The sequence below is a fragment of the Odocoileus virginianus genome, chromosome 12, assembly GCF_023699985.2.
Source record: "Odocoileus virginianus isolate 20LAN1187 ecotype Illinois chromosome 12, Ovbor_1.2, whole genome shotgun sequence".
NCBI classification, from domain to species: domain Eukaryota; kingdom Metazoa; phylum Chordata; class Mammalia; order Artiodactyla; family Cervidae; genus Odocoileus; species Odocoileus virginianus.
This window is the reverse complement of record NC_069685.1, coordinates 27,662,827-27,951,184: the sequence shown is the minus strand read 5'-3', so window position 1 is coordinate 27,951,184 and position 288,358 is coordinate 27,662,827. Positions and strand designations below refer to the sequence as shown.

General features: G+C 36.8%; 5 protein-coding genes, 1 long non-coding RNA gene, 1 other non-coding gene and 3 pseudogenes across 28 annotated transcripts in view; 7 read left to right on the top strand and 3 right to left on the bottom strand.

Moving 5' to 3' along the window:
- Positions 1-6,267, top strand: part of HSPA4L (heat shock protein family A (Hsp70) member 4 like) — a 56,634-nt gene extending 50,367 nt beyond the window's left edge. For both annotated transcript variants that reach the window (XM_020916713.2, XM_070474860.1), the window contains exon 20: positions 1,360-6,267. In XM_020916713.2, coding sequence (XP_020772372.2) covers positions 1,360-1,551 — 192 coding nt within the window. In that variant the 3' untranslated portion in view covers positions 1,552-6,267. The remainder of the gene's footprint in view (positions 1-1,359) is intronic.
- Positions 2,551-27,173, bottom strand: LOC110152934 (uncharacterized). Its single transcript, XR_002318524.2, has 2 exons — positions 27,045-27,173; positions 2,551-2,840 (listed from the first exon to the last, which is right to left on the bottom strand). It is a non-coding gene; the product is annotated as an uncharacterized lncRNA (long non-coding RNA).
- Positions 27,174-27,251: 78 nt separating this feature from the next.
- On the top strand, positions 27,252-44,611 carry PLK4 (polo like kinase 4). 3 transcript variants are annotated; one of them, XM_020916748.2, is made up of 16 exons: positions 27,252-27,488; positions 28,154-28,249; positions 28,962-29,057; positions 29,139-29,253; positions 31,598-32,621; positions 33,348-33,448; positions 35,628-35,761; positions 36,584-36,688; positions 37,052-37,154; positions 38,394-38,543; positions 39,606-39,739; positions 39,833-39,924; positions 40,072-40,216; positions 40,953-41,093; positions 42,328-42,434; positions 43,970-44,611. In XM_020916748.2, exons 1-16 carry the CDS (start codon positions 27,459-27,461, stop codon positions 44,070-44,072), a joined length of 2,676 nt encoding a protein of 891 aa, XP_020772407.2. In that variant the 5' UTR covers positions 27,252-27,458; the 3' UTR covers positions 44,073-44,611. The 3 variants fall into 3 exon arrangements, with proteins under 3 accessions (XP_020772407.2, XP_020772399.2, XP_070330962.1); XM_020916740.2 differs by having other exon boundaries at positions 27,254-27,488; positions 40,069-40,216; XM_070474861.1 differs by lacking the exon at positions 27,252-27,488 and having other exon boundaries at positions 28,163-28,249; positions 28,966-29,057; positions 40,069-40,216.
- Positions 44,612-48,500: 3,889 nt separating this feature from the next.
- On the bottom strand, positions 48,501-85,744 carry MFSD8 (major facilitator superfamily domain containing 8). 4 transcript variants are annotated; one of them, XM_070474864.1, is made up of 13 exons: positions 85,568-85,615; positions 82,111-82,160; positions 78,949-79,040; positions 73,894-73,937; positions 68,909-69,149; positions 67,955-68,068; positions 65,440-65,584; positions 64,659-64,714; positions 60,970-61,078; positions 56,907-57,041; positions 53,076-53,179; positions 52,740-52,987; positions 48,501-49,961 (listed from the first exon to the last, which is right to left on the bottom strand). In XM_070474864.1, exons 3-13 carry the CDS (start codon positions 78,965-78,967, stop codon positions 49,755-49,757), a joined length of 1,422 nt encoding a protein of 473 aa, XP_070330965.1. In that variant the 5' UTR covers positions 78,968-79,040; positions 82,111-82,160; positions 85,568-85,615; the 3' UTR covers positions 48,501-49,754. The 4 variants fall into 4 exon arrangements, with proteins under 4 accessions (XP_070330965.1, XP_070330963.1, XP_070330964.1 ...); XM_070474862.1 differs by lacking the exon at positions 82,111-82,160 and having other exon boundaries at positions 85,568-85,744; XM_070474863.1 differs by lacking the exons at positions 82,111-82,160; positions 85,568-85,615 and adding an exon at positions 85,135-85,535.
- Positions 85,745-85,839: 95 nt separating this feature from the next.
- On the top strand, positions 85,840-123,499 carry ABHD18 (abhydrolase domain containing 18). 3 transcript variants are annotated; one of them, XM_070474865.1, is made up of 14 exons: positions 85,840-86,099; positions 86,329-86,522; positions 97,875-97,983; positions 98,620-98,704; positions 104,034-104,134; positions 104,902-104,980; positions 105,308-105,394; positions 106,917-106,942; positions 108,702-108,840; positions 111,393-111,482; positions 112,469-112,570; positions 117,093-117,471; positions 118,257-118,419; positions 121,253-123,499. In XM_070474865.1, exons 2-14 carry the CDS (start codon positions 86,507-86,509, stop codon positions 121,302-121,304), a joined length of 1,428 nt encoding a protein of 475 aa, XP_070330966.1. In that variant the 5' UTR covers positions 85,840-86,099; positions 86,329-86,506; the 3' UTR covers positions 121,305-123,499. The 3 variants fall into 3 exon arrangements, with proteins under 3 accessions (XP_070330966.1, XP_070330967.1, XP_070330968.1); XM_070474866.1 differs by lacking the exon at positions 86,329-86,522; XM_070474867.1 differs by lacking the exon at positions 112,469-112,570.
- On the bottom strand, positions 94,609-95,503 carry LOC110142069 (high mobility group protein B3 pseudogene; annotated as a pseudogene).
- LOC139037899 (small nucleolar RNA SNORA42/SNORA80 family) lies at positions 108,907-109,039 on the top strand. The gene has a single exon (XR_011490848.1). It is a non-coding gene; the product is annotated as a small nucleolar RNA SNORA42/SNORA80 family (small nucleolar RNA).
- An 8,978-nt stretch (positions 123,500-132,477) lies between the features above and the next one.
- Positions 132,478-132,658, top strand: LOC139037914 (U2 spliceosomal RNA; annotated as a pseudogene).
- Positions 132,659-133,991: 1,333 nt separating this feature from the next.
- On the top strand, positions 133,992-134,944 carry LOC110142072 (ferritin heavy chain pseudogene; annotated as a pseudogene).
- Positions 134,945-147,867: 12,923 nt separating this feature from the next.
- LARP1B (La ribonucleoprotein 1B) lies at positions 147,868-277,275 on the top strand. Of its 14 annotated transcripts, none has more exons than XM_070474854.1 (19): positions 147,868-147,890; positions 157,752-157,810; positions 158,177-158,236; positions 160,219-160,396; positions 161,580-161,720; positions 164,867-165,010; positions 165,239-165,404; positions 169,057-169,201; positions 178,026-178,200; positions 182,327-182,499; positions 187,244-187,609; positions 224,343-224,466; positions 243,935-244,143; positions 244,586-244,692; positions 259,397-259,557; positions 259,900-260,044; positions 273,881-273,990; positions 274,716-274,843; positions 276,016-277,275. In XM_070474854.1, exons 3-19 carry the CDS (start codon positions 158,195-158,197, stop codon positions 276,259-276,261), a joined length of 2,760 nt encoding a protein of 919 aa, XP_070330955.1. In that variant the 5' UTR covers positions 147,868-147,890; positions 157,752-157,810; positions 158,177-158,194; the 3' UTR covers positions 276,262-277,275. The 14 variants fall into 14 exon arrangements, 13 of the variants coding, with proteins under 13 accessions (XP_070330955.1, XP_020756753.2, XP_070330951.1 ...); XM_020901094.2 differs by lacking the exon at positions 147,868-147,890 and adding an exon at positions 148,186-148,876; XM_070474855.1 differs by lacking the exon at positions 147,868-147,890 and adding an exon at positions 150,009-150,030.
- Positions 277,276-288,358: the final 11,083 nt, after the last annotated feature.

Sequence of the window (288,358 nt, the reverse complement as noted above, 5' to 3'; positions counted from 1 at the left end):
TTTTTATTCCATTGTATACACATGCTACATCTTTGTCCGCTCATCTGTTCGTGGACACTTAGGTTGCTTCCACATGTTGGCTATTGTAAATAATGCTGCTAGAACACTGGTGTGCATGTATGTTTTCAAATTAGTATTTTCATTTCTTTCTGGATACTGAGGAGTAGAATTGCTGGATTGATCATATAGTAATTCAACTTTTAGCTTTTTTTAGGACCCTCCATGCTGTTTTCTATAATGGCTATACCAATTTACATTTCCACCAGAAATGTACGTAGAGTTCCCTTTTCTCCATATCCTTACCAAAATGTTATTTGTGTTCTTTTTGATGAAAGTCATTCTGACAGGTATGAGACATATCATTGTGATTTTGATTTGCATTTTTCTGATGATTAGTGATCACGTCGAGCAACTTTTGTGCCAAACTGGTATTTTTTTTTTTTTTAATAATAAAGCAGTTAAGAGTATTTTCCTTTTTGAGAAAGTTTTACAAAGAATCTATTATAATTTACTCCTAATCAGGTGAGAGGCAGAGTGTGACAAGAACAGTTTGCCACTAAAACATTCCCCCAGGATGTTACCTCCTATTTTCCCATCCCACCCAATTTCTGTGACACTGGTCTTGAAAGAATTTAAAGTGTTTCAGTAGCATTATTGAAATGGTCTTTTATTTCTGTGCAGAAAAACCAAGGATATAGAAAATAGTATCTTTGAAATTATCATTAAGTTGAATTTACTTCCATGGCTTATTTTTCCTTTGACAAAAAAGCTAGTTTTCCAAAAGTAAAGTTAGTGTATACATTTATCTAATTCCATTTATTAAAATAGTTTTCAGGCAATTCTGAGAAATTTTAAATTGTGAAATAGGTGCTATGTGACATAATTCTCATAAAAGAGCTTTAGATATAATTTAAAGGAATGAATTAAAAATTATTCCTAGGAATTCCCTGGCATTCCAGTGGTTAGAACTATGCTCTCACTGCCAAGGACCCGAGTTGGAGGGGTTCTGAATGCCATGTGTCATGGCCTAAATAAATAAATATATAAAGATTATTCCTGCCAAAATAAATTATGAGGAAGAAATTTAGTAACAATTAAATACAGAATGTATTATTATATTAAAGACTGAATAGTTTCCTAAACCACTGACATACACTAGCCAAGAAGGTAAATAATTCATTAAGGTATTTTAAGAATTAGTTGAAAAAAAAAAAAAGAGTTGGTTATCTCGCTGAGCTAACAGCTATTCAGTAATGTGGAATTATGTGGAAATTTAGAAAGTATATGTGGACTTCAGAAAGTTAGTGGTAACTTGTTACATAATGTTTTTAATATAATCAATTTTCTTCATGTCTTTAGGAACTAGATAATTTCTGTAACCCCATCATTTATAAGCCCAAACCGAAAGTAGAGGTTGCTGAAGACAACGCAGAAGATAACAGTGAGCACAACGGACCAATGGATGGACAGAGTGGGACTGAAGCCAAACCAGATTCAACAAAAGACAACTCACAGCAGACTAAATCTTCTGCAGAGATGGAAGTGGACTAAGTCTTACCTTTACCTTCACCTAATTCAAATAGTGCAAGTAACCACAGAGTCCGTTCTTCTTTTACGTCTGGTACACACAACAGATGTTTAGTTGCTCTTAACCACTTTCTGTCATTTATTTTTTGGAGTAGTTTTGAAAAGTGTTTTATATTGAGTGCACCTATGTTCATTTCCATTGCTGCTTATGTGAAGCTTTAGCTCAATATAGATTAACAAGTCAGTTTAAGCTTTCCTAATCTATTTTATGTCAAACATGCAAGACTGATAAGTAGTTGGCAACAATCTACCTTATTTAAAGCTTCTACTTGGATAAACCTCAGCTCCTTTATTCAGGAAAGGATACTGTATTGCACTATTGTTGCAGAAGCATAGATTTAATTGCATCATTGTTTTTAAAAACATTGAAACTGATGTGGTTTAAAGCCACCAGGCACTGACCTTTTGTAGTCACTGTGTTGTTATAATTTAAACATTAAAACAAATAGGTTCCTTGACAAACTACTCCATCTCAGTTGTGTGCCATGAGAACTCCAAAACTTTATCATCATATAAAATGAACTAACACACACTGAAGGGGAAAGTGCACAATTTTATGTTAAGGTGACACCAGCAGTTTGCTTCGTTTCATTAGTCATGCGGATGGATGTTTCTCAGAGTAATTCAGTGTCTTTTGCACTTGAAACTTCTGATCTACTTGTCCTGAAGACCAGCTGCTGCTAAAGTAATGCTAGCCTAAAAACGATGAAGCATTTTTGATGAAAATACCTTCATGTTAAGGGGGATATGCTGTTGACTTAGACGTGCATCTGTGATGTTGATAGCCTTTGTCTTTAGTTTTAATCGTTTTTGTTTTCTTAGTTCATTTTGTTAACATGTTAACACAGGGTAGGGAGACATGGCACAGTGTGTACTGCATTATATACATTTATCAGTGACTCACTGTTAACATACAAACACTATAAGTGGTAATACTTGAAAGAAGCACTTATACCACATAAGTCTTAGGAAATAATGCTTGTAATAAACTGTTACATATCAACAGGCAAAATACAGAATGTTACATAGTGTAATCTGATATGATGTGATTAAATTATAGTTCTTGCTGTTATATAACCTGTTCAGACCTTGGCTCCAGTTTTGGTGCTTCATATATAAGTTATATGGGACGAGGGACTGTGAAACTAAGATACTTTAAGAATTTAGTCCAAGCTTCATCACCAGACTTGTTCACACTGTTCAGTTCTGTCCAAAAGCTTGAAACTTTCAGTATGGGAGGCAGACTGTTCAACCTACAAAGAAAAGAAACAGAGAATGCATGGGCACTTGTATTCTTAATGCCAATTAACTAGATTGACCTATGCTAAAATTTTGAGCAGCTCAGTTTTCCCCAAAACTACATCTTTATATTAAGAATTAACACTGACTTTCCTTAAGTAGTAAAAATTGAGAGCTCAATATCTTTAGGGATAGCCACTAACTCACAACTAGTTCTCTAAGAGAGATTTTGTTTTTACAATGTAGTCTGCACTGAAAGGAGAGTACAGACCAGTGCATTTTCCAGGGATTTTTTATTCATCCTTTCAGGGGAAGGATTTTCATTAAAAAAATCATATAGACCCAATGTATTTTTTGTCTTCAAACTAATGAAATAATCATATCCATTAACAATGATGAAACATTTGTTAAGCATGTATTGTTACTTTTCATTTCTATGTTGGTATATATAGGTTCACTTGAGCAACAGCATCAGAGTTATGAAAGGGAATAAAGTACATGGAAGGAGTTTATTGCTTTCTCTTAAGAAAATCTCCACCCACTTTGTTAGGAGCTGTACCTCTAAAAGTAATTGAGAATATGTAAGAACAACCCTTTCTGCAGCTGAACTGTCTAGTACATCCTAACATTTTCAGTTCCTTACTAGCTTATATAGTTCTGTTTTAATCAGAATTATATTCCAGTTCCTGTAGTTATGTACCACTTCATTTTATAAGTTAAATATATCCAAAAATAATGTGTATGCGTTTCTTACCCATTTATTCAACTTAAATGATTTTCAAAAGCCCTTAACCTTAAATTAGTTGTTTATTGAATACAGTAATAAAAGAGAAAATGTTCTACTTAATCTAGTTTTGGGTAGATGGTATGGGCTCAGTTTAATTTTAATCTATATGAAGTATGAAGTGCTAGACAATTAAAGATCTTTTTAAAAAAAATACATAGCAAAATAGGATATTTTCCTGTAGTAGTATGCAGATAAGAACTAAATATGTAGGAAATATCTAGGATAATTAATAGAATAATACACTTCAACTCTATGGAAAAATGTAAGTTACCTGGTTTCAGAAATCAACTCCTAATAACCAATCATAGTGATTTTAAAAACAAAAGCTGTTAAATAATATAATGAAAGTTTGCAATGTTTTAATTCCTTAGCTATGTACAGAATACTTAAGTTTTAAAATAACTACAAATAGCATACCAAAGAATTAGGCTATTGGAATAATAGATCATCTCAATTTTAAAAAGGTAAAAATTAAACTTAAGAAATACAGATTTCTTAGACTTCGGGGGGGTCAGTTTTTGGTAGATTTATGATTATATTTCTTAGCTAGAAGTCTTTAAAGTGAATTTGGAAAATCAATTATCAATATCATAAAGTGATAGTGTGAAAATATTTTATCTAAATTAGCACATCTTCAACTGTTTTGAAAAATTATGTTTAAGATCAACTAACCCAAAATAGATTTAACAACCATCCCTCCATTTTCATAAATTTGAACTGTAATACTAAGCCTATAAACATTACCCTTGGGATTTTGTTTTATTTTTAACAGCTGGTGTTGGTAGTCCACAACAATTAAATCCTTGTTATTAATTTTACATATCACAGATTTACAAGTGATAGAAAAATTTAACTTCATCTTTCTCAACTTTTAGAGATTTACAACAAAAAAATTCAATTCTAAAGGAAATGTTATTTTGTGGTTAGACTTCCAAGTTTTAAGTGGCATTTGTTTTGTGGTATTTGATTCTGTAAAACTTAATGAGACATATATCAAATTGTATTGATTTATCAGTATTTAAAATCTGATGACATTGATTAAAGTCAGCCACTGATGACTTTTCCAATGACACAGGTGTGGGGAATGCTTATAAAGTTTGATTCTAATGTTTTATTATCCTCTTAACTATAGTATGTTTTACAACTATCATTTATAAAACTAAATGTTTAATCTTAGTCAATTTCAGGAGATTCAGACTTTTTGACCAAAAAGCAAAAGCTTTAAAAGGTAATTTTAAAATTAACTTTTGTTTTGTCAAGGTTTTATTTAAAGTATAATCTTAAAATAATTTCCAGGAAGCACATAATCGTTTCTTTTGATTAAAAAAAAGTAAGATTTAATGCAGATCAAAACCAACCAAGTCTTTAACGTTTCAAAACAAACAAAAGCTTTATTTTACTTTCACATATCTTAATATAAAATAAATTAAAATTAATAGTCTTCCATATACTCATGTTTCCTAAACAAACAACTCTGGGTTTATAACATAACCAGATGTCTAAGTTTTTTTTCCCCTTGATAAATTCAAGGGTAATTGTTTCATACAATAACAGGGCACCTGAAATTTCTGGAATATTAATAACTGCTTAGAAGAGAAAAAAAAAAACCACTAAATATCTATGCCAGTGGGGTCAGTGGTCAGCAGGTGGTAATGGCTTTTTCACCTTCCAGATCTCTAGGATCTGGTCACTGTCCAGACCTCTAGCATATTGTTAGAGTAAGCATTAAAAGGAAAAAGCACATGTTAAAAATACATTATTAAATAACTTGGAGCTTTCAAGTCAAAGAAAGAAAACTAATAATCATGAACATTTGATTTAGTCTGTCATGCAGGTCAAAATGCATATTGACAAAAACATTAATGGCTTCATCTTTGTGATCTCTAATTTACTATCATGTCGTAGGTCACAGGATGAGTATTAGGGAAGTGTATTGATTACTCATAAAGAGATTCGTGAACTTCAACATGTTTTACACACTTTAGTTGTCTTACAGTATATAAACTATAAGTAGATATTACCTTAGTCCTTCCTATTGTTTTATTTATCCTCTCATTCAGTCTATTACATAATCATTTTATTTCAATTATATTTTGCTTTTTTTAGATTATTTAAGTCTTTTATTTCATGTATTTTAAAAAAGTTTTCCTATCACTTTGCTTGATAACTGATTTTATTAGCTGTCTTTTTACTTTAAAACCAAATCTGTTAAGAATTTTTTTACTCTGAAATTCATACTTAAAAAGCCATGTTGTAAATTTCCATATGTAATACCTCTAAAATTTAATATTGGCTGCATAGGTTTTTCATATTCTGGCCTTGAATACTTTTAAGTAGTTCTGGACCAAAAGAAGTCAATTTTGTGAGTACTGTGTATGATAAGTAACCAGCGTCCTTCATTTTTAATCCAAGTATCAATGTAACAAAAGGGTCAAAATTCAAAATAGTTGTTAAAGATTAGACACCTTCAATTTTTTGCTGCCTTCTGATTACATACATGTGTTGTGCATCTTCCTTGGGTTTTTTTAGAATTTAATTTTTTGCCTCCATGAACTTGAGTTAACATGCTCTTGAAATCATATGGACCCACACAGAATGTAGATGTAAAAATGTAATTAGAAATGGAGATCTAAGTAAAGGAAGCTTTAAAGCGTTGTGTTTTTTTTTCCCTGAAATAATACTTTTATGGCTTAGTATCTTAAAAGGAGACTCACAGCAAAAGTTAAAAAAAAAAAAATTGTACTTGGCTGGATGAAGCCACTGTTGTTTAATACAGAAGCAATTTTTTAATGAAGCTACTGAATTGTTTAGTACTAATATGGTATCCACGTTATTTTTCTTTTCTCCATTATTAAAATAATTTATATACATAGTGACTCTGACTCCAGTCATTAGTATAAAATACCTTCTGGCAGTTCAGTTCCTACTAGCTGACAATTGTTTTTTTAAAGAAAACTACTACATTTGATTTCTTATTTCCCAGCTTGTGGTCAGCACAAACAGTGACCAGTGCAATGCTGAAAGTCATAACAGACTGGGTTTTGCACATACCAGACCTTTAGCTTCAATGAGCAAACATGAGCCTGGCTTATGATGTTAAGTTGGTAACATTCTTTATGTAACCCCTGTACAGGCGGTGTACAATTTCTGTTTACAAAGCATAGCCATAAAATGTTTACATATGCAGAATCAGAGTATATAAAATGGCATATTAGTGAACAAATAACCGACAAAATGCATTTATCAGTTGCTATTTGTTCACTAATAGTGCACACTATCAAGACATAGTGTAAATATAAGTACATATCTACTTACTTTTGAACCATGAGTTTTGCACACCAGAGGCTTAATGTTCACATATTGAACTTCAGTGACTTGATGGTGGTTTGGGGACAGGTTTTCAGAGCCATTTATATATATACATTTGCTTGGCAATGAGGGCTGAGTAAATTGGCAAACTTTTTAAACCTTCCAATGATGTTTATTCTGAAAACTACAATAGTAGTTTTCGAATATTGGAAGTATTGTCACAGAATAAGTTGGTATTGGAAAAGAAAATCTAGGAATAAATAAACTAGAAAAGTTTATAAAGATTTTCATTACACAAAGAGGCGCTCCCTGCCCGAGTTTCTCTTAACCTTTTTCTGAGAATTGCTATCCCGGATGAAAATGTATCAAATAGCATGCTGGGGTTTCCTGGTCTACATTACAGCATTTGATGCTTAATCTTCTGGTGCTTGAACCAACTTGTGAGAATACAAAGGACAATAAATCCTCAATCCACAGAAAATATTTATACCTCCACAAACTTTCTATTATAAGTGCAAATAAAGGCTGAACAACTGGCAGTTTATACCTGTTCATCTTACCCTGATTTTCAGGAGGACTGGAAAGGATTTTGCTTTTTTAACCCACAATCCCTAGTGATGAACAGAAGAGTAGATAACCTTCGAGAGGTGAAGAAGGAATGTCTGTTGACTGTATAGATTCAAGATGATTCATGCATCCTGCAAATGCCAAAAGGCAATTCGAAGCCAGCTGTATCAAGCAACACTTGATCTCCTGTTAAACCTCCCTGAAAAGGATTTGTGTACTGGTTTTAGACATAGTAAATCAAAGGGGCTTCCTTGGTGGCTAAGTTGTGAAGAATCTGCTTGCCAATGAAGGAGACACAGGTTAGATCCCTGGTCCAGGAGGATCCCACATGCCGCAGAGCAGCTAAGCCTGTGCACCACAGCCATGCAGCCTGCGCTCTGGCCCCGGAGCGGCAACTACTGAGCCCGCGCGCCCCCAGAGCCCGCGCTCCGCGACGAGAGGTCACTGCGAGGAGAAGCGTGTGCGCCGCAGCTAGAGGATGGCCCCCACCTAGAGGAAAACCCATGCAGCAACAAAGACCCCGCATGGCCCAAAATAAACAGTAAATAAAAGAGTAAATAAAGAACTGTAGTAAAGAAAATTAACCCTGATGTAGGCAAAGAAAAAAAAATTATAAAATAGAAATCCAAATATCAGTTAACTATGGGAATGCAAGTACCATAAACTTAGCAGTTTAAGAACTATATGTAGTATTTACAAGGATACTTCTTAAACATAATGATGTGATGTGCTTAGTCACTCAGTGTCCGACTCTCGGCCACCACATGGATCCTTCTGTCCATGGAAAACTCCAGGCAAGGATACTGGAGGGGGTAGCCATTCCATTCTCCAGGGGATTTTCCTGACCCAGGGATCAAACCCAGATCTTCTGTATTGCAGGCAGATTCTTTACCATCTGCGCCACCAGGGAAGCCCCAATACTACCTTATGACCCAGCAATCCCACAACTGGGCACATACTTTGAGAAAACCGTAATTCAGGAAGAGACGCTGCCCAGTGTTCCTTACTGCAGCACTGCTTACAGCAGCCAGGAGATGGAATCAAGCTAAATGTCCACCGACAGATGAACGGATGGAGATGTGGTACACGTGTGTGGTGGAATATCATTCAGCCACAAAAAGGAACAAAACCGTGCCACGTTAACGCATATGTAGAATCTAGAAAAACAGTAGTGATGAACTTATCTGCAGGGCAGGAACACACACAGAGAACAGACTTCCGGACACAGACGGGAAGGAGAGGGTAGATATTCAGATATTCACTACCACGGCTAAACAGCTAGCTAGTGGGAAGCTGCTGCATGTAGCACAGGAAGCTCAGCTCAGTGCTGTGGCGATGACCGAGGAGGGTGGGATGCAAAGTGAGGTGGGAGGGACGCTCAAGAAGGAGGGGATACGTGTGAACATAAACTAACACAAACGTAAGTGCTGTAAAGCAATTATATTTCCATTTTCTTTTAATATAAAAGAAACCTAAAAAAAACCAAACACTCACAATGGGGTACCACTTCATCATACTTCTCAGAACAGCTGGCATCAGGTTCTGCTGTGTGTCTCAGGGAACTCAAACAGGGGCTTTGTATCAACCTGGAGGGGTGTGACGGGGAGGAGGGGGAAGGAGGTTCAAGAGAGAGGGATATATGTATACCTATGGCTGATTCATGTTGAGGTTTGATAGAAAAAATTCTTAAAGCAATTATCCTTCAACTAAAAATTTTTTACAAAGTGTTGGTAAGGATGTGGAGAAAAAGGACTCTTGTGCATTGTTGGGAACATAAACTGGTGCAACTACCATGGGAAACAGTAAGGAGTTTCCTTAAAAAAATTAAAAAACAGCACTACCAATTCCATTTCAGGGTATTTATCCAAATAAAACAAAAACATTAAGTCAAAAATATACATGCACCCCTCTCAGTGCTAAACCTGAAGCTCCAATACTCTGGCTACCTGATGCGAAGAGCCGTCTCACTGGAAAAAACCTGATGCTGGGAGAGGTTGAAGGCAGGAGGAGAAGCGGATGACAGAGGATGAGATGGTTGGAAGGCATCACTGACTCAATGGACATGAGATTGAGCAAACTCCGGGAGATGGTGAAGGACAGGCAAGTCTGGTGAGCTACAGTCCATGGGGTCGCAAAGAGATGGACACGACTGAGGGACTGAACAACAACCTCATTCATTGCAGTACTGTTTAAAAATAGTCAAGATAATGGAAACAACCTAAGTGTCTGATGGGTAATTAAAGAAGTGGTATTTTGCATATATAATATTATTCAGCCATAAAAAAGAAAAAAAAACTTACACAAATTTATAACATGTGGACTCAGAGGGCATTATACTAAGCAAGGCAGTAAGTCAGAGAAAACCACCACATTCTATGTAGAATCTAATTTATATATGTATAAATATATAGTTTAAATAGGTTTAATAAAAATTTTAAGAAAAGAATAGGTATGGAGGGGACAGTGGGTCCCTCCAGTGGAGCTAACACTGGAAAGTGCCTGAAAGGAAGACATCCTGCACTCTGGACCACGGAAGGTAGGTCAGCGCCCCCATTCCTGGGGTCATCAGTTTTGTGTTGCAAACAGCTAGCTAAGCCCCAAGAATATTCAAAAGCCTCATTCAGAATCCTCTTGAGAAAAACAAGCCGGTGAGGGTAACCAAAAATAAAAGCCTTAGGCTTCCAGTAGCCAATGTGACAAGTTCTTATATGAAAATACCAGGCTTCTGGTATGTCCACAGTATATAAAATTGTGCGTTTAATTCATATGTGGCTATCTTGAGTAATAATTTTGATACACTGGGAGTTAAAAATATAAGCTGCAGTACATACAATCCCATTTCTTTATGTAACAGGAAATATTTGTACAAAAGTAGGAAGGTAGGGAAGGGACCCTTTCAAAGTTAACATTGATTACCTACGAGGGGATAACATAATTTCAAAATAATAGTGTATTACGTACAAATTCAAATGAAGCTTGGGAAAACAACCTAGTGCTGGAGAAGTCCGGAATCCCTGCAGACAAGGAAGGTGTACTTCTTCCTACATCTTGAATGAAAAAGGGAGTCTGTCTTTTAAGTGGTTAGGGGATGTCCCCAGGTTAGGAATCTGCCTGTAAAAAGAAGACATCAACCCGTCAACCACCCCAAGTCAGGTATTTTTAAGTTGAAAAAGTGCAGTTGACATTCAGTTGTTTCCCAAATGTGATCTGTGAAGAATTAAGAGTCAGGGATGGCTTTGGGAAAGGACAGTTATGAACCTGACAGGATAACTTTTGGGAACTCACTACCACTCCTTTGCTTTTTGGGATTTTCATGAAACTTTTAGTATTCAGCAGCAACAAAAACAAAAGAAGTTGAAAATTTCTGATACCAGTGAAATAGACTTTGGAGTTAAACAAAAAATTTACTTAATCTCCCTTGGTCTTAGTTTCTTCATCTGTGTAAAGCAGATAAACCCCTACCTGCTAGGACTGTTGTGATGAAAAGATGAAATGATGCAGTTAAGCACTTACCACTTAATAGTGTTGCTCAGTTATAACCTACTCTTCGCAACCCCGTGGACTGTGGCCCACCAGGCTCCTCTATTCATGGCATTTCCCAGGCAAGAATGGGAGATAGCTTGCCATTTCCTTTCCCAGGGTATTTTCCCGACCCAGGAGTCTAACCCAGATCTACATTGCAGGCAGATTCTTTACTGGCTGAGCCACCGAGGAAGCCCTGGCACTTAATGATCGCTTGAAAGAAAAAAGTGTCACATAACTTAGAGCAAACAGTGAGCTTGGAATGCTTTACACTATACCACTGTCTTCAACTTTCCCTGTCACCTTCAGGTAAACTGTCACCAAAATGAGCACCTATTCACCCTGGGCCCTACCCTTCTGTTTGAAAAAGTCATCTCATTTTGCAGGTCAAGAACCTACATTTTTACTAGCCTGGAGGGAAAGAAGGGTGATAGACACCTTTATAACTTATGTTTAGTAAGCATCACAGTGAAGACCACTTCTTGCATCCTAGACCAGAAAAAGAATGTGAGGCCTTTACTAACTAGAATGATCCAGGTACTCTCTCTTGATCAAAATGGGATAATAAATACACAGAAAGGCAATCTGACACACTGGTTCAGCTTCTAAACTCTGAAGCTAGACTCCCTGGATTCAAGTCTTGCCTTGACCACTTACTAATTACGTGGCCTGGATAAAGTTGCTCGACCTCTATGCCTACTACAGGAAGGGAGTAGAGCCCCGCCCATCACCAGAAAGATGGATTAAAGATTCGCTGAGCATGGCCTTGCCCACCAGAGCAAGACCCAATTTTCCCCACAGCCACCCTCTCCCATCAGAAGCTTCCACAAGCCTCTCATCCTCATCCATCACAGGGCAGAAAGAATGAAAACCACAATCACAGAATACTAACCAAAATGATCATATGGATCATGGACTTGTGAAACTCAATGAAACTATGAGCCATGCCATGCAGGGCCACCCAAGACCGAGGAAGCATGGTGGAGAGTTCTGAAAAATGCGGTTCACTGGAGAAGGGACCAGCAAACCACTTCAGTTTTCTTGCCTTGAGAACGTCATGAACAGTATGAAAAGGCAAAGAGATATGAGACTGAAAGATGAACTCCCCCAGGTCGGCAGGTGTTCAACATCCTACTGGAGAAGAGCAGAGAAACCGTTTCAGAAAGAATGACCAGGCTGAGCCAAACTGGAAACCATGCCCGGCTGTGCGTGTGTCTGGTGGTGAAAGTCAAGTTCGATGCTGTAAGAACACTACTGCACAGGAACCTGGAACGTTAGGTCGATGAATCACAGTACATTGGAAGTGGTCAAAAAGGAGATGCAAGAGAGAACACTGACATTTTAGGACTCAGTGAACTAAAATGGAAGGGAATGGGCAAATCTAATTTAGATGACCATCATACATACTACTGTGGGCAAGAATCCGTTAGAAGAAATGGAGTAGCCCTCACAGTCAACAAAAGAGCTCGAAATGCAGTACATGGGTGCAATCTCAAAAATGACACAATCATCTGTTTGTTTCCAAGGCAAACCATTCAGTATCACAGTAATCCAAGTCTATGCCCCAACCACTAATGCCAAGAAAGATGAAGTTGAACAGTTCTATGAAAACCTACAAGGCCTCCTAGAACCAACACCAAAAAAAGATGCCCTTTTCATCACAGGGGACTAGAATGCAAGAAAGTCAAGATATAATGGAGTAACAGGCAAGTTTGGCCTTGGAATACAAAATGAAGCGGGGCAAAGACTAATAGTTTTGCCAAGAGAACACACTGGTCGTAGCAAACACCCTCTTCCAACAACACAAGAGACAACTCTACACATGGACATCACCAGATGGTCAATAATAAAATCAGACTGATTATATTCCTTGCACCCAAAGACGGAGAAGCTCAATACAGTCAGCAAAAACCAAGACCAGGAACTGACTGTGGCTCAGATCATCAGCTCCATATTACAAAATTCAGGAACAAATTGAAAAAAGTAGGGAAAACCACTAGGCCATTCAGGTATGACCTAAATCAAATTCCTTATGATTATACAGTGCAAGTGACAAATAGATTCAAGGAACTACATCTGATAGACTGCTTGAAGAACTATGGACAGAAGTTTATAACATTCTACAGGAGGTAGTGACCAAAGCCATCCCCAAGAAAAAGAAATGCAAAAAGGCAAAATGGTTGTCTGAGGAGGCCTTACAAATAGCTGAGAAAAGAAGAAAGGCTGAAAGCAGGAGAAAAGGAAAGATATACCCATTTGAATGCAGCGTTCCAAAGAATAGCAAAGAGAGAGATAAGAAAACCTTCTTAAGTGAACAATGCAAAGAAACAGAGGGAAACAATAGAATGGGAAAGACTGGAGATCACTTCAAGATTAGAGATACCAAAGGAACATCTGATGCAAAGACGGGCTCCATAAAGGACAGAGATGGTAGGGACCTAACAGAAGCAGAAGGGATTACTAAGAGGAGGTGGCAAGAATACTCAGAAGAACTGTACAAAAAAGATCTTAATGACCAGGATAACCATGATGGTATGATCACTCACCTACAGACATCTGGAGTGTGAAGGTAAGTGGACCTTACAAAGCATTACTATGAACAAAGCTAGCGGAGGTGATGGAATAATTAACTGAGCTATTTCAAATCCTAAAAGATGATGCTGTTAAAGTGCTGCACTCAATATGCCAGCAAATTTGGGAAAATGAGCGGCAGCCACTGGACTGGAAAAGGTCAGTCCCAGTGAAGGGCAATGCCAAAATATGTGCAAGCACAACTGTACTAATCTGACATGCTAGCAAGGTAATGCTCAAAATCTTTCAAGCTAGGCTTCAACAACACAATAACTGAGAAATTCCAGAATTACAAGCTAGATTTTAAAAAGGCAAAGGACAGCTCAATTCCAGAAAAATAAATGACCCAATCAAAAAATGGGCCAAAGAACTAAACAGACATTTCTCCAAAGAAGACATACAGATGGCTAACAAACACATGAAAAGATGCTCAACATCACTCATCAGAGAAATGCAAATCAAAACCACAATGAGGTACCATTACCCGCCAGTCAGGATGGCTGCTATCCAAAAGTCTACAAGCAATAAATGCTGGAGAGGGTGTGGAGAAAAGGGAACCCTCTTACACTGTTGGTGGGAATGCAAACTAGTACAGCCGCTATGGAAAACAGTGTGGAGACTTCTTAAAAAGCTGGAAATAGAACTGCCATATGACCCAGCAATCCCACTTCTGGGCATACACACCAAGGAAACCAGATCTGAAAGAGACACGTGCACCCCAATGTTCATCGCAGCACTGTTTATAATAGCCAGGACATGGAAGCAACCTAGATGCCCATCAGCAGACGAGTGGATGAGGAAGCTGTGGTACATATACACCATGGAATATTACTCAGCCATTAAAAAGAATTCATTTGAATCAGTTCTAGTGAGATGGATGAAACTGGAGCCCATTATACAGAGTGAAGTAAGCCAGAAAGATAAAGACCACTACAGTATACTAACACACATATATGGAATTTAGAAAGATGGTAACGATAACCCTATATGCAAAACAGAAAAAGAGACACAGATGTACAGAACAGACTTTTAGACTCTGTGGGAGAAGGCGAGGGTGGGATGTTTCAAGAAAACAGCATCAAAACATGTATATTATCTATGGTGAAACAGGTCACCAGCCCAGGTTGGATGCATGAGACAAGTGCTCGGGGCTGGTGCACTGGGAACACCCAGAGGGATCGGGTAGAGAGGGAGGTGAGGGGGGGATCGGGATGGGGAATACATGTAAATCCATGGCTGATTCATGTCAATGTATGACAAAAACCACTACAGTATTGTAATTAGCCTCCAACTAATAAAAATAAATGAAAAAATAAATAAAAAAGGCAAAGGAAGCAGAGATCAAAATACCAACATCCACTGGATCACAAGAAAAACAAGGGAATTCCAGAAAAAAACATGTTTCATTGACTACGCTAATGCATTTGACTGCGGGGATCACAACAAACTGTGGAAAATTCTTAAAGAAATGGGAATATCAGACCACCTTACCTGCCTCCTGAGAAATTTATGAGGGTTAAGAAGCAACAGAACTAGACATGGACCAATGGACTGGTGCAAAACTGAGACAGGAGGACGTCAAGGCTGTGTATTGTCACCCTGCTTGTTTAACTTACATGCAGAGCACATCATGCGAAATGCTGGGCTGGATGAAGCACAAGCTGGAATCAAGATTGCCAAGAGAAGTATCAATAACCTCAGATACGCAGATGACACCACCCTTATGGCAGAAAGCAAAGAGGAACTAAAAGGCCTCTTGATGAGGGTGAAAGAGGAGAGTCAAAAAGCTGGCTTAAAACTCAACATTCAAAAAACAAAGATCATGGCATCTGATCCCATCACTTCATGGCAAATAGTTGGGGAAACAATGGAAGCAGTGACAGACTATTTTTTGGGGCTCCAAAATCACGGCAGACAGTGACTGCAGCCATGAAATTAAAAGACACTTGCTCCTCGGGAGAAAAGCTGTAACAAGCCTAGACAGTGTAGTAAAATGCAGAGACATTACTTTGCTGACAAAGGTCCGTCTAGTCAAAGCTATGGTTTTGCCAGTAGTCATGTATGGATGTGAGAATTGTACTATAAGGCAAGCTGAAAGCCGAAGAATTGATGCTTTTGAACTGTGTCATTGGAGAAGACTTTTGTGAGTCCCTTGGACTGCAAGGAGATGCAACCAGTCAATCCTAAAGGAAATCAACCCTGAATATTCATTGGAAGGACTGACGCTGAAGCTCCAGTAAGTCTGGCCATCTGAATCAAAGAACTGACTCATTGGAAAAGACCCTGATGCTGGGAAAGATTGAAGGCAGAGGAGAAGGGGATGACAAAGGATGAGATGGTTGGAGGCATTACCGACCTAATGGACATGAATTTGAGCAAACTCCAAGAGATGATGAAGGACAGGAAAGCCTTGCTGCAGTCCATGGGGTTGCAAAGGGTCAGACACATCTGAATGACTGAACAAAGCACTTAGAATATAATAGGAGCTATATAAGGGTGCTATGTAAGAGTTAGCACATATGCTACATACTTCACACACCTAAGCATATATGTAACTAATCAACGACAGCATTTTTTCCCAGTGAAACTGTCTGAGCTCTCTGTATCCTTGTTAACAAAGACACTCCTTGTAGTTGTCAATTGATTAACGCATCAAATGAAAACTTTTCTTACATCATAAAGTCAACTGGAATATTTTAATATAAGTAGTAGAGTAAGTTAGTTTACCCATGTTAGTTTTTCTACAACAAACACTGCACAAGAATCAAACATATCCTGAGCAGAGGCAAATGATGTCATGTAAGGGAAATCTGGCACTCAGGCCTCATGGCCTGTGGCATGCGTGTGTAAATGCAAGTGAAGTCACTTCAGTTGTATCCGACTCTTTGTGACCCCACGGACCACAACCCACCTGGCTCCTCTGTCCATGAGATTCTCCAGGCAAGAATACTGGAGTGGGTTGCCATTTCCTCCTCCAGGGGGTCTTCCTGACCCAGGGATGGAACCCCGGTCTCCTACATTGCTGGCAGATTCTTTAGCACGGGAGCCAGGGAAGCGCCTGGTGGCCTGTCGTGTGTACACAGATGATCCCAGCTGCCGAAGAGAGCCTATTCACATCCTCAAACAAGCAGCCGTGAAAACTCACCTTGCCTGTCCGCATTCATCATTTGCTATAGAATAAGAGTAGCTACTAAGTCACAGACCACAAATAAAAAGGTTAGTTTCATAAACACACCACGGTCCTGATTGAAAAACCATTCACACTTCATACCCACCATGGACAGACACACATATGTGAGCCACTCGAGGACATTTACTTCAACTGCGAACATTTATCCTGAGAACCCAACCCTTGTGAGGTTAAAGAGACAGAGAGTAAGGGAGGGAATATTTAGGATCAACATAAATATTTCAAAAATATGTGCATATATTCACTGCTACATACCACATCACTTGGCCAGACCCTCGCCATATTGTATGTAATTATTTTATATTGTTAGGTTAATCATGTTCTCATTATGGCTTGCAATCTATAATTATCTTTTATTTTTTGTTTCGCTATTGACTGTGAAAACTGATAAAACATCTTTTACTACTGTGATTATGTAACTACTACTCACTTAATACCACTGTTACATGATAGGTCAACAGAAAAATAATATAATTTTATGTCACCAAAACTAAATTTAATAGAAAAATCTGTAATCACTTTTTAAACTCCAGATTCTTATCAGAATAATCTTGGAATTTTTTTGAAAAATACAAATGCCCAGGCATTGCCTTTTTTTTTCTCCAAAGAATCAGATATATTTGTAATGAGCAGCAGTGTTTAAAAACAACTGGACTATATTTTACTTTTATCTAGTTTGTTTCACTATTTCTATTTCATATTCAGTGCTCCCATTTCATTTATGTTTTCCAATTTCTATTTTTTTATGTTCTTTCTCAAGTCTTTATAAAACATAATAGAAAAGCTTTTGTATACATATGTATAAATAGTAATATATAATATATATATTTTAGAAAACTTATGAACTTTTGCCTAAAAAATTTATGACATTTTGATTCCACTTTGACTTAGTATGAACAGAATGCTAGATTTCTAATTAAAAAGAAAACGGATATGCAGCAAGCAACAAAGGTCTACCGTACAGCATAGGGAACTATAGTCAGTATCTTGTAATAATCTATAGTGGAAAATAATTTCAAAAATAACATGTGTGTATATGTATAATTGAATCACCTTGTGTGCACCTTAAACTCTGTAAGTCAACTATACTTCAATAATACACGGTAAGATTTTTTAAAAAATGAATCCATCTACCAATGAGAAGCCCATGCACCTCAACAAGAGAGCAGCCTGCTCACCACAACCAGAGAAGGTATGTGTGCAGCAATGAAGCTCCAGTGCGGCGGTAAAACAAACAATGCAAAAAGAAAAAGGAGAAAGAAAAGTGTGTGTTTTGCACCAACATCAGCATATGAACAGTGTTCTTCCATGGGCTAGAAGTGAGCGAGTCCTACACAGGGACGTTTCCCCTTTCGGAACCACTGCTGTGGCTGAACCAGCCCTGGTGGCTCTTGTGACTGCCAAGATGCCTTCAGCAATAAACATCAGGAAACTTTGAGAAAAAAAAAAAAACCAGCAAGGTTTATTATTCACAGGTCTGAAGGATACACGGCACACCTGGGGACACACAGTGAGGTCACTGGTAGAGAACTTTCTCTATTATTTTTGTAGCTTTTCTGTAAATTTGAAATTATTCAAAATAAGTTTGGAAAAATTGCCTTGCAAAAAATGTTAAAAGAAGTTATTGAGAAGATCTGGTGCCTGGTGAGAAACTGCTTCCTGGTTCAGAGCCAGCTGTTTTCTCACTTTGTCTCCACATGGTGGAAGAGGCACGGAAGCACTCTAGTTCTCTTTTACAAGCTAACTAGTCCCATTCAGAGGGTCTCCACCTGCACTGCATAATCATCACACAAAAGTGCCACCTCCAAATACCATAAAGTTTCAACATATGAATTTGGAGGGACACAAATATTCAGTCTACAGCAAAATGGTATAGTGGTATTTGAAAATGTACTTAGATTAGTGTCAATGCATAGTGCAAACTCTGGGAAAACCACTAAAAAAATGTTTTTTTTAAAAAAAGTATAGCTGATATACTAAAAAAAGAGAGAAAATGGAATCAAATAAAATGACTAATTAAAAGGCCAAAAAAGAGTGGAAGAAAAATGGATGAACAAAGAACAAAGACAACAGAAAGCAGTAACAAATATGGTAAGTATTAATCCAAATATATCAATAATTACTTTGCAGCTCAATGATCTAAATGCACCAATTCAAAGGCAAGTGGTTGTCAGACGGAAAACTCATCTAAACTTATCTACAAGAAACCCCACATAAAATATGAAGACTCAGATAGATCAAAAGTAAGTGGATTGAGAAAAATATAACATGCTAACACTAGTCAAAAGAAAGCAGGAGAGGTTATATTAATCTCCAACAAAGCAGACTTTAAAGTAAGGGAAGTTATAGGATAAAGGGAAGAATAACACATTACATAAGGATAAAGGGGTGAATACTCTAGAAGAAGTAACAATTTATAATGTGTATAAAATATAACAACAGAGCATAAACTGTGTGAGACAAAAACTGATACAACAGCAAGGAGAAATAGATTAATCCACTATCACAGTTGGAGACATCAAACACCATTCTCTTGGTGAATGAACACATACACCAGAAAGAAATCAGTTAAGTAGAAAGCCGAACTTAACTGTAATAAAAAAGAAAAAACTGTTTCTGCAAACAAAAGTCCAGGACCAGATGGCTTCACTAGGGAATTCTACCAAACATACAAAGAGGAACTTATATCAGTCTTTCTCAAACTCTTCCAAAAGAGAGAAAAGGAGGGAAGACTCCCAAAGTCATTCTATGAAGCCACCATCGCCCTAATACCAACACCAGACAAAGGGAAGTGTCAGTCACTCAGTAGCACCCGACTCTTTGTGACCCCATGGACTGTAGCCCACCAGGATCTCTGTCCAAGGGATTTCCCAGGCAAGAATACTGGAGTGGGGAGCCACTTCCTTCTCCAGGGGATGTTCCCCACCCAGGGATCAAACTCAAGTCCTCCACAGTGCAGGCATACACTTGATCCTATGAGCCATCATGGAAGACAACACCAGACAAAGGCACTACCAAAAACGAAAACTACAGGCCAGTATCTCTAATGAATGTAGATGCAAAAATTCGCAACAAAATATTAGCAAACTGAATCCAACAACACATACACATAAAAAAGATTACACGCCATGACCAAGTAAGATTCATCCCAGAGTCACAACGTGGTCCAATACATGCAAATCCATCAGTGTGATATACCACATCAAAAGAAAAGACAAAAACCACAGTCATCTCAACAGATGCAGAAAAAGCATTTAACAAAATTCAACATCCAGTCATGATAAAAAAAAATTCCTACCAGAGTGGGTACAGTGGGAACATATCTCAACATAATAAAAACCATTTATGACAAACCCACAGCCAGCATAACACTCGATGGTGAAAAACTGAAATCCTTCCTGCTAAATTCTGGAGCAAGACAAGGATACCCACTCCCATCAGTTCTATTTAACATAGTCCTCTCCACAGCAATTAAAAAAAAGAAATAAAAGGTATCCAAATTGGAAGTGAAGAGGTAAGATTATCATTACATGTAAATGGTATGATACTAAAATATAGAAAACCCTAAAGACTACACAAAAACTACTAGAATCCATAAATGAATTTAGCAAGGTAGCAGGATACAAGATTAAAATACAGAAATCAGCTGTATTGCTTTACACGAACAATGAAATAACATAAAGTGAAAGCAAAAAAAAAAAAAAAATGAAAGCCCTTTTAAAATGGCATCAAAAAAATAAAATATTTGGAAAAAACCTGATCACAGAGGTAAAAGACCCATATGCTGAGAACAATATAAAACACTGAGGAAGGAAATTGAAGATGATTTAAGGAAACTTCATTGGAAAGACACTCCATGCTTGTGATTTGGAAGAATTAATATTGTTATAACCATCATACTACCCAAAGCAATCTACAGATTTAAAGTGATCCTATCAAAATACCCATTATATTTTTCACAGAACTAGAATAAATAATCCTCAAGTTTATATATGGAACCATAAAGGACCCAGAATTGACAAACTAATCTTGAGGAAAAAGAACAAAGCAAGAGGCATAACCATCCCAGACTTCAGACAATACTACAATGACCTATTGTAATCAAACAGAAGGGTATTAGCACAAAAAAGGATCATGAATCAGTGGAACAAAATAGAGAGTCCAGAAATAAACACTACAGTCAATTAATCTACAACAAAGTAGGCAAGAATATACAATGGAGAGAAAACAGTCTCTTCAGCAAGCGGTGTTGGAAAAGCTGGGCAGCCTCATGTAAATCAAGGAAATTAGAACACTCCCTCACATCATATACAAAATAAACTCAAAATGGTTTAAAGACTTAAAATATGACACAACATCATAAAAATCCTATAGGAGGACACAGCAAAACATTCTCTGATATAAATCATACCAATGTTTTCTAGATCAGTCTACCAAGGCAATAGAAATAAAAGCAAAAATAAACAAATGGGACCTAATCAAACTTATAAGCTCTTGCACAGCAAAGGAAACTATAAACAAAACAAAACAAAACAAACTACAAAATGGGAGAAAAATATTTGAAAATGATGCAGTAAGGGCTTACTATCCAAAATATATAAACAGCTCATTCAACTCAATAACAAAACAATGCAATAAAAATAGGCAGAAGACCTAAATAGACATTTCTCCAAAAAAGACATATAGATGGCCAAAAGGCACATGATAAAAATGTTCAACATCACTAATTATTAGAGAAATACAAACCAAAACAACAATGAGGTTCCACTTAAGGCCAGGCAGAAAGACCATCAGTAAAAAGTCTACAAATTAACAAATGCTGGAGAGGTTGTGAAGAAAAGAGAACCTTTCTACACTGTTGATGGGAGTGTAAATTGATGCAGTCACTATGGAGGTTCCTCAAAAAGCTGAAAGCAGAGTTGCTAGATGATCGAGCAACCCACTCAGTAGCACATTTGGACAAAACTCTAATTCGAACAGATACATGCACCCCAATATTCATAGCAGCGCTTATTTACAACATGCAAGACAAGAGAACAACCTAAATATCCATCAACAGATGAATGGATAAAAAAGATATCCACAAAGGAAATGGAAGACACACACAATGGAAAACTACTCAGCCATAAAAAAAAGAATGAAATAATGCCATTTGCAACAACACAGATGAACCTAGAGACTACCATACCAAGTGAAATAAGTCAGAAAAAGAAAGACAAATACCATATGATATTGCTTATATGTGGAATCTAAGATATGACACAAATGTACTTACCTACAAAACACAAGCTCACAGACATGAAAACAGACTTTTGGTTGTGAAGGGGTAGAGTGAGTGTGGAAATGATGGATTGTGCCTTTAGGACTAGCAGATGCAAACTACTATATATAGAATGGATAAACAACAAGGTCCTAAAGGCACAGCACAGGAAACTGTATTAAATATCCCATAATAAACCACAATGGAAAAGAAAAACCAAAATAAACACATAAACAGATACATACACACATTCATAAAATCATCTAAGCTTCCCTCTTAGGAAACTAGGGGGGAAAAAAAGACCAATTAAATCAAAAGAAAGCAGAAGAAAAGAAACAATAATAGAGAAATCAATGAAATTTAAAACAGAGAATCAATAGAGAAAATCAACAAAACCAAGTTTTTTGAAAAGATCAACAAAATTCATAGGACCCTACTCAGGCAAACTATGAAAAAAAGGTTACAAGTTACCAATATCAGAAATGATAGAGGTAGGTTATCACTATAGATCTCATGGACATGAACAGGATAATAAAAAAATACTTTGAACAGTTCTATGCCCACAAATTTGATAACCTAGATGAAATGGACCAATTCCTTTTCAGGACCAATTCCTGAGATTTATTGCAGGTATACAAAGCTAAAAATTAACGTAATCCACCACATCAGCAGGCGAAAAGAGACGAATTACATGATGATATCAATAGATGCAGAGAAAGTTTTTGACAAAATCTAACATCCACTGATGATAAAAACTCTCACTAGCAGTACAGGAAATCTTCCATTACCTCAATAAAGACCATCAATTAAAAAAACCCAACAACTAACATCATACTTAATGATGAGAAACCAGGAGCCTTTCTGTTGATATCAGAAACAAGGCAAGTATGTCTCCTCCCATCATGACTTTTCAACATCAAGCTGGATGTACTTGGATCAAGTACTAACAATACTATAAAACAAGACAATGAAATAAAAGGTATACAAGTTTGGAAAGAAGACATAAAACTGTCTTTGTTTGCAAATGATACTATCACCTATTTAGGAAACCGAGCAAATCAACAACAATAAAAAAGCTTCCTGAAACTAGTAAGTGATTATAGCAAGGTGGCAGGATACATAGTTAATATACAAAGTCAACTGCTTTCCTCTTTACCAGCAATGAACAGTGGAATTTGAAACGAAAAATACGATGCGATTTACAGCAGCAACCCCCAAAATGAAATACTTAGGTATAAATCTAACAAATATGTACAAGATTCATATGAGGAATACAACAAATCTCTCATGAAAGAAATCAAAGAATTAGATAAATGGAGAGATATTCCATGATCATAGATAGGAAGACTCAATATTGTCAAGATGTCAGTTTTATTCTAACTTTGATCTACAGATTCGATGCAATCCCAATAAAAATCCCAGCAAGTTCTTTTATGGCTATCAATAAGCTAATTCTAAACTGTATGCCAGAGAGACAAAAGATCCAGAATAGCCAATGGAATACTGAAGGAAAACAAAGCTGGAGGACCGATGCTACTCGACAATTAAGGGTTACTATAAACCGACAGCAATCTAGAAACAGTGCGGTATTCATGAAAGAACAGACAAGTAGATCAATGACAAAAAATAGACAGCCCGGAAACAGACCCAAAGAAATACAGCCAATAATCATTGATAAAGGATAACAAAGGCAATAGGATGAAGCAATAGATAGTCATTTCAACAACTGGGTGATAAAACAACTGGGTGGGGTGGGGTGTGTGTGTGTGTCTCCCTGCGCGCGCAGTCATGTCTCTGTGATGTCCACATGCAAAAACTAACTCAAAATGGATTATAAACCTAAGACTAAAGCTATAAAACTCCTAGAAGATAACACAGGAAAAACTTAAGATTATCTTGGGAATGACAATGACTTTTTAAATATGACACCACACCACAATCCATGAAAAAAGTAATTGATAAGCTGGACTTCTTTAAGAAATGAAACTTTTGTTCTTAAAAAAACATCATCAGGTTTCCCTAGTGGCTCAGTGGTAAAGAATCTGCCTTGCAATGCAGGAGACATGGGTTCGATTCCTGGTCCAGGAAGATCCCACACGGCGAGGAACAACTAAGCCCATGTGCCACAATTCTTGAGCCTTTACTCTATAGAGCCCAGCAGCCACAACTATTGAGCCCATGTGCCGCATCTACTGAAGCCTGCGCACCCTAGAGCCCTTATTCAGCCGCTGAATAGTCACTGCAAGAGTCAAGAGAAGTCACTGCAGCGAGAAACCCGAGCATTGAAACTAGAGAGTAGCCCCAGTCACAGCAACCAGAGATAAATCCGCATGGCAACGAAGACCCTGCACAGCCAAAAATAATAAAATGATTTTTTTTTAAAAGAAAGACATCATCAAGAATGATAAGATAAGCCACAGACTGGGAAGATGCTGCAAAACCTACACTGCTAAAAGACTGTTATACAAAATACAAAGAACTCTTGGGACTCCCCTAGTAACACAGTGGATGAGAATCTGCCTGCTGTTACAGGGGACGTGGGTTCAATCCCTGGTACAGGAAGATCCCGCGTGCTGTGGGGCAACTAAGCCACGCACTACAAGTATCGAGCCCAAACTCTAGAGCCCGAGAGCTGCAACTACTGAAGTCCATGAGCTGAGAGCCTGTGCTCCACAACAAAAGAAGCCACTGCAAGGAAGAACTTGAGGACCGCAACCAAGAGTAGCTCCCGCTTGCCACAACTAGAGAAAGCATGCACACAGCAATGAAGACCCAGGGCAGCCAAGTAAATTAATTAAGGAATTTTTAAAAATACAAAGAACTCTTAAAACTCAACTATAAGAAAAAAAAAAGTCAGAGTTCAACTGATATCTCACCAAAGATATACATACAGACGGCAAATAACCATATGAAAAGATGCCCTACAACATACAGCATCAGGGAAATGCAAACAAAAACAAGATACAACTACACAGCTCTTACACCGGCTACAATCCACAACAATGATAACAGTCAAATGCTGGTGAGGATGTGGAACAACAGAACCCTAATTCATTGCTGGTGGGAATGAAAAATGGTACAACCACTTTGGAAGAGTCTGGAAGTTTCTTAGAAAATTAAAACATACTCTTACCATATGCTCCAGAAATTGCTTTCCTTGGTATTTACTGAAAGGAGTTGAAAATGTGTAGCTAGAAATTTCTGCAAGAGGACATTTATAGCAGTTTCACACACAACTGCCAAAACTGGGAAGCAACTAAAATGTCCTTCAGCAGGTAACTGGATAAATAAACTGTAATATACCCAGACAATGTAACATTATTGTTGTTTAGTCACTCAGTCATGTTTGACTCTTTTTGTGACCCATGGACTGTAGCCCACCAGGCTCCTCTGTCCGTGGGATTTCCATGGAAGAATACTGGAGTGCGTTGCCATTTCCTTCTCCATGGAATCCTTCAGACCCAGGGATCGAACCACATCTGTTGTCTTTCCTGCATTACAGGCGGAGTCTCTTCCACTGAGCCATGCAGGAAGCCCCAGTGGAACATTATTTAGCCCTGAAACAAGTGAGGTAACGCACCATGTAAAGGTATGGAGGAAACTTAGATGCATATTTCCTAAGTTAGAAACTAATCTTTTAATGGCTACATTCCATATGATTCCAACTATTCAACATTTTGGAAAATTCAAAACTATGGAGAGAGTAAAAAGATTAGTGGGGCTTCCCAGGCGCTAAAGAACTCACCTGCCAATGCAGGAGACTTTAAGAGACATGGATTCGATCCCCGGGTTGGGAAGATCCCCTGGAGGAGGGGATGGTAACCCACTCCAGTATTACTGCCATGGTCAGAGGAGCTTGGCCAGCTGCAGTCCAGTGGAACGCAGAGTCTGACACGACTGAAGCGACTTAGCAGGTAGCACTGGGGATGGGAGAGAGGTGAACAGGAGTACAGAGGATTTTTAGGGCAGTGAAAATACTATAATAATGGATATATGTCACTATACATTTTTTTCAAAAAAGAGAATTCTAAGGTGAAGGGTGGATTTTGCATGATTACGCCTGCATGCTAAGTCACTTTCAGTCGTGTCAGAGTCTGTGCAACCCCATGGACTGCAGCCCACCAGGCTCCTCTGTCCTTGGGATTCTCCAGGCAAGAGTACTGGAGCGGGTTTCCATTTCCTCCTCAGGGCTTCCCTGGTGGCTCAGACCGTAAAGAAGCTTTTTGCTAGTCAGGAGAACAGTCTTCACCATGAGGGTTCTAGTGTTTTTCTAGATATGAGAAGGTATTAAGAATTGGGCTCATAAAATCGGCTCCTGAAAACACCTATTTGAAGACCTGTTCTGCCAGCTTTTTACAGAGCACAGAGTGCCTCACTTCCGCCCTCCACCCTGAACTCCTTTCATGGGTGTTGAAAATCAGCAGCTGCAGCAGCACGTGACTTAAAATACTTGTAGAGGTAGCAGCAGACTAGCAGAAACATTATTTAAAAAATATGTGCTTGACTGCACTGTACTCCCCCTTCACCAGGAACACACATATATACTAACCTTCCCCTCCTGCATCTGTAGCAATTTTCTCAGAGCTATCTGAAATGCTGTCTCCCCGCCTATTTATTAACCTCATTTTGCCTCAAGTAAAACTTAACTCGTAACTCATACGTTTTGCATTGAAGTCGACATATATTATCACACGTGTGTAAGATCTCTCAAACATGAGTTATTACACAAATAGCATTGTAATTAATAGAAATTTACCAAAATAAATAAAGGAGTCCATGTTCTTAAAGTACCGCGTCCACTCATTTCAGTTATGAAACATGGAGTAAGCACTGAGCTGTAAAAGGCTGCTTAAGTTAGATGAGTTTTAAGAGTCGGGAAAGACTGAACAACAACTAGCTGTTACGTCAACTTTAAGTATTTGGAATTTAAAAATTATTTTAGGTCCTTTACAGAATTGGAAGCAGGACCTTTTCACACCCTGACGTATGTAAATGACCATATTCCAAGTTACCTTTTTTATCCGTCTGGAGCAGGTCCCCCAAATGCCGAACTGCCAACACTTCCGGCCAAGCTGCATGACGCAGAAACACTTCCGGTCCTCGTGCAGGGGCGGGCGGGCTAAGGCGCCTACCACGCATGCTCGGCTCCGCTCAGCCTCTTCGAAGCGACCCGCCTCCTTACGTCACCTCCAACTTCTGAGGACAGCCACCGGCGGGAGTTTTTCAAAATGGGAGCGCGGAGGCGCCGCCCAGGCCTCGGAAGGTGTCCAGGAGACCTTTCGGTGGCTGTGCTGTCGTCGCCAAGAGCGGCGGCCTAGAGAGCCAAGCCTGATGGGCGCCAAGACCCGCTGGCTGCTTGGAGTGCTGCCTCGAAGGAACTGCGTGAAGGGAGCTGATCCGGGGAGCACGGGCCGCGGCCTGGAAATATGGCGACCTGCATCGGAGAAAAGATCGAGGTGAAAAGACTCGGCAGTCCCCAGTAGGGCGGGCGGGAGTCGGAGTGCCGGGTCTCGAGACCCTGGGAGGAAGGGGATAAGACGAAGCTAACAGCTGCAGGGCGGGCTCCGAAGTGCCTGGGGAGGGTCCCAACCACCCGGCCCGGCTGTTTGGGGGCGGAGCGGCCCGCCCCTCGGAGATGCGGCGGCGGTGGGACAGGTGAGTCCCTCGCGGCCCCGCCCTTCTGTCCTTAGACACCGCGCCCCCTGGTCAGCGATCCCGCCGGAGCTGCCGCGCTAGAGCAGGTCTAGGGTGTCTCCCCCTTCACCAAGGGGATGGCGGTTACCTCCAGCGGGAGCTGCGGCGGGATTCCGTTCCAGCCCTTAGCTCTCAGGGGTTGGCTGGAGGGGGGAGGAGGGAGGAGGTTGCTGAGGCTACGCAGAGGTTAAGGAACCAGATGATTAGGGTGCTGTATCTAGAAACCAGCCTGGAAGCTCACAGACACACAAGGCGTCAACATGCTGTCCACCCCAGACACCAGCTGTATCGAGGTGTAATACCTGCTTGAATTTTAAATGCAAATTCTCCTTTCGATCCTTTTTATCCTCTTTCCAGTTCCTTCCTATTTCTCTTCCTTTCTATTTCTGGAAATCATCACACATGTTCTTTAATTTTAACTTTTAAGGATTTTAGAGTTGGAAATCTGCTTGGTAAAGGATCATTTGCTGGTGTTTATAGAGCTGAGTCCATTCACACTGGTTTGGAAGTTGCAATCAAAATGGTAAGAATGTATTAATCAGTTTCTCACTTCTACTTTGCAAATAAATTAGAGAAGTTTGCTACTTGAGATGTTAAAAACTCCTTACTTGCCAGCCTTTTCTTTATGGTGTAAAAAACCCATTGCTTAAGCAAAAGACAGTAATTCCAACAGCTGAATTTAAGGATATCTTAAACAAATGCCTTATCTTTACTAATGTTCATTAGATCTGGTATCTGTTCTAATTATGCATACTTGGAGTAATTGGTAGAAATCAAAGAACAATAATTTGTGTATAAGAAGAATACCCTTGTGCATAATTCTGTTTTGCACTGTAACAAGCTAAAATACTATTCTTGATTGTTAGGAGTTAATCTAACAGAACTAACATAAGCAGATTAAGAAACACCTAAACCAGTAGGAAAAGGGAAGGGAAGTTTTCTTTTAAAACTTTGCTAAATTTGTGTTGTTGTTATCATAGATATGATAGTTGAGCTATAAATTCTTTAAGTTGGTAGAGTATATTGGAATGCATTGGAGAAAATTATTGAATGTTCATTCTGCCAAATACTCTGCTGGGTGCATGGGGAAAACAGACAACAGAATAAATTGATCTAAAAAGTAGATAAAAGGACAAAAGAATATTTCAAAGTATATTTTATTTTTTCAAAGTTAACATGACAAATTCACATTTGAAAGTTTATCATGAATGTCTAAAACTCTCATGTTATTTTAGATAGATAAGAAAGCCATGTACAAAGCTGGAATGGTACAAAGAGTCCAAAATGAGGTGAAAATACATTGCCAATTGAAACATCCTTCTATCTTGGAGGTAAGATACACATTTAACAAAAGTGGCCAAGGACATTGAATTTTTCTCTATTATAATTTATTACACCCTTTTACATTTCAGCTGTATAACTATTTTGAAGATAACAATTATGTGTACCTAGTATTAGAAATGTGCCATAATGGAGAAATGAACAGGTATTTAAAAAATAGAAGAAAACCATTCTCAGAAAATGAAGGTAGGCCATACTTCTTTTTTTCTTTAAAAAAAAAATTTTTGGTAGATATGAGTTTACTTTTTGTAGTTTTGAAGAATGTACTATTTTGTAATGTTTAGTAAAACTGTCCCAATTATTACTTTAGGCTACAAAAGGACACTGTTCCCCCCCACCAAAGTTTAAACAGCTGTTAGTTCATGTGAATAATTTAGGTGTTACAGAAATAAAGTAGAAGGAGAAATTTACTATCCTTCTTTTAAAAACAACATTTTAAATCGTTGGTCACAGTTTAATGTGTATCCTTTGACATCTAGAAAAAGTTTTTTTGAAAAAATGCTATTGATGACTATAAAGTAGTTTCTAAGTCAAACACAAGTGCCTGCTGAAACCATTTGCTATAGGAAATGTCAAACATTTAAACTGAGAGAGTAATAATAATGAGCCCCTATGAACTTACCAATCGTCTTTCAAAACTGTCAACTCATGGTTAGATAGTTTCATCTTACTCTTCTTACTCCCCCAGTGCCCCAGAGTGTTTTGAAGCAAATCATAGACACCTTTTTATCTCTAAGTGAGACAGACTTAAAAAAAAAAAAAAAGTAAGCACAAAGTCACTATCACATCTAATAATTCCTTACTATCAAACACATTGTCAGTTTCAGCTTCCACAGTTTCTTAGAAGTAACATTTTTATATTTCAGATCAGGATCAAGTAAGGTCCATGTATCATCACACAAATGACTGTTTTCTATCTGTCTATTTATTTAGGCTGTGCTGCGTCTTATTTGCAGCTCCCAGAATCTTCACTGAGGTTTGCAGACTCAGTGTGGCATGCATGCAGGATCTAGTTGCCCAAGGAGGGATTGAACCCCCGGGCCCTCTGATTTGGGAGCTTGGAGTCTTACCCACTGGACCACCAGGGACATTCCAGGAATGATTGTTTTCAAATTATCTTAGCCTGTTAACTGAGACTGCAGGCTAGATCGAAATCTAAGAAAGATGGTTGTTGACAGGCTTTTTGTCCATTTGATTCTGTATTTAACCCCTTTAGAAAACAATTCGGTCACACATATTAAGAATCATGGAAATGTTTATTTCCTTAGACTGAAAGTAAGAACATTATACAAATTGAAAATAAATTCATATACATATTGATGATGAATACTATATTTTTTCATAATCTGTGTAATAGTAGGGTCTTCTTACATAAGACATAATTTACAAAAAATAGGAAGGAAACAAATTACCAATTTAATTAAAACCAAGAATGTATATGACAAAAGATACTGTCAACAAATTTCAAAGTTAAAGATAGGAAGAAAATAATTATAAAATAAATGGCTGGCCAATTAATATTTAAAATACAAGGCATGCCTGGACTTCCCTGGTGGTACAGTGGTTAAGAGTCCCCCTGCCAACGCAGGGGACATAGGTTCAATCCCTGACCCAGAAGATCCCACATGCCACGGACAGACCAAGCTCGTGCTCTAGAACCAGTCAGCCGAAACTGCTGAGCCAGGTGCCGCAATTACTGAAACCCACGCACCTAGAGCCTGTGCGCTGCACACACAGTGAGAAGCCCGTGCACCATGCAGTGAAGAGTAGCCCCCGCCCGCTGCAACTAGAGAAAGCCCGCACACAGCAGCAGAGACCCAGCGCAACCAAGAAAGAAACTTAAGGCAATTGAATAGGAAAATGGATGAGGGATATAAGGAAACTGTTCATAGAAGAGAAAGTATAGTTGGCCAATTCCCAGGTGGTAAAGTGGTAAAGAATCCACTTGCTAATCCAGGAGATGCAGGTGATGCGGATTCAATCCCTGGCTCAAGATCTCCTGGAGAAGGAAATGGCAACCCACTCCAGTTTTTGCCTGGGAAATCCCATGGACAGAAGAGCCTGGTGGGCTACAGTTCATGAGGTCGCAAAGAGACACGCCTTAGTATGCACGCAGGACATGGGGACATCAAAGGAACTTTAGGTTGCTTCTCTCTTTTTTACAATTTGAGTGTATTTATGAATTTTTTGTTTAATTATAAATATTTTCTCTTAATTTCTATGGACTTGTAATTACCCTAGTTAACTCTAGTCACTCTCAATTCTTAATAAAAGTAAGCATCCCTTAACTGTATTAGAAAACTCATCAGTTGTAAAGGACAAAGATTAAAAGGAGTGCCTAGATGTCTTAAAGGGAAATGTTAAAGAATATTATAAAATTATCAGAGTGGTATTTTGGTTGGTGAAACTAAGCCACAAACCAGTTCACTAATTGTAATATTAGCTTATGTACTTGGGTTTCATAATGTATTCTAAATACTGAATCTTCAGATTTTCTAAGTTGTAACTCTTAATTTTTGCATTCTAACAGCTCGACACTTCATGCACCAAATCATCACAGGCATGTTATATCTCCATTCGCATGGTATATTGCACCGGGACCTCACACTTTCTAATCTCTTACTTACACGTAATATGAACATCAAGATTGCTGATTTTGGGCTGGCAACTCAGTTGAAAATGCCACATGAAAAGCACTATACGTTATGTGGAACTCCTAATTACATTTCTCCAGAAATTGCAACTCGAAGTGCACATGGACTTGAATCTGATATTTGGTCCTTGGGCTGTATGTTTTATACGTTACTTATTGGGAGACCGCCTTTTGACACTGACACAGTCAAGAACACATTAAATAAAGTAGTATTGGCAGATTATGAAATGCCAACTTTTTTGTCAAGAGAAGCCAAGGACCTTATTCACCAGTTACTTCGTAGAAATCCAGCAGATCGTTTAAGTCTGTCTTCAGTATTAGATCATCCTTTTATGTCCCGAAATTCTTCAAAAAAAAGTAAGGATTTAGGAACTGTAGAAGACTCGATTGATAGTGGACATGCCACAATTTCTACAGCAATTACAGCTTCTTCCAGTACCAGTATAAGTGGTAGTTTATTTGACAGAAGACGACTTTTGATTGAACAGCCACTCCCAAATAAAATGACTGTATTTCCAAAGAATAAAAATCCAAGTGATTTTTCTTCTTCAGGAGATGGAAGCAGGTTTTATATTCCATGGGGCAATCAAGAACAAGAAACCAGTAACAGTGGAAGGGGAAGAGTGATCCAAGAGGCAGAAGAAAGGCCACATTCTCGATACCTTCGTAGAGCCCATTCCTCTGATAGATCTGAGACTGCTCATGGTCAGTCTCGAGTGAAAACACACACAATGGAACGATGTTACTCAGCAGAAATGCTTTCAAAACCCAAACGAGCAGGAACGGAGGAAAATGGAAAATACTCACCCACAAACAACAATGCTAATATTTTTCACTTCTTTAAAGAAAAGACATCCAGTAGTTCTGGATCTTTTGAAGGACCTGATAACAATCAAGCACTGTAAGAATAATTCTATCAAAAGCATTTTACTTTTAGATAAGCATTGTATTATCACAAACATGAAGCTGCTTGTAACTAAGGTTGTGGGTACCTTTTTTCTAACCCTATCAGATATTCCTGGGGCACTTCTTAACTATGATTTCTATTTTTTAATAGGGAGAGAACCAAAATGATAATTTTGGATTATGGTTAAGAATTAAAATGAGTATATGTGCTCATGGATGTATGTGTAGTATGCATTTAATACTTTGAAATTTTTAGTGTCATGTTTAATTTTATATGAAGGTCTCCAGTGCAGTATATCATATTTTAAACATGTGTGATCCCTAAAGTACTCTTAACAGTAACCATACGTAAACACACACACACACAAATAAGAGAATGGCTGAGCTTAAGTGATGAGTAATCACACTGTTACCTGCTTCTTACGTGAAGACTAGGTTTTTAATAACTAGTGTTTGTTTTTTTTTCCCTCTAGTTTTTATTCTTAAATTACAAGAGGATAGTAGCCATATAGAAATAGTGTCACAGTGCCATGGGCATTTTGGCATGGGAACTTAGCTTCGTAGAGACAATTTAGTTATGTAAATATTGGGTTTTACTATTAATCTAAAAGTTTTTAGAAGTTCATATCAAAAGAAATCTTTTTAAAGTATTTTTATCTTACAAAGTTATTATCAGATAATTTTTTATTAGTTTATGGAAAAATTTTTTTTCTTTCTTTAGCTCCGATCATCTTTGTCAAGGAAAAACTCCCTTTCCATTTCCTGACCAGACACCTCAGACTGAAATGGTGCAACAATGGTTTGGGAATCTGCAAATAAATGGTGAGTTTTTAATGGACTATTTAATAAAATATTAATAATTTGGCCACTTAGCAAGCATTGCGGCTTTCTCTTTGGATTTTCTTAAGGAAATAATGGCATTTTGAATAAACCTAGTTATAATAGTAATATAACTATTAGTAATATAGTTATAGTAATAGTAATATAATAATAGTAATAGCAATACATTTTGAGTATTTACTGTATCAACCACTGTCCTTAATGCTTAACATGTATTAACTTTTTAAATTCTCACAAAAACTATACGAGGAAGACACTATTATTAATCCTGTCTTACAAATGAGGAAGTTATAGTGCACAAAGCTTAATTTGCCAAGCCACACTGTCCATAAATGGAAGAGACACGAGTCTGACCCACGCAGTCTGACTCAGAGACTTTAGTCTCTAACCCCTCTGCTCTCGAAGTCTCTCTGTAATAAGTACCTTATCAGTACCTATAAAATAATCAAAAGATGGTTGATTTTATTTTTAACTGTAAGGGGGTATGGATATCATAGTATACCAATGGGACCTCGCATACACTACACAGCTACTAAAACCTAAACACTGTTAAACAGCTATCATTAAGTCATTATTTCATTTATAGATCCACAGTTTGAAAGTTAAACATTTCTCCTTAATGGACATGCTAGATTCACAGAAGTGGGTTGGAAAATAATTATGGGAAAAAGAATAAAAAAGAAACATATGGAAGAAACATATGGAGAGGAGAAGATAATTTCTTACTAAGTATCATATTACTTCAGACAAAGTACATAATATATGGGTGTAATTTAAGTAGAGTTGTTTTGTCACCACAAGTCTATTTTTTTGTGTGTGTATTATTTTCAAGAGCCCAAGAGATAATTAGTCTTTTTATGTGTACTTGTTAAAGCTGATAATTCAACCTTATGTGTTTTAATCTATAAAACTGCTCGGTGCTTAAATCTTGTACTTAACCTTCTACTGTATTTATAGATACTTTTTATTTGGTAACATGGACATGTCTGGGGTAACCTTGTTTATAATACTCTAGTAGTGCTGCTGCAATTTCAAAGTATATTGTTTGATATAAGATATTTCCTATTATAATGGTAGTGAGGAGGGGGAGGCATGTAAAAGTCACTTAAGGGGAAAACCCGAGATACAGATTTCTAGATTTAGAATTAGAAAAATTGCCTTACAAAGTTTTATATACTCTAACCATTTTAAGGGCTTTTTAAAAAATAATGTCTCCATGTGAACTCTAGAACTGTTGATATATAAAATTTAAACAGGTAAAGTTCAACAAGAGCTTTTTTAGAAATATAGCTACAAATAACATTTGTAATATTAAGTATTAATGATATTAAAGCTATTTTGTGTATTTTAGTGTGTTTTGGCTTTAGTTGCATATTTTGTAAGTAAAAATGAAATAGTCCTTAGCTTACATGTTATGTAGAATGATTATTTGGGAACTCCTCTCAAATCTGTATTTATTGCAGCATTGGCAGTTGCTTGTTTAGTATTAGTAGGTGACCCATTTAGTAGATGACTAGTTTTTGCTTTGATTGAAAAATTAATTTCATATTGGTATCTTTTCTTTCTTAGTCTTAGACTTTAAGGTATTCCTTTGCAGGCTAGCTTAAAATATCCTTTTAAAGTCATAAGTCATTATTTTATTATGTCATATCTTTTTCTCTTTTGTGGCTGCACTGCATGGCTTGTGAGATCTTAGTTCACAGACCAGGGATTGAGCCCAGGCCCTCGGCTGTGAAAGCACCAATTCCTAATGGCTGGACTGCCAGAGAAGTCCCCTATGCCATATCTTAAACTGAAAAATTAGAAGTTTTTAAACTAGATTTCTTTTGTTCTTCATAAAAAAGGATGCTGTTGTAACCAGCATGACATTGTTCTGTGTAGACTTGACTTTAATTATTCACTAAGTTGCTTTATTTTATGTATATTGTAGCTCATTTAAGAGAAGCTACTGAGCACAACAGTATTAGCCCAAACAGAGACTTGCAGGGCCGTCCAGATTTGCAGGACGCATCAGGAAATGCCTAGACTGGTACAAGAGCCAAAAGGAGCCCTGGTGCTTCTCATAATGCATGTTCTGTAAAACATTTGAACACCATGAAATCTATGACTGCATATCACACTAAACCTGGAATAATTCAACAAGAATCTATTTTTGGCTTAGATCCTTCTGAACAAAGCAAGACTAGGGGTGTGGAGCCACCATTGGTTTATCAGAAGCGTACATTACGGAGCATTACATCTCCTTTGACTGCTTATAGGTTAAAACCAATCCGACAGAAAACCAAAAAGGCCGTGGTATGTCTGTTATTTTTCTAAATCACTGTATGATGTTTTCCTTGAGTATATGGTTTCAGGTATCAAACATGGTATCTTTTCAGTTCTCTATAATGTCCCTGCATTTTTTATATGTACTTGATAAACTCACATAAGAGAAAAGATATTGCATGTTTATGGAAAAATAGCTATTGTTTTCTTCTAAATACTTTAAGAATGGTGAACTGATATGAACTTTAAATTATTGATAATGAAAAACATTTAGAAGTAATACTGGTTAAATGCTGTGTTAAATATTATTCACAGTTCTAATCACTAAATTAACATCTAGTATTATCTTTTGTTTTTATTGTTTCTACATTTAATCCAGTCTCAAAAAGATAAACTAGAAAATATAACTTTTTAACATCTCAAACTATTAATGTTTTAACAGCGATATGAAAAATAAGTTGAGGATTTTTTTTTAATGTGTGTATTGGGAATAGTGATTTTTATTTTTGAATTCCCTATTCATCCTGTTTGTCCCTTATTTTCCATTTCACCGAGTCTTGCCTTTAATTGGAGTGCTGTACTTTCCAAAGTCCTTGAATTCTCCACCCTACCTTCTGCTTCCTTTCTGCTCACTGGTTATTTCACACCTCATTACACCGTCTCACCTGGGCTCCTTATGTTTCACAGTTGTCCTCAAATACACCTGTGACCTAGAGTACTGCAGTGAAGCAGCTATTTTGTTTTTACGTTAATTTTTGTTTCTGCCATGGTTAAGTACTTTGCTCTTCACTAATATATATGTCAGAATGTTCTAATAAATAATTGTTATTGATTTTAGTTTGTTTGTTTTAGGTGAGCATACTTGATTCAGAGGAGGTATGTGTGGAGCTTCTGAAGGATTATGCATCTCAAGACTATGTGAAAGAAGTTCTTCAGATATCCAGTGATGGGAGTACGGTAATGTGGATTCACTTTGATTATCTTGCAGCTGCATCATTTAAGTATTTACCATTCCATTCATTCTATTACAAAACAATTTTTTAAATTACTTTTCCTGATATGATAGTATATATGGAATTCAAAAACTAAAATAGCATACTAAAATAAAGTAGTGTGGTTTAAAAAATAATTATAACTAATAACAAAATCTAAACTTTAGGCTTAAGTTTAAACAGTGAAAAAATTACTTTTAGAGAGTATTTATGTTTTCAATAAAGATAAAATTTAATATTCATGTGAGCTCTTTTTATAATTTTAGTGACAAAATATAGTTCTTTAACTTAATGGCATATAATTAGAATTCTTAAAATTTTTTGACAGATCACTATTTATTATCCAAATGATGGAAGAGGTTTTCCTCTTGCTGATAGACCACCCTCACCTACTGATAATATCAGTAGGTACAGTTTTGATAATTTACCAGGTATGTAAATTTACCAGGGAATAAATTTAGATAATGGATTTATATAAATCCATAGACATAAATTCTATACATGTGGATATCATAAATTGTAAATATCTTGACTTCATTTGGGCTGTAAGTTATGTTCTTATAACTCTATATCTGGTGATATGTGCTGTACCTTACTAATTCAGTGTTCAGGCATGTTATATGTTATAATGGAATTTTATTTAAGGAAAAACTAACTCTGGAATATTAGTCATGTGTCCACAAATATACTTTGTACACTTGTTTAGTTATAGTTTGTCTAGAATAGTGTTAAAAATTCAACATGAAGTATCTGGTTTTTGGCTTTTGAAATCTGTGCTACATAATGATCCCTTGTAATTGCGGTTAACCAAATTTGATTCCCAGTTCAGTTTCTGGATATTATGAATTAGAAAATTAAGCACTGAGTAGTAAGACTTCCCTAAGGTGACTTAAAAACAAATGAGAGAACCTATCTAACCTAACCTTATTAGAATTAAAGCAGGTAGGCAAGACTATTAAATACTATAAATGACCACTGCTGCCCCTGCTGCTTAGACACTTCAGTCGTGTTCAACTCTGTGTGACCCCATGGACTATAGCCTGTTAGGCTCCTCTGTCCATGGGATTCTCCAGGCAAGAGCCACTGGAGTGGGTTGCCATGCCCTCCTCCAGGGGATCTTCCTGATCCAGGAATTGAACCCAGGTCTTCCACATTGCAGGCAGATTCTTTACCGTCTTGAGCCACCAGGGAAGCCCATATATGACCATGGTCACAGGAAACTACAAAAATTTAACATGCTGTACTTTACTAATATAAAAAGTGCTACATTTCTTTTTCTCAAAGTCATTTGGTTCTGATATCAGATAGAACTCTTTTCATTTCATTTATTAAAACTTTCCTAGAGTCATTATCTTACTTATAGTAAGGAGTCAGTGATTCAAAGAGAGATTTTTTTTTTTTTAATAGTCATGATACTAATCCATCAGATTTTGTTACATACATCTTGGGAATTTTATTATACTGTCTTTAGTTTTCATTAAAATAGTAGACTTACATCTCTAAAATATTTTTATTTTGGTAATAGGATTATTAATTGTGGGTAATGGAATTATTAACTTTTGACTTAAATTTTTGAGAAAGAGTAGAAATAAATATTAAGACTGTTACTGAATTTATGTCAACATTTTAATTCCCTAAGATTAGGTAACTTCTTTCTTTTCTCTGCCTAGAAAAGTACTGGCGAAAATATCAATATGCTTCCAGATTTGTACAGCTTGTAAGATCTAAATCTCCCAAAATTACTTATTTTACAAGATATGCTAAATGTGTTTTGATGGAGAATTCCCCTGGTGCTGATTTTGAGGTTTGGTTTTATGATGGTAAGTGCCATTTAGAAATGGTTATTTTTTCCCCTTTAGCTTGTAACTTTGTAGTTGTGGGTTTGTTTTTTTAATTCAGCATAGTTGTTTGTTTGTTTTGCCCACACCATGCGCTTGTGGGATCTCAGTTCTCAGACCAGGGACTAAACCCGGGTCACAGGAAGGAAAGCTCAAAATCCTAACCACTAGAGAACCAGCGAATTCCCTAGCACAGCAAGTGTGTGTGTGTGTGTGTGTGTGTGTGTGTGTGTGTGTGTGCGAATTCCCTAGCACAGCAAGTGTGTGTGTGTGTGTGTGTGTGTGTGTGCGCGAATTCCCTAGCACAGCAAGTGTGTGTGTGTGTGTGAATTCCCTAGCACAGCAAGTGTGTGTGTGTGTGTGTGTGTGTGTGCGAATTCCCTAGCACAGCAAGTGTGTGTGTGTGTGTGTGTGTGTGCGAATTCCCTAGCACAGCAAGTGTGTGTGTGTGTGTGTGTGTGTGTGTGTGTGAATTCCCTAGCACAGCAAGTGTGTGTGTGTGTGTGTGTGTGTGTGTGTGTGTATTTAACAACATTCTGATTGATATCCTACTTCTTATTAGAACTTAAATGGACATATACCAAATTTTTAGAATAATAAACATTGCAAAAGGGTATGGTTGAAACAGAATCTTATTTTCTAAATACATAAAGATGTTCACTTTTTAATCTGTAAAGTTTCCTCCTTTATGTGTCCTAAGGGACACATAGAGTGTATACTCACACAGTACACTACAATTATAGCTTAGCTTCACTTACATACTTGTATCAGTAGTAGTTTTTGAAAAGTATAAAAGTTTCAAACTTAAGCCAGATATAGTCAGAAAAGAAAAATGGCATATATTTATTGGAATACTACTTTGAGAGCCTCATTTTATTAATGGCCAATGAGTAAATGTAAATGATACCTTGATCTAGGAGCTATTATATACTGGAGTATGATAATGAATATAATATCATATATATTCATATATATACATATATTCATACACATATAATGAATTATTTATAGAAACGATAAAGAATTTTCTGCTTATTTTTTAAGGAGCAAAGATACACAAAACAGAAGATTTAATTCAGGTGATCGAAAAGACTGGCAGATCTTACACCTTAAAAGGTGAAAGTGAAGTTAATAGCTTGAAAGAGGAGGTAAAAATGTATATGAACCATGCTAATGAGGTATGTACCTACTTTTAGTAGGTTTTTTAACCGGTTAATAACATTACAAATGACATAGGTGAAGCAATGACAGAAAGCACTCTTTTAAAACAGGGCCACCGTATTTGTTTAGCACTGGAATCCATAATTTCAGAAGAGGAAAAGAAAAGTGGAAGTGCTCCCTTTTTCCCCATAATCGTAGGAAGGTAAATGTTTGAAAATTTATTAAGTAAGAGTAAAATGTGTAGAATTATTTTTTATAAGTTTAGTGTTTACATTATGAGCATTCTTCTGTTTTCTGTAAATTGAGAGCTTTAAGGGAATGTATTTGACATGTCTTTCTCCTTCAGAAGACCTAGTAGTACTAGTTCACCTAAGGCCTTAACACCTCCTCCTCCTGTGGATCCAAACTACCCAATGAGAGAGACACCATCTCTGAATAGAATGATCATAAATAGTGCTGCTTCTCCGAAACAGGCACCAGTACTTAATCCTCCTGTAAGTAAATATATGTCACTTCTGTACTTTAAACTCTTCAATGATTGCCTAATGTCCTTGATATAAAATTAAAACAACCTGACTGTGGTCTTACCATCACCTAGCTACTTTTCCAGCTCATCCTGCACTATTTTACCCCAGCACTCTCTGGGCTTAATTATGTCAAACTCTCAGGGCCTTTTCACATGCTGTTTACTTGACCTGGAATTCTTTTCCTGAACCCTTGAATGGCTTGCTTTCTCTGCCTGCAGCTCTCAGTTTAAGCATTACCTCAGCAAGGCCTAACCTGACTTCTCAGGGAAAACACCAAATATACTAACATATATATACTTTTATTTTTGCTAGTAAAATACCATTAATTTCCTTAATATCCATGATAGGATCATGGTTAAATAAACATATTTTTACCAAATGAACTATCATGCCAATGAAGATGATAGAGCAATGTAGTAAAATATAAGATTAAAGATAGGTCTGTGTGTGTGTGTATGTGTGTATTCACAAACATTTATAATTGTAGCTATGAAAAATTATATCTTGGGAAATGAATAAAAGAAATCTACCAAAATGAAAAATTTTTTTCTTGTCCTGTGCATTTATTTTCTATAATGTGATTATATTTTTTTACCTTTTTTATAAATTAAGATAATGAAAATCTGGTCATTTTCTACTTTTGCTGAGGTTGACTTACTAGAATGCTGAGGAATGATATCTTCCTTTCTTTTACTGTTTGTAGGTGGTTACAGATGAAGGACTTGGCCTTACGGGTGCAGCTTCTGAAACAAACAGCTCTCCTAGAAGTCTTAAAGATTGTCTCCCTAAATCAGCACAACTTTTGAAGTCTGTTTTTGTGAAAAATGTTGGTTGGGCTACACAGGTGAGCAGCTTTTAGGAAAGTGAGTTTTCTAAGTATGTAATAATTTGGTTTCCACAGTGATTGACAATGACCAAAAAATATAAATTAAAGATTTCTCTTTGCAAGAAAGTTTTTACACCTTTTTTGCACTGGGTATGTCATTAATAATTTTTAAGTTTTTTTATTTGTACAACACTTGGAAAACTCTAGATACTGTTGATACCAAATTGCTTGCTAGGGCCTAGGTGACCTGTTTTTGCCATTTGTCTTTAAAGTAGAGGTCATGATAATGGTTAAACGTTAGGACTTGAGAATGTCTAGGCATTTTAAGTTTTAGAAAGTATTTGTAATCTATATTAGTAGAGTAACTTTGATTTGGCAGAAAAGATTTTTTGCATTTTAAAGTTGGGTCTACACCAAATTGCAAACTTAAAAGAATTTTATGTAGGTGTAAACCTATATGTGTATGCTATCTGAAACCTTGAATTTTGGAGATTTTTGAGTATAACACATGGAATTTTTACTTACCAGTGAAGTAAAATACAGCTTAGTCCTTTATGGAAGTAGGAAGTAAAGGGAAGGGAACGTAGCATTTGTCGAGTACCTCCTATGTGGTACCATGTTTTTCACATACATTGTCACATTATTTCCCAAAATAAAACCTAGTAAAGTTGATGCCATCTCCTCCTTTCATAGATAGTAAAATTATGGCTTATGATGGATAGGTTGACTTGCACATTCCTACTAGTTAGCTGACAGAATCTGGATGTAAACTCAAGTGTTGGATTCCTGTACTCTGTTTGGAGTGGCAGGCACATTGTAAGTATTAGTGACTAAAGGAACAAGTTTCAAAAGCAAAGATGTAATATTCTCAGGCAGAACAAAAATTCTTGTGGCCTAAGAATGGATGAAAATTGTAATCTAAGGAAGTGTTTGGTAATTTTCTAAATCTGTTCTTAGCTAGAAATGTTATGGGAAAGGAAAAACACTTGTTCAGACATCCTAGTAGAAATTAGTGAAAAACAGGATTTATGTAGAATAAGTTTAATTTCTGATGTCCTATTAAAGGAATCACCTGGAAAAAAAAAGGATATTTTCAAATGTTGCTGCCATCACAGCCCCAAATTTGTAGTTACCTGAAGGGTTGTTTTTTGTTGTTATTTTTTAACTTTGTGAAAAACCTGTTAAACATGAGTGCCTTTTAAGAATTTATGCTCTACTGTATAGTAATTTTGCATGCTTATTATTTTTCTAGTTAACTAGTGGAGCTGTGTGGGTTCAGTTTAATGATGGGTCCCAGTTGGTCGTGCAGGCAGGAGTGTCTTCTATTAGTTATACATCACCAGATGGTCAAACAACTAGGTAAGTTTTAAAATACTGCTTGAGATTCAGCCCTTTGCTATAATTTTTTTTCTCTACTTGTTGAAATAAATGACTTAAGGTACTCTTTTCATGTTGACAAAGTTCATCTTATTATTTAAACTTAGATATTCAAAGCAGCTCATGGTCTTTTTAATACATATTTTATGATTATCTACAGGAATGTAAGGTAGCTGTTATGTATTATCCACACCAGATGGTTAGATTGCTTTAGCCTTACTGTTCCTTTAATCTAACTAAGTTGACCCTTTTCAGAAATAATGTACTTCTAAGTAATATATTTAGTTTATATAAAAGAACACAGAAACAAGGAATCTTTATTTTAATAGATATCCAGATTATTTTTCCCAAATGAAAATGTATCCCCTGATCTAATGTAAAGTGATTAATGATTAAAAGAATTTTTTAAATGTATATATTAATTCTGAATGAGGGTATATGCCAGGCTAATACAATACATATGCTAACAAAGAAAAATCTATCATCAACAACAAAAAGCAGTGGTTTGGTTTCCACATTTCAAACCATAACTTACTAAAAAGAGGTAGGGTGCAAATGATGCCAATACAAACATGCTACTTTATGAAAAGTGCTTATTGTGGAGGAAATACTTGGGACAAACATAGTTTGTGGATGTCTACCAACTGCTTTTGTGTGTATATATGCAGTACCATCATTTAAAGAACTCACAGGTTGAGGGGTCTTGTTGAAACAACATCTTCCAAATGTTCTAGGAAGTGGAAAGATACAGGTATAAAATGGGTAGAACCCATATTCAACGATAAAAGTTCAGATTTTTACTTGACATGGTAGTTTGGAAAATTTTGATATTTAATGGAAATGTTATTATAATGTGTTTAGCTTGTATTTTCTTTAGGGTCTTCAGTTTAAAAGCAGTGGTTTGGTAGAGAAGGAAATGGCAACCCACTCCAGTATTCTTGCCTGGAAAAATCCATGGACAGAGGAGTCTGGCGGGCTGAAGTTCATGGGATTACATGACTGAGCATGTGTGCATGAGGGTGCAGGGAGATGGGTTGGTAGCAATAAACTGGTAGAACTTGAAAAAAAAAAGCAGTAGTTTGGTTAGGACACCTAACTTTGCTCTTAGAACATATACCCTTGAAATTACTGTGTTTATATGCTTGTATTGAACAGTCTTTTGAAGCAAAAATATAAATGGTGTATGGTATATTTGTGCTTTTTTATTATTTTCCCTACTTTAGACATGTTAAGAATCATGGACAAAACATGCTGGAGGAATCTAGATTTTCAGCTTGTATAAAGTCTGTTCAAGTTTTTTTATCTATTTTATTATTTAAATATGTTTAGAAATTGATCTTTTTTAAAAGGATACAAATTGAGTATGTTTCAGTGTCTTAATAAATAATTTTGTATAATCTTTCTGCACTGCCTTTTGCCGTTGAAGAATTACTGAAAAATATACTGTGCTTTTTGGTATTCATACAAACTAAGTGATTAAGTTATGATTTTATCTTTTTCTCTTCTGCTTCACTTAGGTATGGAGAAAATGAAAAATTACCAGAATACATCAAACAGAAATTACAGTGTCTTTCTTCCATCCTTTTGATGTTTTCTAATCCAACTCATAGTTTTCATTGATTAAAGCTCCTTTTAGATATATGTTTAATAAATAACTTTTTTGTTGGCTTTCAAGTAAAGTGACTTTTTTTTATTTTAAAAAACTTCTTCAGAAAGCCTTTCTGTAAAAGAGAATTTTAATCTGTACCATAAAGGTATGTCTGTCTTCCAATGAGAGAACAAAGCAGAATGGAACTTGAGTCACAAAATGTAGTGGTCATAGACTAAAATAGGACACCTAACTTTGCTCTTAGAACATATACCCTTGAAATCACTGTGTTTATATGTTTGTATTGAACAGTCTTTTGAAGCAAAAATATAAATGGTGTATGGTATATTTGTGCTTTTTTATTGTTTTCCCTACTTTAGACATGTTATGAATCATGGACAAAACATGCTGGAGTTTCTGAATTTTGAACATGTAAATAATGTATATTTATGTTATAAGTAAGATGTGAACATGTATATTTGTTTTATATTTATTTTTGTAGCACTAGTTTGTGATGAAACATTTCTGCAGATGCATTTTATTAAAAAATAATAAATACAGTGATAAGTTACTTTATTGATTTATTTACTTAATTTAAAATAACTTAGTAAACTTATTGCCTGTTCAAGAGGAGGCAATTGAATTTTTAAAATTAACTTTTTAAATGGTAAGTACATTGTTTCTCTACCTTTATCTGAAAATATCTGTATATTAATGATAAACATTTTAACAATGAAGAATTCAGCAATTCAATTAACATGAGGAATGGTGGCTCGGACAGTAGAGAATCCACCTGCAATCTGCGAGACCTGGGTTCGATCCCTGGGTTGGGAAGATCCCCTGGAGAAGGAAATGGCAACCCACTCCAGTATTCTTGCCTGGAGAATCCCCATGGACAGAGGAGCCTGGCAGGCTACAGTTAATGGAATCACAAAGAGACATGAGGAAAAAGAATATTCGATGGTGGGACAGCCATTCTTAATGAAATACTCAAGGTAAAGTAGGAATAAAATGAAACTACTTAAATATAATAGACTGCTACACAGTGTTTTTTTTCTGCTAATTTTTATAATCAGAGAATATTGGAGCCACTCCATTGAATACCTATTGTCACAGTTATTCAACACTGATTTGGAGGTTGCTGTCTAAAGCAATGAGAAGATAATAATTTGTGGCATAAATTGCACAGTTAATAAGAAAAAAACAACCCAATTTAAAAAAGGACAAAAGATATGAACAGATAATTCACAAAGGAGAAAATCCATAAAATGAATCAGAACATACTCACCACATCTGGAGAAATATAAGGCTAAAACAAAAATAATTTCCTTTTATCAAAGAGATTGGTTAAAAAAAAAAAAGTCATATTGCTACCATGATGAGGGTGTTCTCAGGTGTTGATTAGAGTATAAATGAAAAAGCAATCTGACAATGTTAGAATTAACATTTTAATACATTGGCAATCCAACTTTGGGGAAGAAAATTATATAAACCATTCTCAGGGATAAAAATATGATTAAATGTACGAAATTCCTCTTAAAAATAGAAATAAGGGAGTTCTTAGCTTAATTTTGAAGCTAAAGACTCAAATATATTTTGCTTTGATTGAATTTAAGTATTTTTTAAAATTATCTCTTTCAGTCTTAATGTGTCTATGTTTCAGGCATTTCTCTTATGTATACTATATAACTAAAATTTTCAATCCAATGTAATAAGCTCTGTGGTGTGGTCTACTTTGTTTACATTTATTATCAGTTCTGATTTATTTTCACTGTCATTATAGTTCTGCTGTGTTTCTGACTTTTTAAAAAATTTTATTTTCCAGCTTATTCTGTGTTTTCTACTTGTTTGCTTTTCTTTTCCTTTACTCCCTTCTTTCAGGTTGAATTTCCTTTTCATATGCACATTATCTCTTTAGTATTTTATTGTTCCATCTTTAATTTCCATTATAAAATTATCTATGGCATCTTATTACTCTTGTGATCCTTCTAATTTGTTCATGTCTGAAATTATTTTTTTAAGCTTATTTCCTGAGCTCTGCCAGCAATATTTTCATACCTTATTATCTTTTCTTAGTTCATTGGGAAATGTTCCCATTTCTCAGTTTTTCAAAATATGATTTTATCATTTTTTGCCTTTCCTTCACTTCATAATTTATTTCAGCTCATTTTATAATACATTCTGGTTTTATCTGTTTATGGGCATATCTATCTGGCATGTTTTTGTCATCTATCAGAACATTTGGTCAACTGCACACTTTCCCTGTTTCTCCTCAGCAATTATTCCAGTAAATGGCATCTGCATCACTAGTTTTTCATTTCAAAATCCTGGCACTCATTCTGAACACCTTATTTTACCTTTAATCTAATCACCAATTAATCCTGCTAACTCTACCTCTAAACTGCATTCAACATGCTTTTAATTCCCAATTCCACTGTCAGTTCCCTAATTGAAGTCACCAACATCACTCATCTTTACTAAGACAATAGCTTCCTTCATGTCTTCAAACATCTACTCTTGCCTCCTATATCAGCCAGGGGTTTTGGTTACAAACTAAAACACAATCTAAGCTATAGAGAAAGTATTTATTAGAGGATATTAGCTCAGACCCTCTAGGAGGGACAGAGATTCAGGCTCTGCAGCTAGGAACAATGGCTGTTACCACAATGCATGCGCTGTCCCAGAAGAGACCCTGCCACCCATGCTCAGCAGACCCCACACCCACGCTGATGGAGCTAGGGGAACAGGTTCCGGGAACCTGACACTGCTTGCTCTAAAATCCAGCCACTGACCTTGCTCCCTCACAAACTTCTCCACTTACCTCAACAATGCCACTTTACATCTGACTTAAACAAGATCCCGAATGAGATCTACACAGTGCTCTAGAGCCAGCAAGCCCTGACTACTGAGGCCTGTGCATCTAGAGCCCGTGCTCCACAAGAAAAGCCACTGCACTGAAGACTGCGCGCTACAGTGAAGGGTACCTCCCGCTCACAACGAGTGAAAGCCTGTTCACAGTGAACACCAAGTGCAGCCTAAATAATTTTTAAAATCCACAATGAAATACATCACCTCTTCCTGTTAAAAATGGCTATCATCAAAAACATAAAAAAAACTGTAAGAGTGTAGAGAAAGGGAACACTCACGTACTGCTGATGAGAATGTAAACTGGTATAGCCACTGTGCAAGAGTGGAGATTCCTCAAAAAGTTAGAACTACCATGTGATCCAACAATTCCACCAGGTATATATCCAAAGAAGATGAAGGCAGGATATCAGGAGATATGTGCCTTCTCATGTTACTACAGCATTATTTACAACAGCAATGAGATGACCGACAACCTAGGTGTCCATCAGCCGATGAATGGATAAGGAACCAGTGAACCAGTGAAGTTGATCAGTCGTGCCCAACTCTCTGTGATCCCATGGACTGTAGCCTACCAGGCTCATCCATCCATGGAATTTTCCAGGCAAGAGTACTGGAGTGGGTTGCCATTTCCTTCTCCAGGGGATCTTCACCCAGGGATGGAACCCAGGTCTACTGCATTGCAGGCAGATGCCTTACCCTCTGAGCCACCAGAGAGGTTTTCAGTTAAGTGTGTGTGTGTGTGTGAATATTATTTGGCCATAAGAAAGGAGATTCTGCCATTTGTGACAACATGGATGGATCCTGAGGGCATTATGCTAAGTGAATAATGTCAGATAGAGAGGGACAAATACCGTATCACACCACTTGTATGTGGAAACTAAAAGAGCCAAACTATTAGGCAGAGAGTGGAATGATAATTGCCAGGGGCGAGGGAGGGAAGGGAATGGGGAGATGGTCTAAGAGTACAAACTTCCTGGTGATTATAGTTAGTAACACTGTACTATATACTTAAATATTGCTAAGAGTTTATTTTAATGTTCTCACCACAAAAAAGAAACAGTAATTAATGTGACATGATGGAGGTGATAGCTAATGCTACTGTAATCATTTTGCAATATTTAAGGATCAAATCAACATGTTGTGCACCTTAAACTTAATGTTATATGTCCATTATATTAATAAAGCCATAAAAAACAAAAGACAAAGGAAAAAGATAACCCTTCTACATACCAAGATGGCTTCCCAGGTAGCTCAGAGGTAAAGAATCCACTTGCCAATGCAGGAGACACGGGACATGTGGTTTTGATTCCTCAGTCAGGAAGATCCCCCTGGAGGAGGAAATGGCAACCCATTCCAGTATTCTTGCCTGGAAAATTCCATGGACAGAGGAGCCTGGAGAGCTACATCAATGGGAGTTGCAAAGAGTCAACACGACAAGAGTATGCATGCACTACATACCAAGGAGAAAAGCCTCAGAAGAAACCAACCCTGCTAGCACCTTGATCTTAGATTTCTAGACCAGAACTGTGAGAGATAAATTTGTTATTCAAGCCACCCCACCACCACCACCAAAGAAATGACAGCAAACAATATAAAGTGCAGATTATAATGTTTACTCTCAGTTTTGAAAATTTTTATAACAGTAGGAAACATATGGAAAAGTATTTAGAAATATTTTTGCATTTTTGGGTAATACATATTATCCATATACATAGCTCTGTACTAGTCCATTTTAGCAGCATTCAATTTATGTGAGGTAGTAATGTGTACATACAGTAATTTAGCCAACTTCTAGTAAACTCAGTAAACTGTTAATTAGAGCCATTTTACCTCAGATATTCATTAGCTAACTATATTGGGGCTGCCATGGCCTATCCAAATTTTAAATTCTGCAGTTCTGAGTAGCTATGCAGACAAGATTGAAAACTGTTGGGTCTTCCCTACCACTACTGAGATGAGGAAATGTAAATAATAGTTTTTCTCTAGAATAAGGGAGTTGGAAAATGCCAATAATTTTAACATTTTGGTGTTAAGTATATATATATACATATATATATAAATAAACACATTATCTGGCTTATGTTTCTAAAATGAATCATTTATTAGGCCTTGAGAGAAAAAAGTAGTTATTCCTACTACAGGTAGTGAAATCCATTTTGATCTACTGATCTTCTTTATTGCTCAAATATGAGCATTATTCATACACATCCATTAACTTAGGGGTTACTTAGTAAGATCCAAAACTAAAATATGCAAAGTATACTATTAAAAATCATGACTCACAGAAGCTAGGGCAGGATGACAGGCATGGTAGGTGGAAAATTTAAGTCATGATTTTATTTTATAAGGAAAATTTGATAATAACAGAAAATGTATATTTTAGTAAATAAAAAGGAGATACCTTTCAATAAAAATCCCTCTATTTAGGTAAATAATTTCTATGATTTCATTCTATCACAGGTAATTCATACAGAACTCTCCTTATTTCACTGCATAGATCTTCTCTCATTATTTTAATGACACTTCTGCAGTTTGACTTAAGGGTATAACTTCACATTTATAGAGCACTGTCTATTCATTCATGACTTCATGCCATCCCCCAAAAAAGGTCTTATGGAAACAGTTTCTTTTTTTGAGATAAGGAAAACTATGATCCAGAATTTTCATATTTTGCTAGTCACAATTAGACATAGAATTCCCTATTTTATTCAATATATGTTCTTGTTTTTCAACATATACTATTACCTACAACCTGACTTTAGGAAACTGACTCATAGCAGTTGTCAAGAAGAGTCTTAAAAAAGAGAAAGTTCCACACAAGTACTTTCCACACAGTCTTAGCTGGGTTACTCTTGAATCCTTCCATGCCTTACAGAAAAAGCAATGAGTCTTCTGTAAACCACACCCAGGAGTGTGATGGTAAGCACCACCATCCCACACACTAGGCTGAAAGCCCACCGTGGACCCCAGGCAGTGTACACTTGGCTGATGAACACAGGTCCAAGGATCCGTGCTGCACTTCCAGACGCTGTTAACCACCCCATGTACACACCCTGTGGAGGAAGAAGGACACTCATACTCAGGTGTAGTCCTTTTCTCTTGTTGTTTTTAAATTAAATACAAAGTGCCTCTCTCTAAATACCACAAATAATGAATGATAAACTTATTTGATACACTATTTAGGAAAAATAAAAGTAATATAAAAGAAAAAACACTGTCTACTGAAATGATTTATAAACTTACCTTTTAAGGTAACCTTTTAAGTTTTGTGTTTTGTACTTGCTATTTTCCAGACACTACATTAGGTGCTTTATATATATTATTTCCAATGTTCACAAATTTCTATGATTGGTATTATCCCCAATTAGCAAACAAGGAAGCTAAAGCTCAGAAAATTCAAGTAACTTATACAAGAGATTTGAAGCCCTGTCTGACTGACTCCGATGTATTCATTTCCACATCACCACAATGTCACTGCTCCAACTACAATGTCCAAAACTATAGCCCATTCAATCTACACAAGAATGTACAGTGCAGCATTATTTTAAATATCCCCCAATTGTAAATAACCTGTCAAATGTGGATTAATAATTTATGGCACATTTAATAAATGGAATGCTAAGCAGTTGCTTAAAAGAATAAGGCCATCCATATACAGAATAAGATTTTATAATGAGAATAACATCTATTCGCATTGACACAGAAAGTCATGGTATATTAAAGGGAAAAAAATCCAAAAAGTAGAAAAAAGTTTATATACTTGAGATATAATTCATATTATTTAAAAGGCATGAGGGTGGATATATTTGAAAAGGCATAAAAAAAGTCATGAATACAAATGAAGTAAACTATGAAATGGTTAACTATAGTATGATGGGCTAAGGAGATCCTTCCTTTTCTGCTATATACATTTCAAATTATTTGACTTTTCTTACAACTATCATGTATTGCTTTTGTAACTAATATGCATTTATTCCTGATTTTGAAAATGTGAAAATATAACTTTATAGATTAAAAAAATCCAGAAATTAATAAAATGTTTATTATTATCGCTTAAAAACAGTGATAATGAACTTTTTTTTATCTTTGCTTTATTTAAAGAAAAACACTAATTTCTACCTTGAAAATGTAAAACTATCAGTTTACTTTTTTTTAAAGAGGAAGATACTGTTTTCATTTTGTTGCCATTTAAATAACTGCTTCCCAGGTGGTGCTTGTGGTAAAGAACCTGCCTGCCTATGCAGGAGACATTAAGAGCTGCAAGTTCAGTCCCTGAAGCAGAAAAATCCCCTGGAGGAGGACTTGACAACCCACTCCAGTATTCCTCCATGGAGAATCCTATGGACAGAGGGGACTGACAGGCTACACAATCACAGTTGGACATGACTGAAGCGACTTAAGCATGCGTGCACTAAAAAGTCAGAAGTAAAATCTGAAATAACCTAAATGTACAATAATAGGAAAATGAGTAAACGATGGTACATACATAAGATGGAATATGTCTCCATTAAAAAATAATTCCCTAAAATTAAATGTCATGGGAGAATATTTACAGCATAATTTTAAAAAAGAGATTACAAAATAGTATCAAAGATATAGTCCTATTTTTGTGTTAGGCACACACACATGGATAAAGACTCCAAGTGGAAGTATATTTCACAAAACTGTTTGTAGTACTTGTCGCTGATACTTTTCTCCATTTTGCTTCTATATTTAGAATCTAATTTTTAAATAATGAATATGGAAATTCTTATAAGAACAAATGCTAAATAACAAAACTGCGGCATACTTTTCAGACTATTGTGTTTTCATCTCTTAATAACTGTCCCTAGGACCACGTGAAATTAACTCTAGATCCAAATTTGGCTATCAATCTTGGTTGGCTAACTGTTGCCTTGTGAAAACAGGATCAGACTTTATTTTTTGGGCTCCAAAATCACTGCAGATAGTGACTGCAGCCATGAAATTAAAAGATACTTACTCATTGGAAGGAAAGTTATGACCAACCTAGATAGCATATTAAAAAGCAGAGACATTACTTTGCCAACATAGGTCCGTCTAGTCAAGGTTATGGTTTTTCCAGTAGTCATATATGGATGTGAGAGTTGGATTATGAAGAAAGCTGAGCACCGAAGAACTGATGCTTTTGAACTGTGGTGTTGGAGAGGACTCTTGAGAGTCCCTTGGACTGAAAGGAAATCCAACCAGTCCATCCTAAAGGAGATCAGTCCTGGGTGTTCACTGGAAGCACTGATGCTGACGCTGAAACTCCAATACTTTGGCCACCTCATGTGAAGAGTTGACTCGTTGGAAAAGACCCTGATGCTGGGAAGGATTGGGGGGCAGGAGGAGAAGGGGACGACAGAGGATGAGATAGTTGGAAAGCATCACCGACTCGATGGACATGGGTTTGGGTGGACTCCGGGAGTTGGTGGTGGACAGGGAGGCCTGGCGTGCTGCGATTCATGGGGTCGCAGAGAGTCAGACACGACTGAGCAACTGAACTGAACTGAACTGTTGCCTAGTTTAACAATGAGTTTCTGAAAAGTATGCTTCAGGTAATTTTTTCTATGAAAATAACTTAGAGCTCATAATCTGAGTTCAAAACATCCTTAGTTCTAACTTAAAGTACTTTCTGTTAAATTTCAGCTTACAATCTTGTAAGTACTTTATGAAAGCGGTGGGATTTTAAGTTTAAAATGCCGAGTACGATAAAAATCCCCTAAACCAGCTTGTGTAAAAATGAAGAATGGTTGGGAAAAAAAAAATGTGAGTGTTTGCAAGTATACATATACCTCACACAACTGCCAACGTCAGAATAACGGACTCACCTGAGGGTTTGGTCCCAGAATTTTCGAATATAATGTGTAGGACATAACACTGCAGGATGGATAGCCTATGCCAACTAGCACAGCTGATATGAGGAACTGGGCCAGATGGATCATGGGGGTATACAGGCACCATGCTTGTTCAACAGGGCAACCAGTTGGTTCTTCACTGTGATCTTCTCTTGGAGACTTCCAAAGAGTAATAATTACTTCTCCAAATGTGGTATTAGGGATTGAGTTATTATGTAAATCTATGAAAACAAAATTAGTACAGTATATTACTTGTTAATTTTAGATGAATAACAGGTGCTAACATTATAGAATTATGAATGGCTATACCTTTCCACTGTATTTTGGGAAACTGATTTCCCCAAGGTAACAAGACAAAGAAGCCAACCCATATAATGATGAGTCCTCCCAGTAGAAGAGCACGCTCGCCAATCCTGTTAAAGAACAGAAACTCTGTAATTTAAAAATGAAACAGTGTATTAAAATATATAGTTCCACTACCTTTACATTTTTAAAACTATAAACAACTAATATCTTTAAACTTTAAGTGATATATTAATTAAAACAAATACAAACTACAATTTTCCACTAAGAGGAACTAGGACTCCTCTGAAAACTCAATGATTTCAGGTCTGGGACAAAAGAAGTATTAAGATGAACCTTGACATCTTACCATACCAGAAAGAATATAAATTATCAGTGATAGAGGAATTCCCTGGCAGTCCAATGGTTAGAGCTCTGCCTTTCTACCGCAGGGGCACAGGATTGAACCCTGGCTGGGGAACTAAGATCCCACATGCTGTGCAGTGCAGCCAAAAAAAAGGGCTCAGAGCCAATTTGAGGAAGCTGGCCAAAAACATGACATGAATACCAAAAAGAAGAGTAGTGACAATGACTTGAAACACATGAGAATGTTATAATCTATAAATATATACTATATGCAAATAAAATATTCTTGGTAATTTAGAGGATGTTAGGTAATCCACTCATTATTTTAAAAATCAGTTAATGAAAGGAAAGAATTTCTGTCTCTCCTCTAAAAGCTATACCTGAGGATAACCAAATAGTTGGTGATGGAAAGGTTCTCTTCATAGAAAGTATCCTAGCAAATAAATAAAGGAATGAGAGAATTAAAATATCAGCATTTTCCAATGATCTATTAATAAATTAAAGGATTGAGGGAATGGTCAATGGCCACTTATGTCATAAAAAGAGATAAAACTTTACATTTCTTCTGATGTGAGCATATATAGTGGTGTGTGTGTCTGTTAGTTGCTCAGTTTATATACATACAGTGGTGGTGACCTATAAAACATTATTGCCAAAAAACTGAACTCAAATCTCATCAAATTTTGAGAAATAAACACAGGAAAATATTAGAAAAACAAAGAAACCATAGGGAAATATTAAGCCAGATCCAAAATGTGGAGAAATTATAGGGCAAACATCCTGGTTGCTTCAATTTGCAAGGGAGCAAAAGAGAGATGGAGAGAGATGGAAGAGGTGGAAAAGGAGCTTGTGATTTAAAAGAGATTTAAGAAACAGAAGGGCCTGAGTCAAGTGAGTAAGCTGTAAAATAATATAAAACAAAAAAATTTAAAAAAAAATTAAAATAGTGGAGAAAATCTGAATACGTGCTGGATACTTGATGATATTTAGAAATCACTGTTAATTTTTTTAGATGTGATAATGTTTCCATCATCAACTTTTAGAGATACATACTGAAATATTTATGGAACACATGAAGTGATGTCTAACATCAGCTTCAAAATAATCCAGGTGTGGAGGATAGGGAGTGTGCAGTAGGTAGAGGTATAGATGAATCAAGATTATCCAAGGTTATAACTGTTGAAGTTGGGTAATAGATGTTAGACATTCAGGACATGATTCTTTCTACACCTTTGCATATGCTAGAAATTTTCCATAATAAAATGTGAAATACACAAACAAGTCCAAAGGTTCCTGAAATAAAACAAACTCAACACTTCTCATCACCTTCAGAATACCTACAAGGCTTCATATCTCTCCAACCTGATCTCCTCTCATGTGCCATTTCTCTCATTCTGCTCTAGCCAAAATGGCCTTCTTGCTTGTTCCTTAATCACATGAAGGTCAGTCTTCTGAGGCAAGAGTTCCAGGCCACTGAAATGGCTGTTCTCTGACTTCACTGAAGTCTCAACCTGAATGTAAGTTCAGACTGAGCTGCTTTCCTTGAGGAGCCAATCAAAACACTGCCCATGCCACTTTTCATTCTCTTCCTGTGCTCTATTCTTTATACTACTTATTATGACCTGATTTCATACTTGTGTTTACTGACTTTCCATAGAATACAAGCTCTTGGAAGGTATGAAATTGGATAACCCGTAAGAATATCAGCAGGACACTCTATCTTTGTAGCAAGATATAATGCATCTACTATTATTTAACTGAATATGAATCGATGTCTATGTCTATATCTGTATATTGGCCTCTTTCAGTTCAGTTCAGTTCAGTCACTCAGTCATGTCCGACTCTTTGTGACCCCATCAACTGCAGCATGCCAGGCCTCCCTGTCCTTCACCAACTCCCAGAGTTTACTCAGACTCATGTGCACTGAGTCAGTGATGCCATCCAATTATCTCAACCTCTGTCGTCCCCTTCTCCTCCTGCCCTCAATCTTTCCCAGCACCAGGGTCTTTTCAAATGAGTTAGCTCTTCACATCAGGTGGCCAAAGTATTGGAGTTTCAGCTTCAACATTAGTCCTTCCAATGAACACTCAGGACTGATCTCCTTTAGGATGGACTGGTTGGATTTCCTTTCAGTCCAAGGGACTCTCAAGAGTCGTCTCAAACATCACAGTCAAAAGCATCAATTCTTCTCCTCTCAGCTTTCTTTATAGACCAACTCTCACATCCACACATGACTACTGGAAAAACTATAGCCTTGACTAGACGGATCTTTGTCGGCAAAGTAATATCTCTGCTTTTTAATAAGCTGTCTAGGTTGGTCATAACTTTTCTTCCAAGGAGTAAGTGTCTTTTAATTTCATGGCTGCAGTCACCATTCTATCAGATCTAGTCCCTTAAATATATTTCTCACTTCCATTGTATAATTTGGCCTCTTTACTTGGCTCTATAAAGACAGGAATCTTCATAGTATTCCCCATAGCACCCAACCCTATGCACTGATTCAGTATTTGTCAAATGATCTTAGAACTTCATTAAAGTTATATTGTTAAAGTATTCAGGAATAATTAAATTGTGAAAACTGAATTCATCAACTAACATGCCACCACAGACTATATGAATGAACTAAATTTTATACAAGCATTTCCTTACAGTCTACTTTTATAAAATGAGTCTTTTAAAAAGTGTTCTATAATCCATAGAGAACAGACTTATGGACGTAGTGGGGGAAGGAGAGGGTGGGGCAGCAAATTGAGAGAGCAGCAGGGAAACATATACATTACTATATATAAAATAGATAGCTAATGGGAAGTTGCTATATAACACAGGGAGCTCAACCTGGTGCTCTGTGACAACCTAGAGGGGTGGGATGGGGTGGGAGTTGCGAGCGAGGTGCAAGAGGGAGGAGACATATATAAACCTGTGCCTCTTTCCTGTTGATATATGGCAGAAACCAACACAACATTGTAACACAATTATCCTCCAATTAAAAATAAACTTTAAAAATAAAAAAACTAAAAGTGTTCTATGATCAAAGTTGCAATTAACTTTAAGAAATGCTACATTCTTTATTTGTCATGATGATATAGTATATAAACTGAAGATTTAGAAGTTTTAGAGTAAAGGAGTTTGATGATTTTAACCATAATTTTCCAGACTTAACCATTTTTTCTTGTTGTATAACATATATTACCACATAGAAGAACAATATTTTATGAAATATACTCACAGAAATACTTTAAATAAAATATCATATACAAAAGATACATTAGAAGACAATTATTCACTTTACCAAAGAATATTCTACATGGTATAGAAATATGCTCCTTTAATAAATTTTAAATGTTTGCAAACGTTCAAGGACTCAAACTCATACAATAGTAAGAAAAAAGATTGACATTTTACTGATATATTCACTTACATCATTAGCTCTGTTTCATGTTTTATTAAAAAAAAAAAACAGGTGTGAAATAAAAACAAAGACACATAACTTACTTTTTGGAAAGTAATTTTATCCCCATGAAAATAATAACTGCCTCAACTCCAAGAGCAGCAAGTATTATTCCACCATATAATACAGCTTGTTCTCTGGTCCAGGCATACATATCCATTGTTAATGGCGTTACAATGCTAACAGAAACAAAAAATAAATCATTCTCATTTTATTTAAACCTTAGTCATTGTTAAAGTTGAAATAGTAAGCTTTATTAGATACCAACACATTTACGAATTTGTATCCCTTTTGTCAATGACATCAGATCTACATAAACAAAAATTTTAACACATTTTAAGGACATTTTATTGTAACATAATATCACAGTAACACAGGCTACTAAGTTTGGCTGTTTGCATTTTTTATTTTTTAATAGTTATTATAATTATATAAATAACATATCCACACTGCAAAAAGTCTGAAAAACAGGAAAAGAAAACAAACCAAAATACCTACCATTCCAATATAAGAAGTCATGGTTGCATTTTGGTTTAAATTGGTCTGTTTTTAATGAAATAATATTACTATGATTAAGTTATCAGAAACTTATGGGATTGCTTTTTCTCTTCCTCAGTCTCTTTTATATTTAACTTTGAATGCACATATTATTCTCCCTACATCTAAGGCTACTCTTCCTTTATATGACTTTCCGTCTCCTTCCTTGACAATCTTCTTTTCTGACTTTCTATCTCCTTCTGTTAATTGGCTACAAAAAGAATTTTTAAATATTTAAGATAGTCATTCTTTAAAAAAAAATTATTTTTTTTCCCAAAAAAAGAAAGTTTATTTGAGAACAAGAGTGAAAGTTTCTGCAAACATCTGACAAGGTAGACGTGTCTTGATAATAGCCACCATCCATATTTCAGCTCTACCAAAACTGCCACAAATGCGACATATTTTTTTCTAACAAAGATATGGAGGTATGTAAAGGGCTATGACTAAATAGAGTCAAAGGAAAGTTGAGGTCCCATAGCTTATCCCTTAGGCTGATACATGACATAGGACTTAAATAGAACAATCCAGTCTCCTAATGCAGTGGCTCTCAACCTGGCTTCTTATCAGAATGCCAGGGACTCTTGGAAAGAATATCTCCACTATTAGACTATACCCAAGTAAGAGTCTTGGTGGGGCGGGTAGGACCCAGGCACTGGTGGTTATTTAGGCATCCCAGGTGATTCCAATGTGCAGCCAAGGTGGGTGGCCACTGCTCCAGAGGGAGGTAATGACTATCAGCAGGTTCCTTAGCCCATCCGCTCCATTAGGAAGGGGCATCTGCTGGTGTCATGGCCTCTCGGTGAACCTGTTATTTACTCTGCTCTAGAACTCCAGGCATTACCAGTTTGGGGCAGATTTAGAGCCTTTCCATTTGCCTTAGTGATTTTTACAGCAATATTTAACCAGGCAAAAAACATCAAAGAAAGAAAAGTTTGAAAAAGAGAAATTTCCGTAAGGCATGATATGAATAAATAAGTGAAAAAAAAAATCTCAGAAAAAAATCACTTTTTTTGGCCACATGGTATATGGGATTTTAGTTCCCTGACCAGGGTTTGAACCAGCATCCTCTGCATTGGAAGAATGGCATCTTAATCACTGGACCACCAGTAAAGTCCCAGAACATCACCTTCTTTTTTTTAACATCATCATTTTTTATTTTAAAATCAGATGAGCTGCTTTAGAAAACAGTTCAATGGTTTTTCAATAAGCTAAACACAGAATTATCATATTATCCAGTTTTTCCACTTCTGAATATATACCCAAAAGAATTGAAAGCAGGGACTCAGATATTTATATACTAATGTTCATAGTGGCATTCTCTACAATAGGCAAAAGGGGGAAATGACCCAAGTTTCCAATGACAGATGAATGAATAAACAAAACTGGTATACACACAGAATGGAATATTATTGTTATTAAAAGTATAAAATTCTGAAACATGCCATAACATGGAAGGACCTTGAAAACATCATACCAAGTGAAACATGCAAGACAAAACGATAAAGACTGCATGATATCTAGAATAGGAAAATTCATAGAGAAAGAAAGTAGAATAGAGGTAACCAGGGGCTGGGTGAGAAGGAATGGGGACTTACTGATTAATGGGTGTAGTCATGCTTCTGTTTGGGATGATAAAAAGGTTCCGGGGGTGGGTGGTGGTGATGGTTGCACAACACTGTGAATGTATTCAATGTCACTGAATTGTACAATTAAAAATACTTAAAACAGGGACATGCCTGGTGGTAAAGAATTCACCTGCCAATGCAGGGTTTGGGTTTGATTGCCCTGGTCCAGAAAGATTCCACATGCTGTGTGGCAACTAAGCCTGTCACCATATCTACTGAAGGGCCGGCACCTTAGAGCCTGTGCTCCACAACAAGAGAAGTCACCACAACGAGAAGCCTACACACCACAACCAGGGAGTGGCTCTTGCTCACTGTACCTAGAGAAAGCCCGCACAAGATCAAAGACCCATTGCAGCCAAAAAAACAGTAAAATGGTATACCTTAAACAACAAGTACATTATTATATACAAATTTGATCTCAATTAAAAAAAATATAGCAGAAAAGTTCTAAGAATCATAACAGACTAAAAGTTTAATACATGTCCAGTAACATGCGGCTTCCCTGGTGGCTCAGTGGTAAAGAATCAGCCTGTTCAATCCTGGGTTGGGAAAATCCCCCAGAGAAGGAAACAGCAGCCCACTTCAGTGTTCATACCTGGGAAATTCCAAGGACAGAGGAGCCTGGAGGACTACAGTCCATGAGGCCGCAAGAGAGCTGGACATAACCAAGTGACCAAACAACCACCACCATTAACATGGCTCAACATGGATTGATGGGAAAGAAATATACAAGAGAATAAATTATATCCTTAAAATTGAAAAAAAGAAGTTAAAATAAGTTTTATTGATGCTTTCAAACTGTGGTACTGGAGAAGACTCTTGAGAGTCCCTTGGAGAGCAAGCAGATCAAACCAGTCAATCCTAAAGGAAATCAACCTGGAATATGCATTGGAAGAACTGATGTTGAAGCTGAAGCTCTAATACATTGGCCACCTGATGTGAAAAGCCAACTCACTGGAAAAGACCCTGATGCTGGTAAAGATTGAAGGCAGGAGAAGAGAGAAACAGTAAGAGATGGTTGGATGGCATCATCGATTCAATGGACATGAGTTTCAGCAAACTCCGAGAGATAGTGAAGGACAGGGAAGCCTGGCGTGCTATAGTCCGTGGAGCCTCAGAGAGATGACTGAGTGACTGAACAACAATATTTACCATAATAAAATAAATGCCCACAAAATGAGATGAGGTAAAACTTTCATATATCTCAATAATTTTTTAAAACTCAGGTATATCTGGCATAAAATATACCAGCATAAAAATGTTATAATATATTGGTAAATGAATATACCAAGCTGTCAAATGATACTATCACATATTCTATGTTGGCTTAACAGACACACACATACACACAAACCTCAATACTTACAGGTCTATAGAAAAAATTATTAGGGAAATAAAACATACACTGATGTATTAGCAGTGGCTACCTCCAGGGAAAGTAGTGGATATGGAAATACAGTTGCAGTGTTTGTAATATTTTTAACAAGAATGTATTATTTTAATAATATAATGAAAAAGTATTTTAAAAATAAAGCCATATGATAACTTGTGAAGGTCAATAAAGCCTACACAAGGCAGATATACTAGCTTTTTTCAGGATTAGGGCTGAAATAGAGTTAAAATTTCTAGACTGAATCCAATATACATAAGTCGGGAGCTATATAGCTTAAAGTAAATTAATACAGTTCTATAACTATATTTATCATAAAACTCAAAGGAAAGGAAGAATAGTGAAACAGACTCACTAAAAGGCAGTAAGTTTATCGGCAGAGAATTAACTACAGTCAAGTTAAATGCAAATAATTTATACTTGCTTTTTTACATCATAAGAAAAATATGCCTTACATAAGGTTTTTGAGAATATCTATAAGCCTGATTAATACTGCATTAAGAAATATGGGCTATTTATACAATCTGATTTATATGAAAATAGAAAAAAACTTACGTTTCAAAAAGGGCAAAGATAAACAGAATCACAAAAAACAGAACATTGGTGGCCACAACAGCAACTTGATCAATATTTCCTTGGGGGACTTGAACTTCATCTGTACTTGCTACAGTAAACAAAAGAAAAATTATATTACTTACACATTTAATTTTCTCATGACACTAAAATAATGTAAAAATTACACATAGTAAATTCAATGACTAAACATTTAAAATGGTTTTTAGGCTTCAAAATAGTTTAAAAGTAACAGAATTTACATGATAGAAATAATTTTTAAATGGCATTAAAAATTAAAGTGAATTTTCTTTCCAGGACATACACTTCAATTCTGTTATCTACAGGAAATACTGAGATTTTCTATTTGGCATCTCTCAGAAAGAGAACTGTATGTCCATAGAATTCTATAAAATCATCTCATGCAAAGTACATTTCAGTTGCAATTTTTTTTCTACCTTACTGAAATTTTAAATTTACAAGGATTTCATGAAGACCTCAAACAGTTTACTAAATCAGTTCTCAGTTCTATGATTCACTTTAATGGATATATTTTAAATTTCAGTGAATTAGTATTAGTAAATATTGTTGCATCTTTTACCACAATTTTTTAAAGTCTTCACATTACCATTTATATTTTTTGCAAAGAACTACCAAGATTTGATGGCGGTTTCATAAATTAGGAAGGCAAATGAGTTCAGATATTCACTGATCTTGAACTATTAAGTTAAGCAACAAACTCAACATAAGCTGTATCTGATGTAATTGAGAAATATGAAGTTAAATACAAGTATTTATATATGTCCATCAGGCTTTTTTAATAATGTACCTACTTACTCAGAGTAAACTAGGTAAATAACACAAGAATGTATTCACTTACGCTATCTTTGAAGTATATGCACAGCAGAAGTAGGAGCAGGGGGTGACTTTCCTAAGACAGAGCAAATATCTATAATTTTTTTCATAGTAGTGCCTGCCTTTGTATCTCAGGATTCCTGAGAAGGAGTTTCTTCTCCAATAACAGTCTGTTATACTTGTGAGCAATTAAGCACCTTGAACACTCAACACAGGGTTATAACCTCCCTTTTACACAAAGAAAACCAGTCATCTTTGCCCAGTTCCTTTTCTGGGGTAGATTCTGGTCCCTGTGGGCCTCAAATTATTTGGATAGACCTCCCTGATTCTCAATTACCACCTAAGCCAGTCTTTAACAACATTGCCCCAAATTAGAGCCCCAAATTAGACTATAGTTTATTTATGGGTGGTTAGTTTTCCACAGCATCCAACCAGTGTTAGCTTTAGAGACTCGGAAATGATGCATCCTAAACTGTGGGAATTAACTAGGTATCATAATTACAAGAATTTTAAGAAAACACCACACTAACATATAGATTAAAAAACTGTGTAACTGGAAATTAAAACTGATCCCATGATAACACCTTTAATAAGAGGAACAAACCTGATATATTTCACCTAAACATTTACTGAAATTTAAAAATGATCTGTTTTATAAAAATTATTTTGAAGGTCCCAGAAATCTTATGAAACATAATAGATCACTCCTTTTAAAACTCTCATTTGTGTTTCAGAGCAGTGCTGTCCAGCAGAATCCTGACATGATGGAAATATCCTTTCTCTGTGCTGTCCAATACAGTCGGCCACTAGTCACATATACCCATCAACTGAGCACTTGAAATGTGCTAGTGTGGGATTTCCCTGGCAGGCCAGAGGTCAGGACTCAGTGCTTTCATGGTGGTGGCCTGGGTTCAATCCCGGTTTAATATCCTACAAGTCACAGAGCACTGCAAACAAACAAACACAAACAAAACAAAATCCGAAATGTAGATAGTGAGATAGTGAAAATAAGAAATTTCTTTTTAAGATTACTCTTCATTATTATTATTTTGGCCTCACTGTGCGGCTTGAGGAATCTTAGTTCCCTGACAAGAATCAAACCCAGGACTCTGGCAGTGAGAGTGCCAAGTCCCGACCACCGGACTGCCAGGGAATTCCCAGGAATTTCTTAAATGTAACTAAGTTTAAGGAGTGAAATTTGACCAGTGACTACCATGCTGGACAGTGTAGCTGTAGGTCTTTGCTACTCAAAGTGTGGTTCGAAGATCAGCAGCATCAGCTCACATGGTAACTTGTTATGAATGTAGATTCTCCCTACTTAGGCCTCACCCCAGGCCTACTGAAACAGTCTGCGTTCTAACACGGTTCCCAGGTGCTTTCTAAGCATATTAAAGTCAATAAAGCAAGGATCCATGTATGGTTATCTCCTTCAACTTGTGAAAGATTTTGCTTCTTGTGTATCTTCCCTATCTCAGCCCCCAACTACACCCTTTTTAACTTGCTCCTTCTCTTTATCTGATAGGTCCTTTAAGCTAGCATCCGATTTTACACCCGTTCCAAAAAGTAGCTTATTCCCACTGCTGGTACTCCTTCACCATGCATTCTTTTGAAAAATTTCAAATGTATTCTTATCCATCTATGCCCTACATTCAATAATATTTTGCCACACTTGATCCATTTATCCCTTCCTTTCCTCCTTTCTCTTTCTCTTTTTTGCTATAGCGGTTTTCACTGGATGACTCCCAAATTTCTATCTCTAGGTTTGATTTTTACCATCAAAATTACAAATGCCTCTGGAATTTTTTAGTTGTTCCTAGAGTAGCATTGTATTTGGCTTGATCCAAAACTGAAATCATTTAATCTTTTCAGCCAATGTCCCTTCTGAAATTCTTCTTCTCTCATTCTTTCAACTGTCTGGAATCAAACCCTAGCAGACATCAACAACCTCCTCCATAGCTTAGTATTCCCTATCCAGCCTGTCAAGAATCTTGATTTTCTTTCTTCTTTGAAAGCTCATATCTATCACTTCTCCATTCTCAGTTACTGCTGTAGTTCAGGTCCTCACATATCTGGATTAGTCTCACTTGGAATCTGACTATAGTCATACTTATCCTTTGTTCAAAATTTGCTATAGCTTCTTATCACTCTGCTCTCCACCGAACTACTTTTAACTTTACCTTCCAGCAGTTTTGCTGTGAAAATTAAATAAAATGCCTATCAAAGAACTCAGTAAAATAATGCCGTCTTTTCCAAAGCTTTATAAACACCTTGAGGGCAAGGACTAAACTGCATTTTTTTGCACGAAGGAAGGGACACTCCCCAAGGAGGGTATAACTAGAAGTACTTAAATAATGGTTTATTTAGTAAACTATACATACTTACCAGACTGGGTACCTATTTATGGGCCAGAGAAAGATCTATAGGATGAAAAAGTGCATTTGTGGAGTATACCGAAAGAATAAAAATGCAGAAGAGAAACCATACTTACACCAATGATTAAGTGAACAAAGAAATACTTGAATCAGAAAGACACATTTGGTAGCAAAACTACTGAATTCATTCCAAAGATCTCAAGGATTTTAGGATATTGGCTCTTGGAAAACAAGATGAAGTAATTTTTAGCAATTGTTTTACCCTGCCAGCTGTGTGCACCAAATCACTGATACAGGTATGCCTCTATAAAAATAATAAATTAGGTAAATTTCAACCTTGGAGACCTTCCCCAATTACCTATTGTGTTGTCCTCAGAAATAAGATTCAAGTAAATATCAAACAGACAGAATCATTAGAAACACTCTGTAATATTATAGTCATTTAGTCAAACAGGTTAATAGTACCTTCTTCAAAATTAATATTTTTACACTGTCGTCCTGAGTCATCCACACGATGCTCTCTTAAAAGAAAAACATAAATAATGTATCCATGAAAGGCTTAGTATAATAGATGAATGGCTTAAATTTATTACTAGCTTTCTATTTTTCCACATTCTGATAGTTTCTTTTACTGCCTTCTGAGTAATGAAATTATTACAAGATATAACCAATAAAATTAAAATGATATGTTACAATTATTACTTTATTACTTTATCATATAAAATGGAAAAAATACTCAATTAATCTAAGAGCACACATGAGCTACCTTAATCAGTATTTAAAGTTTTCAAATGGTTTTCAACATGAGTTATAAACATCTGTGGACTCTTGGATAAAACACTCCAAAGTAATATATAGTAACAAAACTTCTGTAGTTTTATAAAATTTCTTCTGATATATAAAAGATAAGAAATATGTATTATGAGGAATTTTTGTATCTATGGTTGATACTAATCATTAATCTACTTAAAATGTTGCTTTCATGCTATTACCTTACTTAGAAACCTATAATTAGTACATCAAGACCAAACTTTGAATTTTCAAAGAATTTATAATCTGTTCTTATTCATCATCCATTATTTTAGTTAAGAGTACCACATGCATTCGCTTATTAAAAAATATAAGTACAATAAGAGACATCAAAAACCAAATAAAGACATCACAGAAATAATAATTCTTCAATAATGATAATGCTTATTTAATTTCACAATCTACAAGAGTAGTTTTATCGTTTCTATCTAATTACCTTAATACAGTAAGGATCAGAATAATATTTAAAATTCCCAGGAAGGCGCCCAGTAAAACTGGTGCTGTGTACATGTTTATCTGCAGCTTAATGACATCCCACATCACGCCCTTTTCTCCAATGAGTGCAAAACAAGTCTGAAAAACTTATTAAAACAAAATATGTACATGTGAATTATTACATGGGAGGTATAGGATAAAACAAATATAAAGAACATTTACCACAAAATTGGAAATGATGTATGGAATCTCAACAGGGATCTCAAGAAGCAAGAAAATTGGTTCTTGGTGGGGAGAGACAAAAAATTTACTTTTTTTTCTGTATAAAACACAGACATAGATATAGCACAAAAAATATATATGATACAGATCTGTGATATTGAAATTTCATCGGTATGGAATAATTCAGAGAAAAAAGTCTAAAAAGCCTCCTTTGGGAGACAATGATGTAAAAAATGGGTGAGAAGCACTGATGTAATCAGGAATAATCAAAGGATTATTCCTCACATAATGTGTATCTTCTTTTTTAAAAAAAGATCTCTGTGATGGACAGGGAAGCCTGGAGTGCGGCAGACCATGGGGTTGCAAAGAGTCGGGCACGACTAAGAGACTGAACTGACTGAGGATATTTAAATTATACAGTTTATTCCATAAATAAATTATTAAACTTTAACGAATCTCACTGTAAGAAAATGTCACATTTTAACTTAATATTATTAAATATTACTGTGGATAAACTATTTAAACTATACATTTAATATCATTTTCGATTTGGTTCTGTGGCAAAAATTGGATTGGAAAAGTATTTGTCTACTCTTCTGATTTAGATTCTGTATCTGGTTCTGCCATCACTTACACGTAGCCTTAGAGTGAAAATTAAGTAAAATACTGCACCTAAAGCACTTGGAACAGTATCTAGCACATAGTAAGCAGCCAATGGGCTTCCCTGGTGGCTCAGTGGTAAAGAATCCGCCTGCTAATGTCCAATAGAATGGGACATGACTTAGCAACTAAACAGCAACAAGAAGAAGCAGTGAATAAATGTTCGTGCTTAGTGGTGTGGTTATTACTGAAAAAGTCGTCTCATCTCTTTAGGATTACATCTGCTCATCTTTAATACAAAATATTTTAGTGAATAATCTTTAAAATGCTTTTTAGATGGTCAAAATATTTACTGAGAATCTGGGCCTATATATCAGGTACTATGCTAGACACTGAGGAGAGAATGGTAAATTTAAAAAGACCCAGACTACGCCCTCTTGTATTTTATAATATATTTTGAAATAAGATTTCTTCTTACATTTCATTCCAGACACTAAACTGAAATATTAGATTTTGGTGAATGATGAATTAGATTTTCTATTGTTAAAGAGAAGAAATAATGGAAACCAGAAGGGCCTGGGGTGATGATGAAGTAAACTGAGTTGCATTCAAATTTATGCTATTTATAGCTGCAATATTAAAAGCATGGACAAATTATGTCTTTTCAATGTTGTTATAGGCATAAAATTAATTTCTCTACTCATTGGCAGAAAATTAACTGGTCTTACAAAAACATTAAATTTCATTAACATACTTTTATATGCAGCTGAAGTAAGAAAGCTTGGAAAGAAGAGACTAGTAAATTTTCTTTAAAGGTAAGGACAAAAGGCAAAATGGTAAAGAACTTGCTATAAGTAAGTGTTAGTCAACCAGTCATGCCTGACTCTTTGCAACCCCATGGACTGCAGCCCACCAGGCTCTTCTATCCATGAGATTTCCCAGGCAAGAATACTAGAGTGGGCTGCCATTTCCTTCTCCAGAGGATCTTCCCGACCCAGGGATCGAACCCAGGATTTCTGCACTGCAGGCAGATTCTTTAACGACTGAGCTACAAGGGAAGCCCCTGTAACTTTCCTCAAATCCTTCAGTTAAAAGAACTCTGTTTCTCATTAACAGGAAAAAAAAAAAAAAGCAAACTCTTGCTGAGATGCCAAGCTAAATGATAACATGACAAACCTTACACTTTGGATTCAAAGAGTGAGGTCTGAATCTCATGCCTCCCATTTATCCAGGGTGACCCTGGATAATTTACTTATATTCTCTATGCCTTGGTGTTCTAATCTGTAAAACGGGGACTAATAACACTTAATTTAGTGGAACATGAGTTAACACATATAAGGAGCGTAGCCTCACAGCTGGATTAAAAAATATCATTTCCCTTCCTTTTCCTTCTGCTATGGGGTTTTATGGGCTTCCCTGGCAGCTCAGATGGTAAAGAATCTGCCTACAACCCTGGTGTGATCCCTGGGTCGGGAAGATCTCCTGGAGAAGGGAATGGCTATCCACCCCAGTACTCTCGCCTGGAGAATATCATGGACAGAGGACCCTGGGGGGGCTACAGTCCATGGGGTTACAAAGAGTCGGGCACAACTGAGCGACTAACAAACACACATAAGGGGTTTTATTCTTGGATTTCATCTAACATTTGAACTTCAAAAGTTTACCCAATTCAAATCTAAGTAATGACAACCTACCTGGACCTAGAATAAAGCCTAATGCTTGACATGCACTTGTGTTTGCCATGGAACTTGTTCTTTCCTGAAGAGAGGTAGCACCAGCAATATATGACCTAATAACAGCTACATTTCCTAAGAAAAGATACAACAATCCAAAAGAAAGTAAAGTAAAAATAAAGAAAATATTTTCCAGTTTATAAAATTCAACTTAATTTGGCTCTATATGGAAGAAATATTAATCTGCAGCATAGTCACTGCTTCTTTATGATTATACAAAGCATTTAGAGTCAATAAATGCATCAGTTAATAGAAAATATTACTTTTACTAAAATGAAAAAACAGTTAAAGATTTGAAAGAGTTAAAAAAAAACAGCATTACAGGAACCTTAAAATTTTTTTCATCATTAAATACTGAGAAAGAATTGAGTGTATGGAGTCCTACTAATTTTTACACACTCGGCATACTTATACTGTAACATAAGAAACTGAAAAAGAAATCCTAGCAATTTAACTCAAAAAAACTTGTTGAGCTCTTATGTTGAAAAGACACTGCTGGGGGCTACAGAGTATTTTTAAAAGTGGTCATTTTTCTCTAGTTACACCAAGTTTACTATCTAGTTGGTGATAAAGGATGAAAACAGTGCAAAACATTACATAAGCAAATGCCAGAGACTTGTTAAAGGATAAGGTCTGTTAAGGGGTAGGGTAGCCTAAGAAAGCTTCATGGAAGATGCAGAACTTGAACTGAATCTTGAAGGAAGAAGAACCATGGGAACAGAAGAGAGAAACTATAAGTAAAGGCAACATCATTAGAAAAGGCAAAATGATAGGAAAGATATTTGCAATAAGACATCTGTATGTTGAATGAGGTATAGGAGACTGAGAAGAGGTGACCCTAGATGAGAAAGGGCCATGAGTGTCAGGATGAATGTAAGTTCAACACAATCAAAAATATATATGCATACATATTACCTGCCCCAAATCCTACCAATCCACGAGCAGCCAACATGTAGTATTTATTATGAGAAGCTGGAACATGGACATATGCATAGAGGCAGTTGGCTGCCACCGAAATGAAAATGGAAACAATAAGAGGTTCTTTTCTTGGTCTGTAATTAGACCACAAACCAAATATAGGTGAAGCTACCATTTGGCCAAGGCTAAATGAAGCAATAATCCAGCCCAAAAAACTTGCATCAGCAGTCTGATCAATCTGTAGAAAAAAGAAATATGCTTTAAGAATTGTTATCCAAGAAAGTAAAGTTAAAAAGCTACGTACATTTTTTTCTGACCATTTAACATTTCTATTAAAACAAATAAAATCAAGAATTCTAACACATAAGTCTTATAACACTACTACTTATAGTAAGGAATTCAAGCTTCTGACATTAACTATATTAACAATTCACTACACAAGGAAAAGTGCTTAAGAAGCTTCATCTTTTAGAATTATAAAATTCTGCATCATAAAAAATCTTCTTAAAAAATATTCACATTATATACCTAACAATAGCATCATAAAATTTATGTGCCATTCTTTAATTCTTAAAAATACAATTATTTACCCTTATGCAACTCAATAACCTACAGTTTATTAGCTTTTTTATTATTATTTGTTAGGACTGTGAATTTATCTTTTTAAACTGCACACAATAATCAAATTCCAAATAAAATTTATCTCATTAAACTTACTACTAAGTCTTCCTTTCAGCATCAAAAATCCAGGATTCTACCAAAGAGGATTTATATATCATGAATGTTGAGGGAAGAACCAAATGATTAAAACACAGAAAATACTTTCAGAAAATAGAGAATTCTAGCTTACAAAGGGACTATGGAATAAATCAGAAGATTGTTTTTATACACAGTAGGTTATATAATAATTTATAAGAGGAAGAACCATTATATACTGGGACATAAGGTTAAACATATGCAGGTTAAATGGTAGAATAATTTAACAAGAAAAACCCTGGGCTTTTTTTCCCCAAAGGTATTTTTAAATAGCTTAAAATGATGATATTTAGGTATATTTTTTGTTTGTACAGATGAGAAATAAGATTGAATAAATGTAACAACTTCATGTCATATATATAACAATTTAAAAAGCAATGAAAACTAAACTTTAATATTAGATGTCTAGTAATTTGAAAGCAAAAGGATAACCGTATCTTCTCAGGATATTAATTGATCATAGTCAAGTGTCCATTGCATGGACAGAAGTGAACTGACTCTTGAAGGTGCCTGTAACACTTTCAACAATAGCTGCTATTTTAGTTGGATACTATCCTTTACAATGACTGGAAAACTGCAATCTGTTAGAATTCTGCTAGAATTGTAACAGGAAAGTAAAATGGTTTGGAAGATACAGGTTCAGAAAGCTCAGTTCAGTGACTGAACTGTTAGCTGTGCTCCTGTGTGCATCTCCCTCATGGCAATAACAGCATCCTGTTTCCGGTCCTCTGGCCACCTCTGACGATCCCCCTCATATTGTTTTCAGGATAAAATCTAAACTGTTTATTATGAAAAACTAGCTCACTACCTGGCCACTGTCTCTCCTTTCCAAACTTTTTATCTTTCTCAGAGATGACTTTTAAGCTAAGCAATATGTGGTAACATATTATCATAAGAGAGACAGTAACCTCAAATTAATAATGAAAATTTTGATAAACAATAAGAAATTGCTATATAGCACAGGGAACTATATTCAATAGCTTGTAATAATCTATAATTAAAAAGAATATATATGTATATACATATGTATGTCTGTGTGTAACTAAATTACTGAACATCTGAAACACTGTAAATCAACTACACTTCAATAAAATAAATAAAATTAGAAAAAGAATGAAAATTTTTAAGGCAATAGGTAACAGTACTGTAGAGTCAGATATTGGTTTCAGATAGGCTTGATTCTGCCATTTTCTAGCTGTGTGATCTTGGACAAGCTACATAACTTATCTGAGTTTCTTTATCTGTTAAACAGTAGTGATAATAACCACCTCACAGAGTTGTTATGAAAATCAAAAGATAATTTACATGTGTGTGCCTCACACACAGTAAATTATAAATAATAATTATTATAATAATTATAATAATATTAATACTATTAATACTATTATGAAATAACTTGAGAAAATTAATTCACAAGATTTTGGGTGAAAATGTTATATTTGTATTGCCAAAGAACTAGCAGTATGTTCATGTGACCTCAGTAATTTTTCTTTTGAAGAGATTTCAAGTATTTGCTGAAAGCAATGAATTTCAAAATTCAAAGTATTATGCTGAGTAGATCTAATTGTGCAAATACCTTCCTTTTGAAAATTTTGAGGTTAGACACAGAGACTCTGAAATCAAGAGTTTTAATATACGGAAATACATATTTTAGCACAGAAGATGTTGCTCCAGAATTGTTAAGTATACTACTCTAACTCTAATAATTCTGTCAGTATGGAAAGAGTTTTTAAGTTCATGAGTAATGATTTCATGTAAAATAAAGCTTTAATTAGTTTAAATTAATTTTCAAAATGACAGTGACACTGGGGCACTAAATCAATAAAAAGTAAAATTAGTATTTTTTTTCCTATATTTCTTTTAAAGATAGCATAAGAAATAGAATTTTAAGTTAATAAAATCTAAAGTGAACATAAGATGTCAATAAATTCCTTATGTGTGTTTTTGCATGCTCAGTCACATCTGACTCTTTCTGACCCCGTGTACTGTAGCCCACCGGACTCCTCTATGGGATTTTCCCAGCAAGAATACTGGAGCAGGTTGCCATTTCCTCTAGGCAATCTTCTCAACCCAGGAATCAAAACCATGTCTCCTGCATAGCAGGTGGATTCTTTACCACTGAAAAGTATAATTTTTAAATCTTAAACATTCATCACATATGTTTAGTATTTTTGTTGAAGCCACCCAGCCATTCTAACAACCTAGGAGAGAAGTTTGGTACACTCTCTGTAACACACAATTACAACACTCAATGGTAAGTGTTAATGATAAAGATATATGAAAGCACAAAGGAAAACCTTCTAATCCAAAGTGAGGTGAGGGACAGTAAGAAAAGGCTTTTCAGAGGGGACATTGGAGCAAAGCCTTGAAAATAGTAGAGAAGAAGGGAGGAAGGGAATGGCAGAAGAAAGGAGCGATGCAGGAAAAAAATCATTCCAGAAAAAAAGGAGGAAAATGTGCAAAGATCTGAAGGATCTTAGGCTCATCCAGGTACATGTATCTAATAAATTCTGTGACTGAGCATGCAAAAAAAGCAGGCATAAAAAATTTATTGAGATCTTATATTTCATTTTGGATTTTTTTAGTACAGTATAATTTTTAAACTCTAAACAGTCATCAAATATATCTAGTATTTTTGTTGAAGCCCTCCAGCCATTCTAACAACCTACTAGGGAAGTTAGGTAAGCTCTCTGTAACACAGTTACAACATTCAATGACAAGTGTTAACGGTAAAGGGATACAGGAAAACATAGGAAACATAGAAACATAGGAAAACGTTCTAACCCAAACTGAAGTGCGGGACAGTAGTTTTTATCATTATTAACTTAAAATGCTATTTTCTTATGCTATCTTTGAAAGAAATACAGAAGTACTAATTTTATTTTAGTGATTTAGTACCACATTTTCATTACCATTTTGAAAATTAAACTGATTAAAACATTATTTTACATGAAATCAATACTCATGAAACTAAAACTCACTATAGATATAATGTGGGCCAAGGCTCAGGATTTAGGCTGAAACACACATACACACACTGCTGGAGAAAACCAAAATATAAGGAGCAAGTTCATGAAGAAAACTACACAAAATAATTTAAGAATAAAGAGTTAAGGGTAATGGCAGGGAAGCGAAAAGAAAGTTTCAAGAAGCAGAGAAAGGACAACAATGTCAAGCAATACCCAAATGTCACCTCAACTAAGGACTGAAAAGTATCTAGTATTTGGTGAGTATTAAGTCTTTGAAGAACTCATCAAGAACAGTTTCAGGGTAGCAGAGGAGTTAATCACATTGTAGCAAGTTAAGGAGTGAACAGGAATTAGGAATTAAAGAAGAATTCCTTCAGAAACCTTGACTGAAATATTATTATAGATTAATTATGTTTCCAATTTAAATACTGATTTTTTAATAAATTCATTACTGGAATTTTAAGATAAAACTGATAGTTATATGTCAAATATATATATTTTTTAAGGTAGAACTGACAGGACTTGATGATCAATTGATGTCAGGGTACCCACCAGATTTTCACCTTCTTTACACTCTTTCCTTCCCATCTAGTAACCACAGTGTCAAAATATGTATATTGTCTATTCATTTCACAATGTCACCTGACAACCCAAATTAATTCTATCGGAAAGCATGAAATGTGTACATTTTAGGAATTCAGACTATGTCTAACCTAGTTTCCTTTTTATCAGGGAAGGGGTATGAAGAGGATGGGAAAATGGCTAGTAAGGATGTGACCATGTATCTAAGGGCTTCCCAGGTGGCTCAGGGGTAAAGAATCTGCCTGCAATCAGGAGATGCAGGAGACGAGGATTCAATCCCTGGGTCAGGAAGATCTCCCCAAAGGAGGGCATGGCAACCCACTCCAGTATTATTGCCTGGAGAATCCCAAGGACAGGGGAGCCTGGATGGCTGTGGTTCATGGGGTTGCATGACATGACTGAAGTGACTGAGAACAGGCACACACATGCCATATACCTATGTGTGCCGAGGACTGCTGGGTATAACCCTATATTCTGCTATAATACTCTTCTCACTTCAAGAGTGTTCTGGTGTGCACAATAAAGCATATGGTCACCTTACTTATAACCCTCTTTAGGGGACTTATTCTCATGTTATTCTAGCAAAGATTAAATCAGAATACTACAGAGACTCTCTAGAAAACTACTAAGAGTTATTACTTACAGTTACTTAAGAGAAGCATGAAGTGTACAAACCTTTTGGAGATACGGCCATATTGACATTATCACAATAGAAAATCCTGTGAAGAGGCAAATTATGTTATTTATATTTACAATTTCATCACTACAGATATAATTTTTTGAATATGAATTTTAAATCATTCTGAATTTACAAATTTATTACCACAAATGTTTAATTTATCAAGCAATGGGACTTTATTTACCAGAAGAAAAATAAATACTTAAGACTTGAAAAAATATATATAATTATAGTCCCTCACTATAATTATCACAATAAAAGCAAAGGACCTATTTCTCCTTATTCACATGTTTTTATCATAGATGAAAATTACTGAAAGCTTTGTTAAGCATTTACAGCAAAAATGAATGGATGAAAGGCTACTTTGTTATAGAGGAATGCTAAACCTGTCATCTATTTGAGAGAAATAATTGACTGTAGGGAGGATTAAGAAGAAGGAAATTGACCTTTAAGGGGACAGTGGCTAAGAACCAGGATTCCTTAAGATGCGCATACCTTAAAAGAAAACTGTCTCTGCTAGCTTTTATTGCTTGATAACTGTAACGATTATCATTGGGCTTCCCAGAGGGTGCTACTGGTAAAGAACCTGCCTGTCAATGCAGCAGACATAAGAGACCCGGGTTTGATCCCTGGGTCGGGAAGATCCCCTGGAGGAGGGCATGGAAACTCACTCCAGTATTCTTGCCTGGAGAATTCCATGGACAGAGGAGCCTGTGCAGGCTACAATCCATGGGGTGGCAAAGAGTCGGACACGACTGAAACGACCTAACACACAAACAACTGTAATGATTAACTCTAATACTATTTGTCGATTTTAAATATTAGGCACATCCAATCAAAATCATACCAAAGCTATTTTTTAAAAAGTTGTATGAAGATATAATTCACATAGAATTCACCCATTTAAAGTGTATGATTCAATGGTTTTTAGTATTCCAAATATATGCAACCATCACTATAGTCAATTTTAGAATACCATAGTCACTTCAAAAAGAAACCCTGGACCCTTTAGCTATCCTCTGCTACCCTCCATCCTCTCCCCTACAGCCATAAGCAACCCAGAAATCTACTTTCTGTCTCTATAGGTTTTCCTTTCCTGGGTTTTCATATGAATAGAATCATACAGTATGTGTTTTTTACGTCTGGCTTCTTTCTTTGATAATACTTTCAAGGTTCATCAATGTTGTAGCAGTGTCAGTACTTCTTTCCTTTTTTAAAAGCCTGGTTTATTTTTTATTTATTATTAAGTGGAGGATAACTGCTTTACAATATTGCACTGGTTTCTGCCATATATCACCATGAATCAGCCATAGGTATACGTACATCCACTTCCTTATGAACCTCCCTCCCACCTCCTATTTCATCCCACTCCTCTAGGTTGTCACAGAGCACCAGATTTGAGAAAAGTTTGACTTAAAAAATAATTTAATTATTAGTTTCATTTTATTTTCATAGTATTTTGAATTAACACAATGACTTCAATGAAAACAGGGTTGAAAGAGTCAACACATATTTGAAAACAAGACTATTACTGCACAATCAAGAAACTTGTAAACAGGTAAAATGTTTAATATGCCAATTAAAATCTAAAGTTAAAATTTTTTTTGCTGTTCAATTTGAAATTATTACTTATGCTTTAGATAATTGAGCACTAAAAAATCAGAAGTGTTTTAAATGAAAAACAACTGTTGCAGAGCTTGCTACCTAAACAACATTCATTTGCTCCCCCACTTCCTGATAGAATCCTGGTTGTATTCAAGTATTTATCACTCCTTCACAAAGTCACAGACTTCAGAGGACACTGTGTCCACCCAAATTCCAGAGGGTCAATCCTGAGGTTCCAATATTCTAGCTGATGATGGGTTTAGAAGTTAACAGGTAACCCTGTTCTGATCGGTGAGAAGTGAGGGGAAGTCTACTTTGGGACCTCCAGGAAAGGATGCCTCATCTCTTCGGAGGGTAAAAAAATAAGTCTCTTTCAGTCAGTAAAAATTGCTGTGAAAGGACTGACACCTGGAAGTGCTGCTGCACCCTTGCTGTCGCCTAAGGATGAAGGCAATATGCAGAAGAGAGCAAAACCAAAATACTTATTCAGAAGCAGAGCCAGGGAAGGTCACCTGGAGTTGTTCCCCTGTGGACATCTTATAAGAAAACATCACTGTTCAAGCCAATTTTTTGTTTGTTTGCTTTTCTTAAGGATTTTATTGACAGAAAAAACAAAGAAAAAATTGCCGTTATAAATTAAAGTGATCAGATTTGATGTCCTGCATTTACTGGTCATCATTGTCAGGTCGTTAACAAACTTGTTCAAGCCTATTTGAATCAACATTTTTTTTCCTGATATTTGTAGAGAGCATAATAATATTCAATCCAAATATCCTTTGTTTTGTACTTTTCTTTAGTTTTAGCTTTATTTAAAATCTGTTTTTCCTCAATGTTGAATCATAAAGAAGACTGGCAAGTGAGAGAGAACAAGAGAGTGACCTGGGATTAAAAGAAAGGATATGGAAAACAATTTAGTCTAATGACCACTAAATCCATCTCGGGGAAAGAAACCATTTGTAAAATTAGTGCCTATGGACTTAAGAGGGTCCAAGCTTGGAAATAAAGAATTAATCCCCTAAAACATTCCTTTAAAAACTATCACAGTATTAAGAAATACTATATATATATAGTATTTGAGAAAAAACATGTATATTCCTTATCATTTTAACACAATTACAGTTCTTAATTTTTTTCCTAATAAAGATTAACTTTTTAGTAAATATATTTTCATAAATAATGTTAATAGGTTAAAATGCATCAAGCTATATAAATTAAGATTTTTGCACTTCACTCAAGCTTCCATTGTGGCTCAGCCAGTAAAGAATCCACCTGCAATGTAGGAGACCTGGGTTCAATCCTTGGATTGGGAAGATCCCCTGGAGAAGGGAAAGGCTACCCACTCCAGTATTCTGGTCTGAAGAATTCCATGGACTGTGTAGTGCACGGGGTTGCAAAGAGTCGGACATGCCTGAGCACTTTACTATTTGTATGTATCAATATAAAAGTTTTTTTTTTTATTTTTATTAGTTGGAGGCTAATTACTTTACAATATTGTAGTGGTTTTTGCCATACATTGACATGAATCAGCCAATATAAAAGTTAAATGAGGTTCACAGGCCACAAAAGAAAAAAACAGATTTGCTGAACTACATCAAAATTTAAAACTTCTGTGAACAAAAAGCACAATCATTAGAGTGAAAAAAAAAGTCCTGGAATGGTAGAAAATATTTACAAATCATATATCTGATCTGGGGTTATATTCAGAACATACAAAGAACTCTACATCTCAATAAAAACAAAACAACAAAAACATCATTTTTTTTAAAAAATGGGGAAAGGACTTGAACAGACATTTCTTCAAAGATCATATATAGATGGCCAATACACACGTGAAAAGATGCCCAGTGTAAGTAATCATCAAGGAAATGCAAATCAAAATCACAATGAGCTACCATCTCATGTCCATTAGAATGACTTGCTGCTATTTAGTTGCTAAGTTGTGCAGATTCTTATGCAACCCCATGGACTGTAGCCCAGCAGGCTCCTCTGTCCATGGGATTTCCCAGGCAAGAATACTGGAGTGGGTTGCTATTTCCTCTCCCAGGGGATCTTCCCTATCCAAGGATTGAACCTGCGTCTCCTACATTGGCAGGTGGGTTCTTTACCACTGAGCCACTTCGGAAGCCTCATTAGAATGACTATCTATTAAATAAACATAACAGTTAGTGAAGATGCGGAAAAATTTGGACCCTGACTGTCAATGGGAATGTAAAATGCAGCAGCAGCTATGAAAAGAAGTATAGCAGTTCCTCAAAAAATTAAAAATAGATTTATCATATGACATAGAAATTCCACTTCTGGGTATATACCCAAAAGAACTGAAAGCAGGATGTTAATGAGATGTTTGCACACTCATGTTCACAGCAGCTATTTCTAAGAAACAAGACACTGAATTAACTCAAATGTTCATCAACAAATAAATGAATAAACAAAATGTGGTGTATACTGAAGCAGGTCAACACATGCTATTTCAAAACATGCTGCTTTAGCATACTGATTATTTTGAGCTGAAAGCAACTGGAGACACAGTAGGGCTCTCTGCCCTCCCCATTTCTGCCTAAAAACAGGGCATAAATTTCCCCTGAGAAATGTACTCATCCAGTACCAGGAAGAAGAAAACATTCTTATCACTGGAGATGAGGCATAGGTGCTGATATAAGCCTGTTACAAGCAAACCTTACAAAACCACCTGCATCCTCCATTAGTGTTTCGAATGTATCTCCGAGTCACTTTCGCACAATTACCATCCCCAGAAGCCCAACCCCTTTCGTTTGTCTATAGTCAGTTCTCCACAATTACAGCCCTTTATTAAAACAGTATGTAACCTCCTGAATGTTTCTTTGGGGTTTTCACGTGTTTTCTATGAAGCCCCATGTGAAACATAAAAAATATTAACATCACTAAATTTTTATGATCTTCTCCTGTTGATCTGCCTTTTGTCAGTTTAATTCGCAGGCCCCAGCTGTAAATACCAAGAAAATAAAGGAAAAATTATACCTCTCCTACAATTTATACAACAGACTATTAGCCTTAAAAAAGAAGGAAATACTAACACATGCCACAGCACAGATGCACCTTAAGGATGTAATACTAAATGAAATAAATCAGTCACAAAATAAGATACTGTATGATTCTATTTATGTGAAGTATCTAGAGTACTCAAATTCATAGAAACAGAAAGCAAACTGATGATTAACAGGGGTTGATGAGGAAGGGGAAATGAGTCATTGTTTAATTGGTACAGAGTTTCAGTTTTACAAGACACAAAAGTTCTGGAGACTGGTTACTACCATCTAGATACATTTAACATTCTGACCTTAGAAATGGTTAAGATGGTACATTTGATGTTAGGTTTTACCACAATAAAAAAATAATTTTTAATTAAATGACATTAAAATGTTGTGTTTTATCTAAATTTTCTAAATTACTTAAAATTTAATACTTACCTACACTGCTAAGAAACATAGTAAGATACAGAATCCTAATAGATCTCCATCGGCTCTTAAAATGCTCCTCAGTTTCTATAATATCCCATTCTCTAAATGTAAAGAAGAAAAAAAGTAGTATACAGTTAGCTCATTACATGCAAATCTTTCTGTGGCACAATTTTATTTCCTCTCTCCTAAAGTCATGAAAATTATATGACAGAGGTCTAATTTATCAATAATGGTTTTTACTATATTAATTCATCTATAAATAAGTACTACATCTTTTAATTTCCATGGATGTATTTATATATCACTGTGCATAGAAACTAGGGGAGACATGAGGTAGCTGAAACAGGCAAAATATTTTGTGAACCAATTATTTTGCTATCGTTGGCATGCTACAAAATTTATGAACAAAAGTGCTGAAATTTGCTAAACTGACAAAATGAATAAAGTATATAAAAATAAACTAGTCACTTCAATCTTCTACAGGTGGGACAAATAACTAGTAACTATTAAAAGATAATAATGGAGGCTCCCCTGGTGGCTCAGTGGTAAAGAATTCACCTGCCAAAGCAGGAGACACGGTTTCAGTCCCTGGTTCCAGAAGACCCCACATACTGTGGAGCAACTAAGCCCATGCTCCCTCGAGAGCCCGGGAGCCACAGCTCCTGAGCCCAGCTGCCCCAACTGCTGAAGCCTGTACCCCCTGCAGCCGGTACCAGAGAAGTCACCAAAATGAGAAGTCTGCGCAGGGCAATTAGAGAGCAGACCTCACTCGCTGCAACTAGAGAAAAGCTCAAGCAGCAACGATGACCTAGTACAGCCAAAAATAAATTTTTAATTAAAAAAAAAAGATAATAACTGTCATCATGATGACATGCTCTACTTGATGACATCAAATTAACTTTGCTGTAGGAAACTGTTTTGGCTGGATACTTGAAGCAAAATTAATATAAGTGACACCAAGAAGGTTTGATGTGACTTAAGACATTCCTAGCCCTGAGACCTCCTGAAACACTTGCCTTTGCTCCAACAAGAGTTACCAGACAAGTTCTGTTAATGGACCAAAGAGAGACCAAGGCCCCTCCAGGCTGGGCTAAGTTTTCATATAAGCCTGTGACCTGGATTAAGGGTAAGTATACTAATCATACAGACTACCTTTGTCAGGTGATACATTAGTGTGTGTGCTCCTTACATTTTCACATATACATACGAAAAGAGTTAACAAATTTAATACGAGCATTATGTTTTCAAAGAATTAAGACAAACATAACAGAAAATGACTTCTTATGTTCCATTTATCAGCAAAATATACACCATTCAATCCCATATATGGAATTCTGGTATATCTTTAAAGTACTGGGTTACTACTATAATTTTAATGAACTCATTTTTATTTTCTGAAGAACAGAAATCTAATTGACAACCATAAATAAAAGTATCACTAAAATAAGCCTAAATATTTTCAAATAATCTGCTCAGATGCTATCTAAGTCATAGAAAGAACCAAGAGAAGAAAACTATTTGATTCTGAAAAAAATGTAATAAAATTTTTTGAGTAACTTTGACTTAAAGGTCAGTCAAAAGTCTTTCTTCTTTCAATGACAGCTATCAAATATTAAAGGGAAGATAGAAAATCATCATTTACTCTCCATGTAACAACGGATGAAAGCAAAGAGCATCAGCGAATCCAAAAATAACTGGTTGGAAGGTCATATAGCCTCAAAGTATTACTTGTCCGGTGACTTACTAGTCAGAAAATGGAACATGAGCCTTAATAATTGAGAGATATACCAGTCATCCTCTTAACCACGTAGTCAAGCTTGGCATTCCCAACAGTAGGATAGCCTGGCATCCACTGCCCCCTGACATACTGGGATGTTCTCAACATAAGCCATGGGTGTTCTTGCCAGAAATGTTTGACCAGGATCTACTCAGGAATAGTCCACAAATCCAGAATGTGAGATGTTCCAAAGAAAACAGAAAACTAACCTAGACTTGCCAGAGGACTCAACGTTGGGAAGAACAGAAACAGAAGGTCAGGGGACAGTTTTAGGATGGCAGAGTCTAAAAAGACCCAAGGGTCAAAATCTGAACAGTACTTAGATATGATTTAAAAAATAATAGCTATAAAGTATATTTCTGGAACAAGTAGAAAAATATAAGTACAGTGTATATACTTTGAATTAATAGTGTATTTCTAGCTGTGGTAACAGTGATAAACAGCTATGTAAAAGAATGAATATGTTTGGGGGAGATGTAGGCTGAAGACTATAATATTTAGGATAAAGTGACATAACGTTTGCAACCTACTTTGGAGTTTGGCAAGAGGTGTGTGTGGGTGTGGGGGGTGTGTGTGTGTGTGTGTGTAGAAAGATTTGAACAGTGTGGAAAAGGCTAACACTGACTGGGTAATTAGATATTTATTACACTGTTTTGTGTGCGTGTGTGTAGAAAGAGAGATTTGAACAGTGTGGAAAAGGCTAACAGTGACTGGGTAATCAGATATTTATTACACTGTATTGTCCATTTTTCTTAATTTAAAATGTTTCAAAACAAATATTTTACTTTTCCTTCTTTTCAATTCAAAAAATAAAACTTTGGTGAAGAAATGGATCTTTCTTCCTTGTTGGAAATAGTAGGAATATAGGAGAATATAACTGTCCTTCAATTGAGTTATCATTTTTACTACATTTTCTTAACCTTGATGATTCAACCAACCCTGTCACATGACTGAGAGTAACTTCCCAAAGGCTTCTTTCTTGTACCACTAATGCAGAAGAAAAAATTCTGCACTTTCAAGGTGACTTAACATTTTGGTTCCTTTCTATTATCATTGCTGTATTCTGGTATTAGTTCTCCACTTGAGACTCTCCTTCAAGTAAAATTGCAGTGCTAAGGCTTTTGTCCTGTCCAATATTTTCATTTCAAACTATACCTCAAATGATAGCATGCTTATCAAAGTTGTGATTGAAACAATGAGGAATATACAACATACTGGAGTAAACTGATAACCAAACTTAGCTAGATAAAATTCAACAGGAATAAGTAAAAGGAACCATATTTAGGTTCAACAGATCAAGATCTAACAGAAGGATTCTTGAGTTAGCAGCCATATTTTACTTACCAAAAAAAAAAGAAAGATTGGATTTCCTGAGAGAAAAAATAAAATCGTACCTTTACCAGAGAGCATCTGTGAACTCCTGAAGAACAAAAAAGAACCCACACTGAAAGAGGATAAGAGAAAGGAGTGTGTGGTCACTGGTAGAATACTGTAATGATATAAAGTTATAGAAATTAAAAGACAAATAAACTGAGAATGTTTCATAAGGATCTTCTATACAACCATGAGTGCTAGTAATATCTGTTTTACAGAGATTAGGCTGAAGTTGCAAAGAAAAATTTTAAGCACCTGTAAGACTTTAGGATATTCTAAGAGAGGGATCAGCAAACTACTGTCTATATAGGCCAAATCTGCTCTACCACCTCTTTCTGTGCGGTCTGTGACCTAAGAATAGTTTTTACAGATGAATACTTGTGATTAATTCCACAACAGAAAACACTAACTTTGAACTTCAATTAAACAAAATGCCACCCTCACAAGAATTCTATTCATCTCACTATTAGACCTGTATTATAAAAAATTGTACTTTTACCGTTAAATTTTTAATTTCATTACTGCAAAAATTTTGTGGAAGCTTACTTTCTTGTTATCTAAGTATATATAATAAGTTTGATTTTGCCTCCTGGCCTGCAAAGCCTACATAATTTACCATATGGGGCTTTACAGGAAAAGTTTACCAACCCCTGCGCTCTTAAACTCTATGGATAGGGTCAGTGAGGATCACTAAGGACTCACCAGATCAGTAAATCAGAATCAGCCTTCTTAGTGATGAAAGGTTGGTAGTGAAATTGATTTAGTTTTTGCAATTTATTCAAAGAGAACAGGGCTTACTAACTAATGTTATATCTGTTCCTTTTACTAGGGAAACTATGTTTTTAAAGACAGTCAACTTACTGAATTATTTTCAAAATACTCCCTTTTTATTTATAAAAATGATAAATTTAAATTCAGATGGACAGACTATCTGAATTTAAATGGAACCTAAGGAGCATCAGACTGCTTCAAAATAGGGAAAGAGTACATCAAGGCTGTATGTTGTCACCCTGCTTATTTAACTTACATGCAGAATACATCACGTGAAATGCTGGGCTAGATGAAGCACAAGCTGGAATCAAGACTGCCAGGAGAAATATCAGTAACCTCAGATATCACCTTTATGGCAGAAAGTGAAGAGGACCTAAAGAGTCTTTGGATGAAGGTTAAAGAGGAGAGTGAAAAAGATGGCTTACAACTCAACATTCAAAAAACAAAGATCATAGCATACAGTTCCACCACTTCATGGCAAACAGATGGGGTAACAATGGAAACAATGACAGAGAATTTTATTTTCTTGGGCTTCAAAATCACTGCAGATGGTGACTGCAGCCATGAAATTAAAAGACACTTGCTTCTTGGAAGAAAAGCTATGACCAAACTAGACAGTTCATTTAAAAAGCAGAGACATTACTTTGCCAACAAAGGTCCGTCTAATCAAAGCTACGGTTTTCCCAGTAGTCAGGTACAGATGTGAGAGTTGGACCATAAAGGCTGAGCACCAAAGAATTGACGCTTTCAAACTGCGGTGCTGGAGAAGACTCTTCAGAATCCCTTGGACTGCAAGGAGATCAAACCAATCAATCCTAAAGAAAACCAATCCTGAACATTCATTGAAAGGACTGATGCTGAAGCTGAAACTCCAATACTTTGGACACCTGAAGTGAAGAGCCAACTCACTGGAAAAGACCTTGATGCTGGGAAAGACTGAAGGCAGGAGGAGAAGAGGAAAATAGAAGACGGGATGATTGGATGGCATCACCAACTCAATGGACATGAGTTTGAATAAACACCAGGAGATGGTGAAGGACTGGGAAGCCAGGCACGCTGCAGTCCATTGGATCGCAAAGAGACGGACATGACTGAGTGATGGAACAACCACAACAATGGCATCAATTACTTGGACAAAATTGAAGCTAAGAAGTAAGGGGGCTGGGGGGGGGGGGGAATTCCCTTCCTAAAGTAGGTTTATTTGGTGGCTCAGATGGTAAGGAATCTGCCTGCAAGGCAGGAGACCCACATTTGATCCATGGGTCAGGAAGATTCTCCTGGAGAAGGGAATGGCTACCCAATCCAGTATTCTTGCCTGGAGAATTCCATGGACAGAGAAGTCTGATTGGCTACAGTCCATGGGGTCACAAAGAGTCTGACACGACTGAGTAACTAACCTTTATTTGGACAAAGTGACAGAATGTACCATTAGACTACATCTAACCATAATTCAAGGATCCTTGACTCCACGTGGAAAACCACCAAGGACTAGGAAGAAGCAAAAACAATGCTAAGAAATCTAAAAGTCACAAAGTCCATGCACTTGATTAGTAGGAGAGATCTTTAGTTTTCAGTCAGAGCTTCTGTATTCTAACTACCCACAATTCTATGAAGCTTACATATATGATTTTCAAAGCCACAGCAAGCTAGAAATCCCAAAGTAAAGTTGGGGGAAGAGAGGTTTGCTGACACGGACAAAAACAGAGGTTGCCAACAGGTAACAAAAGAGAGGAGAAATAGTTTGCCAGAAACAGAACAGGGAGGAGAAAGAAAAAAAAAAAAGATGTGAAAAGTATGGCACTGTAGAACAAATTAGTATAGAAGCACAAAGGCACAAATGCTTCATTAAGCCCAGAAGACGTCACTCTATTACACTATACTTCAGAAGTAATGTTCATTTTAATAATCTCAAATAAAAACTAAAAAAATTACATTTCATATATTCTGTTTAGTGCATCGGGGATTCGACAAACACATTTTCCACAGGCTTCCAAACGAAGTGATTTTTAAAAAAGGTCTGGTACTTAAGAGGGACAAAAGAGAGAAAATTAACACGACTGTGGACAGCTGAAGCTTACCTGTGAACTTACTGGTTAACTTACTGTGATAATGATACATGTATAAAATAAAATGATACTGAACTTCGTATTCCTAAAGGTGAAAATACGTATTTGATTGCGTAGTAAGAAACAAACAATTCTAAAGCATAGTCCATAAACTAGAGTCAAAATACACCTCATCGCCTAAATGCTTAAAAATTAGTTATTACTTACACATTTGGCATAGGACAAAGATGAGTTCATCTTAGGTTTACTTGCAAAAAAGTATCATTATCAGGCAATTAGTCAAGTGACTATTAAGACCAAATACCGATTAAAACAGCGTGAAACATATACAGTGGTCGGTTCTGTAAAGGGCCAAACCCAGAAAGCAGCGACTTGGTCGCTGCCTCACCAACGGAGCGAAAGTACAAGAGGCAGTTTGCATTTCTGTAACACCTTCACCAGAACCCGCCGGCTCAAAGGTGCTCCACGGCTCGACGCCCTTTCTAGGAAGTGGCAGCGTATCTTCCAATCTCGCGCGACTTGCCGCCGGCTCCAGCCGCTCTGGCACCCCTTATTCTGCCCACTAAGCCTGACGCAGGGAAAGGCGCCAGTTCCAACAGCGCAGGAGAGTACGGGGAGCCTTCCCCCAACATCCGCTCACCTGCTTCCGGGTGTCGTGTCCCCTAAGAGCGGCTCCTGCTCAGAGTCGACCCCTAAACTCGCCATCGTTACAGCTCCCACAAGGCTTGGGGCCAACTCTCGCGACACTTCCTGCTCCCTCCCTTCCAAGACGTCCTGAAGCTGTCAAAACAGGCCGGCGAGTGCGCGTGCACGCCAGGCGACCAGAGAGGGCGGAGCGCCCCCGGGTCAGAGGCGGGGTCACGCAGGCGGCGGGGCGGTGCCGAGCGGATGATGGGGGTTAAGGGCGGAGCTTTAAGTCCTCATCCTCCTCTCGGGTCCGAGCCTCTCCGCCTCCAGGGAGGGTTGGGGGCGTGTCCAAACAGCCACTCTGCCCAGAATTCATCCTCCTCCCTATACGGCTCTGTAGTCTACCTCTCGCTTCTCAGTTCCTGGGGAGACTGTTGTCGCTGTGTTTGGGCCTCAGAAGGACGGCGAGTCCCAGGAGCCTAGGGAGCCGTGGCGCTGGGAGTCTCAGCCAGCTGGACAGCAGGCGTCCGCCAAGCGGCCACTGAGTAAGTAGCTGTTCCAGGCCGCGCTTCCCAGACCTCTTGCAGCGCTTGCCTACGTGCCAGGAGGCAGGTACTGAGAGCGCAAGGCTTGGCGGGAGACTCGGGGGTCCCGGCCGGAGTGAGGTGGGCTGGCGGGCTGTCCCTCCGCCTGTGGAAGGTGGAAGTGTCTACGCGCCGTGGTTTTCTTTGCTCGGCTGACTGCAAAGGCACCTTACCCGTACTGCCTTATTAGGACCTGGGATGGAGATGAGGTCCAGCTGCTCCTCAGATTCGAACCCTTTGCAGCCTGCGTGGACTGGGGGCTTCAGCCGTGCAAGAGGTCACTCAGCAGAGTCGGCTGCTGTAACCTGGGGGTTAGAAAAGACACAGCACCTGTTTGACAATGACCAGCTCTTTTCATCACAAGGAATATGACAATTTTAAGAAGTATGTTATGGGGTGTTTTTGTTTGTTTCAGTAGATCATGGTGCTATTTCTTTCCTGGCGCTTCCATGTTAACACCTTACCCCTACAAGCAGGCTTGTAAGGTAATTGGTAGCAGTAGTCGTGTGTGTCACAATTACTGTGTTATTAGCACTAGATACATTCTTATGTGATTTCATCTGATCACAACAGTCCTATGAGATAGGTAAAGCAGACACATTTCTACTTTACAGAGAACTAAGGTCTAGAGAAGTTAATAACTTACCCAGAATCACTCACTGTGAAAGTGGCAGAGTTGGGACCCAGATTCAATTCTTTTGATCAATATTTATGAGCACTTCTCCTGTGCCAGACCCTATACTAGTTAATATACCATCACTTCTGATCTTTGTCTTGCTTGTGACCTTGTGTGTATCCTGTTAGACACATTCCACTGGTAAACAACTAAACTTAAAATGTGTTTATTAGTTCAGGGTTATCTTCTGAATCCAGACCTGACACTGTACTGGATTCAGTCTTGCAGATTTGTTTGTAACAGTTTACAAAAACATATCAGATTTCTATGACTGGTTCCAAGAAAGTACATGGGTAAAGTTAGTATTTTTTTGTCATGATGTTGCTTTAATATATCTTTGACTTCTTTTTTAATCTCTGGAGTCTAGCACAGTGTATGGCATATATGTATATGGCATATAGACATACATATATATATTTTTACAAAGGAATTTTTAGCCAATATTGAACCTAGCAGAATGGTTACTAAATAATATATGTCGAATGAATACTTACTGAATTGATTCATTTCATCCCTTCAAGAATCCTCGGAAGTGGAATTGTCTCGAGCATACAAGGAAATTGAAAGTATGGAGATTAAGTAATATGCTTAGGGTCACACCTCTAGTTAGCAATAGAACTAGAATCTAAGAAACACAGGACTCTTGACTATAAAGCCTGTGCTTTTCAGCACCAGCCTTCCTATGGAAAAAATGTAAAGAAGAATCTTTTCCCATATCTCTCAAAATATTTCAAAATAGATTATCAATTTCTATAAAAATGAAATAATTTGCTATTATGTATTAGGCCAGCTATTATTCCCCTTTTATAGTTTAAGGTGGCTTACTCAAGGTCACGCTGCTAGTGGAGGAACCCAGGTCTTCTGACACGGCTGTTTTCCATTGTTGTCTCCAAGTGATGACTTTAGATGGCAGAAGTACATGGAATGAGTACACATACAACTGATGAAATGTAAATAAGCTGTATGTATTGTACCAATTAAAAGAAAAAAAAAAAACAAATCATTTCTTAGGAAACATGCAACACTCAAAGTAAACATTTTTTTTAAATGTTTAAAAACCTAATTATTTATTTTAAAGCCTGTGGAAAAGAACTAAATTTGAAATTTGATTATTTGCTGAATGTTTCACATAAGCCTATGAGACAGTCTGCCGGTTGGATTTCCATAGATGACTGCTTAGAATAGAATAGATAGCAGATAGACAGCTAGACTAGATACCCCTCCAAACAAATAACCAAATAAAGTTGTTGTTTTTTTACTCTTCTCCAGTGTAAGGTTAAAAGGAATTAAATTTGTTGAGGTAGGGTAGTAAATTTTAATAGAGGATATCAGGTGTATCTTAACTCCAGTATAAACTACTACTTAAATTTGTGTTGAAAATAAGTTATTTAAAAATGTAAAAATTAAGTCTACATTTTTGTGGATTAAAGTTCTTGTACATGGTGGTATAATTTCATGTATACCTTTGAGATATGTGTGTATCAACTATTTGAGGATAAAAGTCCAGAAACAATTAGGGTTGCATTTATTTATTTATTTATAGTTTTTAAAAACTTTTATTTTTATTTTTTTTTCATTTATTTTTATTAGTTGGAGGCTAATTACTTTACAATATTGTAGTGGTTTTTGTCATACATTGACATGAATTAGCCATGGATTTACATGTATTCCCCATCCCGATCCCCCCTCCCACCTAGGGTTGCATTTAAATGCTTATGTACAGAATGATAAGAGATGAAAGTACTAGATGGCTTAATAGATGTAGAGTGTCATTTTGCAGTGGAGCACATTTCTAGGAAACACTTCATTCCTTGGCACTGTGCTGGAACTTCTATTTTTGTTTCACTTTGTTTTTCTTTTTTGCATTGGCTATATAAAAGTATAGATGACAATTGTGTCAGTCTGGCTTGATACACACTTCGAAAGTGGGTCCGGTTTCTACAGAGGCTCACTAATGTCAGTCGAGGGCTTTAAAAAGTATCTGATGTGGCTCCAGATGGTACCTTCTCATGGTAAATGGGAGTTATCTTTACCCTAGGTTTGGATTAAAATCTGTTTATGGTGACACTGGATAGCTGTTAGCCCTGCTTGGAAAAACCTACAAGTTTAGGGCATCCCAGAAAACTTGATCTTTTATATTGTTCTTAGTGATGAAATGGGGTTTAAGATCTTGGAGAAGGAAATGGCAAACCACTCTAGTATTTTTGCCAGACAACCTTGCTGGCAGGCTACAGCCCACAGGGTCGCAGAGTCCGACACCACTTAGCAACTGAGCTTTTAGAGTAACCCCAGAGTCCCAGAGGGCTTCTAGGAAGAACCCGCCTGCCAGTGCAGGCGATAAAGAGATGAGGGTTCGATCCCTGGGTCAGGAAGATCCCCTGGAGGAGGAAATGGCAACCCACTCCAATATTCTTGCCTGGAGAATTCCGTGGACAGAGGAGCCTGGCGGGCTACAGTCCATGGGATTGCAAAAGAGTTGGACACTTTGAACTTAGCGACTAAACAACAATAAATATAGTACTTTACAAAATATTTGAAGAGTTCACTTTTCTCAGGTTCTTTTCCATTCTTTGGGGGCCTCCCTGGTGGTTCAGATGGTGAAGAATCTGCCTGCAATGACAGAGACCCAAGTTAAATCTCTGGGTAGGGAAGATCCCCTGGAGAAGGGAATGTCTACCCACTCCAGTGTTCTTACCTGAAGTGGATAAAGGAACCTGGCAGGCTGTAGTCCATGGGATCGCAAAGAGTTGGGCACCACTGAGTGACTAACATTTTCACTTTCACTTTTTCCTGTTCTTTGGCAACTTTGTACCTTTTTTTTTTTTTTTGGCCATGCTGTGTAGCATGCATTATCTTAATTCCCTGACCAGGGATGGAACCCATGTCCCCTGCATTAGAATCATGGAGGCTTAACCACTGGACCGTCAGGGAAGTCCCTGCAACTTTCTACTTTTGCATGTTTGTCTTAGCTTGTTTATCTGTTACCAACTCAAAAGAATATGATGTAGAAAAATGGGTTGTCTCACATACTTTTGTTACTGTAAAACATGAGTGTTGGGATTTTGTTCTTTTTTACACTAACTTGGAATATGCATATTGCTGTTGATGTTATGGATATAACAGAGGAAGATATGGACCACCCTACCCCATTCTTTTCCTGCCACTGTAGAGAAAGTAAACAGTCTAAAATACTTGCAAAAAATTGTGAAGTCCTGTGTTGTAACAACATGCCATTGTTCTCCTACAGTGTGATAAATGTATACAAAAATGTATCAATACTATTTTTGAACAATTCCAGAAAGATCCAAGGAATAAAATAATTAAAATTATCATTTATCACTCAGTATTGTCTTTTCCTTATGCTAGAGTTACATATCTTAATATATAAAGAGTTGGTCTCTTAAGCAACCCAATGGACTATACAATCCATGGAATTCTCCAGGCCAGAATACTGGAGTGGGTAGCCTTTCCCTTCTCCACGGGATCTTCCCAACCCAGGGATTGAACCCAGGTCTTCACATTGCAGCTGGATTCTTTACCAGCTTAGCCACAAGAGAAGCCCTTATTTGAAATATGGAACACTAATTCAGAATTTTGCTATTTGGTTAAAGAATAAACTGTTCCATTTCTACCCCAGCTGGGTATACTCAGTTCAACTCTGATATTGATCACCCATAGATTAACACCACAGGAGTTCGTGCAGTTCCCACTAGTTAAAGGTTCAGTTGTCCAGATGCCATTGCTTCCAAGGCCAACCACACTTTTAACTGACTTGACTATAGATTTGGGAGTTCCTGTGAGCCCTTGGGTTAATAATTTGCTGGAACAACTCAAAAGAACTACATAAACCACTATACCATCCTTCTTCTAGCTTCCTTATAAGGGATACAACTTAGCAACAGCCCCATGAAGAGACAAATGAGGCAAGTCATAAGAGGAAGTGTGAAGTTTCCATTTTCTTTTATTCTGGAGTCAGCGTGCATCATTCTCCAGCACATGTTCATTACCCAAGAAGCTCTGCCATGCCTCAGTGTAGAGTTATCATTGGGGTCTTCTTGACTGATTGGATCCTTAGCAATGTGATTCAGTGCATCTCCAGCTCCTTTTCTCTCTTGGAGGTCAGGCTGGCCTGAATCAGCCCTCTAATCAAATAGTTGGTTTTTATGGTGTCCAGCCAGAAATTATCCTGAATCTCTCTAGGGCCCCAGCATAAAGACACTCCTATCATTCAGGGAATTCCAAGAGTTTTAAGAGCTCTACCCCAGGAACTGGGATCAAAGACTACACATATTGACATTTACCTTTAAAAAAAAAAAATAGCTGGTCAAGCAATTTAAACATATACTTTATATACTTACTTGATTTTAATAATTGCACTAAAGTAGAAACTATATATGATGAGGACAACATTTTAGAAGCCAGTTTGCCTTTTATAATTTGCTTAGTGAGTAAAAAGCAAAATGCTATAAAAAATACTAAGGTGCAATGGTTTTTATTTTGCTTTGAGGGATTTTGTTTGTTTCTCTGGGCAAGTGTTCTTGAGTGAATGGAAGTATATAAATGTGATTTAGACAAACTTTCAAGAGCTCACTTGCTTATAAACAGATGTTTATTCAGATCTCTGCAATTTGTTTGTCCTGGTGGTGGTACAGTGGGAAGACGGTGATTGTCACCTCTGGCATTGAGAGCCGTGAGGGTGTCAGCCCAGTCATTTCACTCAAAGGCTGAGATGTACAACTGGTTTCTCCCAGTGTGACAGTCTCTAAGGTAGCCCTCCTGTTTACTTCTTTGGGTAATCCCCTCCCTTTGAGTGGGCAGGACTGTAGAAGACTTTATCTTGTCAGCACACTCACTCTCACTGTCCTGTTGGCCTTAAAGAAGTAAACTTTTGTGAACTTCCTGTGAAGAGAACCATGTGGTGGGGAGCTGTGAGTGGTCCCCAGCAGCTGAGGCTGGCCTCTGGCTGAGCAAAATACTGAAGCTGAAATGAATTCTGTCAACAGCCTGAGTGAACTTAAAAGCGGTTCTTCTCCATTCAAGCTTCCAAATGAGAATGCAGCCCAGCCAACAACCTTGATAAGAGCTACATGATACCCCAAGCAGAAACCCAAGTAGCCTGTGTTCTTGGAACAACCCTGAAGAGAGGGGAAGTGAGAAGATGGGGGTGGAGGGAGAGGGAGGGAGGGACCAACTTGATTCTAAAGATTTGTTTCTCAAATTCTTTTATTTAAAGGTCTTAGTGAAGTCTTCAAATATTTAAATTACACAGTAGTGTATTTTGAAGAGAATAGTAAGAGCCTTGAGTTCTGTTCTAGGGTCAATAGAATTACTAGGGTCAAATGAATTACTTCTGCTTACTGAGAAAGTTGTTAAGAGGGAAATTGTCAGTTTACTACCTCTGAAAAATTTTGAAGAGAAATGATCAAATCAAATCAATTCCAATTTCTAAAATGGTTTCATATTTTTATGGTAAAATACACATAACATAAAATTCACCAACTTAGCCATTTTTAATTGTATGGTTGGGTGGTATTAGGTGCAACTCTCACCACCATCCATCTGTAGAGCTCTCAATGTGCAGAACTGAAACTGTACACCCATCACCCTCCTCCATTTCCCCTTCCCCTCAGTCCTTGAAAACCACCACTCTGCTTTCCATGTATGAATCTGGCTGCTCTAGGTAGCTCATAAAAGTAGCATCATATAGTGTAACATTTGTTAGAATTTTACTCCCTTTTTAAAGCTGAATAATGTGTCATTGTATGTATATTTCCAGCTTCCCTGGTAGCTCAGCTGGCAAAGAATTTACCTGCATCGCAGGAGACCCCCGTTCGATTCCTGGGTCAGGAATTTCCCCTAGAGAAGGGATAAGCTACCCACTCCAGTAATCTTGGGCTTCCCTGCTGGCTCCACCGTGAAGAATCTGCCTGCAATGTGGGAAACCTGAGTTCAATCCCTGAGTTGGGAAGATTCCCTGGAAGAGGGCATAGCAACCCACTCCAGTATTCTTGACTGGAGAATCCCTGTGGACAGAGGAGCCTGGTGGGCTACAGTCCGTGGGGTCACAAAGAGTGGGACACAACTAAGCAACTCAGCACAGCACATGTATATATACAATATATGTATACACGATATTTGCTTTGCTTCCGCTTTTTACAGCTACCAAATTCTAAATTTTAAGACAGAGAGAATATGGCTAATTAAAATTATTTTAGATAGAATACAAATTTTAGGTCTACCCTCTGTCATAATGCCTGGAGGCTTAGTAAAGAATCTGCCTGCAATGTGGGAGACCGGGGTTTGACCCCAGAGTCAGGAATATCCCTTGAAGGAAGGACTAGCTACCCACTCCAGTATTCTTGCCTGGAGAATTCCTTAGACAGAGGAGCCTGACAGGCTACAGTCCATGGGGTTGCTACAGTCCATACAACTGAGCAACTAACACTTTCAATTTGTGACGTAATGAATTATCTTAAAATCAGTATCTGTATTTTATTTATGCCATTTTAGTTTATCTTTGCATTTTTGACAGTGTTGTGATATTCATGACATATCTATGATTTATTTGATTTTCTAGCTCAAGGGTAAGCAAATTATGGCCTATGCGCCAACCTGCCAGTTTTTGTATGGTCTACAAGCTAAGAATAATTTTTGCAGATGTGTTAGTACTCAGTTTGATGATAGAGGTACCAACTATGAACCCCCATTAAACAAAATCCCAAGTGATCTCCGATAAGAAAAAGGAATTTAACATTTAAAAAAAATTGAATTTTATATTTACTGCAGTGTTTTAGGGAGTTCTCTTGGATATGGTGCAATGGGTTGGTTTGATTATATAAATATTTAAGAAAATGTGTGGAATGCATAAAAAACTAATTTTTAAAATTAGTGGAATGGTAAAAGCTTTTTGCTATGAATCTGATAGGTAAAGACTTAAAATCCAGATTATTAAAATCCAAATTATTATGAATCTTTAAACTCAACAATCAGTCTCCACTAGATAAATGTTACTAATAGCATGATGTATTTCCTGCTCATTTGAGATCCTATTCTTTGGGCCCTCTGTTATTTCTGCAAGTCACACTTTTTCACATCTTGCTTTTTGTGTTTACATATCTTCTATCTGCCTGACTAATCTCCCTGAAGACTCAGTTAAAACTTTGATTTTTCTTTTTTTTTTTTTTTTTAAAAATGTAATACTGTTTATTTAACTTCAAAAACATTTCAACATTCTAAACATACAAAAAAAAATAACAGAACATTGCAGATCGTGTTTAGTACAGAAGGTTCTTGAACTTTCACTGGTGCAGTGGCTCTTGGCTTTGCTGACAATGAACAGTTCTACAGTTTGTTTGAAAAAAAAAAAACAACAGTTTAAAACTACCGCACTTCAACTAAAAAGGATCCAAAACACTTCTCATGCCTGCTGACCCCCCTCCCCTTTCCACAGCTAAGAATGGCAGCGGGATGCTATGTCGCTATATACAAAAACAAGACAACCTGAAGCTAAATGGATGCCCACTGCAGTATCCACAGGTCCAGCCCCGCAGTGCACGCCCTGAGCTACGGCCCCTCCGGAAGGCATTGCCCCCACACAGCCTCCACACCAAGCAAGGAGCATCAAGAGTGTGTCTCGGTTGCTTTGTTCTTTTTACAAACTATAGATATGTACAGTTGAGAACTCGGGATTTCTAGCCAATGACCATAGAATTAACACACCACCTTACAGATTAAAAAAAAAATGCCAGAAACATCTTTAAATGCCTTGTCACACCAACAGCAAAGTGCACAGAGTGAGGAGAACACGAGAGCCTTTTCATTTTAAAAATGTTTGGAAATATGTACAACTTTGATACAGTTTCCAGGTGCTCCAGACACCCATGGCCACTTAATGTAAACCACTTACAACTGCTAGAGCACATGGAGAGACTAAGATATGATCATGAGCCAATTGGGTGATTAAACCTAATGAGGGCAACAGACACGTCTTGGGTGAGAGGTGTGTCAATCAAGGCGCTCCCTACTCTAAGGTATTCACAAGGAGACAGATCAACAGTTTTTTTTTTATTCATCCTCTTCCTCCTCCTCCTCCTCCTCGTCCTCCTCCTCCTCCTCTTCATCTTCCTCTTCCACCTTTTTCCGGGCAACTTTAGCAGGACCCTTGGCGCCATCAAACTTCCCTTTAGACTTATAGTCTGCAACATCCTTCTCATACTTCTGCTTCAGCTTTGCTGCCTTGTTGATGTATGGCTGCTTCTCACTGTCACTTAAGTTATTCCACATCTCGCCCAGTTTCTTCGCCACATCTCCAATTGAGATGCCAGGGTTTGTAGACTTGATCTTGGGACGGAATTCAGAGCAAAATAGGAAAAATCCAGACGGTGGTCTCTTGGGGGCATTAGGGTCCTTCTTTTTCTTGCCTCCCTTAGCTGGTCCATAATCCTTCATTTCCCGATCATAGCGCACTTTATCCGCCTTTGCCATCTCATCAAATTTCGACTTCTCTTTCCCGGACATGGTCTTCCACCTCTCAGAGCATTTCTTGGAAAATTCAGCAAAATTGACAGGGACCTCTGGGTTTTTCTTCTTATGTTCCTCTCTGCACGTCTGCACAAAGAAGGCATAAGCAGACATCTTGCCCTTTGGTTTTTTGGGATCACCTTTAGCCATCTTGACTGTATTGTTCGCTAGTCTCTAAACTTTGATTTTTCTTTATAACCTTTCCTTCTCTTTTGCAACCACTTTTAGTTATAATCATCCATATAAAATATAGGTTGTTCATTTTATGAAAATAAATCAATTATACTTATGATTTCTACTTTTAAGTTATGCTTCAGTTTATTAAAAAAGTTACAGAAACAGCAACAACAAATTATAGTGAACTGCTAACTACTTGGGAAAGTCTCCAAGCTTTGCCTCTCTACACCATCTCCAGCCTCTGCAAATGTTCAAATGATGTCTCCTTTCATCACAGCTATTTGCAGGTATATCACGTCTGGTCATTCATACTTCAGAGGACAATTCTTATGGTATGCAGAGTTTGACTTCGCTAGGCAACAGCAAAAGATTTTTCAGCAAACTATGTATCAATGTCAGAATACCACATAGTTGTAAAACATGTAGAAATGGGTAATTGAGTGAAAATAGTATATAATTTCATTACAAAATCTTTAAAAATCGTTCAGTCAGAAAATGTCATTTAAGAGGTTGGTGCATTAAGGTAAAGAAATTCTTAGTTTTTTTTTGTCCTATAAGATTCAGCTGAAAACTAAAGTTGTTAAATTTAAGTAATAACACATAAAGGCTTTAGCCACTGCCACAAAAACTAGTAACAGGAGTTCCCCTCTCTGATTAACAATGCAAATCAGTTGAGTAGAAAAATTATCAACAGATAATGTCAACATTATTGACATTTCTCCCTTGTTAACATTAAATTTTGACTGTATTTGTATTTGACTATACTTTTGTAAAGTGGTAAAAAGAAAGCTGAAAATGTATTTTATCATCATCTGTAGGTATTCTAGGAAGCTTATGTCATTCAGTTCTGGATTAACTTTCAAAGTGACTGTTGAAAATTCTTAGAATGTTTTAGGAAATGTTTAAAAGAAATTTTTTCAGAGGAAGTGGCAAATAAATGAGTACATAAGGGTTCTTCAAATTGATTTTTGCTTTCATCCTCTTCTTTAAATGGAATTGATTTTCCTCCTATAAACTATCATAAATTATAGAAGTCCTCTATGATTGGTATTTGATAGATTTGCTCCTTCAGTACGTTGATATACTAACATTGCTACAATAATATGATAATATCTTAATACAATAATGGTGATAGAAATTTTGTATGGAATTCTAGTGAAATTTCTTCACAATAATAAGTGGTTTTGCTGGTTCAGTCATAAAAATAATAAAGTGCTAGTCCTATTGATGGTGGATTAGATTGTAACTTAATGCAAAGAAGAGCATTAAAATGAACTTGTTTGTTACAAATCAAAGAATAAAAATATAAGACATAAATGGTGGTTCCCCCAACATTCAGAGTAATAGCTAAGTACTTATGAAACCTCACTGATGGAACTTTTAATTCCCATTATCCATTTTTCTAAGTAGAATAAACCCTGAACCTGAATCAGGTTTTGCCTGCAAAACTGCACCATTCGATTTGAAAAGACTGAGGCAGATCTTTTTTAAAAGCTTCAGAACTGTTTGGGAAAGACAGATAAGTGGTACAGAAGTAGTCACATTGATTAATTATTACTTTTCATGCACTGTAATAGAGAAAGTTAGATCTTTAGTCATGAGTTAGTCTTAGGTCTGTCTCCCACTTTTTGTGTGACCTTAATCACCTATCCTCTCCTTCTCTTGCGGTACTGTCTTTCTTCATAAAAATGTTGGAAGGTTTAAACAAGAACTTGTGTGTGTGTGTGTGTGTGTGTGTGTGTGTGTAGTTTTTAAATGATGACTGGCAGATAAAACAGTATTACATGTTAGCCACTCCTATTGTTATCAACAGATACTGAGTATTTACTGTCAGTCACTGTGCTGAGAATGGGAAGGTGCTGCCTTAGAGAATTCAGTTTACTGATACTCAGGGCTCTACTTCATCTTCTCTACTTTCATCCTGGTTCTTTTTTCCTATATCTTGTATCTTATTCCCAAGAGAATAAATTCAAGGTTCTAGTTTAACCTCATTATTTCATTTTCCCCCAGTCTTATTGATATATAATGTCATATTAAAGTATACAACACAATGACTTGATATATATATATATATATATATATATATATATATGTATGTTGTGATGCATTTACCACAAGTTTAGATAACATCCATCAGTCTGTAACCAGAGTTACAATTTTTTTTTCCTATAAGATAAGTAAGTCATGGGGATGTAATGTACAGCATAGTAACTATTGTTAATAATACTGTGTTGTATATTGCAAAGTTGCTAAGAGAGTAGATCTATCTTTAATTTGTACCTAATATGTAAAGAGATAGTTAGAAAATTGACCTGCTGAGTAAAATAAAATATTTTAAGGTCATTTAAATGTTTATTTTATAGATGTTTGTTTGCTGCTGATGGGTGTGAGCAAGTTAGATATTCTATACCGGAGACTACTCCTTACAAAACTTTTTATCAGAGGATGGGGAAGGCCAGAGGATCTCAAAAGGTAAGCAGTTTCACTGCATGCTTGCTCCAAGTTTGTTGTTTTAGTAAACATTTAAAATTTCATTTCAGTTTTTAAAAAAGTTTTTTTCTATAAATATAAAGTGATTGGTGAGCTAAGCATTAACTATTAAATAAGAGAAGAAATTATTTTTTCTCTTTTATTTAATTATTGCTGTTAAGTTTTAACTCACATAATTGTAAATTGAACTATTTTAAAAAGAAATTCAGACTTAAAAATAAAGAGCTCTCAGGCATAGATTTTTAACTTTGGTAATTTATTATTGCTTAGAGTTTTCAAGGACTGAACTTTCTTGAATAACTTGAATTTGTGATGATCATAAAACTGTGATATACTGTATAGCTCATGTAAATATTTGGATTTGTGAAAATTAATTCAGGGTTTGTACCTTTAATTTCGAGGCTTGCATATGTTAATTACTTTCAGAACAATGATATTTCACATGTTTTTTCTGAAACAAAATTTCAGTTTTGAAAAAAAAAAGCCTAATTTTTTAATTATTAAAATGAAATTTTAATACAGTTTGTAAACTGGATTTGCTAATTTTTAGTTACTTTTCATTAGTCTCAATATAATGGGAATAATGAATTTTTTCCTTTTCCTCCCTTCCCATAATAGACTCTTTGAATTTAGAAAGATTATTGGAAATCGAGAAAGATGTCAGAATCTGGTTTCAAGTGATTATCCAGTGTACATCGATAAGGTATTAAAATGAAAGAAATGCAATTATAGAAATTCAGGTTTCATATAACTGTGTGGCAAGAGTGGGCTGAATGTTGGAGTATAATAACAGTGAATTCTAAAACATGAGTACAATATAGATTTTTTTCATTTAATATTTTTTAAAATGTTATTGTATATATTCTAACTGAATGCTTACAATAACTATCTGCATGTTTATATAGGAGCATATTTTTAACACTTAGATAAATACAAGAAAATGTTTAGGGCTGGATCTTTTTGAACCTCATCTTTTATCTTTAGGCTCAAGAAAGTCAAAGTAAATCAATCAGCATTTCAGAAGAATTACAAATAATACAAGGAAGTACTCAAGTTAGAGAATCAGCACATGAAAAGTTGTTACCAAACCAATTGTTATATAACATCAGGGAATTTTTATAGGGTACAGTTAATTGCTGAGAGAAGGGTAGGAAGAAAATGCTATAAAATTAGAGAATATGAGAAAATATTTTTGAAATAGTTTTGTTTTTAAGCAACCATGTTTTTTTGTAAAATATTTCTAGATTTATGTAATTGGATACTAGTGTTGTTGGGGAGGAGCTGCAAATGATTGAACTTCACATCCCTCACTGCCATCAACCAAAATAACCCCACTTTCATCTCTTTTATATATTGGATATCTCTAGAAGATGTCATTTTTTCAAAAGACCTTCACTGCTAAACACGGGATCTTGTAAATTGGAAATCCCTCCTCTATACCATATAGCAGTTCCTTATATCTTCTGGATTTAAAACATTTCTCCCTCAAACTTGGCTAAATATTTCCATTTTCTCTATTTTCTTCTACTAAAGACTCATAGGCTTAAACAAATTTAAAACATACCACGGAAAGATCAGAACTCTAGTTCCGGCCACTTTTTACCCTCTATTTCCATTTTCCTGCCTGGGAGGCATTACTGTTTGGATTTTAGAATGCTTTCTTGCAGATATCCTTCCTCTCCCGCAACCTTATCTCACTCTCACTCTCACTCTTATTATTGAGAAATAATTCAAATACAGAAAAATCACCCTTTTAAAATATACAATTCAGTGTTGTTTTTTATTATATTCCAAGATGTGCAACTATCCCTGTCTAATTCCATAACAGTTTATTGCCCCAGAAGAAACCCTATACCCACTAGTTGTCACCTGCCACTTCCCTAGCCTCTCACCTGCTGGTAATCACTCATTTGTTGTCTGTTGATTCACCTGTTCTGGACATTTCTTATAAATGGAATCATCCAACATGTGGCATTTTGTTTCTGGCTTATTTCACTTAGCAGATTTTTAAGGTTCACCCATGTTGTACGTGTACCAGTGCTTCATTCTTGTTTATGGCTAAATATTCCAGTGTAAATATGTACATTTTGTTTATTCATTTATTGATGAACATTTGAGTTGTTTCTACTTTTTAACTATTAACAAATAATAATGCTATGAGTATTCATGTACTAGTGTTTTCTGGATATACATTTTCAGTTCTCTTGGGTAAATTCTAGGAATTGCTAGGAATGAAATTGCTCAGTCACATGGTGATTCTGTGCTTACATTTTTAACAAACTGTCAACTGTTTTCCAAAGTATACCACTTTAAAACTTTCCCACAAGCAGTGTATAATGCTTGCAATTTCTCCACATCCTTACTAATTATTCTACTTGCCCTAGCCTTCCTAATGGGTGTGAAGTATATTTTATTGTGGTTTTGATATGCCTTTCCCTAATGACTGTGATGTTGAGCATCTTTTCACATTCTTATTGGTCATTCATTTGAGAAATATCTGTGAAACCCTTGCCCACTTTTAATTGGGTTATTCATCATTTTTAGTGTTGAGTTGTAGCTTGCTTAATTTTTAAATCTATATTATGTATGGCTCTGAGAGTGTTTTTTTTTTCTTATCCAATTGCCATTTATCCCATTACTATTTGTTGAATTATTATTCCTTTTCACATTAGGTTGTGCCGCCTCCTTTTTCAAATAATTAATTCTTCTAAAATATATAAAAGTTTAAAACTATAAGAGGCACAAAGATGGCTAAAATGTAAAGATTTCTTGGATTAGAATTTCATATTATATACATTAGGTCTCTTTACCATTTTTTTTTTTAAGAAAATGCAATGTAATCCCAATTAAAATATTCAGTTTAGCACTAAAGTCCATAAAAGGATCCTTAAATTATTTTGAGAAGGACTCAAATATATATTTGGGGAGTATTGTCAGATTAGGAATACCTGAAAAGGAAGTGAAAGTGAAGTCACTCAATCGTGTCCGACTCTTTGCAACCCCATGGGCTGTAGCCTACCAGGCTCCTCCATCCATGGAATTATCCAGGCAAGAGTACTGGAGTGGGTTGCGAAGAGTGGTAAGTAAAAAGTAGTTCAGTCATACATCAATGGGTATTGTGAGGCACAGCATACTCAACACAGCCTGATACTGGTTTAGAAATAAAATGTATGCTAATAAGACCCAATATATGATTGGAAATAATTTGTCAAAATTTATGGAAGCTTACTTAATGATTAAGTAGTATTCTAAGACATCTGCAAAAATTATGTGGATTATTTAATAAATAATGTTGAAACAACAGGCTAGATGTTTGTGCTTTCTAAAAAGGTTGATATAGGACTTGTCTGGTGCCTCAACAGTAAAGAATCTACCTGCAGTGCAGGAGACAGGAGTTTGATCCCTGGATCAGGAAGATCCCTGGAGAAGGAAATGGCAACCCACTCCAATAGTCTTGCCTGGGAAATCCCATGGACAGAGGAGCCTGGTGGACTACAGTCCATGCACTCTCAAAAAGAGTCAGACACAACTTAGTGACTAAACAACAACAAAAACCAAGGTACATGTTATAATAAATTATTGTTATTGTTCAGTCACTAAGTCATGTCCAAATCTTTGCAAACCCATGGATGCAGCATGCCAGGCTTCCTTATCTTTCACCATCTCCTGGAGCTTGCTCACACTTGTGTCCATTGAGTTGGTGATGCCATCCAACCATCTCATCCTCTATTACCCCCTTTTCCTCCTGCCCTCAATCTTTCCCAGCATCAGGGTCTTTTCCAATAGGTTGGCTCTTCTCATCAGGTAGCCAAAGTATTGGAGCGTTAGCGTCAGTCTTTCCAATGAATACTCAGGGTTGATTTCCTTTAGGATTGACTAGTTCAATTTTTTTGCTGTCCAAGGGACTCTCAAGAGTCTTTTATATATATATAAAAAAAAAAGTTGATATATTTAGCTTCCAAAAATACTGTTTTGTGTTTCTGCCTTTAATGAAATATGTGATGCTTTCAGTTCAGTTCAGTCACTCAGTCATGTCCAACTCTTTGTGACCCCATGGACTGCAGCACACCAGGCTTCCCTGTCCATCACCAACTCCAAAGCTCGCTCAAACTCATATCCATTGAGCCAGTGATGCCATCCAACTATCTCATCCTCTGTTCTCCCCTTCTCCTGCCTTCAGTCTTTCCCAGCTTCAGGGTATTTTCCAGTGAGTCAACTCTGCATGAGGTGGCCGAAATATTGGAGTTTCAGCCTCAGCATCAGTCCTTCCAATGAATATTCAGAACTGATTTCCTTTAGGATGGACTGGTTGGATCTCCTTGCAGTCCAAGGGACTCTCAAGAATCTTCTCCAACACCACAATGCAAAAGCATCAATTCTTTGGTGCTCAGCTTTCTTCACAGTCCAACTCTCACATCCATACATGACTACTGGAAAAACCATAGCTTTGACTAGACAGACGTTTGTTGGCAAAGTAATGTCTCCACTTTTTAATATGCTGTCTAGGTTGGTCATAACTTTCCTTCCAAGGAGTAAGCATCTTTTAATTTCATGGCTGCAGTCACCATCTGCAGTGATTTTGGTGCCCGAAAAGATAAAGTCTGCCACTGTTTCCACTGTTTCCCCATCTATTTGCCATGAAGTGATGGGACCAGATGCCATGATCTTAGTTTTCTGAATATTGAGTTTTAAGCCAGCTCTTTCACTGTCCTCTTTCACATTCATCCAGAGGCTCTTTAGTTCTTCTTTGCTTTCTGCCATAAGGGCGGTGTCATCTGCACATCTGAGGTTGTTGATATTTCCCCCAGCACTCTTGATTCTAGCATGGGCTTCATCCAGCCCAGCATTTCTCGTGATGTACTCTACGTATTAATTAAATAAGCAGGGTGACAATATACAGCCTATGACATACTCCTTTCCCGATTTGGAACCAGTCTGTTGTTCCATGTCCAGTTCTAACTGTCGCTTCTTGACCTTCATACAGATTTCTCAGGAGGCAGGTCAGGTCGTCTGGTATTCCCATCTCTTTAAGAATGTTCCACAGTTTGTTGTGATTCACACAGTCAAAGGCTTTGGCATAGTCGATAAAGAAATAGATGTTTTTCTGGAACTCTCTTACTTTTTTGATGATCCAATGGATGTTGGCAATTTGATCTCTGGTTCCTCTGCTTTTTCTGAATCTAGCTTGAACATCTGGAAGTTCATGGCTTGGAGAATTTTTAGCATTACTTTGCTAGCCTGTGAGATGATTACTTTACTAGCCTGTGAGAATCCCATAAACAATATGTGATGCTATACTGCTGATTTAATTTTTACTATTATCCTGATAAAGATTTTTTTTTAATTTAAAAAAATAACTATTTGAGGTGAAAAAAGTTCAGTTCAGTTCAGTTGCTCAGTCGTGTCAAACAAAAAGTTAGGTGTTGAATATTACCCAATGCCTTTTCTATATGTGCAAGTACGACATTTTTCCTTACATGACTTATCACGTCTTTCCTTACATGACTCTTAACATCAATAGCTTGCCTGAAAATAAGCCATTCTGACATATATAATGTCAACCCTTATTTGACACTGGTAAATTATACTTTGTTTGTAACTTGTTTTTATACTTATCTTTATATTGTTGAATTCTTGAAACAGATATTTTATTTTGTTATTGTACAAATCGTCCGTGTACAAATGAGCTTTACTTATAGATTATTTTCCCAAATAGACTAAAGTAAAGGAAGTGAAGGAGCCATGCCTCTAGAAAGCAGAATGGTGCAAAAGGATACATAGGAGTAGGAGTGTGTGTTCAGTCCTGTCAGACTCCTTGTGACTCCATAGACTGAAACCCACCAGGCTCCCCGTCCATGGAATTCTCCAGGCAAGAACACTGGAGTGGGTTGCCATTTCCTTCTCCAAAAGGATACATAGTCATGAAGAAAAAAAATGTTTTAATTAAATAGAACTTTTAAATAGAAAAACATCTATGATAGACTGAAATACTTTCATCCTTGTGTATACAACTTGATTTTGCTTTTTTTTAGATTGAAGAGCAATCAGATTGTAAGATCCTAGATGGACACTTTGTTTCCCCCATGGCCCATTATGTGCCTGATATCATGCCAATTGAATCTGTTATTGCTAGGTAAGAACTTTTATTTAGAAAGTTAAAGTAGTAGGTTGTGTTGCTGTATGCAATTAATATCAATGTCATTCTTTCAAATTACTTTTTAATTACAATAATTATTCAGTATTTTTCCATTAAAATGTAGAGGGAGAGTAAAAGTTTAAAGTTTAGTATATAAGATAAAATTTTACTACAGTGGTTAAAACAAAATCATATAGGAAAAAACATTATAGAGGAGACCAAAATACTGTAATAAAAAGACAACAAATAGAGAGATATTTTCTGGGGAGGCATAGTTTGCTTTTACTTTTCAAACATAAAAAGTTTTAATAAATCCTGTCATACACTCCAAGTTGAAAAAAAGATACCATGAAGATACCAAAAAGATACTATTTTGTTGATACATCAACAGCTTGTACAGCCAAGCATTTCCTGCAAGGAGAAAAAGTAGAGCTATCTAAAGAATTGTTTTTCTAGGACTTAATCATATTTGTTGATGTCTTTACAAAATAAGAAAATTTCATGTTGCATATATAAAGTTGTGGTATTGAATAAGGTAAAAATGATTATGATAAATTCTGTGCTTATAATTAAATATTTTAACACTGTAATATAAAGCAAATTTACAATATCTTTGTTGGCATTGGGCTAACAGTAGTTTAATCAATCACTTACAATTTAAATGTCAAAATTCTAAATGACTTTTTCTCCCAAAAAATTTAATTATGGAACTTTAAAGAATTCAAAGTTTGTAATTCACTGACGTGTCGTCTTATTCTAAATAGGTTCCAATTTATTGTGCCTAAAGAGTGGAACAGCAAATACAGACCTGTATGCATTCATCTTGCTGGAACAGGAGATCATGTAAGACTTTATTATGATACCCACATACTCTCCTTAATAGATGTGTTTATTATATTTTTTAATTTAATTTTTATTTTATATTTGAATATAGTTTCTTTACAATGTTGTGTTAGTTCAGGTGTACAGCAGAGTGATTCAGTTATACATATCATATATCCATTCTTTTTCAGATTCTTTTCCCTTATAGGTTATTACAAAATATTTAATAGAGTTCCCTGTGCTACTTGTCCTTGTTAATTATCTATTTTATATATAGTTGTATATTTTAATCTCAAACTTCTAATTTACTTACTGAATCCTTAAGTATGTCATCGTTTCTTTCCTTAGCATTACTGGAGACGACGAACACTGATGGCTCGTCCTATGATTAAGGAAGCCCGAATGGCCTCTTTGCTGTTAGAAAACCCTTATTATATCCTTTTATAATACCTTGAAATCTTTTATTTATTTATTTATAGATTTAGTATCAAAAGGAATCATAGATACTATCCAGCTTTTCTACAGTGGTGAAATTTGTCAGTTCAGAAAATGCGTAAGAAGTAAGAATGAAAAAAAGTGAAAAATTGTTTCATACCTTTTTAAAAGGCAGTTTATGGATTTTATATCTATTGTATAATAAAGATAAACTGCCCTTCTGGTTCCTTTGAGTTTTATATGGGAAGTCAAGTGTTTGACTTACTAAGGAAGCTCATATTTTAAATGCATTTACATTTAAATATCAGTTAAAAAAAAATAAATATCAGTTGAGGTTTAGAAACAGTTCTTAACTCATATTTCAAGATGACATCAGACTATTCCCAGAAGAAGGAAGGAAACTGATGCACAGATATAAAGAAATGTTCAGCGTTGGTGGTAATAACAGAAATGTAAAGTTAAAGCAGCAATGACAAAATATTTAAAAAAATAAAACACAGTAGCCATGAGGCTGTTGTGAAATGGGCACTTTCATTACTGATGACTGTTCAACCTTTTGAAAGCATTTTTACTATATGCATTGTGAGCCTTTAAAAATCTCGCATCCCTTGACAGAGTCATATTAATTCTGGGAAGTTTACTCTAAGGATAAAGCCATTAGAAATAGCTTAAATGTCTAACAGTAGAAAAATGGTTAATTAAATTGTGGTTTATAAATTGGAATGTTATATGATTGGTTATTTTATGTTTGTTACTTTTGCCATTTATTACCTGTATAACCTTGAACCTTTTAGTGCCTCAACTTTTCCTTCATAAATGGGAATAATCTCTTAGGTTATTTAAAGTAGTAAATAATCCTTTGTAGAACAGTGCCTGGCAAATAACAGTCATTCAGTAGATTTTAGCAAGTTATTATTAACAGTTTACAATAATGAGTGAAATTTTTGCATTATTTTTAATGCAAAAATAATATATAAAACTATGATATGACATAGGTATAAAAAAACCTAGAACAGAAAATCCATTAAAAAACTGTGCAAAAAAAAAAAAAACTGTGCAGAAGTGAAAATGTTGGAAAAAAGTATACCAAAATATTAATATGGTTGTCTGTAGATAAAATAGATTTTCTTCAAACATGCTTTTCTGTATTTTCAAGATTTTCTATAAAAATGTATACATGAAGAAAGAAACCAATAAACTTCATTTTAAAATTAAGATGAAAATTACACAACCTTGTTAAATATACTACACTTGAATTGTACACTTTAAATTGTACATTGAATTGTACACTTTAAATGGGTGAATTGTGTGGTTGTGACTGTATTTCAATGAATCTTTCTTAAAAAAGAAAAAGACTTAAGTTGAAAAACTTGAGAACTTATAAACAGCCTATATGAGATAACTGGAAAATAGTTATTTCAGCATTAAATTGTCTTCAAATTTAACTGCTTAAGTTAATGTGTTTTGAGACACAGTGGATTTAATTATTATAAAATTTTCTCTTTGACCCACATCCTTAAATGGCTGCAGAAAACCCAAGGACCAAATGTAAGTATGTGTTACCTTCATTTTCCAGTCTTTATACTAAATTTTCAGCAATTCTGAAACTTTTGGTAGGCTAACCATTTTTAAGTTTAATGTCCAAGTGTTACTGGGGAAGATTTTCTGTTATAAAACTGAAAATTTAATGCATATTATCTTAAATTGTTATTTTAAACTTTTTGCACTGTCTAATAAAAAGATAAATAAGAAATTTTAATAGGCTGACTAAAGATATATTTTATTTGTAAAACTGTAACCAAAGAAATTAGAAGAGTTTCCCTTTTTAAGATACATTTAGTTTGTGAAATGAAACTACTCTCTTTATTCTTGCAATGTGTACTATAGGTAATATGAAGATAAGGTAATCTTTTTGTTTTCTTGTCTTTTAAAATGATGAACTATTTTAAATCAGTTCTTTTGTGTTTCCATAATTTATTAATATATTGTGTTTGATTTTGGTTCATTCAATAGATATTTGACCCTAACCACTGGTAAGATAGCGACAAAACAACAAGGCTCTTACTTCATAGAGTGTATATTCTAGTATGGGAGCTGGATAAAAATAAAAGATAATTTTAGGTGCTTCTCAATGCCATGAAGAAAATAAAGCAGATAAATGAGAGAAAGAATTGTAGGGGGTGAGGGCATGGTTGAAGCAGTATCAGATACGAGGACATGATATAATGAAAAGGAACTTCCAGGAGATAGCGAAGGACAGGGAAGCCTGGCGTGCTACAGTGCATGAGGTCACAAAGAATCGAACACGACTTAGCGACTAAACAACAACAGCCATGCGTTGCATTTTACTGTATGTGCGTTGGGAAACCTCTGGAGAATTTCAAGCAAAGGAGTGATCTGATCTATGTTTTTAAAGGCCTATCTGGCTTACTGGAGCAAGAGGAGCAGTAAAGTAGCTTCACATAGGAGACTATTAAAATTCAGTTCAGTTCAGTTCAGTTGCTCAGTCGTGTCCAACTCTCTGCGACCCCATGAACCGCAGCATGCCAGGCCTCCCTGTCCATCACCAACTCCCAGAGTCCACCCAAACCCATGTCCATTGTGTTGGTGATGCCATCCAACCATCTCATCCTCTGTCGTCCCCTTCTCCTCCTGCCCTCAGTCTTTCCCATCATCAGGGTCTTTTCCAGTGAGTCAGCTCTGAAATAAGAGTCTTACTCCTCTAGACTCCATTTTTCTTTCTCCAGATTGCCTTAGCTTTTCGGGGTCTTTTGTGTTTCCATACAAATTTAGGAGTTTTTTGCTCTGGTTCTATGAAAATTATCTAGTATTAGGTTTCAATTCTTTTATATATATATATATATATTTTTTTTAATGTGAGCTTTAAGCTCTATTGTAATTTTTTTTCCTAAGAAGGGACAACTGTAAATTTGTTTTTCCTTTTATTGATGTGGTAATTTAACTAAAAATTGACAATATAGAAATATTATTTTCCCATACATATTTTAACAGTTTTAAGTTCTGTCAAATAAATGATATGTTCCCTGGATTTCAAAAAAGCTCAGTAGTTGAAATTCAATGAAGATTGTATGTAGTAGAGCAGATACAACTTTTTAAGTTTTAGGTGATTAATATGTAGAGCAATGTTAGCAGCAATTTAATTTTATCAACTTATACCATTGTTTTATTAATACTTAGCTATCTGGTCCTTTAAAAGAAAAACATGTATTTTGGCTGCCTATTGTAAATGTGTGTGTATAAAAATGTAAAAACATAAATAATTTTCTCTTTTGTTTTGTGAGGCTAGAAGGTCCAGCTTAAAAAACGTGTCCGACCTTTTTGTGATGGGAGGAGCTCTTGTTTTAGAATCTGCAGCTCTCTTGCACTGGCTAGAGAGGGAGGGTTATGGACCTCTAGGAATGACCGGAATATCCATGGGAGGACACGTAAGCATTTTCATTTCAACTTATATTTTTTAATTGTGGTTATGTTTATAAGATCTATGGAATCAAGCATAGTAATGGATTTATGGTGTGTCCTCTGTGGGATCTCACAGTAGACCCATGCCAGAGAAAACTGCAGCTTTAAACTGTTGCCCAGTATCCTTACCTGTGGGCTGTGAGCACTGAAGAGGGTTGTGAGGTGGGTGGAAGATCTGGGGAATCTAATTATTTACAAATTCACTTTAGGGACTTCCCTGGAGGTCCTGTGATTAAGACTCCATGCTTCCAGTATGGGAGTGTGGGTTTGATCCCTAGTCAGGGAACTAATGCTGCATGGTATGGCCAAAAGAAAAGAAATCACTTTAGATATAGAATTAATTTTACTTCTGGTGAAAGCAGAAACAGATTTTTTAAAATATTTCTTCTTAATTTATTTTATTTAGCTTCTCCAGGTCTTAATTGCAGCACACAGCATCTTTTAGTTGCAGCATATGGAATCTAGTTCTCTGAACAGGGATCCAACCCAGGCTCCTGCATTGAGAGTGCAGAGTCCCAGTCACTGGACCACCAGGGAAATCCTGCAGGAACAGATTCTAATCTTTTATTCTAGTTATTAAATAATTATTTTTTTGCGTGATTTATGGAGATACTGATTTTACTACTTACTTCACAGCTATATTTCAGGTATTAGATTTAATATTTTATTAAAAGTTGGTAATAAAAATTAGCTTTTCAAATCTCAACTATAAATGCTTTATTTTGCTGTTAAATTCCTGAAGATAGCGGATTTACAAAACACTTTTTGATTATCTGTTCCCTCCATCCCTATACCATCAACCTGTTTTACCTTTGCTTTCTAGAGTGTACAGTCTCCTCATTGGTTTCTCCATTTAGTCTTTTCTCTCCTCAATCTTTTTCTTAAGAGCTTTTTCCCACACTATAACTAGTGTGGTTTTCCTAAATCTGTTCTCTGCTCTCTCCTCCTTAAAACCTGCCTAAGGTTTTACTATGGAACTGGCGCTAACTGCGCATCCCTCTAGTGCCCCCTCCCTCCTTATCACCTAACCAGGTAGCAGCTTGCCCTTCCGCTTCCAGGTTAGAGCGTCCTTCTGTGGGAAGCTCTTCCTGATTCCCAGACCACACTTCATTTCTCAGTAACATGTACATATTTCTTTGCACTGTGATTGCTTGTCTAGCAGTCCATTTTCTCTGTAAAGCAGTTGATTCAGTGAGGGCCAGGAACATGACCCTCTGGCTCATTTCCTGGACATAACAATCATCCAGTACGTTTATATCTATATCTATAGATACATATTCTTTATAATTCATTTGAATTATAAGATTAAGTTTAAAAACTTACTCAAATTCAAAGCAATTACCAAAGGCTGAAACTGATAAAATTAGCTTCAAAAACTCAAATTTGAAACAACTAAAGACAGTGAAACTGAAGGGTGGGGAAAGATCTATTTTCCTAACTAGTACTGTTTCCATTTTTATGACCTAAGTCAGAGTGTTATAACTTATCAGCTGGACTACTACCTATTAACTGGTTTCCCTACCTCAAATCTCATCCTCTCTAATCAATCTTATAAAATACTGTTTAGCTTCATTGAATCAATTCTTTGACAATAACGCTACTTTGTTCCAGCCTCTTTATTAATTCCCCATTATCTATGGAACAAAGGAACATCTAATCTGATCCTGATCAAGCTTTCTAGCCCTACCTGTCTCCCTACTCCTCTGGATACATGCCCTATTGACCAGCCTAATTGAAGTATATTGGCTGTTTCCCCACCAGACCCTGTATTTCTCACCATCCGCCTTTGATCATACCATCTTCTTTATATAGAAGACAAGACCCAATTTATCTTTTCCCCTAAAAGACAGCTATTTCATGAAGCCTTCTGTGAGTCCTCTAGCCAAAAGTAACATTTTACTTCTCTAAACATATTACATCATTTTATATCAACTGTATAATCTGCTTTGTAGTTCACCAAATTCTTGACATCTTTCAGTCAACCTCAAAAGTCTGAGATTTTTAGCTACGATCCTGCTCCACCTGAGCAGGTCACTTAAGTAATGAGTGTGCTTAGCCTACTGCCCAGGATCTACATCCCAGCATGTTTGCTCTATATTTACCCAGTAGAAAGTAGGTTTCTCTGAAGGGTCTTAAGATACTTAAAATTTCCTAATATACTTTATTGGTTTTTTAGGAGGCAGTTTTATGTCATTGTTGAGTTTATGACCTGGGGAATTTGGAGAGGTTGCTAGACATTCTCATGAGTGTTTAAGAGACTTTGTGTTCATGTCTTATCTCACCAACTACTATACAAAATACTTTTTTTTTAAATTGGAAGATAATTACTTTACAATATTGTGCTTGCTTCCACCATACATCTAACATGAATCAGCCATAGGTATATATTTGTCCCCTCTCTCTTAAACCTCCCTCCCACCTCCCTCCCCACCCCACTCCCAAAGTACTTCTTAATATTAAATATTTTTCATTTAATGACTGTGAACTTTAAACTGAATCTCTTTGTGTTATATTACAGATGGCTTCCTTAGCAGTATCCAACTGGCCTAAGCCCATGCCATTGATTCCATGTCTGTCTTGGTCCACAGCATCTGGGGTCTTCACTACGGTAATATAATTGCAGTTAATATTTAGATAGCTGTATATAATTAAACGTAACAGTTTTCAGGGTTCCAAAAATCACCCCCAGGTTTGGGGATTCACTGGAAGGAATCACAGGACTCAATATATAGTCATATTCACAACTAAAACATATTGCAGCAAAAGGATTCAGTATAAAATCAGTTAAGGAAAAAGGCACACAGGGTACAGTCCAGAAGAACCCAGCATAAGCTTCCAAAGGAGTCTTTTAGAATGTGTTTAATTCCTTCAGCAGCGAGTTATGACAATAGGTGCAAATTGTTGTCCATCTGTGAAACTCACCTGAGCCTTGAAGTCCAGAGTTTATATCAGAGATCAGAGTTCTTAGGTATTCTCAGCCTCACACACTAAAATTCCAGGAGGAAATCCAGTGTTTAATAGAAACTGCATTGTTTGTTTCAGCAGTTTAGGCCCAGTGACCCATATCATTTTGGAAGTTTTAGGAGATCCAACCAGTCCATCCTAAAGGAGATCAGTCCTGGGTGTTCATTGGAAGGACTGATGCTGAAGCTGAAACTCCAATACTTTGGCCACCTCATACGAAGAGTTGACTCATTGGAAAAGACCCTGATGCTGGGAGGGATTGGGGGCGGGAGGAGAAGGGGACGACAGAGGATGAGATGGCTGGATGGCATCACCGACTCGATGGACATGAGCTTGAGTAAACTCCGGGAGTTGGTGATGGACAGGGAGGCCTGGTGTACTGTGATTCATGGGGTCACAAAGAGTTGGACACGACTGAGCGACTGAACTGAACTGAACTGAAAGATCTATTGTTTACCAGTTAAGTTACCAGACTCTAGTTAAGGTCCAACTTTACAAGTAGGCTTGTCCAGAGATAGGAAATCTCAAGCCTGCTTTGTTAATTTTCTTTCTGCACAATAAGAATAATCAAACTATTGGACAACATGCTTTACAGATGTGATCTGATCTTAATTTAGTTTGTTATTTCAGGGCGTGCTAAGTAAATCAATTAATTGGAGGGAACTAGAAAAGCAGTATTATACACAGACAGTTTATGAAGAAGAAATTATTCACATGCTTGAATACTGTGGAGTAAGTATTTTTAACTTTTGCATAACATGGGGGGGTGGATTTTGACCATGGTAATGATTCAGATTTTTAAAAGAATTGCAGTTTTTTTTTTAATGTATATCTTTCTTTCTTTTTTTTTTTTTTGCCTGTGCTGCACGACTTGTGAGACTTTGGTTCCCTGATCAGGGATTGAACCCAGGCCCTCGGCAGTGAGAGCACAGAGTCCTAACCACAATCATGCAAAGCTAATGTATAGCTCACTATGTTTATTAAATGGCTAATCCATTTGTAATAGGTCAAGAATAGAACTTGACCATCCAGCTCAGCACTTAGCACCCAACCCAAAAACCTCTTTCATGTGTCCTAATCAAAAGGCCCCCTTCTCTCTACTATTTAGTTATCATCATCCAGATTTTTATAGTAATTACATCCTTCTGTCTTTAAGATAATTTTATTGTCCAAATATGCATTCCTAGATATACATCTTTTATCTGATGTGTCTTTTAGGTATCTTTAATCTATAAATTCTTCTTCATTCCTTTCTTTTCATTATAATTTATCTGTTGAAGAACATGGGCTATTTACCTGTACAGTTTCTCATAGCCGAGATTTTTGTTTGTATTCTCATGTATATTCCTCCATGTTCTTTGTTAAGAGTATAGGAAGCAGGTAATGTCTGGCTGCTCTTTCCTGTGGTGTAAGCAGCCATTGATGCTTAATGTCTATGTCTATTCCATTGAGAGCTGCAAAATGCTGATACTCTAATTCTGTCCTTTTTTTTCATTTATTAATTTAAAATACTTTTATTTTAAAAAGTCACTTCCTTTGCTAATTATTTGGTTGTCTCATAATTCAGTTCATATTATTTAGTCACTAAGTCCCATCCAACTCTTTTGCAACCCCTGCCAGGCTCCTCTGTCCATGAGCTTTCCCAAGCAAGAATACTGGAGTGGGTTACCATTTCCTTCTCTAAGGGATTTTCCTGACCCTGGGATGGAACCCAAGTCTCCCGCATTGGCACACAGATTCTTTGCCCCTGAGCCGTGAGGGAAGCCCTCAGTTCATATAGGAAAAGTTTAATTCTTTCCCTTAATTTACCAATTTTCAGGGAAATGAATTGCTTCCTGATTACTCTCCTAAAGTAACCGTTCTTTTCATGAATTTTAAAGTTTTGCACACTCAGTTTGAAAGTTACTGATAATCTGGGTGAGCTGGGAGTCGGGGAGGCTGGTGGCACCCTCTGCAGAGGTTTTGCCCCAGTGTCAGCTGAGGCAGCCATGGTATTTGCAAGGAGTGGCGGGGACCATCCCTGATTCTCACACACCCCCACCATGTGAGCCCCAGACGGATGGAGGGTCAGCTGAGAGTGGCCCCAGGGGCCAGGTGCAGGTCAGATGGCGGTGGGGGCTGAGGAGGGGGTCAGTGAGGAAGGGTGAGTGAGTGAAGGGGAAACACCAGTATGGAGGAAAAGTGCAGATGGCTTCAGGTGCCACGCTGGTCTGGTCTGATCTGGAGATCAAACCCAGTCTCAATCCCTTTTGAAAGGAAGAATATTCCTTAAATAATATTTATTTCTCCAAGCATGAGCTTACAATCTGAAATTGAGGTACGTAACAGAATTTAAGCCTTAACTCAGAAGTGTATGGTAGAGCTAAAGAAGACAACTGACCAAGGGTCACCTGAAAATGTGATGGCTAATAATCCCAGGACAAAATTAGAGACTACTCAAGTTTCCCTCCTGGCCCAGACGGTGAAGAATATGCCTGAAATGTGGGAGACCCAGGTTCGATCCCTGGATGGGAACCATCCCTTGGAGAAGGAAGTGGCAATCCACTCCAGTATTCTTGCCTGGAGAATTCCATGGACAGAGGAGCCTGGTGGGCTACAGTGCATGGGGTTGCAAAGAATCAGACACAATTGAGCAACTAACACTTTCACTTTCACTCAAGCATAAGGCCTCTACAAAGATGTTTGATGTACAGGCCTGGCCTGAGTATGTTGTGGTATGGGCTTGCAGAAGATACACATGGCTCCCTTACAGCAGTTATCTTAGTCCTTACTCCATTGTTTCTGCCAAGTGCTGCACTGGCTTAGAAATTGGCAAGGCTGATTGAGGCCAGTGAAAAATGTCAAGAAAATATTTAAAAAGTTAAAGGACTGAAAAAGGATTGGAGGATAGAAGGGGAGTTTGGGGGAGAATGGATACATATGCATGTATAGTTGAGTCTCTTCACTGTTCACCTTGAAGCTATTACAACATTGTTAATCAGCTATACCTCAGGGCAAAATAAAAAATTAAAAATTCTTCATGCAAAAAAGGAAAAAGGAGTGAAGGAATGAACAGACTCTGTAATCAGAGGAAAATTGTTTGGAAAATTATGCAGCTTTAGGAAGACCCATTAAACTTTCTTTTCAGATCTTATGACAGCATTATTTAGTAAACAAAGTCTAAGAACATGGAAGAATCATGTTAGTTCTCACCTGTACTGTATCAACTTTTAGGCTTCATGTAGAAGTTTGTTGACAGTTAATGTAAACTGATATTTATTATGCTATGGATTCTTTTTAACTGACTTAGTCATTTGCCATTTTGCAGCTTCTGTATTTAAAATGAATACATCCTGTGGAGAAAAATGGCCTTAGATTATGAACTCTGTTCAAATAATGGCTTAAAAATGGGGTCCTGTTCTAGACAAAATCAGAATTGTCTTGAGGTGAAATGCATGCTTGGTTTAAAAGAGATATAGTGTATTAATTACATCTTTTATCATTATTACTTATTTTTTGGACGGGAATCATTTCTAGCTTCCTCAAAGCAAAATAATATTTATTCAATGAGTACTTATTTTCTCTGTTTTTCTCATCCTAGCTTTTGAGATACTTGTAATTACCAGACATTCTGCATTCTTAAAAATTTTCAGGATGGGGAACACATGTACACCCATGGCTGATTCATGTCAGTGTATGGCAAAAGCCACTACAATATTTTAAAGTAATTAGCCCCCAATTAAATAAATTTTTTTTAAAAATCTAATTTTATAAAGTATTGTCTTATTATCTTCACTATGTAGACTACTACTTAGAGGATATAACCATTTTTGTACTTATGAACACTGCCATTTTCTTAGAGATGACTTGTGTAGAGTAATATAAAATGCACTCTTTTAGGGGAATTATCTAACAGTCTAGTGGTTAGGACTTCATGCTTCCACTGCAGGGGGCCCAGGTTCCATTCATGGTCTGGAAACTAAGATCCTGTAAGCCACACTGTGTGGCAAAAAAAAAAAAGCAATTAAGTGTAAGTGAAATTGAACATGCTTATAAGTTTAAGAGCAATTTGTATTTCATTTTTTGTGACTTTATGGCATATCCTTTGCTCATTTTTTAAATTGTTGTTTTGAGCCCTTTATTCACATCTAATCAATTAAGGTAGTTAGCTCTTTGTCATATAAGTTGCAAATATATTTCCCCAGGCTGTCGTTCTTTTGTTTGACTGCTTTTAGTATCTGACAAACTTTATTTTTACTTAAATTGTAAGTTCTTAAACTTAGTGTGTATTATACTTTGGGGATTTTAATAATATTTTTTCTTGATAATTTTTAATTTTTCTTAGTTTAGCCTAAGGAAAGAATTTGGGGTGACTGATGTATTACTGCTAGGATGCACTCCTAAGAATTTTAGAAGTTCTAAGGTTAAAACAAATCATGGATTTCAAAACTGTGGCAATAGAAACATGACACAAGCAAGATTTCCCTGGCAGTCCAGTGGTTAGGACTCTGCACCTGCTGGGGGCCCAGATTCAGTCCTAGTCTGGGAAGCTAAGATCCTGCGAGCCTAGTGGTGCAGCCAAAACAAACAAAACAAAGTGTGTCACAGGCTAAATGATAATATTTACCATTTAGTAGGAAACATTTAGCAATAAAACATAATCTGTCTTAGTCCTCAGTTAAGTTTGGATACCTTTTTTCCTGTTTTTTTAAATTATGGTAAAATATATACCACATAAAATTTACCATTTTAACCATTTTTAAATGTACAGTTCATTAGTATTAACCACTTTAACCATTTTTAAGTGTACAGTTCAGTAGTAGTAAGTACATTTACATTGTTTTGTAGCCATCACCTCCATCCATCACCACCATTCATCTCCAGAACTTATTCCTCTTCCTAAACTGAAACTCTGTACCCATTAAACTAAACTCTATTCATGCCTCCTAGCCCCAGGCAACCACCATTCTACTTTCTGTCTCTATGAATTTGACTACTCTAGGTTCCTCATAAAAGTGGAATCATACAAGATGGTCCTTTTGTGTGTGACTTATTCATTTAGCAGAATGTCTTCAGAGTTCATCTCTGGCATAGCGTGTGTCAGAATTTCATTCCCTTTTAAGATTGATTAATAATCTATTATATGTATATGTTATATTTTGTTTGTCCATTTATTCCTTGATGGATATTATGTGCTTTCTCTTTGTTTTGACAAGGTTGTTACATAAAATCCTATTTTATATTAATGACATTTTCTTCTCTTTCATATGTTCAGACAGATTCTTTCAAAATGGGACAAGAGTTCGTGAAACGCTTCCCCAGCAGTGCAGACAAGCCAACTAACCTTAATCTGGTTTCTAGAACTTTAAATTTAGATATGGCGGACCAAGTTGTGTCCCAAAAACCTGTTGAGCGCCATAAATCTAGTAAAACATCTATCAGTGCCACATCAGAAGGACTCTTGTTACAAGATACCTCTAAGATGGACTGCTTCAATCAAACACTTTCAGCCAACAAAAGTAGTTATACAAGTTGCAGTCCTCAGTCATGCCACCTACTCAGTAAAGAACAAAGAAGAAACAATCTTCAGAAAGAATCTTTAATATTTATGAAAGGAGTTATGGATGAATGTACTCATGTAGCAAATTTCTCAGGTATTAATTTTTATGTGACATTGAGACTATATGCCGATGATATGTAAAATGTGTGAAATATTTTTAAAGTATGCTATAATTTCATATTTTCAAGGATATATTTATCATTGGCTCTGCAATGTGTTTTCTAAGATAAGTGAGTTATTTAAATGTATATTTAAATTTTATCCATGAAAATCCAAGACCATTTTATTAGTTCGTTAAAAACACTGGGGTTTGTTTCTTCTTTAGAATACTCATCTCATTGTATTAGAGATGAATATTATAATGTTATGGTTTAGTACAGTTGATTTTTTGAAAACTTATCTTGTTTATTTACTTTTCACTGTGTTGGGTCTTCATTGCTGTGTGGGCTTTTCTCTAGTTACAGGCACGCGGGTGCTGCTCTGCTAGTTGCATGGGCTTCTCATTGCAGTGGCTTCTTGTGCTCAGCTCTGGGGTGCTTGGGCTCCCGCCGTTGCCGCCCCTGGGCTCTAGAGCACAGGCTCAGCAGCTGTGGCACCCCGGCTTAGCTGCTCCAAGCATGTGGGATCTTCTCGGCCCAGGGATAGAGCCCATGTCTCCTATACTGGCGGGTGGATATTCTACCACTGAGCCACCAGGGAGATCCAGTATAGTTGACTTTCAACTTAATGATCAAAAGTTTTAGTTTGGCAAGTATTTTCTGCATACTTACTGCATTGTATGGTGTATTTTACTTTTCAATATGGTTACCAGTATTTATATAAAATTCTTAGAGCTTCTTCAAAGTATATATGTTGCATCTTAAAAAATCCTGTACCTAGTTCCAGTTGACCCAAGCCTCATCATAGTGGTTCAAGCCAAAGAAGATGCCTATATTCCACGAACAGGAGTTCGAAGTCTACAAGAAATTTGGCCTGGTTGTGAAATCCGATATCTAGAAGGGGGTCATATTAGTGCTTATCTTTTTAAACAAGGACTCTTCAGGTAAGATGATTGGTCTAACTGGTGCCTGTTACTCGTTTTTTGTTTTGGGGATTTTTTTTCTCAATAAATATTTAAAAACTTGATATTTGTCTTATAGATTTTAGTCCTCTTATTTCCTTCCTGCTTCTCTCAATTCTCACATTGTGGTACTCTTTCCTATCTTATTTTCTTTTCCTTCTAGAGAACTAGGAAATAGCATATGATAGGCATGTTTTATTGTGTGGTTTTACCCTCTTCAAATATTAATAGCCAGGTATTTTAGAGTGTAGGGAGGAACACTAGGGTTTGTAAAACTTGCTTTGACTCATCATGAATTTTTCACTCCACTCTTACATTCTCTCAGAATGACCTGAGCATCTTGTGGAATAATCTAGCAGTGTGTTCCAGCAGCCAGTAAATATTGAACGTTAAATGAGAAGTGAAATACTGATTTTATTGTTAATAATCTTGTATGACTCCATATTTGTTAGAACTTATAAAAGCTTTCCTGCAATGCGGGAGACCTGGGTTCAAGCCCTGGTTTGGGAAGATCCCCTGGAGAAGGGAAAGGCTACCCACTCCAGTGTTCTGGCCTGGAGAACTCCATGGACTGTTTAGTCCATGGGGTTGCAAAGAGTTGGACACAACTGAGTGACTTTCACTCACTCACTCATAAAGACTTTTATGCTATTATTCTAGTTTTTTGATATGCCAGTTTATTTCTACTTCTGTTCATTTGATTGTAGCAGTTATTATTGGAATATTTATCATTAATGGTTAAATCCGTTCACATCAAGGGGTTAGACTAGTGCCCTGTGCAGTGTTCCAAAACTGCCAACTGGACAGTCATATCAAAGAAGAATTGTGTATGTATGTGTGGTATGTTTGACATGTTTTTAGCTCTTTTTTTAATCTAAGAAATAATTATCTATATGTTGTTGCTTATGTAGTTCAATGTATAGATGTCACCTTCGTGAGGTATGGATAAATTCTTCAAGTCTGTAATGTCCTCAAGAATGTAACACTTTCTTTTTATAATATGCTCTTTAAAAAAAAAACAAAACACTCATTTGTAAAGCTGTGAGTTAGTCAGTGAGTGAGCGGACTATTTACCCAACACTCAAGTGACCCTCTGGCACAGCAAAACTAAAACAAAAGCAAATAAACATTGTGTGTAGGGAAGGTTGCTAGGGTTTCCCAAGAAGAGTCTAAAGTTCTGTTACATGTGAATGCAGTCAACCCACATGCTTGCTTTAGTAAATCATTATCAAATTTATTTTATTACTCTTTTATGTATCTATGTGGGAATATGGCTGAGAGGCATTAGGAAGAATAGATGTTATCAAAGTCCGCTATAAAAACTCCTCGGTGCTCACTTGAAGGCTTCATTTGAGAAAGAAATAAATGTTAGCTATCAGTATGTGCCAGGTACTAGATTTCTTCTGATATTACTTTTAATATCCCCTTTTACACAGAAATATAGGGAACAAAAAAGATTAAATAACTTGCTCAGGAGGAATAAATACTAAGCTATTTGACTTATACTCCCCACTAGTCACTTTAAACCTAACAAAGTTTAAATGACATTGGAACAGCAGAACTTTACAAATTCACCCTTATCACTCCTCAGATTTAAAAGTAAAACAAGCCAATCCTTTGTGTGCTCTAAGAATTTGGGTTGTTTGGATTGACAGTACAAGTAAGAGACTATTCAAATGATTTAAAATGCACATGTATACCTTTACTAACCCTTCTCATACCATGTACAGTAGCCCAGATTGCAACCTTGGGCCTCATTTTATGAATTTTTGAGCCAAATACAAGAATGATACAAAACTTTTTCTTTACAACAAATTGGAAATCACGGTCATAGCAGGTGCCAGTTTTAAAGTTAATCTTAGTATCTTTTTAAGGATGTAGGGAAATGCTTAGTCAAACAAGTACAATATAGGATTAATATTAATATGACCTCAATTATTATTTATTTATTTAAAATTTTTTTTATTTATTTGGCTATGCCAGGTCTTAGTTGTGGCATGTGGAATCTAGTACCCTGACCAGAGATCAAACCCTGTCCCACTTCATTGGGAGCATGGACACTTAACCACCAGATCACCAGGGAAGTTCCTCAGTTATTATTTAAGCTCTGTAAAAATACAGACAGGAGCATTAAAAAAAAAAAAAAGCCTATAGGAAAAGATTAAACATAGATACCTTTGAGTGATGGGATTATGACTTTTTTTCTCTTTTTCTGAATTTTATACAATGAAAATGTATTTGACAATAGGAAAAAAGCCAAAATAAGCCTTACAAATAATATCTTATGAACTTGGGCCAGCTCAATTTGACTATTTCTTTCCAATTAAAATATTAAAATACCTAGTGAAGTTAAGGTATGGAACTAAGGCTTTTGAGTTCATTTGCTATATCATAATCTATGAAACAGATTGAATATGACATTTGAAAAGTTATATAGCCAGTTAATTTTCAACAAGTAGAAAGAATAGAAAGAACCAGTCCCTTTTCATTTTATCATTTCATATTTTATTCATATAAATAATATAAATTTTAAAGCACAAAAAAAAGTGCTTCTCAGGAAAAGATGGCTTTTATCAACCTTGAGTTTATAAACCATCAGTTTCTGAACCATCAGTTGGATACACATTTGAAGTTTTCCAGTAGTGGTGAATTACATGGATCCAAACACCCTCACGTACCTGCCTCTTCCACAGCTGTTTGGAGACAAGGTCAGGTTGCAAGCCACAGGGTATTTGGAAATAACTTACAATAAAAGCATTGTCTGTCCCACTTTTTTGCCAATTACTTGTAGTTTTTCTTTCATGTTTAATTTTAGGCGAGCCATCTATGATGCATTTGAACGCTTCCTCCATAAATACGCTAACTAATGGGATCACTGTATGTAGCCAGTGGAGCCATCATGTTTCTTACAAAAGGAGCTTTATCCTTTGATGATGTGAAGAACAAGCAGACAGCACTATATACTCTACCTGCTGTCAATTGAGCCTGGAATTCAGTATACAAATCAGTCAACTGTTATCTTTAAATACATTTGAATAATTGTAAACCAACATTTGGATGAAATAATGTTGAATATTTTGTTAGTTTGTGGGAACCCCATAAAAATCAATATCTAGTCCTTTGTTATTTATGAAAACTTCACATTTTTATTATGAATAATTTATTAATTTAAAGGTATTCATAGAAACCCTTTTGGTTTTTAAAGAACTGCTAAATCAAACTTCATTTGTAATATGTCAGCCTGTGTTGTATATATTCCCTTACATGGTCTTTCTATTATTGACTTGATTTGAGAAACAGGTTTCTTCTATGGATCCATAGTGAATTTATAATCCTATTTTCAATATTAATTTTCTTCCATGGATAATTCTGTGTAAAATCAGTGTTAATGTTAACTTTGAATTTTAGGAAATCCTGATTGCTTTGTATTTTAAGTGCTTTTAATAATTGAATGTGAGAATGAAGATAAGATGCATAAGACTTTAAAACTTTGCCAAAATAGGTTAGAAAAAAATGCCAAACATCTTTCCCCTACTTGAAAAGTTTCAGTTCATGAAAAATGAAAATGAACACAGACCTATTGCATTAATTGATAGGTAACGATTTCTTAACATTTTCTTGTATACATATTCAGAGTTTGCTAAACGTCTAACTTTAGGCCAGATACTTAAACAAAGTCAAAACTTTGACTTTTTAATTTCAGAAATTAATGGCCACTTATAAAATTGATTTGTCCCATATAAACTTCATTTTATAGAAAAGATATAATAACTAGTAACTTTTTAACCTTTTTAAAAAGAAGTATTATATGGTTACACTTGGTGCTTTCTTTTTATCTTAAACTTCTGAAGCCACGAGCTAAAATGTTTTTTAAAAGTAGAAAATATTTTGGCTTGGAATAAATGTATTTGAGTTGCATTTGTTTGAAGTATGTGTTGTCTGTGGGTTACTTTATTATAAGTAATCCTACTCTAGTAAGGATATATGAATTATAAGGTGCTTTGCAGCCTTTTTAAAGGAGATTTTATTTGTCCTTATAATGCCTCCATCACCTTAATTTTTAAAAACTATTTTTAAATGATTAACATGAAGTCACCAATGGCATACAATGTTGTAAATTCTGTAAAACTGCTTTGACATAACGAGCAAACATGGTTTGAGCTGTAAATTTTTACATGTTTAGATTAGAACCTTTTCACTGACAGTATGAAATTACTAAGGTTCTCCAACAAAATACTCTTTAAAGTACTCTTTAAAGAGAAACTTGTTGGTTAACTGAAATACAAGTATTTTCTTATGTATTTAGTGAGGTGATTGAATGCTTTCTGAGCAATGACTTGAGCAAACCCAATACTTTATTTTTCACATAAATATTTCCTATAAGCAATAATGTACATAATAATGTATTTAACTTTAAATTTGTAAAAGAATAAAACTCATTTCATTTTAATAAACTCTTAGGCATAATTAATCTCTCCCAAATAAATGTGAAAAAAAGTATTTTTAAAAATTTCTTCTCTTAGTTGGATGGTTTAAGAATATATCCACACAACTACCTAAAGAAATGTTGTCTCATTTTTAAGATTGGGTACATAACTTGCTAGAAATTCATTTAGCCCAGAGTTGCAAACTGACAGTCAGTTCAGGCCAGCTTGGCCCACGGTTGTTTTATTCAGGGTGCATAATTCCAAAAGTTTTGAATTCAGAAAGTCTTTATATTGGGTATGCAGTCCCCCATTTGCCATAGTCCACCAGACTCCAGGCTCTTACATGAGACTACTTCACCACTTTGTGTTGCCCACTTGGCCCTGAAGACATCTGAGCTTGAGACCTCGGTTTAGATCTGTGGTTTAAAAAAGTTTCTGAATTTCATGATTTGATAAAACTGTAAGTACTGTTGAATCATTTTAGCATATGCAGTTTTAGATTATTTCTTATGAATGTAAATTTTAATGTGGTGCTTTCTTTTGTAAAGATCATTGAATTATTAACTCTGTAACTGAAATTTTAAAATCATTTCCAAATATTCTATATTCACAATAAAAGTCTATTTAAAAAATTACTTGTTATGTTTAAGAGGTTTTATTCTAAATACAGAAAACCCATGTCACATTTGATTAACATGGCCTAATTTGGGACTTCCCTGGCAGTCCAGTGGTTTAAGACTCTGCACTTCCACTGTAGGGGTCATCGGTCTCATCCCTGCCTGGGGAACTAAGATCCCACAAGCTGTGTGGCACAGCCAAAAAAAAAAAAAAAGTCTTTAAAGAACACTCACAATGTAAAACTAAAAGGGAAAAGAATTGACACCCCCCCCCCCCCAATAATCATTTCAGTTAAAAAAAGTATAAAAATAAAACTAGCTTAACTGCTACTCTAAGGAAATGGCAGTCTACACCAGTACTCTTGCCTGGAGAATCCCCATGGACAGAGGAGCCTGTCGGGCTGCAGTCCATGGGGTCGCAAAGACTGGGACATGACTGAGTGACTAAGCATAGAAGAACTAATCAAAGAGTTAAGTTTGTTTAATGGAATCTGCTTCTAAAAATATTTTAGAAGTGTTATGACTAGACCATGCATTGTCCTGTAGGTTAGGTTAAGGATTTTGGTATTCATGCAAAGCTACAGAAAGCCATGAAGGGTTTTCTTCAAGGGTGATGAAGTGGGGGAGATGTGAAGTTGGTGGAGATTAAATATATGATTTCATGTGTTTTAAGAAATTCACTCTGGCTGCAGTGAAAAGAACTAGTTTTAGGGGGCTGCCAGTCCTTGCAGAGATAAGCTAGAAGGCTATTAAAGTGGCCCAGGTGAAGGATGATTATAGCTAAGATTATGACAGCAGTGGATGGATACAGAGAGAGCTGGATGGATTTCAGATGATGGATTGGTGATGAGTTTGAGGGTATAAGTGAGTGGTATAAGGTATAAGCCTTTCAAAGAGAGAACCCTGGAAGAAGACCAATGTGAGGGAAAGCATTTAGAACCTAGTCTGGCATATACAGATTTTTGATGTCTAAAAAAATAGACGGTAGGATATATAAATCAGAGACTCAGCAGAGATTTGAACAAAAGGGAAGAAAAAAAAAGATTTGGAATCACCAGTGTTTATAGGTATGGTTAATATTCTGAGGCACCTAGAGAAGAAAAAGGACAACGGTTCTCTTTTTGATCTTAGGAACCCTTTATACATTTAAGACGTGAAGGCCCTACGGAGCTTTTGGTTAGGTGGATTACATTTATCAACATTACCACTTTACAAGTTGAAACTAAGAAATATTTTAAAATATTGATTAATTTTAAAATAATAATAATAAACCAATACATGTTGTACTCAATTGTACAACTGCACTCATCTCACATGCTAGTAAAGTAATGCTCAAAATTCTCCAAGCCAGGCTTCAGCAATACATGAGCCATGAACTTCCAGATGTTCAAGCTGGTTTTAGAAAAAGCAGAGGAACCAGAGATCAAATTGCCAACATCCACTGGATCATCAAAAAAGCAAGAGTTCCAGAAAAACATCTATTTCTGCTTTATTGACTATGCCAAAACCTTTCACTGTGTGGATCACAATAAACTGTGGAAAAATAAACTCTGAAAGAAATGGGAATACCAGCCCACCTGACCTGTCTCTTGAGAAACCTATATGCAGGTCAGGAAGCAACAGAACTGGACATACAGCAACAGACTGGTTCCAAATAGGAAAAGGAGTACATCAAGGCTGTATATTGTCACTCTGTTTATTTAACTTATATGCAGAGTACACCATGAGAAACGCTGGGCTGGAAGAAGCACAAGCTGGAATCAAGAATGCCGGGAAAAATATCAATAACCTCAGATATGCAGATGGCACCACCCTTAAGGCAGAAAGTGAAGAAGAACTAAAGAGCCTCTTGAGAGGGAAAAGTTTGGCTTAAAGCTCAACAGTCAGAAAACTAAGATCATGGCATCTGGTCCCATCACTTCATGGCAAGTAGATGGGGAAACAGTGGAAACAGTGGCTGACTTTATTTTTCTGGGCTCCAAAATCACTACAGATGGTGATTGCAGCCATGAAATTAAAAGACGCTTACTCCTTGGAAGGAAAGTTATGACCAACCTAGACAGCATATTAAAAAGCAGAGACATTACTTTGCCAACAAAGGTCCCTCTAGTCAAGGCTATGGTTTTTCCAGTAGTCATGTATGGATGTGAGAATTGGACTATAAAGAAAGCTGAGCGCAGAAGAATTGATGCTTTTGAACTGTGGTGTTGGAGAAGACTCTTGAGAGTCCCTTAGACTGCAAGGAGATCCAACCAGTCCATCCTAAAGGAGATCAGTCCTGGGTGTTCATTGGAAGGACTGATGAAGCTGAAATTCCGATATTTTGGCCACCTGATGCAAAGAGCTGACTCATTTGAAAAGACCCTGATGCTGGGAAAGATTGAGGGCAGGAGGAGAAGGGGGAGACAGAGGATGAGATGGTTGGATGGCATCACCAACTCAGTGGACATGGGTTTGAGTGGACTCCAGGAGTTGGTGATGGACAGGGAGGCCTGGCATGCTGTGGTTCATGGGGTTGCAAAGAGTCAGACACAACTGAGCGACTGAACTGAATACATGTTGTATTAGATTTCTAGGGTCGCTGTGAAAAATGTGACACAAACTGACTGGTCTTAACCAACAGAAATTCTCTCGCAGATCTGGAGGTTAGAAGGCCAAAGTCAAGGTATCCAGAGATCCGTGATCCCTCTGAAGTTTACAGTGAAAGATCTGCTACATGCCCCGCTCCTAGCTCCTGGTGGTAGAAGACAATTTGTAGCATCCCTTGGCCTGTAGATGCATGATTCCAATTCCAATTCTGCCTCCTTCCTCACATGGCATTCTTATATCTGTGTCCAAATTACCCTCTTCTTGTAAGGACATCAGTCATTGGATTAGGACCCACTCTAATCCAGTATGATCTAATTTTAACTTGATTGCATCTGCAAAGATCTATTTCCTAAGATCATATTCAAGGTACTGGAGGTTAAGACTTGAACTTATCTTGGGACTTCCTTAGTGACCTAATGGTTAAGTATCTGCCTTGTAATGCAGAGGACACAGGTTTGATCCCTGGTCAGGGAAGTAAGATCCCACATGTCCTGAGCCTGTGTGTCACAAGTAGAGAGTCCGTGAAAGTGAAGGTTGCTCAGTTGTGTCTCTTTGGACCCCATGGACTATATGTATATAGTCCACGGAATTCTCTAGGCCAGAATACTAGAATGGGTAGCCTTTCCCTTCTCCAGGGGATCTTTCCAACCCAGGGGTTGAACCCAGGTCTCCCACATTACAGGCTGATTCTTTACCAGCTGAGCTACAAGGGAAGCTATGAGAGAGTCCGTGCACCCCAACAATAGATCTCACATGACATAATGAAGAGCCCACAAGCTGCAACTAAGACCAGATGCAGTCAAATATTAATAAAATACTTTTAAAGACTGGAACACCCATGAATGTTAACATAACAGTTTTAATAAAAAGTAACTTGTTTTCCAATACCCCCAAAAAATATTTTTAGTGAGTAGTGTAGCATTATTTTAGTCTTGTGAAACTTTTAAATATCTAACTTTACAAAAGAAAGCTGGACTTCCATGTCTGCTTATGCATTTCATCTGTTCTGAAAGTTAAAAGGGTGTGAAGAAAATCTGGTTGAAATAAGGAAAAGTGTTTACCTTTTTAGATAATTGAGGATATTCCTCCTTGGTTCCACACCCAAATACCACAAGTGATAGTTTCTTAAACAATGAAATGTTGTTTCTCAAACCATATTAACTTTTCATTCTCGGATTCATTAAAAACCATTGTTTTGTATCCTGGAACAGAAAAAGGACATTAGTGGGAAATGTGCTGAAATCTGAATAAAGTCTGTAATTTAGTTAATAGTGTTTCGCCAGTGTTTCTTAGTTTTTACAAATGAAACACAGTTACATTGAGATTTTAGGTGTAGCTCAATGAAAGTCATTTGGGAAATCTTGCTACTTCCTTTCAGTTCAGTTCAGTTCAGTTGCTCAGTGGTGTCTGACTCTTTGCGACCCCATGGACCACAGCACGCCAGGCCTCCCTATCCATCACCAACTCCTGGAGTTTACCCAAACTCATGTCCATTGAGTCGGTGATGCCATCCAACCATCGCATCCTCTGTCTCCCCCTTCTCCTACCCTCAATCTTTCCCAGCATCAGAGTCTTTTCAAATGAGTCAGCTCTTCACATCAGGTGGCCAAAGTATTGGAGTTTCAGCTTCAGCATCAGTCCTTCCAATGAACACCCAGGACTGATCTGCTTTAGGATGGACTGGTTGGATCTCCTTGCAGTCCAAGGGACTCTCAAGAGTCTTCTCCAACACCACAGTTCAAAAGCATCAATTCTTCTGCGCTCAGCTTTCTTTATAGTCCAATTCTCACATCCATACATGACCACTGGAAAAACCATAGCCTTGACTAGAGGGACCTTTGTTGGCAAAGTAATGTCTCTGCTTTTTACTATGCTGTCTAGGTTGGTCATAACTTTCCTTCCAAGGAGTAAGCGTCTTTTAATTTTATGGCTGCAATCACCATCTGTAGTGATTTTGGAACCCAGAAAAATAAAGTCAGCCACTGTTTCCACTGTCTCCCCATCTACTTGCCATGAAGTGATGGGACCAGATGCCATGATCTTAGTTTTCTGACTGTTGAGCTTTAAACCAACTTTTTCACTGTCCTCTTTCACTTTCATCAAGAGGCTTTTTAGTTCTTCTTCACTTTGTGCCATAAGGGTGGTGTTATCTGCATATCTGAGGTTATTGATATTTTTCCCGGCAATCTTGATTCCAGCTTGTGCTTCATCCAGCCCAGCATTTCTCATGATGTACTCTGCATATAAGTGAAATAAGCAGGGTGACAATATACAGCCTTCACGTACTCCTTCACGAACAACAACCAATCTGTTGTTTCGTGTCCAGTTCTAACTGTTACTTCCTGACCTGCATATAGATTTCTCCAGAGGCAGGTCAGGTGGTCTGGTATTCCCATCTCTTTCAGAATTTTCCACAGTTTATTGTGATCCACACAGTCAAAGGCTTTGGTATAGCACTTCTATAAATTTCAAGTTGTTTTACACTAAAAAAGTTTCTTTAAAATGGATGCTCATATTAACACATTTATTAATATTTTGCAATTTTAAAACTATTTTCACTTATCTTTCTATATCATAACAAATGAGTTGAAAATAATGGCTAGAATTACCATGCCCTCTTTAGTGTGTTAGTTTCTCAGTCATATCTGACTCTTTGCAATCTCGTGGACTATAGCCTGCCAGGCTCCTTGTCCATGGTGATTCTCCAGGCAAGAATACAAGAGTGGGTTGCCGTTTCCTTCTCCAGAGAATCTTCCTGATTAAGGAGACTCCATGGGCTCCCAAATAGTCTTACACAACTGAGCAACTGAACAACCATAATAAGGACTCTAATCTTTTCTTTCTGTAACCCCCAGAGCTTACTTTTATCTTATCCTTATCTCATTATATTTAAGTACTCAACTCTCTGTGCCCCACCCTCTCCAAACCCAGTCTGTAAAACAGGCAGGTCTGATTCATTTTTTATGCAGGCAGTTCCTGGCATAGTTCAAGGACTACCAGCTGGTTCATTAAAGTTTGCAAAATGATTCTGAGTGCAGTGCTCTTTTCTGTGTACCAGATTGTAATTTTAAACCACAGTTGACCCTTGAAACTCAGGGGTTAAGTTAGGAGCTTTGACCCTCTGCAAAGCAGGAAATCTTCCTCTAATTTATAGCCAGCCCCACATTAGGTGTACTTGATTCCAAAGTATTCCTTGCTCAGCATTCCTATATTCTACCAACACTGCTTTGGTCCTGCAGTGCTGTGGTGTTTATTACTTTTTTAAAAGTCCAGGTATTTTTGGACCCAAGCAGTTCAACCCCCTATTGTCCAAAGGTCAACTGTATATTAGATTCAGCAGCTGAGGAGAGAGGGAAGCCATGGCCTTGGTGGAAGATCCTGTTCTTTGGTGAGAACTGCCATCTTTTAGGGATACTTTCCCAGGCTCAAGTTAGAAGTGAGACATCCAAGGATCACTCTAAAAATAAAGGAGCACCAAGGTATAAAGTGAGAAGCATTGAGACAGTCGTAAAACAATAGACACAGTGCTTCCAAGGGTAGTAGCCGGTCTTCATCCTGCTCCACCTCCAGCTGCGACCCCAGCACTAGCAGCGGCTCAAGGGCCAGGGAAAGTTTCAGCAAGTCAGTCCATCCAGCACCTCCAGCTCCCAGCAGCTCCTGTGCCACTTAAGTCTCTCTCGACGCACATGTGCCAAAAGGTAGTGTTCCTGCTTCCCATGTAAACCACCTAAAAGAGAGGAAAAATGAAAAAAGCAGAGACCTTTCCTGAAGCCCCACAAAGTGCATATTGGGAAGCTGATGAAGGATGTGATGAACAATCTTGTCATGGAGATATTCTCCACCTGTGGGGAAATTTAAATGACTGACACCCTTGGACGAAGTAAGCATCTTGATCTACCGGCAGGCCCCATGGTAGAGTTTGAGAATCCCTTTGGAGGTAAGAAGGCCCTGAAGCGCGCAGACAGAGGATACACTGGTGACCAGGGGATCCCCATCACTGCTGTGCTGGCCCCTGAGTCAGGCTGCCCCCCACCTTCTCCACCCCAGACAGTGGGGATGCCCCAGACACTGGCCCCCTGGTGGCTCAGTCCCTGCTTCCCCCGCCACGCCACAGAAGCCGCCCCAGCGCCAATTCCTTCAGATAAGCGGGGCCACCCGAGTCCTGCTACTTGTGACTTATACTCCACGCAACTGGTTTTGTCACTTTTCTAGCGAAGGAGAAGAGATTGGAAAGAAACGCTCTCAGAGGCAGGCTTCTAAGGCAGCAGTTGAGACCTCCAGTGAAGGTTGAGTTCTGGCTACAGGAGTGCTGCTGGTTTGGGGTTAGACCTCCAGTTTCCTGGCTAGAAAACTCACACCTTTGCAGATCCTGTGACACAGTCGGTTCAGTGGCAAAGCTAGCGGGGACAAATAGGACTCCAGGTGACAGTGTGGCCCCTGCCTGTGTGTGTGTGCTAAGTCGCCTCAGTTGTGTCCAACTCTTTGCAACCCCATGGACTGCAGGCTGCCAGGCTCCTCTGTCCATGGGACTCTCCAGGCAAGAATACCAGAGTGGGTTACCATGCCCTCCTCCAGTCTGGGTGTACATTTTCCCTTTCCATAGATGACCTGGGGCTAGACTAGGGGCCTGGTCATGCTTGTTACCCTGAGAGATGCTTCAGGAAAAGGAAGGGAGCTTTAGTGCAGCTCCCCTTTCTGTTCGGCATGGCCCCTGCTGCCCTAGGGCCAAACATTAAAAGAAAAGCCTCCTTCCCTCTGTTACCACATTAGTTGGTTCTGTTTTCACATGTATTCGCGCAGTTATACGCACATCTTATAATTCCCTTTCTCTCTCTGAAATTAGTGAACAGGTCGCGAGCCAGCTCTTTAGAATTCTTATGGACACCGCTGCAGCTGATATACACGGTGGGCCTGCAGGTTACCTTGGCAGCATGTACATTCTTTTGGCTTTTATTGTATAGTCAGTACAATAGGAGCGAGGGACTGGAGAATGAATTAATGACCAATGGCAAATGATTTAATCAACCATGGCTAAGTGATGAAACTTTCAGAAAAACCCGTGAGCAGTGGGATTTAGAGAGCTTCTGGGTAGGTGGACACATCAAGGTGCTGTGAAAGGGACGGTGGGTGTGACATGCTTGGAGTGAGCAGGGAATCTCAGTTCCTGCTCCCCCAAACGTTGCCCTGTGCATCTCTTTCATCTGGCTGTTCCAGAGTTGTATCCTTCATGACAAATGAATAAATGTAAATAAAGTGTCTCCCTGAGTTGTATGAGCCGTTCGAATGCATTATCAAACCTAAAGAGGTTGTGGGAACCTCTGATTTGTAATTGGCTGGGCAAAAGTGTGGGTACCCTGTTTGTTGCTGATGCCTAAAGTGAGGGCAGGGGAGTTTGGGGGAGAATGAATACATGTATGTGTATGGTTGAGTCCCTTTGCTGTCCACCTGAAACTACCACAACATTGTTAATCGACCACGCGCCAATGCAAAATAAAAAGTTTAAAAAAAAGGAAAACATGATAAAAACTAAAGTGAGAGCAGACTTATGGGACTGGGTGTTTTAACTTCTGAAGTAGTTCATGTTAGAACTGAACTGAATTGTTGGACACCCAGGTGGTGTAGGAGAATCAGGAAATAGAATTGGTGGGTGGTGTCAGAAAACACTCCAGATCTACATCAAAATCTGTTCCAAATAGTCATCTGTAAATGCTGTTCTGTAACGAAATTTTACATATTTCAACTTTAAAAGCAACTTTTCATGCAGATACATGCTGCCAAACAACTGATATCCATTTAAAGCAAATGCTTTTAATTAAACATATTCATCATCCTTAGAAGCCATTTATAGCATTTGATTAGATTCTACTCTCCGGATGTCTGCCTTTTAGCAATAGTACAAAGCGGTGAAAGCACCACATATGGTCTCTGTCACAAGTACTCAACTCTACCACTGTAGTGCAAAGGCAGCCACAGACAGCACCTAAATGAATGAGTAGGCTGCATCCCAATAAAACTGATTTATGGAGCTGGAATTTAAATTTCATATAGTTTTTAAGTACCACAAAAAACTTCTTCCCTTTACTTTTTAATACCAAAAGATGTAATAACAAGTTAAGAGAGAAATTAAGATTCAGGCCTTTAGGCTGAAAAGGTGTTGAGGCCAGAAGGAGCTAGATTTTTATTCTGAAAAGCTGTTCAATTATACAATTGACTTTATGGTTTTGGTTTTCTTGGAGGAGGAACCTCGACAAGATGTCTAAGGTCCAACATTTTTAAAGCTTGCATCAAATATATTCTAGACTTCTAAATTTTGTGCAATATGCTATTATTACATTGATGTAATAATCCAAGCTAATCCAAGCTAATAGCTATTGACCCCAGCCATTATCATATTTAAAAGTGAATTTATGGCTTCTCAGCCTTCTGGCTAAGATCAAGTGTAGTATCTGTTCTTATCAATTTAATATCTGATACATCCTCTATCTGAGAACAATATATTAAATGGATTTTTGAAGCAGAGAGTTGGAATAGGAACTTGCTCTGTTCACAACCTGATATTGCAGTACTTCCAGAAATGGTGCACCCCCCTCGGGGACAATTTTTAAAGTACCAAAAGGCAGAAACTGGCCCTTTCCTGTCCTGGAGTGGGGTTTTCATTGTAAGCTGTCTGCAGGCTAGCTCAGGAAGTTGATTTTCTCAGATTTCCCTGCATTACTTGTGAGCGTTCCTGACAGTTGCTGGAAGACAAGCAAATAACCGAGTCTGGTGGGGTGGGGGATGGGGTGGGGGGAGGGGGAGGAAAGTGAATGGAGAGTTTAAAAGTTAGGCTTATTAAGTCTAGAGGTCTAACATACAACATGATGACTACAGTTCCTAACATTGTTATCAGAGCTTCCCTGGTGATCCAGGGGCAAAGACTCGGCTTTCAAAGCAGGGAGCCGGGGTTCAATCCCCGGTCAGGGAACTACATCCCATATGCCACAACTAAGAGTTCCCCATGCTGCAGCTAAAATTCCTGCATGGACAGTCTTTTTTTTTTTTAATATTAAAACACTTATTTTTTTTTTTTTTTGAGGATTTTTTTTTCCATTTATTTTTATTAGTTGGAGGCTAATTACTTTACATCATTGCAGTGGTTTTTGTCATACATTGAAATGAATTAGCCATGGATTTACATGTATTCCCCATCCCGGTCCCCCCTCCCACCTCCCTCTCCGCCCGATCCCTCTGGGTCTTCCCAGTGCACCAGGCCCGAGCACTTGTCTCATGCATCCAACCTGGGCTTGTGATCTGTTTCACCCTAGATAATATACATGTTTCGATGCTGTTCTCTTGAAACATCCCACCCTCGCCTTCTGCCACAGAGTCTACAAGTCTGTTCTATACATCTGTGTCTCTTTTTTCTGTTTTGCATATAGGGTTATCGTTACCATCTTTCTAAATTCCATATATATGTGTTAGTATACTGTAATGGTCTTTATCTTTCTGGCTTACTTCGCTCTGTATAATGGGCTCCAGTTTCATCCATCTCATTAGCACTGATTCAAATGAATTCTTTTTAACGGCTGAGTAATATTCCATGGTGTATATGTACCACAGCTTCTTCATCCATTCGTCTGCTGATGGGCATCTAGGTTGCTTCCATGTCCTGGCTATTATAAACAGTGCTGCGATGAACATTGGGGTGCACGTGTCTCTTTCAGATCTGGTTTCCACAGAGAGTCGCTGGGGGTTTCCCGCACCAACAGCGCTTGAAGGGAACCCGGCAGCTCCTCCCCCGCCTGCTCATCCTGCCCCGGCCAGCCACTCAGAGCCAGCCCTCCTCTCCGCCTGAGAGCGCCCTCCAACCCGCCCAAGGTCCCCGCCGCCGCTCTGGGGCCGCGGAGCTGCCACCACCACCGCCGCTCCTCAGCCGCCGGCGATGGCGGCCGCATCCCCGTCGCAGGTGCGCCGAGCTACCACCAGGACTGGAGGCCGCCATCAACCGCCAGACCAACGTGGAGCTCTTCGCCTCCTGTGTCTACCTGTGCCTGTCATACTATCTTGACCGGGATGATGTGGCTTTGAAGAACTTTGCCAAACACTTTCTTCACTGATCTCATGAGGAGAGGGAATATGCTGAGAAACTGATGAAGCTGTCGAATCGACGAGATGGCGGAATCTTCCTTCAGGATATCAAGAAACCAGACCGTGATGACTGGGAGAAGGGGTTGAATGCAATGGAATGTGCACCATGTTTGGAAAGAAGTGTGAATCATTCTGACTCCCCGTAGCCACAGGGGTGACTTCCCTGGTCACCAAGGCGGTACATGCATATTTGGGTTATATTCATCCTTTCTATTAGTTGTACCAAAACATCTACTTAAGTTCTTTCTTTAGTACCATTCCTTCAAATAAACTAACTTGGTACCAAAACAAACAAAAAATCTTGCTAGCCACAGCTAAGACCTGGCACAGCCAAAAAAAAAAAAAAAAAGATATTAAAAAAAAAAACCACTATCAAATACTGGAAATTTGCTAAGAGCATAAATTTTAAGTGCTATCATCATAATATATGGTAACTATGTGAGGAAAAACTATGTCAATTAGCTTGACTGCAGTGTCATTTTGCTATGCTTATGTATATCAGACCATCATACTGTATACCTTAAATATGTACAATTTTATTTTTTAAAAAATCCAAAGATAAAAAAAAAGGAACAAAAAAAGGGAAAAAATGTAAAAGCCAGTCAGTATTCTGTAATAACCCACATGGGAGAAGAATCTAAGAATATGTGTAGCTGAATCACTTTGCTGTATACCTGAAACTAACACAATGTTGTAAATCAACTATATACCAATAGAAAATAAAAATCAAGTTAAAATTTTAAAATGTAAAACTACTCTTATACTGCACCTGTACAAAATAAGTGGTGGACAGGATTTGATCCAGAGGTTACAGTTAGCCAAGTCCTGATCAAGATAATCCATAAATCCCTTCTGTATAGGCAAATCTTTTTTTTTTAATATTATTTATATATTTATTTATTTTTGGTTTGCACTGAGTCTTCTTTGTTTTGTGTGGGCTTCCTCTAGTTGCAGCATGGGCTTCTCACTTTGGCGGCTTCTCTTGTTACAGAGCACAGATTCTAGACACATGGGCTTCAGTAGTCACAGCATGCAGGCTCAGTAGTTGTGGGCACACAGGCTTAGTTGCTCCACAGCATGTGGAATCTTCCTGGATTAGGAATTGAAACCATGTCCCCTGCATTGGCAGGCAGATTCTTATCCACTGTACTACCAGGGAAGTCCTTGATAGGCAAATTTTGATGGAAAGACAGGTTTGGTCATCATAGACTCAAGAGCAATGGAGAGTTAAGAGTTAGGAGGTATCTTCATGCCTGTGTACTTTATGGTTGACAGATATGTCTATCACAACTTTGAGATGTTCAAATTCAAAAATACTCTCATTGCAAGAAATACTAGTAGGAATTCCCTGGTTGGTGGTTAGGACTTTGCACTGCCACTGCAGGAGACACAGGTTCTATCCCCGACCTGCCCCATGGCACGCCCCTCCCCCCCCAACACACACACACACAAACCAAACTAATGCTGCTATGAACATTTGGTTCATGTTTTTTGGTGCACCAGTTACTGTTGGGTATATACATAGGAGTAAAATGCCTGGGTCAGAGATATGTTCATGTTCAACCATACTATGTACTGGCAAACAGATTTCCAAAATGGTTTTGCTAATTTATATTACTACTGTATAAAAGTTCTCATTAATCCCCATCCTCATCAATAATTTTGAAAGTGTCAGGCCTTTTTGTAGCCACACTGATGGGTTATAGTGGTTTTAACTTGTATTTTCTTGACTTCTTTCTTTTTTCTGCCATGCCACAAAGCTCTTGAGATCTTAGTTCCCCAACCAGGGATCAACTAGTGACGCCTGCAGTGGAAACCTGGAGTCCTAGCCACTAAATTACCTGGGAATTCCCATGCTTTCCCCTAATTTCTAATGAGGTTGAACCTGATTTTCCTGTTTATTCCTCATGTTTTGATTCTCTCCAATTTTACACTCAGTCAATTCTGAAAAATTTCTCTGACTTACACACTAAGGATACTAAGAAGATGAGGCAAAGTGTCTATACTCACACTCCTATCTCAGCCCCTATCAGTTATTCTAGGGAGAAATTTAGAACTTGGTTTTTTTCTTTATCTTACTTTGAACAGCTATTAGATTAGCAAGTCCTGTTTCCAAAATGAATCTTAAGTCACTCTTAAGTCAGTCTTAAGTTTCCTGCCATTTGTGCTGCCACAACCTGAATCCAGACCAATGTTTCATTCCTGGACTGCCACAATCACTTCTTTTTATCACCTTTTGGCTTTTGCCACCGCCCATCTCCCTTTATTTTCCATATTGCAGCAATTATTTTCAATGATATAAACATTTTGGTGGCTTCCTATTACTCTGAGAATAAAATTCAAACCCTAGCTTCCCTGGTGGTTCAGAGGGAAAAGAATCTGCCTGCAATGCAGGAGACTCAGGTTCAATCCCTGGGTCAGGAAGAGCCCCTGGAAAAAGGAATGGCAACTCATTCTAGTATTCTTGCCTGGAGAACTCCATGGACAGAGGAGCCTGGACGGCTACAGTCCATGGGGTCACAACAGGTCAGACCTGACGGAACAAACACTTTCACTTTCACCACCTCTGGAAGCTGCAGGTTTGTCTTAGGCTGTCTCTCCAATCTCTGCAACTTTGTTTATTGTGTCCTAGCTACAGTCCTCTTACCAGGCCTTGGCAAAAACACACCCTCTTCAATCATCTTCTTTCAATCCTTAACACCAAACTTCTTTCATTTTAACGAAATACTTGTCCCAGAGCCTGCTTCTTCTCATCCTTTAATTCTCAGTTAGATTTTACCTTCTTTATTTGTTTCCTTCATAACATTTATCAATAATCTGTAATTACTGAGTTTGTTCTCTCTTTGTTAGTTTCCTCTAATAATAATCATTATAATAGCAATGAAACAGGAGGGAAGGAAGGCAGGGCATAACATTTAAAAGAATGATATAGCCCAAAGACATGACATAAACTGATTAGAACAAAATAGGTTCAAGAAGGCAGATGAGTCATCTTCCACTAAACCTTGAGCTACAGCATAGGCTCATGGTAACACATCAGCAAGCTAAATGAAACACCCACAGGCACCATGACAGTTCCCAGGTGGACCATAAGTGAAACAGGAGGGAAGAGGGCAGGGCACAACAGCCTGAGGACACAACATAAACCAATTAAAAGTAAATGATGCTGAAGCTGAAGCTCCAATACTTTTGGCCACCTAATGCGAAGAAGCAACTCATTGGAAAAGACCCTGATGCTGGCAAAGATTGAAGGCAGGAGGAGAAGTGGATGACAGAGGATGAGATGGTTGGATGGCATCACCAACTCAATAGACAGGAGTTTGAGCAAGCTCTGGAGTTGGTGAAGGACAGGGGCGCCTGGTGTGCTGCAGTCCATGGGGTTGCAAAGAGTCAGACACAAGAGTGACTGAATAACAACTGTTAGGAAGTGGCAGAGCTGCTATTTGAACCCAGATGACTGAACAACAACAATCTAGTTATGGGCTTTCCAGGGGTGCTGGTTGTAAAGAAACCGTCTGCCAATACAGGAGGTGGAGGAGACACAGGTCCAATCCCTGGGTTGAGAAGATTCCCCTGGAGGAGGGCATGGCAACCCACTGCAGTATTATTGCCTGGAGAATCCCATGGACAGAGGAGCCTTGTGGGCTACAGTCCATAGGGTCACAAATAGTCAGACATGACTGAAGCAACTGAGCAAGCAATCTAGTTTCATTTTAACCAGCACCACTGTCATTTTCTTTTTTTTTTTTTAACTGTAGGTTACAATCTGTATGTACCTGTGTCAAGAAATTTAGGGCTTCTTGAAAAAACTAAAATGGAATAGAATAAATCTTTACTCATTTAGTAAGGATAAGTACTGGTTTTGAAGCTTTTGACTAACTTACACACACACACACACACACACACACACACACACACACATCTATATATAGTCACAAGCTGTGAAAGCTACTGTACTATGCATGCTGCCTTTCTGTATAAGTTTCAGAACTGACTGGTGACCAGGTTCACCAGGGTATTCCCAGGGTCTAGCCCAGCCACTGGACCACAGTAAGTACCCAGTGCATATTTATTAATTTGCCAATAATAAACTATGATAAATATTAAGAAGGTGATAAAAACTTTTCCTTAATTTCTCTACAAAGTTTACTTCTTCTTATGCCAACCACTGATTTGAACTTGAATTTGTGCCAGTATTCATAAAGCTATACTAATATTAAATCTAACTGGACAGTATGAAGAATTCAGAAGGGTTATTAATCTGTTGTATACCGTACTATTTGAAAATCTGTTCTTTGAAAACTGGAAGAGAAAAAGGTATGCTTACTTGAGCTTATACTTCTAAAACACTTTTTAAAAGATTAAGTATTACTTAACTATTATTTGTGTTATCTCAAGTTATTGTAAAAGCATAAAGAGTAAATAGTGTGGCAGGAAAGGCAGACAGTTGTTGAGTGTCAAGCCTAGGCATTACTGGCTGAGAGTTTTCAAGCAAGACACTTAAACTTTTGAAAGTTCATATTTTGTTCAGTTCAGTCACTCAGTCATGTTTGACTCTTTGCGATCCCATGAACTGCAGCACATCAGGCTTCCCTGTCCATCACCAACTCCAGAGCTTGCTCAAACTCCTGTCCATTGAGTTGGTGATGCCATCGAACTATCTCATCCTCTGTCACCACCTTCTCCTCCTGCCTTCAATCTTTCCCAGCATCAGGGTCTTTTCCAATGAGTCAGTTCTTCACATCAGGTGGCCAAAGTACTGGAGTTTCAGCTTCAGCATCAGTCCTTCCAATGACTATTCAGGACTGATTTTCTTTAGGATTGACTGGTTTGATTCAACTCTTTAGGATTGACTGGTTTGATGCAGTCCAAGGGACTCTTATGAAGTCTTCTCCAACACCACAGTTCAAAAGCATAAATTCTTCAATGCTCAGAGAGTCCAACTCTCACATCCATACACGACTACTGGAAAAACCATAGCTTTGACTAGATGGGGCTTTGTCAGCAAAGTAATGTCTCTGCTTTTTAATATGCTGTCTAGGTTTGTCATAGTTTTTCTTCCCAGGAGCAAGCATCTTTTAATTTCATGGCTGTAGTCACCATCTGCAGTGATTTTGGAGCCCAAGAAAATAAAGTCTGTCACTGTTTACAGTGTTTCCCCATGTATTTGCCATGAAGTGATGGGGATGAATGCCATTGTCTTCATATTTTGAATGCTGAGTTTTAAGCCAGTTTTTTCACTCTCCTCTTTCACTTTCATTAAACTGGTGTATTAAAACCCACCTAAAAGTAGCGAGATCTACCTTCTTAGGAATGGCAATCTGGCTGAAAGGTAATCTAGTTTTGTTTTGAAGCTATGATAAGCACAGTGTTTTTACCTATTTATATGATACAGATAAAGTGAAAAAAAAAGGGAGCAAATTTTTCAAAAGGTGCTTTTATTCTCACTTTATCTAACATTGAATACCTCAGTTGTATTAATTGAAGGGAAGGAGCAAAGCACATTAGCATTGACCCTACATTGAAGGTTAGAGATAAGTGGAAGCATTTACTACTTACCTTAGAATTAGCTCATTATTAGAGCAATTATTATGATAAACAGAGTCTAAGGCTCTGCAATAGGAGGTAATCATGGCTCAGTATATCTAGTTTAAAAATCTTTAAAAAATTGTTATTTTATGGGTAGTTAAAAAAATTAACTCGGGACTTCCCCGGTGGTCCAGCAGTTAAGAATCTGCTTGCCAGTGCAGGGCACATGGGTTTCATTCCTTGTCTGGGAAGATCCCACATACAGAGGGGCAACTAAGCCTGTGCATGACAACTACTGAAACCCACTGTCTTAAAATCCTGTACTCCAAAACGAGACAAGCCAACACGGTGAGAAGCTGGTGCACAACTAGAGAGTAGCTCCCACTCACCACAGCTAGAGAAAGCCTGCACGCAGCAATGAAGACTTAGCACAGCCAAAAATATATGAATTAAAAAAAACCACAAAACACCTCTAGGGGACTTCCCTGGTGATCCAGTGGTTAAGAACACCCCTGCCAACACAGGAGATAGTTTCTTTCCCGGGTCCGGAAAGATCCCACATGCCATGGAGCAACTAAGCCATGCACCACAGCTACTGAAGTCTGTGTGGTTAGAGCCCGTGCTGCACAACAAGAGAAGCCCCCAACCTCTGCAACTAGAGAAGCCCTCTCTCACTGATGAAGATCCAGCAGAACCAAAAAAAAGGTTTAAAAAAGAATCTCTGGGCTCAGTTTTATCTTCTCCTTGAAATTTAGGACTTTGGAAAGTCCCTTGAAGATATATATTAACATATTCTAAACAGGAAAAACAAGATTCACCTCTTAAAGGTTCATTTGAACATGTGATCATCAAATTTGTATAATTACTTCAGATATTCCATTACTTCTGAGCCTTAGAGACCCATTCTTTCTTTTTTGAAAAGATAGTCCTGTACCTCTGTTCTAGATTCCAGTTTCCCATTAAAAAAAAAAGAAGATCAGACTTCTAACCTTGGTAATGCAGTAAAATTAATGCTTGGTTAAGCATATGCATTTAGAAGCATAAAAATAGGTAGTATTATTGAGCTAAGCTCTTGGTAAGCATTTTACACATATTATCTTATGTAATCTTCACAGTAATTATATTAAGTATGTCTAAGTGGAGGGAGAGAGGCTGGCCAGTTAAAAGATTGTAACAGTATTGTTGTTCAGTCACTAAGTCATGTCCTACTCTTTGCGACCGAATGGACTGCAGCACATCAGGCTTCCCTGTCCTTCACTATCTGTCAGGGTTCTCTCAGACTCATGTCCATCAAGACTGTGATGCCATCCAACCATCTCATCTTCTGCTGTTCCTTCTATTTTTGCCTTCAATCTTTCCCGGCATCAGGGTCTTTTCCGATGAGTGGACACTTAGTATCAGGTGGCGGAAGTATTGGAGCTTCAGCATTAGTCTTTTCAATGTAACAGTGTTACAAAAGCACAAAGGCAGTTAGAGTAGGGTGGTGGCAGTGGAGAAAGTAAGACTTTGTGAGAGACACTTAGGAGGTACAATCAACTGGTCTTGGTGAGTGTCTAGAATACTGCTTGGCAGATGCTTGAGTGATACTTGTAAATTAATAGATTATGGAGGGTGAGGGTTAAGGGAGTGAAAGGGTCACTCCTAGGTTATATGGTGGTACACTCACTAAGATACGGAAAAGGGAAAGAAACCTGGTTAAAGGATGTACCTCTCTCACATTCCTATTGGTAGCTGGTTTTCCCATGCCCATTGCCTTGATGGCAGTATTTTGAACCAAATAACTTGTTTCTCCAGGCCAGATAGGCAGCCTACCCAAGGGCAAATAATTCATGGGATGGCTAATGATCTGTGTGATCGGGGTACAAAAAAATAAATTAAATCGAGTCTTTTTTCGTTTATTTTGAACTAAGAAGCAGAGGCAGAAACTAGCAGGAGACAGGCCAAATGACTTAACCTAGGAGGTTCAGTAGTGGCAAATGAGGTCAGGCAGGTTCGCATCAGATATCAGGTGGAAAGCGCAAACTGAATAATTTGAAGACAATTATTAAATTATTTGAGGGCTGCCAACAAATGGCTCAGTGGTAAAGAATCTGTCTGCCAATGCAGGAGCCCCAAGAGGTTTAATCCCTGGGTCGGGAAGATCCCCTGGAAGAGGAAATGGCAAGTCACTCTAGTATTCTTGCCTGGAGAATCCCAGGGACTGACGAAGCCTGGTGGGTTACAGTCCACAGCGCCCCAAAGAGTCAGACACGACTAAGCACACACACACCTTAACTTACTGACAGAGGGGCGGGTAAGAGTCAGGGAACACCAACAGGGATGGCGCAGTACCCCAAGGGCTAGCAGTCATCAGCACACTTAGGCCTCTAGAGGCAAAGGGAGTGCTTAGAGTCTGCAGTCAACCCTTGTATCCATCTTGGGGAATAAGGACTATGACCCCACTATCTTCTGGCCTTGAATCTCTGGCAGATACTTCCCACTACGTGAATCCACAGAGATACCAAGCAGGACACGGGATTAGCACACGTGTAATCCAGGTGAGTCAGCCCTCCCTGGCACAAGAGCAGGGAAGGGGCAGAGAACAGATAAGGAGGGGCAAATAGGAGATAGGTGAGGTTGTTTCCAACGTCAGTTACCTGGAAGGCAGGGGTTAGTAACACATGTTTGAAAGAGGACAACAAATAGCCAGCTCCCTTCACTGACATTAGTGGTAATGCACTAGAGTGAAGATACCCTATCATCTTGAGTTCTTTGCAGACCTTTTGAATACACACTAACCCTCCAGTTCTCTCCTTGCAAGTACAACTTATTCCAAAAAAAGTCCTTTTGTGTTCCTTCAATGAAGCATTATGATTTTTCACTTCAGAAACAACAACAACAAAACAGCAAACAAACAAAACCACCAATCATGGTTAAGTAGCCCATATGAATCTAACTTCAGGAACCACTCCACATACCCTTCTACTCAACTGAATCCACATCTTTAATCCACTGTATTTAAATAAATGGTAAAACAGCTGAGAAAAGAGATGCTAAAGGCAAAGGACAAAAGGAAAGATATACCCATCTGAATGCAGAGTTCCAAAGAACAGTAAGGAGACAGAAAGCCTTCTCAATGCAAAGAAATAGAGGAAAACAATAGAATGTAAGACTAGAGATCTCTTCAAGAAAATTAGAGATACCAAGGGAAAATTTCATGTAAAATGGGCACTATAAAGAACAGAAACGGTATGGACCTAACAGAAGCAGAAGATATTAAGAAGATGTGGCAAGAATACACAGAAGAACTATACAAAAAATATCTTAATGACCCAGATCACTCACCTAGAGCCAGACACCCTGGAATGTGAAGTCAAGTAGACCTTAGGAGGCATCACTATGAACAAAGCTAGTGAAGGTGATGAAGTTCCAGTTGAGCTATTTCAAATCCTAAAAGATGATGCTATGAAAGTACTGCACTCAATGTGCCAGCAAATTTGGAAAACTCAACAGTGGCCACAGGATTGGAAAAGTTCAGTTTTCATTCCAATCCCAAAGAAAGGCAATGCCAAAGACTGTTCAAACTACTGCACAATTGCATTCATCTCACACATTATTAAAACAATGCTCAAAATTCTCTAAGCAAGGCTTCAACAGAATATGAACCAAGAAATTCCAGATGTTCAAGCTGGAAATAGAAAAGGCAGAGGAGCCAGAGATCAAATTGCCAACATCTGTTGGATCATCAAAAAAGCAAGAGAGTTCCAGAAAAATATCTACTTCTGCTTTATTAACTTCACCAAAGCCTTTGACTGTGTGGATCATGACAAGCTGTGGAAAATTCTAAAAGAGATGGGAATACCAGACCACCTTACCTGCCTCATGAGAAATCTGTATGCAGGTCAGTTCCAAAATTAGAACTGGACATGGAACAATGGACTGGTTCCAAACTGGGAAAGGAGTACTCCAAGGCTGTATATTGTCCCCCTGTTTATTTAACTTATATGCAGAGTACATCATGTGAGTACATGCCGGATGGATGAAGCCCAAGATGGAATCAAGATTTCCAGGAGAAATATCAATAACGTCAGAAATGCAGATGATACCAGCCTTATGGCAGAAAGCAAAGAGGAACTAAAGAGTCTCTCAATGAAAGTGAAAGAGGAGAGTGAGGAAGCTGGCTTAAAACTCAACATTCAAAAAACGAAGCTCATGGAATCCAGTCCCATCACTTCTTGGCAAATAGATGGTGAAACAATGGAAACCATGACATACTTTATTTTCTTGGGCTTCAAAATCATTGCAGATGGTGACTGCAGCCATGAAATTAAAGGACGCTTGCTCCTGGAAAGAAAAGCTATGACAAATCTAGACAGCATATTAAAAAACGGAGACATTACTTTCCTGACAAAGTCTGTCTAGTCAAAGCTATGGTTCTTCCAGTAGTCATGTATGGATGTGAGAGTTCAACCATAAAGAAGGGTGAGTGCCAAAGAACTGATGCTTTCAAACTGTGGTTGGAGAAGACTTGAGAGTCCCTTGGACTGAAAGGAGATCAAACCAGTCAATCCTAAAGGAAATCAGTCCTGGGTGTTCATTGGAAGGACTGATGCTGAAGCTGAAACTCCAATCCTTTGGCCACCTGATGTGAAGAACTGACTCACTGGAAAAGATCTTGATGCTGGGAAAGAATGAAGGCATGAGGAGAAGGGATGACAGAGGATGAGACAGTTGGATGGCATCATTGACTCAATGGTCATGAGTTTGAGCAAACTCTCGGAGTTGGTAAAGGCCAGGGAAGCCTGGTGTGTGGTAGTCCATGGGGCTGCAAAGAGTTGGACACAAATGAGTGACTGAACTGAGAACACATACCATTTTAATAGGCTTTTGTAAAAGAGACTGAAGAACTACCTGGGAAAATTCCAAAAGGCTTATTATCACAGGAAGATCACCTAGTTGATAGGTAAAAACATAAGGCTTCACCAATAAAAGAGTAAGTGAAGATGGTGCATGCTAAGTCGCTTCTGTCCTGCCAACTCTTTGTGACCCTATTGAGTGTAGCCTGCCAGGCTCCTCTGTCCATGGGATTCTCCAGGCAAGAATACTGAAGTGGATTGCTATTTCCTCCTCCAAGGGATCCTCCTGACCCAGGGATCCAACCTGTATCTCTCTCTTACATCTCCTGCATTGGCAAGCAGCTTCTTTACCGCTAGTGCCTCCTTGGAAGCCCAGTAAAGATGGTGCCTCTATGGAAATACACTTTAAGGTGAAAGTACAATCACTTATTTAATCGGAAACGTGCTTCCCTGATAGCTCACAGGTAGAGTCCACCTGCCATGCAAGAGACGTGGGTTCAATCGTGGGGTCAGGAAGATCCCCTGGAGAAGGAAATGGTAACCCACCCCAGTATTGCCTAGGAATTCCCATGCACAGAAGAGCATGGCTGACTACAGTCCATGGGGTCATGAAAGAGTCAAACACAACTTAGCAACTAAAGAACAATGATTGGAAAAACGTTTATAAGGTTGCTTAGGATGGGGTAAGTTGTAAACCAGTGATGTGGAAAACAAGAAAAGGCTTTATTGTTTATAGTTGTTGTAATGTGTGAATAGTTTATTAGCCTTAGGAAAATACGGAATTTACACCTAGTACAACTTTTGAGTAAACAAAAAATATACTTATCTCAAATTTAACATGATTGAAACAAGACTCATGGTAGGTGAGTCCTGTACACATTTCTTGGCCCTTAAAGGAAGCTAGGAGGGACCCAAAGCCAGGTCCCTACGGATGTCAGGTACAGCTATTTTTCTGGGCGTGGGGGGCCAGTCCCCCAGGGAAAACTTTTTCACCTAGCTGAACTCATTTTCAATGAACTTGTAGGGCAACAAAAATATTATTAACTCATAAAATAAACTCACATGAAACCAATAAACCAATATCATTCACTTGAGTGCCAAGTAGAAAGCTCTTATTGCATTTTAAAACTCAACACATATTTGTACCTTATTAACATATATCCTACATGCAGGTCAGGAAGCAACAGTTAGAACTGGACATGGAACAACAGACTGGTTCCAAATAGGAAAAGGAATACGTCAAGGCTGTATATTGTCACCCTGCTTATTTAACTTCCATGCAGAGTACATTATGAGAAACGCTGGGCTGGATGAAGCACAAGCTGGAATCAAGGTTGCCAGGAGAAATGTCAATAACCTCAGATATGCAGATGACACCACCCTTATGGCAGAAAGTGAAGAGGAACTAAAGAGCCTCTTGATGAAAGTGCAAGAGGAGAGTGAAAAAGTTGGCTTACAGGTCAACATTCAGAAAACTAAGATCATGGCATCTGGTCCCATCACCTCATGGGAAATAGATGGGGAGACACTGGAAACAGTATCAGACTTTATTTTTTTGGGCTCCAAAATCACTGCAGATGGTGACTGCAGCCATGAAATTAAAAGACGCTTACTCCTTGGAAGGAAGGTTATGACCAACCTAGACAGTATATTAAAAAGCAGAGACATTACTTTGTCAACAAAGGTCCCTCTAGTCAAGGCTATGGTTTTTCCAGTGCTCATGGATGAATGTGAGAGTTGGACTGTGAAGAAAGCTGAGCGCCAAAAAATTGATGCTTTTGAACTGTGGTGTTGGAGAAGACTCTTGAGAGTCCCTTGGACTGCAAGGAGATCCAACCAGTCCATCCTAAAGGAGATCGGTCCTGGATGTTCCTTGGAAGGGCTGATGCTGAAGCTGAAACTCCAGTACTTTGGCCACCTCATGCAACGAGTTGACTCAGTGGCAAAGACCCTGATGCTGGGAGGGATTGCGGGCAGGAGGAGATGGGGACGACAGAAGATGAGATGGCTGGATGGCATCACCGACTCGATGGACATGAGTTTGAGTAAACTCCAGGAGTTGGTGATGGACAGGGAGGTTGGCGTGCTGCGATTCATGGGGTCGCAGGGAGTCGGACACGACTGAGCGACTGAACTGAACAGAACATATATCCATCCATGAAAAAGTATTTGGAGTACAGGTTAATTCATCAACAATGTTTCTCTAGAAAACAAAACAAAACCTTGTATACAAAACAAACTGTGCTTCCCTGGTGGCTCACTGGTAAGGAACCCGCCAGTCAACGCAGGTGACATGTGTTAGATCCCTGGTCAGGGAAAATCCCACAAATGCCCAGCAACTAAACCCATGGTCCACAACTATTGAGCCTGTACTCTAGTGTCAGGGAGCCGCAACTACTGAAGCCCTGGAGCCCTAGAGCCTGTGCTCCTGTAACAAGAGAAGCCATGAAGTGAGAAATCTGGCCATCAGAACTAGAATAGCAACCCCTCGCAGCAAGAAAGACCTAGCACAACCCGAAATAAACAAACGAACATAATATATGGCACAGGGAGCTATATTCTATAACTTCTAACAAGCTGTAATGTAAAATAATTTGAAAAAGAATATATATAACGGAACCCCTGTGCTGTACACCTGAAACACTTAAAAAAAATTTTAAAGAAGACACAGACAAAACCTGTAACCTTTTTTTTAAAACCGGCTTAGTATTATCTGTTTTACTCCTAAGCACTTTAAACATTTCGGATTGTGGGTGGGAATAAGGGCGAGGAAATGCACTGGTTCTGGTCCCGGGGCAAAGGTTTCTTAAAGTTACTTATAGTTACTTATAGATTATTTTGGACGTGGCTCAAGATTACATGTGACCACAGTGCCCGAAAACGCCGGGGGAAAGCTTTTCACCCGGTGAAGCGACGGACGCGGGGAGCAAATTGGCCCGGTGAAGGCGGGGGGACGACAGTAACTCCCATTAGGGAGCCGCCCAGGGTCTACCGCCCAGATTACCCACTTCGCCCCAAGGGAACTGGTCTTCAGGGCTCGGGGCAAAGCGACCCCAGCCCCCTGCCGCCCAGAGCCACGTGCGTCGGGCGCCCCGCCCCTCGCTCATTGCCGGCCGAGCATGGCGCAAGCCAGTTGCGAGTCACAGAGGCCTGGTGCGCGCCCCGCCCCTGGGCCCGTAGCGGCGGCCCGGGAGCCGGGGAATCGCCCTGTTCGCCCTCCTTTCCCCTCGGCTGGCCGCTGGGGCGGGGCCGGCCCTCAAGCAGGGCGGCACCGAGGCGGGCTCGTCGGCCACCCACCGCGGGCGGCGGCCCGGCGAGGTCCGGAGCCGGTGAGTAGCCACGTCACGCTCCTCCGGGAGGCCCCGCCCTCGCCCCGTCCTCTCGGGCCGCCCCCTTTCCCGGCCCCGCCTCCGCCCCCCGCGAGCAGTTACCGGCTGTGGTAGCGCGCGCCTCTCCGACGCTGCTAGAGGTCCTCAAGCCTCGGTTTGCGGCGCTTCTGCCTCAGCCCTCGCCGGCTGAGGGCTCGCGGCTCCGGCTGCGAAGCCCGGCGCGTGTTGGCAGGCTCGGGGCTAGCGCCGCTGAGGCAGGCTGGGCCGACGGGCGGTTAGCGCCCCGTTCGACGCGGGGAGGGGCGGCACGCCGAGAGCTGCACGGCCTCCTCACCCGACACGGGCGGCCGTGGCGACGGCGGCCGGGTTCTCGGGTTCTCTTCCTCAGGCCGCAGCCAGTCGGTGTCCCGGCGGAGCGACGGGCAGCCGGGCTCCCTTGCCCCGGGCCCCCCCTGGCTGGGGCGGCTGGGGCAGGGGGACCATGTCTGCTCGCGCTCCAGTGCCCGCCGCTCACCCTCGGGAGGAGCCTTCCGCGGCAGCAGCTGAGAGGGAGTCGCTGGCGGCCGCGGGGAGCCGGCAGGCCGAGCAGCTACCCCCGCTCGAACGGGAGGGCAAGGAGGCGGCGAGGGAGGAGAGGGCCGCGACCGCCACCAGCGCGGGGGCGCGGGGCGAGCCGTCGCCGGTGCCGGTGCTGGGACACAGCGTGCCTCAGGCGGCCGTGCCTGTGAAGCCCCTGGCGCTGCACCTGGCGCACAAGGCGCGCGGGCCAGGGGGGCCCTTCGGTGGGGAGCCGCCGCGACCGCTGCCGCGGGACCCGCCGGCCGAGAACGCCCGGGAGGAGGAGGCTGCGGCGGCCAGCTCTGAGGAAAAGCTGCAGCCGCCGCCACCGCCGAAGGAGAATCCCTGGACCAGAAAGCCTCCCCAGCACCTGTCCCCCGCCGGGACGGGGCCGCTGCCGTTGCCCCCACTGGAAACCTTGGAGGCAGGTCTGTGGCTCCTCTGCGGTGGGCACCGGGGTGTGTGTGCAGGGGCGACTCGTGGTGACCAAGGCTCCGCGGGGCTGGGGGAGGGGCAGGGGCAGGGCTCCTTGCCCTGTCAGTCCGAGGTGTTTCGTTCCAAGGTGTCATTCATTCTGCCTATTTACATAAATGGAGATCTGGGAAGGGAGCGACAGGAAGAGGTGGGACCTCGGGTTCTCCTTGACTAGTGGGGGCACGGCGGGGGCAATGGAGCTGAGACACTCGGCTGGCACTGCCTCAGTTTTGTCTTGCCCCCACGTGGTAGTGAATTGGGAAAGCTGACTTGAGGTAGATGTTCAATTCATCCTACAGAAGTTTCTGTAGACTTTTTGAGAAGAGGTGAGGCAAGTCGGACGGGGGATTTATTTATAAATGGAAGCGCAGTTGAGAATTTTTTATTATGAAATAATTGATAAGCTGAGAATTGGCAGGATTTTCAAAACAGTGCTAAGTAGTCACATTAAAAATGAGACTGTACTGTAGTTGTTGGTAAAAAGTTTTGAGTTCATAATTGTGGTGGAAACTTGTTGAAATAGGGTAGTTGACCCGAGAGTGAATTGCTCATTAGGTGAATAGTAGTCATAGTAGTCTTGTGTTTCTACGGTGAAGAATCCTTCTGCCAGTGTAGGGTATACCTGTTGGATCCCTGGGTAGGAAAGATCCCCTGGAGAAGGAAATGACAACCCACTCCACTATGCTTGCCTGGGAAATCTCATCAACAGAGGAGCCTCATTGGCTGCAGTCTGTGGGTCGCAAAGGACACGACTTAGCGACTATACAACAACAAACATTCAGTTACCTTTCCTTCCTAGAGGAGGTTAAGATTGTGTCGCTGAATTTGATGCTGACCAATGCCCTATGTTCCCTAGAGATTTATTTTGGTTATAACAACTTCAGGTTTTTTTTTTTTTTAAGCTAAATAGATATCCTAAATAAAACGAAGACAAACTAGTTTTGCTCTTTAACTAAGTTGTAGTAAGTTAAACTTTTCATATAGAAATTACAGCTGTTTACTTACAAGTGTTTGCTTTTCTTAAAGGTTAACAGTGAAACAGGGAAAATTCAAGCCTGTTTACAGGGTTGTGAGGATCAAATGAGACTAAGGAATGGTCAAATATAAGGTGATTGTTATAGATACATATTGCAGCTATAGTAACATTTCTTCTAAGGAACTCCAGTAGAGTGAGATAAGTGTTCGTTGGTTTGCACAGTAATAATCATTTTTTAGTGCTGCAAAACAGTATAACTTTAAACAAATAGTTATTTTACATCTGAGGTTTGATGGTCTTTAAATTATCATTTGATAAATCTTACACAGAAAAATCTGCTCACAATTTTTGCCCTAAATTTAAATTTGCCGCCATTCTCTCCGAGCTGCAAAGCTCTGTTTACCACTGTTACTAACTGAAGAGAACAAAAGTCTTAAATTGAAAACATTAGTGAATCTTAATGTCTGTCTCACCTCCCTACTCTGAGACTTACACACATTATACATTATAGTCAGTGATCTACCAAAAAAAAACAGCAAACCTTGATTGTACAATTAATTTGACAGGTTTTAAGACTCAAATTTTAATTGGAGATTACCTTGTGAAAATATTTAACAATTTAATATAATTAGCCTGCAGGTGCTAAAGATTAGGGACCTTAATCTTTGTTGCAGATTAAGCATCTGGTGATGAACCAGGTGTGGTTCATAGGGACTTTAATTTTGCTGATGTTTCTCTGTAGGCAACATTTCTGTTCTTGGAATCTATTCTATACCTGCCGGAATACTGTTCTTTGTACTTGGAGTGCTGTAGTAACTTTATAGTCTATCGCCAACACTGACTCTGTACTTCTACACCTACACAACTTCTATTCGTAATTGAAAAATTCTGTCTAGGTAACTTAGACAAGAGTTTGTGGAGTAGAAATGCACAACCTGCGTTCTAGACCAGACTGGCTACTACCTAGCTAGTTGACTTTTGGCAAGATTTCTGGGCCTTGAAGTACCAGAATTCCATTCACCATAAAATTTTTGGCAGAAAGTTTACTACCAGAGATAGAAACATGGGAAATGTAGGGAAGTATTTCTGGACTTGTAGTCATGAATTTTTTGTTAGAACCTGAAGTTCTAACTGAATTGCAAGTGAGGAATTCTTCAGCCCTGTGACACACTTTCCTCCGCTTTGGGGATAGTTCTGGCTTGTGTATTGGTGTTTCTGGTAATCCAGATAAGACCCTCTTTTCAGCCAAAGCCCGGCCCACAAGAGAGCCTAGAATAGTATCACTGCAGTCTTAAATTCAGGAGACTAGAAAGAATTGTTCCCCGATCCATGTTTAAATAATTTTACTTATTTTGAAGACTTTTAACGAAGGTCAAAGTATGGGATTTATGAGTCACCTACCTTGTACCCATGGTTACAATTTGCATGTTAAAAATCAGCTTTCTAAATTTAATTTTTACTTACAAAAATATTGATTTGGGGACTTGCCTGGTGGCCTAGTGGTTAGGATTTGGCTCTTTCACTGCAGAGGCCCTGGTTTGATCCCTGGTTGGGGAACTATCCTTCATGCTGAGAGGTTGGGTCAGAATACAAAAAGTTTTTTTTTTCTTTTTCATCTTTAGTCTTCTTGACCCCATCAACCTTTTCTCCAAGTGTGTTTCCCAGAAACCTTAAATGAGCTTACTGTAAACCTAATAACATTTTACTTAAATTATATAAATTATACATAAATGTTTTTATAAACACAGAATTTTGCTGTTCCCTTCAAAAAAGAGAATAGTCATGTTACCAGTTTATTGAATATCCTTTCAGTCCTTTCTGTGAAATTATTTTCAAATACAGTGTTTTGTATGTGCATTTCGAATATTCTCAATTTAAAATTTTGCCTGATCCTTTTATTTTTCTTTACAGTGAGTTTTATTTTTTAAATTATATTAATACTAGTTTCAGGTATGTGATTCAGATTTGCATATACATATTGTGGACTTCCCTGGTGGCTTAGTGGTAAAGAATCCACCTGTCAAAGCAGGGGATGCGGGTTTGATCCCTGGGTCCAGAAAATCCAGATGGTGCTAGTGGTGAAGAACCTGCCTCCAATGCAGGAGACTTAAGAGGCACAGGTTCCATCCCTTGGTAGGGAAGATCACCAGGAGAAGGAAATGGCAACCCGCTGCAGTATTCTTGCCTGGAGAATCTCATGGACAGAGGACCCTGGTGTGCTACAGTCCATAGGGTCCCACAGAGTTGGACATGACTGAAGTGATTTGGCATGCATGCAGAGAAGGAAAAGGCAACCCACTCCAGTATTCTTGCCTGGAAAATCCCATGGACAAAGCTGCCTGTCAGGCTACAGTCCATGGGGTTGTAAAAGAGTCGGACACGAATTAGCAACTAAACAACAACATTGCAAATGATTATCATATGTTTAGTTAACTACCATCTACATACTTTTTATAAAATTTTTTTCTTGTGATAGAGTTGATGCTTTTTAGTCTAAATTTTAAAAAATTGCAGATAAGTGGTCTGTAAATATAACTGATGTAGTCAGTTTAGCCATTTACCTATTAATCAACATCCTGGTTGTTTCAAACATCTTTATGCATTTCTCTTATGTACATGTCTGATTTACTCTAGGATAGCTATGTGGAATTGTTAGGTCACAGTGTATTTGTTGACAGGTTGTTCTCTAAAGTGACTACAGATTGATAGTCTCAATTTTAGAGTCTGAGAAGTAAGTAGGCTTTTTTACACATTTTTTTAAGGCACTCATTTACTGTAATAAAATGGCATTTGATGACATTTTTTCCTTAAATATAATAAAACCATGTGATTAATGATTGATAACTGTCAATGCCTTTTCTTAATTAAAAATTTGCTAAAGATTATGGTCATGAAAATTAGAGTAAAATCACTTATCATGTTGCATTTTTTTGTTCTCACTATCCAAGCTTTTCAAATGAATTGTTTTCTTATCAGGACTTGTTTCCTTATAGATTAAGATATTACAGTAATACTCAAAGTTGTATTTTGGCTCACCAGTGATTGAAAAATGGATATGTGAAGATCACATACTTGTTTATGTATATATACATATATACTTGGAGACATGTATATATATGTGTGTATGTTCTATATATACACACACACATATATATACTTGGAGCTTAAATTTCTTAGGCTTCATCTGTCTGAAAAAATTTTTTTAATAAAGTTTCTGTATTTCTAAGTTTTTAGGTTGGCTTTCTTTTTTAGTCTTAGATTTTTTTCTAATGACATACTGGGAGAGCAGTTTCCTCCATTTTGTTTGGAGCATGGGAAAATGAAAATATTTTCTTGGCCTTGTTTTACCTCTTCTATATGTGTGTGTAAAATTATATGTAGAATCTGGTGTATTAATACATACAGATTTGTCTTATTTCTTAAATTTTGCATTATTTTTAATAAATATACCAATAATATAACTCCTATATTCAACAATATAGGAGTTATATATTTATTTTTTGGCTATGCCACACAGCTTGTGGGATCTCAGTTTTTTGGAACAGTCACGGCAGTGAAAGCCGCAAATCCTAACCATTAGGCTACCAGGGAACTCCCTAGAGGTTGTTTATTTAAATACAGTTATCTAGGGAACTTCCTAGAGGTTATTTGTTTTAATGAAGTCTGGTGGATCTTCCAACCCAGGGATCAAACTTGTGTTTCCTGTGTCTCCTTCTTTGGCAGCCAGATTCTTTACCACTGAGCCACCTAGGAAGCCCTTTCTCTGCTACAATGAACATATTTTTTTGGCTGTGCTGCTCGCCAAGCACAATCTTAGTTTCCAGACCAGGGGTTGAACCCATGTCCCCTGCAGTGAAAGCATGGAGTCTTAACCACTAGCCTGCCAGAAATCCCTACAGTGAAAATTTTATACAGACATCTTTGTATCTTGTCTTAATTCTCAGATAATTTCTAAAAAATTGAACTTTTTCATTAAAATATATATGCATTTTATTAAATTTTTAAAACTTTATTGGATTCCAGTTGATTTACAATGTTGTGTTAGTTTCAGGTGTACCTCACAGTGATTCAGAATGTATATTCATTCTTTTTCATATTCTTCATATAAGTTATAGAACATTGAGTAGAGTTCCCAGTGCTATACAGTAGGTCCTTGTTGGTTATCTTTTAAAAAGGTATATATATATTATTAGTAGTATTACTTTTTTGCCACATGGCTTGGGGGTTTTATTTAGTTCCACCACCAGAGATTGAACCCAGGCCCTTGACAGTGAGAGCAGAGTCCTAACCACTGGATTGGCAGGACATTCCAAAAATAGTATATACATTTTAAATGTCAGGTTACCCTTGAAAGATTCTACTACATATTCATTCCAACAGCATGAGAGAAATGTCCATTTATACAGGTTTGCCAACACTTGGCATTTTCTTTTTTGTCAGAATGATAGGTGAAAATTGTTTTCACTTAAAATTTCTTAGTGCCATTTTGTGTTTGGCCACTGCTATTTTATTTTTGAATCATGTTTATCTTTTATTCAAATTTGTTTTTTTAAAGCTCATATCATTCTTTTAACTGAAGAAAGAGTGGGTTGATGAGGTGGTCTAAGAGCAGAACAAAGGACTTCCTTATGTTGAACTTGGAATTAGACAAATGTATTCACAGTTGGTGTTGCACAACTGCATGTTCCCTTTCTGCCTCTGTTGGGTAGTCTGCCCTGTGTGGTTGACAGCATGAAGGAGCAGACCAGAATGCTTACTTTTTGTGGACAGCTAGCTCCCAAAGGAAAGAGGGGAAAGGTGCTGGCTTTGCAAGTCAGTTCTTTTCCTAAACTCATTAATCAGGAAACATTGTTTCTGTGGAAACAATTGGTACTTGGGAACAGGAATGTTCCAGGATAGTCTTCCTTTTAAAAAAGTAGAGTAACTATAAGTGCCATTTGGTAACCAGTATTAGGAAATCCCTCTTTCCTATCTGAGTATCCAACCACAGTGGCCAGCATAATTTGTCAAATATCTTTTGATGAAAATGAATTACCATATTGGTAAACTATAAATATCCAAATTGCACTGTGTACTTAAAGATACTTTTGTCAATAAAATGGCAGAATTATAGAGGCCACAGACTTAAATGTGATCTATTTTTCCATTTATTACCTGAGGAAGAGTTAAAGTTGAGAGATTAAAATTTAAACAAAAGAATTGGTTGAAATAAAAATCTCTCTTCCTTTTATTTTTATATGTGTGAAGAAATAAAGATCAAGATTATCCCTCCCTGGCTGCCCTGCATGGCTTGCGGAATCTTTTGTTCCCAAACTACGGTTTGAACTCAGGCCTCTGGCAGTTAGAGAACTGTGTGCTAACCACTGAATCGCCAGGGAGTTACCTCCGACATTTTTTTTTTTTTAATTAAAGTATAGTTGATTTACAATATTGGGTTACCTTCCCAATTTCTTTTAGCCAGAGGTTATAATCAGTGTCTGTGTAGGGTATGCCACCATGTTGATTTTTAAATCAAAAAGATTGTTAACTTATGTTCAGATATTTTTGCTTGTAAATAACTTACTTGTCATTTAATGCTAAAGTTTAAAAGTTTATGTGGTCAGAATAATTTTTAAATTTCTGACCTTAATTTTGTGATTATTAATGTCTGCTTGATTTGTAATAAAATTTACTTTTGCGGCCTATCCCTAACTACTTCCCATTACATCAGATAGTTTGTGTAAGGCTGTGTTTTGTAACCACCAGGCAATAATCACTTGACTTAGCAATATTTTGGGATGTGTTTTTACTTGGCTGAGGGAAAAGTCTTTCAAATATTTGATACTGTGTAACTTTCATAAAATACATGTGCTATTTATAGAATATACCTTAGTCAAATTCTAGATAATATTTGGACAAATACTGTTTTTGTTAGATCAGATTTTTTTCCTGCCTCCTTTTTTGTCTTACCCGTGCATATTTTTTTCTGCATCTCATTTTTCTTAATTAAGTATTTATCTCTATGCTTATTTATATGCATGTATACATTTCCCTGTAGTAGTTTCTGTAGACTTTTTAAGAAGAGGTGAAGCAAGTTGGAGAAGGGGGATTTATTTATAAATGGAAGTGCAATTGTGAATTTTTATTATGAAAGAATTGATAAGCTGAAATTTTTCAGGGTTCTCAAAACAGTGCTAAGTAGTCGTATTAAAAATGAAACTGTACTGTAGTTGCTACTGAAAAGTTTTGAGTTCATAATTGTGGTGGAAAATTGTTGAAACAGGATAGTTGGACCTGAGAGTGAATTGCTCATTAGGTTAATAATAGTCTTGTGGTTCAACGGTAAAGAATCCTTCTGCCAATGTAGGGTATGCTGTTTGGATCCCTGGGTCGGAAAGCTCCCCAATGACAACCCACTCCAGTATTCTTGCCTGGGAAAATCCCATGAACAGAGGAGCCTGATTGGCTGCAATCCATGGGTCGCAGACAGTCAAACACGACTTAGTGACTGCACAGTACACTCCCCTGGTGGCTCAGACGGTACAGAATCTGCCTGCAGTGCGGGAGACCCAGGTTTGATCCCTGGGTAGGGAAGATTCCCTGGAGAAGGGAATGGCTACCCTTGCTTGGAGAATTCCATGGACAGAGGAGCCTGGTGAGCTACAGCCTGTGGGGTTACAAAGAGTGGGGCATGACGGAGTGACTGACATTTACTTACACATTTACTTGTGTCCCTAAAGTATAAGAAAGTGTAGAGCAAATAGCCATGTATACTCACTATCTGCTTTAGAAATAGAATTTCTACAGTATTCACGCTCCTTGTGTGCCCATCCCTGGGAATGTCGTCATCCTTCATCCAGCTTCCTTTCTTAATATCTTTTTTGAATTTTTCTGGTTTTAATTTAAAAATCATTTTATTTTACTCTGAAGTGGTCATTGCCATGATTTATGGGATTCATGGTTTACTAAATAATTGTGTTTTTTGTTTATTCGACTTTCATATTTACTTTAGGCCATGTATAACTAGATAATCATTGTGCTAGATAAGAAGACATTTTAAAGCTTCATTTGGAGACTATTATTATCAATCATTGTGTTCTTATTCAAGATAGGGACAGGTGATGATACTGTGATAGTCTTACACATGCTTTTACAGAAGTCTGTTTTATTTTTTATGGCTTGATTCTAGAGACAAGCTATTTTGGTTTTTCCAAAGACAAATTGAAGTCTTCTGACTTATTTTCTGGATGCTTCTTGATGTATGTGAATATATTATATATACAAATAAATGTATTATAGATATAGTATATGGCTTCCCTGGTGGCTCAGTGGTAAAGAATCCACCTGCCAATGCAGGAGATGTGGGCTTGATCCCTAGGTTGGGAAGATCCCCTGGAGAAGGAAATGGCAACCCATTCCATTATTCTTGCCTTGGAAACCACATGGACAGAGGAGCCTGGAGGGCTACAGCTCATGGGGATGCAAAGAGTCAGACACTATTTAGTGATTAAACAGCAATGACAATATAATACAGATAGAAAAATATATCCCATTGGGAATTGATTCACCAACTTTACAAAAATGTGTTATATTTCTAATTTTTCCATGTTACACCTGTTAATGAAAGGACTGGTCTGTCAGTTCAGTAAGCTGTTAATATTTCTTCTTCTTTATTTGAACACTGAAGACCACTTTCAGCCCATGTTTGAAATGTGGTTGATTTCTTGTTAGGAATTTGAGTCTTAGAACTTTGCATTTTGTTGAAAATAATGACTACATTGACTTACTGAAATTGGTTTGATTGTTATTTTATCAAATATTAAGTGATAACGGTTGTAAAAAACAGTTCTTTGTTTTTTTTGTTTTTTTTTTAGAGCTCAGTTCCCCCAAAATTATAAAAGCAGGAAAACTCAAGACAAAGAAATCCAATAAGGTATACTTGACAATAAATAATTTTTGACTATTCTGAAAGGAACTCCTCAGATTACTGTGTATTTTTCTCTTCTGTCATTGATATTTGATATTAATATACTAGAGAATTGTAGCCTTTATCCAGATCTCCATATGCATATGTTATCCTGCGTCTATCAGTTTAGTCAAAGTTGTGCCAGAAGTTGGATTATAAAACCAAAGCATTCTTTCTGGGTTCTGTTTTTTGGAGAAGGTTTTGGATTAATTTGGCAAATGACTACATATAAATGAATGTAGATGATTTTAAAAATTGCATTTAATTTTAGAAAAATCTTTTTCTATTTAGAAAATTCCTAATTTGCATAACACTTCTCTTATTACTTCTTAGGCTAGTGATTTCAGCGATATGGCAGATTGGCCAACACCAAGTGAATTAGTGAACACTGAAGTGAGTATTCTTTTAAGACCTTTTTTTAAATAAAGGGAAAGTATTCTCATTTCACTTGCAGACTTTATTTTACTTCAAATTTAGAGAATCACATTGATAAAATGCCCATTTTCCAAATACTTTGATTTCTTTCATCACATTGCCTTCATCTGGTTGTATTCTCAGGACCATGTATTTGGAAAGGATGGGGTACTGTGATGTTAACTTCATGTAATGCCTACAAATAGATTATTTTTTAATGTAGTATGTCTAATTGAAGCCCATTTTGTGTTTCAAAATTTATTTTATATATGTTTAAGTAAAATTTTTTCAATGTGTTGAAGTTTTAAGTCTTTATATACATGTACATATATATGCATATAACATATCAAAAGATTTTTAAAAACAGTTTTAGGTTTTTATGTGTGCTTTATTTATTTATTTATGACTGTGCTGGGTCTTTGTGCTGCTCTTGGGCTGTCTCTAGTTGTGGTGAGCATGGGTAAACCACAGGCTCAGCAGTCGTGGTGCACAGGTTGTGGTGCCTGTGGTTGACCCTAGGCCTGAGGAATCTTCCCGGACCAGGAATTAAACCCATACCTTCTGCATTGGCGGGTGATCCTTAACCACTGGACCACCAGGGAAGTCTCAGTAAATGGATTTCTAATTTAACTATGAAAGAAGTTCTAAAAAGATATTCTGAAATAGTCTGTCAAAAGGCTTTTTAGGGACTTCCCTAGCTGTCCAGGGGTTAAGACCATGCTTCCACTGGAGGGGGCATGAGTTTGACCCCTGGTTGGGGAACTGAGATCCCACATGTTGGAGCCACAGCCAAGTAAAAAAATGATAACAATAAATAAAAAGGATTTTCTTTTTAAAGACGTAGTGTCTATGGTCATCTGGTTCCATGATTTCATTTGACACTGTACATTTTGTTGTATTTTGTGCAGCAATATTGGAGTATAGTTTAGTATATATGAAACAACTTAATTGATATATAAACAACATAACAACTGTATATGAAGGGTACAGTCTGATATACTTTGACCTGTGAAACTTTCTCCACAAACAGGATAATGAACTTGATTTGTAATTCTTCCCTGTCATGCCCTTCACCACACCATTATCCCAACCACTGTTAAGGTCTACTTAGTTAATTTGCCTTTTCTCCAGTTTTTAAAAAAATTTTTGTTGGAGTATAGTTGATATACAGTGCATTTCCTACAGTTTTATATAAGTGGAGTTATACAGCATGTACTTTTTTTTTGCCCCTGGCTTTCATTTAGCTTAATTATTTTGAGATTTATTTATGTTATATATATGAGTAGTTTGTTCTTATTTATTGGGTAGTAGTCAATTGATGGATATAATGCTGTCCATTCACCTACTGGTGAACATTTGTGTTGATTCCAGTTTTGTGACTGTTAGGAATAGGCTACTATATAAATATTTGTGTACAAAATTTGCATGGATATATGCTTTTATTTTTCCTGGGAGTAGAATAGGTGGATTTTATGGTAGCTATTTAAAATTTTAAACTACCAAACATTTTATTCCACCAGCAGCATATGAGAATTCTAATTGCTCTATATTCTCACTAATACTTGACATGGTCAGTCTTAATTTTAATCAGTCTAGTAGGTGTATCACATTGTAGTTTTACTTTGCACTTTTCTATTGATGTCAAACACATTTTCATGTACATTTGCCATCAGTATATCTTTTTGATGAAATGTCTGTTTAACCCTTGCCCACTTTTTAATTGTTTTCTTGTTGTTGCATTTTAGAGTTCATTATATATCTTGGATACAAGTCCTTTTATCAGATACTTAGTAAATATTTTCTCCTTGTCTTTCGCTTGACTTTTCTCTGAACAATGTCTTTTGTAATTTTTTATTTTTGATAAAAGTTGTCATTTGTTTTACGATATGTAGGTAAGATATTACCACAAATGTGGGGATATTGCTGTTCATGAAAATTTAACTCTGTAAAACCTTTTGCAGTGTCAGAGTGTCATCAGTCAAGGAAATAAGAAGCCACAAAATAGAAAAGAAAGAGAAGACAAGGTTGAAAAGAGAAGTGTTAACAATGAAAGCAGAGAAAACCGAGAAACAAAATTAGATGGTCCTGGTGAAAATGTCAGTGAGGATGAGGCTCAGTTAAGTAACCAACGAAAAAGAGGTTAGTTTGTTTATACCTTCATTTTGATTTTAAGTTTTTAAAGAGAGCTATAGTAATGAAGAATCATATTTAATCAGTAGATTCCTGGTAGTCACCAGTGAGTAGTTTGGATGTCTTCACAACTGAGTGACTGAGTGCACACACAAACACACACACATAGAGCACATGTTTATCTTTAAAACAAGGAGTTTGTTGCTGTTAGTCACTAAGTTGTGTCTGACTCTTTTGTGACCCCATGGACCCTGCCAGGCTCCTCTGTCCATGAGATTTCCCAGGCAAGAATACTAAAGTGGGTTGCCATTTCCTTCTCAACCCAGGTAAATGTTCCCAAACCAGGGATCAAACCTGAATCTCTTGTGTCTGCTACACTGGCAGGTGGGTTCTTTATCACTAGAAAAGCCTAAAACAAGGGCTTATTTGTCCCCAAAGAATCTCATTGATACTCATTAGAATTTAGAATATAGACTTTAGAGAACTTTTAGATTCTTTCGTATTCCCTTTTCCTTATCTGTCCATAGTTTGCCATATTTGTAGGAAATTAATACACTAATATTCTCTTAATTAATTTGGTAGTTTTTCCTTTGCCCATGAATCTTTTTGTGTTTTAGTCGAAAATTGTATTGGGCAGAAATCTGAACATTTTGAAACCTTAACTGTGCAATCCATGAATAAGTAATCTTCAGATTTCACTATACTATAGCTATTAATTACATTATCATTTAGTCAACAAGAAATATCAAATTGCTTATATCTCTGAAGAAGTTAGGAAAATACAAAGATTTATCAAATGCAGTTAGATTTGCAGTTAAAGTTCATTTTGAGAAAGCTCATTAGTAGTTATGCTGGATAAATTAAAATTTGAGCCAATTATTTTAAACTAAGTGTTTTGAATCAGTATTCAAACAATTATCAGGTGTACCCTGTTCTAAAGCCTAAGTATCAAGTATTAGATGAGAGTAGTGTGTACACTTAATATTTTTTATAACTTATTTGTCAGAATTAAATGGAAGAGTGTGCATTTCACTTAAAAGCAAAAGAATTCCAGTTATACTCTATCATTGTCTTTTCACTTGAGCTTTAGAAATTTTGCAGTTTTCATTTAGTAATATTTAGACTCCCTTTACAATTGCAAAGCTTTCATGTAAATTGTACATTGTCTTTAAGTGATTTTGTTTTCTTCAAGCTAATAAGCACAGATGGGTACCACTCCACTTAGAAGATGTAAGACCAGAGAGTCAAGAAAGACCAGGGTCCCGGAATAGCTCAAGATGTCAGTCTGAAGCAAATAAATCATCACATAACAATAGGAGAAATGACACACGAAGTAAGTAACATTTTAAGAGAAAAATGACTTAATTTAGCCTTAATGCTTATTGTTTTAATAACCATGTATATGATATAAAGTATTTGAGAGTAAGTTGCAGATATTGTGCCCCTTATTCAGGGTTAAAGAGTATATAGTAACACAGTCTGTCTGTCCACAGACAGAATTTCTCAATAATGCCCTTTGCAGTTTTTCTGTCTTTTCCAGAATCTAACCTTTGATCACACATTGCTTTTACTTGTCTTCTCTTTCATTTCTATTAGTTTGAAATAGTTCTTCTGCTTTTGTCTTTTCATGATGATCTTTTTTGAAGGACATAGGACTGTTATGTGTCTATGCCGTACCTCACTTTGGGTTTTCTGATGTTTCCTTATGATTGGGTTATGAGTTTTTGGCAAGAATACTGCAAAGGTTAAATGGTTTTCTTTCAAGTGTGTAGCTTGAAAATAACATATAATATTGGTGTATCTTATTATTGGTGATACTAACTTTGAGCACTTGGTTAAGATGAGGTACTCCAGATTTCTTTATAATAAAGATACTCTTTTTTCCCTTGGTGATTAATATGTAATTTGTGGTCAGAGACTTTGAGAATGTGAGAATACCCATTTTTTCATCAGAGTTTTCATATGAGCCTTAGTTTCCACTGATGATTTTTATTCTTATGTGACTGAGGTATTAACCATGATGGCTGTAAATGCTAATTTAGCTATTACAACATTCCTTATTGGCATTCCACTGTAAGGAACAACTCCCTGTTGTTATTGGTGTGGACTAAAGTCTTCTCATATTTTCAGCTGTTGAAATCATTACCATGATTGTTTAATTTTAATGCTCAAATTGTCCCAGAGTTGGCTCTTGGGAGCCTCTTATGTGTTTCTGGATCCTTTAAAAAGTCAACTTTACTGAACTAATAATCAAAGAAACTACACTGAAATTATTGTCAAGTCCCTAACCATGAGTCTACTTTCTATCAGATTTTATTTACCTTTTCAGAATAAATTTAACTATACAATATAAATTATATCCTCTTGTATTTTTTTTGCTCAGCATAATGATTTTCATATTCATCAGTATTGTTTCATATATCAGTAATTTCTACCTCTTTATTGCATAACAGTTTTCTGTTGAATGGATATACTCATTTATCCATTCATCTGTTCATAGATATTTGGCATGTTTCTAGTTTTTGGCTGTTATGACTAATGCTGCCATCAACATTTGTATACAAGCTTTTCTGTGGGCATATATACACACACATATGTATATACACTTACACAGATACACACACACACACATACATACATACATACATACATACATATATTTGGTGCCCCGCACAACGTAGTCTTAGTTCACTGACCAGAGATTGAACCTGTGCCCTTGGCAGTGAAAGTGCAGAGTCCTAACTATTGGACCACCAGGGAATTCCCTGAGCATTTGCTTTTATAGTTTTCTACTGAAATCTTTTTGTTTTTTATTTTAAAAATATTTAGTTTTGACTGTGCTGAATCTTGATTGCGTGAGTTTACTTCAGCTGTGGTGGGGGGTGGTTCTCTGTAGTTGTGGCGCATGGGCTTCTCAGTGCGGTGACTTCTCTTGATGTGGATCATGGGCCCTACAGGCACAGTAATGGTGGTGCACAGGTTTAGTTGCTCCACAGCATGCGGAGACTTATACCAAACTGGGGATCAAACCTGTGTTCCCTGCATTGGCCAGTGCATTTTTTACTGACCCACCAGGGAAGCCCCTTCTACTGAGTCTGATAAGTTTTTAGGCATGTTGTCCCATGAAAGCATTGTACAGTGAATACCTGTCTAATCCCCATCTAGACTGAGTAATTTGGTTATCTTTAATTCATCCATCTGCTGAATCATCTGAAAGTAACTTCCAGATATTATGACACTTGAGCACCGATGTCCCGAGAAAATGCAGCATCCAAGAAAATCAACACTAATTCCCTTATATCATCTTAAGTCTAGTTAATATTTACTCAGTTGTCCACAAAATATGACTTATATAAAATTATAAATCTTGCTACTGGTATTTAGTGAGGAGAAAATAAGGATAACACAAAACATCCTACAGTACCCAGACAGCCCCCACACTAAATGTCAATAATGCCATGGGTGAGAAACCCTGGTGTCTAGGGTATACAAACCTTTACATTTATTTCATTGTTTCCATTTTTCAAAATTGAAATGTATTTGTTCTTACTCTGGCATTATAAAAAAGTTCTATCTTCTCTATCTTGGTCAATGTTTGATATTATAGGACCTTAAAATATTTTTCACACTGGTACAGATTAGAAAATACTCTTTGATCGTCTTAACTTGCATTTCTGAAGGCCAGTGACACTGAGCATCATTTTTTTATTGTTTCTTTGCATTTCCTTGTTTGCCTTTCCAATCTTTTAATGATTTTTTCCATCTAAGTCGCTGTATGTGTGAGAATGTGCATGTGCATAAGATATATTTGTCTGAGTTCTGTATGTATGCTGGATATAATTTGTGTACAATCAGAAGCACAAGCTTCTGATATCTGTTTTTCTGTTTTCATTCCCTTTTTTCTTAAAAAAGGAAAGTCTTTCACTTAAATAGAAATATTATTTCCTTCAAAAATTCCTATTTCTGAAAATAAGTTGTCTTTTTTTTTTTTTCTTTTGGAGTTTTGTATAGTATAGAACTCAGTTACCTTGGAACTTCCTGAATTTTTAACAGTACAGTTTTAGCAAAGGATCTCATTATCTTTGTAGTATATTATTTTACTTATTAGAATATCTTCTTATATTATTATAATTATTATATCAGAGGATGAGATGATTGGATGGCATCACTGACTTAGTGGACATGAGTTTGAGGAAACTTCCGGAGATAGTGATGGAAACCTGATGTGCTACAGTTCATAGGGTTGGAAAGAGTCAGACGTGACTTAGCGACTGAACAACAACAACATAAAATGTCTTTTATGCCAGAAAGTTTGACACACTCCTATGTAATCTTTTCAGTTTCTATCTTTCTGAAGAATGACCAGTTACTAATAACTGGTTACAAAGCCGGGAGGGGTGGTTACCACATTTTTGTAAGATAAGATGTTAATCATAGTTTCAAACTGGAATGTATAAAAATATTTTTATTTTAAAAAAGGTTGGAGGCGTGAAAGAGAAAAGAGAGAAGATCAAGATGAAGTTTCCAGTGTGAGAAGTGAGGGTGGTAATATCCGAGGCTCCTTTAGAGGCCGAGGAAGAGGCCGAGGACGAGGAAGAGGCCGGGGCAGAGGAAATCCTCAATGTAAGACATGATTTTTGTTTTGTTAAATTAGATGAATGATGAAAAATGTACAAATCCTCTGTTTTTCCCACTATACCATATAGTGTTTCAACTGAGTTTTTGTCTGATAATAAAGCTGGTTTTGTATTTGTTAGCCCTTGAGAAACTTCACATTGGATTTTTCTTTATAGTAACTGTTCTTTGTTTTTTTTCAATCTGTGATCATTTTTCTTTCTTTACTACTTCAAGTGAACTTTGATTATTCATATGGTTATCGAGAACATGGTGAAAGGACTGATCAACCATTTCAAACAGAACTTAATACCAGTATGATGTATTACTATGATGATGGTACAGGCGTACAGGTGTATCCTGTGGAAGAAGCATTGCTTAAAGAGTATATTAAGCGCCAAATGTAAGTCATCAGAGATTGAACAGATGCGGTAGGAAAATCTGTTATAATGTCAAAGTTTAACATCATTGATAATGAATATAACACATTTTTCTAAGCTGTTTATTAGTAAAATTAGAGGATTTTAATAGTATTTTATATGTTAGTAAAGTATATAAAATATTTTAAAAAATTTATATTGGTTCATGTTGTTGTTTATATGACTCCTTTCTCTACTGCGGTATTTCTCTGCTTACAAGGATATTAGTGAAAAAAGCATAATGTGAATGATTAAATATAAGAATTTAAAAAGTGAAGTATTAGTTGCTCAGTCATACCTGACTCTATTGCCCACTAGGCTCCTCCGTCCATGGGCTTCTCCAGGCAAGAATATTAAAGTGGGTTGCTGTTACCTTCTCCAGGAGATCTTTCTAACCCAGGGATGGAACCTGGGTCTCCTGCATTGCAGACAGATTCTCAACTCTATGAGCCACCGAGGCTCAGCCACTGAGGAAACGAGTGTATATATTAAAAATTGAGCAAATGAAATTTAGCTAATTTGCAAATAAATGTTTATATTAAAATTTGCAGATGAACATAAATGGCAAAAAATGGTTGTGTCTTCTGACTTTCTTCACAATTGGTTTCAGAATTCTGATTATTTTTTAACTTTTAAGTTCTCTGAGACATATTAAAAGGAGACTACCTAATAATCTTATTTAGTTTATACTTATTATAATAGTTGCTTTCTGAATATTGAAGTTGATGTTAGGAGAATATTGTTTGTTCTATTATCTTTAAGCAAGAAAAAAATAATAACCCTCTGTGTATTAGTATTGTGTAGGATGTTTTGCATGTTTATATAGTGATTTGCATATGCATATCTAATTTGCTAAAATTTTAACTTTTTTTTTTATTCTTATAAAGGGAGGGGAAAGGCTATTTTTGAAAGGACATAGCAGTTTTAAAATATCTACCTTTATTTTAAAAAAGAAAATGAATCTTGGCTCATTACTAGAAAATAATTTTTTCATCAGCCAGCCATCTTCCTTGGATGCCATCATGATGGATTTGATTGGCTTACAATATGAAGCAACTTGTTTATTTTTTTCTTGCTTCTTTTGTTACAGTTGATGAAAACGCTGAAGAAAAGGGCCTTTTTATGGGCAGAAAGTGCCTGGCATGTGGCTATCAACTTCAAATTATTATTCCTTTTTATTTATTCATGTGCTTGTTTTGGTAACTCTTGCTACCAGGTCCCTTCTGAGACCTGACAGTGGACAGGCAACTCCATGTCAGGATAACTGGCCTTCCAATGTGCTCATACAGGTGAGGGAGGAGAACAGCTACTTCACTGTTAATTTCTGATCATGCAGTGTAGAATCCAGAGCTTCAAGGTAGGACATGATAATGTCCCCTAGGACAGTGAACAAAATGTCAGACACAGCACCAGTCATGGCTTCTTTTCTTGTCATTGTTCAGCAGCAGAGTTTTTGGCAGGTACTAGAGAACCAAATTTAGAATGGCTGTTTACTGTTATCATTCTCTGATTAGTGCACATCTAGATTTGAGAAGTCATGCTTTTGACTTTGTGTCTTTAAGGTTTCGCATACATGTACAGGCTTATTCATTCATGAGTGTTCAGATTTTTCTCTTTGAGAAGTTCCTGAAAAGCTTCTTGTACTTGTGGAATATTATGCTAAATATTTTTGAAGAGGCTTAACTATATCATAGATGTTTGAGTCCTTAAAATAATATTAACTGAAAATGTGTATTAACTATGTGGATAGCCTCTTGGCATTCAGATATAAGTACGTTTACAGCCCATTAAATTTTTAAAAAGTGTATACTATAAGTAATGGTGATTTATGAGTTTATTTAGGTACTGTGTTTTTCAGAGTACTAGATTTAAAAAAAATTAATGGTTCAGAGAAGTTTTTAATCTAAACATTTTTAACTTATGGTTAAATCAGATGTCTTAATGTCTGAAAATTTTCAAATTTAAACATATGTATTATGTGCCCACCACATGCCAGGCACTGTGAAAAAGGCTTTTGAGGTGTAACAAAAATCAGAATGTTCATTTCTTCAAGACTTAGATTTTTTTTCTTAATTTTCTTCAGTGTTTAAGGAGAGTAAATGATTTACCTAGTGTTACTGAGATGTTAGTAGTATTTCACTGACCTAAGGGAGCTTTGCACTTTGATAGTTGGAAAATATCAGAGTAGAAAAACAACTTGGGTATTTACATTTCTAAAATGAGATTTTTTTCCCCCACCCAGTGAAAGGTAGCTCAAAGCCAGCTTTCATTTATAGGTAATTATTCCTTCAAAATTAAGAATTTGACCTAAATACTTCAAGGGTATCTCTAGTCACCCAGTTGCCACCCTTTGAAAACTTGCTTTGTGATTTGGATATAGTGTAGGATTGTTAAACTGTAAGCCATGTCATTTGATGTCATGTATTTCTTTTGTATTATTATTTTCTATATTTTCCCTCTTTTATCCTCTTATTCTGTTTCTCTAGAATCTTGTCATTTTTTAAAATATGCAAGCTGTAATTTAAACAAGTGTTTCTGAAATGCCATTATTATATGTATTCTTCATATTATCTTTATATGTTGGAACTTGTTGATCCCACAGCGTGTTCATTTACACCTCCCTCTCTGCTTTCCTAGAGAGACAATTAAGGTGTGAAAGTTTGCTTCTATAGATTTTCACCTATGTATATACCTCATGGTGTTATAGATGTTCTTTATTTAGCTATATTCTGTTCACTTTTAATGTCTTTTATAGTTTTGCCTCTCAAAGGGGAGGTTGAGGGTCTTGAATCATTCAAATATAAAATTGAGTGTGTGCATCTGTGTCCATGTACTCACTCAGCTTTTACTAAACATTGTGCTGTATGCTAAAGTTTGTACATATTAAACAATGTCATTACTGTACCAGCTTAGAAAACACAGCAAACTAATCTGCTCTGTAAACTTGGTAAAAACTGCTTCTAATATACCATTATTTTCAGTGACGGGAAAAAGTTGGAAGGCAGTCTGTTGACATGTTTAACTTTGTTATTTAGTGTTTAAATGAAGCAAGTTAATGTGACTTTGTCTTTTTTATATAATTTATTTTTTTTATTGAAGGATAATTGCTTTACAGAATTGTGGTGTTTTCTGTCAAACCTCAACATGAATCAGTCATAGGTTTACATATATCCCCTCCCTTTTGAACCTGTCTCCTGCTGCATCCCACCCCTCTGGATTGGTATAGAGCCCCAGTTTGAGTTTCCTGAGCCATACAGCAAATTCCCGTTGGCTATTATACATATGGTTAATGTGGCTTTGAAATGATATTTTCACTTAATAAACTCATTAGAAAGTCAGTTATTGAACTGTTTTAAAGAATAACACTCTTTAATTGTTTATACTTAGGTAAAATTGATCTAAGTAGAAGTTAGTTTTTGGGAAGATAGTATTCTAAATTTCTTTCTACTTGTGTAAGAGAATTTACTATCAGTAGGGTTTTACAGCTGTTTATATTTATCCTAGGCTACAGTAAATGTGTATAATGTTACAATAAATCAAAATAGTTTTATAGCAGTTGATATCTTAAACAATAGACATTTTAATTTCCAGTTGAATAACTTGATGAAATTTATATTTACTTCTTTTTCTTTTCAGTGAGTATTACTTCAGTATAGAAAATTTGGAACGGGATTTCTTTCTTAGGAGAAAGATGGACGAGCAAGGTTTCTTGCCTATTTCCCTGATTGCTGGTTTCCACCGTGTTCAGGCTCTCACTACAAACCTTAATCTCATTTTGGAGGTAATTATTCATATACAGAATAGTCTGTACTTTCAGTTGTTCTGTGAACCTAAAACTGCTCTAAAACAAGTCTGTTAAATAATTTTAAGAAAAAAGCAAAAACATTCTTCCCTGGTAGCAGAGCTGAAAGAATTGGCCTGCAATGCAGGAGACCCTGGTTCAGTTTCTCGATTTGGAAGATCTCCTGGAGAAGGGGTAGGCTACCCACTCCAATGTTCTTGGGCTTCTCTGGTGGCTCAGATGGTAAAGAATCCGCCTGGAATGCGGGAGACCTGGGTTCGATCCCTGGATTGGGATCCCCTAGAGGAGGGCATGGTAACCCACTCCAGTATTCTAGCTTGGAGAATCCCCATGGACAGAGGAACTATAGCCTTACAGGGTTTCAGAGTCGGACACAACTGAGTGACCTAAGCACAGCACAGTAATCTAAGACTTTTGAGGCTGTATTTCAAGGCTTTTTTTTGCCATTTTATAAAATCCAAATAAATGTCTAACCTTGGAAACCCCTCAAAGGATTACTAATGTTTCCACCTGTTTTTAACTTGATCCTTCTTGGATGGGTTGAACCCCAAAACAAACTTAAACATTCTTGATTATTCTTGGTCCTTTAGTATTTAGGTTGCTGTATTTAGAGCTTGTATTCTCATCATTAAAATTTTGAGAAATTTTCTTGTATACTGAGGGCTAATTTAAAATAGTTATTCCAGTTGTGTTCTTAAAGCTTTTATTAAATCTCTTGTCTGTTTTGTTATAGAAATGGTTTCACCATTTTTGGTTTTCCCTTCCCTACATATATATATAATATTCACCATTTTTGCTATATTGTTTTCTGAATTTTGGCAGTCTTACACACTTATGCCACCTGTGTAGCCAATCTCTTTCCTCATACATAACCCCTTGGGAACCACTGATCTGATTTTTTTTGTCCCTCTAGTTTTGCCTTTTCTAGACTATCATGTAAATAAATTATACATCATTAGTTTGTAGCTTTTTGTTTCTGATTTCTTTGACTTAGCATAGTGCTTTTGAGATTCATTCTTGTTGTTTCATGTATCAATAGTTCTTATTGTTGACTGGTATTTCATAGTAAAGATGCACTACAGTTCACTTGTTGATAGACATATAGATTGTTTCTGGTTTTAGGAGATTATGAATAAAGCATAGATCTAAATATTGAGGATTGTGATTACTGGAATGTGTGATAAGTGTATGTTTAACTATAGGAAGTTGCCAACCAATTGTCCAAAATGGATTTAACCATTTTTCATGCCACCATTTTGTATGAGAATTCCATTTGCTCCTTGGCCTCATCAGCACATGGTATTCTCAGCTTTTTGAATAATGGATAAGTTTGTTATTATGGTTTTACTTTGCATTTCCCTAGTGACTAATGATGTGGGGCATCTTTTTATGCATTTATTTGCCATTGTTGTTCATTGTTCGCTCAGTAAGTCATGTCTGACTCTTTGCGACCCCATGAAATGCAGCACACCAGGCTTCCCTTTCCTTCACTATCTCCTGGAGTTTGCTCAAACTCATGTCAGTTGAGTCAGTGATGCCATCCAATGTCTGTTGCCCCTTTCTCCTCTTGGCCTCAGTGTTTCCCAGCATCAGAGTCTTTTCCAGTGAGTCAGCTTTTCGCGTGAGGTGGCCAAAATATTGAAGCTTCAGCATCTGTAACAGTATTTGCCATCGGTGTACCTTGTTGAAATATCTACTCAAATTATTGCCCATTTTTATTGGGAATGTTTATTTTCTAAGTAATTGAGTTGTTATATTTTATTATTCTGGGTGTAAGTCCTTTAAGCATATTTTAGAGAAACTTTTTTCCTGTCTTTGGCACATCTTTTAATTTTCTTAAGGCTGCTTTGAACACATGTGGTCCAGGTTTTAAAAACTAGCTTTGGGAAAGTTCAGGTTTTCAAAACACTATAAACTATTTTTAAAAGAACTTTAAAAATAAATAACTTTGTTATTTTTATGTGATTAATGATTCTTTGTTTTGAACTTACTTCAAACAATGACATTATTGTATTTATTTATTTATAGATGCTATTTTTTATAGAAGCTGTTTCAGTAAAGTTTTTTGTATACTTTAATTTTAAGAAAACTTAGGTTTTTTTTCTTGCACAGTTTATTCTTGGAAGAAAGTATTATGATTATGTTCATAGTAGAATGAGCTTGTTAACCACTAACATTGCCTAAGCTATAGCAAAGATCTATATTGCACAATACACTATATATATATTATATATATATATATATATATATATAGTGTGCTGTGCAGGAGTCACATGAGACACAGGTTTGATCCCTGGGTCGGGAGGATTCCCCTGGAGAAGGAAATGGCAACCCATCCCACTTCTTGCCTGGAAAATTCCATGGACAGAGGAGCCTGGCAGGGCTACAGTCTGTGAGGTCGCAAAGAGTCAGATGTGACTGAGCATGCTCAGATCTCTAAGCAAGCTCTAGCTCCGCTATCATTTTCAATGATGTTATCAATTTGTTCTGGTCTCCGTACCTCTGTAAGAATCTGGTTGTAATTCACTGCATCCTTTTTTTGGTCTGTTCATATTCCCATTAAGTCCTTAATTTTTATATCACTGATTGTCTACTTCTATTATAAAACTTACAGCAGTAGGGAAGGGATATTTTAAAAAGAATTTTTGCATTACTATTATGGTTAGCATTATTAATACATAGTGGCTGATTTACAGTGAGAAATAAAACTGTTTTGAAACAGAAACACATAAGCATAGTGATTTAGAACAGCATAGGTCTGTATTCACTTAACAGTCATTATGTACCTACTACTTATTACAGTAGGAAAGATGTCTTTTTTTTTTCCTTTACGAAGGTAGGGCTTCATTAGGCTTTGCAGTGTAAACATACTGATTTAGAGCATGGACTTGAGGACCTGCATACATATCCTCATAGCTCTGGACTTCAAGCACTTCAGGCAGTGTTTTGAGACTTCTGTAAAGTGTAAATTGTTACAATACATACTTCATGGGGTTGTTATGGGTGTGAAATGTGTAATGACAGTGTCTGGCATACATCTTAAGTTCTAAATAAAAATTTGCTGTTACTTTTATATCCTTCTATTTATTATTCCTTTTAATCAGCTTTTTCCAGTATGTATTTGAATATGCTCAAGTGTTAAAACTTTCTTGAAAAAGCTATCAAAGGGAGCAAAATATACTTTAGTTATTTCCCATATCTACCTTGATGACAGTGGAAACAGTGTCAGACTTTATTTTTGGGGGCTCCAAAATCACTGCAGATGGTGACTGCAGCCATGAAATTAAGACGCTTACTCCTTGGAAGGAAAGTTATGACCGACCTAGATAGCATATTATAAAGCAGAGACATTACTTTGCCAATAAAGTTTCGTCTAGTCAAGGCTGTGGTTTTTCCAGTGGTCATGTATGCATGTGAGAGCTGGACTGTGAAGAAAGCTGAGTGCCAAAGAATTGATGCTTTTGAACTGTGGTGTTGGAGAAGACTCTTGAGAGTCCCTTGGACTGCAAGGAGATCCAACCAGTCCATCCTAAAGGAGATCAGTCCTGGGTGTTCATTGGAAGGACTGATGCTGAAGCTGAAACTCCAATACTTTGGCCACCTGATGCAAAGAACTGACTCATTGGAAAAGACCCTGATGCTAGGAGGGATTGGGAGTAGGAGGAGAAGGAGATGACAGAGGATGAGATGGCTGGATGGCATAACCGCCTCAATGGACATGAGTCTGAGTAAACTCCGGGAGTTGGTGGTGGACAGGGAGGCCTGGCGTACTGCAGTTGATGGGGTCACAAAGAGTTGGACACGACTGAGCAACTGAACTGAACCTTGGTTAAGAATGTCTACATAGCCACACTTACTGAATCTGTTTCCTTCTTTCCCATTCATTTTCACCATACTGAATTCTTTTTCTTTTTTTTTAACTTATTTACATATATATATGGTATTTTCATTGCTTTTCAGCATTGTCATTTAATAGTTATATAATATTGTCTATAGTCATTGTTCTGTGCATTATCTCTCTCTCATTTACTACTGCTTATAAGTGAGTAGTAGTAAACAACATCAATCTCATCCCCTCCTCCATCTCCTGGTAAGCATTTTATCCTTTTTTTTTTTTTTAAACAAGTTTCACTTTTTTAGATTCCACATATAAATGATATCATACAATACTTGTGTTTGTCTTTCTCTGCCTTTTTTATCTCCCTTACCATAATGTGTTCAAAATTAATCCATGTTGTCAGAAACAGTAGGATATTCTCCTTTCTCATTATTGAGTAGTATTCTATTGCGTATATATATCACATGTTTTTTATCCATTCATTTTTTAGAGGTTATTTAGGTTGTCTCCATATGATGGCTACTGTGAATAATGCTGCAATACATGTGGGAATGTATGTATCTCTTTGAATATTTTTCATTTTCTTTGGATATATACCTAGAAGTAAGTGGAGTTGCTGGATCATGTGATTGATCCAGCTTATTGCATGTTTGATAGTTGCTCCAAAACTGAGCTATCTGTGTCTTCCTCTTTTGTTAGATTTAATTGATTCTGGCTCTGCATCTAGTCAGTTGTATTCAAGTTATTTAACTTTTTACATGCTAAAGTTTTCTCATTGTTAAAATACAACAAATAAGTGCTTAAGCTATCATAGAGTATGTGGACTTAGAAGAGTATTAATATAATAATCATAAAGTCCTTAGAACTGTGCTTGATACTCTCATCTCAAACCTTGTTGCCCAAATTGACTGACCTTGCAGTTCCAGAAAATGTGTGCTGCTCTTTTCTTACTTCTGTGTCTTTGCACAGGCTAGTCTTCCTCTTAGTATCAGTCATAAGACCTGGACCTAGGGATATAATATCTATATGTTTCAGCATTGCTGGTTGCTCATAATAATAGGATCAAGTACAGAAAAAAAGGACCAAGTACAGAAAAAAACCTCAGAGACTCAGAAGTAACTGACTCATTGTTTCAGAGCTCAAGATAACAAGATTTGGTTTTAGTAAAAATATGTCTCGTTTTGTCTAGGTCTTTTCCTTAATTTGTGTATGCTATAGGTCTTTTAAGGCCTGAATCACAGTTTTTCTCCTTTCTGTTTTCTTTATTTTCTTGACTTTTTTTTTCCCCAGTGGAGAATCCCCTGTGATTCAAGATTCAAGGGGTATATAGTGAAAAATTTCCTTCTCATCGTTCACCAACAGTGAACTAGTTAAACCTTCCATGGTGTGGCAAGTAGTGTTACTCCTTTTTATGTATTTTTCCTGAGATTGTGCATGTTTTACTACATAATACTGTTTTGTTCCTTTAATAAAAACAGCATATATTGGATTATCATTCCATATAAAGAACTTTTAATTTTTTCTTGAAATTTTTTCTTTAAATTGTGACATAACTTAAATATTGTATATAAGAAATTATAAGATTAAGGATGATTTCTTTTCCCCTATGCATGTACTCATGTTAAGTATTACATTTAAGGAAGATTGACTTCCCTGATAGCTCAGTTGGTAAAGAATCTGCCTGCAATGCAGGAGACCCTGGTTCAATTCCTGGGTTAGGAAGATCTGCTGGAGAAGGGATAGGCTACCCACTCCAGTATTCTTGGGCTTCCCTTGTGGCTTAACTGATAAAGAATCTGCCTGCAAAGCAGGAGGCCAAAGTATTGAGCCAATTGAAACTATTGCCATTCAGAGTGTTTGTCTTCACATCCCAGTGAACACCATTGGTAGTCTTTTTTCCAAAGTATTTTGAAAAACTAAACCCATAGGGAAGTGTTAAGGAGTTGTTTTTCTTTTTTAAGTTCAGGTATAATAAGTAATGTGCTGTAAACTGCCAGGGATCTTAGGTGTTCAGTTTGATTTTTGAAAATTGAATAAGCCTGCCCCAAACAACATATATCAATAGTTCATTATTCTAAAAACCTCCACAGTGGCCTTTTCCAGTCAGTTCCCCGTCCTCTTGTCCTTTGCCCTGCCTAATCAAACCACTTTTGTAATTTCTGTTACCATAGGTTTGTCTGTTATTTATGTTTGTATACATGAAATTTTTCTGTCTCCTCGCTCTTTCATTTGTAGTGTTTTTTTAATTTTGTTCAAGTATAGTTGATTACAGTGTATTTCTGCTGTACAGCAGTGATTCAGATATACCTATATATATATCTTTTTCATGTTCTTTTCCATTATGGTTTATGACAGGATATTGAGCATAGTTCCTCGTGTTATATGATAGGACCTTATTGTTTATCTATACATCTCTATATAATAGTTTGTATCTGCTGATCCCAAACTCCTACTTCATCACTCCTCCAACCCTGTCCCCATTGGCAACCACAAGTCTGTTCTCTGTGAAGACAAGGGGTATTTTATGAAGCTTTTGTTATATATGTACATACAGAGTTGCATTTGGATGTATATCTCTGTGAGGTTCCAACATAAGATGTATTTCTAAAAGTCAAATCAAACTTTGAGACACTGGGGATCACTTCAGGAGGTGAAATACTAGGATTTGAAAGGGAAACCTCAAAGGGGAGGCAGAGTATCAGACAGAGTAGAACACTGCCCTCTGGTGGATGGAAAAATGCAGCACCAGACCTCAGAACTAAGATCATGGCATCTGGTCCCATCTCTTCATGGCAAATAGATGGGGAAACATTGGAAACAGTGACAGACTATTTTGGGGGGCTCCAAAATCACTGCAGATGGTGACTGTAGCCAAGAAATTAAAAGACGCTTGGTCCTTGAAAGAAAAGTTATGACAAACCTAGACAACATCTTAAAAAGCAGAGATATTGCTTTGCCAACAAAGGTCTGTCTAGTCAAAGCTATGGTTTTTCCAGTAGTCATGTATGGATGTGAGAGTTGGACTATAAAGAAAGCTGAAGAATTGATGCTTTTGAACTGTGGTGTTGGAGAAGACTCTTGAGAGTCCCTTGGACTACAAGAAGATCCAACCAGTCCATCCTAAAGGAAATCAGTCCTTAATATTCATTGGAAGGACTGATGCCAAAGCTGAAGCGTCAATACTTTGGCCACCTGATGCAAAGAACTGACTCATTGGAAAAGACCCTGATGCTGGGAAAGATTGAAGGCGGGAGGAGAAGGGGACAACAGGATGAGTTGGTTGGATGGCATCACTGACTCATGGACATGAGTTTGAGTAGGCTCCGGGAGCTGGTGATGGACAGGGAAACCTGGTGTGCTGCAGTCCATGAGGTCTCAGAGTCGGACATGACTGAGTGACTGAACTGAAAACTCAGGCATCAACAGGATCTGGGGTAAAGTTGTTTAATTGCTAAGTCATATGCAATTCTTTATGTGACCCCATGGACTGTAGCCTGACCAGGCTCCTCTGTCCATGGGATTTCCCAGGTAAGAGTACTGGAATAGGTTGTCATTTCCTTCTCCATCATTTATAGTTTTAATTTTTTAATTTTTTTTATTTATAATTTTTAAAATTCATCCATGTTGTTGCAAGATCTGGATGCTGGGTCCACTGCTTTGCTACTAGGGTGTCATTGCCTCCAGATGGTTCAGTGAACAAAACTAGGAAAATATATTTAAAAAAACAAACAAAAAAAATAAAAAACCCATGCATGTATCACTAATTCAAAACCCTTATTGGGACTTCCCTGGCAGTCCAGTTAAGATTCTTTGCTCCTAATGCAGGGGGCTTGTGTTCGATCCCTGGTCAGGAACTAAGATCTCACATCCTGCAAGCCACCTGGTACAGCCAAAAATTAATAGTAATAAGATAAAATGCAAGGATGAGTAAGAAAAAAGAAATAATAAAAAAAAAGATTCTTCTTTATTTCCTTCATTCCATATTTCATACTCTCTTCTCTTTCAGTGATTATCCTGATTCCCATCAAGAGTTTGTTTTTAAATAATTTTAATACTTTATTAATGTCCCATTACAGAAAATATAACTTGAGAAGTAAGCATGATGCTAATATTAAGGTGTACAAATGTAAAATATTAAAGTAACAAATATTATGTGTTCTCCAACTAAAATACAGTGAGTTTTAAATCTTTATGTTAACACTTTGATGTTGAGTTTTTATACTTATCTTTTTTCCTTGTCTCTGAAGGTGAGTATCCTTGAATTTCAGTTAAGATTCAAATCAGTAAGACTCTAATTTTTATTTGGAAGAAATTTTGTTCTCGTTTTATTTTGCCCTTAAATTATACCATGTTTGTTTATTTTGAAGTTTATTTTTGAGAGCCAGCGTATCCTAGGGGCTAAGAGGTGTCATGGGGGACAGATAATAGTTTGACCTGGTATTACCTCATACTAAGTCTATGACCTTTATGAAGTTACCCTACTTTATTTCTTTGAGCCTCAATTTCTTATCTATGAATCCCACCTTAAATTTACAAGGTGTTATGAGAAATCTCTTCATGTGTGTGTTTATTATTCAGTAATGGTGGGATTTATTACAGTAATCAGATAAATTGCCTAAATTTTACTTGGTGATATTATATTAAGGAAAATAAAAGAAAATATTAATAGGAAAGGAAAAAATTGACAATAAAAATTATAGTTGAACTTAGTTGAAAATACTCCTTAATTGAAAAATTTTCACAATAAGAATAATCTGCTACATGCTAAATCAGGATATTTCATACTTTGCAGGGACAAATGATTTTAACATCTCTTCTGTTCATGGATTTTTTTTGTTGTTGTTCATGGATATTTTTAAAAACATGATACTATATGCTGATTTCAGACTTAAATTAGAAATACAGGGTGTACAATTAAATTTTTTGAATGAAAGTTTTTTAATAATTAAAAATACTTATTTATAGGCACTGAAAGATAGCACAGAAGTGGAAATCGTGGATGAGAAAATGAGAAAAAAGATAGAACCAGAAAAATGGCCGATTCCGGGCCCTCCTCCACGGAGTGTGCCACAAACAGACTTCTCTCGACTGATTGATTGCCCAGAGTTCATACCAGGGCAAGCCTTTGGTTCACATACAGGTAACAGCTTTTCTTCTAGAGCAAGCAACATTAACAGTGGGGTATTTACTCCAATTTACCTATCTTTGTAAAAGTTTATTTAGACTCAGAAAATTAAAGATAATTTAATGTTTTGATGCTTTATATTTTATTCATAATGTCTCCCACAGAAAGCTATAAGTTAAATAGGGATTTAGGAATTATGGGAAGTGCTCTGTTCTATTTATTCTTATTTGTATACTTTGTCATGTTTGGAGTTTTTTTTACCTATCTTAATTTTACTAAATGATTATAGATGTATTCTGCCTGTTTTCCCCTTGTAAGATTGGAATAGTCTTGAAAGTCTTACACTCAAGAGTGGGGATAGCCTTCCTTTAATTTTTTTCCAATGTGCTGCAACTTTGTCCTGAAATCATAAGATGACCTATATTCTAAAGCAAAATTGGGGATCTCTTATGAAGTTATTATAATTATATTTTAAAGAGCTGGTGGTGTTTAGAATTTCCCAAAATTGCTTTAAAGTTAAGAATTTTTTCCTGGATCATTTTTAAGACATTCCCTCTTGGGAAAAAAAATATGTGTGCTTAAACTTTTTTCAGTCAGGGTGATGATCTACTGATGCTCTTGGATGTCATTTCATCGGAATATGCAGAGGAATAGGTGACTCACTGAAATATCATTATAAATGTTGGAACAAATCGTGCTGCAGAAATGAAAGTGACCAGACTTCTCTGCAAGACTGTCTACTTCCACTCCTTGTGGAGGAGGTTGGGCCAGCACTACAATGGAGATAAACACCTTTGTGATGATGATGAAAGACAGACCCAAGAACTGCTGTTGTTTTTATAGGAGCTGCCCATTTGTTTGTAATTAGCCTGGGCTGCATGTGCAACTTTTATTCACGGTGGGAAAGTTAATTATCATTCTGGAAATATTGCAAGATTCTGTCTTTTCCTTCCAGACTTCTGTACTTGTGTCCAGATCAATAAAGCAGAAATAGGCTTGAGTGGAATTTCCTGGTTTGTTAGATCCTTTGCTGTTTTCAGTATAGTGTACATTGTATAACTCACCTATTGTCATAATATTTCACATGAACTATGAGATTTATTAATGTGGACTATTAAGGATAAGAAACCTTAAGAAATGAACAAGTGAATTTTTTTTTTTACTCTTTAAAATCTATTTTTGATATACCATTGTAGAAACCTGCCATCAATAAAGCACTGATGGATAGTCTCACAGATATTTTTATTGAGCATTTCTTTGATTGTTAGCCCTCTGTGCCTCTCTGCCTAGAAAGCAATTTGGGCAGGTGTTTTAAAAGTTTGAGAACTTCAAGTGACTTTTTTTTAGGTTTTTAAAAAAACATATGATGTCTGATTGTATAAGTTAGATTAATTTATTGTATAAACTTGGGGTCCAAGATGATATATTTAACCTTATGAACAGGCATTAGGTCAGTTGTAAAATAGAAACAGGGTAGGTAAGATAGTGAAGTTGGTGATGCCTGTCCTTTAATCATTTATGCATTATTAATAAAATTACAAGAATAAAATCAATGTTTGTACATTTTTGTGTTTCTTTAAATATATACTTATTTACATGCATGTACATATTGTCTGAATCAAGTCAATCTGTATAGTTACCCAAAGCTATGATTCAAGGTGGATAAAGATGTCATGAAATAGATATCATTAAATATATATGGTAATTTATCTCTGAAAAGTCATGTTGTCAGTTTTCAATTAGGAACAAAATCTTTCTAGGTTCTCACAAATTAGAACCTATTAAGTGTCTCAAACTATGTGTCTAATTTTTGTCCATGAATAAGTGGTATTAATTTTTGGGGGGCCACATTCCTTGGCTTGTTGAGATCTTAGTTCCCCAACCAGGAATTGAATCTGAATGAGAGTGCAGAGTCTGCACAGCCAATGAGTTCCTATAAACAAGTTTAAAGTCAAATAATCCAAGTCATACTCAAACTCATTTGATCTTGGAAGATTAGGGTTTTACTATTACTATTAAATTGGCTTCCCAAGTAAGGGCATGGCAGTCCACTCCATTATTTTTGCCTGGAGAATCCCATGGACAGAGGAGTCTGGTAGGCTACAGTCCATAGGGTCACACAGAGTCAGACACAACTGAAGTGACTTAGCACACACACATTATTATTAAAATTTGCACACACATAGTTTGAAGTCTTTTTTGTAAAAGATGTAGAAAATCATACAGAACGTGTTTTTAGCTTATGTAGTGAACACACTTTAGAAACTATGAAAGACTTTCTAAGTTTTCTTAACCAAATACTTTGATATTTTAATGTCATTTAACTTATAAGCACATGTGTTGTGAATATTGTGAAACATATAACTTCATAGCAAAAACATTACTCAAGCTTAAAGAGCATTTAGAGATGATTAAATAAAAAAAGTAGGTTTTTACAGGTTTTCTTCAATTTCTGTGTTAAAAATAGATACTGATTTCTCTGCCTTGTGCCAGATACTGTTCTAATATATACATGAACTCTGCATACTAATTTAGTTAATTCTCCCAGTTACTAGAGTGCTGGTTCTTAATCTACTTTGAAAACTTAATTCACTGCATGAATAGAAACAATTCATCATGGCACCAGTAATAGAATTCTCTGAAGTTAATGTTTTTCCCATTTGGTACAACTTTTAATGTTAATGCTAACAATCCAAATCTTTTTACTCATACTAATTTTTTGGATCAATTAATTTGTACCATTAAGTTGTAGAGCAGCAGTGTCCAATAGAAATACTTAGTTTGCCACACATGTAATTCTAATAATTTTAATAGCATTAAAAGCTGTAAAACATGAAGTTAATTTTAATATATCCAAATGTTAGAACATTAAAAATTATGGACCAGTGTTATTTTTGTGCCAAGTCTTCGAAATCTGCTGCCTATTTTATAGTTATATCCTGAGCACATTTCAGGAGTAGCCACATTCCAAGTGCTCCGTACATCCATATAACTAGTGGCTATTGTATTGAACAGTGAAGTTTTAGAACCTTTTTTGTTATGAAATAATATGCTTTTTTTTAAAGCAATATAGTAATTTGGTGGTTGAATCTTGGATCTAACTGTGTCCATGGAAATGATAGTAAATCCATCTAATTGCCGTATGTAGTAGATGAATGTAAAATTTTGAAATACTCTTCTCAAACTCCTGGCATGTGCCCTTTTGTTTTCATTTAGTAAATCAAAAGGATTGTTGGTATTCATTTATTTCAACTTTTTCTATGTAATAATTCTGCTTTGCGATATTTTCAAGGAGTTGGCTTTGAGTAGTAAATAATCCTTAGAAGAAAAATAATTTAAGTCGCTCAGTCGTGTCCAACTCTTTGCGACCCCAAGGACTATAGCCTACCAGGCTCCTCTGTTCATGGGGTTTTCCCAGCAAGAGTACTGGAGTGGGTTTACAGTATAAATTTGCTTCTGAAACATGTTTTTTCCAAAGCAAGTGCATAATGCATTATAACTTCATATTTCACTTTTGAAAAACAATTTTTTATAAAGGAAATTATGATTTGTATTTTATAAAGTATATAATTACTTTCATTAAAATTGTGGAGAGAGGCATTTTAAATTCCAGCAGAATTGTAAAATGTTCTAACTAAATATTATTTCCAGTGCAGTACACTTTAATGATGTGATACATGCTTCTTACAGTATTCAGTTTATTGCATTTAAGTAAACCTTATTAGGAAAAGGAGAAAAGTATTGGCTGCCTTAGTATAGATCCTAGTAGAACCAATGTCATTTGCTTAGTAACATTTTTTGAGATTCTTTAACTTCATTGCAGTTAATGAACCTAAGATTTCACAGAGAATTGACTGAAATAAATGTGTTGTCGTAATTAGTAAATGAGTGGCATTGATGTTCTTGACAGGTTTGAATGAATGTGTCTCTGTAGGGGTTTTTAACATTGCTGCTGTTATTCATTGGCTTTATTCTACATCTTACAGAGCCCTTTGGTTTTGAACATCATTGAAAGGTTATAATTGAGATTGATTTATCATGTTTTTGTGAAGAAATAAATACCAAGCCCAAGTAAAGAAAAAATGTGTTTTATAAGTAAGTAAACCATTATTTTAACTATAGAACTAACTTAAAATTTTAGAGTCTGCCCCAAATTCTCCAAGAATTGGAAGTCCACTGATCCCAAAGAAAAACGCAGAAACAAGTAATCTTCAAGGAATGTCTAGAGGTTTATCTACCAGTTTGCCCAACTTGGATTCAGAACCTTGGATAGAAGTAAAAAAGAGACATCATCCATCCCCAGTGAAACTGAAGGTAAGTTGTTATGACCCAAGTGAAGTTTGTATTCTATATCCTGAGTGGCTTGTAAGGCCACTGTTTTTGAGGTACATATATAAAATTTGGTAAAGTTTAAAACAGTGGTAAAATTTGGAACCATTGCCCTTCAGTAAAAACTTAGTTTACTAGGTAGTTGAAAATAATTATATTGTATCAATTTTAAAAAATTATCTTATTTCTGAGTATGATTTTGAAATATTCTGCTTTAATCTTTTTACTTGAAATTTGTTTGAATACACTTCAGTTTTTTTAAAGATGACAAAATTTTTCTAAATTTTGAATTTATAACTTTGCCACATTATATGTAACCTTCTTAATTGTAGAATTATTTTACATATAATTATTTGTAAAGAATACATGTCTGGTTTGTTTATGTTTTGGCGATTTTACAGTAAGAAAGGAGAAGAATAAATTTCTTGGAGGCACACAAGGAAGTGAGATGATGGTAGTTAGGGAACAATACGAGAGTTTCTTGCAATAGAACTGCTGTATTGTTGGCTGATGGTTGGATCTGTGAACTTGAAATGTGATAAAAAATGGCTCTGATACAAGCTACAAACACAAATGAGTATGAGTAAAATGGAAATCCTAGTAATGTTGATAGGTAACATCAATGTTTCTCTTGTGGTAGTCTGCTATAGTTTTACAGTATGTTAACTTTGGGAGAAAATGGGTTAAAAGTGCACGAGATTTCTGTTTTCTTTTTTTCTTTTTGGCTGCACTGTGTGGCATGTGGAATCTTAGTTCCTCGACCATGGATCAAACCCACAACCCATGCATTGGAAGTGCTGGACTACCAGGGAAGTCCTCAAGATTTCTATTTCTTATAACTATGTGTGAATGTACAATTAACTCAAAGTAAAAAAGCTTACTGAAAAAAAACTTGGTAATAGTACCAGTAAAATAATTCAAATATTCAAAGTAAGCTCTAAAAGGAAGAGGTCACAAAAAATAATGGACCCAAATGTAGGAAGACTGAAGAAGGCTATCATTAATATTAAAGATTACTATGGTAGGGCTCTTTATTCCTAAGATTAAAGCGTGAAGAAAGAAAGCATGAAGGACTTAAGGGTGTTTCTTCATTGGAGGAATGGAAAGGATATTGATATTTCACCTCAGCATAAGATGTTTTGCAATGTCTGGAGACAGTTTTTGGTTGTTAAATCTGAAAGTGCTACTGCATCTTATGAGAGTGAAGGCCAGGGATGCTATTCAACATCCTATAGTGCATAGGACACCTCCACCTCCACCACACATCCTAAAGAATTATCAAACCCAACATGTCATTAATGCTGAGTTTAAAGCCCTGATCCAAGATAACGTTGTACTTAGTTATTTGCCATTTTTTAAAAAAATTGGAATACATTTAATTTACAATGTTGTGTTAATTTCAAGAGTGCAGCAGAGTGGTTCAGTTTTTATATATATATATGCACATATATATATATATATATATATATATATCCATTTTCAGATTTTTTTCCCATTATAGGTTATTACAAGATACTGAATATAGTTTCCTGTGCTATGCAGTAGGACCTTGTTGTTTATCTATTTTATACGTGTGTGTACATGTGCTTGCTTAGTCCCATGGAATTTTACAGGCAAGAATAATGGAGTAGGTTCCCATTTCCTACTCCATGGAGGAGATCTTTCCAACCCAGGGGTTGAACCTGCATTTCTTGTTCCTCCTGAATTGGCAGGCAAATTCTTTACCACTGTGCCACCTACAGGATTGTGTATGTTGACACCCAAATTCTAATTTATCCTACCCCAACCCCCACTGTCCCCTGTGGTAACCATAAATTTTTTATGTCTGTTAGTCTTTTCTGTCTTGAAAAGATAGCTTTTAAATTAGCAATGGTGTTTAAACTCAGCATACTTAAGGTTTTCTTCCTTGGGTTATTTTAAAAGCCTAATGCAGCTTCTCAAAATAAGATTTTTTTATTAATTCATTTTAATTGAAGGCTAATTACTTTACAACATTGTGGTGGGTTTTGCCATACATTGACATAAATCAGCCATGGGTGTACATGTGTCCCCCCATCCTAAACCCCCCTCCAACCTCCCTCCCCATCCCATCCCTCTGGGTCGTCCCAGTGCACTGGCTTTGAGTGCCCTGTTTCATGCATCGAACTTGGACTGGTGATCTATTTCACATATGGTAGTATACATGTTTCAATGCTGTTCTCTCAAATCATCCCACCCTCAGCTTCTCCCACAGAGTCCAAAGTCTGATCTTTATATCTATGTCTCTTTTGCTGTCTTGCACATAGGGTTGTCGTTACCATCATTCTAAATTCAATATACTTGCATTAATGTACTGGTGCTTTTCTTTCTGACTTACTTCACTCTGTATTATAGGCTCCAGTTTCATCTACCTCATTAGAACTGATTCAAATGTGTTCTTTTTAATAACTGAGTAATATCCCATTGTGTGTATGTACCACAACTTTCTTTTCCATTCGTCTGCCAATGGACATCTAGGTTCCTTCCATGTCCTAGCTATTATAAACAGCACTGCAATGAACATTGGGGTACACGTGTCTCTTTCAGTGTGTGTGCCCAGCAGTGGGATTGCTGGGTTGTATGGCGGTTCTATTTCCAGTTTTTTAAGGAATCTCCACACTGTTCTCCATAGTGGCTGTACTAGTTTGCATTCCCACCGACAGTGTAGGAGGGTTCCCTTTTCTCCACACCCTCTCCAGCATTTATTGTTGGTAGACTTTTTGATGGCAGCCATTCTGACTGGTGTGAAATGGTACCTCATTGTGGTTTTGATTTGCATTTCTCAAATAATGAGTGATGTTGAGCATCTTCTCATGTGTTAGCCATCTGTATGTCTTCTTCGGACAAATGTCTGTTTAGTTCTTTGGCCCACTTTTTGACTGGGTCATATATTTTTCTGGTATTGAGCTGCATGAGCTGCTTGTATATTTTTGAGATTAATTCTTTCTTTGTTAGTTGTTTTGTTTGCTATTATTTTCTCCCATTCTGAAGGCTTTCTTTTTCACCTTGCTTATAGTTTCCTTTGTTGTGCAAAAGCTTTTAAGTTTAATTAGGTCCCATTTGTTTATTTTTGTTTTTATTTATATTACTCTGGGAGGTGCGTCATAGAGGATCTTGCTGTGATTTATGTCTGTATGTGTTCTGCCCATTTTTTCCTCTAGGAGTTTTATAGTTTCTGGTCTTTATTTAGATCTTTAATCCATTTTGAGTTTATTTTTGTGTATGGTGTTAGAAAGTGTTCTAGTTTCATTCTTTTACAGGTGGTTGACCAGTTTTCCCAGCACCACTTGTTAAAGAGATTGTCTTTTCTCCATTGTATATCAAAAAGAGATTTTTCTAAAGATCCTGATTAATTTCTGTATTTGTCATGGTGAACCTGGATAACTTGGAAGGATCATACCCTGGACTCATTGACAAAAATTTGTACCATATTTCATTTATTCCAAGATCTACATTTTTTCCTCCACATTAAAAAAACTCTTTAACCCCTACTTTTTTGGTCTCTTCCTCATAAATTATTAAAAAATTTATATATAAAATATAAGTTTATATATAACTGTTATCAAATAACGAAAGACTCTCCTTGCTTTATCATTATTCACAGTTTGATGTTTTTCTAAGACTTTTTTCATGTTTTTGCAAATGTGAATAATAGGATATGTACTTTTTGTTTTTAGTTATATTCACAGTTTTAAAGCTTACTTTTTTAAAAAAAGTAAAAACTTCTGTTTACTAGAATGTTAGCTCCATCAGGGCAGAATTGTTGTTACATTAATTGTTATAATCTCCTACCTAGAACAGTACCCAGTTCACAGTGAGGACCCAGATAATTATTGACCAAATGAATGAATATAGATTCACATGAATAGGAATTTTGGAGAGAATAATTGTCTTATTCTAGGGATAGGTGAATTAGCATTTACTGAAGGATAAGGCTTGATCAGAGCATGGCATTGGAAGATGAGAACATTGAAAAATCTATTTCTTTGTGTTGAGAGTTTGAAAATCTATATTAAGTTAGGCTTTAGAGGATCTAGAATCTACAAATTTGGACTTTATATATGTTACCCAACAGTAAGCTATTTTACATTTTTCATGAGGGTGGAAATTCAACAATTCGGTGAGTGTTAGTGAATTTAACATGAAATTTTGAGGTAAAAGGATTGAGGATAGAGAGGACTGAATCTGGAAGTCCGAAGACCTTATTTTTTTCTGGGAATACCTCTGAAGTCCAGTGGTTAGGGCTCTGCTCTTTCACTGCTGGGGGCTTGAGTTTGAACCCTAGTCTGGCAACTAGGATCCCACATGCTGTGCTACAAGATGACTTTGGTTGTTCTAGTTCGTACTAATAGACTAATTTTGAGATTGTGGACCAACAATGTCACATTTATAGGCCTTTTCTTCCCTAATCCATAAAATAAGTTGGTATGCTGTAATGAATGTGCTAAGGACCATGCTAATTTTAGAGGAGTTTTTATATAATCTTTCTTTTATTCAGTTTTGTGGGTTTTTTTTACTCTTGAACTTAGTATTTAGCAATTGCTTACTATTTATTGGGCCAGAATAATACTGGCATGATTTTCTTTTCCCATTTGACTGTTAATCCAGTTATTGAACAGTCTTGATATTACTTACATTAACATTGTTACACAACATTCATTATAAAAGTGATAATAATGTTTTTATATAAAATACCAATTCCTTCCTCTAGGAACCACCATCTCTTCCTGAAGAGGCATCAAATCAACTATATCTTCCAGATGAACAAGAACAAGAAGAACTTGATTTTTTCTTTGATGAAGAGATGGAACAAATAGAAGGTCAAAAAAACACATTTACTGATTGGTCTGATAATGATTCAGATTATGAAATTGATGATCAAGATTTAAATAAGATTTTGATTGTAATTCAGACACCTCCTTACATGAGAAAACATCCTGGAGGAGATCGAACAGGCAGCCACATGTCTCAAGCAAAAATTACATCTGAACTTGCTAAAGTTATCAACGATGGTTTATATTATTATGAGCAGGATCTGTGGATGGAAGAAGATGAAAACAAACACACAGCCATAAAGGTAATTGTTTATGGCCAACATCTTTCTATTGATACTTTGTTTTGACTGCATGTTGCTGCTTAGGTTTTCCTAAACTTGAGACCTTATTTTATGAAATTTTGAGTATAAATAAATTATATTTAATTTGAAAAACTCCTAGAAATACACATGATATTTACAATCTAAAAAAGATATTTTATTAAAATGACAGTGAAAAACAAAAAAAAATGACAGTGATTAAGTGCTTTCATTACCAAAAAATATTAGCACTCCTTGATTAAAAAAATCCTTCCTTTTTTTCAGGTGAAAGTAATAAGAAGGCCTTTTCTCATTAGAAAAAATAAAAACTAAAGTCATGGACTGGCTTAGTTTATATGCTGTTTACATATGTGGCTATAGTCACTCCAGCCTTGTGAGCAGGGCTTCAGAAAGTAGTTAGTTTGGTTGCCCTTTGTGTGCTTCCTCACCTTAGTCTATGGTGCATGTTCTGTGACAGTGGAACTCCTTGTTGACAAGTAGACAAGATTACACTGACTGTCTTTCCTTGTTGATCATTACTTTGTTGCAGGACCCTTTGAAAGTTTGCTCCAGTTTTTCATCTTCTTGCATTTCACCCAACCTCTTGGTACATACCCCAGTTACTAAGATAAAACTTGAGAGTCTAGAGTAGTCTACTGGTTGTCTGCGTTCCTTTTATATGACTTTAGTGGTATAGATAGGGATTTAAAAGGATCTTTTTCTGCCATTAAATTGATTAGAAAATTCCCCAAAATTAAATATTTGTTTTGAGGTTAGAATAATGAGGAAAAGTTGTATAATATGCCAAATAGGAAAGAGATTTTAGAAATAGAGTTTTAGACAGAAAAGCCAGCCAACTCATGGTTGAACAGAAGGGAATGGCTGTCTGTGAAGCTTCATATCATCAAGAAGTGTGCTTTCCTTCTCAGTTCTTCTTCCTGGAATTTCCATCACTGCTTTTATCCTCTTGTCTCACCACTGCCTTTTTGAAGATCCTGCCTCAGGATATGGTAGCTTGTCAGTAACTTGGAACCTGAGCAGTTCTCACAGTCCTACTGCTATGGGAAAGGAAGTATGTTTTTATAAAGTTTCTTGGTTGAAATCTTAACTTGTATGAGAATTGTTACATTATTTGTGATACTTAGGTTCTGTAAGTAACATCTAACTTTAATCCTTTTGGGAACAGCAAGAGATAGAAAATAAACTTACCATAGGTTAAGATTGCCCTACCTTCATTCCCTACTTCTCTAACCCTGCTGTTCTGTGTATCACACTTTTGATCATGTGAATGTCAGATCTGTGGGGATAGGGATTTTTGCCCTGTTTTTTGGATAGCCTTATCTCCATTTGTAGCACAGTTGTTACAGTTCCTGACACAAAGTAGTACTCAATTCATATTTGTTAAAATGGATAATGAATTATAAATTAAATGTTATAAACTCACCAGAAGAACCTAACCTCTGTGTATAATGTTGGTTTTAAGAGAAGATATTTTCAGAGGTCCAGGTAATGAAATTTCAAGTCATCTTGAAATATATGCTCTTGGTAGGTGACTGTTTGCTTGAAAGTGTAGACAGCAATAATTAAATTCAATTACCTCATCTGTTGCCTTAGCCAAAAAATATTGGTCCAGGGAAAAAAGTCTTAGCTATTTGGTTCTTAAGCATTATGGGTTTGTTTATAATTATGTCTTACCTAATCCCTAGTGTTTAACTTATTTCTCTTTTCTCTAATTCTGTGCTCAGCATATACTTTCTCATGAGAATTGTACTTCTTCTGTGGGTCTGTATAGAGGGAGAGAAATTAATTATTTAATTATTTATTACTCTTACTGTGTGTATGTGACACCATGTTAGGTACTGAGCATGAAATGGGAAAATAACAGTAGGATCTCTACATGCTATTCTTACATATACTTGGGACAGTAGACATTAAAATAAACCACAGTAAGTACCTGATCACAAATTAATGTACTGTTGAATTAGGCTATAAGGGAATGCCTATGAGAAAGTCACAGTTATAGTGAGATAGAAAGTATAAGTAAAAATGAACCATGCAAATAACAGATAAACCATATTCTAGGAAAGGGGAATAATGGGTGTCAAGGATATGAGATGGGAAAGAATTTGGTATATTTGAGGAACTAGAAACAGTGTTTATAGTATTTATGCAAGAGAACAGTTATAGATATATAGGCATGTATCTGATCATAGAAGGTAACATATGGGCTTTTGGAATTTACCTAGGTAAATTGGAATTTACCTAAAGTTCAAATGGAGTACCTTGAAGAATTTTATACAGGCGACAGCATGTGATCTAATTTTTATTTTAGAAATACCATTTTGGTTACTATGGATTAGATGGGGACAAGAGTGGCAGATGAAATTCAGTTGGGAGTCTATTAAAGTAGTCCAGAGGGTGTATGTTGGTAATTTAAGATAAATTGGTGGCAAAGGAAGTGTAGAAATTAGATGACCCAGGTCTGAATCTTGAGGAAGGACCATTTAGGAGTTGTATAGGAAACTGGTGCTGTGGAAGCTGAGTACTGTCTTCATGAGGAGAGAATAATCAGATGTGCTGGAAGCTGGACAGATTGAGTTTAGGGATGAGTGAAAAGAATGCCAAATTGGTAGGGTTGTTTGGTGATCATTTCTGACTTTGTGAAGGGAGTTTTGCTGAATCCATAAGCTATGTTGAAGTGCATGTACCAAAGAGTAGGTATAGGCCTTCTGTTTCTGACATGTCCTTATTGCTAAAGACAGTTAAAATGGCCTGTTAATAAATGAGAAAATATGAACTTAAAATCCTTGCAGATCTGAAAGGTAAGTTATCATAATAAAACCATAGAGAAATAGAGGATTAAAACCAGTTTTGCCTGGGAGAGCATTTTGAAGTTTGGATAGTTTGCGAAGTTCAGCTTTGCAAAAGCCACCCAAAACATAGAGTAAAAGACAAACTTGTGGCCTAGCCAGAGTCAGGATTCTAACAGGAGTCCCTTCCCCTGTTGAATTGGTACCCGAAAAACTATACCCTAGTGAAAGGGAACGTAACTGCTTTCTCATCTGCTTCTCTCGAGGACTACAAAGCATATTTCCTTAGTTGTGCTGAGCAAGGTATCACATGTGAGAATGAACAGAAGTAGCAAACAATAAGCCCATACCCTGAAAAAATTTAGGTAGTAGAATTATTAAGCATAGAATAGAGTAACTATACTTACTATGTTTAAAGAATATCTGCAGGGAAGAAGAAATTCTAAAGAATAACCTTTGTAGAACTTCTGGAAGTAAAAGCAGTTAAAGACTGAAATTAAAAACTCAGTTAATTAAAGGGATTAATAGCAGATTAGATACAATTAAAGAATCAGTGAACTGGAAGATAGGTTACAAGAAAGTATTCAGAAATCAACAAAGAGATAAAATGTATGAACGGGAATAGAATGGTATTCTAGAAAGTTGTTGCTATTATTTGGTATATTTCAAATCTAGTTGTGTAAGTTAACATTTAATGGATTTTATTATAAATCTTTTTATTTTTGAGAAAAGTAAAAAGCAAGTGGAATATAGAGTGAAAAACATGGTCTAAGATAGATATTTATTCAGAGTTTCAGAAGGAAAGATAGTAAATGGGACAGAGTCAGTGTTTTAATAGGTAATACCTAGGACATTTTCTGAACTGCAGAGAAGTACCAGAGTAGAGTAGCCAGGGAAAGAGTGGTTATTTTAAAGAAGAGTGGCTGGACAGCTAACTGACAGCTAACTTCTCACCAGTAACATTTGAATGCAACAGGCCATGTAATGATGATGTTAATATAGCAAGGGAAAATAACTACCAACACATAATTGTATGTCTTGCAAAAATATCTTTCAAGTAAGAGAGTGCAATATAAGAGAAATTGCAAACAGCAGAACCTCATCAAAGAAATTTCCAAAATTGAAACAAAAGTGATTCCAGATGCCAGAGGTACAGAAAGGAGTATAGAGCAAAGCAAGTGATAAATAGGTAAATAAACCTAAATAAATATTAACTATATAATAACTGTGTATTATAGATTAACATTAACACAAACTGAGAGAGAATACTTAAAGATACTTTTGTGTCTGAAAATAAGATAATTGATTATTTTTCAGTTTTAAAAGTTATTATTTTTCAGTTTGAAGGATACCCATTTAAAAATAAATGTCTTAATAGGATGCTGGTTAGAATGTAATATGGTTCAACTATTTTTGAAAGCAATTTGGCAGTTCTCAAAATGTTAAACAGAGTTATTATATGACCCAGGAATTCTACTCCTAGGTATATACATGAGAAAAATGACAACATATGTCCACACAAAAACTTGTACATAAATCTTCATTCCAGCATTATGAAAGTGAAAAGAACTCAAATATTCTTTGTCTGATGAGTGGATAAATAAAGGTTGTATAGCCATACAATGGAACATTATTTGGCAATAGAAAAAAGTGAATTTACTGATAATGCTACATGAAAACATCATGTTGAATAACAGAAGCCGGTCACAAAGTAGTACCTATTATATGATTCTCTTCATCTGAAACCCAAAACAGAGAGAAATTAACTTGGTGGCTGCTTAGGGTGGATTTTGGGGTGGGTAAAGAAAATAGTGACTGCTAGTGTATCCTAGAGTAAACTCCAGGAGTTGGTGATGGACAGGGAGACCTGGTGTGCTGTGATTCATGGGGTTGCAAAGAGTCGGACACAACTGGGTGACTGAACTGAACTGAGTGGATACTAGGTTTATTTTTGGAGTGATAAAAATGTTGAAATATTGATTGTGATGGTGGTTGCAAAATTGTACACTAAAAACAATTATACACTGGGATAGATTGTACCATATTTGAATTTTATCTTAATAAAAAGATTTTTAAACAAGTAAATGGAAAGACATCCTGTGTATATGGATTAGAAGTCGGTACTACCTAAAGTGATCTGCAGATTCAGTGTGATCCCTGAATGACAGTTTTTGCAGGAATAGGATAACAGATAATGAAATTTATATAGAATCTCATTGGACGCTGAAGAAGCAAGGACAATCTTTACAAAGAAGAAATAAAGTTGGAAATCTCATGCTGTTGATTTCAAAATATATTTCAAAACTACAGTAATCAAAACAGTGTGCTGCTGGCATAAAGATAGACATAGACAAATGGAATTATAGAGCCCAGAAACAAACCCTTGAGTTGACTATATGGTGTAATGATTTTGAACTTGAATGCCAAGACCACTGAATGGGGAAAGGACAACCTCTTCAACAAATGGTGTTGGGGAAACTGAATATTCACGTGCAAAAGAATGAAGATGGACCCTTAATGTATCACCATAATACCTAAAAATTTTAATAACAGGTTAAAGACTTCAACCTAAAACCCAAACTCTGTAGAAGAAAACATAGGAGTGAAGCCTTGGGACATTTGATTTGACAGTAATTTCTTGGCGTAACACCAAAAGCACATGTGAAAAAAACAAAAATGGACAAGTTGGAATTCGTTGAAAATCAAAAACTTATGTGTATTAATAGACACAAAACAGGATGAAAGGACAGTCTGCAAAACAACAAAATATTTGCTTATCATAACTGATAAGATGTTAATACTATTGAATGTATAAAGAAACCCAACAACTCAACAAAATAACTCAGTTTAGAAAATGTCATAGGACTCAAATGGATGTTTTTCCAAAAATAATATACAGATGGCCAATAAGCACATGAAAGAGTATACTCAGCATCATTACTCAACAAGGGAAAAACAAATCAAAATCAAATGAGTTAGCAGCTCAAACTAATTAGGATGGCTACTTTCAAAATAAAAGGCAAAACAAAATTTGTTGGAGAGTGTGTGGAGAAATTGAAACATTGCATTGGTGGTGGAAACATAAAATAGTATAGCTCCTATGGGAAACAATATGGCAGTTACAAAACTAAAGAGCTAAATGGCTCACAATAGCTAAAAAGTGAAAACAATCCAAAATGTCCATTATCAGATGAATGGATAAACAAAATGATGGTGTATATGTGCAATGGGATATTATTCAACTTTCAAAAAGAAGGACATCTGTCACATGCTACTACATCGATAGTCAAGATATGCTAAATGAAATGAGTCACTGAGACATACAGTATGATTCCAGTTATATGAAGTATTAAAGTACTGAAGTTCATAGAAACAAGAGTAGAGTGGTGCCTATGGGGTGAGGGGAAATGGGGAGCTATAAGTTTGGTATCTGTTCCACAACATGGTGAATATACTTAACACTACAGAACTATACACTTAAAAGATAGTTAAGATGGTAAATTTTGTTATTTGCTTTTGTTTTTTACCCCAATTAAAGGTGAAAATTATAAAAGAAACCCAGCCACTTATCAAATACATAAAAAGGAAAGAAAAAAACTTTTGTACATATATTAATATCAGACAGAATAAGCTTACAAAGTAGACTTGAAGACAAAAAGAATTACTAGTGCTAGAGATAAAAATGATTGAAAGTGAAGAAACTCATCAGAAAAGTGTAACTTAAAATTTGATGTATTTAATGCAGAATATTCAAATATGTGAAGCAAAAAGTTAATAGAACAAATCCAGTCATGATGACTTAATTTACCTCCTGAGTAAATAAGGAATGTTCAAGTAATTTAAAAAGAATAATTTGATAAACAACTCTGTACCTAGCAACTGCAGAGTATAGCAAATTTTTAAGCATAATACATAAACCATAATAATGCATAAAACATTAGAATTAAAATAATTTAGTGTTTAATAATAGAAATAAAACCCTTTTTGTTTTGGAACAAAACTGTATTTTATAAATAACTCACCAAGGAAGAAATCATAGTGAAAATTAGAAAATCTAAGTGGAATGTTAGTGAAATTTTCAAGGTGCACCTAGAGAGATAAGACTTCAATGGAAATATTAGGTAAAATGCTTGAAATCAATAAACCAATCACCATTATTATCTTTGCTGTATAAAAATTTCCCCCCAGGTCTCAAAGCCTTAAAATAAAAATTTCTCACACTGCTTGATAGTGGCTGCTGCAACTGTGTGTGTGTGTGTTTGGTTCTTTTCGATTGGTATTCATTCTGAAAGAGGAGCCCTTATACAGCATTTGCTCATTCATTCATATAGCAGATGGGGTGAACAGGAGGATGAGCTAAAGTGTACTACTGTGTTCAAAATGGCTGCTTTTGTGTGTTTTATGTATATTTACTCACATTCCACTGGCTAAGACAAATCACACGGCTAAGTGTATGGGCTGGAGTTGTATATGCTCAAATGAGATGAAAGACAATTTCATGATCCTTTACTCTAGGAAATTCGGGCTGTGAACAATAATATTAGTAGAATCTACTGTAGCTTTTATAAAGCTAGAAGTTAGAAATTTCTCATGAAGTTACAAAAATTCGCGAAATAAACTTCCATAAGTTCAGTTCAGTCACTCAATCATGTCCAACTCTGCCACCCTATGGACTGCAGCACGCCAGGCCTCCCTGTCCATCACCAACTCCTGGAGTTTACTCAAACTCATGTCCATCAAGTCGGTGATGCCATCCAACTATCTCATCCTCTGTCGTCCCCTTCTCCCACCTTCAATGTTTCTCAGCATCAGGGCCTTTTCAAATGAGTCAGGTCTTCACATCAGGTGGCCAAAGTATTGGAGTTTCCGCTTCAGCATCAGTCCTTCCAATGAACACTCAGGACTGATCTCCTTTAGGATGGACTGGGATCTCCTTGCAGTCCAAGGGACTCTCAAGAATCTTCTCCAACACCACAGTTCAAAAGCATCAGTTTTTCAGTGCTAAGCTTTCATTATAGGCCAACTCTCACATCCATACATGACTACTGGAAAAACCATAGCCTTGACTAGACAGACCTTTGTTGGCAAAGTAATGTCTCTGCTTTTTAATATGGTGTCTAGGTTGGTCATAACTTTCCTGCCAAGGAGTAAGCATCTTTAAATTTCAGTCACTGCCAGCAGTGGTTTTAGAGCCCCCCCCCCCCCCCCCAATAAAGTCTCAGAGAAGGAAATGGCAGCCCACTCCAGTACTCTTGCCTGGAGAGTCCCATGGATGGGGGAGCCTGGTGGGCTAGTCTCTGGGGTCGCATAGAGTCGGACACGACTGAAGCGACTTAGCAGCAGCAGCAAAATAAAGTCTGCCACTGTTTCCACTGTTTCTCCATCTATTTGCCATGAAGTGATGGGACCGGATGACCTGATCTTAGTTTTCTGAATGTTGAGCTTTAAGCCAACTTTTTCACCCTCTTTCACTTTCATTCAGAGACTCTTTAGTTCTTCACTTTCTGCCATAAGGGTGGTGGTATCTGCGTATCTGAGGTTATTGATATTTCTCCCAGCAATCTTGATTTCAGCTTGGGCTTCATCCAGCCCAGTGTTTCTCATGATATATTCTGCATATAAGTTAAATAAGCATGGTGACAATATACAGCCTTGACGTACTCCTTTTCCTATTTGGAACCTGTCTGTTGTTCCATGTCCAGTTCTAACTGTTGCTTCCTGACCTGCATGCCGATTTCTCAAGAGGCAGGTCAGGTGGTCTGGTATTCCCATGTCTTTCAGAATTTTCCACAGTTTATTGTGATCCATACAGTCAAAGGCTTTGGCATAGTCAATAAACCAGAAGTAGATATTTTTCTGGAACTCTCTTGCTTTTCCAATGATCCAGTGGATGCTGGCAATTTGACCTCTGGTTCCTCTGCCTTTTCTAAAATAAGCTTGAACATCTGGAAGTTCACGTATTGCTGAAGCCTGGCTTGGAGAATTTTGAGCATTACTTCAGCAGCGTGAAACTTCCATAAAAGTATATGGAAAGAAATAATTAGATCTAAAAGAGGTTTTAATCATACAATTATTTGAGAAGACTAAGATTACACTTAGCAAGACAAAATAGAGGAAAATGTACATTTTTAGCTGCAGTGAAAGTGGGGGTGTACTTACTGATTATGGAGAAGTTTTAATCTTTAAAAGTACTTCAGATCTATAATTTGAACATTTAAATTCAAACAAGGGAAATTTCTAGAAAAATATGTAAATTACCAAAACTGACTAGAAAAGAATATAAGTTGCTACAGACCATTTAAAATAATCTTCAAACTCCGATTTAACTTAGGTTTATTAGCAAGTTCTTCTAAAATTGAAATAATTTCAGCCATGCACAGTTTCCAGTGACTAATAGTAAATATTCAGATATTTGTTGAATAGCTGAGGTGAAAAGAGGAAATATTTGATTCATTTTATGAAAAGAACATAAGCTTGATACTAACACCTGACGAGAACATGAATGAGAAATTCATGAAGGTACGAATGACAGTCTTTTAAGATTTTATGATAATATGAAACAACCATGAAAGAATCTATATATTTTTTATGGCAGCCATGACACATTACTATGAATTTGGCAGCTATAAAACAACATGAGTTTATCATTTAATTTTGTAAATCAGAAGTCTAGGTGAGCTCAGCCAGTTTCTCTACTCTGAGCCTACAAGAAAAATCCTGGGCTCTTATCTGTACTTTTATGTGAGAAATTACTTCCAAGTTCATTGAGATCATTTGCAGAATTCACTTCTTTGTGGCTCCATGCAGAGTTGAGGTCCTTCATTTCCATTTTGGCAGACTGGCGCCTCTCAACTTCCTTAGACCACCTGTGTTCTTGGTCAGATTGCACTGTCACTCTTTAAATCAGCAGCAGTTGGCGGAACCCTACTTTGAATCTTTCTTCCCACATCTCTTTTGCCTGTAGTTGGAGAAAGTTTTCTGCATAATAAGATCACTCAGAAAATCTTAGTTACATCTGCAAAGTCCTTTTTGCCATGTATTCAATGTAATTACTTGTGGAGATTGGGATCTGTACATCTATGAGAGACCCTTCTGCCTAATATAACGTAGATCTTTAAAAGGATGCATCACACTTTTAAGGAGAGCATTATAATACTTTTTAAGGTTTTAGTGAAGACACAAATGAGAGAAATACCAAAGTTCATGTTTAAAAAATCAGTGTGATAAAGGTGATTTTCCCCAAATAGATTGAAAGGTCAGTTACATTCCAATAAATATTTCAGCAGTGTTTTTTTATTTTAAGGAATTTTATAAACTGATTCTCAAATTTATATGGAAATGTAAGGGACAGGAAACTCATCACACTCCTAAAAGCAAGGCAATTTGTTTTTATTAAAGGTATGATTTATTAAAGATATGAGATAGACTATAGGAATGGAATAGGAAGTACAGAAACAGTTGGATCCATCCGTGCACACTTGGCAAATGACAGGATTATGTATCAAAGAGATCTGATTTTTAGTAGTGCTGGAAAAGTTGCTTCGGGAAAAAATGAAATTACAGGCTAATGGCTTACAGTGTCATTCATATCTATTTCAGTGAAGGTCAAAAACGTTATTAGTGGATAACAGTAAAAGGTCTTAATGCACTCAGAGTAGGGAAAAGTTTCTTGAATGAACACAAAAATCACAATCTTAGATGACAAGATTGGTAAATTTAAAAAAAGGATTTTTCATTAAACATCAAAAAGAGGGCATACATAGTTTACAATGTGAAGAAGAGGTGGTTCCCATTCATGATTTGTTAGGTATTGTAAAACAAATGTATATAGAAGTTAAAAAGAAAAAACACTGAGTCAGTAAAAACTAATTATGAGACATGAACGAATGTTTCACAAAAGAGGAAGTCCAAGTGATTGAAATCATGAAAAGGTCTTCAAAGTGACTAGTAAAGAAGATGCAAATTAAAATTTCATTGTAAAAAGCACATTAGCAAAGTTAAAACATTAGTCAGAAGTGTTTGGGAGTATTTAGAAGGAGAACTTCATTAATCCGTCTGTGGTAATGCCAAATATAAGACTGTACTCTATGCTTACCATCTCTACTCAATATGCTCTTGGGTTGCATTGTTCAAACGTCATAGGTATTATAACCACATGTGGTTATTGAGTCCTCAAAATGTGGATAGTCTAAAATGAGATGTGCTTTAAATGTACAGTTTAAAGACTTAGTAAGAAAAAAGAATATAAAAAAATCTCAATTTTTTCAATAATCACACTGAAATGATAATACATTTGGTTAGGTAAAATAGTAAAATATTTGCTCTTTTAAAAAACCTTTTTAAAAACTATTTTTAAAACTTTATTTAATCTGTAGCATGCAGCACACTAGATCTTAGTTCCCCAACCAGAGATTGAACCTGTGTCCCCTGCATCAGAAGTATGGAGTTTTAACCACTGGACAGCCAGGGAAGTCCCTAAAAAACCTTTTTACTGTAGCTACTGGAAAATTTTAAATTGCAGTTTTCAATATGTATGTATTGAACAGTACTTCCCTAGCAGAACCCAAGAAATGTTCATCAGGAACAATATATAAAAGTATAGCAAAATTATTCATTATATTCACAAACTGGAAATAACCAAAATGTCCAGTAGCAATTGACTGGATATGTTGTGGTACAGTAAACAATGTGATACTACATAGTAGTAAAAATGAGTGACAGGAAGTACACATCTTTGTTAATCTAGAAAACAATGCTAAGTACAAGAAGTTAAGTACAGTTGCTTACAGACTATGATTCCATAAAGCTCTTGAGAACAAGTCAATTCAGACATGCAGTTTTTTAGAAATATATATAAGCATACATATAAGATAATATAAAGAAAAAGCCTGGAATAATTATCATGTAAGTCAGGATTTGAGTTGTTTCTGTGGGGAATAAAATACACAGGGTTTCCAATGTACTGACATTGTTACGTTTCTAGTAGCTTTTATATACTAGTTTTCTGAACAAGTTGCACATGTATGTATAACACATTTTCTTATGTGGCATATTTTATGACAATGCAAAGAACAGGCTAGCATGAATGGGAATGTGTGGGACAAGAAGAGGTAAGCCAAAGATGAGTTATTTACTTCTTGGAGCTGCAAGGTTGTTCTTGGGCTAAAATCAAGGTTAGGTTGGCACCCCCCCTCCTTTTTTTTAAACTTAATTTTATTTGAAGTATAGTTGGTTTACAATATTGTGTTATTTTCAGGTGTAATGTTGAACCTCTTCTCGTTTTTTGTATACAGCTATTTGTATTCCTGTTCAGCAGTCTCCTTTGGGTGGTGGTGTAAAGCTATACGTTGTTGAAGTCTTTATTATCAGAGGACTTAAAGATAGGGCTTTCTTTGAAGAGACAGGCTGCTGGGGTTCTGCATCTTGTCACTCATGTTGCTGGCTGGCTTCTGGGCTTGTGACGGTCAAGAGTTGTCCAGTCTACTATCTCTCATGATACCTCTCCCTAATGAGAAATCTTGGGTTTGAAACTGCAGAACAAAGGAGAGAAACCATCACAGCCTGTTCTTCAGTCATTATATCCTCTGTCCAAGTTGCTTGTATGGAAACCTAAATATGCTCATGCCTTTTTTTCTAGCATTTCAGGAAGAATCTTCAAATTAGAAGCTTTTGAATTACACTGGTCAGTCAATCAGTCTCATCTTTAGGCTTATAGCATTTGCTGTTGTGCAGTATGTCAGTTTTGCCCAGTACTTCTTTGAGGATTATGTGAAGTTAACACAGGTTTATGTGTCAGTTTCCAGAGTTCTCCTTGGCTTTCCTGCATTTATATTGTATGACAGAACATACTCAGTTTTGCTGGATAACTGAGACCATCAGCAGGCTCATTGCTGAGAGGGTAGACTGGACATAGACTCTCTTCTGCCTTGACCTATTCTGAATGTGTTCTAAAGCCTAAGGACATTCTCCTAAAGCCTTGGGAGACCTGATGGCTGTTACTCTGTAGATTACTTTGCTGTCTTCTGTTACATTTCCCTTACAAATACAGACAGGTCTTTGTATTTGTTCCCCATGGTGAGAGGAACTTCAGTTGTGGTGAAGTCTTTGGTAGTGGTGCACAAATTAACCAGGAGATGCCACATCATCACTTGGCAGACAGAAACATGACATCATATTGACTTGGCAAGCCAAGAGTCACCACCACCATTTGAGCTTTTCCTCTTCTCACTAGAGAAGGACACCAACTTGGGAACCTCTCTGGCAAAACCCCGGGACTGTTCTTGACTGGGAATCAACTTGTGTGCAAGTTTCACTGTGTGCAATTCTGGACCAAAACTTAACTTCTCTGAACTTCAAATGGGGATCATTCTTTTTTTTTCAGATGAGGATCATTCTCGTCGTCTTTACCTCACTGGCTTTGAAAGACTTTAAAAAATATATTTTGTTTGTTTATTTATTTGGCTGTATCAGGTCTTAGTTGAGGCAAGTGAACTCTTAAGTTGCATCATGTGGGATCCAGTTCTCTGACCAGGGACCCTTGAATTGGGACTGCAGAATCTTAGCCACTGGATCACCAGGGAAATTGCTTTCAAGACTTCTGAAAACTGTAAAAGACTGAGCATGTGTGAGAAACAACAAAGGCCATACGGTTATGTAGAGGAATCATGACACAAGTGGAGGTGAGATCAGGAATTTGAAGACAGTGCCGAAACTTCAGGCATTACATAGAGATTGTGACGTCAAAGTGCAGTCTGTAGAGGTCTTCCCCTCTACAGGCACTGTGAAAGTGAAGGTGTTAGTCACTCAGTCGTGTCCGGCTCTTTGCGAGTCCATGGACTATAGCCCTCCAGACTCCTCTGTTCATGGAGTTTTCCAGGCAAGAATACTGGAGTGGATTGCCAGTTCCTTCTCCAGGGGATCTACTTGACCCAGGGTAGATTGGGTAGATTGGGTCTCCTGCATTGCAGGCAGATTCTGAGCCACCAGGGAGGTACTATAGAGGCTGATGTTTTCATAATTAGTACTTTTGTGTATTTTAAAATGCAAAACTCGTTTAATTCTTCTTCCTAATAACTTTCTCTGAAAGACTTCCTCAAATTTCCTTTCAACATGAGGCCCCATATCAACTGTAGTCATTCTTTCCTTAGAAATGGTTTTGATTTGACTTCTCCCTGCTGAAGAGACAGGTGAATTAGACGTAATTTTAGCTCACTGTTTAATTCTAGCCAAAGCCCCTGTACAAGCTAGTTCCTTATTTTAATACATGTACTTCAAATATAGTTCAAGTTCAGTCGCTTAGTCGTGTCTGACTCTTTTTTTTTTTTTTCCATTTATTTTTATTAGTTGGAGGCTAATTACTTTACATCATTGCAGTGGTTTTTGTCATACATTGAAATGAATTAGCCATGGATTTACATGTATTCCCCATCCCGGTCCCCCCTTCCACCTCCCTCTCCACCCGATCCCTCTGGGTCTTCCCAGTGCACCAGGCCCGAGCACTTGTCTCATGCACCCAACCTGGGCTGGTGATCTGTTTCACCCTAGATAATATACATGTTTCAATGCTGTTCTCTTGAAACATCCCACCCTCACCTTCTCCCAGAGTCCACAAGTCTGTTCTATACATCTGAGTCTCTTTTTCTGTTTTGCATATAGGGTTATCGTTACCATCTTTCTAAATTCCATATATATGTGTTAGTATACTGTAATGGTCTTTATCTTTCTGGCTTACTTCACTCTGTATAATGGGCTCCAGTTTCATCCATCTCATTAGAACTGATTCAAATGAATTCTTTTTAATGGCTGAGTAATATTCCATGGTGGTGTCTGACTCTTTGTGACCCCATGGATTGGAGCACTCCAGGCCTCCTTGTCCATCACCAACTCCTAGAATTTACTCAAACTCATGTCCATTGAGTCAGTGATGCAATCCAACGATCTCATCCTCTGTTGTCCCCTTCTCCTCCTGCCTTCAATCTTCCCCATCATCACGGTCTTTTCCATCTGGTCAGTTCTTCACATCAGGTGGCCAAAGTATTGGAGTTTCAGCTTCAACATCAGTTCTTCCAATGAATATTCAGCACTGATTTCCTTTAGGATGGACTGGTTGGATCTCCTTGCAGTCCAAGGGACTCTTAAGAGTCTTCTCCAACACCACAGTTCAAAAGCATCAATTCTTCAGCACTCAACCTTCTTTATAGTCCAACTCTCTCGTCCATACCTGACTACTGGAAAAACCATAGCTTTAACTAGATGGACCTTTGTTGGCAAAGTAATGTCTCTGCTTTTTAATATGCTGTCTAGGTTGGTCATAACTTTTCTTCCAAGGAGCAAGCATCTTTTAATTTCATGGCTGCTGTCACCATCTGCAGTGATTTTGGAGCCCCCACAAAATAAAGTCTCTCACATGTTTCCATTGTTTCCCCATCTATTTGTCAAGAAGTGATGGGACCAGATGCCATGATCTTAGTTTTCTGAATGTTGAGTTTTTAAGCCAACTTTTTCACTCTCCTTTTTCACTTTCTTTCATCAAGAGATTCTTTAGTTCTTTGCTTTTTGCCGTAAGAGTGGTGTCATCTGCGTATCTGAGATTATTAATATTTCTTCCAGCAATCTTGATTCCAGATTGTGCTTCATCCTGTCCAGCTTTTCTCATGATGTATTCTGCATATAAGCTAAATAAGCAGAGTGAAAATATACAGCCTTGATACAGTATGGTAGCTTTGTTTTAAGTTAACTCTTTGCCAGGAATTCATTCATTAACATATGTTTGAGTTCCTGCTGTGTGTTGGGGGCTAGGAATGTGGTATTTCAGGATGGTGACATTGGTGAAAGTGTGGATGGAGATAATTGATCCAGAAAATCTAGATAATAGATAACTGCCATGATTGACCATTGAATTTAGTTATGAGCTGCTTCATAAATAGGAAATAAGAAATTTGCTGAGTTATCGCAGTGGAACAGTTAAGGGAAAAGCCTGAATGAAGAAATGACAAGTGGAAGAATGTAATACATTCAGATATACATAAGTATTGAATATTATATTAGCAGTATAATATGAATATTGAAACTTGGTATAATATATTGGAGAAATGGCTGTGCCTAAAAGTGTTGCTGAGTCCAAGCTTGCTCAGCTCGCTGCACAACAGGCCAGTAAATCCCTGAGACATATTGAGGCAAGGAATATGACTAGTTAGAAAGTAAGCTGACAGAGAAAATGACAGACTAATGTCTCAAAGAAAGCATCTTGTTACTGGATCTGGATGCCAGGTTCTTTTATAGAGTCAGAGAGAGAGAAGCAATGAGGAACTAAAGTCAAAAGCAGAATAGGGAGGAAGAGGCAGTGAGGAAGAAAAGTAAAAAGAGTCTTCAGTCTTGCAAAACGTCTCCTTGAAGGCTCAGCCTTTGGAAGGCATGTGTTAATCTCTTCTTTTTGTTGTAGCTATTCACGGGTGGGCAGGGGAAGACTATCTGTGAGCTGAACAAAGGCTCTTTAGTTTAACAGCCAGGAAGTGGGGCGGGGTCCTCTGAGGCAGGCCATTTTATGTATGATTGTAGTAACAAAAGAAACAAAAAGCAAGTCAAAGAAACAAAATTGGTTTTTCCCTGAAACAAAAGGAGATAAGGAGTCAAAGTTTTGTGTGTGTGTATTTGTGTATTAATATATTTTTAAAGATTGGAAAGCACTGGAACATTTTATATGGTTATGGGAATGGTCCAGTGGAATGGGAGAGTTGAGGATATAAAAGGAAATAGAAAATGGAACTAAATTCTTGAGGTTGTGAAACTGGATAAGATTCAGAGCATATGGATCAGAATTCGTCAGCCGTGGCCCTGTTGACATTTGGAACAAGATAATTCTTTCATGGAAGCTGTCCTGTGCAACAAAGAATGGTTAGCATCATCCCTGGCCTTTACCCACTAGATATCAGAAGTACCCCACCCCCATGACAGTTTTAAAAATATACCTTGAAGAGAGTTATATGCACAAAATCACCTCTAGTTGAGAATAATTGATATAGAAGTATTGGTCTTTTAAAGAAAGGCTTTGGGTTCTTTACCTGGAGGGAAGAAATATATATGAGTGTAGATGGGTTTGTAGATTAGTTGATAATAAAAGTAATTTTCTTCTCATGATTTTACCCTTCTTAATGAAATGAGCCAGGGTTATGCGGTTGGTCAAAGGGTCGAGAGTGACAAAGTTAAAAAGTCATTTTTGTAGAATGGGAGAAAAAGGTTCTTAATTGGGCTTAGGCAGGAGCGTTGTTTGTTTTACTTGAGGTTCTCACTCAGGTCCTCGGACCTTCCTTTGTTCTATTTTCGCGGGCTTTCCCTTCCAGGTCTTTTAGCCGCCGCCATTTTGGACTCTTTTTCCCTATTCTAACTACCTAACAAGACCAAAGAGACCAGACAGGAAAATGGAGGACAGTACCAAGATTCTTCTTGATTTATTTCTAAAAGTGGTAGATGAGAGCCTGTCTTGATCTTACTTGGTCACAAGCATTTAAAGCTGTTAACTTCTTGAAATTTTTTACTTTCCCATTACACCACATTTTCTTGCTTTTCCTTCTACTTCTGTAGCCATTCTTTTTTCAGTCAGATTTACAATTATCTTCCATCTGTTCCTTAATTTTCAGCAATTTCTAGGCTTATGACTTAAGCCCTTTATATTCTTACTGTTAACTCCTCTCCCCAAGCACTGTTTCTACTCAGGACTCTTATTACCACTGTTTTTTTAATCCCAACTCTTTTATATCTAGGTTAGATTTGACCCTGAGGGTCTAGCTGTTTCCTGGGACATTTTCATCATATTTATTGTAGAGTTCTTTAAAAAACAACATGCCCCAAACCAAGTTTCTCCATTCAGAACCTGCTTCTTTGTTCCTTTTCCTCCTCCAACTTAACAGAAGTCCCCAGTTGATTTATGATTCCCATCTTGGTGATTGGGTCTGCGGCCCCTGAATATTGGCATGGGTATATCCCTCCTGCCTCACATTAGTCAGTAGTCTTGTTTATATTACTCTCACATTTCATGAATTCTTCCATATCTCTGTATTTCCGGTTTCATCTCACTGCTCTTTTCTCTGTACATTGAAGTACTTGGAGTTGAAGTTTCCCAAAGATACTCTTCTCATCTTTAAGCTTTTGCATGTGTTTCGCCAAACCCTTGAAATGAGTTTGCTACACAAACTCCTCATCGTGTTTCAGACTGGGTTAGACAAAAGAATAAGGGTATGCTCATTTCACAGATTGAAAATGAGATCCCAGAGAAAAGAGACTGAGCTCAGAAACAAGCATATACTCAGGGGGCAGGTAGTAAATCAGATGAGCTCAGCTTTGAAATTCACATCCTCATCAGCATGAGACTGTAGAGAAACCCTAAGATTCACCCAAGTTAGGAAGTAAAATAGGAGACTGGGGTGCATCTTAAATGTACCACTCAACTGAGAAGTAAAGAGAAGAAGCTGTAAGAAAAATTGCATGTTTTTGTCTTGATTCTGAATGGAGACAGGTAGGAAGTAACCACTTGATGATCAGACATTTTAGATTTGCAGCTCAAATTCATAATATAGTTCTGTCTGAAAAAAACTAGAGCTAAGAATATAAACTAGTTCTAGACTGTTAATCATCACAGGTGTCTGGCATAAGCATACTTATATCCTCTCTAGAGGAACTTATTTCAGAGGTTGGCAAACTCTTCTGTACTGGGCTGGGTAGTATTTTCTGCCTTTCAGGCTACTTAGGATTTTGGTTCTCTGTAGCATGTACTTTGCTTCATGGTTTTTTGTTTTGTTTTTAAATGTAGCCATTTATTGTAAATTGTTTTTAGCTAGTTCAGTTTAGTTAAGTTCAGTTGCTCAGTGATGTCCAAGTCTTTGCAACCCCATGAATTGCAGCACGCCTGGCCTCCCTGTCCATCGCCAACTCCCAAAGTCTACCCAAACCCCTGTCCATCGAGTTGGTGATGCCATCCAGCCATCTCATCCTCTGTCATCCCCTTCTCCTCCTGCCCTCAATCCTTTCTAGCATCAGGGTCTTTTCCAATGAGTCAACTCTTTGCATCAGGTGGCCAAAGTATTGGAGTTTTAGCCTCAACATCAGTCCTTCCAGTGAACACCCAGGACTGATGTCCTTTTAGCTAGAGGGCTCTACATAAAACAGACTACAGGCCAGATTTGGCCCATTGATGTAGAATGACTTCATTCTAATATTATTAGAATGTAATATTTCTCCAAATATTCCCATAAGTATTTTCTAGGGAAATTAAGTGATCAGAGAAATAAAATGACTAAGCAGGCAAGGAAATAAATTACAAAGTGTATTATTATAGCCGAAATGACAGCAGAAAGAGACCCATAGGTCCTTTGAATGCCGCAATTATCAAAGCACAGAATAACAGTCACAGAATATAAATGTTTACTTGGTTTAATTAATGAATGATGAGGTTCAAAATATGTTAAGGGGAAAATTAACAGTTCAGATTTGAAAAAAATAAAGGAGCAAAGCTCCTATAAGAAGTGAAAGTTTATTCGAAGTTAAGAATTCAATGGTTGGATTTAATAGCAGGTGAGACAAAGTTGATGAGACACTGAGGATTTGTAAATTGAAAGAGAGGTCAGTAGAAATTACCCAGCATAAAGCACAGAGTGAAAGGGGATATATGAAAGAGGTTCAGGAAATCTTGTTAGAATGTACAGATATAATTAGAGTTCCAGAAAAAGCAGGGAAAGAATGGGCAGAGGCAATACATGAAGAGAGATCTGTTCAGTTCAGTCGCTCAGTTGTGATTGACTCTTTGCGACCCCATGAACCACATGGACAGGCCTCCCTGTCCATCACCAACTCCCAGAGTCCACCCAAACCCATGTCCATTGAGTCGGTGATGCCATCCAGCCATCTCATCCTCTGTTGTCCCTTTCTCCTCTTGCCCTCAATCTTTCCCAGCATCAGGGTCTTTTCAAATGAGTCAGTTCTCATCAGGTGGCCAAAGTATTGGAGTTTCAGCTTCAACATCAGTCCTTCCAATGAACACCCAGGACTGATCTCCTTTAGGATGGACTGGTTGGATCTCCTTGCAGTCCAAGGGTCTCTCAAAAGTCTTCTCCAATACCACAATTCAAAAACATCAATTCTTTGGCACTCAGCTTTCTTTATAATCCAACTCTCACATCCATACATGACCACTGGAAAAACCATAGCCTTGACTAGACAGACCTTGTTGACAAAGTAATGTTGCTTTTTAACATGCTGTGTAGGTTGGTCATAACTTTCCTTCCAAGGAGTAAGCGTCTTTTAATTTCATGGCTGCAGTCACCATCTGCAGTGATTTTGGAGCCCCCCAAAATAAAGTCTGACACTGCTTCCACTCCCCATCTATTTGCCTTGAAGTGATGGGATTGGATGCCATGATCTTAGTTTTCTGAATGTTGATTAAGCCAACTTTTTCACTGTCCTCTTTCACTTTCATCAAGAGGCTCTTTAGTTCTTCTTCACTTTCTGCCATAAGGGCTATAGGGCTAAGAAATTTCTAGAAATCATGAAATATGAATTTAATAAGTCGAACTTTGCAGGAATGTGAGGCTTATTTTAGGAAATGTTAGGAAACCAATTTATAGGTCAGAAGAGAAAAATATAAACAATGCATGTAGCAATAACATTTGATAAGCTAATATTTATTTATGATTTAGAAAATGAAATTGCAAAATAGATGTAAATTTCTGTAATGTGAATAAAAATATCTGCCAAGGAACCTGAATTTATAATCATACATAATGTTAAAAATTTGAAAGCATTTATTTAAAGAATAAGATGAAATTAATAGTTATTTGGAAAACCTTTGAAATTAAATGAATTATTAGAATTATTATTAGACTGTAGATATTTGTTGCTGGATACAAAAATCAGTATCTAAAAATCTTTTTGCATTTCTTCCAGCAAAATTAAATTTTAAAATGAAACTTTAACAAATGCTAGTATTTTATAATAGCGTTAAGAAATATGAAGGAAGGAATATGAAGGAGGGCTTCCCTGGTGGCTCAGTGTTAAAGAATCCTTCTGCCAGTGTAGGAGACTTGGGTTTGATCCCTAATCCAGGAAGATGGCACATACCATGGAACAGCTAAGCCCGTGTGCCGCAAATGTTGAGCCCGTGCTTTAATGCCCTGGAGCTACAACTGCTGAGCTCTCGTGCTGCAACCGCTGAAGTCTTGTGCCCTAGAGCCTGTGCTGTGCAACAAGATAAACCACCACAAAGAGAAGCCTGGGCACCAAAACTAGAGAATAGCCCCCACTCGCTGCAACTAGAGAAAAGCCTGCACAGCAACAAAGACCCAGCACACCAAAGATAGACAATGAAAGAAATATGAAGGAACTAGGACTCGGTCATAACAAAAAATGTACAAGATCCTTGGGAGAACATTATAAACTTTATTAAAAAGTTATTAAACGATCTAAATAGAGATGCTATCTTTATAGACTGCAAGAGTTACTATTGTAAAGACAGTTACTATTGTAAAGACATTCTTCAACATCTTGACCTGTAAATTTTTTTTGCAATTCCTAATGTTTTTCCCCTCTCTCCCTCTTTATTGGAGGAGCTGATTCCAAAATTTATATAGAAATGCAAAAAGCTTATGTATCAAAGGCACTTTCAAAAGAAAAAGCACAGGGTTGTCTTGCTTTACCAGATATCAAGGTTTTTTTATACAAAATAAATAATAATAAATATTTTTTAAATAATTAAAACAATGAAGTATAGGTTGCTGCTGCTGCTGCTGCTGCAGCTAAGTCTCTTCAGTCATGTCTAACTCTGTGCGACCCCATAGACAACAGCCCACTAGGCTCCCCTGTCCCTGGGATTCTCCAAGCAAGAATACTGGAGTGGGTTGCCATTTCCTTCTCCAGTGCATGAAAGTGAAGTCACTCAGTTGTGCCCAACTCTTAGCGACCCCATGGACTGCAGCCTACCAGTCTCCTCCGTCCATGGGATTTTCCAGGCAAGAGTACTGGAGTGGGGTGCCATTGCCTTCTCCGGAAGTATAGGTTATGCATATGTAAATAATCTGAGAGAACAGGAACCAAGAATTTACTCATATATAGAAACAAGATATATGTCACAGGTGGCTGTATTGTAGACCAAATAGGAAAGAATGCACTAAATAATGATGCTGAGTCAAAAATATACTCTTATGCGGAAAAAAAGAAATTTTACTTATGCGTCAAACTGTATTTGCCTTAACTTTAAGTGGAGGAGAAACCTAAATGTGAAAGACAAAACAATAAAACTATTCTGAGAAAAATATTTCAATGATGGAAGTGCAGGGAAGGCTTTTTCCCATAAATATATAAACCTAAAGTTGTTGATGTACTTTATATCATTAAAAATAAGTATATTTATTAAAGTATACCATATGGGAGGTAAAAATAATTTACAAGTTGAGAATATATATTTTGGAATATATACAGCCAAAAATGATTATTTAGAATGTATAGAGAATTCTTATGACTCAATAGGCAAAGACAGAGAGCCCTATTAAAAAATGCTTAGATAGGGTTTTACAAAAGAAGAAATCCCAGTGACTGATAGAAAAATTTAAAAAATGTTTAACCTCATTATTAATTAGAAAGTTGTAAATTAAAACCACAATGAGAATTGTTTCATACTCACAATATTGTTTTATGTGTTTATTATTTTCCTTTCTATATCACTGATTTCTACTCTTAATATTTACTTTGGATATAATTTGCTCTTTTTCTTCTAGCTTCCTAAGGTAGAAACATATTGTCCATTAGTTAACCTTTCTTCTTTTTCCTTTCCAGACATTTAAAGCTATAAAATAATCTTTAAGCACTGCTTTAATTGCATCTGACAAATTTTGATCTGTTGTGTTTTTATTATTCAGTCTGAAAGATTTTATAATTTCCCATGTGGTTTCTTATTTGACTCATAGATTCCTTAGAAGTATGTTTTAAAGATTTCTAAGTGTCAGGCGAGTGTAATCTCAGTTCTGTCTCGTCAAAACAAAGATTTGAATGACGGACATTAAAGCCCTTGGCCTGTCACAGCTCTTGCACAGACCGTGTTATAGCTCTTGGGTCTCGAACAGACCGTGTTATAGCTCTTAGACAGATCAGTGTTACAGCTCCGTGTTACAGCTCAGTTTTATTTAGAAAATAGCAGGAAAATACATCCTCGAGGTGTCAGGGAATGCCGACCCAAAGACGCGAAGAGAAGAGAGAGCCGTTTGGCTCCTCTTTTTATGTTTTTCCTCCCCCCTGGGCCTGCCCTATGTCAATTGGGCTAGCCAGGAGTGCTGCTTGTTCTACCTGAGGTCCTCACTCCAGTCCTCAGACCTTCCTTTGACCTTCCTTTGTTCTATTTTTGCAGGCTTTTCCCTTCCTTGTCTTTTAGCCACCACCATTTTGGACTCCTGTTTCCTATTCTAACTACGTCACACTAAGTATCTGGGGGATTAAATTATTCTTTTTAATGTGGTAAAATACCAATAGTTGTCTTACCATTTTTAAAGATACAATTCAGTGTTGGGGATTTTTGAGATACCTTTCATTTATTGACTTTTAATTTAATTCCTTTAAGATCAGAGAATGTTTTGTTTAGATTTCAGTCTTTTAAAATTTATTGAGACTTGTTTTATGGCCCAGCATATGGTTTATCTTGGTGGAAATTTATGTATACTTGGAAATAATTTATAATCTGCAGGTTTTAGGTGTAATCTTTAAATATCAATTATGCCTGGTTATTATCTGATAGGGCTGTTCAAATCTTATATATCCTGTAGATGTTTTGTTTTTTTCTTGTATAAATTACTGAGAGAAGGATATTAAAATCTTTAGTTATGCTTGAAATTTGTTTATTTCTTCCTTTAGAGCTATCAGTTTTTGCCACATCAATTTTATAGTTCTATTATTAAATACATATATGCATATGATGCAGGGAACTTCCCTGGTGGCTCAGATGGTTAAGAATCTGCCTGTAGTGCAGGAGACCCAGGTTTGATCCCTGGGTTGGGAAGCTCCCCTGGAGAAGGGAATGACAACCCACTCCAATATTCTTGCCTGGAGAATTCCATGGACAGAAGGCTGCAGAGTTGGACACGACTGAGCAACCAACACTTTCACGTTCCTATATATGATGTCTGTATGTACATCTGTTATGAGATACAATATGTGTATATTGTTATGTGTTATTGATGAATTGATTAATCATTTTGAAATATACCTCTTAATTTCTTGTAATACCATATCTTGAAGCTGATGTTGAAGCCAAAGTTACCAGCTTTCTTTCATCTTTTCACTTTCAACCTATTAGTGCCTTTATTTTTGATCATTTATTTTGCCACAGCAGGTGGCTTGCAGTTCCCCAACCAAGGATCAAACCTGGGCCCTGGCAGTGAAAGTGCTGAGTCCTAGCCACTGGATCACCAACGAATTCCTCGATTAGTGCCTTTATTTTAAAGGAAGATTTCTTGTAGACATCATATAATTGGGTCTTATTAGTTTTAATATTTTAATTTCCTTTTAACTTCTTTTGTGACCTCTTTGAGCTAATCAAACATTTTATAATATTACGTTTTATTTTCTTTTGGCTTCTTAGTTATGCTTCTTTAAATATTATTTTTTACTGGTTACTCTAGTGCTAATAATATGCCTCCTTAACTTAGCTTCCCTGGTGGCTCAGACCGTAAAGTGTCTGCCTGCAATGTGGGAAAGCTGGGTTTGATCACTGGGTTGGGAAGATCCCCTAGAGAAGGAAATGGCAACCCATTCCAATACTCTTGCCTGGAAAATTCCATGGATGAAGGAGCATGGTAGGCTACAGTCCATGGGGTCACAAAGAGTTGGACACGGCTGAGCGACTTGACTTTCTTTCTTTAACTTTTCAAGATCTATTTAGAGACATTATTATATCACTTCACACTTTTCACTTCTCATTTGACATTTAGTACTTCTTGGCTTATAAATATAGTTGGTAATTACAAAAATATGATTCTACTGCTTTTGTGCTAGTGTTGTCATATCCTTTTACATTTATTCTAAATCCCATTTTAAAGTATCATACTGTTGCTTTAATAGTTGTCTTTTAAGCAAATTGTGAAAAGAAAATCATAGTCTTTTATATTTATTCTTTCTGTTTCCTTTTATTTTTCTAGTTTCTATATGATTTCTCTTTCTACCTGAAGAACATTTTTTAACATTTCTTGTAGTATACATCTGACAATAATACATCTCAGCTTTCATTTACTGATAATGTCTTTATTTGATTCTAATTTTTTAATGTCTTCATTAGATATAGAATCTGGATTGACAGTCTTTTGTTTTGGCATTTTAAAGATGATATTCCATTGTCTTCTGTACTATACAGTTTCTAATAAGTCAAGTATTATTTGTAATGTTGTTCTAGTATATTTCTTAATCTGTCCTCCCCTCATCCTCTGTCCCTGGCTACTTTCAAGATTTCTCCTTTACTACTGATATTTCAGCAGTTTTGCTGTGATGTGTTTCAGAGTGATTTTCTTTGAATTTATCCAATTTCAGGATAACTGAAATTCGTGGGCTAATAATTTGATGCTTTTCTTCAAAACTGGGGAAATTTCAGCTGTTGTTACTTTGTACTTTTAATCTTACTGTTTTTATTTGGGAATTTGTATTATTTGTATGTTACACCATTCAGTAGTTTCATAGACTCCTGAAGTTTTTTTCTGTTTTCTTACATATATTTTGTCTGTTTTATAGATTAAATTGTTCTGCAAATCTGTCTTCATTTTAATTAATGCCATCTTTGTTCTATTCTTAAGCACATTCAAGCACGAAGTTTTCAGTTATATAGTTTATATTTTGTTGTCAGTTCATTTCAGTCGCTCAGTCCTGTCCGAATCTTTGCGACCCCAAGACTACAGTAGGCCAGGCCTCTCTGTCCATCGCCAAATCCTAGAGTCTACGCAAATTTATGTCCCCTGAGTCAGTGATGCCATCCAACCATCTCATCCTCTGTTTTCCCCTTCTCCTCTCGCCTTCAGTCTTTCCCAGCATCAGGGTCTTTTCCCTCAAGTCAGCTCTTCGCATCAGGTGGCCAAAGTATTGGAGTTTCAGTTTCAACATCAGTCCTTCAATGAATAGTCAGGGCTGATTTCCTTTAGGGATGGACTGGTTGGATCTCCTTGCAGTCCAAGGGACTCTCAAGAGTCTTCTTCAGCACCATAGTTCAAAAGTATCAATTCTTTGGTGCTCAGCTTTCTTTACAGTCCAACTCTCACATTCATACATGACTACTGGAAAAACCATAGATTGTACTAGACAGACTTTTGTTGGCAAAGTAATGTCTAGGCTTTTTAACATGCTGTCTAGGTTGGTCATAACTTTTCTTCCAAGGAGCAAGCATCTTTTCATTTCATGACTGCAGTCACCATCTGCAGTGATTTTGGAGCCCCCCAAAATAAAGTCTCTCACTGTTTCCATTGTTTTCCCGTCTATATGCCATGAAGTGATGGGACCAGTTGCCATGATCTTAGTTTTCTGAATGTTGAGTTTTAAGTCAACTTTTTCACTCTCCTCTTTCACTTTCATTGAGAGGCTCTTTAGTTCTTCTTCACTTTCTGCCATAAGGGTGGTGTCATCTGCATATCTGAGGTTATTGATATTTCTCCCAGCAATCTTGATTCCAGCTTGTCCTTCATCCAGCTCAGTGTTTCTCATGATGTACTCTGCATATAAGTTAAATAAGCACAGTGACAATATATAGCCTATATGTACTCCTTTCCCGATTTGGAACCAGTCTGTTTTTCCATGTCCAGTTCGAACTGTTGCTGCCTGATCTGCATACAGATTTCTCAGGAGGCAGGTCAGATGGTCTGGTATTCCCATCTCTTTCAGAATTTTCCACAGTTTGTTGTGGTCCACATGGTCAAAGGCTTTGGCATAGTCAATAAAACAGAAATAGATATTTTTCTTGGAGTCTCTTGCTTTTTTGATGATCCAACAGATGTTGGCAATTTGATCTCTGGTTCCTCTGCCTTTTCTAAAACCACTTGAATGTCTGGAAGTTCATGGTTCACGTACTGTTGAAGCCTGGCTTGGAGAATTTTGAGCATTACTTTGCTAGCATGTGAGATGAGTGCAATTGTGTGGTAGTTTGAACATTCTTTGGCATTGCCTTTCTTTGGGATTGGAATGAAAACTGACCTTTTCCAGTCCTGTGGCCACTGCTGAGTTTCCAAATTTGCTGGCATATTGAGTGCAGCACTTTCACAGTATCATCTTTCAGGATTTGAAATAGTTCAACTGGAATTCCATCGCTTCCACTAGCTTTGTTCATAATGATGCTTCCTAAGGCCCACCTGACTTCGCATTCTAGGATGTCTGGCTCTAAGTGAACACACCATCGTGATCATATGGTCATGAAAATCTTTTTTGTATAGTTCTTTTGTGTATTCTTGCCACCTCTTCTTAATATCTTCTGGTTCTGTCAGGTCTATACCATTTCTGTCCTTTATTGTGCCCATCTTTGCATGAAATGTTACTTTGGTATCTCTGATTTTCTTGTAGAGATCTCTAGTCTTTCCCATTCTATTGTTTTCCTCTATTTCTTTGCATTGATCACTGAGAAAGGCTTTCCTATCTCTCCTTGCTATTCCAAAGAATTGCATTCAGATGGGTATATTTTTCCTTTTCTCCTTTGCCTTTTCACTTCTCTTCTATTTGCAGCTATTTGTATGGCCTCCTCAGACAAACATTTTGCCTTTTTGCATTTTTTTTTTCCCTTGGGGATGGTCTTGTTCCCTGTCTCCTGTACAGTGTGATGAACCTCCATTCATAGCTCTTCAGGTGCTCTGTCTAACAGATCTAATCCCTTGAATCTATTTTCGCTTCCACTGCATAATCATAAGGGATTTGATTTAGGTCATACTTGAATGGCCTAGTGGTTTTCCCTACTTTCTTCAATTTAAGCCTGAATTTGGCAATAAGGAGTTCATGGTCTGTGCCACAGTCAGCTCCCAGTCTTGTTTTTGCTGACTGTATAGCACTTCTCCATCTTTGGCTGCAAAGAATATAATCAATCTGATTTCGGTGTTGACCATCTGGTGATGTGCAAGGGTAGAGTCTTCTCTTGTGTTGTTGGAAGAGGGCATTTGCTGTGACCAGTGTGTTCTCTATTGGCCTTTGCCCTGCTTCATTTTTGTTGTAGTCTTACTTTTTTAGGTGGAATTCCCTATCTCGTCACTCATTAAGATCATCTTTTCCTTTTGTGCCTCAAACATAACTCTATAGTAGCTAAGTCCCTATTGTAAAATCCAACATTTGAAATATCTGGAAGACAATTTCTATTGACTGTTATTTTCTTGACTGTGTGTTACAATTGCCTGTTTCTTTTTACATTTTAGATATTAAATGAGAAATGTCTTTCTACTAGACATTATAGATATTATCTGTTTATACTGTAAAGATTATACATTGTCATCTTTCTCTGAGGAATGTTGATTCTTTCGTCTTATTGGCTGCCCAACTTAAAATTTTGTTGGCTTGATTTTACTCTTTGTTAGATCAGATCTGTGGAAAACCTCTAACTTGATAGAATTTAACCTCTAAACTCTGTGCCCCCTCAACATCTTGTCGAGTATTGGGTTACACCTCTGCTAGAGAATCTGCTGCTGCTGCTCCTAAGTCGCTTCAGTCGTGTCCGACCCTGTGCGACCCCATAGACGGCAGCCCATCAGGCTCCCCCGTCCCTGGGATTCTCCAGGCAAGAATACTGGAATGGGTTGCCATTTCCTTTTCCAATGCATGAAACTGAAAAGGGAAAGTGAAGTCACTCCGTTGTGTCCGACTCCTAGCGACCCCATGGACTGCAGCCTACCAGGCACCTCCGTCCATGGGATTTTCCAGGCAAGAGTACTGGGCTAGAGAATCTAGAGTAAGTCTTATTATAAAATGTGGGCCTTACTGTATAGCATGGCCTAATTTTAAAGTGTTTCTCAGCTGGATTCCTTGGGTGTTGATGAGTGGTTAACAAGGGGTCTCCATTCTCAATTGGGTCTATATGTCATCATCTTCCAACACTGTTGCTGCTGCTGCTGCTGCTAAGTCGCGTCAGTCGTGTCCGACTCTGTGCAACCCCACAGACAGCAGCCCACCAGGCTAATCTGTCCCTGGGATTCTCCAGGCAAGAATACTGGAGTGGGTTGCCATTTCCTTCTCCAATGCATGCATGCATGCATCTATGTTGCTTCAGTCATGTCCAACTCTGTGCGACCCCATAGATGGCAGCCCACCACTCTCCTCTGTCCCTGGGATTCTCCAGGCAAGAATACTGGAGTGGGTTGCTATTCCCTTCTCCACTTCCAACACTATTGGCCTTTAATATATGTCTTTAGCTCAGTTTCACTGCAGCTAAAGTGATATGTCTTAGGGAGACTTATATCAGTTTTCAGTTATTTTCACTGGGAGAAATAGGCTTATATGAACTCCTCTATCATATGAAGAAGCAAAAGATATAACTCTTACATCATAAAGTTAGTCTGACAGAATTCAGTCTTTGTAAAGAATGGTGCAATAGGAACTGAGATACTGCAGTTGGTGCTAGATTAAATTGTTACAGCCATCTTTTTTTTTTCCCCCTTTGGCCTGGTTTTGAACTTTATCTAAGTGTTACCATACAGTATACTTTCTTTTAAACTTTTTATTGAAGTATAGTTGATTAAAATATTGTGATAGTTTCAGGTGGACAGCAAAAGGACTCTGTCATACATATATATGTATCCTTTCTTCCCCAGGCTCCCCTCTCACGCAAGCTGCCACATAGCATTGAGCACAGTTCCTTGTACTATGCAGTAGGTCCTTGTTGGTTATCCATTTTAAATATAGCAGTGTGTAGATGCCCATCCCAAACTCCCTAACTATCCCTTCCCCCATCCTTCCCCCCAGCAACTAGTTTATTCCCTAAGTCTGTGGAACACATTCTTCTTGACTTCAGTTTCTGTCTTGTTTTTCATTCAATCATCCATTCATTTGTTCACTCATTACAGATATCTGAGTACCTGTGAGGTGTCAAGTATAGTGGTAGGCATTTGTAGACAGTGTTAAGTTAAATAAAAAGTCCCTGCTGTCGTGGCATTTACAGGCCCAAGGTCCTTTATGTTTCCCGTTTGTTGAACTTGGACTAGGAACCTCTTTTGTATGTTCAGTTTAAGGTATGGACTAGTCAGCCCTACAAGTGACTCATATCTTGCCTTTTCCTGGAACTCTGCTTGATTTCCTTTTCAGGTTTCTGTGGCAGAGAAATGTTTTTACAACTGCTAAAACCGTGGTTGAATTTTGCTCCTTTATAACTTCTGTCAAACTTTTCATCCCTTGATGCAGGCAAGAGCTTAGTCTTGGTTTTTAGGCAGTATTTGGAAATGTACAAAATCAAAACAGAATAGGTAGTCCAGCTGGGAAAGGTAGCCACTGGTGCTGGAAATGGGTGAACTATCTCTTAAGAAAATGTTAAAACCTTGTGATTATTGCTAAGAACAGTGATGATTAAAATCTTGTGTTTTAAAAAAGTGGATTGAAGAATGACCAAGAACACTAAAATAATATATGTCAATAAATGAAAAGCAAATCAGTTTCTAAAGTATCTCCTTCAAAGATAATGTTAAAGTTAGCTATTGCAATGTAATATGTAGTTTATAAAATTCTACATATAAAATTCTGACCTATTCCTTCTTTGATGGAATTACAGTGATGTATAACACAGATGTACTTTTTAATATTGTGATAAAAGAAAATTTATGAAAAATATAGTTTGTAATTTTTAATGACTTTCTTGAGTAAAGAAAAGTTGCTCAACATTGATTGGCCTAAGAAGACATAACTGTCTTCTCTAATGCAGTAAAGTCAAAATTTATTTGGGAGTTGGTTCTATGGTCCTTTTTAAGGTGAAAATTGAGTATGGCCAAAATACCCTTAAAATTCCCTTTAACCAGTCATAAAGTATGTATATGGTTTTAAGCACAACCTCATATCATAATATGCATATGTAAACTTACTATGTGTATGATAATGTAGCAGGATCATATTTATAAAACACTCAAGTATTTCACTGTTGGAAGCACTTGAGCAAATTTATGAAGATTCTAACTTGGTGGCTCTTTCTGTTCATGGTCATCTTTTTCCTAAGAGCTTATTTTTAGATTTAGTTAGTGTTTCTCTGTGGTTCTCAACTTTTTAAAAAAAACATGGTGATGGTGCTCAGTGAAACTGTACTTGTTTGAATGGACACTTTACCTTTTAATCCTTTTTTTGGCTGCACTGCATGGCTTGTAGTTATGTCCCCAACCAAGGATCCAACCAGGGCTCCCAGCAATGGAAGTGCAGAATCCTAACTACTCAACCACCAGGGGATTCCCTGGACACTATCTTTTCATGGTCAAGACATTATTAAAATATATATATCCTTTTGTTGTGTTTTTCTTTATGTGAGGTAACATTTTAGGGCTTAAGTTCTCCAGTGCGTGCATATGTTCTTTGAGTAGAATGGTTGTTGCATTAAAAAATAACTTGAAAAGTTTTTGTTGTTGAACAAGTAAAATCAAATTTCTATAAGTTAAATATCAATACTGTTTTAATGTACTGAAGCCAAAGATTGTTTGGGTAGATGGGTTTCGGAGCAGATTGTGAAGTGTCTTAAAAACTATGTAGAAATTTAGAATAAGGAGTGATTGCACTTCTTATAAAGAAAAGTAGTATGATCAAAATATGGTTTAATAAGGTTTTAATCTCACAGAGGCATTAGCTTAGGTCAGAGTAGGGGAGGGCAGAGGATGAATTACAATTCATTAATTGTAATCCAGGGATGAAATGAAGAGCTGAACCAAAGGGATGGCATTTATTTTTTTCAACAAATATTCATTAATAGCCAGTTATGTTCCTTCTGCTATTAAATTTACACCCATCTGCCTCACTTCTGCTATTCCTAAACCTTGGTAGCCACTAATCTGTTCCCTATCTCTGCAATGTTGTCATTTTGAGAATGTTATATAAATGGAACCTTATAGCATGTTACCCTTTGAGACTGACATTTTTTTTCAATCATAATGCCCTTGAGGTCCATTCAGAATGTTTATATCCATAGTTTCATCATTTTCAAAAGGACTAAATTTTTAAAAACTTACAATCCAAAGGGTTGATGAGGATGTAGAGCAATATGAATTATATATTGCTAGTTGGAATATAAATAGGCACAACCACTATGAAAACATATTTGCTAATTTCTACTAAAGCTGAAGTACACCACCCAATTCAGCAATTCCACTCCTAGTAAATACTCAGTAAAAATGTATGCCATGTCTGCTGTCATAAATCACAGGAAAAATTTTTTTTTGGGGGGGTCTGTCTCCTAAAGTAAAGGGAATAAAAGCAAAAAATAAACAAATGGAACCTAATTAAACTTAAAAAAATTTTGCACAGCAAAGGAAATCATCAGCAAAAGGAAATGACAACCTCTCTACCGACTGAGAGAATTTGCAAATTATATGACCAGTAAAGGGTTAATATCCAGCATGTACAAACAGCTCATACAACTCAATATAAAAAAAAAAAAAAAAAAGATTAAAAAATGGGTCAAAGAACTGAATAGACATTTTTCCCAAGAGGAGAGGTGGCCAACAGGCACATGAAAAGATGCTCAGCATGATTAATCATCAGGGGAATGCAAATCAAAACCACAATGGGATATCACCTCACATCTGTCAAAATGACTCTCATCCAAAAGAACACAAATAACAAATGTTGGTGAAGGTATGGAGAAAAGGGAATCCTCCTACGCTGTTGGTTGGAATGTAGATTGGTGCAGTCACTGTGGAAAGCAGTATGGAGGTTTCTCAAAAATCTAAAAGTAGAAGCACCATGTGACCCAACAGATCCAGTGTTGGGTGTATATCTGAGAAAACAACAAAAACACTTAATTTAACAAGATACACACACCCCAATGTTCATAGCAGCAATATTTACAATTGCCAAAATATGGAAGCATCCAAAATGTGCATCAACAGATGAGTGGATAAAGAAGATGTGGTGTATGTATTTATGTGTTTATGTGCACACACAGACACAGTGGAATACTATTCAGCCACAAAAAGAACAAAATTTTGCCATTCGCGGCAATGTGGATGGACTTAGAATTATGCTAAATGAAGTAAGTCAGAGGAAGTATGATCTCATTTATATGTGGAATCTAAAAAACACAGCGAACTAGAGAATATAACAAAAAAGAAACATTCTCACAGATATAGAGAACGAACTAGTGGTTACCAGCAGGAGAGGAAAGGAGGGATAGGCAATATAGAGGTGGGTTAGTAAGAAGTACAAACTGTTGAGTATAGGATAAGGATATAAGGATATGTTGTACATACCCAAGGAATATAACCAATGTTTTATAATAACTATAAATGGAATATAACCTTTAAAAATTGTGCACCACTATGTTGTACCCCTATCACTTAGAATCATTCTTGCTGTTGTTTAGTTGCTCAGTTTTGTCCAACTCTTTGTAACCCCCTGGACTGTAGCCCACCAGGCCCCTCTGCCCATGGGATTCTCCAGGCAAGAATACTGGAGTGGGTTGCCATTTCCTACTCCAGGAGATCTTCCCGACCCACGAATGGAAGTGGCATATCCTGCAAGTCTCTTGCATTGTAGGCAGATTCTTTACTGTTGAGCCCCTGGGGATAGCCCTCATAACATAGAATATTATATATCAATTATTGTTGTTGTTCAGTCACCCAGTTGTGTCTGACTCTTTGCAACCCCATGGACTGTAGCATGCCACACCTCCCTATCCACCATCTTCCAAAGTTTGCCCAACTTCATGTCCATTGCTTTGGTGATGCCATCCAGCTATCTCATCCTCTGATGCCCTCTTCTCTTTCTGGCCTCAGTCATTCCCAGCATCAGGGACTTTTCCAATGAGTTGGTCGTTTGCATCAGGTGACCAAAATACTGGAGCTTCAGCTTTAGCATCAGTCCTTCTAATGAGTATGCAGGGTAGGTTTACCTTAAGATTGACTGGTTTGATCTCCTTGCAGCCTAGGGGACTCTCAGGAGTCTTCTCCAGCACCACAGTTCGAAGGCATCAGTTCTTTGGTGCCCTGTCTTCTTTATGGTCCAGCTCTCACAATCATAAAATAAATGTCAATTATACTTCAGTTTAAAAGAAAAAGAGGGAAAGAGACTAACCTGGTGGTCCAGTGATTAAGACTCCACACTTCTGCTGCAGGAGGCGTGGATTTAATCCCTGATCTGGAAACTAAGATCTCGCATGCCATGTTATGCAGCCAAAAAGAAGAGAGAGAGAGAAAAGAAAGCAAGCTCTATTTTAAGAGTCCCAGATATAGAAAACAAACTTATGGTTACCAGGGGATAGGGCAGGGGGAGAGAGAAACTGGGAGATTGGTACTGACATGTACAGACTACTATATATAAAACAGATAATTAATAATAACCTGCTGTATAGCATAGGAAACTCTACTCAATGCTCTGTAATGATCTAAATGGGAAAAGAATCTTTAAAAGTGAATATATGTGTAACTGATTCACTTACTGTACACCTGAAAGTAATACAACATTGTAAATCAACTATATGCCTATAAGAATTTTTTCTTAAAGAGGGAAAAAATATGTCTGTTGACCAAAGTAAGTGTTCTGTAAAAACATAGTTGCGGTAACATTTTTTATAATGACTATAGTCTGAAAAGGACCTGAATGCTCATCAGCAGTAGAATGGATTTTTTAAAAACCAGGTTTGATTATTGCAAGGATGGATAAACTTTTTCTATGAAGAGCTATGTAGTAAATATTTCAGGCGTGGTGTGTCATACATTGACTATGGCAACTATTCAACCATGCAGTTGTAGCACTGGAGCCAGCCATATGCAGTATGTAAACAAATAGGTGTGGTTGTGTTCCAATAAAACTACTTAACAAAAACAAACTTTGGCTTTTAGGGGCTTTAGTTTGCTGATCTCTGGTGTAGAGTCACAAACTATAATGAATCTCATAAAGATATTTTCGTGTAAAAGAAACCATATGTTACTGCTTTTTTTATAAAATTGAAAGACAGGCAAATGAATCTATAGAATTAAAGTCAGAGTGTTCGGTTATCTTTAGGAAGAAAGAGGGTAGTAATAGGAAGGTGCATGAAGGGTACTTCCAGGGTGCTTAGTTATATCTTTACCCAAATGGTGGTCCCACAGGTTCATTCACTTTTGACCCCTCCTTGAGATATAAACTTGTGATTTATGTCCTCAATAATGTGTATATGTATATATAAATTTGGGTATGTTATACCTTAGTTAATTTTAAAAATTAAAAACTAAACAGAAACATATAATTTGTGTTCCTATCAGAATAGAACTGTTTTTATTCATTTATGGCATGTGAGAAGCATACAATAAATGTTCACTGAAGTGAGAGTTGCTAATAGCAAGCTCTGTAAGCAAGATAAGGGCCAGTGAAGAGTAATGACTCTGAATTAGCTTGAAGAGTTTCTTGAAGACCTTTGGGAAAGTAATTTTGGTATGGGGGAAGTAATCATTTCAGACATTTTCATGGAAAAAAGATAGATCCTATTTTGAAAGGCTAACTGGATCTCAAAAATGGTGTGAACTGGCAAGTAGCTATTCATATTTGAAGAAAGAAGGAAAAGGTGGTTTGGTTAGCTGTTAAGAGCAAGATGTCACAACTATTTTGTAATGATGTTGTTTAATTTGATTCATCAGACAAATAATATTGTCTTTTACCTGTGTCCATTCTTTTTAGATGTTACGCTGTAAAAGGTTATGGACATATTAGCACTGAGTGATGTAGACATGATATAGGGTTTATTGGGGAAAATAACCAGATGTAATACAATATAAGCAGCCCCTCAAACTCTTTCCCTGCTCCCCCTGCGGCTTTGGCCAGGTTTGGATAGTCGTCATGCACTATGACCAAATAACCTTCCAGTAGAGAATGGCCTCTACCTTTGTAATGTTTTGCGTATTTGAAGTTCAGGGCAGGGAAAATCTAAGTAATTATCTAACAAAAATTAGAAGGGCGCCTAGGGACATGGATGGGCCCATTCTTTCTTAGAGCTAACAACTTAGACCTACTCAGCATCCTTGCTGCTAAGCTTATAAAAGGGGTTTGGAAATGAATCTTCAGATCCATCTAGATTTATCTTTCATCACATGTTTCCTCTATTAGAAAATAAGGTAGAAACCTCTTGAACTAGTATTAAAGGTCTACTAGCTTTCTCCAACTTACTTATTAGGCTTTTTTGCCACTAGTTCTAAATAAATTCTCTCATTTATTGAATTATCTTCTAATAAATGACTGTTTATTTCAAGCTTCTCATCTGTGCTCATAGTACCTAATTTAGGATTCTTTTCCCTTTCTCTAAATTCTCATTTAAGGAGCTTCTTTTGTCTCATCTCCTCTGTGATGCCTCCCTTATGATCTCAATTCTTATACCAAATATTACACTTTTCATATACTGTCTAATATTATTTTTATTTGTACACTCCTTTCTCTCTAACTGGTAAATTCCTTAAGGATAGGGAACGTGTATTAGATTACTTTGTAACCTCTATAATACCTTAATGGTCTTGTGTGTCAATGCTCAATAAGTAATTAATGATAAGAATGTATGTTCTTATAATATGTTTTAATTATAAAATGTTCATATCATTTAAGGGTTCTTGATGCCACCTTTAGACTCTGAATATTAATTATTTTTAAGTATAATGCTAGATTCTTTATTGGAACATCTTTTTTTATTCTGTTGCAATCAATTCCAGTTTTTAAAACTCATTTTTTTGAGATTGGTATCAATTATTGTCTGTTGGTTACTCTCTTAGCCAGTTTAGTAATTAGATTCCTCCATTCTACTTTAGCAAGAAGTTGAGAACTTTAAGAAGCTAAATCTCATTAGTAAAGAGCAGTTTGAAAACCTAACACCTGAGCTTCCTTTTGAGCCAAACCAAGAAGTTCCTGTAGCAGCTTCACAGTCCAGGCAAGGTATGTAAGTCTGCTTTTCTGTAAATGTCAATAATATTAAAGCAGTTCTAAATTGTTTTTAAAGTTTGCTGCCTTGTTATTTGTGGAAAACACTTAGGTGTCTGATAAAAGACCAGAATTTTAAAACTCAGCTTTTATTTATCCTTTGATGAACTTAAGAACATTTTAAAGACTTAAAAAAATAGATTGTAAATTTGGTAAGACAGTCATGTAGTAAATGGACATAGTTGAAATCCCATCTTACTCTTGGTAAACAGGCAGGTAATCAATGACAAAGGTGAGACAGGAGTTGTCTATTATATTACCAGATCATTCTCAAACCCAAATGCTTACTTAAAAAGTAAGCTGAATTGGTTGGTTCTTTATGTGTCTTTCTTGATTTTAAGTTTGCTGGGAATCCTTCTCTTCACAATATAAGGAAAATTTTTCACTGACTTGCTGATTTCTTAAAATATACCATCAGTATAATTCTTTTGCTTTAAGGCCTTAGCTTTGTGTGAAAATGTAAATACATTTGGGAGATTCATAAATTGAATCTGACATTTTCAGGCAAGTGTAACTGATTTTATTATAGTTTTTCTGGAAGGCAGATTAAAGAAAAACTTTTAATTTGGAAAACTTCAGACATATGCAAAAATAGAGCAAATTGTATAATGAAACACCATGTACCCATTATCTACCTATGCATTAGCTACGTAATCATCTTGACTCCACTCATTCTCTTTACCTCCCATTGAATTATTTTGAAGCAAACTCTTAATCATATTATTTATATTTTTTCATTTGTAAGTATGTTTGTATATGTTATTAAAAAGAAAAGGACATCTATTTTAACACATAAATAACCCAGTACCATTATCATACTAAAATTGTTAGTAAAATTCCTTAATATGAAATATCTAGTTGGTTTTCAAATTTTCTCATTCCTCACTTAAAAAAAAAAAAATCAGGATACATAATGGTTCCAAACATTGCAATATGTTGATATGTCTCTTTTAGTATATAGGTCATACTGGTTTTTTTTTTCCCCCTTGAACTTTATTGTTGTAGAAACTAGATAGTTTGCCCTGTATAGTATCTCACATTCTGGATTTTGCTGATTGCATCCCCATGGTTTCATCTAGCCACTTTCTGGTCCTTAATTTTCCTTAATTGTGATTTTGATACAGAGGCTTGAACAGACTGAGGCTCACATTTCTGCAAGAATATGTCATATATTGTTTTGAAAACTACACCATGAGGCACATAATGCTTGATTCTCTCTTTTTGTTGGTGTTAGCTATTGACAATCATTGCTTGTAGCTTTTGGTTCACATGGGGCTTCAAACCAATGATAATTCTGTTTTCATAATTCTTTCTTAATTTAGTAGATTACATCTGTAAAGAGAATTTCTGTTAATCGACTATTTATCCTGAGTTAGAGTTCTAACAGGAAAAGGAATAAATACTTAATTCTTTGCTTTTGTTTACTGTTTCCAAAGTAACGAGCTGGTTGTCTACATCTTTCTTTGGTGAGCAATGAAGAGTCTTTTTGGTTTCTTTGTTTTATTTAAAAATTATTACTATGATCAAAACTATTAGAGCTCATCAATAAATTGGTAGAGTTGCAGGATACAAAATTAATATATATATATAGATATCAGTTGCATACTATCAGAAAGAGAAATTAAGGAAACCGTCCCATTTACAATTACATTAAAAATAATAAAATACCTGTGAATAAACCTGCCTACAGAGGTGAAAGACCTGTACTTGGAAAACTGTCAGAAACTGATGAAAGAAATTGAAGATGACAGAGACAGATGGATAGATATACCTTGTTCTCGGATTGGAAGAATTAATATTTTAAAGTGAACATACTATCCAAGACAATCAACAGATTCAGTGCAGTCCCTATCAGAATACCAATGACAAACTTCTGTGGTATTCTAGTGGTAAAGAATCTGCCTGCCAATGCAGGGGACACAGGGTTTGATCCCTGGTCCAGGAAGATTCCACATGCTATGGGGCAACTAAGCCACTACGCTACAACTAATGAGTCTTATCTCTGAAACCCGAAAGCTGCAACTTCTGAGCCCATGAGCCACAGCTCCTGAAGCCCTCACACCCTACAGCCAGAGCTCCACAACAAAAGAAGCCACCACAGTGACATGCCCATACACCTCAACTGGAGAGTATTAGCCCCCACTCTTTACAATTAGAGAAAGCCCATGCACAGCAATGAAGACCAAGTGCAGCCCCCCACCCCACAAAAAAATGCCAATGGCATTTGTCACAGAACTAGAATAAACTGGAAGCACGAAAGGTACCAAATTATTATTTCTCAAGACTCAAAGCAGTCTTGAGAAAGAATAACAGTTGGAAGAATCAGAATCCCTAATTAAGACTATACTACAAATCTATAGCAACCTAAGTGTCCATCAACAGATGAATAAATAAAGAAGGTATGGTACATATAGACAGACTACTCAGCCATAAAAAAAGAACAGAGTTTTGTGATTTGCAGCAACATGGTTAGACCTGGAGGGCATTATACTACATGAAATAAATCAGACAAAGACAAATACTCTATGATATTTCTTATATGTGGAATCTAAAAAATACAACAAACTAGTGACTATAACAAAAAAAGAAACAGACTCACAGATACAGAGAACAAACTAGTGGTTTCCAGTGGGGAGAGGGAATGGGGGAAATTATGAGGTTAGGGGTTTAAGAGGTACAAACTATTATGTGTGATATAAGCTACAAGGGTATAGTGTATAATATGGGGAATATAGCCAATATTATTTTAATTCTAAATGGAGTATTATCTTTACAAAAATTGTGAATCACTATATTGTACATCTACAACTTATATAATGTGCATCAACTATACTTTGATTAAAATACCACTATGATCTCTTAAATATGTTAGATGAATTATACTCTCATCTTGTTGATATGTGTGCTGTTTATCAGTTTAATGATTTTATCTACCTTTCGTTGCTTTGTTTTGTGATAATGCAGTTGGATTCTTAACTGCCTTATTTGCCAACTGGCCTGATGTTAAGCTTTATCAGTATTCTAGTTGCTATTGAGTTGCTTATTGTTTCTAGGCCTTCTCCATTGAAAGAGCTTGGAAATTTTTTTAAGGAAAATTACATTATGAATTTATGTTGATAATTTTTTGTTCACATTTAAGATTAAAGGTTTTAATTTATTAGATTTTATATTTGTACCACTTTTTACTTACATGAAAAAAAATATTCCTATGCACAGTAACAGAATTGTTTATCCTATAATAATTTAAGAATAACAATAATATTACTGTAAATACTAAAAGACGCTTACTTGTTTTAAAGTTCTTTAAACATTTAAAATTTGAACTTAAAACTTTATACTTTTAAACTTTAAAAATGTTCTTAGGGTATTTCACTAGGGATGTTCAGAGTAATTATAAGATTTTTCATGTTGTTTAATTTGAATACATTAAAATTAACAATTTATGCTCCTCCCTACATCATAGAATTAAAGTCCCATGAGGTATATTTTATTTTATTTATTTATTTAAATTCCTGGTATCCACTTTTAACTTTTTAATAAATTATGCTATGCTATGCAATACAGTTTTAAAATTCAGTGACTCAGAGTCTTTTAAAGTGATTATTGAAATCAGAGTTAGCATGTGTATTTTTTTCATGGTTAAAGAAGTAACCACGTTTTTATTTTATTTTTAATTGGATAATAATTACTTTACAATATTGTGAGAGTCTCTGCCACATGTCAACATGAACTAGCCATGGGTATACATATGTCCCCTCCCTCCCACCTTTTTTCCCCATCCCGCCCCTCCTAGGTTGTCACAGAGCACGGACTTTGGGTTCTCTGCACCATACAGCAAATTCCCACCAGCTATCTATTTTTACATATGGTAATGCATGTGTTTCAATGCTACTCTCTCAAATCATCCCACCCTCTCCTTCCCCTGCTGTGTCCACAAGTCTGTCCTTTATGTCTGCATCCCCTTTGCTGCTCTGCAGGAGGATCATCAGTACCATCTTTCTCAGTTCAGTTCAGTCGCTCAGTTGTGTCTGACTCTTTGAGACCCCATGAATCACAGCACGCCAGGCCTCCCTGTCCATCACCAACTCCCGGAGTTTACTCAAACCCATGCCCATCAAGTCGGTGATGCCATTCTAGATTCTGTATATATGTATTAATATACCATATTTGTCTTTCTCTTTCACTCTGTATAATAGGCTCTAGGTTCATCCACCTCATTAGAACTGACTCAAACGTGTTCCTTTTTATAGTTGAATAAGATTCCAGTATACACTTATGTGTATGTGTACCACAACTTCTTTATTCATTCATCTGTCAGTGGACATCTAGGTTGCTTCCATGTCCTAGCTATTGTAAATAATGCTGCACTGAACATTGGGGTACATGTGTCTTTTTCAATTATGGTTTCCTCAGGGTATATGCCCAGGAGTGGGATTGCTGGGTCATGTGGTGGTTTTATTCATCGTTTTTAAGAAATCTCCATACTGTTCTCCATAGTGGTTGTATCAATTTACATTCCCACCAACAGTGCAGGAGGGTTTCCTTTTCTCCACACCCTCTCCAACATTGATTGTCTGTAGACTTTTTGAAGATGGCCATTCTGACTGGTGTGAGACAATACCTCATTGTAGTTTTGATTTGCATTTCTCTAATGTTGAGCAGTGTTGAGCAGCTTTTCACGTGTTTATTAGTCATATGTATGTCTTCTTTGGAGAAATGTCTGCTTAGAAGTGACCACATTTTAAATAAACAAAGATTTCATGTTAGCATCTTTGTTTGGTTTGGCATCTTGGATTATAGCCTATGAGAATTATTAAAGAAATATGCAAAGTCTTGGAATAAACTACAGATTACGCTCTGATCCCCTGATAAAATCAGTAATTTTTATTGTTAACTGGGCTAATGTGTTGCTCTGTGTGAAAGGAAAAAATATAGCACTCTACTTTCAAAAGGAAAAAAGCATAGAGGATATGGTTCACAGTTACAAAAATACATGTTATTCATTTGAAAATGGAGCCCTCTTAAAGACAGTGATCTGGTCAATCATCAGTATCTTCCACTGCCAAAAAATAAATATTCTCCCATATGCAGTTTTAATTGCATCATCTCTGCCACTCTTCATGTTACTCATTTTACTTAATACCATACCATGGGCACATTCCTAAATTGTTATGTCCCAAAGAGATAAATTTTACAGTGCATAAAGGTAACAAGAATTAGAGGGAAGGAGTGGGGTAGGGGAGATAGGGGTATGAGATTAGGAGAAACGTGTGTGTGTTAAGTTGCTTAGTTATGTCCAACTCTTTGCGACGCCATGGACGTAGCCCACCAGCCTCCTCTGTCTATGGAATTCTCCAGGAAAGAATACTGGAATGGGTTGCCATTTCCTTCTCCAGGAGATCTTCCTGACCCAGGGATTGAACCCAGGTCTCCTTTATTGCAGGCAGATTACTTACCATCTGAGCCATAGGGAAATCCCTAGGAAAAACATACTCCTATGTATAAAATTGATAAGCTACATTATACATTATAATGTACAGTACATAGGAATATAGCCATTGTTTTGTAATAACTTTAAATGGAATAAAGTTCATAAATATGTTGAGTCACCATGCTGTATGCCTGAAATGAATAAAATATTGTACATCAACTATACTTATATATGAATAAATCAATACGAAAAAAGATTAACATCAGTAGAAGAAGTAGTAAATGAAACAGACTGGAACTTTACATAGACAAAAATTATATGGCAATAAATATGAAAAGATACCATACTCTACTTTGCTGAGATTTGCCAATTAAAACCACAGTGATATACCATATTATAAGCCAACAGTTTCGCTTTAGGAGATACTCTTGCAAATGCTTATCAAAAAGAACATTTATAGCAGCATTGTTCATAATATAAAAAACAAATGAAAACTAAAAAGCACCCATTGATAGAATATAAGATGTCATATATTTACATAAAGGAAAAATATGCAGTAGTGGAAAATAAAAGATCTAAAGCTACTTGTGACAAAATGGTTTAATCTTAAAAGCAGATGATGTAAAAAAAAACCAGTTCACTAAATTTAGTCTTATATAAAATTCATGGATACATGGATAGCTTATAGAAACCATAAAGAACAAGGGGAATTAATTTTAAAAATTTAATATAGTGTTTCAGTTCAGTTGCTCAGTCATGTCCAACTCTTTGCGATCCCATGAGCTGCAGCATACCTGGCTTTCCTGTCCATCACCAACTCCCAGAGTTCACCCAAACTCATGTCCATCAAATCGGTGATGCCATCCAACCATCTCATCCTCTGTCATCCCCTTCTCCTCCCACCTTCAATCCTTCCCAGCATCAGGGTCTTTTCCAATAAGTCAGTTCTTTGCATCAGGTGGCCAAAGTATTGGAGTTTCAGCTTCAGCATCAGTCCTTCCAATGAATACCCAGGACTGATTTCTTTTAGGATTGACTGGTTGGATCCCCTTGCAGTCCAAGGGACTCTCAAGAGTCTTCTCCAACACCACAGTTCAAAAGCATCAATTCTTCGGTGCTCAGCTTTCTTTATAGTCCAACTCATACATCCATACATGACTACTAGAAAAACCATAGCTTTTACTAGACGGACCTTTGTTGGCAAAGTAATATCTCTGCTTTTTAACATGCTGTCTAGGTTGGTCATAGCTTTTCTTCCAAGAAGCAAGCGTCTTTTAATTTCATGACTGCAGTCACCATCTGCAGTGATTTTGGACCCCCCCTCCCAATAAAGTCTGTCACTATTTCCATTGTTTCCCCATCTATATGCCATGAAGTGATGGGACCAGATGCCATGATCTTAGTTTTCTGAATGTTGAGTTTTAAGCCAGCTCTTTCACTTTTTTTGTGTGTGAGTTTTTGCCTTCTTTCTTTTTTTTTTTCATTTATTTTTATTAATTTGAGACTAATTACTTCACAACATTTAAGTGGGTTTTGTCATACATTGACATGAATCAGCCATGGAGTTACATGTATTCCCCATCCCGGTCCCCCCTCCCACCTCCCTCTCCACCTGATTCCTCTGGATCTTCCCAGTGCACCAGGCCTGAGCACTTGTCTCATGCATTCCACCTGGGCTGGTGATCTGTTTCACTATAGTTAATATACATGCTGTTCTTTCAAAACATCCCACCCTCACCTTCTCCCACAGAGTCCAAAAGTCCTCTTTCACTTTTATCAAGAGGCTCTTTCGTTCTTCTTTGCTTCCTGCCGTAAGGGTGGTGTCATCTGCATATCTGAGGTTATTGATATTTCTTCCGGCAATCTTGATTCCAGCTTGTGCTTCATTCACTCTATATAGTGTTTAATATATATATACAATGTTTAATTCCTGAGAAACAGAAGAAATTCTATCTGGAGAGTCTGCAAATGGTTTGCCTGCATCTGAAATTTATGGTTTGGCCTTGGTGGGCTTGTGGGTACCAACCTGGGTATAAATGATTATGCTGTTTAAGTAAAGTCTCAGATATTTACCAAAAGATATTTTTTTAATACAGTGTTTTTGGAAAGCTTGGATTTTTTCCATACTTAGTTTCTTGTTCTCATTTTCATTTCTAAATCAACTGTATTTTAAAGTCTGTGGGTGTGTATATAAACCTTCATGTGCTCCAATTTTTAAAAATATGAACAAAAATAAAATTAAGCACAAATTAAGAAGACAGAAATCAATCCAATATATTGTTAAGAAATGTTGAATAGATTAACTTTCAGTTAGAAAGACAGTTATGGATTGGATATAAAGGATATTCAGCTCTATGCTATTTGTGTGTCATAAGTATACACAAAGATTGAAAGGTGAAAGGATGGGAAATGATGTAAAACACTGATAGTAATAAAAAAGAATTGCTGTGCTTTAAAAAATAGAATTTGAGAAGAAAAAAAAAGCATTTTGTTTTCACTGTCGTTAATATCTATCCTCCTGTTTATCCCCTAGACCTGATCCAAACACGCTTCCGCCCCTCACACCCCAAATCAGCTTTAGATAGTGCCTCTAGAGATCTCTGTGTTTAAGACGGGTCAAGTCAATCATCATCTTTCCTGACAGCATTGGATCAATCATTCTTTGTCTTGAAACATTCTTCTTAGACACTGTTTGCTTAGCTCTCATTCAACTTCATGGAGTCTTTTATTTGCTGCTTCTTTCCCATTTCCCCAGGCTTTCGATGCTTGAACACTTACTCTTCAAATTTCTTCTCTTTCTGATCCTCAGTAATTCTGCAGGTAATAGTATTTAGTTTCATGTTTTTAAATGGCATCCTTATGCTGCTGCTGCTGCTAAGTAGCTTCAGTCGTGTCCGACTCGAGTATCAAATCTATATGTACAGACTCCATCCGATATTCTGAATAAATAACTTTATATCAACAGTTTCACTTGGATATTTTATAAACATGTCAAACTTCATATGATGATAATTGAAAGTCTGAATTCCCACCCCTTTCCAAGGAATTCTCCCAGACTTCCACATCTCTATGATATTAACTGTATCTTTCTAGTTGTACAGGGATAAAAAAAATGTCAATGTTATTTTTGATCTCTTTCTCTTTCAACCTCTTATTTCTTATTCCTTGGCAGATTATTTCCATTATCCTTTAAAATATATCCAGAACCTAACCACTTCTCATCTTCTCTATCACTCTCACAAAAGCTACCATCATTTTACATTGGTTAATTATAATAACTCCTAATCTGTTTCCTTTCATTCCACTTTACAGGGATCCAGAATTGTCTTTTTTACTTCTTTTTTAAAAAGATAAGCTATCATTGATACTCAGTAAATTTCACTTTTTGCATATACAGATTTGGGAATTTTGATAAATGCATAGTCTTGCAATTACCACCTACTCACATTTCAGCACAGTTCTATTACTCCACTCAAATTCTCCTATGCCTCTTTGTAGCCAACCCCATGCCTAGCCTTTGGCAGCCTGTTTTCTGTTTTCTACTCCCATAATTTTGCCTTTACTGGAATATCATATAAGTGGAATTGTATGGAGTGTAACCTTTTGTGTCTGTCTTCTTTTATTTACTGTAATGCATTTGAGATTCACCTATATTTTGTGTGTCCTTTTTATTGGTAAGTAATATTCCATCACATGGATGTAAGCAGTTTACCATTAGTTGAAGAACATGTGGGTTGTTTTTAATTTTTGGTGATTGTGGATAAAGATGCTATAAATATTTTCTTATAGGTTTTGATAAGATGATAAGTTTTCATGTCAGTTGGGTAAATACTTGGAGTGGGATTGATGGGTCATGTGGTAAGTGTGTTTAACTTTATAAGAAACTGTCTAATGGTTTTCCAAAGTGGCTATGTCATTTTGCATCCCCATCAGTAATGTATGAGGGTTCAAATTGATCCATGTCTTCATCAGCACTTGGTATTGTAATGTTTTAAATTATTTTGCCTTTCTATTAGGTGTGTAGTAGTGTCTTATTATGACTAACAGTGCTGAGCTTTTTTTTTTTTTGCTATTGGTATATCTTTGGTGAAGTGATTGCTCAAGTATTTTGAGATTTGTTTTTTTCTTTTAGTTGTTTCCTTGCTGAGCTTTCAGAGTTCTTTATTCTAATCCAAGTCTTTATTACCTATGTAATTTTCACATATCTTCCCCCAATCTAAAGATTATCTTTTCATCTCTTAAGAATGCCTATTGGGGAGTTCCTTGGTGGTCTAGTGGTTAGGATCCAGGGCTTTCTCTGTTGTGGCCTGGTTTAATCTCTGGTTGGAGCACTGTGATCCTGCAAAAATTACATGTTGTGGCCAGAAAAAGAGTGCCTATTGAAGAGCAGAACTTTTTTCTTTTTTGGCTCTGTTGGGTCTTTGTTGCACTGCAAGGGGATTTTTCTAGTTGTGGTACACAGGCTCTCTAGTTGTGTGCATGGATTTAGTTGCCCTGTGCCATGTGGGATCTTAATTCCTCAGGGATTGAACCCATATCCCCTACATTGGAAGACAAATTCTTAACCATTGGACCATCAGGGAAGTCCTTATAACTGTAATCTTAAAAATCAGTATGTGCCGTCCACCTTTTTTCTCTTTTTATTTCCAAAATATTTTGACTATTCTAGTTTCCTTGCATTTTCACATAAATTATAAAAATAGCTTATCAATGTCTATAAAAACTCCAACTAGTATTTTGATTGGAACTGCATTTAATCTACAGTTTAGTTTAGGAAGAATTATAAAATTTTAACAGTATTGAATCTTCCAGTCTATGAATATGGTATACTTCTCCTTTTAAGTATGTTTGTTCTTCAGTGTTTTATAATTTTTGTTGTATTTTGTGCACATTTTGTTAGCTATGTCCCTAAGTATATTATGATTTTGGTGTCACTATAAATGGTGCTTTAAATTTTTTATTATCCATTGTTTATTGCTGTTATATAGAAATAGGATAAATTTTTTTCATAATATTCCTTGTGATGTTAATTTTAAGTGTCAGCTTAACTGAATCAGAGGACACCCAGATGTCTGGATAAACATTGCTTCTGGGTGTCTCTGTGACTCTTTTTCTATGTGAGGTAAGTATCTGAATTGTTGGGCAGGGTAGATTGCCATCCTCAGTATGAGTGGACATCATCGAATCCATTGAAGGTCTGAATAGAACAAAAATGTGGAGGAAGGAGGAATTTGCTCCTTTTTTGCTGTCTCATTAAGCTGGGACATCTCATCTCATTTCGGACTGGTATTTATATCATTGACTCCCCTAGGTCTCAGGCCTTTGGACTCAGAGCTGAATTACACCACTGGCTTTTCTAAGTTTCCAGCTTATAGATGACAGATTGTGGGATTTCTCACCCTCCATAATCTTGTAAGCCAATTCCTCGTATTAAATCTTTTTTATCCTATTGGTTCCTTTACCCTGGAGAATCCTGACTAATACAGCTTTGTATCCTGTGATATTGATAAACTTAGCAGTAATAGTTCTAGTAGCTTTTTCTATAGATTCTTTGATATATTTTATATTGATCGATTTCTGCATCGATCATGTAGACACAGTCATGTTGTTTGTGAATAGCTGCAGTTCATTTCTTATTTTTATATACTTTCATTTATTGTCTTTCCTTATTACATTGAGTGGGACCTCCAACATGATGTTGAATAGAAGTTATAAGACATCCTTGCATTGTTTCTGATTTTAGGAGGAAAGCATTCAGCCTTTCATTAAGTATGATATTAGCTGTAGATTTTATTTCTAGTGTACTGAGAGTTTTTTTTTAATTTATTTTAATCGGAGGCTAATTACTTTACAATATTGTGGTGGTTTCTGCCATACATTGACATGAATCAGCCATGGGTGTACATGTGTCCCCCATCCTGAACCCCCCCCTCCCCCACCTCCTTCCCCATCCCATCCCTCTGGGTTGTCCCAGTGCACGGGCTTTGAGTGCCCTGTTTCGTGCATCAAACTTGGACTGGTGATCTGTTTCACATATGGTAATATACATGTTTCAGTGCTATTCTCCTGAGAGTTTTTAATCATGAATGGATGCTGATTTGGGGGGGGAGGATCTTTTTTCTGGGTCTTTTGAAATGATTACATGTTTTGTCTTAATTAGCTTATTTATATTGTGAATTACGTTGATTTCTTTTCAAATGATTAGCCCAGGATAAACCTTATTTGACTGTGACATATTACCCTTTTTATATACTGTTAGATTCCATTTGCTTTTTTTTTTTAGAGGAATGAAGAATATTTGTTTTTCTTGGATTATCTTTGCTTGATTTTGGTATCAGGGAATACTGTCTCATAAATGAGTTAGTAAGCATTCCCTCCTCTTCGATATTTTGGAAGAGTTTGTATACAGTTGTTATTATTGATTCCTTATAGGAGTGGTAGAATTTGCCAGTGAAGTTATCTGGGTCTGGAATTGTTGGAATATTTTTAACTACTAATTAATTTTTTAAAGAGACATGGGCCTATTTAGGTAATCTAGGTTTTCTTGGGTGAACTTTTGTAGTTTATATATAAAGAGTTTGTCTACTTTGGGGGTGTTTTTAGTAATATTCCTTTTTTATTCTTTCAATGCTTGTAGGGTCTTTAGAGATACAGGCATACCTCAGAGATATTATGGATTTGGTTCCAGACCACCATAATAAAGTAAATACCACAATGAAGCAAGTCACATGTTTTACAGTCTGTATATAGTATATGTACACTATACTGTGATCTACTAAGTGTGTAATAGCATGTCTAAAATAAAAATGAGCATATCTTAATTTAAAAGTGTTTTATTGCTTAAAAAATATGATAACCATCATCAGAGCCTTCAGTAAGTTATAATAATACTTTTCCTGGTGGAGGGCCTCACCTCAGTGTTGATGGCTGTTGACTGATCAGGGTTGTAATTGCTGAAGGTTGGGGTGGCTGTGGCAGTTTCTTCAAATAAGAGAACTGTCAAGTCCACTGAATTGATTAACTGTTCCTTTCATGAACAATTTCTCTGTGACAGTCAATGCTGTTTGATAGCATTTTACCCACAGTAGATCTTCTTTCAAAATTGGAACCAGTCCTCTCAAACCCTGCCAGTTCTTTATCAGCTAAGTTTATACAGTATTCTAAATTCTTTGTTGTCATTTTGACATTCTTCACAGCATCTTCATTAGGAATAAGTAGATCCCATCTTAAGAAACCACTTTCTTATGAGATTATAGCAGTTTAGTCACATCTTCAGTCTCCACTTCTAATTCTAGTTCTCTTGCTATTCCCACTGGTTGGGACTACACTTTGAAAATTAGTACTTTAGCCTAATCCTTGAAATATCAGCCTTCTCTGATAAACTTTTAGCAGAAACTTTATGGTAGATGATCACAGTTGAGGTTCCCAAAGAGCAGATGGCCTGGTCTTCTGTTTTAAAGCTTTCTTGAGGTATAATTTACACAAAATTAACTCACTTTAAGTGTATAGTGTGATTAATGTCAGTAAATTTGTATATTTGTACACCAGTGCCATAATTCAGTTGTTTTGTTTCTGTTTTTAACTTTATTTGACTGTGCTGGGTCCTAGTTGCACCATGTGGAATCTAGTTCCCTCACCAGATAAAACCCAGGCCTCATGCATTAGGAATATGGAGTCTTTAGCCACTGGGCCACCATGCTAAGAGCTGTATATTGTCACCCTGATTATTTAACTTATATGCAGAGTAATCATGAGAAACGCTGGGCTGGATGAAGCACAAACTGGAATCAAGATTGCCAGGAGAAATATCAATAACCTCAGATAGGCAGATGACACCACCCTTATGGCAGAAAGTGAAGAGGAACTAAAAAGCCTCTTGATGAAAGTGAAAGAGGAGAGTGAAAAAGTTGGCTTAAAGCTCAACATTCAGAAAACTAAGATCATGGCATCTGGTCCCATCACTTCATGGGAAATAGATGGGGAAATAGTGGAAACAGTGTCAGACTTTATTTTTTGGGCTTCAAAATCACTGCAGATGGTGACTGCAGCCATGAAATTAAAAGACGCTTACTCCTTGGAAGGAAAGTTATGACCAACCTAGATAGCATATTAACAAGCAGAGACATTACTTTGCTAAAGGTCTGTTTAGTCAAGGCCATGGTTTTTCCAGTGGTCATGTATGGATGTGAGAGTTGGACTGTGAAGAAAGCTGAGCGCTGAAAAATTGATGCTTTTGAACTGTGATGTTGGAGAAGACTCTTGAGAGTCCCTTGGACTGCAAGGAGATCCAACCAGTCCATCCTAAAGGAGATCAGTTCTCGGTGTTCATTGGAAGGACTGATGCCGAAGCTGAAACTCCAATACTTTGGCCACCTCATGCTACGAGTTGACTCATTGGCAAAGACCCTGATGCTGGGAGAGATTGGGGACAGGAGGAGAAGGGGACGTCAATTAATACAATATTTTTGACATTAATCCATTTTTTTGCCTATGTTAGTGCTTCTCTCCTTTTTGTAAGGTGTAGTATTCTGTAGTATGGACATACTTCATGTTGTTTATCCATTTGGAAAAGGTGTATATTTGGATTTTTTTCCCACTTTTGCCTATTATGAAAAATGCTATTTTGAACATTCACATATAAGAGATGGCCCATGATTTTAATTAAAAAGAAGTTACAATATCTAAATGATATTCATATGTCATCTTTGTATTTTTTTAAAAAATATTTTTAATATACTTTTATTTCCTAACTACTTATATTTCTAGTAATATAATTTTTGTACTGAACGTATTTTATGTACTTGCAATTTTCTTAACTATTTTTAGTAATTTTATGTCAAAATATAATAAATTGGTAAATGATACGCTATACAAATTTTGTAGAATGTTTCTTTTGAGATAACAAAAGGTACTCTATAAATATTAATCTTCATAAAATTGGTATATCTGCTCTTGGGGATGGGTCAAATTCAGAGTGAATTAAACCTGGAATAAAATAAATGTAAAACTGAAACAAAACTTTAACTTTTTAATATGAAAATGTTCAGATAAAAATAAAAGCAGAGAAAAAAAAGCAGAGAGAATTGTTAATGCACTCCCATGTGCTTATTTTGGGCTTCTCTTCCCCGGTGGCTCAGCTGTGAAAAATCAGCCTGCAATGCAGGAGACACAGGAGACTCAGGTTCAATCCCCTGGATCGGGAAGATCCCCTGGAGAAGGAAATGGCAACCTACTTCAGTATTCTTGCCTGGAGAATCGCATGGACAGAGGAGTCTGGAGGGCTATAGTCCATGATGTCTCAAAGAGTTGGACACAACTGAAGCACCTGAGCATGTTTGCTGATGTTATCATTGAGTTTAGATGTTATCAGCTTGATCTATTCATCATAAAGTTTCCCTTAACCTTTTTTTTCCCCCTAAGGGTTTTGTTGCTAGAGCAGTTTTAGGCTCATGGCAAAATTTAGAGGAGGGTACAGAGATTTCACATTTACACCCTAACCCTCAGTTCAGTTCAGTCACTCAGTCGTGTCCGACTCTTTGCGACCCCATGAATTGCAGCACACCAGGCCTCCCTGTCCATCACAGACTCCTGGATTTACTCAAACTCATGTCCATTGAGTCAGTGATGCCATCCAGCTATCTCATCCTCTGTTGTCCCCTTCTCCTCCTGCCCCCAATCCCTCCCAGCATCAGGGTCCTTTCCAGTGAGTCAGCTCTTCGCATGAGGTGGCCAAAGTATTGGAGTTTCAGCTTCAACATCAGTCCTTCCAATGAACACCCAGGACTGATCTCCTTTAGGATGGACTGGTTGGATCTCCTTGCAGGCCAAGGAACTCTCAAGAGTGTTCTTCAGCACCACAGTACAAAATCATCAATTTTTCAGCGCTCAGCTTTCTTCACAGTCCAACTCTCACATCATACATGACCACTGTAAAAACCATAGCCTTGACTAGACGGACCTTTGTTGGCAAAGTAATGTCTCTGCTTTTTAATATGACCCTAGCTTACTATTACCCATCTGGTGAAAGAGGTTGCCTTCTCAGAGCAACAGACCACATTAGAGTCATACATTTGTTACTATTGATGAGCCTATGTTGATACATCATAATCAGCAAAAGTCCATAGTTATATTAGCATTTACTTTTTTTTTTCAGTTTCTGTTTTTCTTATTCTTTTAAAAAAGCCTTTAATTTATTTTTGGCTGTTCTGGCCCTTTGTTGCTATGTGTGAGCTTTCTGTATTTGCAGTGAGTGGGGCCAACTCTAGTTGTTGTGTGAGGGCTTCTCATCACGGTGGCTTCTCTTGTTGCAGAGCATGGGCTCTAGGTGTGTGGGCTTCAGTAGTTGCAGCATGTGGGCTCCATAGTTGTAGCTCCTGGGCTTAGCTGCTCTGTGACACATGGAATCTTCCCAGACCAGATATCAAACCCGTGTTCCCTGCATTGGTATGAGGATTCTTAACCACTGGACCACCGGGGAAGTCCCAGCATTTACTGTTGGTGTTGTATATTCTGTTGATTTGGATAAATGTATAATGAGATGTAGTCATCATTATAGTGTCATATATAGCATTTTCACGACCCTAAAAATTTGTTCTGTGTTTTAGCTATTCATCTCTGCCACCAGCCCCTAGAAACAACTGGTCTTTTTATCATCTCCATAGTTTCCCTTCTCCAGAATGTCAAATAGTTGGAATTTTGCAGTGTGTAGCCTTTTCAGATTGAATCCCTTCACTTAGTAATATGCATTTAAGGTTTTTTGTGTCTTTTCATAGTTTGATAGCCCTTTTCACTGAATAATTATCCGTTGTCTGGGTCTGTGACAGTTTATTTATCCATTTACCTACTGAAGGACATCTGGTTGCTTCCAAGTTTGGGCAGTTATAAATAATACTGCTTTAAATATCCATGTGCAGATTTTTGTGTGGACGTTAAGTTTTCAGCTCCTTTCGGTAAGTACCGAGGAGGGTGACTGCTTGATGGTATGTAAGAGTATGTTTAGTTTTGTAAGAAACTTCCAAACTGTCTTCCAAAGTGGCTGTACCATTTTTCATTTCTACAATACCACCGTGAATGAGAGTTCCTGTTACTTCACATTCTCACCAGCATTTACTAGTGTTGCTGCTGTTCTGGTTTTTGGCCAGTCTAATAGATGTGTTGCAGAATCTCATTGTTGTCTTACTTTGCAGTTCCCTGATGATATCTGATGTGGAGTATCTCCGTGTGCTTTTTGCCATCTATATATCTTCTTTGGTAAGGTGTCTGTTAGGTCTTTGGCCCATTTTCTCATCAGGTTTTTGTTGTTGAATTTTGATAGTTCTTTGTATATCTTGGATAATAGTCCTTTATCATATGTGTGTTCTACAAATACTGTGACATTCCGTGGCTTGTCTTTTTATTCTCTTCAAAGTGTTGTTCTCAAAACCGAAGTTTTTTCTTTTACAGAAGTTAGTATAGCAATTCTTTCTTTCATGGGTCATTAAATCTCTCCTCAGCATTTTACCAAATGATTTTAGCAGCTATTGATGAATATTTTCTTCATCCTCTGTCTCACTAGAGTTGCAAAATAGTCATCTTCTAATTTTGTTACTCCTTTTATATTTCTTAACCTAGAAGTCTGTAAGGAAGAATTTTTTCTTTTAATTAACTCTTTGTTTACTCTGGAATTAAATTTACAAAAAAAGGTAAATTCTTTTTTCTTTGCTTGTATTCTATTGATCATTTTCAGAATAATGAGTTGGTGCCATAGCAGCCTAGAAATATGATTAAATTTTAAAGGAACCATTATGAACTCATAGGGTCTGTTTATTTGATGTTCTTAGGCCAATTCATTCATTGTTTTGACTGGCAGTGTCTCCTAAAGTTTGCTGCTATGTCTTCATGTACCATGCTAATATTTTCATTTTTAACTTCATTGCTTTCTGGCTCAAGATTTCCTAGGCTTTTATAATACTTTGTGCTTCAGACTTTTTTTTTTTTTTTTAAGAAGACTGATCAGTGGGAAGTGGAATTTAGAAGCCATAATCTAGATGCTAGGAAGCTTACTATTTCTGGGTTGTTACTGCTCCTAGATCTTTGAATATTTCTTTTACAAGGGCACTGGATTTACCATATTTTTCAGTGTACGCTCCTACCCTTAACCCCTGAAATTGTGTATTATCTTACCATACAGAAAAATACCATTAACACAATTAAGTTTTTCAGTCATTGGATGGGGATATACTTTTTCCTAGGCACAATTGTAGATCCTGGTGTACATATATAGATTGTGGCCCTTGCTTTCAGAGAAGTACTGATATTTACTGCTAGCATTTAATGGAAGATATATAAGAAAATAAATTTCAATTTAACAAATCTAAAAATAAATGGATAAAAATGCAGAGGTGGCACAAAAATAATCGATTAATGATTAATTCTGTTGGCAGAAGATGTTTGAAGAATGCTACACATTCCCAGAGAAAGTACTCAGAATTTGTGCTGGATTTTAAAGGAATGATATGAGTCTAATTGGGTGTAAAAAGATGAAGGAAAAGGACTTTTAGATACAGAAAAAAACATATGAAAAGATATGACGCAAGAAAACAAGAGCAACAGAAAATAGAAATAACAAGTAGGTTGCTGTTTGGGGCACCAAGATTGAAATGGAGAATGACAATAGAAGCAAAACTGAAGCAAAATCAGGAGAGTATTATATGCCATGATAAAGAACCTATTCTTCTCCTAGAGGCAGTGGGGAAAACCTGAAAATTTTTAAGTAGAAATGTGAAATGACCTAAATTGCTCCTTAGAATAATTATTCTGGCAACTGTAAAGGTCATGGACTAGGAAGGAAAATACCAAGATGGTGAGACTAGGTAACAGAGTGAGTTAGTTCCCTTTTGAGTTTACAAACTTGTGTCTAAATAGTACTTGGAATGTATTAGGTACTCAGTGATATTTGTTGAGTGAAAAGTTTATTGTATGAATCAAAAGAAGTTGATAAGTCTGAAGAAAAACCACGTAGAAATAGAGCCTGCAGTTTTGACACTTTAACTTGATTTGTCTGCTTGCTTACTTAGTATTTTACCTTAAGATTTTCACAAATTAGTTAATAAAAACCCAACAGAAAAATAATCAAACGGATATGAATGGCAAGCTCACATAAGGGGAATCTGAGTGCTAACTGTATAAAAATATGCTCAACTTCATTAGTAGCCAAAGAAATGCAAATACCTTTTAAATCCCATGAGATGGAGAAATATTTAAAAGTCTAAGCAAAACCTAGCCTTGACCAGGATAACTGCTAGTCAAACTGGTGAAATCACTATAGAAAGCAGGTTGGCAAACAGTATTTAGTAAACCAGAAGATGCACATTGCACTTGACCAGTATTTCCATTTCAGATATAAACCCTAGAGAAGTACTAATACCTGTACAAAGAGACATGTTCAGCAATGTTCACTGCAGTACTATTGATTATACCAAAAATGTAAAAACACTGTCTTCAGGAGAATAAATAAATTTTAATATTTGTTTACAATATGATATTCTGCAGTGTAAATGAATAAACCAAAGCTATATGAATAGAACTTGAGTAATGGTCACAAACAAAATATTTACTGAAAAAGCCTGCAAAATGATATTATACTGTGATGCCATTTATATCAAGTTAATTATGCAAAATAATATTATTACATATATAGAGTAATAGATAAACATATCAAATTTAAGAGCCTGGTTATCTCTGAGGAAGAAAAGCAAAATGGGATTAGCAAAGGTTTTAGGCATATTTTTCTTTAAAAAAAAAGTTTGAAATGAAGCAAAATTAAAATGTAGTTATCTAGATGATATGTAGACAAGTGTTTTTTTCTTTTTAAATTCTTTCTTGTATATTTGAAATACTGCTAATGAAAAAAGTACTCTGAGAATAGAGAATTTCAGAATTATCCTTGTTCTCAGTAATAAAATAATTTTTTTTTGCACTGAAATACTTTTAACAGCTTTTTTTTTTTTGCAGATTTGACTGATGAATTAGCTCAGAAGCTGTTTGATGTTTCAGAAGTATCTTCAGCAACAATGGCCCGTTCATTGCCCACAGCAGTTCCAGAATCTCCCAGAATTTACCCTGCAAGGGCACCCAAGACACTGCGAACACCTCGATTACAAGATCCAAACAAAACACCAAGATTTTATCCTGTTAAAGAGCCCAAAGCCATTGATGTAAAGGTACACAGAACACCAAAAATATACAGCCTACATTTTGTATACTTCACCATTACAAAATGAAACTTTTTTAGTTTCTATCACAATAAAAAAAATTGTAAGTTGCAGGAATTCATTAAGAAAATGATATTTTACCATAGTGATGTCTTCTCAGGTTAAGGAATAACTTCTTTACAATGGATAGTGTTAATTAAAGATGATCAGAAGGTGTAATAAGGAATCATTTTAAGCTGTATTTTCTTTAATCCTTATGTTGAAATCTTAGCCTTGCTAAGTTTTGTAACTTGTATGTGAGATGTTTGAGTTTTGTGACTTCATATGATTTCATAATGTGTCATCCACAGTATGAAAATGTTTGAGTTGGTTTATAGTCAGAGGGTTTTAATTTACTTGTGAGGTTCACACTACTGAAAGTAATTGCAATGTTTGACTTTTTTTTCCTTAGAGTCCAAGAAAGAGAAAAACAAGACATAGTACAAATCCCCCTCTAGAGTGTCATGTTGGTTGGGTAATGGACTCCAGAGATCACGAGCCAAGAACATCCTCTGTCAGGTACTGTATCTGTCAAACATTGCTTTGTTCTTGCTTTTAAGTTCACTGGAAACAGTTACTATTTAGACATTTGGGAACATTTAAAAATTAATATGTTAGCAAATTATAGAACAATGAAAATAGTAAAAAGAAGCCAAAGAAGAAGAAGTAAGTGGGACAGTTTTACAATAAGTATGTTAAGGAATAATTCAGTAGGATAGGTTTTTGTTTTTCCCCTTTTGAAGTAATTTCCACAAATGTGTACTCTTAGATTAAAAATATTTAGGTCTATTAAAGTTATTATCTTTGGAAAGATTCCAGATATTTTGTGGCATAGTAGGTTCTTAGTATGTTAATGTGCTAAACAATCTGCTCAAACCATGTAAAGGATATGGAAATAAAACACATTAATATTTTAGAGTTTTTCCTTTGGGGGAAAATAATTTAGATTAGCTGGTTATTTTTCTTTTAGCTTTAATTTTACAAAAGACTATTATTTATCTCAAAAGAGATGACAGAGCGAACTTTTACTATGCCAGTTAAGTACATTACAAAAATATGGTTATGCTTTGTCCTGTACAGTGATTGCAGAGGTGAGTTACTATTGTTTTGTGTTTCTTGAAAAACTTGTCTTGAGTTTGTATAGATATTTTCAGAATAATTATCTGATCAACTTTCTAATTGGAAAATGAGTTTTAGGAAAACAAGTTTTTTTTGACTGGTTACTATAAGGGAAGAATTAGTTTTATTCAAAGAAAAACTAGAGAGTTTATCATGATCTGAAAATCCCCAAGTATGCCTTTCTTGGGTATTCATGTGGTACTTTTCATTTTGTTCTCATTAGACATATTTCCCTTAAAAGATAAAATGTCTATATGCTCTTCTTGCACATCTATTGTTTACTTACAGTTACTCTGTATTCTAAGTCATTTTCAGAGTTTGTTTCTTTTATTATTATTTTTTCTTGGAGGAGTATATTTAGAGATCAGTAGGTAATGATGAAAAATCTTGCACTGATATATAGCAGAGAAGATGATATATATAGTCCCTGCCTTTCCAGACCTTAATTCAGAGATGGCAGACAAGTATGTAATTACAATAATGAGGTGTGAATTTTTTTAATTGACTTACCTTTTAGAGTTTTAGTTACAAGCAAAATTGAGTGGAAGGTAGAGTTCCCTTATACCTTTTGCATCCCCTGCCTCCCTCACCACAACCTACCTCACTATAAACATTCTTATCTTTTAAAAAATTTTATTTATTTTTAATTGAAGGATTATTTAATTGCTTTAACATATCTTTGGACCATCTACATTAGTGTAAGTATTGATCGGATTTAAATCTATCATCTTATATTCTATTTGTCTCATCTGTTCTTTGTTCTTTTTTCCTACTTTCTTTTGAATCAGCTTAGTTTTTGTAATGATTCTGTTTTATCTCTAATTGACTTGTTGTATTTCTTTTTTTAAACTAGTCTTCTAGGGTTTATAGTGTACATTGTAACATATACTCTCCTTTCAAATGATACATCATTACATGTATAGGATAAGAACCTTAATATAGTAAAGTTCCATCTCCTCCCATCCTTTGTTATTATTATTTTTTAGACAACTAGGTTTTAAAGCAATTAACATGAAAAAGAAAGTTTTAAAAATGTTCTCATTTTTACCATTTACAATGCTCTTCATTTCTTAAATATTTCTTCTGCAGGTCTATTGGCAATGAATTCTGTTAGCTTTCGTTTAACAAGAAATGTTAATAAAAAATTAAATTGAATTTAAAAGTAAAGCTGAAAGAAATTAAATGTTTATTCATTTAAAATAACAATAATAAATATTCTATATTAACATAAACATTTTTATGAAATATAGTTCTCAAAACAAAAATTTCCTGAATAGAATGGTATTTGTCTTAAAGTTTTACTTATTTGTTTAATGTTTTGTTTTATATGAGATAACTGGATTCTCACATGTTTCTGTATTCAGTCTTGTCATTTGTGTTTTTTTTGTTGTTGTTAAAATAGAATGATAAAATCTGGGGAAGGGAGACATGTTTTAATAGCCTTTTCAGATAACTGAAATTTATTTCTCTTTGATATCATTCAAAGTAGGTATTCTTTGATTTTAACCAAAGTTGAACAAGTGGTAGTTTTTTAAAAGTTAGTTGCAATGTGGAATCTGAAACCATATGTCAATGACTTTCATACTCTGTTACATTAAAAGTCACTGAACTTCTTCCACTTTGAATGGCTCTTATGTCATGCATTCTTTTGTAACATCATGAATCATTGGTCACCTTGAAAACTTTATTAACTTAGTTATGCAGACTTCTAGATGATGACATATCTCAGAATACAGTTTCAAAATAATCACATTTTTAAAAGTAACCCCTGAGGAGGAGGAGGAGGAAAAGAGGAGGGGGAAGAGGAAGAAAGAGAAAAGAGAGGAGAAGAAAGAGAGAAGGAAACACCATGAATGTCCAACAATAGGGCATCAGTTACACATATTGCTTTCCAAAGATACAAAGAAGAACTCTGCAACCACTGAAAAGTTATTGCTGGCTAGCTTACAGTATTTTCTTAAGATGACCCCTAGAGAAAATCCAACCAAGACAAAATGAAAGAGTATATCACACGTGCCTGACACACAGCATCAAATATATGATAAAGAGAAGAAGGCCAGCTGGTGGGCAGGCACTGAGGAGTACACACAGTTCTGGATTTTTATTGAAACAAGGCCTCAAAACTGCAAGTGCAGAAGGAAGATTCTCAAATCTCATGATAGAGACCCCGTGAGGGCAGTAGCATCTATCAAAGATGATGTTGAAACCCCCACCAGGTGGAAGAAGTTAACTGTGTGCTGCCCATAAGCATAGATACCCCATACCCATTGAAACCAAAATTAACTCCTGATACCTCACCACCAACCAATCAGCAGAATGAGAACTAGCTGATCATGTACCCCACAATCCCTCACCCCCATCCTGTGTTTTTTTGTTGTTATTGTTGAAGTATAGTCAGTTTACCATATTGTGGCAATCTCTGCTGTACGGAAAAGCGACTCAGTTACACATATACACGTGCTGCTGCGCAGTGCACAGTTGTCGTGTGCTGCTCTTTGCGACCCTGTGGTCTGTAGCCTGTCAGGCTCCTCTGTCCCTGGGATTTCCCAGGCAAGAACACAGAAGTGGGTTACCATGTCCTCCTCCAGGGGATCTTCCTGACCCAGGGACCGTGTCTCCTGTGTTGTCAGGGAGATTCTTTACCACTGAGTCATCTGGGAAGCCCGTTATACATTCTTTTTTCTTTTTTCCCATATTTTCCATTATGGTTTATCCCAAACGATTGGATATAGTTCCCTGTGCTATACAGTAGGACCTTGTTGTTTATCCATTTTAAGTGTACGTGTGCATATACCAACCCCAAACTCCCAGTCCATCCCTCTCCCTCCCTCCTTCCACCTTGGTAACCACACGTCTGATCTTGGTCTGCCTCACCCTGTCTAAAAACCTTCCCCTGAAAGTCACCAGGGAGTTCGGGTCTTTGAAGCATTAACTTCCTGGATGCCTTGCTTGGTGCCCTAAAATAAGGAGAGTAATGTCAGGCAGATAATAGAGTGGGAAGGAACAGGTAGGTATCTGTCTCACCACTTAAACAGCAATTGTATTTTCAGAAATTGTTTGTATTGACAGTTTTGGAACTCTACAGTCTTTTTAAACACTTAAAGCTTCCAGAGGAAAGCATGTCAGGTAAATTGTCAATATTGATTGATGTCAGCCTTTTGTGTAGTAGCAGCTGTCTATCTTCCACCACCCCTAGCCCTGTGACCGGCATTTGGGAAGATGGCAACCCCCACTCTGGTAATGGCTTGCTGGATCCAAAATAGGCAATGAGGACCTTGTCCTCCAAATATTGGAGTTTGTATTCCGACTACTAACTGCCTCTGATCAACAAAGTACAGACAGAGTCTGGCTGCCATTGTTTCATCCACACTGTCTGAATGTCTTTTTTTGTTTTTGTTTTGACATTCAAAAGCAACCACTAATAGAGGGAAATTTAGAAAACTATCACCCATGCCCAAGAAAAGATGTAGGCTCAGAAAAAGATCTAAGAGACTTTAAGCTTTCACCTCAGACTTACCTCAGCACAGAATTACCCTACAACAATTGAGGGAAAAAAAACACAACAGCAAACCCTGGGCAAGAGGGAGAATTTGATTTCCAGAGTTACCACAGTATAAGATTCAAATTTTCATTGTTAAACAACAAAAAAATCAGAAGGCCTACAAAGAAATAAAAGTATGGTCCATTTGAAAGAATAAAATTAATTGATGAAAAATGTAACTAATGAAGCTCCCATTCCCATTTTTCTTAATCAGAGTCTTTAAAACTGCTGTTTTAAGGATACTCAAAGAGTTAAATAAAGGAAGATACAGACAAAGATAGCAAAGCAATGTATGAAGAAAACAAGATTCTCAAGAGATAGAAATTATATAAAGGAACCAGAAAGGAATTCTGCACCTGAAAATACAGTAACCAAAATGAAAAATACACCAAGGAGTTCAAAAGTAGATTTCATCAAACATAAGAGGAAGGAAAGAATAAGCAGACTTAAAGATGGAACAGTTTAAATTATCAAATCTGAGGAACAGAAAGAATGAAGAAAAATCAAGCAGTATCTAAGGGATCAATCAGGTACATGAACTAGACCAGTACACACGCTGTGGGAATCTCAGAAGGAAAAGAAAAAGGGGGCAGGAAGAATATTTGAAAGAATAGTGGCTCCCAACTTGCTGGAATACATGAATCTACAAATCTGATAAGCTTAATGAACTTGAAGTAGGATAAACCAGAAGAGACTAACCTCAAGATACTTTATAATCACACTATTGAAAACCAAAGACAAAGAGAAAATCCTGAAAGCATCATAAGAGAAGATACTCGTCATATACAAGGAATCCTTAGTAAACATAGCAGGCAGTTTCTCAGCAGAATCCGTGTAGGCCAAAAGCCAGTAAACTGATATATTCAGAGTGCAGGGGGAAAAATAAAACCTGTCAACTGAGATTTCCTTATCTGGCAAAACAGCCCTTCAAATTTGAGAGACAGACATAAAGCCTGAGGGGAAAAAAAGAAACAAAAGATACATCGATTTAGAAAAAAGGAATAGAACTGTCTTTGCTCACTGATGACATGATTGTTTATGTGGAAAATCATAAATAATCAATATACTCCTGGAACTAATAAGCAGTTGCATCAGCATTACAGGTTACATGGTTAATATACAAATGTCAATCACTTCCCTATGTACCAGCAATGAACTAGTAGAATATGAAATTAAGGGCAAAATACTATTTGCATTATCACCCTGCCCAAAATATGTATAAGATCTATGTGAAGAAAAGTATAAAACTCTGATGAAAGGAATTAAAAAAAAAAACTAAATAAATGGAGTTATATTCCATGTTCATGGATAGAAAGAGTACTGTTAAGATGTCAGTTCTTCACAACTAGATCTACATATTCAAAACAATTCCAATAAAAAAATCCCAGGAAGTTATTTTGTGGATGTTAACAAACTGATTCTTAAAGTTTTTGTGGAGAAGCAAAAGACCCAGAATAGCCAACATGATATTTAAGAACAAAGTTTGAAAACTGATACTACCTACCTTCAAGACTTACTTTAAAACTACAGTGATCAAAGCAGTGTGATATTGGTGAAAAAATAGATAAATATATGAATGGAACAGACTAGAGAGCCCAGAAACAGATCCACACAAATAAAGTCAAGTGGTCTTTGACAAAGGAGCAAAGGCAATACAGTGGAGCAAAGATAATCTTTTTAACTAGTGATTAGTTAAATGGCTTAGCACAGTTGGACATTCATATGTAAAAAAGTCTAAACATAGATCTTATATGCTTCTCAAAAACTAACTCAAAGTGGATCAGAAACCTCACAAAACTATGAAACTCCTTGAAGATAACAGGAGAAAATCTGCGATCCTGGGTTGGATGTTGACTTTTTAGATATGACGCCAAAAGTGAAATCTGTAAAGGAAGAAATCAACAAGCTGGACTTGATAAAAGTGGAAAACTTTCGTTCTGTGAGTGACACTGCCAAGAGAATGAAAAGACAAGCCACAGAATTTACAAAAGACACATCTGAGAAAGGACTATTGTCCATGATACACAATAAAACTCAACAATAAAGCTCTTAAAGAACTCTTAAAACTCAACAATAAAACAACAACAAAAAAAAAAATTAAAAAAACATCTGTTAGAAAATGGGCCAAAGACCTAATAGATACCTCACCAAATAAGATATACAAATGGTAAATAAGCACATGAAGATACTCCATCCACATCATATATTATCAGGGAATTGGAAAAGTGAGACAGCAATGAGATTGTACAACACACCTGTTAGAATGGCCAAATCCAGAACACTGACAACACTAATAAATGTTGGTGAGAATATGGATTAACAGGAACTCTCATTCATTGGCAATATTTTGGAATCTAAAATAGTACAGCCACCTTGGAAGATAGTTTGGAAGTTTCTTACAAAACTAAACATACTCTTACATACCATCTAGCAGTCACCCTCCATGGTACTTACCCAAAGGAGCGAAAAACTTACGTCCACATGAAAATCTGCACATGGAGATATTTAAAGCAACTTTATTTATAATTGCCCAAATTTGGAAGTAGCCAGGATGTCCTTCAGTAGACAAGTGGATAAACTGTGGTATATCCAGACAATGAAATAGTATTTGGTAGTAAAAAAAGAATTAGCTATAAAACCATGAAAAGACGTGGAAGAACCTTAAATGCATATTACTAAGTGAAGGGATTCAATCTGAAAAGGCTACACACTGTAAAATTCCAACGATTTGACATTCTGGAAAAGGAAAACTATGGAGATGATAGAAAGACCGGTGTTTTCTAGGGGTTGAGGGAAAGGAGAGATGAGTAGTTGGAACTCGGGATTTTTAGGCTGTGAAAATACTATGTATGACACTGTAATGATAGCTACTTCTTGTTATAAAGTATAGAATGCACAGCACCAAGAGTAAAGGCTAATGTAACTGTGAACTTTGGGTGATTATAATGTTGTCAGTGTGGATTGGTCAGTTGTAACAAATGTTACTACTCTGGTGGTAGATGTGCTGGATGTTGATAGTGGAGGAGGCCATGGTCTGGGGAGCAGGGAGAATAGATGGTATAAGGGAACTCTCTATACCTTCCACTCAAGTTGCCATAATGCTAATGTTTCTCTAAAAGATAAAGTCTTCATTAAAAAAAAAAAAAAAGCTGAAGGAGTTTGTTACTACTAGATTTGCCCGGTAAGAAATGCTAAAGATAGTCCTCAGTTTGAAATGAATGGACACTTGACAGTAACGTGAAGACATATGAGGAAAGAAGCAATTTTCGTAAGAGTTTTACTGTAATTTAACTTATAACTCCACTTTTTACTTTCTATGTTATTTAAAAGACAAATAACTTAAAAATTACTGCTTTGTTATATAGTATATAAAGATTTAATTTAATCAGTAACAGAAAGTAGGGGACAGATATGTATATGAGTAGAGTTTTTTGTTCATTGTAATCCTCATGACTACCACAAAGAAAATATCTATAGATCATATATAAGAGGAAATGAGAAGAGAGTCAAAACATTTTATTCAGAAGGAAAAGAAACAACACAAAATTTAGACAGTAAGAGGAAGTGATGGACAGCAAATCTATAAAGCATATAGAAAACTAATAACAGAATGGCAGCTCCCTCCTTACCAGCAGTTACTTTAAATATGAATAGACTTCATTTTCCAGTCAGAAGACAGAGATTGGCAGAATGGTAAAAAACATGTTCCAGCTATATACAACTACTAGAGACTCATATTAAATTCAAAGACACAAATAGATTGAAAGTGAAAGAATGGTAAAAGATGCACATTTGAGAGAGCTGGGGTAGCTGTTTTAATATCAGACAAACTATACTTTAAGAAGAATACAAGAGATAAGGACATTATATATTAACAGAAGGTTCAATATAGAAGACATAGCATTTATGTATCTAATAACAGCTCCTCAGGAGATATATGAAACAAAAACTGACAGAATTAAGAGAAATAAACATTCTGTAGGCATAATTGGAGATTTCAATACCCTGCTTTCAATAATTCATAGATCAACCAACCCAACATAAAATGATTAACAAAATAGAGTGCATGAACAACATTATAAGGCAATTAGACCTAACACATTTAAGAATTTTTCACCTAACAATAGTGTATGAATAGTGTGAAAGTCACTCAGCCGTGACCGACTATTTGCAACCCCATGGACTATAGAGTCCATAGAATTATCCAGGCCAGAATACTGGAGTGGGTAGCCTTTCCCTTCTCCAGGGGATCTTCCCAACCTAGGGATCGAACCCAGGTCTCCTACCTTGCAGGCGAATTCTTTACCAGCTGAGCCACAGGGGAAGCCCAAGAATACTGGAGTTGGTAGCCTATCCCTTCTCCAGCAGATCTTCCCGATCCAAGAGTAGAACCGGGGTCTCCTGCATTGCAGGCGGAAGTCTATATCACCTAACAATGGAAGAATACAAATTCTTAAGATCACGTGGGGCATTCTTCACAATAGACTATATATGTTTGACCATAACAGAATTTCTAATAAATTTTAAAAGAGGTGTCACACAAAGTATCTTCTCTGACAACAATGGGATGTTAGAAATCCCTAACAGAAGGAAAGTAAAAATTCACACATATGTAGAAATTAAATAGCACATTCTTAAGTACCCCATGGGTCAAAGAAGAAATTACAGTGGAAATTAGAAAATACACTTGACCCTCCATATCCATGGATTTCTCATCTATGAGGGAAAAAAAAGAAGATGCAAGAAACTCAAATCAAAAATGAAAATGGAGGCATTATTACTGACATTACAGAGATACAAGGGATTCTAAGAGAATACTATGAGCAAATTGTTATATATCAACAAATTATATAACCTAGAATAAATTCCTTGAAACACATAAATTAATTACCTAAACTAATTTAATAAAAAATAAAAACTTCAACCCACCTATAAGAAGTAAAGAGATTGAATTAGTAATCAAAAACCTCTAACAAAATTTTGAATCAAATGGTTTCACTAGTGAATTCTACCAAATATTTGAAGAAGAGTTAGCACTAACTCTCCTCAGACTCTTTCAAAAAACTGAAGAGAAGGGAATCGTTATTCTATTGAGGGCTTCATTACCCTAATACCAAAACCAGATAAAGGCATCACAAGAAAATACAATTACATACCAGTATCCCTTATGAATATAAATGCATATGTCCTCAAAAAATATTAGCAAATTAAATCTAACAGTGCATTAAAAGGATTATTCACTGTGACAAGTGGGATTTATCCCAGTAGTATAAGTGATTCAATATAATATAAGGAAACCAATATAGTGCATGATATTAATAGAACCAAGGGAAAAAAACTATGTAATCATTTCAACTGACATAGAACAGATATTTGATACAATCCAATGTGGTGTGATCACTCACCTGGAGCCAGACATCCTGGAATGTGAAGTCAAGTGGGCCTTAGAAAGCATCACTACAAACAAAGCTAGTGGAGGTGATGGAATTCCAGTTGAGCTATTTCAAATCCTGAAAGATGATGCTGTGAAAGTGCTGCACTCAACATGCCAGCAAATTTGGGAAACTCAGCAGTGGCCACAGGACTGGAAAAGGTCAGTTTTCCTTCCAATCCGAAAGAAAGGAAATCCCAAAGAATGCTCAAACTATCGCACAATTGCACTTATCTCACATGCTAGCAAAGTAATGCTCAAAATTCTGCAAGCCAGGCTTCAGCAATACATGAACAGTGAACTTCCAAATGTTCAAGCTGGTTTTAGAAACGGCAGAGGAACCAGAGATCAAATTGCCAACATCCACTGGATCATCGAAAAAGCAAGAGAGTTCCAGAAAAACTCTATTTCTGCTTTATTAATTACGCCAAAGCCTTTGACTGTGTGGATCACAATAAACTGTGGAAAATTCTTAAGGAGATGGGAATACCAGACCACCTGACCTGCCTCTTGAGAAATCTGTATGTAGGTCAGGAAGCAACAGTTAGAACTGAACATGGAAAAACAGACTGGTTCTGAATAGGAAAAGGAGTACGTCAAGGCTATATATTGTCACCCTGCTTATTTAACTTCTATGCAGAGTATATCATGAGAAACACTGGGCTTGAAGAAGCACAAGCTGGAATCAAGATTGCTGGGAGAAATATCAATAACGTCAGATATGCAGATGACACCACCCTTATGGCAGAAAGTGAGGAGGAACTAAAAAGCCTCTTGATGAAAGTGAAAGAGGAGAGTGAAAAAGTTGGCTTAAAGCTCAACATTCAGAAAACAAAGATCATGGCATCTGGTCCCATCACTTCATGGCAAATAGATGGGGAGACAGTAGAAACAGTGTCAGACTTTATTTTTTTGCGCTCCAAAATCACTGCAGATGGTGATTGCAGCCATGAAATTAAAAGACGCTTACTCCTTGGAAGGAAAGTTATGACCAACCTAGAATAGCATATTAAAAAGCAGAGACATTACTTTGCCAACAAAGGTCCATCTAGTCAAGGCTATGGTTTTTCCCGTGGTCATGTATGGATGTGAGAGTTGGACTGTGAAAAAAGCTGAGTGCCGAAAAATTGATTATTTTGAACTGTGGTGTTGGAGAAGACTCTTGAGCATCCCTTGGACTGCAAGGAGATCCAACCAGTCCATCCTAAAGGAGATCAGTCCTGGGTGTTCATTGGAAGGACTGATGCTGAAGCTGAAACTCCAATACCTTGGCCACCTCATGCTATGAGTTGACTCATTGGAAAAGACCCTGATGCTGGGAGGGATTGGGGGCAGGAGGAGAAGGGGATGAACAGGGATGAGATGGTTGGGTGGCATCACCGACTCGATGGACATGAGTTTGAGTAAACTCCAGGAGTTGGTGATGGACAGGGTGGCCTGGCGTGTTGCAATTCATGGGGTCGCAAAGAGTCAGACACGACTGACCAACTGAACTGAATGTCCTTTCATGATTAAATATGCTTAGAATGCTAAAATTAAAGAGAAAATTCCCCAACATGATAAAAAGTATTTATGAGAAACCCATGGTGGACCTTATACTCTGGTGAAAGACTAAAAGCCGTCATCCTAAGATCAGGAACAAGACAGGGAGGGATACATGCTTTTGTCATTGGTATTCACTGTTGTCCTGGAATTCCTGTGTACAAAATACATACAAATCAGTTGTCTTCTGTATGCAGCACTGAACAATTTGAAAAAAACTCAGAAAGCAATTCTATTTACATTAATGTGTTAAAAAAATAAATACTTCGGAATAAATCTAACCAAGGAAGCAAAAGACACACGCTGAAAAGTAAAAAATTTTAGTAGACCTAAATAAATGGAGAGACAGCCCATTTTCATGGATAGGAAGACTTAACATTGTTAAGACATTATTACAGCTCTAAGTGATCTATATATATTTGACACAGTCCCTACAAAAATGGAAAAAGCTTATCCTCCATTGTTTATACAATTTCAGGGAACACCGAAAAGCCAAAATGACCTTTAAAAAATAAAATCGAAGGACCAACACTTGCCAACTTTGAAAGTTACTACAAGGCTACAGTAATTAAAATGTTTGGTCTTAGCTTAAGGACAGACATGTAGGCTAATGAAATAGAAGAAAAGAGTCTAGAAATAAACACTGTCATATATGGTCAGTTTATTTTCTACAATGGTGCTGTTCAATGAAGGAGAGGATCATCTTTTTAAGAAATGGTGCTGGGAAACTGGATATCCAGTGTGTGAAAGGAAGAGATCCATACTTTACACCAGATACAAAAAAATTAATTCAAATGGATTGAAGACATAAACCTAAGAGCTAAAACTATAAAACTCTTAGAAGAAAACATAGGGGAACATCTTTACGATGCTAGATTTGACAGTGGTTTCTTGAGCATGACACCAAAGCAAAGGCAATAAAAGAGAAAAATAGAGAAATTTTACTTCATCATAATTATGCACTTTTGTGTAAAAAAGAATACTATCAAAGTGGAAAGACAGCCTACTGAATGTGCTGTCCTTAGTCACTCAGTCATGTCTTACTCTTTATAACCTCATTAACTGTAGCCTGCCAGGCTTCTCTGTCCATGGGGATTCTCCAGGCAAGAATATTGGAGTGGGTTGCCATGCCCTCCTCCAGGGCATCTTCCCCACCCAGGGATCGAACCCAGGTCTCCCGCATTACAGACGGATTCTTTCCTATCTGAGCCACCAGGGAGCTCTTATGTGAATAAGAGAAAACATTTGCAAATTATATATCTGATAAGGGGGTTAATAGTCTGAAAAAATCTTTAACAACTTCAGCAGTAACCAAAAAAAACCCAATTCAAAAATGGGGAAAGGATTTGAATAGACATTTCTCCAGAGGAGATGTACAAATGGCCAATAAGTCTATGAAAAGGAATGTAATATCATTAATCATTTGAGAAATGCAAATCAAAAACCAAAATTAGATATCCCTTCATACCCATTATGATGGTGTTATGGACTGAATTGTCTTTCCCAAATTATATGGTGAAACCCTAACCCTGCCAGGTGATTGTCTTTGAGATATGACCTCTAAGGAAATTAAGGTTAAATGAAGTTGTAAGAATGGAGCTCTAATACGATAGGACTAGTGACCTTAATAAGAAGAGGAAGAAACACCAGAGATCTCTCTCTTTCTGCATGTAGACAGAGAAAGGAGAGGCCTTGTGAGGACACCTTGAGAAGGTGGTTCTCTGTAAGCCAAAGAGACCTACCGAGAAACCAACACTGCTGGCACTATGATCTTGGACTTCAGGCCTCTAGGACTATGAGAACAGAAATTTCTATTGTTTAAGCTACCCAGTCTGTGGTATCTTGTTATGGCAGTTGAGCTGACTAATACAGATGTGTATAATAAAAAAAATTGAAAGTAAATGTTTGTGTGGATGTGGAGAAGTTAGAACCTTGTGCTTTGCTCTTGGAAATATAAAATGCTGCAGCCATTGTGGAAAACAGTTTAGCACTTTCTCAAAATGGTAAAACATAGAATTACCATATGACCTAGCTATTTTACTCCCAAATCTATATCCAAAAGAAATGAAAAGTGTCAGTTGAACAGATATTTTTATGCCCATATTTATAGAAGCAGTATTCATAATAGCCAGAGGGTGAAAATAATACATAGTCCATCAACATATGACTAGATAACACAATAGGTATATACATACAATGGAATGTGGTTCCATAAAGAATAATGAAATTTTGATTTAAGCCTCGACATGGATGGACCTTGAGAACAAACATGCTTAGTGATATAAGGCAGACTCAGAAGAATGAATTTAGTATGCTTCCACTTATATGAGGTACCTAGAATAGTCAAATTCAAAGACAAAGTAGAATTTATTGGGGCTACAGGAAGAGGGAAAGAGTTTTTGTTGGGGATGATAAAGAAGTTTTTGGTAGAGATAGTATGATATAATGTTGTGAATATTTAGTGCTGATGAGCCACTACACTTAAGAATGATTAAAATTACAAATATCATATATATTTTACATCACACCCAAAGTCTTAAAAAAAAACAACCCACTGATTTCATTAGCTAAGTGTTTAGGTATGAGTGGAAACTCCTAGGTTTATGGTAACAAAAAGTTTCCAAAATCCTTATTTTTGCATGAAATTTGGATTTCCTCAACATTTTGTTGAGGAAACAGATTCATTTGTTCATTTTCAAGGAAATGACTGACCCAAAACGAAGTCTGAATAACCATAAGTTGTTGATTAATCTTCTAATTAAAAATGGTATTCCATGAAAAAAATCAGCTAGTCCAGGTCACAACTTTTTCTCAGGAGTGCTTTGACTTAGGATAACTGTCATAGTACTGCTGTAACAAATATGCCATAGGCTGAGGAGCTTAAATAGCAAGTGTTTATTTCTCACAGATCCGAGGTTAAGGTGCCCACAGATTCTGTGTCTGGTGAGGGCCTGCTTCCTAGTTTGCTCATGACCATCTTGTTGTATCCTCACATAGCAGAGAGCTGAGAGAGCGGGAAGTATTCTTATGTCTCCTCTCGTATGAGCACTAATCCCACTCATGAAGATTCTGCCATCGTGACATATTTACTCTTAAAACCATCACATTAGGGGTTAGGAAGTCAACAAACAGCCCATAACAACAGCCATCATACTTTGATGTGCTTCAAAAGTGCTTTTCTCCTGATTGTTATAATAAGCACATAGAATGAGATTTACGATCTTAACCATTTTTAAGAGTACAGTTCAGCAGTGTTAAGTATATTAACATTGTTGTGAAACATCTCCAGAACCATAAGAAAAAAATAAATATAAGCTAAATTAACATATCTGGAAAAGAGGAGTAAGCTAGCTGGTCAGTTATCTGCTTCTACTTACTGTTTTAGTCTGAGGATTTATGACCATGTCCTTTATCAACTTCTGAATTAACCCATGTGTTGAACATGAATAGCTGTATATCATTAGTTTATGAGAGTTTTAGGGGCTAATGCCTTCACTATTCAGACTCTCAGTTACAAAAAGTGCAAATTGTTTTAAACACTTGGTTCTCGATATTTCAGTTTGAAAGCTTTTTTCCCCCTCCTCAAACAGCAGTTCAAATGCTTCGCCTTCAGAAGGTGCACCACTAACAGGAAGTTATGGATGTACTCCTCATTCATTCCCAAAGTTCCAGCACCCTTCTCATGAACTTTTGAAGGAAAACGGCTTTACCCAACAAGTGTACCACAAGTACCGTAGAAGATGCCTAAGTGGTAAGATGCTTTCTTTATATAGTCATCTTTAAGATTAAAACATAGTTGCAAAAATTCAAGTTGTAACATTTAATATCAGGTTAAAATATTCTTTTGTTTTGTTTTAATTACCTTAAATGTTTTTATATATTCTTTATTCATGTATTTTATAGTTTAGATATATTAGGGAATAAAGTTTACTATATTCTCATTACTATTCACAAATGCTTAAACTTGAGAAATGAGTCAGAAAAATGATTATTCTTTGTTTAGAAGAAACCCAAATATGTTTTGGGGATTAATGTATTTCAGCTTTCTTTATTTTATGCTGTGTAAAATGTCTGCCATTTTGACTTTTTCCAGAGAGAAAACGCTTGGGAATTGGCCAGTCCCAAGAAATGAATACCCTCTTTCGTTTCTGGTCCTTTTTCCTCAGAGATCACTTCAATAAAAAAATGTATGAGGAATTTAGACAACTTGCTTGGGAAGATGCAAAAGAAAATTACAGGTCAAATATTTTCTCATATTTTTTAACTTGGAGGGAATTTTTATTTTTTAAAGTTAATTTATTTTTGGCTGCACTAGGTCTTCATTGCTGTGCATGGGCTTTCTCTAGTTGCACCAAGTGCATGGGCTTCTCACTGCAGTAGCTTCTCTCGTTTCAGCTCTAGTTCAAGTGGGCTCAGTAGTTGTGGCTCACAGACTTAGTTGCCCCTGTGGCATGTGGGATCTTTATGACCCAGGGATGGAACCCATGTCCCCTGCATTGGTCAGCAGATTCTTAACCACTGGACCATCAGGGAAGTCCCTGAAGTAGTCTGGTTTTGGACTGTGAAAATACCATGTGATAGCTAAGGAAAAGACTGTATTAGTTTTCTATTGCTGCATAGCAGAATACCCCAGAACTTAAAAGTTTAAAACAACAAACATTTATTAGGTAATAATTTCTAAGGGTCAAGGCTCCAGGAACAACTTAGCTGAGTATCTCTGGCTCAGTTCCCCTGTAGGATTGCAGTCAAGGTATTGGATGGGGCTGCAGTCTCTGAAGAGGATAGAGGATCTTCTTCAAGCTCATTCACTTGGATATTGGCAAAAGGCTTAAGTACCTCACCACATAGGCCTCCCCATAGGCATTTCACCATATGACTTCACTCAGAGTGAATGATCTAAGAAAGAGGGAAAACTTCCAAGATGGAAGCTTCAGTGTCTTACATAACCTACACCTGAAAATAACATCACTTCTGCCGTATTATTGTGTTCACACAAACCAGCCCTGATATAATATAGGAGGGAGCTACGCAAGTTTGTGTATATCAGGAGGTGGGACTGTTTGAAACTGTCTTAGTGGCTGGTACAAAAGTCAAATGAAATTTGAAAGACATTTTTCTCTCTCTTGCCCTCACCATGACAGATTTCCCTTGGATGTGCATATATTCATCCCCAGATTGATACATGATTAGAGCCAAATCAATTGTTGACATTCCTTGAGACAAGAAGAAGTAAGGCCTCTCATGATACCTCCTGACTCACCTGTTCAATCTCATATTTTCCTACTACAGTTGACCCTTCGACAATACTGATTTGAACCTGAATGGGTCCACTTAAATGCACGTTTTTTTCAATAGTAAATACTATAGTACACCATAATCCATGTGTGATTGGGTCTGTGGATTTCTCTTGTAAAGCTCAAATAAGAATCCATTGTTAATCAATTTGTGATCTTCAAGAGAAATACAAGATGCTGCAAAAACTTTTTTCTGAAAATAAATTTTTTTTACACTTGCACTGACTTGTGTAAAAATAAAGCCCATTTAGTTTTCATCTAGAATCTTGATCAGGAATGAAAGATAAATGGCATGTATACCTCATTATTGACATCTTTAATCAATCTCAGCATTATTTAATATTATTCTTGAATTCAGATTTATAGTCTTTCTTCTCACACCTCTAATGGTTACTGCCAGTTTATCTGAGTTGGCACAAAAGGCAAAATTTGCCATTTCTTTAAAAAAGTTTTTTTTTTTAAATTTTATATTGGGGTATAGTTGATTTATAGTATTGTATTTCAGGTGTACAGCAGAGTGATTCATTTATACATATATCCATTTTTTTTCAGATTCTTTGCCCAGATAGGTTGAGTAGTTTCCTGTACTATACAGTAGGTTCTTGCTAATTATCTGTTTTATATATAGTAGTGTGTATATGTTAATCACAACCTCCTAATTTATCCCTACCCCTGCCTTTCCCCTTTGATAACCATAAGTTTGTTTTCAAGATCCGTGAGTCTGTTTTTGTCTTATAAATAAGTTCATTTGTATCATCTTTTTAGATGCCATATATAATATATATTTGTCTTCCTCTGTCTGACTTCACTTAGTATGATAATCTCTAGATCCATCCATGTTGCTGCAAGTGGCATTATTTTATTATTTATTTATGGCTGAGTAGGTTCCATTGTATATATGTACACATCTTCTTTATCCATTCATCTGTTGATGGACATTTAGGTTGCTTCCATATCATGGCTGTGGTAAATAGTGCTACTGTGAACATTGGGGTGCATGTATCTTTTCAAATTATAGTTTTCTCCAGATATATGCTCTGGAGTGAGATTGCTCGGTCATATGGTAGTTTTATTTTTCACTTTTCTCTGTACTGTTCTCCATAGTGGCTGGTCTAGATATTCTCATTCAAACTGTGGTATGCTACCCATTAATGGGTTGAAATCAATTTAATGGTTTTGACTTACTTAAAAAAATAGAAAATGCAGGGGACATAGGTTCATCCCTGGTCAGGGAACTAAGATCCTACAGGTCGTGGGGCAACTAAGTCCACATGCTGCAACTACTACAGATTCCACATGATGCAAAGAAGAACCCATGTGGCACAACTAAGACCTGACTCGGCCAAATAAATTGTAGGTCAGTTGTTCAGTCGCATTGGACTCTTTGCAACCCCATGGACTGCAGCACGCCAGACTTCCCTGTCCTTCTCTATCTCCCAGAGTTTGCTCAAACTCATGTCCATTGAGTCAGTGATGCCATTCAACCATCTCATTCTCTATTGCCCCCTTCTCCTCCTTCTGTCAATGTTTCCCAGCATCAGGATCTTTTTTAATGAGTTGACTCTTTGCATCAGGTGGCCAAAGTATTGGAGCTTCAACTTCTACATCAGTCCTTGCCATGAATATTCAGGGTTGATTTCCTTTAAGATTAACGGGTTTGATCTCCTTTCTGTCCAAGGGACTCTTGAATCTTCTCCAGCACCACAATTCCAAAGCATTGATTCTTCGGTACTCAGCCTTCTTTATGGTCCAACTCTCACATCCATACATGACTACTGGAAAAACCATAGTTTTGGCTATACAGACTTTCAGCAGCAACCTGATGTCTCCGCTTTTCAGTATGTCTAGGTTTGTCCTATCTTTCCTTCCAGGGAGCAAGCACCTTTTCATTTCATGGCTGCAGTCACTATCCACAGTGATTGGAGCCCAAGAAAATAAATTCTATCACTATTTCCACCTTTCCCCCATCTATATGCCATGAAGTGATGGGACTAGATGCTATGATCTTAGTTTTATGAATGTTGAGTAACAGGCAGGAAGGCCAGGGGTCTCCAAACGGAGGAAATAGACTGCAAGTGTCAGACATATTTTCTCTCTCTCCTAAGCGGCAGGAGGAAACAAATTACAAGTGTCAAGATTTTTTCACCTTCTCTATACAAATTTAAATAGGGTGGCTGTGTGCAGAACGAACCTCTGCGCAAGCGCAGAGGCTCCGGCATTTGGCCCACACAGCACTACACATGTGTATCAACTACAGGGGTGGGTGCTGGAGTTGAGGCTTTCTGTTAACACCACAGCCAAAGAGGAGGGTAATACTGTGCCTCTTTGTCAAGCCAAGCCCTCCCCCAGCTTTATTAATCTTCAAGCAAGTTCCCCACCAGCCACTTTGCTGAAAATCCTGCCAACAAAGTTGCCTGCAGGTATTGAACACAAGCCCCTAAAATGCCTAGGACTCCTAGAATAGGCTTATTTTCCTGTGGAATGTGGAGAAGGTGAAAGGAGAGTTAGGCCTGAATACAGAGATGAGGAGAAAGTGAGAAAGCAGTGATTGAGAAGAGAATTTCACGGCTTCAACTCTTTGAATGGGTTTTCAGAGACTTCTTTTTTTAAAAAAAGTTTTTATTAATATTTGTATTGGGTTATAATCAATTAACAGTTGTGAAAGTCCTGCAGTCAATCCTGCTGGCCTTCAAAGTCAAATTCTCTGGGGATTCCTCGTCCTTCGTCGTTGTTGGGTTCCAGTGTCCTCCTGTCGATGGTTGTTAAACAGCTAGTTGTGATTTTGGTGGTCTTGAAGAAGATGAGTGCATGACTTGGTCTTATAGGAGAAGGTGAGTGCCATCTTAAATCTGTTTCTAGAGAGACTTCTTTATTCCGTATGAATAAGGAAGACTGAACAGTGATGTATGTCATAAACCATCACAATATTTTTAGTTATACTCCAATTAAAAATAAAGTTTAAAAAAGGAAGACTGAGCAGGAATAAGGCTGAAGTGAAGCTTGAGGAATTGGGGTTGGGCACTTTTTTCTGAAGAAAAAAGAAATAATCAAAATAATTTTAGAAAGAGAGAGGCTCTGACTTTTGTGAATAAGTTTGGACCTACTTGCTTGGAAAGAGGAAGGATACATTATGTATGGAAATATGTTTGTTTCATCATCTTCATCAAAATGCAATTTTTGAATAAGATCTGAATGGGTTTCCCTCTTCCCTTAGCTAGTGATCTCTCCATTCACACTTAAAATTTAAGAATTATGCTCCCACTAGAATGGCATCAGGAAGACAAAAAATAACAGTTGCTGTTGAGGATGTGGTAAAAAAGGAATCTTTATATACTGTTGGTGGAAATGTAAATTGGTCCAATACTATGGAAAGCAATAAAGAGATTCCTCAAAAAATTAAAAATAGATCTGCCATGTGACCCAGCAGTTCCACTACTGGGTATATGCCCAAAGGAAGTGAAAACAGTATTTTGAAGAGAGAAGTGCACTCCTATGTTTCTTGCAGTGTTCCCAATAGCCAAGATGGCAAATTGATGGGGAATCAATGGAAACAGTGAGAGACTTTATTTTGGGGGGCTCCAAAATCACTGCAGATGGTGACTGCAGCCATGAAATGAAAAAAACGTTTGCTCCTTGGAAGAAAAGTCATGACCAACCTAGACAGCATATTAAAAAGCAGAGACATTACTTTGCCAACAAAGGTCCATCTAGTCAAAGCTATAGTTTTTCTAGTAGTCATGTTTGGATGTGAGAATTGGACTATAAAGAAAGTTGAGCACCAAAGAATTGATGCTTTTGAACTGTGTTGTTGAAGAAGACTCTTGAGAGTCCCTTGGACTGCAAGGAGATCCAACCAGTCAATCCTCAGGGAAATCAGTCCTGAATATTCATTGAAAGGACTGATGTTGAAGCTGAAACTCCAATACTTTGGCCATCTGATGTGAAGAACTGACTCATTTGAAAAGACCCTAATACTGGGAAAGAGTGAAGGTGGGAGGAAAAGGGGACAACAGAGGATGAGATGGTTGGATGGCATCACTGACTCAATGGACATGAGTTTGGATAAACTTCGGGAGTTGGTGATGGACAGGGACACCTGGTGTGCTGCAGTCCATGGGGTCACAAAGAATTGGACACGACTGAGCAACTGAACTGAACTGAACTGGAAACAACCTAAATGCCCTTCAGAGAGTGAATGGATAAAAAAGATGCAGTATGTATATGCAATGGAATATTATTCAGCCATAAGAATATTATTCAGCCATTTCCCCCCTCAGTCAGTCTCTCCCATCAGCAAGCTTCCATAAGCCTCTTATCCTTCCATAAGCCTCTTATCCTTATCCATCAGAGGGCAGACAGAATGAAAACCACAATCACAGAAAACTAACTGATCCATGCACTGCAGCCTTGTCTAGCTCAATGAAACTGAGCCATGCCGTGTAGAGCCACCAAAGATGGGTGGGTCATGATGGAGAGTTCTGACAAAATGTGGTCTACTGGAGAAGGAAATGGCAAACCGCTTCAGTATTCTTGCCTTGAGAACCCTATGAACAGTATGGAAAGGCAAAAAGGTATGACACTGAAATATGAAATCCCCAGGTTGGTAGGTGCCCAATATGCTACTGGAGAAGAGTGGAGAAATAACTCCAGAATGAAGAGACGATGCCAAAGCAAAAACAACTCCGAGTTGTGGATGTGATGGGTAATGGAAGTAAAGTCTGATGCTGTAAAGAGCAATATTACATAGGAACCTGGACTGTTAGGTCTATGAATCAAGAGAAATTAGAAGTGGTCAGACAAGAGATGGCAAGAGTGAAGATCAACATTTTAGGAATCAGTGAACTAAAATGGACTGGAATGGGTGAATTTAACTCAGATGACTGTTATATCTACTACTGTGGGCAAGAATCCCTTAGAAGAAATGGAGTAGCCATCATAGTCAACAAAGCAGTCCAAAATGCAGTACTTGGATGCAATCTCAAAGACGACAGAATGATCTCTGTTCGTTCCCAAGGCAAACCATTCAATATCATGGTAATCCAAGTCTGTGCCCCGACCAGTAATTCTGAAGAAGCTGAAGTTGAACAGTTCTTTGAAGACCTACAAGACCTTCTAGACCTAATACCCAAAATAGATGTCCTCTTCATTATAGGGGACTGGGCTGCAAAGTCGGAAGTCAAGAGATACCTGGAGTAACAGGCAAATTTTGCCATGAAGTACAAAACAAAGCAGGTCAAAAGCTAACAGAGTTTTGCCAAGAGAACACACTGGTCATAGCAAACACCCTCTTCCAACAACAGAAGAGAAGACACTACACATGGACATCACCAGATGGTCAACACCAAAATCAGATTGATTATATTCTTTGCCGCCAAAGGTGGAGAAGGCCTATACAGTCAGCAAAAACAAGACTGGGAGCTGACTGTGGCTCAGATCATGAACTCCTTATTGCCAAATTCAGGCTTAAATTGAAGAAAGTAGGGAAATCCACTAGGCAATTTCAGGTATACCTGAATCAAATCCCTTATGATTATACAGTGCAAGTGACAAATAGATTCAAGGAATTAGATCTAATAGACAGAGTGCCTGAAGAACTATGGACAGAGGCTCATGACATTGTACAGGAGGCAGTGATCAAGATCATCCCCAAGAAAAAGAAAGGCAAAATGGTTGTCTGATGAGGCCTTACAAATAGCTGAGAAAAGAGAAGCTAAAGGCAAAGGAGAAAAGGAAAGATACACCCATCTGAATGCAGAGTCCCAAATAACAAGGAGAGATAAGAAAGCCTTCCTCAGTGATCAATGCAAAGAAATAGAGGAAAATAATAGAATGGGAAAGACTAGAGATCTCTTCAAGAAAATTAAAGATACCAAGGGACCATTTCATGCAAAGATGGGCTCAATAAGGGACAGAAATGGTATGAACCTAACAGAAGTACAAGAGATTAAGAAGAGATGGCAAAAATACACAGAAGAACTATACAAAAAAGATCTTCATGACCCAGATAACCACGATGGTGTGATCACTCACCTAGAGCCAGACATCCTGGAATGTGAAGTCAAGTGGGCCTTAGAAAGCATCACTATGAACAAAGCTAGTGGAGGTGATGGAATTCCAGCTGAGCTATTAAAAATTGTGAAAGATGATGCTGTGAAAGTGCTGCACTCAATATGCCAGCAAATTTGGAAAACTCAACAGTGGCCACAGGACTGGAAAAGGTCAGTTTTTATTCCAGTCCCAAAGAAAGGCTATGCCAAAAAATGTTCAAACTACTGCACAATTGCACTCATCTCACATGCTAGCAAAGTAATGCTCAAAATTCTCCAAGCCAGGCTTCAACAGTACATGAACCATGAACTTCCAGATGTTCAAGCTGGATTTAGAAAAGGCAGAGGAACCAGAGATCAAATTGCCAACATCCGCTGGATCATCGAAAAAGCAAGATAGTTTCAGAAAAACATCTACTTCAGCTTTATTGACTACACCAAAGCCTTTGACTGTGTGGATCACAATAAACTGGAAAATTCTTAAAGAGATGGAAATACCAGATCACCTGACCTGCCTCCTGAGAAATATGTACGCAGATCAGGAAGCAACAGTTAGAAATGGACACAGAACAACAGACTGGTTCCAAATGGGGAAAGGCTGTAAATACGTCAAGGCTGTATATTGCCACTGTGCTTATTTAACTTATATGCAGAGTACATAATGAGAAACACTGGGCTGGATGAAGCACAAACTGGAATCAAGATTGCTGGGAGGAATATCAATAACCTTAAATACCCAGATGAAACCACCCTTATGGCAGAAAGCGAAGAACTAAAGAGCCTCTTGATGAAAATGAAAGAGGAGAGTGAAAAAGTTGGCTTAAAACTCAACATATAGAAAGCTAAGATCATGGTATCCGGTCCCATCACTTCATGGCAAATAGATGGGGAAACAATGGAAACAGTGAGAGACTTTATTTTGGGGGGCTCCAAAATCACTGCAGATGGTGACTGCAGCCATGAAATTAAGACACTTGCTCCTTGGAAGAAAAGTATGACCAACCTAGACAGCATATTAAAAAGCAGAGACATTACTTTGCCAACAAAGGTCTGTCTAGTCAGAGCTGTAGTTTTTCCAGTAGTCATGTATGGATGTGAGAGTTGAACTATAAAGAAAGCTGAGCACCGAAGAGTTGATGCTTTTGAACTGTAGTGTTCGAGAAGACTCTTGAGAGTCCCTTGGACTGCAAGGGGATCCAACCAGTCAATCCTCAAGGAAATCAGTCCTGAATGTTCATTGGAAGGACTGATGCTGAGGCTGAAACTCCAATACTTTGGCCACCTGATGCAAAGAACTGACTCATTTGAAAATATCCTGATGCTGAGAAAGATTGAAGGTGGGAGGAGAAGGAGATGACAGAGGATGGGATGGTTGGATGGCATCGCTGATGCGATGGACATGAGTTTGAGTAGGCTCTGGGAGTTGGTGATGGACAGGGAACCCTAGTGTGCTACAGTCTATGGTGTTGTAAAGAGTCGGACATGACTGAGCGACTGAACTGAACTGAACCAAATTTAAAAAGAGGTTTCTTTTAAAGTTCTGTGTTGCTGTGAGGACACCTGGCTCCACCAGAACTTAATGTTTCTCAAACCTTGAGCTAGCCAATGTGATGCGTTTTTCTTTTGGAAATGTTTGTCTTGAGCTATGTTAATGAACTACTTATGGGCCCTGGACTCTGTCTTCAAGTTGTTTATACCTGAGACTCATGAACCTACTTGACAAACCAGTATGTTTTACTCATGCAAATGTTCTCTTAAGCTATGTTAATGAGACTGTATTTGCTTGGAAACCTGCCTTTCTTCAAGAGTCATGTCAATCATTTTATGGCTGGGGCAGCTCACCTTGTGCCAGTGTTATCTCAAAATGCATGTTGTGGGTGAGGGGCCTGGTGCCAGTCTCTGAGTTTGGAGACATTTCCTTTCTCTAATTAGCAGACTGCTAGTAGCTATATAACACGTGGCTAAAGACCAGCAGGGGGGCACTCTTTATGCCCCCTTCTGATGTCTATGTCAGAAGCTTTCTCTACCTCTTTTATACTTTAATAAAACTTTATCACACAAAAGCTCTGAGCGATCAAGCCTCATCAGTGGCCCCGGATGGAATTCCTCTCCTCAGGACACCAAGAATACTGGAGTCGTTCGTGGCTTAACAGCAACCTTTCAGTTTTAAACCAACATTTTCACTCTCCTCTTTTACCCTTATCAAGAGGCTCTTTAGTTTTTCTTTGCTTTCTGCCATTAGAGTGGTATCATCTGCATATCTGAGGTTGTTGATATTTCTCCTGGCAATCTTGATTCCAGCTTGTGATTGATCCAGCCCGGCATTTTGCACGTTGTACTCTGCATAAGCAGGGTGACTATATACAGCCTTCACGTGCTTCTTTCCTAGTTTTGAACCAGACCTTTGTTCCATGTCTGGTTGTAACTGTTGCTTCCTGACCTGCATCCAAGTTTCTCAGGAGGCAGATCAGGTTGTCTGGTATTCCCATCTCTTTAAGAATTTTCCACACTTTGTTGTGATACACACAGTCAAAGGCTTCAATGTAGTCAATGAAGCGAAGTAGATGTTTTTCTGGAATTCCCTTGCTTTTTCGATGACCTAACAGATGTTGGCAATTTGATCTCTGGTTCCTCTGCCTTTTCTAAATCCAGCTTGAACATCTGGAAGTTCTCAGGTCATGTAGTGTTGAAGCCTATCTTGAAGGATTTTGAGCATTACCTTACTAGCATGTGAAATGAGCACAATTGTGTGACATTTTGAACATTTTTTGGCATTGCTTTTCTTTGGGTTTGGAATGAAAACTGACCTTTTCCAGGTTTGTGGCCACTGCTGAGTTTTCCAAATTTGCTGGCATATTGAGTGCAGCACTTTAACAACATTGTATTTTAGGATTTTTAATAGCTCAGCTGGAATTCCATCACCTCCACTGCCTTTGTAGTAATGCTTCCTAAGGTCCACTTGACTTCCTCACTCCAGATGTCTGGCTCTAGGTGAGTGACCACACCATCGTGATTATTTGGATCTTCTGTGTATTCTTGTCACCTCTTCATAATCTCTTCTGCTTCTCTTAGGTCCTTGCCATTTCTCTCCTTTTTTATGCCCATCTTTGCATGAACTGTTCCCTTGGTATCTTTAACTTTCTTGAAGAGATCACTAGTCTTTCCCATTCTATTGTTTTCCTCTATTTCTTTGCACTGTTCATGTAAGGCTTCTTATCTCTAGTTGCTATTCTCTGGAACTCTGCATCCAGTTGGGTATATCTTTCCCTTTTTCCTTTCCATTTTGCTTCTCTTCTTTTCTCAGCTATTTGTAATGCCTCCTCAGACAACCAATTTGCCTTCTTGCATTTCTTTTTCTTTGGGATGTTTTTGGTCACTGCCTCCTGTACAGTGTCATGAACTTACATCTGTAGTTCTTCAGGCACTCTGTCTACCAGATCTAATCCCTTGAATCTATTTGTTACCTTCACTGTATAACCATAAGGGATTTAATTTAGGTCATACCTGAATGGTCTAGTGGTTTTCCTTACTTTCTTCAGTTTAAGCCTCAGTTTTCAATGAGGGGCTCCTGAGCTGAGCCACAGTCAGCTTCAGGTCTTGTTTTTGTTGACTGTATAGAGCTTTTCCATATTCAGCTGCCAAGAATATAATCAATCTGATTTCAGTATTGACCAGCTGTGATGTCCATGTGTAGAGTTTTCTCTTGTGTTGTTGAAAGAGGGTGTTTGCTATGACCAGCGCATTCTCTTGGCAGAACTCTTAGCCTTTGACCTGCTTCATTTTGTACTCCAAGGCCAAACTTGCTTGTTACTCCAGGTAGCTTTTGTCTCCTCCTTTTGTATTCCAGTCCCCTCTGATGAAAAGGACATCTTTGGTTAGTTCTAGAAAGTCTTGTAGGTCTTCATAGAACTGTTTGACTTCAACCTCTTCAGCATTAATGGTTGGGGCATAGATGTGGATTACTGTGATACTGAATGGTTTGCCTTGGAAATGAACAGAGATCATTCTGTCATTTTTGAGATGCACCCAAGTACTGCCAAATAAGTAAATAATTTTTATTTTACATAGAAAATATCAGACTTCACTGATGATAGTGAAGTTATTAATATGTTTTACAATTCATAGATAAATGCAAATTTAAAAATTGTTTGCAAAACTTATATATGTTTTTATGTTATACAAATGTGTGTTGTATTGACTGTCACAAGGTAAAATATTTTTCTTACTGTTAGAACTAAGTTTTAAAGCTTTTGTTATAATTAGTCTTGGCATATTTTGCTATTTATGCAAACAATTTCTATTTGTTCCTCAGGACTTTCTAATAACTTTTCTGATCCCATTTCTACCCAAGTGTAGATTGGCAGTTCTCCTTCTTTGTTCCTGTGGTATCCTGTATATAGATTTTTAAAACAGTGCTATAATTTTGATCTGTTTCTGCAGTGTTCATGATGAGACTGGATTAGCTATTCCTTAGCAAGTATAGCTCAGTGGTTAAGCACCCGAAGGCTTTCAATCAAACCCATTAACTTACTGTGACCTTGAAAGTTATAACCCCAGTAAGCTTTAGGTTCTTTATCTATAAAGTGGGGAAATTATGGTAAATACCCTCACAGGGTTGTTGTGAAGATTTAAAAAAGAAAACACAACATTTAAAGGGCTTAATGTATTGCCTGGTATGCTCAATAAGTGATTATTCTTATTAGAAAGAAGATCAGTACTAAATATATCCATTAACTAACATTAGCATAAGATGATTTCAAAAAGGAAGGAGAGAAACAACATTTCATAGATATCTGCAATGTGCCAGGTCTGTTTTTTTAGTGCTTTACAAATATTATCTGACATTGAAAAGTAGGATATTAGTACCTGCATTTTTAGAGATATGATTATAAACTAGAATTCAAATATAGTTCTTTCTGGTTCTCAACCTTTATGTTTTCCACTCATCTAAGCTGTCTCACAGTGATGGGTCAGTGAATAAATGACAACTGAGAAGCTGGTCATATGCCCCTTCTCTTTCCTCCAGCAGTTACGCTACATATTTGAGTTGCAGTATTAATGTCATGCTTTTGATCTTTGGAATTAGTTTTCTAAAAAAGTTAGGCTGGAAATCCAGATATTGTAGTACTCAGTTGTCCTTTACCAGTAATCTAAGAATTCTAATATTCCTCTAAAATATCATTCACTCAATATAACCTAAGTTTTCTCAATTCTGCTTTCCATAAAGAAAGAAGCCTTGGCTTCATCCCAAGAGATTATGATTTCATTGGTTTGGAGTGGAGCCTGCATTTTTTAAAAAGCTCCCTAGGTGGTCCGTATATGTAGTCAAGGTGAGGACCACTGGTATCAGTATAATATGATCCCATAAGAAGAGTGTTAAGATAAGTTTTTCATTCTTAACTGTTGTTTCGTGAGTCCTCAGTCAGACAAACTCAAGGAAAAGCATCATTTATGGCTACCAAAGGAAAGGATTCAGGTTAGTGTGTGGTTGGTAAGCCCACTTTTCTCTTGGCACATTGCCAAGAAATTTGTTTATTCTTCCAGACAGACCATCATTCCATTTTAAATAAGCCAGTTACAAAAGACATATGCATACAGACGTCCTCCTATGAATAATGACCAGGCAGTGTTGTTACCAGGAATAAAGAAATGTTGCCTCTCCTCCAGTGAGGTGCCCAGAATGATTTAGAGATTTAAGTGAGGAAGTTTTTTAAATTGTGACATGTTGTAGTAGAATGAGCTAGATGGCACCTTTACTGTTGTCCATCAACTTATCCATGTCCACTGTCATGGATTCTGCTCATCCCCGTTAGTTGCAGGTTGAGCCCATGTAGTTTCTTGATCCACTGTCCAAAACTTGTCTCAGGTTCTCTAGGTGGTTGTAAGAAGAAAGAAATTTACTTTCTGATTTATGCAGTGATACAATTATTTTGGCAAATTATCTTTTATTTAATGTGCTTTATAAACAGGAAGGCTCTCTTAGGAGACAGTTTTAATTAGGTTTGTCCCTTTATAGTTGGGGCTTCCCTGGTGGCTCACAGGGTTAAGCCTCTACCTGCAATGCAGAAGACCTGGGTTCTGTCTGTGGGTTGGGAAGATCTGCTGGAGAAGGAAATGGCAGCCCATTCCACTACTGTTCCCTGGAAAATTCCATAGACGGTGGAACCTGGTGGGCTACATGGGATTGCAAAGAGTTGGACACGACTGAGCAACTTCACCTCACTTTATAGTTGATTGGGTCAACCACACCTAGGGTCTATGACCCAAGAGTATGGTCTTTATTTTCCTAGAGTAGAGATTATGTTCAAGAGCATTTAATACCATGTAGTAAAACACCATTGCAAGCCTTGGTTTGGAAAAAAATTCTAAAACTGCCAATTTGTCAGTAAATCTTTTGAAATACCAAGGAGTATTTCAGAAATAACAGGAAGAGATCCTCTGTCTGTTCAAAGAAGCCATGCTCTAGTTGTTCATGGACTGCCTCTTATTTTGCACATCTCCAGTATACCTCCATGAGATTCTGTGCCCAAGTCAACAAAAATAGGAAAACCAGCTGTGGATTAAAAAACTACATAGATTTAAACATTCTTGTTTGGGATTATTTGTGCCATGTTTGCTTATGTCAGTGCTGTTAGTTAAGTATTATTATTTGCATTGTCATAGTGAAAATTTTATTATAAACCATTTCCCTCCCCACCTCCCTCCCCTCCACCCCCTCCTCCCCACCCCACAGGTATGGATTAGAATGTCTGTTCAGGTTTTATAGTTATGGACTGGAAAAGAAATTCAGACAAGAAATTTTTAAGGATTTCCAAGAAGAAACCAAGAAAGACTACGAATCTGGTAAAAACAAAACAATAACCTTATTCAATTTGGAAACTGTAAATCTGAATCTGTCAATAAATAAGGAGATTGTATCCTTTTTTTTGGGGGGGGGGACAGACCAAAAAGATTTTGAGGCCACTATTATGATTTGTTATAAAGGATGGAGCACCATACAGTAAGAAGGTTTTTCATGTAAGATGTTGGAAAATAATCACTCCCAAGTGTTTCTTTATGGATTTGCATTTTGTCATTATTCATTTGACTTACATGACTACTCACTGATGTTCCATTATGTGAAAATTCTATGTAATATGAGCAAGTATGCTTGGAAAGGTGAAATAGTATAGTGGGTAACAATACAGGCTCTGGGCTAGATTCCTAAGTCTGAGTTCCATTTCCACCACTTAGTAGCTCTGTGGCCATGGTTAAGTTGCTTAATTTAACCTTGTTTAACTTGCTTAACTCAGTTTACTCATCAGTAATACTTACACAGGAACACCTATATTACAGGGTGGTGTATAGTTCAAATTAGTTTAATATACAATAAACCACTTAAATAATACCTGTTACATAGCAAATGCTTAATAAATGTTAGCTCCCGTTATTCATTACAGTGTTAGCCTCAAGATCTAGATAAAGTGTATATTAGAAGACATGGCTTAATGCTGGTAGGATCATGGTCAATGAATCATTTTTTAAGGATTCTATATATTTTATTGTATATATATTCTTTGTTACTGTAGGTCAGCTGTATGGATTAGAAAAGTTTTGGGCTTATCTAAAATATTCTCAATCTAAGACACAATCTATTGACCCCAAACTTCAGGAATACCTCTGTAGCTTTAAGAAGCTAGAAGACTTTCGTGTTGATGTAAGTTTTAAGTTCTTTCCCTGTATTCTTTTTATTACTCTTATATTTGAGCAATTTGGGCTTATCAGTGACTTTCTTAACTTTAATTTTACAATTTTTATTTTTTAACTTTCATTTTGAAAATTCAACTTACTAGTTTTGAAATCAAACTTTAAAATAGGTGCAAAAATGGGACTTTCGTGGTAATCCAGTGGTTAAGACTCTACACTTCCAATGCGGGTAGCACAGGTTTGATCCCGGGTCAGGGAACTAAGATCCCACACACCATGAGGCCAAAAAGGGAAGAAAAAAACAAAACCGGTGCAAAAATAATATAGAGAATTCCCATATACTCAGTTTACCCAGAGTCCCTAAATGTTAATATCTTACATAACCGCAGTGAAGTTGTCAGTCACTTTAACCAATCTGATTTCAAGAGGAAAAGGAAACATTTTTTAAAGAGAAGGGAATGAGCATAAGATAAAGGAAAAGGGGAAAGAAGAGAAAAGAGAAACAAGGAGAAAAGAATCAAAAAGAGAAGAAAAGAGAGAGGTGAAAGGAAAACTAGGTACATCTCTCTTTAGTATTATAATTTGTTTGTCTTGCAGTCTTGTGTAAATAGATTTGATAGCCCAGGGGTGCAGTTAATAGAAGTACCGGCATCTCTGGAGTTAAAGAGCTGTGTTTCCAGAGTGGTCCAGCCAGTTCTGTCACAAAGATGTCCTTGCTTTATAATATTATAATGACTGTTGCCCTATCTGAAGAGAGTTCAAAATTCAGACCTCTGCCTTTAAATACAGTGGAAGTTTGGAGAAGGAAAAGATTAGAGTTACAAATGCTTTGCATTTGATGAAAGTTGCATAAAGAACAAAAATATCCTCTCTGAAAAGTTTTCCCAGGGTTATGGAATGCAGTGTTATGTTTATGCTTTACTATATAGTTCAAACCCTAAAACATAGGAGTAGCTTAATAAACATGTGTTGAATGAAAGAATTAACTGATAGGAAGAAAATTTAAGTTTAATACCTTAAATTTCTGTTAAATTTTCCTTATACTAATAAAATCTACTAAAGTAGGTTTAAAGTAGATAAAAAGAGATCTAACAGATTCTCTGTTAGAAAATTCTGACCTTAGATTTTGAAGGGAGGAAAAAATAGTAAAATCATCACTATGTTGTCTTTCATAATTTGCAGCCCCCTATTGGTGAGGAGTTTGGAAGAAAAATACATTCATCTACTTCTGGTGAGGAAAGTAATCGTCATAGACTTCCATCTAATTTCTCTACAAAGCCACCAAGTGCTGCTAAGCCTACACCTGCTAATCAGCTTCAAGTTCCAATAAATTCTCCCAGAAGGAACACTTCACAGGAGTCCAGTGACAATTCACACCAGAACAATGCTGCCTCAGTCCCAACAAATGGTGAACTGCCTGAGAAATAGACTCTTAACAAAAGTTGTTTACCCTTGAAATCAACATTTACATCAGTATTTATTTGGGAAAATCCTCTGATGTTTAATTGTGATAATCAGAAAAAAGAAAAAGGAAGAAAAATGGTAGCATTTTTTTCTAGCAGGATAAATTCTAAAAATGTTGCCTTGATTTCACCAAGGATAGTTTTGGTAACCTTTTATAGAGATCCTCTAGTAATGTATTTTAGTCTCAGTATTTCTTTTTCAAAGCCATTGTTTACAAGAACAGCCTTCCTTAAATGTATATAAAAACATCACAAGGAATGCCTAACATTACAGCTCATACTTCTTAAAGAAGATATAGTATGTTGTATTCATCTCTTCTGTAGAGTTTTCTTAAAGAATCCAGTTACCTCATTATCAATTCATATTTGAACTTATCAAAAACAAAGGAAGATTGCGTATATATTTTTTAAATTCAGAAAAAGAATGTGAAATACCACATTTGCTTTTCTTTTAGATGTATGGTTTAAATTTTTTTTTTTTTTTTAACAAAGGGAGAGATATATTCCAGTTATATTAAAGTATATGCACCTTGGATGTTGGGTTTTGCTTCCCCTCCCCTACCAAGTCATACTTCATGACTTCCATAGTTATTGTTGTGTTGATGTGGAGTGTTCTGAATTGACATCAGTCAATTACATACTAGGATGGATTTACTTTTTGTGACTATATAAACCTGCACAAGTAATTGAAGTTGGAGTTGGGATTGGTTGGAATACTGTCCTAAGTTAATTAAATCTTGCCCTGTTTTGAATGTATTTGCTCTTTGTACATCTGCAGGTCTATGTGTCACAAGTAGTCAGATTATCCTCAGTTTAAAAGGAGTACCTAGTTTTTCCTTTTTTGTGTCTTTTAGTTTTGTTTTATGCTTATAAGTGTTTTCAAAAACAAATTTACTTCTAATTTTTATTACTGTTGCAACTGATGTAAATGACAGTTTTAGTTTTGTGGGAATTAAAATAAAGCACTTATTTTAAATTATTTGAATTGAATTTTAATTATTTTTGTTTAGAATATAATTGAAAAGCTGTAATTTTCAAATTCTAGTAGAAGACCATTGTATTTTGTGAATGAAGTTTCAGTGTTAAACTTACATCCATTTTTATTTAACATATATTTTCCTGTATTGTGAAGAAGCAGCTAGTTTAATACACTAAATTAATTTATTATTTTCTCTTTGATGTCTTGTTCTTATAGAATGACAATATTGAAATACATATTTTCTTTGGATAAATGGACTAGCCTTTAATAAATAAGAGATTTTCATTACTTTATTTCCTATGAATAAGTGATAATCTGCAATTGTATAATATTTAATATTTGGGAAGTCATTTTGATACATTACTTCTAAGAAACTGTCAAATTTGAATATTTCAGAAAATCTACTTAGATTTTGGGAAGAGAATCAAAAGTAAAACAAATAGATTTAGATAATATATTTGAAAATGTTTTCTTACATGCATATGTAGTTCTGGCTTTTCAGTTAGGACTTTCCAAACCATGCTTATTAGCTTTAAGTACTCTCTTGAACTGATCTAAAAATCTTTCTCAATATCCTTTTTGTGTTGAACACTTACATCTGAAACCTGTATTTAATGTTAAGATTACTTCCACTCACCTAAATATGCAAATGTATATTTGAAATTTGTAGATGAAAATTTTATATTTTATGTGAAAATACAATGATCAAGAGTTTTGTGATGTGTAATAAATTAATAGTTTTATCATATTATTTTGATTATAAAAACAATACATGTACATTGGGAAATTTAGAAAAGCACAAAGATGAAAATAAAGTACTTTTTTAAAAAAGGAAAAAACAAAATCAGTATCATGCTATACATACAGCATTATCACCTGCTTTTACTTGTAGAGGTGACCATTTTCTAATGTCATTAATATTTCTACACCATGACTTTTACAAGTTATATAGTATTGTAGCATGTGGATGTGTCATAGTTTATTTAGCTAAATCACGTATTGTTGAAATTTTGCCTGTGGTTAGATTTGGGCTGTTACAAACAACAGTTTAATTGATAATATCCCTACAGATAAATCTGTGTGTAAACTTGGAGTTACTGCCTAACATAAATTCCTAGAAGTTGAAATTCTAAGTAAAAATATATTCCCAGTTAACGTACTCTATAACGGTTGTAAAGTTTACCCTTTTACCAATAGCATCTGCTTTTCTATGTCCTTACCAACATTCAGAAAACTAAGATCATGGCATCTGGTCCCATCACTTCATGGGAAATAGATGGGGAGACAGTGGAAACAGTGTCAGACTTTATTTTTGGAGGCTCCAAAATCACTGCAGATGGTGATTGCAGCCATGAAATTAAAAGACACTTACTCCTTGGAAGGAAAGTTATGACCAACCTAGATAGCGTATTAAAAAGCAGAAACATTACTTTGCCAACAAAGGTCTGTCTAGTCAAGGCTATGGTTTTTCCAGTAGTCATGTATGGATGTGAGAGTTGGACTGTGAGGAAAGCTGAGCGCCAAAAAATTGATGCTTTTGAACTGTGGTGTTGGAGAAGACTCTTGAGAGTCCCTTGGACAGCAAGGAGATCCAACCAGTCCATCCTAAAGGAGATCAGTCCTGGGTGTTCATTGGAAGGACTGATGCTGAAGCTGAAACTCCAATACTTTGGCCACCTGATGTCAAGTGCTGACTCATTTGAAAAGACCCTGATGCTGGGAAAGATTGAAGGTGGGAGAAGAAGGGGACGACAGAGGATGAGATAGTTGGATAGCATCATCGACTTGATGGACGTGAGTTTGAGTAAACTCCGGGAGTTGTTGATGGACAGGGAGGCGTGGCATGCTGCGAATCATGGGGTCGCAAAAAGTTGGACACGACTGAGCGACTGAACTGACTGACTGACTGACCAACACTGGTTATTATAAACCTTTTCTTTGATAGATTGAGAAGCAAAAAATATTATTTTAATAAATGTTATTATTAAGGTAATCGTTTTAATCGTTACTAATGAATGATAATTTTACTGTTTATTATAATATTTGTAGATGGCTTGGTCATATCTTTTATGTTTTCCTTTTAGCATGATTATCTTTTTGATTAATTTCTAGAGCTTTTTTACTTAGCAAGACTATTAATCCTTTGCTTTCTAATTTTGTTTATGTATATTTGACATAGTATGTACATTTTTTTGGTAAAAGTTTAAAAATTATACCACTTAAAGCCAAATGTGAAACTTAAGCAACTGAAAGCATTGTTATTCAATGAAAAGAAAAACATTATTGACTATAAATCTAAATAGTCCTATGTAAAATTTATGTAAGTTCCTAGAGAGCTTCCCTGATGGCTCAGATGGTAAAGAATCCACCTTGGAGACCTGGGTTTGATCCCTGGGTTGGGAAGATCTCCTGGAGGAGGGCATGGCAACCCACTCCAGTATTCTTGCCTGGAGAATTCCCATGGATAGAGGAGCCTGGCAGACCTCAGTCCGTGGGATCGCAAAGAGTCGGAACGACTGAGCGACTAAGCACAGCACGGCACAGCACTAGAGACCTTAGATGCTTCCTTCCTTGTGCTTTTGTAGTTTTCAATTTTATTAAAGAAAAAAGGCAACATTAAAATGTTTAAATTAAATTACTTGTCCTGTTAAAGGGATGGTTGAAACCATCTTTCGAATTCTTTATACTAAAAGGGATTAAATAAGAAAGTTAAGTGTTAACAGATATCATTTTAGTTTCTAAACAGATTTTATTTTTTAAACTTGTTTTTGCCAGATTGGGACTTCACACTAACATTCTCTGATGCTTCCTCTTGCCATTATACTAAATGATATTACCTCTTTCCTTTTTGTGCTTAATCTTATCTTTCACCTAATTTCTTAGCTCTTATGAAGCTGCTTTTGTTTTATGACATAGGAGACTGATCCAAGAGAGTAATAACTAATTTTATCACCACTAGATGGCAGAATGGAATAAGTCAGATCTGTAAGTCTTTTGACAGGTGTGTGTGTGTGTGTGTGTGTGTGTGTGTGTGTGTGTGTGTAACTCCACTCTTACTCCATCTTGTGGTGATTGTGTGTGTGTGAGTATAACTCTCACTTCACTCTTACTCCATCTTGTGGTAATATGTAATTATATCAATTACTCTTGCATTCCTAATAGTCACAAGTTAACAACTCGTGATTACCTTGTTACAGCGATGCCTAACTGCTTAGTTATTAGTAAATAAATACAGATAAATTAAGATTTGCATATGATTAAAGATAAAAATGCTTTGGGTTTTTTGGTCATTTCATTTAAAAATCTGTAGTACTTCATTAGCATTATTTGTGATTACCCCTTGAGGTGTAAACAAAGCAAGAAAATTGTAAGATGTATCTGTTTAATTTGTCTAGCTAACCTAAGCTGTGTAGTTAAATCCTTCCTGAAACACCAGAAATTTAAAACTATGTGGTACTTTTATGACTTGAACTAAAAGTTACCATGCAGTTAGTTGAAAGGCAGAGCAAGAATTTGAACTCAAGTAGTCTGGCTCCAGGCTTCAAGCTCTTCATCTTAACCAGACTGTTCTTTAATAGCCTGAAATATTGAAACATATGAACCCTGATTCTAAAACTCAAAATGCTGTGATTCTGAATTATTATAAAATCAAGATTAGATTCTTGTGGTTAAGACTAATGTTGTTTATCTTGAGCATCTTCTGTAGTAATGAGTGGTCTAGTGGAATAATTATATATATATTAAATGCTATATGGTGAATCCTCTTTGGAGGGAAGAGTCATGGTTAATGACTATCATTCATGTGTTTCAATATTTTCCTAGAATTAGGTAAGGTAAAATAAAAACTAAACATTTTATTCAGAATATGATTAGAAATCTTGCATTACATTAGAGTTATTATTGTCAACTACAGATACAAGATCCTATACTATTTAGAAATAAGTGTTCTAATTTTTAAGAAGCTTGAAGGAAATATGCCATATGATTAATTAACAGGAAGCACCTCTGGCTTTAAAATGTGTACTTATTTTTTTAATAATTTTCTGAATTCCTTACAATGAGCCTTTTTAAAATTTTTAAAAAAACTTTTATTTTCCTATTTTTGTTGATATTTCATCTTGTTTTACATGCTGGTAGTGTGACTCCATGGACTTAGCCTGCCAGGCTCCTCTGTCCTCTGTTCATGGGATTTCTTTCCCCAGGCAAGAATACTGGAATGAGTTGCCAAGTCCTTCTCCAGGGAATGAGCTTGCTTTTAACTTGTCCAGTTAAAGACGATTTGGTTAATAGAATGGTTTCTGCCAATACACTATACACATTTGCTTCAGATTTTAAAAAATCAGAATGTGCTGTTTTTTGTGTTGATTTTGTTTCTTCCAGGTAATATGTCAGGTCTACAAAACTGAATACCTTTCTCAGGATATTTTAAGGTATGTTAGACCTTCATTACAGCATGAACATAATCATAGTACTGTAATGTTTTTAATGTTAAAATTTTCTGGTTTCTAGTTGAGTGTCCTTGAGTATAATCTGAGACTGACTCTTAATGAGTCAATAGAAGGGCTTTGAGAGGGAAGGTCTGTGAGATCCCAAAACTTAATACTTAGGATTTTACATACTTTTGGAGGTAATAATGCATAGCTTTTATCAGATTTCTGTGAGGATTTATGATCCCAAATAAGTTTAATAACCACTGCTCTAGAAACAACTTATTTGTTAGAAACATGAATTGAATCCTGGCTCCCCTCATTCTGTTACAGTCCTTCATCTACAAAATTGCACTTACCTCATAGTGTTACAAAGATTAAATGTAAAGCACTTAACACAGTAACTGACATGCAATAAGCACTCAGTAACATTAGCTATTATTAGGATTAAGAGCTAGACCGGTTATCTTCACATTTGTAAAGATATTTTCTCCAGTAAACAGTGAACTTCATTTTAAATCTTCATGTGAAATTAATTTATTTAAAACATTTTAGTCAGTAGAAAAAAGTGAGATTCCTTGTCATTGTTTCATTGTCCTAGGATAATAACATATGAACACTTTTCTGCCTTTGTCACCTCCATGTGAGAAGTAGGGTGCTTAGATGCTGCTAAATTTCTGCTGACTCTGAACTGACAAGGGTAGGAATTCCATGCAGCAGTCACCATGTCATGGATTTGATTATGGTAATGTCTCACTTTTAGTTCTTGCCTCTTTTTTTTTTTTTTAATTCAGTTAACAGTTTTGCTCATTGTGTTTTTCCAACCTCACCACAATCTGTTACTTCTGCCTCATCATAAATATCCAGTTCCTGAACAAGACATGAGACTCTGCCTTTCCATGGCCCATGCCTCTCCCAGACTCAGGCACACTCCAGTGACTGCCACACTGCCATTCATTGCCACTTACTTTCTTTTGTAAGAGGCAGAGTATACAGTGTCAGAGCCAAGGGAGGCATCGAAATATCTCACAAGTTTGTTAAAGACACACTTTTAGAGATTGCGTTGGGTCGTCTAGGAACTATCGTGTAATGTAGTAGTTCTCAAGTTGAGGGTATGCCCAGGAGAACATAAATCCTTGCGGAGGAGTTTACATAGGCATAGATCATTTTAAAGGAATCAGTGTCCAGATTCTCAGGTTACATGAGTACTGTTTACTAAAATTGATTTATCCAGTAATATGCCTGAGTTCCTAATAGTCTTTTTTCCCATGTTATAAAAGAAAGCCATTGCCCTTGCCCATCCAAAATATTACTGTAGATGTGAAGGCAGTCATGGGCTGCATAAAGGGTGAAATCTAATGATTTATTGGGCTCTCATAAACTCATAAGACTCGCTGAACTTCTCTGCTTTATAAATACTTCTGTTAAGGGTAACAGAAGGTTTTGTGTAATTTTGGTTGGTGTTCAATGTGTTATTTAATGAGAGAGTTAGAACATGTTTTTACCAAATCATACAAAATGTATACTATAATTACTGTCATTCCTCATCTAATTTCACCTGATAAAGTGTTCAAGATTTTCCACTTCCTATTTATAAAATACATCATTTTAAAAATAGCTGCCAAGCAGATTTGTTTTTATCAGACGAAAACCTTCTCTTTCATTAAATTTCATTAAAATGTTAGATCATGATTCTTCTGACGATAAGCATTTACCATAAAACTTGTGGTGGGGATTGTCAAGTTATTTATCCAGTTAATTTCTCCTTCCCCTGGTCACACTGCATGTTCATTCTCCTTCTGCTTTAGATTTGCCAGTATAACTGGTTCTGGATACTGGAAGGCAGAAGAGGTAAGGGGCATTACTTTAAGACTTGCCTAAGTGCCATCTCCATGCTGTCTTTCCTTTTTTGACTATGTGGAAGCCACATGCTCGATAGCAGAGCCTCCAAATGGAGGAACCCATGTCCCTCAACTTCCACTAGTCTCTAACGAGATTCTATATTATCAAAAAATAGTCTTTTATTATATTAAGCCATCAAGAGCTTGGAGTTACAGTGGTTAGTATTACCTTTACTGATAATGAAAGGTTTACTACCTATGTATAATAATTACCAAAATATGTATATATGTTGTCTCAGTCATTATGTATTACTATTATTTGTAATAATGACTCCAATACAGAAGAAAAAAAGTTTTTTGTCAATTACAGCCACTTACGGTCAGAAGAAAATAAAAAAATTTTAATTGTGTACTTATTTTTGTTGTAGATAAATATCTGATGTTCAATAAGACATTCAAACATTAAAATGTACTAGGATAAAAATCTGGAGAAAATGGAATGGAAATACAAGTTCAAGGAGAAAAGAGAAAGGTATAAGTTTTCTAAATGTTAAAGAAGAGCTTGCTTATACACTTTGAAAATGGATTTAAATATTATATTTGGGTTTTGTTGACTTCACTTAAAAAGTGATATTTATAACTTTCTAAGACTGTAGTTATAACATGCTGAAAGTTATGACCTTTGCAGCTATTAAAATGAAAAATTTTAAACATCAACTTAAAATTTGTGAGGGACACATACATTTATGAAAATTATCTTACAAGGTTTTCAAGGAATTATCTTACAAGGTTTGCACACTTATGGGAGGCGGGGAAGTGCAGACTCTGGAGTTAACTAGCTCTGCATCCAAATTCTGATTCTGCTGGATCACTGGACAAGTTAGGTTAATCCATCTTTCCTTATTCTCCTCTAGTATTTAAATGAAAATACATGTAAAAATTCCATGGATGGAGGAGGAGCCTGGTGGCCTGCAGTCCATGGGGTTGCAAAGAGTCGGATAGGACTGAGCAACTAAACAACAACAACATTTGGTACTAACCTCTTGCTATTAAGAATCTTAATGAGGAAAGAGGGGTAAATTAGGAGTTTGGGAATTTATTTATTTATTTATTTATTTATTTTTTGAGTTTGGGAATTTATATCTAGTTTATATACACTATTGTATATAAATAGATAAGCAACAAGGACCTACTTGATAGCACAGGTAATTATATTCAATATCATGTAATAATCTATAATGAAAAGTAATCTAAAAAAGAATATATGTATATGTAATAGCCACTGTATATGTATATGTAATTAGCTACTCAGGTGAAAAACAATTTATCAAATCCCTTATATGTGAAAGTGAATTTATTGGGTACAGGGTGAAAAGATTTTATTTTGGAAAGGAGGGATAATTTTAGAGTGTGAAGCATAGGAAGAAGCTCTGTTACATGACAAAATGGCACTGGAAGAGACCTTACTTGAGAGGATATTAAGAAGGATGGCAGGGTTGCTTGTCAGAGAAAAATAAGAAGGAAACATAAATTTGCTTTAACTTACATTGTTGATTCTAGCCTACCATGCAATTAAAATAGCCCTACATTTTAAAGTTACTAAAAAGATTGCTGAAGTTGGTGTAATTATTTTATATATATCACAAATAGCATGTACTTTATGAATCTCCTTCTTTGTGTGTAACTTTTATTTTAAGTAGAATCCCGTGATGCCAGAGAGTTAACTAGGTCAACTGCCACCTGTGTTCGTTTCTTTCGCAAATCTTTTAAATCTCCTAGAGCATTCAAGAGGTTAACTATGGCAATACCTCTGATCACAGTGTGAACCTATTGACTCAGCAGATAAATGTTAGTCATCATGGCAGGGACAGAAGCTGGGAAGGCTGTTGAACTGGGAAGTTCATGCCTGGTGACAGGGCAAATGCAGTACCTGGTGTCAGCTGACCTTTCTATTAAAATTTGGATTTACCACTAGAGTTCTTGCATTTGGGGAAGGGATCATAGAAAGTCATAAGAGAACCGTATTATGAAAAATGTTAATCAATGTTGGTGGGAGTATAAACTGGTACAAAATCTCTGTGATTGAAAATTTAGCAATAGCTTTCAAAATGCTGTTATGCGTACACTAAAATTTTTTTTATTGAGGTATAGTTGATATACAATATTGTGTAAGTTTCAGGCATACAGCATAGTAACAGTTATATGTATATTATATATGTTCTTTTGCCTTATATGTTATTACATAATAGTGTTGAGTATAGTTCCCTGTGCTATACAATTGGCCCTTGTTTGTTATCCATTTTATTTATTTTTGGCTGCATCAGGTCTTAGTTGCAGCAGGTGGGATCTTTGAGGAATGTGGGCTCTCTAGTTGGGGCCCTCGGGCTCAGTAATTGCACTGTGGCAGCTTAGTTGCCCTCCAGTACTCTTGCCTGGAAAATCCCATGGATGGAGGAGCCTGGTAGGCTGCAGTTCATCGGGTCGCTAGGAGTCGGACACGACTGAAAGACTTCACTTTCACTTTTCACTTTCACACATTGGAGAAGGAAATGGCAACCCACTTCAGTGTTCTTGCCTTGAGAATCCCAGGGACGGGGGAGCCTGGTGGGCTGCCGTCTATGGGTTGCACAGGGTCGGACACGACTGAAGTGACTTAGCAGCAGCAGCTTAGTTGCCTGACTGGGGGTTGAACCCGAGTACCCTGCTTTGGAAGGCAGATACTTAACCACTGGACCACCAGGGAAGTCCCAGTTAACTATTTGATACACAGCAATGTATCTATGTGAATCCCAGCCTCATATTTTATCCCTCCCCCACCTCTCTTTTCCTTTTGTTAACCATAAGTTTTCCGTTGTCTGTAAGTCTCTCTGTTTTGGAAATAAGTTCATTTGTTCTTTTTTTTTTCTTTTATATTCAACATGTAAGTGATATTATATGATATTTGTTTTTCCCTGTCTGGCTTACTTCACTTAGTATGATAATCTCTCTAGGTCCATCCATGTTGCTGCAAATGACATTATTTCATCCTTTTTATGGCTGAGTACTACTCCTTTTTGTCCATTCATCTGTCCATGAGCATTTAGGTTGCTTCCATATCCTGGCTGTTGTAAATAGTGTTGCTTTGAACATTGCAGTGCATGTATCTTTTTGAATTACAGTTTTCTCCAGATATATTCCTAGGAGTGGGATTGCTGGATGATATGGTAGCTTTATTTTTAGTTTTTTAAGGAACCTCCATACTATTTTCCGTGGTGGCTGCACCAATTTATACTCCCACCAACAGTTTAAGAAGGTTCCTTTTTCTCTACACCCTCTCCAGCATTTATTATTCGAAGAATTTTTGATAATGGCCATCCTGACCTGTGTGAGGTGATACCTCATTATAGTTTTGATTTGCATTTCTTTAATTATTAGCAATGTTGAGCACCCTTTCATGTGTCTTTTAACCATCTGTGTGTCCTCTTTGAAGAAATGTCTGTTCAGGTCTTCTGCCTGATTTTTGATTGGGTTGTTTGTTTTTTTTTAAACATTGAGCTGTATAAGCTGTTCATTATGTGTACATTTTTTTTTAAGATTTTTTTTTTTTTTAATTCCTAAGCTTTACAATGTTAAGAAACTAAGATTTGTTACTTTGACTCATCTTAATATGTCCTTTTGGTTTCACTGTAAGGTGACTAGTACAGCAATTCTATGTATATCTCTTCCAGATTTTTGGATGTTGGGATTTTACACAAGAGATAATAAACTATGCTTCTTTTTTTTTTCCCTCTCCAGTGCTCCAAACAAACTCAGGTATATAGAGTCAGAAGGGGAGCAAAATATCTATCACTTACTACTAACACTGAATTTGACAGCTGTGTTTAATACTCATACCTTTGCTCAAAAAATTAAACTTGCCCATCCAGAGACAACTGGACAAATTCAGGCCTCTCCTCAGAGGCAAGAGGCTCACCCTTTAGAAGAGGAGAGGAGGTTAAGACAGAGAACTGGTTAGTTCTACAGGGAGTTCAACCTGGTAAGAGGAAGGGAGAGAGGAGCTGAGTGGGGCAACTCAGTTCTTTTGCCAGTCTCGCCAGTCACTTGCACAGGAAGACTGAGAGCTGAGAGAAGCACAGAAATAACTCTTCCCAGTACAAACTCCTGGAGGGTTTTTAGTTTCTGTCCTGGGGAGTCTGGCAGCAATGCTGGGAAGAGGATAGAGGCTGATTTCTCCTATAAACACCCAGCACTGCTGGCATCCAGGGCTCTATTAGCTGTTAAACACCTTTACCAACTGACCTCTCTCCTGATTCTCCTGCATCATCCTGTCGTACTGGTTTGATCACCGTCCCTGGCCTGCCTTGCACAGCTTCCTGCGTTTTGCACACAGTTTTCCTGGTCTCCCACCCCCACCCCACTGATGCCCATTTGCCTTTTCAGGTCCAGATCAAGCTCTGCCTCCCACAGCCCCTGGTCCTCTGAGCCCTTTCAGAACTTGTTCTCACACACACACACACACACACACGCGCGCGCCCGCAACCTTTCGCCTTCAGCATGTGTTGCCTGTCTTGTTACATTTCTCCTTATGGCTCTAGGCTCTAGTTCCTGTGCTTTTTTCAGTCCTAAAGTGATCACTTAAGGAAAGCTTAACTTCAAGGAGAAAAAAAAAGAACGACCCTGTGAACTATGTTTTATATGTGGGAAACTAAGATTTATAACGTGACTCATTTAACATTGCAAATACAATATAGAAGATAATGTGTGGTGGAGGGACTGAGCTGTTCCCCCCTCCCCACCCCGGCTGTGGAACTTAGTGTGCAATGGGGAGAAATTTAA

Coding starts and splice junctions, on each gene's coding strand:
- PLK4 (XM_020916740.2), top strand. CDS start 27,459: ATGGCGACCTGCATCGGAGAAAAGATCGAG. Junction 28,250..28,961: donor TGGAAGTTGCAATCAAAATG/GTAAGAATGTAT, acceptor ATGTTATTTTAG/ATAGATAAGAAAGCCATGTA. Junction 39,740..39,832: donor ATATGAACCATGCTAATGAG/GTATGTACCTAC, acceptor CTTTTAAAACAG/GGCCACCGTATTTGTTTAGC.
- MFSD8 (XM_070474862.1), bottom strand. CDS start 85,632: ATGGCGAGTTTAGGGGTCGACTCTGAGCAGGAGCCGCTCTTAGGGGAC. Junction 68,069..68,908: donor ATTGGTAGGATTTGGGGCAG/GTAATATGTATG, acceptor ATCTTTTCTTAG/GAAATGTAGCTGTTATTAGG. Junction 49,962..52,739: donor TTCTGGGACCAAACCCTCAG/GTGAGTCCGTTA, acceptor CTTCCTCCACAG/GGTGTGTACATGGGGTGGTT.
- ABHD18 (XM_070474865.1), top strand. Junction 104,135..104,901: donor ATTGAATCTGTTATTGCTAG/GTAAGAACTTTT, acceptor TATTCTAAATAG/GTTCCAATTTATTGTGCCTA. Junction 118,420..121,252: donor TTTAAACAAGGACTCTTCAG/GTAAGATGATTG, acceptor GTTTAATTTTAG/GCGAGCCATCTATGATGCAT.
- LARP1B (XM_020901094.2), top strand. CDS start 148,372: ATGTCTGCTCGCGCTCCAGTGCCCGCCGCTCACCCTCGGGAGGAGCCT. Junction 244,144..244,585: donor CCAAAGCCATTGATGTAAAG/GTACACAGAACA, acceptor TTTTTTCCTTAG/AGTCCAAGAAAGAGAAAAAC. Junction 274,844..276,015: donor TAGAAGACTTTCGTGTTGAT/GTAAGTTTTAAG, acceptor CATAATTTGCAG/CCCCCTATTGGTGAGGAGTT.